At 37.8% G+C, this 287,587-nt stretch overlaps 17 protein-coding genes and 1 long non-coding RNA gene across 49 annotated transcripts in view; 11 read left to right on the forward strand and 7 right to left on the reverse strand.

Annotated features, from left to right (window-relative positions):
* Nucleotides 1-4,741: 4,741 nt before the first annotated feature.
* Nucleotides 4,742-14,953, reverse strand: LOC306870747 (transient receptor potential cation channel subfamily V member 1-like; the record flags this gene model as incomplete). Its single annotated transcript, XM_079418170.1, has 15 exons — nt 4,742-4,854; nt 4,924-5,027; nt 5,217-5,338; nt 5,481-5,833; nt 6,304-6,370; nt 6,534-6,699; nt 6,891-6,961; nt 7,063-7,158; nt 7,405-7,578; nt 7,912-8,082; nt 8,557-8,855; nt 13,540-13,677; nt 13,852-14,004; nt 14,522-14,679; nt 14,766-14,953. The coding sequence occupies 15 exons, from the start codon at nt 14,951-14,953 to the stop codon at nt 4,742-4,744; spliced, it is 2,373 nt and encodes a 790-aa protein (XP_079274296.1).
* A 2,407-nt stretch (nt 14,954-17,360) lies between these two features.
* Nucleotides 17,361-23,145, reverse strand: LOC306870690 (sedoheptulokinase-like). 2 transcript variants are annotated; one of them, XM_079418113.1, is made up of 7 exons: nt 23,008-23,145; nt 21,458-21,599; nt 21,127-21,313; nt 20,877-21,029; nt 19,365-19,540; nt 18,277-18,477; nt 17,361-18,116 (listed from the first exon to the last, which is right to left on the reverse strand). In XM_079418113.1, the coding sequence occupies exons 2-7, from the start codon at nt 21,549-21,551 to the stop codon at nt 17,722-17,724; spliced, it is 1,206 nt and encodes a 401-aa protein (XP_079274239.1). In that variant the 5' UTR covers nt 21,552-21,599; nt 23,008-23,145; the 3' UTR covers nt 17,361-17,721. The 2 variants fall into 2 exon arrangements, with proteins under 2 accessions (XP_079274239.1, XP_079274238.1); XM_079418112.1 differs by lacking the exon at nt 23,008-23,145 and adding an exon at nt 21,949-22,137.
* On the forward strand, nt 22,866-24,284 carry LOC306870691 (ER membrane protein complex subunit 6). Its single transcript, XM_079418114.1, has 2 exons — nt 22,866-23,043; nt 23,143-24,284. The coding sequence occupies exon 2, from the start codon at nt 23,163-23,165 to the stop codon at nt 23,493-23,495; it is 333 nt and encodes a 110-aa protein (XP_079274240.1). The 5' UTR covers nt 22,866-23,043; nt 23,143-23,162; the 3' UTR covers nt 23,496-24,284.
* A 296-nt stretch (nt 24,285-24,580) lies between these two features.
* Nucleotides 24,581-30,631, reverse strand: LOC306871223 (P2X purinoceptor 5-like). The gene is made up of 12 exons (XM_079419004.1): nt 30,369-30,631; nt 29,464-29,614; nt 29,039-29,110; nt 28,784-28,859; nt 28,495-28,579; nt 28,263-28,343; nt 26,744-26,885; nt 25,959-26,107; nt 25,586-25,679; nt 25,426-25,491; nt 25,231-25,316; nt 24,581-25,135 (listed from the first exon to the last, which is right to left on the reverse strand). The coding sequence occupies exons 1-12, from the start codon at nt 30,500-30,502 to the stop codon at nt 24,841-24,843; spliced, it is 1,431 nt and encodes a 476-aa protein (XP_079275130.1). The 5' UTR covers nt 30,503-30,631; the 3' UTR covers nt 24,581-24,840.
* A 1,281-nt stretch (nt 30,632-31,912) lies between these two features.
* LOC306870904 (polyubiquitin-C) lies at nt 31,913-37,217 on the reverse strand. Its single transcript, XM_079418478.1, has 2 exons — nt 37,095-37,217; nt 31,913-34,233 (listed from the first exon to the last, which is right to left on the reverse strand). The coding sequence occupies exon 2, from the start codon at nt 34,231-34,233 to the stop codon at nt 31,942-31,944; it is 2,292 nt and encodes a 763-aa protein (XP_079274604.1). The 5' UTR covers nt 37,095-37,217; the 3' UTR covers nt 31,913-31,941.
* Nucleotides 37,218-40,356: 3,139 nt separating this feature from the next.
* On the forward strand, nt 40,357-42,668 carry LOC306870870. Its single transcript, XR_013784294.1, has 4 exons — nt 40,357-40,580; nt 40,853-40,928; nt 41,916-42,006; nt 42,151-42,668. It is a non-coding gene; the product is annotated as an uncharacterized lncRNA (long non-coding RNA).
* A 289-nt stretch (nt 42,669-42,957) lies between these two features.
* Nucleotides 42,958-69,841, reverse strand: LOC306870869 (N-acetylglucosaminyl-phosphatidylinositol de-N-acetylase-like; the record flags this gene model as incomplete). The annotated part of the gene is given in 8 exon segments (XM_079418341.1): nt 42,958-43,501; nt 44,028-44,161; nt 45,855-45,886; nt 47,269-47,336; nt 50,498-50,588; nt 69,114-69,213; nt 69,485-69,820; nt 69,823-69,841. Coding segments are annotated over 8 exon segments (909 nt in total). The 3' UTR covers nt 42,958-43,372.
* Nucleotides 69,842-70,181: 340 nt separating this feature from the next.
* On the forward strand, nt 70,182-169,696 carry LOC306870873 (nuclear receptor corepressor 1-like). 10 transcript variants are annotated; one of them, XM_079418344.1, is made up of 48 exons: nt 70,182-70,545; nt 91,294-91,501; nt 96,894-96,985; nt 97,414-97,615; nt 97,780-97,959; nt 99,665-99,778; nt 101,286-101,342; nt 101,437-101,489; nt 103,789-103,855; nt 104,990-105,162; nt 111,177-111,267; nt 112,407-112,585; nt 112,677-112,731; nt 112,950-113,051; nt 125,475-125,593; nt 126,253-126,443; nt 127,443-127,541; nt 131,263-131,325; nt 139,195-139,328; nt 140,068-140,143; nt 142,299-142,758; nt 143,228-143,420; nt 143,835-144,018; nt 145,379-145,543; nt 150,496-150,656; nt 150,788-150,908; nt 151,088-151,183; nt 151,307-151,389; nt 152,406-152,574; nt 152,948-153,067; nt 153,184-153,264; nt 153,583-153,809; nt 153,947-154,271; nt 154,414-154,644; nt 155,828-156,025; nt 158,021-158,170; nt 161,040-161,183; nt 161,305-161,446; nt 162,066-162,556; nt 163,626-163,739; nt 163,984-164,126; nt 164,206-164,447; nt 165,120-165,260; nt 165,548-165,666; nt 165,840-165,893; nt 166,054-166,254; nt 166,665-166,838; nt 166,930-169,696. In XM_079418344.1, the coding sequence occupies exons 2-48, from the start codon at nt 91,394-91,396 to the stop codon at nt 167,136-167,138; spliced, it is 7,293 nt and encodes a 2,430-aa protein (XP_079274470.1). In that variant the 5' UTR covers nt 70,182-70,545; nt 91,294-91,393; the 3' UTR covers nt 167,139-169,696. The 10 variants fall into 10 exon arrangements, with proteins under 10 accessions (XP_079274470.1, XP_079274472.1, XP_079274473.1 ...); XM_079418346.1 differs by having other exon boundaries at nt 166,668-166,838; XM_079418347.1 differs by having other exon boundaries at nt 162,066-162,535.
* A 1,008-nt stretch (nt 169,697-170,704) lies between these two features.
* On the forward strand, nt 170,705-171,978 carry LOC306870886 (uncharacterized protein). Its single transcript, XM_079418393.1, has 4 exons — nt 170,705-170,790; nt 170,887-171,252; nt 171,357-171,506; nt 171,814-171,978. Exons 1-4 carry the CDS (start codon nt 170,721-170,723, stop codon nt 171,867-171,869), a joined length of 642 nt encoding a protein of 213 aa, XP_079274519.1. The 5' UTR covers nt 170,705-170,720; the 3' UTR covers nt 171,870-171,978.
* A 2,350-nt stretch (nt 171,979-174,328) lies between these two features.
* On the forward strand, nt 174,329-177,833 carry LOC306870884 (uncharacterized protein). Its single transcript, XM_079418390.1, has 7 exons — nt 174,329-174,414; nt 174,521-174,886; nt 174,991-175,104; nt 175,898-175,954; nt 176,191-176,259; nt 176,435-176,503; nt 176,617-177,833. Exons 1-7 carry the CDS (start codon nt 174,345-174,347, stop codon nt 176,712-176,714), a joined length of 843 nt encoding a protein of 280 aa, XP_079274516.1. The 5' UTR covers nt 174,329-174,344; the 3' UTR covers nt 176,715-177,833.
* Nucleotides 177,834-181,419: 3,586 nt separating this feature from the next.
* LOC306870871 (IgGFc-binding protein-like) lies at nt 181,420-193,881 on the forward strand. The gene is made up of 20 exons (XM_079418342.1): nt 181,420-181,438; nt 181,539-181,589; nt 182,638-183,822; nt 183,923-184,263; nt 184,358-184,931; nt 185,116-185,720; nt 185,829-186,399; nt 186,519-187,117; nt 187,207-187,771; nt 187,937-188,133; nt 188,236-188,374; nt 188,470-189,074; nt 189,213-189,783; nt 189,893-190,488; nt 190,574-191,138; nt 191,292-191,488; nt 191,573-191,711; nt 191,790-192,118; nt 192,452-193,010; nt 193,095-193,881. Coding segments are annotated over exons 2-20 (8,388 nt in total). The 5' UTR covers nt 181,420-181,438; nt 181,539-181,540; the 3' UTR covers nt 193,097-193,881.
* Nucleotides 193,882-213,200: 19,319 nt separating this feature from the next.
* LOC306870888 (uncharacterized protein) lies at nt 213,201-215,884 on the forward strand. 6 transcript variants are annotated; one of them, XM_079418397.1, is made up of 7 exons: nt 213,201-213,332; nt 213,705-213,920; nt 214,116-214,256; nt 214,344-214,382; nt 214,529-214,561; nt 214,699-214,737; nt 214,817-215,715. In XM_079418397.1, the coding sequence occupies exons 3-7, from the start codon at nt 214,166-214,168 to the stop codon at nt 214,936-214,938; spliced, it is 324 nt and encodes a 107-aa protein (XP_079274523.1). In that variant the 5' UTR covers nt 213,201-213,332; nt 213,705-213,920; nt 214,116-214,165; the 3' UTR covers nt 214,939-215,715. The 6 variants fall into 6 exon arrangements, with proteins under 6 accessions (XP_079274523.1, XP_079274522.1, XP_079274526.1 ...); XM_079418400.1 differs by having other exon boundaries at nt 213,205-213,332; nt 213,837-213,920; XM_079418399.1 differs by having other exon boundaries at nt 213,207-213,332; nt 214,120-214,256; nt 214,817-215,617.
* Nucleotides 215,885-217,145: 1,261 nt separating this feature from the next.
* LOC306870885 (DNA oxidative demethylase ALKBH2-like) lies at nt 217,146-225,372 on the forward strand. 2 transcript variants are annotated; one of them, XM_079418392.1, is made up of 5 exons: nt 217,146-217,174; nt 222,442-222,565; nt 222,868-223,106; nt 223,677-223,875; nt 223,985-225,372. In XM_079418392.1, exons 3-5 carry the CDS (start codon nt 222,881-222,883, stop codon nt 224,310-224,312), a joined length of 753 nt encoding a protein of 250 aa, XP_079274518.1. In that variant the 5' UTR covers nt 217,146-217,174; nt 222,442-222,565; nt 222,868-222,880; the 3' UTR covers nt 224,313-225,372. The 2 variants fall into 2 exon arrangements, with proteins under 2 accessions (XP_079274518.1, XP_079274517.1); XM_079418391.1 differs by lacking the exon at nt 217,146-217,174 and having other exon boundaries at nt 222,450-222,565; nt 222,868-223,130; nt 223,985-224,792.
* Nucleotides 224,713-228,662, reverse strand: LOC306870887 (B-cell CLL/lymphoma 7 protein family member A). 4 transcript variants are annotated; one of them, XR_013784295.1, is made up of 7 exons: nt 228,482-228,662; nt 227,515-227,596; nt 226,977-227,073; nt 226,370-226,543; nt 226,171-226,268; nt 225,925-226,060; nt 224,713-225,116 (listed from the first exon to the last, which is right to left on the reverse strand). XR_013784295.1 is itself a non-coding variant. In XM_079418394.1 (6 exons), exons 1-6 carry the CDS (start codon nt 228,571-228,573, stop codon nt 225,995-225,997), a joined length of 609 nt encoding a protein of 202 aa, XP_079274520.1. In that variant the 5' UTR covers nt 228,574-228,651; the 3' UTR covers nt 224,713-225,994. The 4 variants fall into 4 exon arrangements, 2 of the variants coding, with proteins under 2 accessions (XP_079274520.1, XP_079274521.1); XR_013784296.1 differs by having other exon boundaries at nt 224,713-225,119; nt 228,482-228,651; XM_079418394.1 differs by having other exon boundaries at nt 224,713-226,060; nt 228,482-228,651.
* A 204-nt stretch (nt 228,663-228,866) lies between these two features.
* On the reverse strand, nt 228,867-238,448 carry LOC306870875 (cilia- and flagella-associated protein 251-like). Of its 3 annotated transcripts, none has more exons than XM_079418367.1 (21): nt 238,398-238,431; nt 238,130-238,205; nt 237,490-237,630; nt 237,264-237,373; nt 236,092-236,200; nt 235,760-235,840; nt 235,530-235,607; nt 235,405-235,449; nt 235,101-235,303; nt 234,728-234,916; nt 233,793-234,043; nt 233,406-233,557; nt 232,944-233,117; nt 232,681-232,865; nt 231,277-231,391; nt 230,940-231,103; nt 230,616-230,706; nt 230,299-230,442; nt 229,961-230,189; nt 229,761-229,841; nt 228,867-229,162 (listed from the first exon to the last, which is right to left on the reverse strand). In XM_079418367.1, exons 2-21 carry the CDS (start codon nt 238,148-238,150, stop codon nt 229,044-229,046), a joined length of 2,682 nt encoding a protein of 893 aa, XP_079274493.1. In that variant the 5' UTR covers nt 238,151-238,205; nt 238,398-238,431; the 3' UTR covers nt 228,867-229,043. The 3 variants fall into 3 exon arrangements, with proteins under 3 accessions (XP_079274493.1, XP_079274492.1, XP_079274491.1); XM_079418366.1 differs by having other exon boundaries at nt 237,963-238,205; nt 238,398-238,428; XM_079418365.1 differs by having other exon boundaries at nt 237,963-238,448.
* A 1,197-nt stretch (nt 238,449-239,645) lies between these two features.
* LOC306870874 (ataxin-2-like) lies at nt 239,646-263,356 on the forward strand. 11 transcript variants are annotated; one of them, XM_079418354.1, is made up of 25 exons: nt 239,896-240,157; nt 241,966-241,999; nt 242,254-242,313; nt 242,435-242,506; nt 242,643-242,793; nt 247,699-247,713; nt 249,605-249,729; nt 249,873-249,964; nt 250,070-250,258; nt 250,954-251,120; nt 252,000-252,215; nt 253,407-253,589; nt 253,667-253,846; nt 253,965-254,072; nt 254,749-254,819; nt 254,896-255,233; nt 255,486-255,552; nt 256,586-256,726; nt 257,665-257,682; nt 258,299-258,371; nt 258,613-258,800; nt 260,384-260,510; nt 260,941-261,320; nt 261,402-261,576; nt 262,649-263,356. In XM_079418354.1, exons 1-25 carry the CDS (start codon nt 240,039-240,041, stop codon nt 262,675-262,677), a joined length of 3,318 nt encoding a protein of 1,105 aa, XP_079274480.1. In that variant the 5' UTR covers nt 239,896-240,038; the 3' UTR covers nt 262,678-263,356. The 11 variants fall into 11 exon arrangements, with proteins under 11 accessions (XP_079274489.1, XP_079274484.1, XP_079274488.1 ...); XM_079418357.1 differs by having other exon boundaries at nt 258,299-258,365; XM_079418358.1 differs by lacking the exon at nt 247,699-247,713 and having other exon boundaries at nt 239,651-240,157.
* Nucleotides 263,357-263,519: 163 nt separating this feature from the next.
* Nucleotides 263,520-269,843, forward strand: LOC306870881 (serine/threonine-protein kinase RIO2-like). The gene is made up of 10 exons (XM_079418386.1): nt 263,520-263,729; nt 264,005-264,143; nt 264,224-264,340; nt 264,489-264,664; nt 266,835-266,923; nt 267,152-267,343; nt 267,436-267,528; nt 267,620-268,051; nt 268,766-268,856; nt 269,178-269,843. The coding sequence occupies exons 1-10, from the start codon at nt 263,664-263,666 to the stop codon at nt 269,337-269,339; spliced, it is 1,557 nt and encodes a 518-aa protein (XP_079274512.1). The 5' UTR covers nt 263,520-263,663; the 3' UTR covers nt 269,340-269,843.
* Nucleotides 269,844-270,486: 643 nt separating this feature from the next.
* The window catches only part of LOC306870872 (ectopic P granules protein 5 homolog), a 27,976-nt gene continuing 10,875 nt past the window's right edge, over nt 270,487-287,587 (forward strand). Inside the window, exons 1-30 of the mRNA XM_079418343.1 lie at nt 270,487-270,586; nt 271,299-271,470; nt 271,582-272,457; nt 273,251-273,498; nt 273,904-274,030; nt 274,431-274,538; nt 275,246-275,319; nt 275,492-275,600; nt 275,932-276,046; nt 276,420-276,570; nt 276,772-276,933; nt 277,182-277,339; nt 277,431-277,585; nt 277,705-277,845; nt 278,435-278,596; nt 278,817-278,939; nt 279,239-279,504; nt 279,650-279,790; nt 279,950-280,091; nt 280,635-280,832; nt 280,939-281,049; nt 281,139-281,261; nt 281,771-281,937; nt 283,544-283,774; nt 284,024-284,147; nt 285,135-285,279; nt 285,623-285,803; nt 286,006-286,168; nt 287,283-287,425; nt 287,498-287,587. The exon at nt 287,498-287,587 is cut by the window's right edge and continues 67 nt beyond it. Coding sequence (XP_079274469.1) covers nt 271,423-271,470; nt 271,582-272,457; nt 273,251-273,498; nt 273,904-274,030; nt 274,431-274,538; nt 275,246-275,319; nt 275,492-275,600; nt 275,932-276,046; nt 276,420-276,570; nt 276,772-276,933; nt 277,182-277,339; nt 277,431-277,585; nt 277,705-277,845; nt 278,435-278,596; nt 278,817-278,939; nt 279,239-279,504; nt 279,650-279,790; nt 279,950-280,091; nt 280,635-280,832; nt 280,939-281,049; nt 281,139-281,261; nt 281,771-281,937; nt 283,544-283,774; nt 284,024-284,147; nt 285,135-285,279; nt 285,623-285,803; nt 286,006-286,168; nt 287,283-287,425; nt 287,498-287,587 — 4,982 coding nt within the window. The 5' untranslated portion in view covers nt 270,487-270,586; nt 271,299-271,422. The remainder of the gene's footprint in view (nt 270,587-271,298; nt 271,471-271,581; nt 272,458-273,250; nt 273,499-273,903; nt 274,031-274,430; nt 274,539-275,245; nt 275,320-275,491; nt 275,601-275,931; nt 276,047-276,419; nt 276,571-276,771; nt 276,934-277,181; nt 277,340-277,430; nt 277,586-277,704; nt 277,846-278,434; nt 278,597-278,816; nt 278,940-279,238; nt 279,505-279,649; nt 279,791-279,949; nt 280,092-280,634; nt 280,833-280,938; nt 281,050-281,138; nt 281,262-281,770; nt 281,938-283,543; nt 283,775-284,023; nt 284,148-285,134; nt 285,280-285,622; nt 285,804-286,005; nt 286,169-287,282; nt 287,426-287,497) is intronic.

The raw sequence follows: 287,587 nt of genomic DNA on the forward strand, positions 1-287,587 counted from the left end.
CCTGGGCTATAAGGTCAGTCACAGAGGAGTGGAGATGGACACCGCAAAACTCAGGGCAGTCACCGAGTGGCAACATCACAGTAAAAGAATTACAGGATCTTAGAATTTGCTAACATCTGTAGAAAGTTTGTCTGTAACTACAGTACCATCGCAGCACCTCTAACTTCATTGCTCAAGTGAAAAACAAAGAAACTGCCATGGACTCAATCTGCCTTTGATACCTTAAAAAACAGCTTTACCTCAGCTCCTATAGGCTACTGAAACATCCAGATCGTCTATCGTCGAAATGGATCCGACTTTGGTATTGGAGTAGTTTTATCTCAAAGACCTGGAAACCCAGGTAAATTATTCCCTTGTGTTTTCTTCTCTAGAAAGTTAACTGGTGCAGAAAGGAACTATGATGTGAGTAATAAGCAACCGTATGAGCAGCACTCTTAGTGACACTGGCTGGAGGTAGTTATTATGGATCACAAAAATCTGCAAAGCATCTTAACCCAAGACAGTCAGGCTGGTCATTGCTTTATGAGGTTCCAGTTCACGGTCATTTATCATCCAGGCAGCAGGAATGGTAAAGCTTAGGCTCTATCACAAAGATTTGAATTCAAACTTTTGTTGCCAAGGGCCTATTTTACCTCCCTCAGTTATTGTAGCATCTATTTGTTAAGGAACTGTAAAAACAACAACAGTCATACCCCTTTTCCACCAAGGCAGTTCCAGTGCTGGTTCGGAGCCAGAGCCTAGTTTCAAACCGGTTCTTTATTTTTCGACATCCAAAGCACCAGCTCCGAACCAGGAAAAGCGGTTCGTAAGTAGCACCACAACATTTCTGGGCTAGAAGGAAGAACCGCTTGCGTCAGAGGCTGGGGGCGGGGTTACCGTGACCAACAAGACGAACAGAAACTTGGACCGCCATATTTGAAATAGCAGCTAAACGCTAACACGTTTGATTCGCCGTGTTTGGATGCCGATGTAGGTTCGCAAAGCCATGAACATCAATAGCAACGCAACATCCCCCATTGCTGATAGTTTGTTTAGGCTTGTTCGGGATAGATCAGCGCTGTGCGGACCGTTCGGTGCAGGCATATCGGGTGCTGCGGGAGCGACTGGAAAGCAGACGGCTCTTTATGCTTTTGGATCGCTCTCGTGGTGCTTTAGTGTGTTGTGTGCCGATCGATCGATCTGCGTGGCGCTGATGCTTTGTACAGATGCCTGTTGTGCCGCGCTAGTGATCCGAAACATGAAACGTATTCAGTGACGTAAGACCTGGCTCTGAATTGGCTCTCTAGCTTGTGGAAAAGCAACCGGTTCTTAAAGGGCTCGCCAGTCGAACTAACTAAGAACCGGCAATAGCACTGGCTCTGAACTAACACCTGGAACTGCTTTGGTGGAAAAGGGGTATCAGAGTTAGCCCAGAATGTCCACCTGCCCAGCATTACGTCCCTAGGTCTTTATGCCAATGAATCATGCAAAGAGTTCACACATCTCTTATCTCTGGGCATCCTGCCATTCAATGGACAATTGAACTATTGCGTAACTTCTTCTGGTGGCCCAATCTACATAATTATGTTACTGTGTATGTTAAATCTTGCAATGTGTGTGTGCTTAGTCCAAAACACATCAGGAACTCCCAGCTGGTCTTCTGGAACCCCTACCAGTTCCTCAGCAACCCTGGTCCCATTTGGCTTTGGACTTCATCACAAACCTTCCCAGTTCCAGTGGTTACACTCCACTATTCTGTTAATTATTGATCGCTTCTTTAAAGCATGTTGTCTAATCCCACTCAAATGTTGGCATTATTTCACCAAGGAGGCCACAGTTCACATCTTGGGTATGGCAAGCTTTCTGTAAGCAATTGGACATAATTGCGAGCTAAACATATGGCTATCATTCCCAGGCTAATGGACAGGTCAGGTTGAGAGGCTAAATCAAGAATACGCACAAAATTCTCTCACTCACTCTTCTAAGGGATTTACGCCCTTTCAGTGTTTTTTAAGTTATCAGCCTTCCATGTTCCCTTGGTCTGGACTGGAGAACCATCTGAAGTGCCTGCAGTGGATGACTGGGTCAGAAGAAGTGAATGGGTGTGGGATAGTGCTCAGAGAATCAAGGCTGACCGGAGGAGGCATACTCATTCGAACTACCAGCCAGGTCAGAATGTCTGGTTGCCCACTCGAGATCTGCGGTTACGGAAGCTCAGCCCATGGTATGTAGGCCCGTTTTATATCTTACGACAAATTAATCCAGGAACCTACAAGCAAGAGCTTCCTACTCATTACCGTATCTCTCCTTCTTTTCATGTTTCCCTGCATCCGCCTCCACTATTGAGGAGAAGGAACTCCCTCCACCACTTGAGATTGATGGAGCTCTGGCCTATCTGGTGAAGGAGATCCTGGATTCCAGGTGTCATGGGGGCCAGTTGCAATACCTGGTGGACTGGGAGGGCTATGATCTAGAGAAGAGATCATCTTAGACCCATCCTTAATTCAGGATTTCCACCAGGCACATCCCAATCGACCTGCACCCAGACCCAGGGGACAGCCACACAGAACACCGGGAGGTGTTTATAGGAGGGGGGATTCTGTAACATCTGCGCCCTCTATACATTCCTCACACCACCTGAGGGAGCCATCCCCTGAGTACTGACTACTGCTGGTTACTCTTGGTCACATTTGATTTAAAATATTTAGAAATGTCACTATTTTTTGTTGATTTACCAGATTCTTTCATACACGAGTCTGCTTATTATTTCACACAGCCGGTACATAATTTAAAATGAAATGGTCAGCATATCTTTGACTCTGGCCATGGGTTTAAACATCCAGAATACACAATTCTGCTTTACAGTTTTGCATAGTCCATTGAATTTTATTCAGAATTTATTTGTATATCACTTCACAATATAAATCGTTCACAACAACTTTACAAAGTTTATACATCCATTTAGAGTAACTATATTGAGTAAACAACATTCAGTAGTTTCTAAGAAGACAGTTGATTTGAATAATTCTGTTAAAATGCCACAAAAATGTCTGGCTTCTGACAATCGCCATCTCTTAACAAACAAGATTAAAGAAGTATCTTTGAAACTCCACAAAATATACCCTGACTTAAATTTTTTTTATAAAGTTTAATTCAATTTAAAAATGTATAGATTTATGCTGTAGCTTTTGCAAGCAGAAGCCATAGACAGTTCTTTTATTTACTTTGGCACTGTACTTATGTCCCTCTTCTGTTTTGTTTTTGTTTTGTTTGTTTTGTTTGTTTTTTTTTGGGGGGGGGGGGGGGGGTGAATTTGGGGGTGAAGCTATTTTAATTTTTCAGGCTTGTAAATTCCTTAATGTATTCCTGTAATGTTTATATCTCCCCCTAGCATTTGAAAAATGTTGTATTGTAATTGTATTGACTGTTAATGTTCTGTTTTTATAAAAAAATAAAAATAAATAAAAAAACATTCTTTTTTATAAATGAGAGCACAGTAGGACATCCACAAAATTACTTAATGCGACGGTGCGCGGACGGCTGAACTATACTTTGGCCTTAGTGGCGGCCCGGCCCAGCGCTCCTTAAACTTGCATTAAGCGATTATTGAAAAACGCTTTTGACCGCAGTCTCTGACCAAGTCCCAAAACACACTTGTAGCCAATCAGCAGCTTTCCAGCAGTGGAGAGAACTCAAGGAGCATAAAGGGCTCTAATCGGACACCGAGGTTGCTTTATTTCTTCTTAAATATGTAAGTAACGTTGATTTTGCTTTGTTTCACACAACTTTACCCGTGTTGGTTTTTGCTTGAATATACTTGTCATCTTCGCTTGTTGCCGCTATTATGCCTGGCATTGAAACTGTTTTTGAATGCACGATCCATTTTAGTTTCACTTTCACTTTCGAGATTCGGGATCACACCTAATGTTATACTATGGAACTGTACTTACCACACATTTTACAAGATTGGATGCTTGTCCGTGGTGATCTGTAAATCATTCGCCATGGTCCTCAGTCATATCACCTTACTCTGTTTATGTGGTAAGTGAAATTGTGTGTACTGTAATGTAACAGTCAACCTTTAGTAATCCTTATTTGTTTTCTGTGCCTTTCTGAATATGGATTCACGCCTAGGGCACACCCACACACGAAGGACATGATGAGCGTGCGCTACTGGAAAGTAAAATATGTAACGAATTTGTGGATACATTCATTTATAGTGGCAATATGTATACTGTGTCTGGAATTTAACTGAAAATCCAGTGATGCTTGTCAGATATAGGCCTACTCTAGGTCTCTGTTGTGCCACATCAAACACAAGCAGAACCATGCCAAACCACAATCCTGGTATATAGAAACATTTGAATGACTGAAGAGACATGAAATTATATTATTTTTGAGTGATGGAAAAAAAGGGTAGGCTACTCTGGTAGGCCTACCTTTAAGTTTCCTTTTAAGGCTTAATGTAATGAATAAATAATTAAACACAAATTTTAATATGGATATTTCCAAATATGTAAATCATATTAGTTTTGTTTTATCACAATTTAGTAAACATTGGGGTTATGTATATTATTTTATATAAATAATTTCTTAAATACATTCATTAAAAAAATTATATGATGCATAACAGGAATGACCATTGAGGTGTATTTGTTCTTTAAATGAACCACAGTCAAGATTTAACCAGTCATAATATGTAATTATTCCTACATCAGTTGGAATGAAAGGGGATTGCAATAGATTACGGATTATAAAAGCATCAGACAGAGCTAGATGTCTCAGCTAGAGGACTCAGCTCATGTACATCTCTGTGTTGTTGTCTCTGTGTCCAACGTTTACTGAACGTTTGCAGGAGTCCATGCTGGCTAGGCTCTGTAACCAATACACATGATATGATAAGAGATAAAAATAAATAATACACATTTGTTTAGCATTGACTACCTCTCTGAAGTTTAGTTGGGGAAGGTACAGGCAGGCATTTCCCAGGGTCCTCGGTAATTACACCCAGGTTTCTGTTCCATTGGTTCCAGTTGACTTCCTCCACACTGAAAGAAATAGGACACATGCTTCAATTATTGCTCATTGGTTTCACTCTGTGTTTGAAAGTTAACAGATCAATACAGGGTAAGTGTGCATGATAATATCATCTTTTCAAAATGTATTGCCCATTTTCAGATGGGAGACAAATGCAAACTTCAGATCTTGTGGTTTCGGGTGGAAGCCACCAGGGTCACCTGAAGCACCAGCGTCTATCAGGCTCCTGCCCCCTGCCTAGGTCCTTCTCTTGCCCAGAGCGCAGCTTTATCTTCAAACATTTGGGAAGAATCCACTCCATGTCCAAGGTGGTGATTGCACGCTGTGAATAACAATCATATTTATTGCCTGATTGAACAACTAAAATTGCAAGCCATTACATATCTTGCACAAACAGTTGCCCACTGAATCATTTTAAGTGAATACAGTGTATTAGACAGCTTTAACTTTGCCTATGATTTCACCTGTAGTTTCCAGATGTTGGCACTCTCTACGGACATCTCCTCCACTCTTTGACTCATCAGAGCGATCAGCATGTTCAGCAACAAAATGTAAGTCAACACTATATACAGAATTAGCAGCATATAGAAGACTTCTGTATACTGATAGCAATTGGTGAACTCCAGATCTCCCATGCCAATCGTAAACTTGAACAGCTCCAGAGTGGTGCGGTAGATGCTCTTGAATGGGTTGTTCTTACAATCTTTGCCAGAAATGTCCTGCTTAGATTGTCCTTTAGTAGAGTCATTACATTGTTTTTCAGAAATGTTTGTTCCTTGATCGTTGATAGACTTCTCTTCAAGCAGAGTTACCACGGCTGTTGAATCAAATCATTAACACACACTATCATTCAAATACTTGGGGTCAATAAGATTTCTTAATGTTTTTGACAGAAGTCTCTTATGCTTACCAAGGCTGCATTTTTTGGTCAAAACAGTAATATTGTGTCTCCACATTAACATGTTTTTTAAAATTAAATTAGATTAAAAAACAGTTGTGCTACTTAATATTTTTGTGGAAACCGTGATATTTTTCAGTATTCTTTAAAAATAGAAAGTTCAAAAGAACAGCATTTATTTGAAATGTTATAAGAGTCTTTACTATCAATTTTAATCAACTGAATGCATTGCTGAATACAAGTATTAATATCCTTCAGAAAATCTAAAAATCTACTGACCCCATACTTTAAACAGTAGTGTAATTGGGAAGTGTTTGTTGTGTTGTGATAAATATGAAATAAATTGTAATAAAAGAGTCAAGGACATTCATGAATGCATGCAATGGTACCTGTAGAGAACCCAATGAGGAAGACCATGTACACAACAAGGAATCGACGAATTTCCCCAAGAACCATCTGACAACAATTAAAGAGTGTGAATACAAACAAGTAAAAAAGGCTGAACTACACTACAATGAGGCATTAAATGTGTTGCAAAGCATCTTTCTACAGAGCTATGCAAACCATAATTTACTAACATTCTACAGGATAATAGATAAGAAAGACAATTATCCCTCACCTTTTGTATCATTACACTGTAGATTCCCATATTTTTGGACCCCCTGGAGAAGTAGAGTAAATTTACCCAGCTCAAGGCAAGACACAAAACTAGCCAGGCCACATACTGGTCCTGACTCAAGCAGTACAGTAGAGCACACGCCAGAAAGAGCACGGCCTGCAGAAAACTAATGCAACAAAATGCAAGAATAAACAATGTATGCATTTAATGATTACTGTTTCTTTAGGAAAAATTAGTCTGAGTAGTGGAATTTAACTGTGCGTTGTGTATATACAGTGATTTCAAAAACTTAAGCATATTAATCTGTATTAGGAAATTATTAATAGTCAAATAAAGCAAGAGACTCAAAGGACTCACAAAAGCTGATCGGTGTATCCGTCTATGAGCAGGGACTGAAATCCTGGACGCTTCCTAAACAAGTCTATCAACTTAAAAGAAAAGTTTAATATGATATATATTTTACATTGTTTTACATTGTAAAAAAAATGTACATGGAAATTACATATGAATTTGTTTTAAATGAACATACCCCTCTAATAAAGAAGTAAAGTGCTCCAATGGTAGTTATGATGTGTCCTGTCAGAAGCAGGTAGTCTTGGCTATTATTTTTATAACGAAATAGGGGCTTTAATGATTGAAAAGAAAAGAGTGGGGATGAGACATGGCATTAGCATGCACAAAGTATAGTTTCAATCAGACATTGAACTTGAATTAGTTGCAAGTATGCATATATCCCAGAGAAGTTGGTTTTATTTTGTCTGAGACAATGTAGACAGACATATTCGTGTCTAGGATGAAATGTGATGTAAAGCCAAACCCCTGCCCATCTCATGCCCTTTTTGTAGTCCCCACCTCTGGGCTGTATACCTACTTGGCTGTTGTTAAAGTCCTTCCCTGCTTCTCGGTGATAAGCTACTGCAGTGAAGATGAAAAGGTAGATAACATAAACGATAAAGTTGAACAAGAACATCCGTTTGGCAAATCTCTCCCACTTCTCTTCAATTAGCCGGCTGAAGGGCTCAATATTGAGCATCTCGAGGCGATTCTGAAATCAGATCAAATAACATGTTGCTATCAACTTCTTTAAAATTAAATGTTTTGCTTCAATGGAGTAGTAAAGTCTAATATAGGGGTGGGGCACGTTGATCCTGGAGGGCCACTATTCTGTAGAGTTTAACCCTAAAAAACCTTGGGAAAAAAATACAGAACTGCATCCTGAAGACCTTGATTAGCTGCTTCAGGTGTGTTTGATTAGGGTTGGAGCTAAACTCTACAGGGACACCGGCCCTCCGGGATCAACGTTCCCCACCCCTGGTCTAATATATAAATTTTTTATTCTAGAATTAATTAGTATCACATTAGCAGCATGTCATCTCACAGGAATCTCACTGCCATAAACAATTATCTCCAGCGCGGAGTTCTTGTCGTAGGTGTCGAGAGAAGCGAGGTCATACAGAGACGAGCACACTGGACCGTAGGCCCACTCCGTGAGCTTCCGTGACAGATGGTGGTGCCCCTTGAACTCCCGCTGCACGATGTGCTTTAACAGCTAGTTGACAAATGAAAATGAAATCTGTCAAATTACTATCATATATGTGTTATTTAGTCATTTGTCTTTGGCAATGCATTCATTTTATTAATCAGCCAAGTCAGTAACAGCATCAGCTAAAATATAGAACAAAAGTAATACAGTAAACAAATACATTGTGACAACTGTGACTTTAGGTTAAATAAAGTCATGATGATCACTGTAGACTACATGACTATGAATCAGCGTGATCATGCAGTCTGATTTAATGCAATGTGCTGAAGGGAAATAGCTTCTCAAATCACATGAGGACTAATCATCTACACAAAATCAGGAACATCCAAAAACAAAACAGAACTGGCATTTAAGAAATACACACTGCTTCAAACAAATCACTGCTTCAAATAAATACTGGTATTTTGTAAGACATAATGAAATTGTTTATATTCTTGAACATTAAAAAGTCAGTAGGCACCAGAAAAAAAGAAGGTTTACCCCCAGTTTTCCTGTTTTGGCCGCTAGTGTGAGTGGGGTGAGGCCTTCGTTATTTTCAATACCCTCCAGCTTGATCTTGGGGTGAAGGTGGTCAGTTTTGAATAAGATGCGATCATACATGGCAAGGGCAAACTCTGTGTTTTTAGGACTGTTATCAGCTATGGATATTAGTGCGTGAAGCACTGTGTTTCCATGAGAGTCCCTCTCCCTGACATCCACCGCCTGGTAAGGGTTGTTCATTAGGAAGTCCACAATGTCTGGCTGATTAGTGCAAGCGGCCAGCGACAAGGGCAACTCACCTGTACACAAAATTTGTAAACGATGCAGGTAAGCCTAGGTCCCCACAAAAATGGGTCAGTAACATTTGGAACATTAAGTAGAAATTGAAAAGGACGTGGATTTAAAATGCAGAATTTCTACTGTCTAAATTGTTATTAGAATTACGGGTCATTACACGAAGTTGGTGCCTTTTGAATATAAACAAATAATCAAACATAGGATTACGACAACAACAAATAAAAAACAACAGTGCTATGTATTCTTCAACTAAATACTATTTTAGATCAATTAAGAAGCATTTTTATAAGGGTAATATGGGAAATTTGAAGGCAAAATACAAAAATCTAATTTGTATTTTGTTCCAAGTATAATCTCATTGCTGAGCAATGTTTTTGTCATAAGCACATTATTTGTATAAAATATAAGTCATTTTATCATCGTCTCTTGATTTCATGTCAGCTCTGTTACCCTCACTAAAACATTTTGTAAAATAATGTTACATTCCATTGACATCACTTCCAGGAAGTTACATCATCTCTCAACCAGGATTCCAACAGTTAAAACACAAGCAAGTTTATCTCTATCTTCTATAATGTTCTATTTTTGATGATTTTTGTGACCTTGAATGACACAGAACAGCCTGATTCATAGCCCAGCCAATCCCAGCGCACCTCATCACAAGAATTCTGATCATCCACACCTGTTTCTCATTAAGTCATTCATCACCCATGTCACTTACCAGCTCGAATTGCCACCTCACTGCAGAATTCATCCCACCTTCCACGTGTCATTCCTCAAACCTCACCATCCTTCTGTTCCTGTTCCCACAGATCCCGATCAGACTGAGGAACCCCCCCTTCCGTTGATCCTGGATGACGGAACCACCTACAAGTTCAAGGAAATCCTGGACTCCCGACGCTGTGGTGGTATCTTGCAGTACTTGGTGGACTGGGAGGGGTATGGCCCAGAAGAACGTTCCTGGGTACCCAGAAATGTCATCCTTGATCCCAACCTCCTAGACACGTTTCATGCCACACATCCCGGACGCCCTGCACCCTGAAGATGAAGTCGACCACCACCACGTCGGGGTCCTCGGCCCTCAGGAGCGGGCCGTGGAGGGGAGGGTGCACCTCATCCCCAGAATTCTGATCACCCACAACTGTTTCTCATTAAGTCATTCATTATGAAATGGCTTTAATTTCACCATTTCGTACCTACCAGGATCCAAGAACGTCAAGGCAGATGCTTTGTCCTGTCTCCACGCTCCAGAAGATAACAATGACCAACCAGAGCCCATCTTACCTCAGCAGATGATCTTGAGCATTCACTGGTCACCCAACTCGGTACCCTCCTCCAATGTCTCCAATAACACTCCGCCGGGCTGCCCACCAGGATGACAGTATGTCACCAGAACCCAACGTACCCCTCTCATTCACTCAGTTCACACATCATTGGGCACTGGCCACCCAGGGGCCAATGCAACCCTCTTGCTGCTAAAAGACCACTTCTGGTGGCCCAACATGGCCCGAGATGTAAGAAGGTTCGTTCATGGATGTTCATACTGCGTCATCTCTAAGAGCCCTCGCCAATCTACCATCTGGCAAGCTCCACCCGCTGCCCGTTCCAAATCGTCCCTGGTCACACCTAGGAGTGGATTTCATCACTGACCTTCCACCCTCTGAAGGCAATACCTGCATATTGGTAATTATAGACCGTTTCTCTAAATCCTGTCGTCTTCTACCCCTCAAAGGACTTCCCACGGCTGTGGAGACAGCCAAGCTCCTGTTTAGCCACGTGTTTCAATATTATGGAATCCCAGAAGATATTGTGTCGGACCGTGAACCCCAATTCACCTCTTGGGTATGGAAAGCATTCTTCTCCCTCCTAGGTGTGTCAGTCAGTCTCTCCTCGGGATACCATCTGCAGTCGAACGGGCAGACGGAGAAAAAAATCCAGGAGATTGGTTGCTTCTTAGGAACCTTCTGTCATGGCCACCAGAACTCTTGGAACCAGTTCCTGGGCTGGGCCGAGTACGCTCAGAACTCCCTTCATCAACCAGCTACCGGGTTAACCCCATTCCAGTGTGTACTCGGTTTCCAGCCCCCTCTCTTCCCATGGTCTGGCGAACCATCTGACTTACCATCTGTCGATTACTGGTTCCGAGAGAGCGAGAGGGTCTGGGATGCAGCTCACCATCAGCTACAGAGAGCTTTACGCTACCGCGCAAAATGACAGCCGACCTTAGACTTTCCACAGCTCCTTCCTATCAACCGGGTCAAAAGGTTTGGCTGTCGACAAGAGACATCCGGATGCGCATGCCCTGTAGAAAGCTTAGTCCCAGATACATTGGCCCCTTCACCATCACGAAGCAGATCAATCCTGTCACTTACCAGCTCGAATTGCCACCTCACTACAGAATTCATCCCACCTTCCACGTGTCACTCCTCAAACCTCACCATCCTTCTGTTCCTGTTCCCACAGATCCCGATCAGACTGAGGAACCCCCCCTTCCGTTGATCCTGGATGACGGAACCACCTACAAGGTCAAGGAAATCCTGGACTCCCAACGCTGTGGTGGTATCTTGGAGTACTTGGTGGACTGGGAGGGGTATGGCCCAGAAGAACGTTCCTGGTGACCCAGAAATGGCATCCTTGATCCCAACCTCCTAGACACGTTTCATGCCACACATCCCGGACGCCCTGCACCCCGAGGATGAAGTCGACCGCCACGACGTCGGGGTCCTCGGCCCTCAGGAGCAGGCCGTGGAGGGGAGGGTACTGACACCGAACAGCCTGATTCACAGCCCAGCCATTCCCAGTGCACCTCATCCCCAGAATTCTGATCACCCACACCTGTTTCTCATTAAGTCATTCATTCACCCACTACATAAGCACTCACAGCATCTCACTCCAGTGTCCGGTCTCGTTGATACCTAGTGGACTCCTACCTGAAGCTATCGACATTTCCTAGCGATCTCCTGAAAGCGTTTACTCCTGTACTTACCTCCTGTGTTTCCTCCAGAGTGTTCTCCTCATCATTGTCCTCCTACATCTTCTGGTCCTCCCTGTCTCGGATATCGGCACTGGTTCTCACCCATCATCTGTAAAACAAGCCATTCTCATCACTCTCTACATCAAGACACCAAACTATCATTGCCCTCATTACTCACCTGATTCCTCCCGCTCATCCTGCTGTGTGTGCTCAAAAAAACCTGCTAACTATTATCTCTGTGTCTTGGTATACTTCCGTAACATTGACCTATTATCAAATTAGCTTGAAATCGTCAAACCTGTTAGTGTCTGCCCTGTTACTTTTCAGAGTAACAGGTTTTGACGTGGGTAACAGGGATGACATAGATTACATGTCACCTTAACCACACTGTTTTTAAAGGTTATGTGTAAAATGCTAACTTTTTTAAAGGTCCCCACTCACCCCAATCCTGCCATGTTAAATAAAGTCAGAGCATTTCAGCATCAAGATCTTGGTTTGGTGTCAGATGATCATAGGAAGACTGAGGCTGCATCCAAAATCGCATTTTCCTACAATATAGTAGTCAAAAAAACAGTAATGTGACAAAAGAAGTATGTCCGAATTCACAGTAAAGAGTAGGCAAAAAGTACCCTGATGACCTACTACTTCAGGCATGATTCTGAAGTGTGCATAAGATGGACACTTTTCCATCCCATGAGGCCACGGGAGAGGATTTATGAATGGCAGTGATGCGATGCAATTGACGCTGGTAAGTCATGTAACAATGATAACATGATGAATGAAGATTACAGTCATACTATATTGAACACACTCTTTTTGCAGTTGCAAAGTAATTACATGTTCAAAAAAGAGAGTATGCAATTTCGGACACAGCCCAAGATCTTAAACCAGATCAGTATATATATGAAGACAAACATATGGACACATGATCTAATTACAATACACATAAACATTAGATCTCTTAGAAAAGCAATATGCTTCACTAATACACCTATGCTAAGTGCTAAAAATATAATGCGATTTGAAAAGGTAAAACTTCACAATATTATGTAAACAAATATGTGCAGTGTATATCCTTTCATCCCTGTTACTCTGGTCAGTCCAGTAACTATGACGTCAATACTGTTGCTGACATTAATTTCTTAAAAATAGTAAAAGTTATATTTGATATGGCCTTCCAGATTTTTTTAATTGTAACTTCAACTGTATGTATTTTGGTCAAATTTTGGCCAAAATACATTTATTTTTTATTATTTTTACTTTTTATTATCGCTCTTGTAAAAATAGGATGCTCTTCTATTTGAATGACAAAAATAAGATTAAAAAAAAATTGCCTTTGCCTTTGAAAAACAGTCTTGGTGAAAAGAGAAAATAAACTAAACTAAACTAAAATACTGCTGCTATATGTAAAAACTCTTACACAGTCCTAATGAACAGTATATAGTAAGGATTGTGTCTGTAACAGGGATAAAAAAAAAAATAAAAAATCAAAATATGAGGTAGAAAAATAGTCATTAAACAAGAAATTATATAGCCTGAGATTGCATGATACAATTTCTTGTCCTTCTAAGGTGTCTTCATTTTATAGATATTTAAAAAATGTTGATTAAACTTGTTTTATATTTTTATCTTTCCAAGGCGAAAACGCACAGATTTCATGGAATGACCCTTATATTAATCTCACAAATGTTTAAACTTATTCTTAGACCTACCAAAATAGAAGCATGTTTTTTGATTGGGCTGAAAGAATTTCCCACAGGCCTTAGCATGGACATCAGCGCCTTTCTTAACCAGCATCTGTACAAATTTTGCACTTCTCCGTTCAATTGCAACATGGAGTGCTGTCTGACCTGTCTCAAAGAGATCAGTCAATAACATTGTAAAATGGATGGGTTGGACATGTTAAACATGATCAATATTCTGTTAATTTACAAAAAATAAATGTCTAATGTTAGCTAATATAAAACTAGAAATAAGAAGTATGCTAATAAAAACATTATGTAATATGAAGCCATGGCTCTGACCTTTGTAGAAACCGTCTGTGTAAGCAGCATTGACAAATTGTTTTAAATCTCCCAATTTCTCTGCAATTTCCAGCAGAAGTTTAATAGTGTCATTCTCGCCTTCTCTCAAATTTAAAAGTGCTTTCAGCAGGGCTGTCTTTCCATTGGACTTATCTAAAGACAATATAAAAAACAGTTTCATTATTTAATAAATATCTGTCATGAATTCACAGTACTCTTACTCGTATACTACACTGTAAAAAAAAAAAATTGTATTCCTTTCTCTGATAAATAAATGTTACTGACCCCAACCTTTTGAATGGTGTACACTGTAAAAAAAAAAAGAAAAAGTTTAGCCAACTTAAAATTTTAAAGCAACCAGCTTCAGCAGATTTTTTAGTTTTCTCAACTTGTTCAGTCAGTAACATTTATTTATCAGAGAAAGGAATACAATTATTCAGAAAGGACATCTTAAATTGATCAAAGTCATGGTTTTCACAGTTTGCACAGTGAGCACTAAATAAGCATATTAGAATGATTTCTCAAGGATTACTATGACTGTTAAAAATTCTGATTTGCCTGCATTTTTATCAAATAAATGCAGCCTTGGTGAACACAGCAAACTTCTTTCAAAAATCTTACCAACCCCAAACATTTGACCGGTAGTGTATTTGTTGTTGAATACAATTACATTGCGAGTCGGTGAGCCGTTTCATGTTTTTGTGCAGGTACTGATGTAAACCCTGCAGTTTAGACACATCGCCACTGGACACGGCATCAAACAGCCTCTTGAGGGTAAACCTCTCACTGTCCTGCTGAGCTGGTTCCTCTTTCACATTTCTGATTCCCCTGTGTGCAGAATGTATCTGATAAAGTAAGGATTTCTCACATGATCTTAATCATACACACCAGTGTGGTTTAAGGAGGCCCCTTACCTGTCAAAGTGTAGGTTAAATTTAATTCTGTGTGCAGGCTCCTCTGTCTCATCCAGGTAGTTAGAATCCATAGGCCTCTTGTCCTTTGAGGCACCTTTCTTCGTCTGTTTGGCCTTTGACCTTTCCTCCTCTGTCAGGTCATCCGTCTCCAGGAAGAATGTGGGGCTGCTGTCTCTTGATTTAGTCATAGTGTTGTCTTCTTAGTTATTCAGCAGAAATTAAAGCTGTAGTGGTATCGTTTACAGATACAGGACATTAGCTTTCTATTTCATACAATTTCAGATAAGCTCCAGGAAATGTGAGCCTGACAACAACTGCCGATTTTACGTTTACAAGAAAATGGGACTGTCTTACACTAATTAACTTTAAAATGCGGAATTGTGCATAATGATAATTCACTTAATGTTTTTCCTTTGTGACCAGTCAAATTGATTTTTGATGTAATGTAGTATAATTGCTGCTGTTGTAAGAGTAGAAGCTGCTTGAGTGTTATAATGGATCATCATCGCATTGTCTTCTCGTTTTAAACACCATTAAAACAGGAAGGGGTCACAAATTATCCAAATGGAAACTCTATATAAGTTGAAGGAAATGCAGAACTATGCTACTTTTATACTGTATATGGCTTTAGTTTGTGTATTTCATTACAAGAACTCTTCACAAAAAAAAATAAAACATAAAACAACTAGAATAATTAAGGAGATTTGATGATATGCAGTTCCGCCTGTGATTTTGTAAGAGAGAAATGTCCTTAGAAACAAGCTATACTAACACTCATCTCTGTTTTGACCCGGTTTCTAAGCATGCATGTGATCTATCTTGGGACATTTTACCCTGCATCTCTCACAAAGCTTGTTTTGTATTTAATAGACAGTTCTTTTTAAACGAATCAGTTTCTTTAAAGATGATAAGACCACAATTTTATTTAATTTTTTTACAAAGTCTATGTAACATTCTAATACCAGTTAGCATCACTAATTATGCTTGGATGCTATTTCAGTGATTGTCCTTTCTGCTAAGAGCATTTAAATTACACTTCATTTATAAAATAATTCTATTAATAGCTAGCGCTGTGAGAATAAGAGCTAATGGATCATCTTAATGTGCCTTTTTGGTTCAAACACCAGTTAAACAAGGGGACAAAATTAGTTTCACTAGTTTATGACTTGAACATTTGAGCATATTTGTATCTCACATTAAATAAGAACTAAAACTGCTCAAATCATTAGGGAAATGTAACAATGGATTCATGTTTAATGTGCATATCAAAGTAAGGAAAGAGTGTCGAGGATGCTAGAGATATTTTTAAACCATGAAGAGAATTGAGCATATTCGATCCATATATGAAAGCAGACTCCTCGATGGGTGAGGCAGCACAGATTGTTAAAGAATCTAACAGATATTTGATGGACAAATTATATCAGTTAATGTTGTTTACGCTAGATGATGATGACCTAATGTGCAATTGCAAGATGCTGGATAGTCTTAGTAAAATATTATGATATGGCCTCTCTGTAAATGGGTTCAGATAACATTACAGTGGAAACTGTACATTACACAGACACCATCTTTAGATCATCTCACTTATTACATTATGAGATTTAGCACTTACTCAGCATGTTTTGGGTTGAGCAAAAACAGTCACACATGTTATTTTAAGCTTTCAAAAGACAAACATTAAAACTGATCTGTAAAAATTTTTAAAAGTAAAAATAAAACAAAATGAAAACCCAGCAAAAAACATGTTTTTATATGATTTACTACATTAGCAAAACCTAAACTGATTTAAATATTGCTGTAAACAACTTAACATAGGAGTAAAGTATGAAACATTTGTACTCACCAATTAATTCGTTTTTCAGTCCATTAGATGAAGTGTCCAGTATCAATGAGCTTGATTTTTTGAGCACAATAACTTGATCTCTCTCTCTCTCTCTCTCTGTGTTAGAGACGAAGAGATATTTTGAGGTTACTGAGAGCCTTCCAGAAAGGCGGGTTGTATTGAGTTTTTTGAGTATGTTGTTACGTATGTTTTGCCATGCCCACGCCTTGTAGCTCATTTATAATCATCCATATACCTTACAATGCACTAGAAGTCATCAAGCTCCTTAAAGTGCTTAATTCTCATATCTTAACTACCCAAATGATCAATTATTCAAGTGCACATAATTTCGAATAAGTATCTCTGAGCAGCACGTTTGGTTTGGTCACCTACACTTATCTGTTGAGACTGTTCTTTTGAGCAATTTCACTTTTCTTAGCATGCAGGGTTTCCTGTATGACACTGGAGGACTGTGGCAGAGGAAAGCGGTTTTGGTGCATGCAGAGTGGTTTGGGTGCATAGATTACGTGAACAAAATTAAACGGCATGAAGTTGATTCTCGGTGCACACGTGGCAAAGAATTTGCTCCTTTGAGGTGAAGGTCTGTGCCTCCTTTTCTTCTTTTGAAACAAACAGAAATGTCAGTTATAGCCATGTGCAACAGATGAAATGTACAACCTCAAAGCTCAAATATAACAAAAGGATGACCATAAAAACTTAAAATGTGACGATATATTCCAACTGTTTATTAACATTTGAAATGCCACTGAACATTGTAAACAATATTTTGTCATTTGAAGGCTTTGTTCACTCATTTAATGGAATTCAGAAATATTCTTAAATGCATATTGTTTTGTATTTTACAACACAGTGGTTTTGTATTGCACTCAACAGCAATAGTTACATAATGAGTGTGTAAATTGAATAATACATAAATTTGACCCATGTTAGTCAAAAATAATTATATAGTATTAAATTAAAATAATTAAAAAAAAAAAATTATCAGTTATACAGTGTTAAAATATTTTTAAATTATATACACTTAATTACAAAGTGTGGATATTTATACATTTTAATACAGAAAAAATAGCCCTATTAGACCTAATAGATCAGACGTCTCAGAGACGTTATATCTTATGTTTGGTCATTAAACACCATGGCAACTCCAACCGCTGAGTCAACATCTTTTCCGTAGACTACAGGAAATGTAAATACTCTCTCTACTTCCTGTTGCAGAACTGTGTTACATGACAGAGCGCTGCCACTGCCAATAATACACCTCACCCCAGCGGCCTGCAGGCTCTGAGGGGGCATCATAGTGGCCATGTTTTCAATAATACCCCTGCACACAGCACGAGTCACATGACCCAGAGAGAGGTTAGAGGGCGAGATTTGGGAGACACTGGCACTGGAAGTGGGGTCATGCCGCTCTCCTAGTAGCGCTGTGGTCACGGTTAGATCAGTGTTAGGCTGTTCCAGAGCAGACTGGATTAGTTGGGAGTAGATTCTGGACTCATTTACTTCCAGTCCTATAACAAACAAGAAATAGATTATTAAGATAAGAATACACCTGAGGACCAAAAACATGCAACAAGAAGACTACTATAGTAAAATATAAAATGGTCACACTCAATTTCAAAATAATAATACATTTAGAAATTAGAACAATTAGAACAACTGATGAGTTACCAAATTCTTTCATCCACGAGTCCAACATTCTGACAAAGGTAGCCATGACATTGCCTCCATTTAGTGATGCAGCCACTGCCAGGTAGGAGCCATGCAAGTATGGGAAATAAGCAACAGGAGAGAGGGGGTCTGGAGAATTTGGAGGGGTGAACTCTGCAGGCATGCTGAACGTCAGCTGGGCTGAAGTGCTCATATTCAGCACTAGTGATTTAACATAAGTCACAATTAATTTGTGTGTGATATGCCTTATGTACATTACCATTCAAAAGTCTGTGACATGTTTTAATGTTTTTGAAAGAAGTCTCTAATGCTCAACAAGGTTATATTTATTTGGTCAAATGTACGGTTTAAAAAATAATATTGTGAAATAATATTGTTTTCTATTATAATATATTTTAAAATGTCATTTATTCCTGTAAAGACAAAACTGAATTTTCAGCATCAGAAATCAGTCTAATATGCTGCTATGCTGTTTAAGAAACATTTCTTATTGTTAATATTTGTGTGGAAATGTGATCATTTTTAATGAATAGAACGTTCAAAAGAACAGCATTTATTTGAAATAGAATTATTTTGTAGCATAAAAGATTTATTGTCAATTTTGATCAATTTAATGTAACCATGCCCAACAGAACTATTAATTTCTTTAAAAAATAAAATAAAATTCACTGACCCCAAATAAGGAAATAAGTAAAGAAAATAGGTTTAAGTATTTAAAATGCCATACAGTCCTCTTTTTAACTTAAGCTTAAGCTGCAGCACAAAAATCTCTTTTACAAGAACCCATTAAACAGATAGTGTCTCTACAGCAGCCCTGCCCTTGAGAGAGGACGCTGAAATCTGAGCACAAGATCTGCCATGTCTAAATGTGCTCATTGCGGTCGCGTAACATCTCCACCTGGATGTCGAACTAGTAAACACAAACTGACCTCAGGATGAGTATACAGTATAATGACTGTTGTTTGTAGCTGAGCTGACATAACTACAACAGCCTCACTGTGGGTCATTTACAGACCAAGTCACTGATATTAGGAAAATATAATGTGATGTATGCCAAGCTAAACAGAGGCATCTAATTCACACTATACCTGCATCTCCTCTGTTAGTCATGCAGGAGTAGACACTACACTGGAAGTCTCCCAGCGCCGCCCCGACCGCTGTGTGAGCAGGGATGCCGTACCACTCAGAGGAAGTGTGACCAGCCACAGCTCCGGACTCCACCACGACAGGCAAGAGCTGGACAGGGAAACCTGCATCCCTCAGACTGGAGGACATATAAATACACAGTCAATTCATGTTAACACAGTCATTCAGTTCCACACAGAGTAACTGTAATATTAAACATCATAGATTAGTTAGAATTCCCATATCAAGAGTAATGACCCATTCACACCAAAGATGATAACTATAATGATAACTACAGGGCTTGGACAAAATAATATGAACAACTAGGAAATAGGCTATATTTAACCACTATTTGCCTTTAATACAGACTTAATACAACTTTAATACAATAGATTTATACTTTTGAATAGTTTCCAGTTGAATGTCGTCTATCAGAACATCTGCCAGTCGCTTTAAAGATGTTAAAGGAGGGAATCTGCTTCTCACTTATCTCTCTAAATCTGAATTTAAAACTTTATAAATCACAATCTCTAGCTTCTGCCAACTGTCTAACGTGTGTTCACAAGAGAATGTTGTTCCAGTGGATGAAGTAGGATGTAGGTGTAGTGTAAGCTCCGGTGAGAAGTGGTGAACGCAGAAGTGCAGAGGAGAGATCAAAACAAAACACCGGTCACGAATTAGAAGAACAAAATGAGGATTAGCAAAGAAAAATGTTGGAGGATTTCGATATAAGCCAAGAGGATACTGGTTTTTGTTGTAAGCAAAACTTGGTTATTGCGAGACTAGCACAGTCTCACTAGCGCTTGGAACGCCACTCTCTCGTGAACGCGTGTACACAACAGTTAGGACAAACGATTAGGATTTATTAAGTTTTAAATATGGATAATTTTCTAACACAAGTGCATTGCTTCACTTCAGAAGGCCTTTATTAACCCTCCAGAGCCATGTGGAGCACTTTGCCTTTATAAAGTTTGGAAGAGCCAGGACATTTTTAATATAACTTCCATTGTATTCGTCTGAAAAAAGAAAGTCATATACACCTTGATTAGCTTGAGAGTAAATTATAGGGTAATTTTCATTTTTGGGTGAACTATCTCTTTAAAGCAACAGACAACATAACTCTTCATGCCCTATAATAAACATAACATTATCGTCCATTGATGTGAATGCTAATATAGGTATTTTTCTAGTTATTGTTCTTAGTGTAAACTGAAGGGCTGCAAAACAATTAAATCACAATTAATCGATTCAAAGTAATGTTTTCATACTATAAATAGTTTATACATAAATCTAACATATTTTTCCTTAATATATACAAGTATGTGTGTATTTATATATATACATAATAAATATACATAGTACACACAAATATAGTATGTAAACATAAACTTTTATTTTGAATCAATTAATCGCAATTCATCATTTTGCAGCCCTAAACTGCTCTTAAAACAAATATAATATCTAATTTGGCTCACATTTGTGCGTTCCATTTGTTGGTGGTTGTGTTGAAGTAGCCCCAGCTGGCAGCATTTTGTCCAGTCATAACACATTTGTCAAGGTTACACAGCATGGAGACCACATAGTCTTGTATGGTGCCTGCATCACTGAAATCCGACAGGAACTCCGCCCTGATTCAGATACGCATCATAAAAAACACTATTTCCGTGCAAAACAATTGGATTTTTGCTGAAATCATTTAGTCTTAAATCTTGAGAGGAATTCTACCTGTGTTTCATGTACCAGAAGATGGTGGCACAACCAAAGCCAGTGGCCACGCTCAGGTGGGAATCTGGTTTTGGTAAGGAAGACAGGAAGTCAGCGTTGCAGCGCCCGTCCTGCCAGGTTATCAGCTGACTGACGTCTTTAGGAATGAATTTAATGATTTCACGATCTTCACTTAGCCATTCACAGCCTAACAGAGAGAGACGAATGACAGTATAGTTATCGATACCATCCCAATTATTTATTTATAATTGAAGATGAGTGCCTTCACCACAGTGCCACACCACAATGCAAAAAGCATCAAACATGCTTTCAGTAGTGGTTTAATGTTAACCTGATTTAGATTTCCACAACACAATGCCATGCATTTGTCCACATACTCCAATGCACTTCACTTTTTTCAGCTTGTCTTTAGGTAAAGCATCCATGCATTGGTCCAGAGCGGAGATTATTAGTGAAGGGTCCTGCTCTTTGGCCTAATATCAACAACAATAAATAACACATTTCAAAGAGCACATTAAACAACACTAACAAAAAGTACCATACATTTTCAAATTGCATTATGAATATTGTAATTAGTAACGTATTCTATTACACATTTAAATAATTAGGATATTGATATAAAAATACAAAGAGAAAGAAAATATACTTGTTTTCAACAACATGAAATGCATTAAACAAGGTTTCCCAAACAGGTTGGTAGGTTGATAAAGCTAACTATTAGTTAAGGTAAATATAGCTTTGAAAAATTAAATGAGACAGAGAGAGTTTCATTTTTCAGTATCTTTTGAGTGGCACCTTTTTAATCAAAGTGCTGTTACCTACATGTATGTCTGAAGTGCTGCTTATATCAGAGTTTGTAGGGAAACTCTTACTATCTGTCACTGTCTTTGCCTGCGAATCCAGCAGCACCACTTTAACTGATGTGGTGCCCAGATCCATGCCGAGAACAAAGCCAGCAGAACAACTGAGCGATGCCGCCATGGTCTCTAAAGAAATCACTACTTTTGTGCAGACACAGGAAGAGATGTGCAGTATATGTCATTTAACTACACCGAAAACAAACTGCTCTAAATATGACAGTTTCTAGCTGTCCACGATCCGAACTAGCGATGGCTGACTGGTGAACGAGTCGTTGTTGTTTTGAATCTTTTCAATGAATAAGTTCACAAACTGTTCTGAATGATTCGGACTGAATAATTAGTTCGTTTCGTTTCGCTCTTTCGCTTTGATAAACGCTCTTATTAATAAGACTTATTAAAAAGTTTAAGGTATATATTTTTACATTTTCTGCAGTTATATAATATAGCATTTAGTTGAGTACACAGCGGTAACTGCTACTAACTGCATATTATATGCTATAAAGAACAAAAACAAACTCATTTTGGGGGTGTTTACATGAAATGCCAGGAAACATGTAGAGATATAAATACGCATTTACGCAAAGAATAATTACTCATTTCAATCAGCTCTCTGAAACGAACGGTTTGAAAGAACCGATTCTTGCAAATGATTCCTACTTTCGATCAGTTTTTGAGCCTTCGCGGATCCCGTAGAGTGGGTTAAAGGTAAACGAAATAAGAATTTATTTAAACTGTAACGTTGCTTAACATTTTACACTCAAATGTGTATTAATAGATATGTCACTGCTTGAAGTTAACTACAAGTTGGTAATAAGGATTAAATAAAAATTTGAATTTGATTTTCATTTCAAACTCCCATGATGCTTAGTGAGAAAATGGCTGACCGAGAATGACACATGCTGTGTTTTGTTCAAAACTTGTCATATTTTCCTGAATAATACATTCCTTATTGAAACACAGACTCAAACGTATAGCTTATGATGTTTAAGCGTTTAATGTAAACGATGCTTTCTTGAATCACGTGATTTCTGTGTTTATCATTATTTTGATCGTAACGGTAAGTGGAGGAGGGGATTTAACGTCAGTCCAAAGTATGTATTTCATTCGGCTTCATACGACGATCTGTGATTCACATCTCTCCTGGTTTGTCTCTCAGCGTGTTTTTAACATCACAACATGGCCACGGTAGCAGCCAAACGTGAGGGACCGCAGTTCATCAGCGAGGTGGCCGTCAGAGGAAACAACGCTGTGCTCGACTACTGCCGCACGTCCGTGTCCGCGCTCTCCGGGGCCACGGCGGGCATCCTCGGTCTGACTGGACTCTACGGCTTCGTCTTTTATTTCCTTGCTTCTTTCCTGCTGTCCTTGCTCCTGATTCTCAAAGCCGGTCGCCGGTGGAACAAGTGCTTCAAATCTCGACGCCTGCTCTTTACCGGGGGCCTCGTGGGCGGCCTCTTTACTTACGTGCTGTTCTGGACGTTCCTCTACGGAATGGTGCATGTGTACTAAAGGGACTCGGACAGTACAGCAGCCGTGTAGATGTAGAAGATGGTAGAGAGTGCTGATTGATGTACCGCAGGTTTTGTCCGTGAACTTACTTATGTTTAGCCAATAAACATATTTTCTGAGTACTAATTGCACTGAAATGTAGATATTTAAAAATAGCGTGTCGACATATTCTTTCCAATTGTAATTTAACATTTTCCTTACCCTTATTCCAGGGCAAAGGTGGGTTTGGATCTAGTGTGACAACCCAACAAGGAAACGAATTTGTTTTCAGCTTGCTTTCTGTGTATGATGTGCAACAACCTGTGAATTCCAGGCATCATTTAGTACCATGTAAAAACACATTACAAACTTTATACTGTATAAATCATATTGTTTTATTTCAGATAGTTTGAGGAAAATAAATAATTCACCTCATTGATTAAATTGTGTGGTTTCTTAAAATACATGTTAAATATTTTTTTATAATAGGCTACTCATCCTATAGTGTGCTTATCATTAGTGTTGTTCAGTATGTAAGAGCTCAAGGGTGTTTTACAAATTATTAGTGTTGTGTAATTTGAATTAAAATTGCTTGATTTTTATATATATATGTGTTCAGACTGTGAACAGGTACAGTCACATTTATCTGTCCTCAGTGTTTGAACTGTGCAAACGTTTGAAATTGGTACAATTTTTTTTAATGATATTGAAATACTCTCCAATGTTGTATTTATTTGATCAAAAATAGAGTAAAAACATTAATATTTTGACATACAAAAATTAAAATAAAGCTGAATTTTCAGCAGTCATTACTCCAGTCTTCAGTGTCACATGATCCTTCAGAAATCATTCTAATATGCGGATTTAGTGCTTAAGAAAATAGTTTGTCAATATTATACATTTAGAAAGTTCAAAACATTCAAAAGAATGGAATTAGAATTAAGAAATATAATTATTTTATCAATTTAATGCATTCTTTAAAAAAACTGACCACTTTTAATGGTAGATCTTTTTCTTCTACTTTTTTTTTTTTAAAGATTGTACTCTTCACATTTACAACATTATCAAAATGAAAGTAATGCAATGACCCAAGCATTTTTTTTTTTCAAATATTTGAACATTTATTCAACAATTGTTTGACAATTTTTAATGTAAGGCCATATTTACAATATATTAAATACTTTATATTTATCTTATTGCAAATCCTTTGTAACAAAAACTTCCATTGCCATTTAAAACCCTAGGAGAGCATATTAACAACACTGGCAGTATTCCTCTTTGGTATGACTGAGCATAGACCCGCTATAATACCTCCTTTCATACATTCACAGTAAATCCAATGGGATTCAGCATTAAAAAAAATCCTCTACTGGTTGCGTGGTGTTCTCAGGGTGGAAATAGGAGAAATGGTCTGTTTTTCTGTAGCGTGCTGAGTCCTGAATGACACTGTGCCCTGTGGCCTCCTCTCAGAACTGTGGGTTTTGAGCGCTGAGCTTGTGGGCTGGATCGGTCTCTCTGGGTTGTTATTGGGCTGACATGACACCGATGTCAATGGCTGCATCTCTATTCCCTGTTTCTCCTCTCTCTTGTGCCGCCCATCTTGGCGATGATGGCCATGGTGTCTCTCATGCTTTCTCTCTCTCTGCTTTTCAGATTGCTTTCTGTGGGTGCAAATTGTATATAATAATCTACTGCATCTTTCTAATCTTCCAAGTAAAGCTTTTTAAGAAGTCGACAAGACACACTAGACACTCACTTTGTTACTGCCTCAAATTTTGTCTCTCGGTAGAAGGAGCTTTTGCTCATCATGTAGAGCAGAATCATGTCACAGACAAAAACCCCCTGTGGAATGAGATGAACACCAATCACACAAGAATCTCAGAAAGATTTAGTTTTGTGCCTTTTAAACTTCAACTATTAGCGACACTATCTGTAACTAGCTTATACTCACAGCACCCATTAAAGCAAGTCCAGAGCCAATACTGATCACTGTAGGAATAATACTGAATCTCCCAGCCTAGAAAACAGATAAACACCATATTTTTATCTTTTCACCATAACCCTAATGAGAGAAATCTTTAAGAATTTTCAATAAAATGTTTATCTCTTACCTTTCCGTTAACTAATATATCAAAGCGAATGCCATACACTTTAAAAAGATTCCGATAGGTTTGACCTTCTGCATCATTGTAGTATCGAGCAAATCTTGAAAAAAGAGAGAAACATGTCAGCCAATGTAGTGATACTATTTCAAATCTAAATGCTTTAAACAAAAACAAAAAGTAAAGGTTTAAGCCATTTAAAAAAAAAAGCCACTCAGCCACTCAGTAATCCTCTTTGTCAGTCAATCATTTTTTAGGTTCAGCTTTGCTGGCATGTTTTAGTTTTTAAGAAATCATGTGCGGTTAGCAAAGTTAGAAAAACAGCTGAAATCACTTACAGAACCTTGTTTCATGAGCTAAAATTAATAAATCAGAACAATACCTGAAGTTGTAACCCGAAATGGCATTCTGGGAAGAGTTCTGGGAATTTTCAGAGGAATCTAAGCGTGTGAAGCTATATTCAGGGTTACATTGAGATTCATCTTTATCCAAATCACAATTCCATTCAATTCCAACTCCAATTGAACCACCCTGTGTGTGTATAGAAAACAATGATATCAGCTATTAAAATTACCCTCTGCATTAAATATAGGGCATCATGATATTCCTTTGCAGTTCTGGCCATTCATTTTTCAGAACTGCAATTTTTTTTAGCATAATAGCATAAATAAATAATGCATTTGTATCCAAGAGTGTATTCATATCAGTGCCAGCTGACACTTGCTTGAAAATATTGGCATATAGAGCAAAATTGTGTCGAATTTTCAATCCATAACTGATGCTTCACGTCACTTTTTTGGTTAAAAATTGTACTTGTGTGTATCTTTCTCTTTTCTTCTCTCTCTTCTAAATAAATGCCAAATTGTATGATATTTTGCTATATTTTAATTATATGCAGACACATAAGACATTGACACATAAGTATGGTTTAAGTGCCCAAATACTTTTTGGTGTGCCTGGATCAGCTTTTGTACATTATTTACATGAGCATCTTTTTAAAAGAATCCCCAAATCATATACTAAAAAAGATTACTGTCTTAATGTGAACAATTTAGGATATGATCTCTCTTTGATTATACATTGAGCTGCTGCTTGAACATCAACCACCAGTGTGTTTACAATGGTGGAGACTTTGTTTTAACTTGTCGTGTCATTTGAAGCACTTGCCTTTGTTGCCAAATCCTGGAAACTGTATCCAGTCCAGTTAATCACGTCTCCCACAAAAAAGATGGGACAATAGGGATGATGGTCCTTATCATATCTGCACATCTTCAGATATGTGCTGTTGGTAGTAGGCAGGATGTTCGATCTTCAAGTGAGGGCGGGGGGTGGGGTGGGGTGGGGCGGATAGGAGAAGCAGTATCTGAAACAGCTCATAGCATTTGCTTGATCTACAATGTGATGACTTTGCAGAGATCATGCCAGTAAGGACAGAAGAACAACTGTCACTCTTGTCAGTGAAACGGGCAAGGCACAGGATAGCAAGACAGTAAGTCTCAGTTCATGCACCACCCGCTGAGCTGGTATAAATAGAGATGAGTAAGCGAGAGATATTCAGAGCAGCTTGTGCTGTCCTTGCTGCGCCATCAGTATCCAAACATAACGCTTCATTATGTGCAAGCAAGTCTGCTCTTTCACACCACTACATGGTGGGAGATTTAGAGAACTTTGTATATAACATTTTAGTATTTTTTTCTCTTTATTTTTGGTATATTGCAATGACAACTTTAGCGTGCTCATTTACAAGGATTGTACTGGCTTTTAAATAGCAGCTTGCCAGATGATACTGTATTTAAGCCATAGAAATGATCCTTTCTATGCACTTGTGAGTGAACTATGAACTGTATTATTCTGCAGGAGTGTGAAATGACAACAAAACATCCTGTGCTGACACAGAAACAAACCTGTTTGAATGCAGCATGAAAAACATCCAAACAAGAAAGACGGGGGAAAAAACTAAAATCATATTTGTATGATACTAGATACTGAGTCGCTCAGCTAGTGTCCATATCTCACAAACTAGAATTGCTTGATATGATCTAAAGATTTCATGAGGAAGGGTTTTAACAGCAGCATCCTGTGGGGGTGAAGAGGTTTTTTAAGCATTTTGTAATTGCTTCACCTAAAACTCAGACGGTGCTTTGCAAAGGAAATAACATCCAAAATATTAAACTGAAGAAATATATAAATATAGAGATCGAGAGAGAGAGAGAGAGATTCACTATATTGCCAAAAGTATTGGGTCAACCCCAAAAACTGGTGATGAGTTTTTGGCTCAAGGTCTGCATATAAAGTCACACCAGAGGTGTTCAGCTGGGATCAGGACTTGGCTTTCTGCAGACCAGTCAAGTTCTTCCACACTGACTGAATCAATCATGTCTTTTTGAACCGTGTCTTATACACAGAGGCACTGTCATGTTAGAATAGAAGAAGGTTCTGTCCAAACTATTGCTATAAAATTAGAAGCACACAATTCCCTAGAATATCATTATATGCTTAAACATTACGATTTGTACTCATAGAAATTACTAAAGTAATCAAACATGTTCATTAGAAAGGGGTGACCCAATACTTTTGGCAATATAGTGTAGAAAAATAGATAGATTTTTTAGAAAGTGGGAATATTTATTCTGTAGCCTTCAGTATATAAAATAAACACACTGACTTGATGCCTCTATTGACTTACTTGGAGAAGGCAAATTTTGGAAATTTGATGAAGTTCTTTACATAGATTGTGAAGTTTTCTGCCTTTGCCAGCATTGGCTCCCTGTTACAACATTTGAAACAACAATAATATGTTTTTCTTTCTTCAAATAGTTTCATATAGGCATGAAGAGCGAATTATAATGCAAAAAGGTGAGGTATGTACTGCAGTTGAACATGGATTGAAAGAAATTGGTACAAAACTGTTTTCTTACGATGGTGTCTGGCCATGCTCAACAGGGCACCAGGCATGAATCTCACACGTTCCTGTGTCATTTATACAGCGGCCTGACTTCACTCCTGAATAAACAACAATAAAATGTAGTCCCTTTAAGGCTCAGGAATTTAAACATGCCAGTGGGTCATAGTATAACACAATATACTGTAAAATCTTTTTTTGAGAAGAATCTTACATTTTCACAAAGGTTGTCCTTTTATATAACTTCAGGCATGCAGTTGTAAGGGAACAAAGGGCTTGGTATTTCATTTAGGTTTTGTGCTTACCATGGCCTGCTATGACAGATTCCCCTTCCACACATTCATTGTCATAAGTACATAAACCATCTGGCACTTTAGGACTCTGAAATAAGTCAAATGAACCAAACATATACAATAAACTCAGTGGTTTTAAAATGTACAAAGATCAAAAACATGTATACGAATACAGCTCAGTACTACTCTTTTCAACAGATTCCTCATATCTTTGGTTGCATAATTTGTGTTGGGAATAACAAAATAAAACTACAACCTGTCTCTTACCTCAGGGCAGTAACCCAGCTTTTGGTTGGGCGTCACTACGTAATTTGTCACAATAAAGAAGACTCTGTCCCCCTGTTTGTAAAATAAATAAATAAATAAAATAAAGACATGTTCTTGCAAAGGCATTTTAAACAGCAAATTAACTAATCAGAAGAACACTGACATTTGTGTTAAATGTGATGTTCTCACTTCAGCTTCCAACAAGCTTTTGGTTCTTTTCAGTCTTTAACTCTTTAAACTTCCATCTAAACAATCTTCATCTGTCATCTAACAAAAGGCCGAAAACTGTTAATTTAGAGCACTACTAATATTAAGATAATCGAAAATAGATGTTCCATTGCGTAAAATTATGAGAAGGACTATTAACAGGTGGTTTTCAAATATATTTCTTCCAAAGCAAATATACAGGAAAGAAATGTGTTTACTTGTGGGGGAATGACATAGTCCTCTGCACCCCATAGCTGCAGACCATACTGAGAGCTGTTGGTGAGATCTACACCCTTGAGTTTGGTGATCACAGAACTCTGGATGACTTCTTCTGTCTCCTGATATCCTTTCTTCCAAAGAAAAACCCACCTTTAAGAAGATGCACAAGCAAAAGAACATAAACAGTGTGAGAAATAACAACTTAGATTGTGAAAAGAGACATCTATTCTTGTTTATTCTTATTTCTTGTTTATTTCGAGTATAAAGAAGAGGATCTGTGCGTGAGCTACAGAGAGCAATGCTGTAAGTCACATGTCCTATGGCCAACACACCCTGAAGGACGTTATAATCTATAGATAACATTACATTAAAGTTTTAGATTAGTTATTTCTTGCAAAGGACGACTACTGAACAGTTTTAAAGGGCAATTATGAAATCAGGCTGGTGCTTTTGTGTGTAGCATTTGGCCACAGCACATGAGATCCAGGTCATCTTGTTACACTTTCATGAAGAACCCCAAACACTATTTGAAAATTAAAAATACAAAGGTATTAGGTTTTTGTCTGGTTCTGGTGCATCTATAGACTAAATTGAGATTACTAATCTGAATCAAAACAAAAGTCTTTTTCACTACATGCAAAATTTACAAACCGAGAACCAGCAGGTCAAACAGTGCAATGCTTTCAGTCTTTCCTTTGATATAAATAACATCCGTGACATGGTGCTTTAACTGTCGGGTTACATTCGATTTGTTTAAATGTATTTGTCAGTAACCAGTTTTAATATATACAAACACTAAATGACCTATTATAATATGAGTTTTGAAGATTCAATCTTCCAAACACTGACAGAGTCCGCTCGTTCACCTCAACGTCTTGATTTAGAGAAAGCACAAGGCACCTACCCGATCAGATATCCAATCACCCCCAGCTGAAAGAGTCTGAACAGAACTCCGACCTTTTTGTTTTTAGCGATGACAAATTTCTCGGTCTTGTAATCGAGTAGAGAGAACAAAAAGTTACCCCAGGTCTGAGCCATGGTCCTGTGTAAGTGACAGCGTCGATGCAGCTGTCAACTGCTCTGCGCAGCCGGTTCTTCCCCCTTAATGTTGTGTCAAATCCTTTTGCTTTTTGATTGATCAGATTTCTCCTTTCGTTCCGGAAATATTTCTTTATTTTGACAATATTACTATCATTGATGCAACTGCTGATGCGAGCAGTAAATAAGGGGTTAAGCTGTTTTACGGACGAAATAAAAGCAACGTCTAAGGAGCTTTCAGACTAGAGCTGTAGTTTATTCAGCGTAAATCCATATTTTTTAGTCGTGAGAACACTTTAGAGTCCCATTTTATTAGCATTAGTTAATGTACATAGCAACATAGCAGCTACATTAAACTTTTAAACTAAATTTAATGTTAATCCGCTAATGTTGATTTTAGATCACGTATGTAGATATTGAGGATTATAAATGAACAATAATCAGTATAAAATTGACATTAACCTAGATAATTAAACGCGGTATGTTATCGCATTAAACATGATTTTGATAATATTGGGTCCCGTCGCCTTATGTCCAGGGCTGCAAGGCGTTTTAACTTGTGCAATTTCATGACTTTTCCAAGCGTTACAGAATTAGGATTTATTTTTAGATAGTACCTTATAGAGACTGCTGGCAAGATCTCCATTTAAAACTATAATTATTTGTATAACTTGTATAATTTCACCATTCTTTTTTTAAATCATTGATTTAGGGCTTAGAAAAATAGTACAACCCAACCAGTATAACACCGGACCAGCACAGGCACAAACAACTAAACAGTGCAGCATAACATGTAAGGCTTTATTGGAATGTCATCCAGGTTACAAGAACAGACACTTGGTGGCACCGGTTTACCATTTTTAAACTTATAGCAGCAGCTGTTGAACCGGCCTATCAGATTCCACCGAAACGGATTTACAGCCATTTTCACCCTAGGGTCTCACCAAATTAGGCGGCTGCCATGTAGCTTTTAAATGAAAATTTTGAAAACAAAATGTCCTGTAATTACCTATAAGCTATGTAAGTGCCAAGATCCAAAATGAGAGTTTAACAGGCTTCGAGCCACATTTAATTTCATTAGAATGACAAAATGACTTACATGGTCCCTTTTGCATGCTACAGCATAATCCTGAGCTTTGGTTTTATTTAAAAAAAAAAAAAAAAAAAAAAAAAAAAAAAAAAAAGGCACAATGCCATTTCACTCATTTAATTTCCCCAGATATTGTATTAGTAGTGCACAAAGACAAGGAAACAATCATAAATTGCAATGCTTTTATTTTGACATTTAAAAAAAAAAAAAAAAGTGGAAAATTGTAATAAAAAAAAATTTAAAAAAAAGTAACTGGATTCAGTAAAGTATGGAGAAAAGAGGGAACAAAGTGGTGAGTGCATGAACATGATACTGAAGGAATTCAATGTCCATTTCTGAGATGATCAGTTTAAATATCTGAACCTCCCCTGAGACGCAGCACCAGATGCAAGGTGGACTCTTTCTGGATGTTGTAGTCAGACAGCGTGCGACCATCTTCTAACTGTTTGCCGGCAAAGATCAACCTCTGTTGGTCAGGGGGAATGCCTTCTTTATCCTGGATCTTTGCCTTGACGTTCTCAATGCTGTCGCTTGGCTCAACCTCAAGGGTGATGGTCTTGCCGGTCAAGGTCTTGACGAAGATCTGCATGCCTCCCCTGAGACGCAGCACCAGATGCAAGGTGGACTCTTTCTGGATGTTGTAGTCAGACAGTGTGCGACCATCTTCTAGCTGTTTGCCGGCAAAGATCAACCTCTGTTGGTCAGGGGGAATGCCTTCTTTATCCTGGATCTTTGCCTTGACGTTCTCAATGCTGTCGCTTGGCTCAACCTCAAGGGTGATGGTCTTGCCGGTCAAGGTCTTGACGAAGATCTGCATGCCTCCCCTGAGACGCAGCACCAGATGCAAGGTGGACTCTTTCTGGATGTTGTAGTCAGACAGTGTGCGACCATCTTCTAGCTGTTTGCCGGCAAAGATCAACCTCTGTTGGTCAGGGGGAATGCCTTCTTTATCCTGGATCTTTGCCTTGACGTTCTCAATGCTGTCGCTTGGCTCAACCTCAAGGGTGATGGTCTTGCCGGTCAAGGTCTTGACGAAGATCTGCATGCCTCCCCTGAGACGCAGCACCAGATGCAAGGTGGACTCTTTCTGGATGTTGTAGTCAGACAGTGTGCGACCATCTTCTAGCTGTTTGCCGGCAAAGATCAACCTCTGTTGGTCAGGGGGAATGCCTTCTTTATCCTGGATCTTTGCCTTGACGTTCTCAATGCTGTCGCTTGGCTCAACCTCAAGGGTGATGGTCTTGCCGGTCAAGGTCTTGACGAAGATCTGCATGCCTCCCCTGAGACGCAGCACCAGATGCAAGGTGGACTCTTTCTGGATGTTGTAGTCAGACAGTGTGCGACCATCTTCTAGCTGTTTGCCGGCAAAGATCAACCTCTGTTGGTCAGGGGGAATGCCTTCTTTATCCTGGATCTTTGCCTTGACGTTCTCAATGCTGTCGCTTGGCTCAACCTCAAGGGTGATGGTCTTGCCGGTCAAGGTCTTGACGAAGATCTGCATGCCTCCCCTGAGACGCAGCACCAGATGCAAGGTGGACTCTTTCTGGATGTTGTAGTCAGACAGTGTGCGACCATCTTCTAGCTGTTTGCCGGCAAAGATCAACCTCTGTTGGTCAGGGGGAATGCCTTCTTTATCCTGGATCTTTGCCTTGACGTTCTCAATGCTGTCGCTTGGCTCAACCTCAAGGGTGATGGTCTTGCCGGTCAAGGTCTTGACGAAGATCTGCATGCCTCCCCTGAGACGCAGCACCAGATGCAAGGTGGACTCTTTCTGGATGTTGTAGTCAGACAGTGTGCGACCATCTTCTAGCTGTTTGCCGGCAAAGATCAACCTCTGTTGGTCAGGGGGAATGCCTTCTTTATCCTGGATCTTTGCCTTGACGTTCTCAATGCTGTCGCTTGGCTCAACCTCAAGGGTGATGGTCTTGCCTGTCAAGGTCTTGACGAAGATCTGCATGCCTCCCCTGAGACGCAGCACCAGATGCAAGGTGGACTCTTTCTGGATGTTGTAGTCAGACAGCGTGCGACCATCTTCTAGCTGTTTGCCGGCAAAGATCAACCTCTGTTGGTCAGGGGGAATGCCTTCTTTATCCTGGATCTTTGCCTTGACGTTCTCAATGCTGTCGCTTGGCTCAACCTCAAGGGTGATGGTCTTGCCTGTCAAGGTCTTGACGAAGATCTGCATGCCTCCTCTGAGACGCAGCACCAGATGCAAGGTGGACTCTTTCTGGATGTTGTAGTCAGACAGTGTGCGACCATCTTCTAGCTGTTTGCCGGCAAAGATCAACCTCTGTTGGTCAGGGGGAATGCCTTCTTTATCCTGGATCTTTGCCTTGACGTTCTCAATGGTGTCGCTTGGCTCAACATCAAGGGTTATGGTCTTGCCGGTCAAGGTCTTGACGAAGATCTGCATGCCTCCTCTGAGACGCAGCACCAGATGCAAGGTGGACTCTTTCTGGATGTTGTAGTCAGACAGTGTGCGACCATCTTCTAGCTGTTTGCCGGCAAAGATCAACCTCTGCTGGTCAGGGGGAATGCCTTCTTTATCCTGGATCTTTGCCTTGACATTCTCAATGCTGTCGCTTGGCTCAACCTCAAGGGTGATGGTCTTACCAGTGAGGGTTTTGACAAAGATCTGCATCTATAAACAAAAAAACAAAATCATCAACTAATTGGTACACATTAATTTACAGCAAAATGAAAGCAGAGATCACAGAAGAATGCTTTAAAAGTTTCAGAAAGGGTTTTGAAACCACAAAACTCCAAAGAATTCAGACTTGTTTCTGATAGCCAGTGTTGGGGAGTAGTTAACTACAAGTAGCGACGCTACTAACTTAACTACATTTTTCAGTAGCTTGGCAGTAGCTCAGTTGCTTTTTAAACAGTGTAGCTTTTCCAGTAGCTAACTACTTTTTGCAGCAAGTAGCGGTGTAGCGCGAGCAAAAGCTACATTGCGTTTTGTCGAGCCTGCGCGAATCAGCGCGATGCAAGGATATTCTTCTTGTTAGATTACAAACTCATATTTTGCCATTACCGCCACCTGTTGTTTAATCACGCATCTTGCGGCTAACGGTTCACTGACGTACAGAAGTGGGTTGACACACCCATATTATCCATGATGGAGCAAGACGTGGCGGCAGATTTGGAGGATGGAGAAACAACTAACGTTAATTACCCATGGCCTTATTTGTCCAAGTTCATGTCTCTCAAAGAAACGACAAGTAAAGGTTAAACTTTTTGTAACAGTCTGAGATATTTGAGTGTTGTGTGTAATAAAACAATACTCTTTGAAATCATAATCACAAGCATTGTTTTAAACACTAAATATTTTACTTAAAACATTCCTCAGACACTTATTCAGTTATTTATAATATACGTTGTTCAAAAAAATCTAAAGTAGTTTCAATGTAGCTAGCTACTTTTTGATAGTAACTTGTAGTGTAGCTAACTACTTTTCCAAAAGGGTAGCTTGACTGTAGTTTAACTACTTTAACTTACGAGTAGCTTGTAGCTTGTCAAACTACAGTTTCAGAGTAGCTTCCCCAACACTGCTGATAGCACTATGCTCTAGCAAGTTAAGCACTTAACTGCACCTCACTAGTGTTTCCTTTCTCTTTGGAGGGTTACAAGCCGTTTGTGCATAGATAAGATCCCTGAAGTTGCAAAGACTAAGGTCTCAAAACCAGAGATAAGCTGCGTCCAAAATCGCATACTTCCCTACTATATAGTATGCGAAAAACAGTATGCGAGGCGAGTAGTATGTCCGAATTCATAGTATTCGAAAAACAGTAGGCGAGAATTACCCGGATGACCTACTACTTCCGCCCGAATTCTGTAGTAGGCATACGATGGACACTTTACTATCCCATGATGCCACGGGAGAGGAGGCGTCATATTCGAAAAATGGCGGAAAGCGGCGACGCGGCTGTTTTCAAGTGCAAGTACCTCAGGGAAAAACATTGTTCATTGTGGTTAAATTGCACTTGTTTAAAATAATCAAAGTAAACGGCTGACTTAAAGTTTAAACGTTGTAAATCGATGAGATGACTTCATGAACATGGCGGATGTAGTACGTCCGAATTCCATTCATACTACCCTCATTCATACTATATAGAACGTACTTTTTTAACGGTCGAGAAGTACTTTTGAATTCAAATGTAGTACCTACACAAGTAGTATGCGATTTCGGACGCAGCCATATTCTTTAAAGTTAAGACTCTGCCACGCCCCCCTAAAACTGCTCGTTCAAACACGCCCTTATCTTGACGTCAAGATGTGGACATATTTGCATAATGCAGCCCAAATATTCACACAAAGAAAGACTTGGTTTCAGTAACTGCAGTAGTGTCGATGAAGCCATGACAGGAGCCGCTGTGTGTTTCTAGGTGAACGCAAACGCACTTTAGTTGACCTTCCGAAAGTAGATGCATTTAGGAATCATTAAGATTACTTACAACAGAACAGCAACGCATTTTATGGATGACCGTTTCATGAACCTAGGAGGAGAAAATTCTGACTTTGCTATGACAATCTGGTGCTTCTAAATCAACGACTGTATGTTTTGTTATTCGCTTAAGTATTTACTATTGACTGTTTAAATGCGGAATTTAGCGCGTCGTGTGTGCGCGCAGTCTTGTGTGTGAGAGAGGGAGAAACCGTCACACAATCGCGGCTTGTGCGCAACCACATACGAGCGTCATCACGGTGTCTGTCACGCGACTCTGTTCCCCTCTCGTACTTGAACTGATGGTAAAACTGAGGACATTTACAGTCTCTCTTTACTATAATTTTGAAAGCGGAGGCTGGCGATTATGTACTGTGTCAGCTGGCCAATCAGAGCAGACTGCGCTCGTCGGAAGGAGGGACTTTGAGAGAGACGGGGCATAGGGCCTACAATACATGTACAGTATTTGAAAAATTTGCTTTTTTTAACAAAACGTCAACATATTCTGTTACACCAAATAATGATCTTTAAAAAAAAAACTTCATATGACCCCTTTAAAACGCATAAGTACCTGCTAAACGGTCTTGCGAATTATTATAACCGACATAAGAGTATTTCAGCTTTATCTAAAAAAAAAGCTGAAATAATTTTCAAACAGTAAATAAACGACAGCAGAACTACGAGATGCCTTGTTTTATTTAAAAACTGTACTGCGCAACACCATACACCCTTTCTGCAATATGGCGGCGTTACAGTAACATCCGGGTTCTTTGTTCAAAGTGTACTATGATTCAGCAAATATACATCTAACGAAACTTAACCCGATCGTAAAGCACGAATATAATAACTTCACAAATAACAGGCAAACACATCCATTTTCTAACGTAATCTGTGATGTTACATTTCTAACTTTGATTAAAATATGTGTGAATTACAGCTTAGTTTGTCTAGACATCTGAAAATTACCGACAAGAATCAATACGACACAACGACACATTAAGAATTTATTCTTAAAGTCTTGAATAATATTATCAAACCAATTTGATGTTATTTCTTACCTTTTAGAAAAGCTTGTAGACTATGATATTTCTTCTGAAAATGTACACGTCCTCCTTCTCGTAGAAAACTCTGCTGCTGTTGGATGTGAGCGCTGCTGTATTTATACTCAGCAGGGGAGTGACGTTTATGGTACGTCACATGACAAGATCCTTCCGCAGTCAAAACTCCTATTTGTTAAAACGTTCACATATGCTTTAAAACTAAAGATGTATGTGATGTTTTTAGGAATTATATGTTTTGTATATGTATTTTAAATGTATAATTATTATCACAAAGTATCAAAAAAGGAATTCTCCAGAATATGCTGGAATGGGTTGGCCTTTGCTACACCCTTCAGGCAGTGATTGGCTGGTTGTGTTGTTTGTTCGCTTTGCTATTGGCGATTCAGACCTTTGGAATCTGGGCTAAGCAAAGAGCAGGGCCATGCCATGCAGTGATAACACAAGTACAATATTCTGGAGGATTTAATATTCTTAAATCAGACTTGCTAATAATTGTATCAGAAACTACAATCCTTTGCTAAAGTTATGGGACCAGTTCTGCATGTTTTTGTTTTTGATTTTTTTAATTATAGCCCAGAAATGACAGGCTGTTGTGCCCAAAATAGCGTTTGCTCAAAAACATGGTTTGTTTACAAAAATCAGCTTCACTGTAGCTGTGTTTCCATGAAGTACACTGTTTGTGTGTTAGCCTAGACTTTACAGAGTTGTGTCAACCAGCGCACTTAATATAGAACGCAATGTGACACAGATGGCATTGCTTTGAAACAAGTTGGCCTCAGACATGCTGCCTGCATTACCTGTTGCAGCAATGTAGGTAATTTTCTCTGGCTAAGCTAACAGACATTCACCACTGTTACAAAGTAGGACCTGACTTATAAATAAAAATGATGGGATTTTGTTAGTTTACTTTGTTAGTCTTGGCGCTGTCCTCTGTTATTACAGAAAGGTCTAATGCTAAAGTTATAAGAATTTTCATTCTGTTTTATATACTGTACAGAAATATGTTATTTCCCATGCAACTCTGTGTTGCCGTGGCAGAAGACAAGCATGCATGAACAAAACTACAAACAAGATGAACCAGCTTTAAATTTGTTTTGAGGTTTCCCTGAGGTATTGCTGGTTACTGCCTGTTGTAAGCAGCAGTTTGTTTCTTTTACCAGAATGTACAGTACTGTGAGTGTGCTGTTAAAAGAAAAAATACCATAAAATAATTACCCAAGATTATTAAACATTAACTGGCTTGGACTTGTATTGTGAAACCGCTCTTTGAGCCTTGTTTATCTGGACAGTCATCCACTTAGTGGATTAGTATCATTGTGGAATCAGGTCCCTGTTCATTCTTCCGTGAGCGTGAACAGCTGCTACGAGATTATCTAGATCACCCAACTAAGCAAGTTTTCTTGAAAACTGGGGGGTGGGGGAGATTTTACATTTAGACTTATTTCACTCCTATATTGAAAATATAACAGTGAGGTGTAGGTTTAAGAAGACCAGTGGCCTGTTCCATAAAACAAGTTTACCAAATAAACCAGGCTTATTTCAGTTAGTCTCACTTATTTTGAACCAAATCAACAGACAATAAGTCAGTCTAACTGAAATAAACTTGGCTTATTTGGTAAACTTGTTTAATGAAACAGGCCCCAGGACAAGATAGTGATCTTTAAAATGGTCTCATCAGTTTGTTTTTAGGATTATAGACATGGTCTTGTCTGCTGTTACATTTGGGTCTCCATCTGAACCCAATGACACTTGGCACTTGAAAGTGATCTAATAATATCATGAGCTGGTCAGCATTTATGTTCATATAAATTTGAGATTCCTATTTTACCTCACTGATCTTCTAAAGTGATTATGTAATTTGTAGTATTTTTGCTTTGTTCTTAAAAGCAAATATTATTTCCAAGTTTTCCAAGATAATTACAGGAAATACATAACATAAATATTTTGAAATCACTAGAAATTTCCTGGTTGTTATTGCCTGACCCGTGCTGATACACGTCACATAAGTTGCCACATCATCAAACTGAACTCAAACTGTTTGTTCAGATCCAGATCCCTTGAACTTTCAGGAGTGTGTGCATATCACCTGTAATCAGTGTTGGGCAGTAACTAATTACTAGTAATTTAGTTACAATACTAGTATTACTTTTTGCAGTAACTAGTAGTGTAACTAATTACTAATAAGATTTCAGTAATAATATTACAGTTACTATCCATAAAATAGTTTAGTTACTTAGTTACTTTTGATGCCTCAACCCTGCTGATTTAAAATCTAACAATCAAATAATTCCTAGATTTATTTTCACAACTCGCACATGCATGATGTCCCCAGTGCATGGAATATGGAAAAGCTTACATTCAGCAGATAGAAATATAGATAGAAATATTATATTGATTTTGTCAGGAAAAATTATGATCTGAACACTGTTGTGTAAGTTGTGGCTTTACTTAACTCTGGCATTACATCCCACCCACACCCCTCTGATCAACATGAACATTATATTACTATAATTAAAAATATTTTTGGAAAATTAAACAGTTTCTTACAAACTTATGCGATTTGATAAAATACATAACGAAATATAATAGTATATATGGGTAACAGAAAAATTACTTCAAGCTACACATGACAATTAATGAGATTAATACAACACTTCTACTTGAACATCACTATCAATCACTATTGAGTGTTTGTATAACTTCTGACTGCGATCCAATGTTGATTTTGGTCAAATGATGAGGAAGAAATATATTATTAGTAACATTCTAAAGAATTTTATGTGGAAGATACACAGTTACAACTTCTGTGGGGCGTGAAGAAACAGTAATGTAACTAGTAGTGTAACTATTTACTGTTGCCATAAAGTAATAAGTAAAGTAAAAATATTACTTTTGAAAGGATTAACTAGTAATGAGTAATATATTACATTCTTTGAGTAACTAGCCCAACACTGCCTGTAATGTTCAATACATTCCTGCCTGTAATTTAATCTGTTATTAACACCAGACAATACAAATGCAGGATGTTAATATAATATATAAAACATCGAACTTTGTGAAAACAAACCAGTTTAAACTCATTTTGGAAATCAATAACAACCGATGCTTTATTGATATTGCTATTTATTTAACACTGGCCCCCAGAAAAGTCATGTGACTATGTTCATAGACCATCTGTATATTTATGCAATACAGTTCAACCTGTTTCGAAGAAAACAAGTTTCTTGCTCTGATCTTATCCTGGACTTTGTCCAGGCTTGTATTTCAATGAGCTGGCAGAAGCATGTGACCCAGCGAGTCAACAGAGGTTGTTCTGTTTTGCAAGCAGTAGTGATGGTTATCAACAAAGTATGGAATGTTCTACAGTCAGGAGAGCGTGACTTAACTATTTAAACCGGTTCGGTTGAAGACGACAAGAAACCAGTTTACCATACATTCAGTTAGAGGTGCTAAACGAATGGCGTACGTAACTAAAGTCAAAAGGTAGGCTATATGTTATCTTTCCCTGCGTCATGCACAGTGTTGTGAACCAAAAGAGTGATCGAAAAAAGGAGTCATTAAACACAAAATACACGGGTGTTTATCTTGCTGCCCAACTAAAAAAACAGTCCCTTAAATAAATACATTTATCCCTTAAATAAGTATATCTAATTAAAGTCTCTTGATCGCATACTCTGGTAAATACATTAGCCAATGAGGTACAGATGTTCTCAAGTAGCCTATAATATAATCTATAGTATAACTTGTTTTTCCAGGGAGCGTGATGGTCTTGTGAAACACGGTGCGTTTTGAGGAGTGGAGCGCTCCACATTTACATGTGTTCATTTGCAAGTAAGGACCATCTACAGCCATTAACACAGTCATGGTACAATGGTCAAAACGTGTGATTGCGTGATCACGTGGATGGCTTTCTCAATACTTTGCAGTGGAAAGTGTCATCTGGGTCATTCGAAGAAATGGGGGTATTTTACATGAATAGCCTTAAATCATTCTGTTAGGCAAAGAATGTCTTTAAATGTTAATGCCATCAGTTGTTGCCAACAATGTCTGGCACAAGTTGGTGTCAGCTTTTCATAGCTAAAGTAATTGTTTTCATATAAGAGATAAAGTCCCACTAGACGAGGTAACCCACCTACTGTTTGTTTCGCTTTCTTGTGTCTCAGTTGCAGTATTTGTACAAAGAAACATAATCTAAGGCTGGGCGATATACCTCTTATTTTATTCTCGATCCGATACCGATATTTTCAAGCCCAGTATCGTCGGTATTGATACCGATACCTGTAAACTAAAAGTATCTTTTAAATTATTAAAATAATATAATCAGTAATTATACTCACTTAATATTAGATTTTAAAGCCATGTTGTTGTTGTTGTTTTACATTTCACGGGCCTTTTTTTGTTTACACTGTCAGAAATTAAATATACTAAAATTGTATTTTAGCCCTTTACTGGAGCAGTAACCTCAAAGGTGCACCTATACCCTAAATCTAATATAATTTGCTGCTCAGGAAATGATTATTATTGCTGCTTCATATTTGTGTAGAAATCGAGATGCTTTTTTAGGATTAATTTTATACATAGTAATAATGATTTGTAATGTAATGTAATAATGTGGCAATGGTTTCATATGCTTCTGATGCTTTTGGGAAACGCAGCTCTATTTGAACAAAGGTTTTGACTGAGTTCGCTTATGTAAAATTATTATTTTTCCATTTAGAAGCTCATTTTATCTTAATAAATAAAATTAGTGGTTAAAAAAATGCACTTTAGAATCTATATTTTTATGTGAGGATCGATCCTTTCTCCCATCCCTAACAGAATCGCCACTTCATTGTGCCAAAATCTCAGTTCTCCTTGCTGAGTTTCTTCCAGAGTTTCTACACGCCACGTTCCAACCCTGATGGACTGGGTGAGTTGAACAGAAAGTTTACTGCATGGAAAGACTGAAATTGTTTGTAGACACAGTGCCTTGTTTTCCATGAAATTATTAATCTTTTGTTGAAGAAAAAGTTTGCTCAGTTTTGCAAGTTAGAAATCTGCCATGTGTTTACAGGTGTGGCACCTCACTGTTTGGACCCTGGAACATTGAGCAGTGTCACTGTAGAAGACTTCTGTAGGCAGAACTGGGAGGAAAGCATGCAGAAGCATCAAACTATAAGAAGTATGTCAAAACCAACAACAGACATATGACTCACTGTCTCTATAGGCCAATTAAACCCTAAGACTAAATTGTACTCTCCTTCTTTTCAAGGCAGTTTTAATGATATTAGTACACAATGAATCAAACTTAAGGTTTTGTGGCTTTTGTCTGTTAGCTGTATAACTGTAACTGTATATACTAATGTACTCCAAATTGTTGACCAAATTCACTTTAACAGATATAAACATTTACAATAAATATTTCTTTTCTGAGAAATTGGACCAAAAAGATTCATGAATCAAGATACAGGTATACACAGATTTTTTGAAATAGTTTATTTTAGTCTAAAATGAAAACATTATCTCCCCCTAAATTATATATTGCTTCCTTAAGAAATGTATCAATAAACATATATGATTGTTGAATGATATATACACGTTTGTATTGTGTTAATGTCTGTTTGTATTGAGGGTGTCAGGTATAAACAGGTATAAACTAAAAATAATAATAATAAATTAATTTATAAAAAAAAAAGCTCTTTAGCAAATTTATTTTAAACAAAATTATTGCATTGCTCTACATTGGCATATGTTTGAAGTCATCACAGAACATAAACTAATACAGTTACAGACAGAAATCAGAAATACATGTCAGTTTTGAAACCGTATTGAATCATGAGATTTGGTACAGTACTTATTGATCCGTTTGGAACAGTGCTTTACTTGGAACTGTACTTTAATAAATCAATAACAACAGTAACAGAAAATGTAAACAATATACAGAATCACATTTTGTCCTTCATCCCCTGCATACTCAAAGGCACAATCTGTGTTTTGGATTTAACAACTCTATTAAAGCACTTAACTCCCCTAAACCTAAACCTCCCCAGAAATCTGGCTTTCAGAATATTGTATTGTTTGGTATAAAGTCTCTAATGTTCATTATGCCAGCAGTTCTCCATTAGTGTCTGCAGGTTGGATATGCTGACTGAACCTTATTGATATATGCTGTCACTGTACAGTAATTTAATGACATTATATTTGGAATTAAGTTAAGAAACGTGACCTTTATTTCAAAATTTCAGTGCATAACTTTAGTCCTACATGGACAGGAACAGTGCCCAAGACATTCTAAGCTAATAAATCTTCACATTCTTTGTTTCCACGGTGATGGCCTGGAATGTGTTTACAAGCATGTAGCGTGAGAAAAGTATGTAGAGCCGGCGGAACCACAGCAGCTGAGAGCGATGACAGAGCATGGCTTTCTGAGGAAGGAAGAGGAGAGAGAAATGAACTGTAAGACAAGAGCAATGACATGCATTTTTTGAGTAGATTTTTATAAGACTTATATATGACTTCTATTAATGAAATTAAGTAGATGACCTGACTCAAGATGACAAATGAACGCACAATAGAGCTGAACATGCTATCATCTGCGTGCTACTGTTAGGAGCCAGACTGGTAGGGCCAGTTAGGCTTTGGCAGGTCAAACAGAGGAACCTCTCAACAGGATTAGTTAATGTTCACGCTACCAGTGTGTTAATCAGCAGTTATGCACAAGTTATTAATGTTCCGTGTTCACAGTCTGCCATTCAGCGTCTCGTTTGGGAATACATCTGAAAACAGCTGGACTGTAAAAACTGAGAATCACATGAGAAACTTGTAAAGTTTGGAAGTCATAACCAATAATTTCTGATCATTAATGATCCAGGGTGTGTCTAGTTTTAGTTCAGGGGTCATTAAGTATAATCAGAGTTTAAGCTCTTTGTTTAAACATGATCGATGACACACCTGGGCACGTTTATACTCCTCCCGTCCAATGATGCAGCAGAAATCAAAGGGGAGGAGCCAGCTGACCGGCAGCTCTAAGACTGACACGTACTTTCTGAGTAAACTGATGGAGTGAAGCGAGAAGGTCTGACAACCTGTGGGGACAGACGGATTAAAAAATGTAAAAAGGTGTAAACTTAGTGCAGGGTTTCCACATCTTTTCATCAATGAATTGGACATTTCTAAGGCTTTTACAGCCTTTTCTTATTATAAGATTAAGATTTAAATATTTCATAAGAGATTATATTCGCAATAAGCAGTGCTGTGAAGATGTTGTTGTCTACATACTACCAAGGATCTTTACTAAATAAAATTTAGGAAAAAAAATAATAAAAAAATACAGTAAAGAAAAAATTCAAATAGACTGACCTGCACCTTATAGGTTTGTTTCTTCTTTTTAAATTACATTTTGTGGGGACTCTTTAAACAAAATGTAGATTATTCAAACATTTTGAAAGAAATTAATACTTTTATTCAGTAAGGATTTGTTAAATTGACCAAAAGTGACAGTTAAAGACATTTAAGATTTCTCTTTAAATAAATGCTGTCTGAACTTTCTATTCATCAAAGAATACTGAGAAAAAAAAGCTTGAGAACCAAATATTAAAATGATTTCTGAAGAATCATGTGACGACCTTATTTAAATAAAGTTATTTCAAATTGTATTATTATTTCATAATATTACAGTTTTACAGTATTTGGATCAGATAATGCAGCCTCTGTGAGTATGACTTATTTCAAAATCATTTCCAAAATTTTACTGGTCCCAACTTTTAAATGGTAGTGTAACAAGCTACTTCTTAAAACTGACAGTTAGGAGTCATCAGAAAGTTGATCTGGCTGATTAAAGAAACAGGTTGACTGAGTATATGTTACGTAAAATAAGATCTATCCAATAAGATCTAGCAGATGGAAAACACTGGATTAACAGGACTAACCTGTCCTCAGTATGAGTGGATTTACACTGAGAGAGAAATTCAGCTGGAAATTTAATGAGTCAGAAAGATCACTGGCCACTGAAATTACCCTTTGAAAATATTTGAATCATTAGCCCACTGAGCGTAGGACACTAGGGCAGTCGTGGCCTAATGGATAGAGAGTTGGACTTGTAACCTTAAGTTTGTGGGTTAGAGTCTCGGGTCCGGCAGGGATTGTAGGTGGGGGGGTGAATAACCAACACTCTCCACCCTCAATACCACGACTGAGGTGAGACCCTTGAGCAAGGCACCAAACCCCCAACTGCTCCCCGGACGCCGCAGAATTGGCTGCCCACTGCTCCAGGTGTATGTTCACTACTGAGTGTGCACTTGGATGGGTTAAATGCAGAGCACAAATTCCGAGTATGGGTCACCATACTTGGCCACACACCACCTCCCTTTTTTATTTATTTTTTTATTTGTGTGAGAGCATATGGACCCCTAGTGGTCTGAGTCATGAACTGACCGTTTCATTTGCATCAGTTCTGCTCTAATCTATCAGATGCTTTAGCCTCATCATTCTTTGCTTTGAGACACAGAAGAACTGTGATCTCAGACATTTCCTTGCTCTGGAGTAAGAGAGGGTTGCTCTTGTTCAGTGGTAGATGCTGGGAAAATGATCAAGGAAGTATACTGGAAGTGTTTTTTAGAGTGTATTTAATAAAGTGTACCAGTGGGTGGAGTACTTTGCCTAGAAAACATACTAGCAAGATGTCAGGGAGACTGTCTAGTCTTACCTCACTGATGATTGATAATTAAAATAATATTTAACATAATACTATGTATTACTTAACAATCTAATGAGACTCACCTTCAGGTAGTCGTCCAGCAGAAGCTAGATGCCTGTTCCCAAAGATATGAAGGAGAAAAACCCAAATATGATTAATGTAACACACCAAACTCATAAGCACATATGCTCTTAAAACATTTTCTCAATGAGAAAATAAATTAACCTGATAAACAGACCATACTAAATACTTCTTCAGAAAATGCAAAAAAAGTTTGGTGTATCCAAGTAATTATATATATATAATTAGATTACTTGTAAAGTGTTTTTCACAAGAAAGATTATTCTTTGTTGTGGACCTGGGTCACAGTCATGGTGGATTAGAAAAGGGCCTTCCCACAAAGCACAGCATTGTCAAAACATTTCTTGGTATGCTAAAGCATTAAGATTTCTTAATACCGAAACTGAAGTGTCTCTCTCGCTCTCTCCCATTATTCTGTGTGTGTTTGTCTTAAGGACACACACACTTCCTGAGGTCTGGATTTTTCTCAAATTAGAGTGAGCTCTAAATCCATATGCAGTTCCTGGAACTGTCTGTCATGGCCTGGCTCTCCCAGTCGCACCACCTGTGTTGGCCCAGAGCTCAGCCCGAGACAACCCAGTCCCAGCGCCAACTTCACCACTGCTTCCTCTCGCTCTCCTTCTCACACAGACACATAAATTAATCTACAACAGCCCAGAAGAGACAGATGTCCGAAAAGATTGGCTCTGTTTCTTATAACCAAACATTGCTCAACAACTGAACGCTGTTTGTTCTGGCTGTTTTACTGTGAAGCTTCATGCAAGTCATTGCCTCGGACCAGCAGAAAGCTTTATCTCCTGTTGTCTGGATGCCTTTATCACCTGTATTAATACTTTAAGCTTTGATATCATAGTGCAGAAGAAAGGACTGGGATTCACACAGTGTGAAGGTATGAGGCATTAGGGGAAGACAGTCTTCAGTATGTTTCTTCTATGATCCTGGACAAGTTCAGATTTGACATGAAATATCTTCACACCATCCTACTGTGAGACCATTATGTATTTCTATTCTGGTCCTGGCTGGTGTGGACTAACACAGTCTTGCCGTTTACCAGCAAAATCTAGATGGTAAAGCTGTTTGACCAAAGACATTGTGCTGATTAGGCTAAGATAACTAGCTGAGATGCTGGACTGTTCAGCAGGGTATGTGGAGAATATCAGCTCTTTGCCATTCCATTGGAACCTAATATACTTGGTTTACCTCTAATATAAATAACTTGTAATGTTAATTAAGCAATATTTTGTTGTTACCTTTTTGAAATTGTGTCAATTTACACATCAAACAGCTGGCCTAACTGTCGTTTTATTTTTAGAATGTAGTACAGCTTATTTTTTTAACTTTGCCAGTCAACTTTAACTTCTCACATCCTGTTGTTGTGGCGTTAATTCTTGCATTATGACATCAGCATAAGGTTACCTGAGGGCCATGTAGATGGCAATATGATTTGCATGTCCACTCACACCACTGCCATCAAATGTCAGTACCTGCGCAAATACATGACATAAAACAGAGAATGATAAATGCAATATTTTGTTTATATTTGTTAATTCACAAGGTATCATGCACTATCAGTAAACAATACTTTCACCTACACTACAGTTTGGATGAGTAAGGTTTTTTCATTAATACTTTTGTTCAGCAAGGATGCATACAATTTTCAAAAGTGACAGTAAATGCATTTATAATATTACAAAAGATTTCTATGTCAAATAAATGTTGTTCTGAAGGATCATGTGACACTAAAGACTAGAGTAATGGATACAGCAAATTTATCATAGGAACAAGTGACATTTTAAATGTATTAAAATAGAAAACTGATGTTTTAACTGAATATTATTTCACAATATTGCTCTAATAAGAATAAACGTATAATTCATAGAGTGAAGTGTATGCAGTGTTTTATTTTTATATTTGCTAATTCAATGAAAAATAAAACACTGTTCGTTTTTGTATATTATATGCATTTGTAATGTGTTACTTTGCTCTTACTTTTTAATAACAAAGATAAAATAACGACAAAGATTTTTATCTTCTCTCACTTTGGCCTAAATATCTGTCATTCTTTTTTATTTTATATATATTTATTTATATATATATATATATATATTTTTTTTTTTTTTCTTTTTTTCTTTACCTTTTATGGGTTGTTTTTTAATTATGTTTTTTTTTTCTTTTAATGGGTTGAAATTTTTGGCTGTACTGCAGACAATGTGTAAAATAGTAAAACCAACATGACAAAGAATCATGATAGAATTGTGATTAAAAAAAATGGGATATTAAATAATATATAATATAATATAAATAATATATTTTTGCCATATCGCCCACCCCTACTTGAAAGCTTTTTTCCCATCTGCATTCTTTCTTCCCACTGAAGAACAGGGGTGAAAAGGTGAACACAAGATGAAAAAACAAGCAAAAGAAAAGAACTTGAAAATAAGATGAAACACAAGCCTAAGAAAAGCAGTAATTTGAAGACTCAGCAGTGGACTTGGTGGGAGTTGTTGCCAGAACTGTGTGGAAATCTGTGTATCGTCTGCTGTGTCACCAGACGAGGGATTCAGTCTTTGGGAATGGGTGCTTTCCAAGTGGCTGCTGCACATAGCTTGAGAGCGCCAAGGGTGGAGGAAAATATGGTTGACAAAATAATAGATTGTGGCAGGTATGTAGATTGTTGCCAAACACAAGGCGAGTGAGTCAGCTTTCAGAAGAGACTATTGGCATGAACAAGAGGGAGGAAAAATCCAAATGCTGCGAACAGCAGAGAGACCAAATATAAATATGTTTACATGCATGGTAATAACCGAGCTACAGTGAAATTGTATAAAGTGCCAGCCTGTAATATTTAAAGTTAAAATTCTAGTTTTAATAACGTGTACGTGCTGGAAGAAGCCAAGCTACAATACTGTCTGTTAATTTGATTTCATGTAAACAAAAATCAGACTGGTACAGTTTTCAGTCAAATGAAAGTGCTTACATAACCTTTTAAAATGATAAATCACTGATTCAGTCTGACTGAAATCAAACTCTCATGTGTTGCAAACACACTTACTGACATTTGCCTGTGAGAAGAACGCAAGATAAACAAGTCTGCACAGACATATACATTTGTATGTAAAGCATAAGGAGTCAAAGACTGGTACAAACAGCAGTAATGCACATCTGTTTAAATCAGAGGAGGCTATATTTGTGTAATAGTGCTCTACCCAAAATCCTCTGCTCCTTGTGAGAGAGCGGTAAAGCGTACAAGATGGCCACCACTCTTTTCCCACACGTCTGAAAGCCAAAGTCAAATTGGAGTGTAATGTTATATCTCAACATCAGTATTTCCATCCCCACAGCCTCCCCGGCTTAAATCAAACATGAAATTAGGGGTGCAGCGGAACCGTGTGCAGATCCACTGGATTCAGCCTGTATTAGTGAGTGTGCGGTTTAAATTCAGACTGGTGTGTTGGTGTAGCTGGGAGTCTGGCAGGAAGGGTATCAGCTGATGTTTCCATGAACACTTACGGATGATAGTCGATGGAGGTAAACCAAGTCATGTTGCAAGAACACCGTTTTGTTTACTGGCTTGTTTATGCTAGTCTTGGCATTCTTTGGGAATTTCTTGGCATGCGGGCGGAGAGGGAAGGAGAAAGAAAACACTAAACAGTACATGTGAGAAAGAGGGGAGGTGCAAGAGGGAAAAATATTTGTTCAAATCTTGATTTCAAATTTTTTGGGGATCTTTTCTGGAAGTCCTTAGTGGAGGCTGATAGATATCTCTGCATTGGCTTGCCAGCAGTGACCCTGGGGAACCGCATGAGTCTGCTTCAGCTGAGTTCAGCGGTATTATGGGATATTACAGCATGTGTAATTAGGGCTAATTACAGGAGGCCAATGAAAAGCTCGCCTGAGTGAATTAATCTTACTGATACGGTCTCACTCAAAGCAACCTCATGAGAAAGACTCAAGCGATCAGATAGGAAAGTAAGCACAGTGAAAAGCTGGAGGCTCTGAAAATCTCTGCAGCAAACGCTCAGATCAGGGGTTCTCAACCTGGACTCATTGTCCAACACATTTTTCAAAGCCCCCCACCATATAGGTTAGATATTTCTGATATAATTATGACATGGCTAATTGTTTTAATATACAGAAACAATAGTTTTTAGGGCTAAGAAAAAAGAAGGTATATGTTTCTTGTTCATTTTAATTAAGAATTGTATTAACAAGTTTAATTAGTTGAGAACCACCTGTTACATGACCATTTAAAACCCGATCCAGGGTCAGCCTGTTATGCTTAACTAAAAACCTTATTTTATAGCTATTATTTAGAGAGGTCTAAAAAATAATACAGATTATTGTATGTTTATTGATTATATATTTATCTTTCGTCACGTGCTAAATTTAATCTGCAACCATGTTTTTTGTCTAAGCACTGATTCGTTCTCAATTCATTATTAATAATAAACAAAGTAAACATTTTAGATATCCTATGGGAACGTTCTACGAAAAAGCACACACTTGTTTCCTGTTTCTTAACAATTTTTCAGTGCACTCTACTCTTTCATAGATTTAGGCCTCTCAGTGATCTCAACTTCACGACTGTACCACTGTCATGTTAAATCGTACACATACTCTTCAGCCTTCTGGATAAGTTTCCTACCACACTTATGCTGTAGTTTCGGATGTGTTTGAGGATCAGAGAGGAGATCAGTGCAGTGCTCCACTGGACCGCGGGGTCATCTGGAAGCTTTCTGCATGAACAAAAGGAGAGGAGGGAAAAAAACATAAAAGCATTAAGGAGATTTCACACACTTTTATTACAGAGAAAATGAAAACCTGAGACATGTAGGCAACTACATTTTTACAGTTTTGCGTGTACTTTACATTTCTGTTTCTGCAAAGTAAAAATTAAAAAGTAATTGTGAGATATAAAATGACATTGGGACAAAGTCACAATTACCATGAGAAGAGAAACAGGCTCTCTCTATCAATGTCCATCAATTTTTCCAACTGTGCGGAAACTGACTTTTGACTTAACAAGCACAAATAATGAGTAGCATTATATATAATACTAAAGAGAAATGAGGAAAGAGGCTTGTGTATATACAGCTCTGTCCATGTTCTATGTGTAAGTTTGATTTGGACTGAGCAAAAAGCATTTACGTGCCAACACACACAGCTGCTACAAAACAGCAAGGTCCTGGAAGGGCAGGTTTTGGCCCGAGGGCTGCAGTGGTGAGCGAGAGTCTCTCTATCTGATTTACTGCCATAGTCTCACTACCGCTCAGCTGGAATGCATCCCACAGTCCTCTCTGAAGTCTGGGATCAAAGGTCACCCGGGCTTTTCCCTCTCATTCATCTGTAACTACAGCTCAGGGAAAACAAGGGCCATGCATCAGTCTCTCTCTCTCTTTCTTTTTTTTTCTCTTTCACACACACACACACAACTTTCACTTTAACACCCCACATAGCTGCTGTGTAATGTATTGGGGTCAGAAGAAGCGCCGCCCATTTAGAACAATCAGTTAAGTGCATGTTGTTTTGTTTTCTAGATATTTTACTCCTAGACAACTTTATCAAACATCAAATATTAAAAGAGCAGAAAGATAACAAGAACAGCTGAGGGTCAAGAACTAGAGACAGAAGCTCCAAAACATAGTAGGCTGCCTACATAGACAGTATTTTAAGTCATTGTAGGTGTATTTGAGAAATGAAGTCGATTCCAATACTTTTTTGCCAAATTCTAAGACTGCATCTATTTGATTAGAAATACAGTAATATTACAGTATTAATATTATTAGATATATATTTAAATTGTTATTACAATTTAAAATAACTGTTTTTCTATTCAAATATGCACTAGTCAACATTTGGAATGGATCAAAACCTTTTATTAAAGTCCTAAAACCTAAATGTGTTCTCTGTCTTAGAACAGCTTTGATTAACTTTTTTGATCCACTTCAAATGTTGACTTCTATATTTTAAAGTGTGATTTATTCCTGTAATGGCAAAGCTGAATTTTCAGTGTCACATGATCCTTCAGAATTCATTCTAATATGTTGATTTGGTGCTCAAGAAACATTATTATCAATGTTAAAAAGTTTAATATCTGTTCATTATTTTTCTGTTTTATTTTTTGAAGTTCAAAAGTACAGCATTTCTTATAGTGAATGTGTCAATAGCTTAACAGTATGTTTTTGAAACAGAGTCAGAGAAAGCAAGAGAACGGGCTAAAAAGTTAAACATGGATTCTGACTGGCAGAAGGGCAAACAAGACCGCTAGAGGACTCTATCTACACTGATTCAGTGGTCAGATATTGGAAATGGCAGGGTAAAGTGGACTGTGATTGGCTGAGAGGGTTGGGCTGGCACTGCATACCATTTGGCACTGAATGTGTTAAAGACAGCCGGCAGCAAAATCCCAGCTCAAGGTCACGGGGTAAGACGAGAAGAGGGGACGCGAAAGTCAGAGTTAGGCAGAGACAGATAAAAAGATAGAGAGAAACAGTGTGAGTTGAATTGAGGCCACCTCCCTCTCCCCTCTCCTATACTCACAATGGGGCTCGACAGTTGTTTCTGTTCTTTTGTGATGGATCTGCACACAAATCAAATGCTGGTCAGGGTCATGGGGTCGGCTCTGGAGGACACCATATCAGAGGCGGGGTGGGTGCGAGGTGATATGCTGGTTATGGAAATGGCTTTGGCTAGGAAATTACGGGTGCAGTAGCAGTTAGGATATAACAGTTTGTACAAAGAGACTGAGAGACTGAAAAAGAGATATCAATGCCAAGAAGTCTTTCTATGTGCTTATCTTACACAATTTATAGAAAATGTTGATTTTATCCAAATATTGCCTTGAATTCATGTCTTATGATGTATTCTGCAGCACAGCTGAAGCAAAGTATAATTGTTAGTTTGTAGGTCAGCACTATTTTTATTGCTCAAACATTAGGGTTTGTTCTGAGAGTCTTACACCTCTCAGCATTAAATGTTTGCCAATTTATTCACCCCAAACCTCCAAACCTCACAAATGTACATAAATTCTTTTTAATCTTTTTTGTAGACACATTCAGCTTTATTTTTGGCTTGTATTTTTATATATATATATATATATATATATATATACTTTTAAAGACATTTTAAAGTTTATAATAATATTTAAGTTTAAAAACCTTTCATTGACTTACATTTATAAAATGTTCAACCAAAACTAACTAACAGTGATGCAGTTCTAAATCCATACAACACAACATTCTCTATTTGGTGGAATGCAAAAGGTGAGTTTCTGAACAATATCTTAGCTGCTCTTTTTTACAATTAAAAAGTGAATGAGAACTGGTTATGTCAAGCTCCAAAATTACATAAAAATATCAAAGTATCACTTTTTCAAGTCTTCATTTGTGTGAAAAGACCAGTTTTAACTAACTGATCATTTCCCCCTCAGCAGAAGCTCTGAATGGGCTGCATAGGTTGTATTCACCAAAATATGATCACATTGTCGCTAATGATTCCCGAACTGCTTTGGCTCTCACATGTCTCTGTTTGGACTGATTTTCAAATAAAGATATCATATAACCTCAGAAGACATGGAATATAGCACATGAGTCATATGGGCAATTTTTTAACAGTACTCTTATGGTGCTTTTTTTTTTTTTTGGCATTTTTGAGCTTGACAACCTGGCTCCCTTTCACTTATTTAATTATTATGGAACTGCCAGGATACTCTTCAAAACTTCACATTCAATGTCCAAAGGAAAAAAGACAGTCATGCAGCATCAATACAACATGAGGATAAGTAAATGATGACAGACTTGTGGGTGAACTTTGGCAAACAGACAGTCCTGTCCCAAACACCATTGATCATTGTCATGTCCAGCCCAGTTGGGCCATTTTTTTGCAGCTAGTAAAACAAAAATCACACATTAGACTTTTAACCTTCCAGAACCAAGAACAAGAGAACATAGGACAGAAAGAGAGAAGAACAATAAAATACAGAAAGAAAGAAAAAAAGACATGCTCTATCTGACCATTTTCAGGATGGATCAAGGCAGAGTGTTGGCCTCGCTATAGCAACAGTGTCAAATGCCCCATAGTAACCTCTCCTTTTCCTCCCTCCCTCCTCTCTCTTGCTCGCTCACTCGCTCACCGCATGTGGATGTGTAATTGCTTGCAGGCATCTGAATGCAGCAAATGAACTTTAGCCTACTGAGGAGGCAGGGTGTGTGTGTGTGTGTGTGTGTGTGTGTGTGTGTGAGAGAGAGAGAGAGAGAGAGAAAGAGAGAGAGAGAGAGAGAAAAAAAAGGGTGGGGGGGGTTGCTGGCAGCTTTTGTTTTGTCTGGTCACATGGGGCCCTGGCTGCCTTTCCGTTACAAGGCACCAGTGCATGCTGGGAAGTGCTGACTGCTGAACGACAGTTAACCCTTCTGGCACAAACAAGTTCTGACTGAAATGAGCTCAGGTTCCAGTCATCTTTGCACAGATTTATGGAGTTTAAGAAGCACATCAGTCGGTAGCTCTTTAGTGCAGAAAGCTCAAGCTAGATGTCAAGCTTTCTGAAGTCAATTTCCGCAACATAAAACAAATCATGCTTTGGTAAATAATAATTACAACATTAAAGTCATAATTAAGCCATTAATACTCAAAACTGGTATTATGAGGTAAAAGTAAAAATGTTGAAATAAAAAAACTGAAATTATGAAATTTATCCAAAGCGACTTACATTGTTTTTTACATTGCAATTTTTTTTTTACATTTTATCAGCTCTTGCTTTCCCTGGGAATCGAACCCATGACCTTGGCGTTGCTAGCACCATGCTCTACTATTTGAGCTACAGGAAAGCTTAAAGGGATAGTTCCCTTAACAATGAAAATTCTGTCATTAAGTACAAACCCTCATGCTGTTCCAAACCCATAAGACCTTCGTTCATCTTTGGAACACAAATTAAAGGTGCCATAAAATGGAAAACTTTATTTACCATGGCATAGTTGAATAATAACAGTTCTGTACATGGAAATGACATACTGTGAGGCTCAAACAGCATTGTTTCCTCCTTCTTATGTAAATCTCGTGAATGCGAAAGACCACTGAAAAATAGGAGAATCAACATGACACCAGTCGGGATCACCATTATGTACACCACCAACATTTGCATATACCGGCAGCCAAACCTGCACAGCTGAATCATCAGAAGTTCTGCAGGTATTGTGAAGAAACAAGCAAGGACAACAGCGAAAATGGCAGATCATGGAAATAAATGTTATGTTCCAGGCTGTGCAGGGGGTGTGATAGGGATGGGTTGGTGTCTGTACTCAGAATGGCATGGAAAGCAAATAATGTGAGCCACTAAAGGGACATGGTTAGCTCCTTGCTAGCGGTAGCCTATTACCTTAAAGTACATAAGATTTCACGTACCACATAAACAGTGTAAGGAGAGAAGACTGAGGATGATGGCGAATGATTTACAGATCCTGAGCACCACTGACAAGCATCTGATCGTGTAAAATGTGTGGTAAGTACTGCCGATCCATAGTATAAACAGAGTAAATGCGAGTGAAACTAAAAAGCCATCATGCATTTGAAAGCAGTTTCAATGCTCAGCAAATTAATAGAGGCTCCCTGACGCCCGCATTTTATTTACAGTATAGACCCTTTTAGGGCCGACGTCACAATTACATCACAGTGCTAGCTTGAGGCAAAACAAAGTGAAAACTGGAGGCAGCCAATTCAAACCAGCACAGATTCGGCTACACAAGGAGCTTAAAATATCATCTTGTTGTGATGTTGGGTGCCTGAATCAATGTTGTAGAGGCTCCAATTATAATTTTAAGGCATACCTGCTGTTACTGCCAGACAGAAAAACGACAACAGCTGTGGTTAAACGAGCAGACTGGACAGAAACGATCGTCAAAAATGCTCGCGTTTGCAGCGCACACTATCAGAAAAGGTTCAATAAAGTATTGTCTTTTGTTGTTATGGGCACGTCTAAAGATTTTATGCATCTCACTATGTCGTGTATGAAATGTCTGTGTGCATGTGTGTAAAACATCAAACTGACGATTTATATACTTAATCATATGTAATTGTATATACATTGTTGTGATTGTGGCTATAATAATGTAGCTGTAAAAAATAGTTGCCTGCCGATATTGAAATATATATACATCTTCATGACTAGATACACTGTGAGTTTGTCTTTATACACGTTAGATGCGAGACACTCAACCGGAGGGAATCCTGTCAGATCATCCATCCTTTGAGTTAAAGCGTGTGCGGGTCGGCCAATCTGGTTTCGTCCATTAAAGTTAACTTTTTCAAATAACAATCGCGGTACTGGACAGTGAGTGACCTTACATATGCAGGTTAAATCGGAATTTCTACAGTTATTGTTAAAAAAACAAGCTGCGTTAGTGAATTGGTCAGTGGAATCTTTCTGCCTCCAGCTAAGCCTAGGGCTGGGACTCGATTCCAAAAAGAATCGATTCCTCGATTCCGAGGCGTTGGGAATTGAGAGTCGATTCCATTAGGCGGAATCGACTCCTCTTTAAGATTTAAAAAAAAAAAATTTTTTTAACATAAACCGCAGCCTGTAGCCGATTTCATTTGTCAACACAATCATGTCACCTGTAAAGAAATAAAGTTCAGACTAAATAAATGGATCCAGTCGTAACAGAGTGGTTTAGGTAGGATGATTATTTCAGCGTTGTGTAGCAATCAGCGCAATGACTGACCCAATGAAATCTTTAGAATCGGTTGCTGGGCGGGGTTTGAGCTTCCTCCTTGTAGTTTAGGACAAGAAGAATAAATCTGATTTCTTACACTGCTTTTTAAAAAACAACCACGTACAGTATGGAGACTGACGCTATCAGTGACTACGTTTACAGGGGCAACAGTAATCTAATTATTGACCTTATTCTGAATAAGACAATATTCTGATTAAGGTGATTACATACATGAGTTGCTTTCAGATTATTCCATTCATGTTCCCGTTTTACGTGTTACAGATCGATTAATGGCTCGCATCATTACGTCTCCATGCCATGCAGTCCAACGTTTCTTCCAGAATTATCAACATACAGTTTGTCTTCGTTATTAGATTAGATTAGATTAGATTCAACTTTATTGTCATTTATGCAGAGTACAAGTACAGAGCTAATGAAATGCAGTTAGCATCTAACCAGAAGTGCAAGAATATAGTGTTTTATATACATATAAGTGCAGAGTAAATGAAGATAAGATTTACAGAATGTACAGTGTAATTGCTATATACAGTATTGAGCAGAGTATACAGAATATAAATAGGAATGCAATGTAGGGATTGTATGTACATTATGAACAGAGCAATGTAGGATTATATACATTATGAACAGCAGAAACGTGAGAACAGTGGTAATAAATAAATACAGCTGGATGAGTGTGCAAAATATTGATAGAACAATGTATTCTATGCAAAATAGCAGTAGTGCAATATTTTATAGAAATAGTTTACTGTGCTTTGTATAGTAACAACTTTATACAGTTTATAGTGTAATAACTTTGACAATGTGCAGTCTGTGCAAAAATATGAGTAGTGCAAATGCATGTGTGTAAAGTACTGTGACCAGTGCAGTAATAATAAGCAGGTGCAGGAGTTAGATTAGTGGTGTGGCGTTCAGAAGTGTCACAGCCTCGGGGAAGAAGCTCTTCCTGAGCCTACTAGTGCGAGAGCGTAGGCACCTGTAACGCCTGCCGGATGGAAGGAGGGTGAAAAGTCCATGGTTAGGGTGAGAGGCATCCTTGATGATGTTTCTTGCCCTGCCCAGACAGCGCTTATAATAAATGTTCTCAATGGAAGTTAACTGGGTGCCGGTGATCCGTTGAGCAGTTTTCACCACCCGCTGGAGTGCTTTGCGGTCAGATGCGGAGCAATTGCTGTACCATACTGAGATGCAGTTCGTGAGTATGCTCTCAATGGTACAGCGGTAGAATTCCACAAGGATCCTGGGATTCAGGTGAACTTTCTTAAGGCTCCTTAAGAAGTAAAGGCGCTGCTGTGCCTTTTTGACCAGAGTGGAGGTGTTATGGGACCAGGTGAGGTCATCAGAGATGTGGATGCCAAGGAACTTGAAACTCGACACACGCTCCACTTCAGCTCCGTTGATGTAGATGGGTGTGTGTGCATGACTCCTAGTCCGCCTGAAGTCCACAATGATCTCCTTTGTCTTCTGGGTGTTTAGCTGTAGATTGTTGGTGGCACACCACACAGCCAGGTGCTGCACCTCATCCCTGTAGGCTGATTCATCGTCATCCTTGATCAGACCTACCACCGTGGTGTCATCTGCAAATTTAATTATGGTGTTGGAGCCATAAACAGGAACACAGTCATGGGTGAAGAGGGAGTACAGGAGAGGGCTCAGTACGCAGCCCTGTGGCACGCCGGTGTTCAGGGTGATGATGGAGGAGGAGAGGTTATCTAACTTGACGGACTGAGGTCTGTTAGTCAGAAAATCTAGAATCCAATTGCAGATGGGTGTGCTGATTCCAAGCTGGCTGAGCTTGGAGATCAGCTTGGAGGGGATTACTGTATTAAATGCAGAACTGAAGTCTATGAACAGCATTCTTATGGTACTATAAATAGTTTTGGCTGTTTAATTTTCAAATTATACGAAAGCTACGAGTCACTTCGTCGTCGTATTAACAACGTTAATAGTTAGATTAAGGTGTTTAGCCTACATGTCTGTAATGCAGTCCGATAATGCGACTAAAATAGGAATAATCTTAATTCAATTTGCGTTTACTTCTATTATGACTTTAGCCAGATTAAGGTAATTAGAAATCACTGTTTACATGGTAGTTTCTTAATCAGAGTATTGTTTTAGGCTAATCAGGTTCATATCGGAGTATTGTTGTCCATGTAAACAGTGTTTTTTGATTATGTTCCATAGAGAAAAGTGCCTCGTTCTATTTATGACCAAGCAGCACTCGCAATACGACTAATAGGAAGGACAAATGGATTTGCAACAGTCGATTTGTCACGCCCGGTGTAGAGAGTTTCTCACTGTGTGGCACGGTAAGATGCGAATATGTTAGTCACGGTGTTGGTATAAAAAAAAGAAAGAATCGAAAATAACAGTGAGGAATCGATTCTTGGAATCGATTCTTTCGATTCCAGAAACAAGAATCGGAATCGATTCCAAAAAATCCGGAATCGAACAGCCTAGCCTAAGCCCGCCCACAGGAAAACGTCACAATGTTTATTAACAGAAAAAGGGTCTATAGTTACCCAATGATATAACTGCGCGAGAAAGAATTCAAATATATATTTTACCCTGTGTTTCCTTCCTGTGAGCTACTGAAATGAACCACACTGTGAAACAGCCAATCAGTGCAGAGCTCAACATTATTATTCATGACCCTTCTAAATAAGGTAATAACAGACTATTTCATTCTAATTTTTGCCCTTACCTAAGCCGCATATCTTCTATGTAGATATCAGAGAACAATTTAAAATATTGTATCAATGCATTCTATGGCACCTTTAACACTAGAACCGCCACTGCTGTTTTTCAAATGTAACGTTACATAACAGATTTTCAATGAAACATTCAAGTCTCCCAGTCACTGACTTTTACTAAAATTGAGTGATTTACAATCCCCTGTTGTTAAAAATTGTTTATATAAAACCAGATCAAAAACCGGGGCATTTATATATATTTATAAGCGCCATGGGGGTTTCATAAATAAAGACAAAATGAGTAAAAGGCGGCGATTTATGGATGCTGAAAGGGTATAAGAAGCACTAAATACCATGAGCGATGGAGAGTCTGATGGTGGTGAGAGGAAGCGTCCTGGGTCAGCTCAGCGCCTGACGGCTCATCTGACAGCGATCAAGATTTGTTGCCTAATGTTACTCATAATATCATATTTATGTAGCCCAATGTTACTCGTAATTATTCAAAATTTAGATTAAGTTTTGCTTTCTATCGTTCATTGTGCATTTCTGTGGTGCTTTTTAGTCCTGAAGAAAAAAAAATCCAATCTGATGTAATGAACAAAACCATTTTTTTATATTACCCGAAGTTTATTTGTGTTGTTCTCTTATTCAAATGATATAACTAAACAAATTAATTATTAATTAGGTGAAGCTGAGCTTGAATTTGAACATCATGCAGTGTGGTGAATTATTGCTCATCATTGTCTATTGGCTATTTTTGTAATTTAAATAACATCGGTTACTATATTATCTAATATGATTAAAGTATCATATCTTAATATATTAATTAATGACACTGTAGTATAATATTACACCACCCAAATATGTATTTACTTCCTTCTAATTCTCGCCACCAGTGCAGGCTTGTTTATATTGACCGCTATGAAAAGTGATTAGTGGCCTGCATAAAAAAAGCCTTGAACATAAAACAGGACAAAAATATAGTTGATGACTAAACAATCATTTCATTCTAGACACTTCTTTGTGAAGACAGTGGCATATAATACAGTGAAATAATATGTTCTTTAGCCATATAAAAACAGTTGTAATATGTGCGGGTAAAATTTATCCGCTGGCGGTTTTAGGTATACAGCGACCCCCAGCGGTTCTAGTGTTAAGATATTTTTGATGAAATCTGTGAGTTTTCTGACTCTCCATAGACAGCAAGGGTACCATGTTCAAGTTCCAGAAAGGCACCAAGAACTAGTCCGTGTGACACCAGTGATTAAACCTTAATTTAATGGAGCTATGAGAATACTTTGTGCGCAAAAAACTATAATAAGAACTTCATTCAAAGTTAGAGTACCACAACGCATGCTCATACTTTGCTCTAAACGTAAACAAGGTTGTCCAAAATAGCGCTATGGTGACACAGAGGAGAAGAATTGTTGAATAAAGTCTTTTTTTTGCGCAACAAAGTATTCTCGTAGCTTCATAAAATTACGGATTTCATCAAAAATATCTTAATTTCTGTTCTGAAAATGAAAGAAAACCTTACGGGTTTGGAACGGCATGAGGGTGAGTAATTAATGACAGAATTTTACATTTTTGGGTGAACTATCTCTTGTGATCCCTTTATGCCTTTCTTCTATTTATTGGAAATGGACTTCTATTCTATACTATATTAATGATAGTAAGTTTCTTTAAATTCACACTTAATTATTAAATTTGATTTGAAATTGTTACGTGTGTGTGCCTCCAGGCAGGCAGAACAAACACACGGTTAGACAGGAGTATCCAAAAATTGAGAGGTTTTAATGACGAGAACTTTAAACGTGTAACATCAAACAATAACGGACATAGGAACCAGGGAGAACTCAGGCTTATAAAGGCAGGTCATCATTAAGGGAGAACAGAAACAGGCGAGGAGCTAATTAACTAATCGGGGAAACTGGGTCAATGGAAAACATGGCAAAAACAGAACAGACTCGTGACAGAATTAAAACAAGAAAAAATATTTGCTGTTGAAAACAGTCCAACATTAAGACAGCATCTGTGAAAATGCAAGAACTCTTTCTTGAGAAACCGTACTTATGTCCGCCAAGTTTAAGGAAAACACGCAAAAACTAAACTAACACCCACGGAAAGCTCTCAACATATGATAGGGACAGAGAGAGGACAGGCACTTGTACTTACAAAGGAAGTAAAAGGAGGACAGGCACTCAACCTGATGTCACCCTGCCAGGCAGTTGGGATATGTGGTCTATGCTCAGACAAATGGAGAGTACATCTGTCTGCCTCAATGAATATACAGAAAAAGTCAACTAAAAAGTCAACTCTACTATTTGAGCTACAGGACAGCTAAAGGGGTCAACTAAGTACAAGTTCAGTGGAGCGTGTTCAGATGTGCTCTTATCACAAAAGCACTCCCATGATGCATTGCCTCAGTCAGAGTGTAGGCGGTCAGTGCAGCTGTGCACTTGAGAGAGCAAAGCACACAACCCATTCAGAGCCCACAAGGACACACTCTGAGATGGCACAAATTAAGTTACAACAAAACTTTACAATCAGAGTGTAAAATTAAATGGATATCACGCACACTCCCATATGCTGTTCATGTCGTTACAATTAAATGAATCAGAAACACAACTTCAAATTGCTAGCAAACAAGTCTATGCAGATATAATTAGAGATGATAACCACAAGTTCATGAGGTCTACATAGTCTCACATTTCAGACCTTTGAGAGTTGGCATAAAGTCTGATCCACTCTTCAGCTAATTCTGGCTAAAAAAACACCATCTTAAACAGGAAGAGGCTGTCTGATCACCACACACAGTGTCCAACCTGTTCGTTTTCTTCACGTTTAGGGTAGGGATGCACCGAAATTACAATTCTAGCTGATATTGATAAGCTGATGCTAAAATCAATTGTATTTTGTCTAAAAGAAAAAAAAAAAAGAAAAATCAACAAATTAGTCAATGTCAAATCAATTTTATATAATGAATTATGGATAACTGTTCATTCTGAGATGAAAGAAACTCAAAATATTCCTGTTAAGTTATCACTAGATAACTAGACGACAAAACAAATAATAGACTGAAATAGGCATAAAAAATAATTAATATTATAATAATGTTAAATATCCAGATAAATACCTAATATTGACCAAAACTGTATTAAAACACACACTATTGTTTTCATATGTAATTTATTCCTGTGATGACAAAGCTGAATTTTCAGTTTCCATTAATCCAGTTTTCAGTATCACAATCCTTCAGAAATCAATCTATTATGATGAGAAACATTTCATTCATAACATTTATTATTATTAAGCGCTGCTTAATTTTTGTAGAAGTGTTTGATGAATGGAAAAATGTCTCTTTGTAAATCCAGTGACTAGACCAAGTACCTTGCAAAACCAACTTTGTTTCCTGGTGGACTGAAAAACTAAGGACCAGTTTTGTTCCAGTTCTGAATACAATGTACGTGAGTGAGCAGTCTGTGGCCGTGCTGTCTGAGTCCACAAGACTTTGTCACTCTAACTATGTGCACTTATGTAACCTTCATCTACTCAGTTGAGTGTTTATGTGTGTGTGTTCAGAACTCTCTGTACAACAGCGGTCAGTGCTGCTGACAGCAGTGAATGAATAGGATCACTGCATGCACACCAATGCTGATCACTACACAGCGACCTTTCCTGAACCAGCTCAGATGACCCTGCCTGGACTTAGACGCTCAAACACACACACACAAAAGCTTAAACGTGCACATGAAAGCTAGAGATTAGCACAGTCTGCTGAGGTCATGCTAGGTAAACACAAGAGCCAGAAGCTCATCTTTCAGATTTATGCATTATCAGTTCACTGCAGTCATCAGTTCACTATGCTTTGGTTGGAATCTCCAGCCAATTCTGTAACATACTGTAGATAAAATAGAAAAACAGATTAGGATGACCTCGAATAGAGTATTTAAGAGTGATCTATGCTGTACTTATTGTCATTCGTGATCTGGGTTTTTGCCAAATGCGAGGTGAGATTAAACCCTTGCGTGTTTGTGTGCGTGCTTGTGAATGACTAGAGGACAGGATCATAAAGATTACAGTGTCAGCTCCTGGGTAAAGAAGATATGGTGGGGAAGGTGAGCAAGGAAAAGATAGAGTGAGTCAGAAAGGATCAAAGTTTATTCTGTGTGTACATTAGGTTAAAAAATAAAGCTAGGACAAGCAATAGAGAGAGAGAGATACAGGCGGATCGGGCATCGTGCCAGCTGATTATGAAAGTTTCAGGTGGGTGTCTGAGTTAACATGATACTTATGACCTAGTCAACACACACACAAACACTCCCAGGCTTCTCAGAACACACCCTGGTTCCGCGTACCGCCACTAGAGCAGTCTATAACAAGATGACTGGTCATTGACCCCGCAGTTACACAATGGGTTCACACACACACACACACACATACACACACACACACACACACACACACACACACACACACACACAGGGTTTGTATGTAACATCATATGTTAATCTGAACGACCCAAATAGAGGTAAATTTGACAGCTGTGTCCAAAGCAGTCAAAACAAGGGCGTATCTCAGTGTCTGATCGTACAACAAACCAGGAAATATTGTCTCGTTAAATTTGGGAATGCTTAGATGTCAGCCCAAGTAAAAGTATAATCTCTGAAACAATCAGTCACACACATACTCAGGGGACAGCTAGTCGGTCCATTACGCTTTAGTTTTTCCATGCTTCCAAGAACTAACAAACTCTAAATGTGGAGAGGTTTCAGCCAGGCGATGGTTTTTGGGACCTCTAGGGCTCTGCAGAATTTAAGCACGATAAGACCAACGGCAAGAAGGAAGCTTAGAGCGCACTTTACTAAAGGAACGGATATATGCAGGGAAGAGCTGCAGGCAGGGTGGGTCACAGCACTTGGAAAACAGCCTGAAAAACATATTACCATGACTATGCAAATTCTTTTGGGAGAACTTGAATTTGTGATCATATTTTTGCATCATATTTTTGTTCTCTGTTCCCTGGGTGGACAGGAAAACTCTGGCTTATGTCATTTAACAAAAACCCATTGAAGCAAAGTTTCTGAAAAACATTTTTTCCCCGCATCTAAAAATGCCTTCTTATGTTTTATCAGCAAGAAGCTTGCAATAATTTCCAGAGGATCTGGACCAGCTAAAGACTACGAGTATAAACTATCTGGAGCTTATTATCATCATGCCTTCCTACTTTTAAAATCTTTTACAATAACCAAAAAAACATTTCTAAATGGACATTTTGACCTTTACTAATAGCGTAGATAGAAAAAAAAAACTAAAACTACGGTTTTAAAACTACAGTAAGAAAAATAAAATTGCTTTCCAAAAAGAAAATCTGCTACTCTACGCTAGGAGTAGGCGAGATTTGAAGAAGAATTTGAAGAAATTTGTCAACCGGCAGAAATTTTAGACTTTCGTCTTTGTTGCAGTTCTGCACTCACGTCAAGTTTCTTTGAGCCATGGTCACAAAAATGTATCGTTTGCACACGTCTATATACATTGCAGTTTAAAAACGAGTGATTTTTCTTGTGTGCTCTGTCTGTGAGATTGTTTCTGAGCGGCACGCACAGGCTGCGCACACGAATCTCATAGAGCATGCAAGTATTTTTGTTGCTTTATTGGCCTCGAATGGTTAATACACAAACATATATGTATGAAAATGCTCGTCTTTTCAAGTATCCTCGTAAACACAATAAGTCTTAAGTGAAAGTAAACAGCTGAGAAAGAAAACGCATGTGTAACAGTATGTAATAGAGGGCTGCTTTGGGTTTGGGCTCCCAATGCAAATCTCGCGGGAGCGAGTGGTTTTACCTTTGCTGCGGCCGGGAGTGGGCGGTCAGAAAATTTGATGTGCGGTCAGCCCCACATGGAACGGTGAGATTTGGTGTGTAATAGAAAAGGAGTCAACACATTAAATTGAGAAGAAAATTAAAGCGGCTGTTTACTTGACAAAAGCAAAGCAAGGCAAGGCAAGTCAGACATCTGGAAACAATTCTCAATTGTCACTGAAAAAATTGGGAAAGAGTTAAACTTAAGTTGCGTGCACAAGGACATAAATCTGGCACCTCTGCCCTGAGACGGCACACCTAGTTTCGAAGTTCTATGTACTTAAATTAAAGTTATTTAATATTTTGCTTTGGCTTATTTAGCTTACTTAAACTGTTTGTTAACATTTGGTCATTGCACACAGAGTACGAAATTTTTGCGTGCGTTTTTCCGGTTTTTTTCGTATTCCTCATTCTATCAAACTGCATGCTACGGATGCGAAAACGCAGAAATCGAACCTGATGCGATTTTTTTTTATGACAGACGAAAGTTTCGGAGGCAGTGTGTAAACGTGATTGACAGCATGATTATTGCACAGGTGTGCCTTAGGCTGGCCACAATAAAAGGCCACTCTAAAATGTGCAGTTTTATCACACAGCACAATGCCACAGATGTCGCAAGTTTTGAGGGAGCGTGCAATTGGCATGCTGACTGTAGGAATGTCCACCAGAGCTGTTGCCCGTGAATTGTAACCACACCAGCCCAGGACCTCCACATCCAGCATCTTCACCTCCAAGATCGTCTGAGACCAGCCACCCGGACAGCTGCTGCAACAATCGGTTTGCATAACCAAAGAATTTCTGCACGAACTGTCAGAAACCGTCTCAGTGAAGCTCATCTGCATGCTCGTCGTCCTCATCGGGGTCTCAACCTGACTGCAGTTTTGTCATCATAACCGACTTGAGTGGGCAAATGCTCACATTTGATGGCGTCTGGCACTTTGGAGAGGTGTTCTCTTCATGGATGAATCCCAGTTTTCACTGTACAGGGCAGATGGCAGACAGAGTGTATGGCGTCATGTGGGTGAGCGGTTTGCTGATGTCAACGTTGTGGATGAAGTGGCCCATGGTGGCGGTGGGGTTATGGTATGGACAGGTGTATGTTATGGAGATCTTCAGGCCCATTGTTGTGCCATTCATCCACGACCATAACCTCATGTTGCAGCATGATAATGCACGGACCCATGTTGCAAGGATCTGTACACAATTCCTGGAAGCTGAAGACAACCCAGTTCTTGCATGGCCAGCATACTCACCGGACATGTCACCCACTGAGCATGTTTGGGATGCTCTGGATCGGCGTATATGACCCAGCGTGTTCCAGTTCCTGCCAATATCCAGCAACTTTGCACAGCCATTGAAGAGGAGTGGACCAACATTCCACAGGCCACAATCCACAACCTGATCAACTCTATGTGAAGGAGATGTGTTGCACTGCGTGAGGCAAATGGTAGTTACACCAGATACTTTTTCAGTCCAGCTGCAAGCTAAAATCCAAATCCATGTGGTATGAAATGCTGAAGGATTACTTACTAACTACAGTTAGGGTCTTTGGGGAATAAAAAAGGATTGAGTTTACTCAGCACAAAAGATGAAATGACTGAAAATGCTTCAACATTCTGAAAGAAGGTGTTAGCAGTAGAAGTATGCTGTGAAGAGACAACATTTTTGTCTAAAATGATCTCTCCCACACACACAGCTGGTTTGCAAAAATGCAAGGACTGCACATTGCCTGGCTGAACTTCAGGTGATATTACAACATCTGAGTCCCATAAAAACATCAAATGATGGCTAATGCCAGTTACTGAAAATAAAGACATATAAACGTGCAGTGGTGGTGAAGTAGATCATAGCAGGGCTCCGAACAAGCCATCGCCAGGCCCTGTATGTCAAGACATCTACAGAAAGAGCTACAGATTTCAGCAAAACTAGAACATCTTCCATTCGTTCTACACTATTTTTTCCTAAAATCACCAAATAAAAGTCTGAGCCCATTAACATTGTGGCACTTAACTTTAGGTTGTCCTTGGAATAAGCAATCTGTAGGTTGCTTACTGTCTTACTAACCTCATGGCACTGAGAATGTAAGGAACACATCACCATGATACTTTTACTAGGAATGCACCCGAAACTCATCTATCCAGGTCCCTTGTTGCAGAACACTGCAAAATACAGCACTGATAAGCCCATGTTTTTGTTTCTTTGTTTTTAGTCAAGATCACTATTATCCTTATGTGTATGTCTACTGAACCATGGATGGGTCAACTGGCATTCAGCACAAATTCAAAGTTTGGGGTTGTTAAGAATTTTTATGTTTTTGAAAGAAGACCAAAAGCTGGTTTATGTTCACCAAAGCTGTGTTTATTTACAGTAAAAATAGTAATATTGTGAAATGTTACAACAACTGTTTTCTATTTGAATATATTTAGCCATCAGCCCAGTCAGTGTCACATGATCCTTCAGAAATCATTCTAATATGCTGATTTAATACTCAAGATACAGTTATTATTATAATCAATGTTGAAAACAGTTGTGCTCCTTAACATTTTTGTGGAAACTATGATACATTTTTTTTTCAGCATTCTTTGAAGAATAAAATTCAAAAGAATAGCATTTATATGATATAGAAACCTCATTTTAAAAAAACATTAAGAATCTTACTGACCCCAAACTTGATATTACACATAAACTACATATTACTGATATGTGTTTCTTTAAGACTACTGCTGCCAATCTGTAGCTCAGATAGCTCAGACATTTAAGCAATGGTGGAATATGTGGGTAGCAAGAAAACTTTTTCAGGTGGCCTGTATTTTGGAAATCTGTAATATAGCTGACAGTTATTAGAATGAATGAGAAAAACATCACATTTTTCAGGAAAACACTGAAAATTCAACCGTGACGCACCACACTGATGTGAAGGAGCTCATAACATCATCAAACTGATATTGTGGAATCACATTGACTATTTTAGACAATCCTGCCCCATGGACTCTTTTTCAGGCTGTATCAGCATAGAGTTCTCAGGGGGTGGAGAACTGTCCTCTTAGTCTCCCAGCCTGGTCATTTATGTCTTCCATTGACAGAGCAAGCACCCATACATCAGCTTGAGCTGTCTGTGCCTCTGTTGTGACAAGAATGGTGGTGTTTCATTTGTAGGCCTGCCACTGTTTGCTCACAGGGCAGCCAGGGGAGAAGAGGAGGGGCCAGACCCAGCGTGGTACACACTCAATGGGTGTCCTCACTGTGGCTAAAGCCTCGGGGAGAAGGCCACCCTGGGCCGTTTATTTTCGGAGGACTAATGAAACACCCACACTAAGAATAGAGTAGGGTTTATTGTCAGTGTTGGTAGCTGATGTATTGTCTTTATTATCTTAAATGGAAATATGCTTTAGATCAGGCTTGGTAGGGCTCATCTTGCATCTTACTCATCAAGTGAGGTTTTTATCATGTTCCCTTATTAGAAGCAACTGCATTGTGCGAGAAAACCTGTGAATCTGTCACATAATGGCTTTGCATCATCGTACTTCTATTTATACACATAAGTTGCAGCATAATATTTTTGTAGAAACTATGATGCATTTTTTTTCTTTGATGAAGTTCAGAGGAACAGCATTTATTTGAAATATAAATCGTTTATCACTTCTGATAAATTTAATGCATCCTTATAGAATAAAAGTATTTTTTTCTTAAAAAAACTTACATTTAAATATAAAACTTTTTTGTAATAATATATATCTTTTACTGTATTTTTGATCAAATAAATGCAGCCTTGGTGAACATAAGACAATTAATGAAGTGTCATATTTTTTCAAAAACTCACCCTCATGTTGTTTCAAACTTATGAATTTCTTTCATATGAATTTCTATCTTATGTGGTACACAAAATTAGCTTAGACAAAATATTAGGGACAGTTTCTGGCGACATTCATCAAATGATGCAGGCTTTTATATTTTAAGGTGAAAACTGTGTGTGCTGCCCTTACTTGTCATCTATGATGGTGACATGGTCAGATGGGATTCCCAGAACTGCACAGCTGTCAAGCAGTTCTCTTTTGCGCTGCAGTCCTTGATTGTTGTAATTGCCTGAGCATTGTAGAAATATTTTAAGTGTATCTTTTACTTTATACAAGCATCAGAAATACATCAGCAGAAGTTCAGATTTCTTTTATTTAATCAGTTTAGCACATAAAGAACAGTATTTGTACAATTTGCATTATTAAACAAAATCTATTTTCAAGATCAAGTAAAAAAAAATCTATTTTTTATATAAATAACCAAGAATTTTCATTACAACTGAAAAACGATTCCGGTTATGGTTACGATTATGATTTTATTTACGGACTAGTAAACCTACCTGTCGACAAACATAACAAATAAACAGCTGTTTGTGATTCAACAAGTTTTAAGACTGTAGGCGCAAAGAACATGCATTCATCATCTGGGTGTGCAGTGACTAGCAGAGCTCGAGTCTCGCTGCCTGTAACGCGCGGCTTGTCATCCTCCGAGTTCCGTAAGAGCGCGCTGGACCTCTCTTGAGTTGTACAAAAACTCGCGTTTCCAACGGTGTATATTTTATTCCGTAAGTGTGGCCATAATTGGCTGTATCTGCAATACACAAACTTAATAGAAATAGTATAAGCCACAAATACAAATAAGATGGTAACGAAAACAAACATCTCGACCGTGCCATGAAAGAGTCCGTGTGAAACATCGTTTCCTGACCAATGGTTCCTACAGACCTGCAGAGCGAATTGTTTACAGGGAAACAAAAACTGTGTTATTGTAGAGGACTTTAATATTATTTCTGTTTCAGTCTACATACCGCATATCATTTTGACGTCCCCAAAAGGAACAATTGCATGACATAATTTATTAAATGCTATTTAACGGGTATCTTAGTTGGAATAATTTAAAAGGCGGAAGCATATGTAAAGCAATTATTAATACGGGAATCGGGTCTTTTCAAAAATGTGATTTTTAATAAAACATCTCTTTCTTGTATTTTTTGGTATAACAGTAATATACGGAGATACAGGTTTGGGTGGGGTGACGGCCGCCTGTGGGGAGAGTTTGAACGTCACACCGTTTCATCCTGTTTGCTTGAGAAAAACTCTTTTACTTCGTCTCCTCAGGTGCACCAGAACTGCACAAAATACAAGCCACCGGCCATTCAACAAGAAGAAACCGGTACACTTGTGACGCATGTTAATTTCTAGCGCGGAAACATATAGAAAGCGACTTGAATTTATATCCACGACTCAGTGAGGACAAATAACTAGCCTGTGTTTGAACTCTGTGTTTGTGTTTGTGTGAGAGAGAGCGCGCAGTCTCACTGCCGACGAATTACATTACCATACGTTTGAACCGCACAGACTCACCTTTCAGCGCTTATTGGGGTGTCTCTAAGGACATGAGGTGAGTGTATTATTTAATGTGAATATTTTGGCCGCTTTGTGGTGGATTACACGCAGGCTAGTGAGAGCTGAGCGCTTATGTTCAAGATGGCGACGTGGGTTTGAATGCAAAGGTGAAACGTTCAGCTAACGGCTGTATTCCTTGGACTATTTCTGCACTATATATTCATTTAGATGCTCTCTTTTGCGGTTGATTTGCATCTCTGTGTAGCCGAGGCATTTATGTTATCAGGTGGTTTCCGGTTAAATAGTTTTCCTCGTACGAACTAGCAGTAGCTTCCTGACTAACGCCATTAATGTGAGTTTATACCACAGCCTGGAGTTTACAGAAAATCATCACTAATAAAGTCTGCTCTTTCACATAACACATAAGCTGCTACTTCTCATACATGTGGTATAATTTTTTTGTACGTATAACTTACTGCTTGAAATGAGAATAACAGAGTGCTGAATGTGAAACCTGCTGCATGTAATGTGTCAGTTTTGCTGCCTGGAAATTACATAAAGTTTGGACTTGTGCACCTATATGTTTCACAACTAATGACCGTTCAATATTGTCTGTTAGGGAGTAATGTTGTAAATATCAACCTTAAAGATCACACATGCTGATTACACATGGCATGCTTGGGAAAAAGTATCTGTTAGACAACATTTTTTAATACATATATATCTAAATATTGATATATTGTCCTCATTCCCCTTTCAGTTTAGCACCCCTATACACACCTAATGCATAAGAGCTCAATTTGTTTGCTCTCACAGTGGGTTCATAATAGGACACGTATATTAGAGGGAAAGTACCTTCCAGCATTTTAGTTCCAACCACCAACCCCTCATGACTGGTTAGTAGAGTGTGAAAGGTGCTCTGATAAGATTAACATGTTTTAGTCACTTTCCAACTTTTGTTGTTTCCAACTTCTGGCATGTCTAAATGTTGATTGACATGCAGAAACCCAGTGAATACAGTTTCAACACTTTTCAAACATGTTCTGTTCAAGGTGACACACCCAGGCTGATTTGCCTTTGCTGTGTAAAAATTCATAGATGATTTCCAGAGCAATGCTGGTTGGACGATTATAAAACAACTCTCTCTATCTTGACCCTGCAGAAGTACCCAGCTTTGTTTGCAGCGCCACTTGCAGCTTAATTAGGCTTGCCATCAGGAGAGATACTGTATGCCTGTAAAGAGTGCCAGGCCTGTTTTTTTGTTTTTTGTTTTTTCCATTTCTCATTGCAGTTGGTTTTTATAAGCGTTGGCTAATGTGCTGGCTGAGGGACAGTGGAGTGGAACATAGGACGTGTAACTGTTGTGGTGCAGTTTCTGTGGCCAAGCGTGGCACAGTAATGCTAGTGAGCAAGCAAGCACCGGAAAATACTCTGAGGCAAGCTGCCACGTTGACTCTCAGTTTTGGAGGGGTTTCGTTCCTATTGTGACTTTGACACTGCCTCTCACTCATCTGTCTTGATAAAATTGTTGTTGTTGTTTTGAATGAGCTGATTATCAGTTAACTGATTATCAATGTTCAAATGACAGGGCTACACTTGGTGGTTTGTTTTGTTGCAGAGCAGTGGATGTGAAGGCTATTGTGATTTAAGTGTTGTTTGTAGAGATGCTCAAGGTCTCCAAATCTGTAGAAGACACACAGATACCAAGAAATGTGTTAGTCGTTATGAAATGGGAATTCGGCCTATCTATTTTCTAGATGCATATTAATGATCTTATTGTGAATGATTCATACTTGCATATGTTTTCTTTTTTTCTTTTTAGTGCACCCTCTTAGTTTTTAATTTAAAAAATGTCATAGCTGGATTTTCTGGTAAAACAACAGATTTCTCTCTGGTAACATATTCAGGAGTTCTCCAATCATTTAGTCCCCTGCCTTTTTCTTACAGTCGACTGCATGCAGATCTTCAAATACACCGTTTTTTGTTTTACTTTAAGAAAAGATCATTTACACATTTTAATTGGAGAGGAGAATCATGATGTCACTATTCTCCTGATTTCAAATGCAGGTGTTTCAAAGGGGTAAACAAATATATATATATTTTAACTAGTGGTCTGGGAAGTTTGTGTGCATTGTGAATCCAATTTTTTCAAATAAAGCCAAGGTAACATTCATTTTACATACAGCACACAGTGAAAATGACATGAATATGACAGTGGGCAAATGCATATAAGCGCAGCATAATTTTAAATCACAAGTTTAAGTTTGTCGATCATGAACTCAGTGAAGCTGAACTCTCCTCCTGTTCGCGTTCTATTCAAATGGACCAATTGTTACACAGAGCTAACACTATCATGCAGGATATAAATGCAGTTTATAAGATCTCACAGCTGGATTCGACTAAGTTCACAAGGTTTGTGAAATGAAATGTTCATTAGACATTCAAAGATTTGTTTAATTATGTAAATGCGTATTTTCTAAATGCTGACGGCAAGAGAAAGTATTATAATGTTTGCCTTTCTATGACTAATAATATAAAAGCAATCGTAAATACTTTTTTGTATACATTTTAATTTCTTTGTTTAAATGTTCTATCTGATTATTAGTAGGGATGGGAATTTTAAGCAAAATTTTGAAATAATATTTGAAAATCGCTTGGAATTATTCAATTATTATTCGATTATTCGAAAATAGCACCCCTTCCCTGTATGCATGCATGCACGCACTCACGTTATTAGGCTAGTGTTACCCATAAACAGAGAGAGGGAGAGACCATTCACGCTTTTAATCTGTATGATAACAAACTGTTTAATTTATTTAAAGATAGGATCTTAACTCAAGCCATATAATGATTGTAACATGCTGAAACACATTAATACAATAAACATAGCAGTCCATCCATTAAAGCTATATTAAAGCTAACATTAGTGGACCAGTGGCGGCTGCTGGTCTTTCAAAGAGGGGAAGCAAATTTTCGGCCTACATCATAAAAATTATCCATTTATTTATACGTAAATTCTGCCATCGTGTGCAGTTTGCTAGCTGGCTAGTTCACCGCCTGGCCTACTGTATGAATGAATGAATGAACAAACGATCTAAAAAAAACATTAAACTCGACGGAGGAAATGTGGGAATTAGGTTAAACTGAAACAAGGAATGTGGTGTATAATTGTGTGAAATGTATAATGAAAATTGGCCAGCAATTTCACCAAGCAAATATCAAGAAATAGGTTGCAGCAGTTTGTCTTTTGACTACACTTGCAAAGTCCACTATGGGACTGAGCTCGAATCAGTGTTGCCAACTTCTTTCGATGGAAAGTAGCTGATGACGTCATGCGCTAATTAGCATATTCATTACGTCATCGTGTCATATTGCCTTTTACATTTGTTTGTCTCTGTGCTCATACTGTATTTTAATGCAGCCAAATTCTCAATAAAACTGTTTTCGTTTATATATTTTACTGTTTATGTTGTCAGTCAACGGGATAAATATGAAATGGTGACTGAAACGCAGCCCTTTAAGAATACATAACCAGCTCTCCCTCCCAAGAAGTTAGTCTGCACAAAAATCCTAATTTATAATCGAGCCGTCCTCTGATGAAATCAAATAATACACACAAGATAAGACAACACAATTCCTGTGCTGTGATTTCGGCTATATTTGCATGTAAAATTAGAGAAGCGACATAATATCTATTTAAACTGAACGCGCTGCTCCTCTCAGCCGCTCACTGAACAGAGAAAGAGGTGCGTGCGCGCTGACCTCGCGCCGTTGCGGCAGTACCAGCGATCACAGAGACTCGCTAAGGTTTGTCAAAGAAGTCACTAGATGTGTCGCTAGTCACTTTTGGGGAAAAGGGTCGCTAGGGTGGTCTGAAAAGTCGCTAAGTTGGCAACACTGGCTCGAATAGCTTTAGCATCAGCGACTTCTTATAGGACACAATCGCTGTCAATCAAAAGGAGATGCAGTCTTTCGACAAACCCTCCAATCATCACACAGAAGCCCGGAGTCCAGCCCCGCCCACTCCTCCATTCACCCCCCAGAGACGCTGAGCGTCCGGGGGCGGGACATAATCGCAGCATTTATCCAATGAGCGTCTAGTTTCGAAGCACTGAAAAAACCTGTTCAAAGCAGCCCCATAGAAGTCAATGGACGCTGGGCTTCAACAGGCAAATACACTGATGCGACGGGAATATATGAGAAGGAAATCGAGTCACCTGCTATATGTAGCTGATTCTGAACAAACTCGTCTCTGAGATGAACGTGTTCTAACACATTTTTAATCAATAAAATGTTAACAATAGTACATGTTTGACCATTAATTTTTTGACATTATAGGGGAAGCCGAGCTTCCCTTGCAGTCTTAAAGAAATCCCCACTGTAGTGGAGTGCCCTGATGCTAGTATTTCCTGTCACTGTTTAAGTTCAGAGATGAAGACTAGCGGTCGGGATATGAACTCAAAACGAAACAACTGCCATGAATCTTCTATGATTTTTTTTCATATTTATCAATATTCCGTTTTGGAGAATCGATACAGTATCGCCAAACAAAATATCGCGATACTCACGTGTATCAATATTTTCTTACACCCCTAGATGCACGTTGCCATTATGGTAGTCAACGCCGAAAAACAAGCAAATAAAATATAAACCGAGGTTACAAAAGTGATTCAAGTCAAGATCAGTGAGGGATTTTCTTTTCTTTTGTTCTTTGATTAACATTAATGACTGGCGGCAGCGGCTGCTGTCACTGCATGGATCCAATGCACCCTTGTATTCTTTCTCAACTCTTTAAGTTCACTTAAGACATAACCGATTGCATTTATGGGATATTTTGATATAATTCTGTGTGCATTTGTCCATTCAAATGTGTAAGAATGCGCAAAAGAGAGCTGAGTCCAGTGTTCGCGTATATAAGAGGCGGCTTCTGTGCGTGCGCTTTGTGTGTGTGTGTGTGTGTGTGCGTGCGCAGCACAGAAAACAGCACGCGAGTGCAGAAGCGAGTTCTAAATCACCTTCTTGCAGTTGAATCTTTTGAAGTCACAATAAATGCACATATAGAAATCGAGAAGCAGAATCAAAATTTAATTTTATAAGTAATTCGGTTCCTGACCTTCCATCTGATCTGATTTCATAAATTGGAACAGCTTTTCCCAAGCCTCCTACTAAATTATTTAATTCTTGCATGCAAAAAAGACCTGTATGGTGACTATGGGGTCATGTAAAAAATGTATTTATTTTTTGCAATTTACTAGGTTTATCATTTGTCTTTTTTTTCCTCTTGATAAAATCGATAATCGTCTTTTACCTGACTGTTGACATCGACATTGCGATACTTACAAGACATCGTCGATATACGATAATATCGTCATATTGCCCAGCCCTAGTGTTCACCAAACGCTGAAACGTCATTTACAAATTAAACCTGACGCTGAAACACTGGGCAAAAGCTAAATATTCAGCACAGGAGAGCAGAGAGAAAGCATGACACTCCCACATCCTGCAAAATCCAGGATTTGTCAGAAACAGCTGTCAAGCTGATATCATTTGGCCCATCAACACCACTATAAAGAAGAATTCCTAAACCTCCATTCTGGACATGATGTGTCAAGCAAAGGCAATACTGAAGATCCACATTCATTTGTGCTGGGGAAGCTTACTGTAGAAAATTAACTTTAACAATGATCTGAGATCAGTTTGGATGGTCAAGATTACATTAGGGAAGAAGAGGATCAACACAGATTAGCATTAAATGGCAAACTCTCGTAAGGGATAGTCCACCCAAAAATTAAAATTCAATCACAAAACTTACTTTCTTCAGCAGAACATCTCAGTGTTTTTGTTGTTGTTTTTTTTTTACCATACAATTAAAAGCTAATGCTGTCCACTATTCTTCAAAAGATCTTCTCTTATGTTCCACAGAAAGAAGAAAGTCACACAAGTTTAGAACAACATGAGGGTGAGCTAAATGATGACAGCACTTTTGAATGAACTATCCCTTTAAAGAGGTCATGAGATGGAGAATCAAAATGTTCTTGATATTTATACACAAGAGGTTACTCAATAAAAACATACTGCAAGCTTCAAAACTCAAAATTAATACAATTTAAAATTAGTGGTCGACCGATATAGTCATCGATATATCCGACGATATTTGGCATTTTTTAAATATCGGCATCGGCCGATACGTTTTTCTGTTTATAATATATTAAAGCTAACATTTAACATGCTGAAACACATTAATACAATAAACATAGCAGTCCATCCATTAGCATAAACCTCAACTGCTCATAAGGTATTAAACTGCTCAAAAAATATATTCCAATACTTTCTCTCGCAATTATATCATAGAATAATTATACTGTATATTAACTGCGGGCATCAGTGAGCCAGTATTAATATGCAGGGCATTGAAAACGCTTTTGAATGTGCGTGCGTGCAACTGTTTTACTTTCACTTTGGAGAGTTGTGATCACGTTTATACTATGGAGTGGCAGTACTTACCATACATTTTACAAGATTAGATGTTTGTCAGTGATGCTCAGGATCTACAAATCATTTGCCATCTTCTTACTCTGTTGCTGGTGAGTGAAACTGCATGTACTGTAATGTAACAGGCTATCGCTAGCATGCGGCTAACCATATGTCCCTTTAGTGGCTCCGTAGAATGCGTTATTCATTTTCCGTGCCTTTCCCAGTACAGATTCAGCACACCTCTAACCCAGTTCACATATTTGTGGTCCGCACAGAACTCTTATTTGACATTGTTCTTAGTTGCAAGTCTACAGAGTTTGCGTGAGAGAGTGTGTTCTTCTGTTGTCTTTGACAGCTCTTAGGTGCGTTATTGGCAACGCTTACCTCTGCTTACGCATCAACACCGCATCAGCACCAAAATAATTGGGAATTTTTAGACAAATATAATCGCACAACCTATTCGATATTCTATGAATAAATCGACTAATTGAGTATTCGAAAATCGTGACCCATCCCTAATTATTAGACTTCTTTCCGTATTAGACAGAACGATGTCAGTGATCAAAAGGGAGAATGTGAGAGCTGTGTGCTCAGGTGCTGCCGTTCTCAGAGCTGTCAAAATAAAAGTCAGCGTCGAACGCATTGGCCAAACAGAAAAACGTATCGGCCGATGCCGATATTTAAAAAATGCCAAATATCGTCGGATATATCGATGACTATATCGGTCGACCACTAATTTTAAATTGTATTAATTTTGAGTTTTGAAGCTTGCAGTATGTTTTTATTGAGTAACCTCTTGTGTATAAATATCAAGAACATTTTGATTCTCCATCTCATGACCTCTTTAAAGGGATAGTTCATTCAAAAGTGCTGTCATCATTTAGCTCACCCTCATGTTGTTCTAAACTTGTGTGACTTTCTTCTTTCTGTGGAACATAAGAGAAGATCTTTTGAAGAATAGTGGACAGCATTAGCTTTTAATTGTATGGTAAAAAAAAAACAACAACAAAAACACTGAGATGTTCTGCTGAAGAAAGTAAGTTTTGTGATTGAATTTTAATTTTTGGGTGGACTATCCCTTACGAGAGTTTGCCATTTAATGCTAATCTGTGTTGATCCTCTTCTTCCCTAATGTAATCTTGACCATCCAAACTGATCTCAGATCATTGTTAAAGTTAATTTTCTACAGTAAGCTTCCCCAGCACAAATGAATGTGGATCTTCAGTATTGCCTTTGCTTGACACATCATGTCCAGAATGGAGGTTTAGGAATTCTTCTTTATAGTGGTGTTGATGGGCCAAATGATATCAGCTTGACAGCTGTTTCTGACAAATCCTGGATTTTGCAGGATGTGGGAGTGTCATGCTTTCTCTCTGCTCTCCTGTGCTGAATATTTAGCTTTTGCCCAGTGTTTCAGCGTCAGGTTTAATTTGTAAATGACGTTTCAGCGTTTGGTGAACACTAGGGCTGGGCAATATGACGATATTATCGTATATCGACGATGTCTTGTAAGTATCGCAATGTCGATGTCAACAGTCAGGTAAAAGACGATTATCGATTTTATCAAGAGGAAAAAAAAGACAAATGATAAACCTAGTAAATTGCAAAAAATAAATACATTTTTTACATGACCCCATAGTCACCATACAGGTCTTTTTTGCATGCAAGAATTAAATAATTTAGTAGGAGGCTTGGGAAAAGCTGTTCCAATTTATGAAATCAGATCAGATGGAAGGTCAGGAACCGAATTACTTATAAAATTAAATTTTGATTCTGCTTCTCGATTTCTATATGTGCATTTATTGTGACTTCAAAAGATTCAACTGCAAGAAGGTGATTTAGAACTCGCTTCTGCACTCGCGTGCTGTTTTCTGTGCTGCGCACGCACACACACACACACACACACAAAGCGCACGCACAGAAGCCGCCTCTTATATACGCGAACACTGGACTCAGCTCTCTTTTGCGCATTCTTACACATTTGAATGGACAAATGCACACAGAATTATATCAAAATATCCCATAAATGCAATCGGTTATGTCTTAAGTGAACTTAAAGAGTTGAGAAAGAATACAAGGGTGCATTGGATCCATGCAGTGACAGCAGCCGCTGCCGCCAGTCATTAATGTTAATCAAAGAACAAAAGAAAAGAAAATCCCTCACTGATCTTGACTTGAATCACTTTTGTAACCTCGGTTTATATTTTATTTGCTTGTTTTTCGGCGTTGACTACCATAATGGCAACGTGCATCTAGGGGTGTAAGAAAATATTGATACACGTGAGTATCGCGATATTTTGTTTGGCGATACTGTATCGATTCTCCAAAACGGAATATTGATAAATATGAAAAAAAATCATAGAAGATTCATGGCAGTTGTTTCGTTTTGAGTTCATATCCCGACCGCTAGTCTTCATCTCTGAACTTAAACAGTGACAGGAAATACTAGCATCAGGGCACTCCACTACAGTGGGGATTTCTTTAAGACTGCAAGGGAAGCTCGGCTTCCCCTATAATGTCAAAAAATTAATGGTCAAACATGTACTATTGTTAACATTTTATTGATTAAAAATGTGTTAGAACACGTTCATCTCAGAGACGAGTTTGTTCAGAATCAGCTACATATAGCAGGTGACTCGATTTCCTTCTCATATATTCCCGTCGCATCAGTGTATTTGCCTGTTGAAGCCCAGCGTCCATTGACTTCTATGGGGCTGCTTTGAACAGGTTTTTTCAGTGCTTCGAAACTAGACGCTCATTGGATAAATGCTGCGATTATGTCCCGCCCCCGGACGCTCAGCGTCTCTGGGGGGTGAATGGAGGAGTGGGCGGGGCTGGACTCCGGGCTTCTGTGTGATGATTGGAGGGTTTGTCGAAAGACTGCATCTCCTTTTGATTGACAGCGATTGTGTCCTATAAGAAGTCGCTGATGCTAAAGCTATTCGAGCCAGTGTTGCCAACTTAGCGACTTTTCAGACCACCCTAGCGACCCTTTTCCCCAAAAGTGACTAGCGACACATCTAGTGACTTCTTTGACAAACCTTAGCGAGTCTCTGTGATCGCTGGTACTGCCGCAACGGCGCGAGGTCAGCGCGCACGCACCTCTTTCTCTGTTCAGTGAGCGGCTGAGAGGAGCAGCGCGTTCAGTTTAAATAGATATTATGTCGCTTCTCTAATTTTACATGCAAATATAGCCGAAATCACAGCACAGGAATTGTGTTGTCTTATCTTGTGTGTATTATTTGATTTCATCAGAGGACGGCTCGATTATAAATTAGGATTTTTGTGCAGACTAACTTCTTGGGAGGGAGAGCTGGTTATGTATTCTTAAAGGGCTGCGTTTCAGTCACCATTTCATATTTATCCCGTTGACTGACAACATAAACAGTAAAATATATAAACGAAAACAGTTTTATTGAGAATTTGGCTGCATTAAAATACAGTATGAGCACAGAGACAAACAAATGTAAAAGGCAATATGACACGATGACGTAATGAATATGCTAATTAGCGCATGACGTCATCAGCTACTTTCCATCGAAAGAAGTTGGCAACACTGATTCGAGCTCAGTCCCATAGTGGACTTTGCAAGTGTAGTCAAAAGACAAACTGCTGCAACCTATTTCTTGATATTTGCTTGGTGAAATTGCTGGCCAATTTTCATTATACATTTCACACAATTATACACCACATTCCTTGTTTCAGTTTAACCTAATTCCCACATTTCCTCCGTCGAGTTTAATGTTTTTTTTAGATCGTTTGTTCATTCATTCATTCATACAGTAGGCCAGGCGGTGAACTAGCCAGCTAGCAAACTGCACACGATGGCAGAATTTACGTATAAATAAATGGATAATTTTTATGATGTAGGCCGAAAATTTGCTTCCCCTCTTTGAAAGACCAGCAGCCGCCACTGGTCCACTAATGTTAGCTTTAATATAGTTCACTGCCAGTAATGGAGGATGAAAGAATTGTTCCAAGTCTCGTTTCGGTGTACAAAGCTGAAGTGTGGCACCATTTGGGCTTTTGTGGTAATGTCCGCCCCGGGACCACGGCGCGAGCGCAACATCGGTTCTGCCGCTTGCCGCGTCCCGTGTTGAAGAGCCTTTGCGCGGGGCGCGGCGGGCGGTAGAGTCGCCACACGGCTGCAGCTTTCTCTCGTGTTGGGGGTGTTTTGTGCTGTTGGGGCGGTGCTCGCGTCGCGGTCTCGGCGGTTCCACGCGGAACATAAATACAAACTGAAAAACCTGTGAAATCCAAGTTGAGGAGTTCTGAGAATGTTTAACTTCTGTATTTATTTGATTGTTTTACATAGGGCTGGGTATCGTTCAAAAATTTTCGATACCGATACCTTGAGTTCGATACCGGTTCCTGAACGATACTTTTTTCGATACCAGTTTTATGAAATCACTTTTAATAAGATTACATTATCTCAAAAAACTATTTTTTAATGTTGATATTTATACAGACTCAAAGCCTCATCTCCTGAGCCACTGCACAAAGGAACAAAATATAGCCAACACAATAAATAAATAATTTTAATAAAGTTCAAATTGTTTTCAGTTTACACATCTGTTAGGCTACATTTACATTAGTGCGTGTTCATTTTAAAACACATCATCATTTCTAGGTTGTTAAAGAATTCAAGAAATTTAAAATCTTCATCCACTTTCATAAGTGGGTGTTTTATTTTCTTTCACCACATGTTTTATTGTTAGTAAATTCTGGTGTAGTATGTCTAATTATTTGAATGCATAAAAACAACTTAGTTTATTTAAATTTATTCTTAAAATAGCCTTATGAAATGTTTTATTTTTCTTCAGAAATTCTGTGTTCTGTATCTGGTTTTCAAATGAAGACATAAAACATTAATTTCATTTTTCTTTTAAATTATTGAAAATCAAAGTTTATTTATTTTGGCAAACAAAGGGGGTTTCCTATTAAAATAAAATAAAAATGGAATAACTGTTGTGTGATCATTACTAAAAAAAAATACTAATAAAGTTTTAATCATTTTAATAGTAGCCTAGTAGTACCAGTATGTACTGTCCGCTGAACAATATTAATTTATTTCTGCCGCAGTGTCTTCCAAGTTAATCCGAACTTTTATTTTGACGGGTTGCCTGGAATACCTTTACAGTTCTGTGTGTATATGATATGACGTTAGTTTTACTCAAATCAAACGGTAAAATGCTCATTAATTGACTCTCACAGCAGTTCTGGAGATGTTGTTCATGTGTTTATGTCCTCATTAAGTAAGGCGGCAGACGCTGAAATCACCGCAAGCGTTACGCGAGCTTCAGTCGATGTATAATAAACAAACTGCGTGATATAGAGAGCGGACTGCTCCGCGCGCTTTCGAATTGCTCTCGCGGAGGTCAAACACTGATCTATCAGCGCCGCGCTGCTTCTAGTCAAACACACCCAGGCTTATTGGCTCACTGACGGTGATGAGCTTAACCCCTTAGGTATCGAAATTTGGTACCGAACGACAAGACGTTTTTCGATACTCTGTGGTATCGAGGCAATTCGGTCGGTACCTAAAAAGTATCGAACTCGATACCCAGCCCTAGTTTTACACTTGTTTTGTTTTCTTTAGGAATCCTTTATTAAGCACTTTATTTTTCATTGATATGAAGCAGATGTCATTTTTTGTTCAGATCAAATGTTATGACATTGCATGTCACAATTGTAAACTTAAACTGTGAAACTTTAAAGTAGAGTCTATAAATATATATTTTTATCTTTTTATAAAATACATTTTATACATACATTTAACTAAAGAATCATGCACTTGAATATTTCCCCCTTTACTCGTACTGCACAAAAAATGGTTCAATAATGTTGAATGTTATAGGGACTGATTATTGCAAATGCAGATCCCAGTGTGTTCTGGTTAAACAATTTTTATTTACTTATTTTTTGCTAAGGTTTGCATATGGTAGTAGTAACGCACTCATCCCACTATATGCACACTAGACACTTTCTATGAACACTCCCTGTTACAAAGACTCAATAAAAAAAATGTTTACTTGAGCATTGCACTACAAATCTTTTTGCACTATGCACTGCTTCCCACAAAATCTCTCTTTAATCTGCACAACAATTTAATGTACGAAATATACAATTTTTATTTTTATTTCTATCATTTTGCATAATTTCATGTACAGTATATATGTAAAGTTCTTGTACAGTCTCAGTTTGTGTATGTCTAGGCAACTAGGTATAGTTATAGTATATGTATAGTCAGATTTTTTTTTTTTTTTTTTTTTTCTCTTATACTTGCATTGTTGTATGTTTATCTTATGTTTAACTAGTATGTAGCACCGTGGTCCTGCGAGACACGACATTTCGTTCCACTATATGTCCACACATGTAGCAGAATGACAATAAAGCTCAACTTGAACTTGATGGTGGTGTGTTCTTAATGACAGCTTTCATAAAAAATATATATCCTATTCCTAAAATAAGAAATATCCCAATATATCGCCTTGCTTACAGTATCGCAATATATCGTATCGCAACCCCTGTATCGTGATGCGTATCGTATCGCCGGATTCTTGCCAATACACAGCCCTACGTGCATCTGTGTATGCGATTTTGGAGATGCGTTCCATTCCTGTTTATCCTTATTTAGGGTATAGACCTATTCTATTTTGATCTGCAGTTTAATAAAAGTTAAACAGAAATTTAAATGACCCTGCTTCTAAATAAAAAGCCTCAACGTTTTTGCTCCGAATTCGTTTTTAATCCCTGCATGATTTTAGTCATACATGATAAATATCAAATAGCCTACGTTATAGCTTGACTACAAGTTTTAAAACAACGCAACAATTGTTGTATTCAAGGAAATTAAACTTACCATCATGAAATGTCTACACAGGCGATAATGCCAAAAAGAAAGAGAGACATCGGAAAATAGGCATTTTATTCAAGATATTAAATGAATGAATGAATGGAGGCATTTATTAATGACATCAACATGCATTTATCATTCTTACAATCACCACCAGTATGTCCAACTTCACCATGATGAACTTAAAATTGGGTTCTATTATTTTTCCTCAACAGTTCTCCTCACAAAATGAAATTCATTTCAAACACAAATTTGATAAAAACAGAATGGAAATTATTAGCAACACCAACATAACAGTAAAGCTAATGTTTTATGTTAGTTTAAACACAAACTAAGAAAAAGTAAAAACGAAACTTTAATGTGGCAATAATTAAGACCAAACTGAACTCAACGGTGTTAATGGTGCATGTCGGCAATGTTGTCTCGGGCGGGGTGGGGTGGGGCGTGCTGGAGGTGGGGCTTGGGTGGACTATATTATCGGTTATCGCTATATTTTTCACGGCGATTATCGATAAGATATTTTTGACATATCGCCCAGCCCTAGTGAACACTGCCTCGGTGCTAGTTTAGTGCTATTCTCTTTGTGAATAGCTTTTGATTTAGCCTGAGGCATATTTTGTGGGGAAGTGATGACATAGTTATATTTATGGCATGAATGGAAGCAATAAGATGGAGGTGCATGTTGATGAAAGAATGACAAACAGGTATAAATGTGAAGTGTGGACATATCAAACAATAGGTCTGTTGTATCTCCTCCTGATTAGGCCATGTTCTTGCTCAGGCTTTGACAGATAAGCATTTGGAAGTGTGTATGGAAAATCCCACCCACACACGGAGGAGCAGTCGGCCCGCTCCAGTCATGGAGATTTCTGCTTACTGATTTGGATATGCAAACAGACTCACGTGTTGGTTGATGGAACAGAGGTCTTGAGTGTGTATTGAAGCATGACGCATGATCTCTGAAAAGCAAATAACTGCTCTTGACCTTTTGACCTGATATGAAAAGGTTTTCATGAAACACTAAATATTTATTTTGAGGATATACAAAAAAATGCATTCCAGCTAATAGTTAAACGAAATGGTAATATATGCACGTGTATGGTTCAGCGTTTGATCTGATGTTAATGCATTGCCTTGAATAGAGGAACAGAAGTTGGAATAGCCCAGCTGTTATTGGATTTACAGGTTTTCTGTGAAAATGGAAAACTTGTGGCTTGTGCTTCCAAAGGCTTCAGTGGTTTACTGTAGCATCTTCTGTTGTTGCATTTTTCTGGTACGTGTCGTGTGTCAGGAGAGGTGGATGCTGTCCAGTTGCAGATAGGACTGGCACTGAGCATACGGTCAACAGGTGTGCTTTCACAAGACATTACATCGAGAAACAGCACTAAGTCAGCAAATTCTGGTAACATTTCAATGTTACCCTTAGATTGCATTTAGGGTTTAACAGAAAAAGCATGAAAATTAACCATCCTTTGTTTCTGTGTCATTCAGTCTATTATATACTCTCATATTAAGCTAATAATTACTTAGCAAAAGTCTTGAAGAGGTGTTGACTTGAGAAATAATTGAGAACTACACTCTAAAAAATGCTGGGTTAAATACAATCCAGCGTTGGGTAAAATATGCTTGAACCCAGCGATTAGGGTGTTTTTTTTACCCAGCAGTTGGTTTACTGCCCAGAAGGTTGGGTTAAATATTTAACCCAATTATTGGTTGAAAACAACCCGGCATATGTTCTGTCTAATATTTACCCAGCACTGGGTTGTATTTAACCCAGCATTTTTAGAGTGTAGATGACAATTTTTTTTAATGTTTTCATTAATATTTAATAGCAGGGCTCTCAAAATCGCTAGCCCAACGTCCCGGGGCTATTGTGTTTTCCAGTCGGGCTACCAAAATGTACCACTGCCCTGCCCGACGGGCTACCTTAAAATACAGGGCTCCTGCGGGTCTTTAAAAACTCTTCAATTTAGTTGTACCAAACTTAAGGCCATAAAAAGTTTTAAATACGTTAAATGGTATAAGAAATGTCTTAATTATGATTTCAGGAGGTCTTACAGTTGGGGACGGAAAGACAAGAATGGCGATACGGCTGGATTAAACCTAGTTTAATCTATAGTCTTTGATTAAACTTCAAAAGGCAATGATGTCATTGAATAAATATGAGCGCTGCACATTTCAAATCAAAACACGGCACGGATGTCTTTATGTGAATGTATCTGAAGGGAACCGACTGTCTTCAGAAACCTTCAGAAACCATATTACCTTTAATGCCTGATAAAGCAGCGTTTATGAGCGCGGACAGTGCTGCATTGTGTACTGGAAACCGCTATATTAAGCCGCTCTTAAAGCGCCACCTCGTCAGATCAATGCAAATATCGACCATTGTTTTTAAGCAGCAAACACATAGAGTAGTAAATGAGAAAGAAGTTAACGTGCCTTCTAAAAATCTAAACAATTAGACCAGTAATATTTATTAGTTTTAAATTAATATAATAATTGATATGCTTGATTTATCCCTTTTCATAAAAATGGTTTAAGGCTGAAATGTATAAGATTTTAGTTTTTGTGAAAGCCTGTATCTAAATCATGTAATTTTATGGCTTAATACTGTATGTTACCATAGACATTGTCCAACCCTGCTCATACTGTTCATTTTACTTGTGCAGCTCTTAAAATGGGTCATAAATCTGCAGATACCTTGTAAATAGTGAAATCAAATTCCTTCCTTCATATTTGTTGATATGTGTATTGAAAATATTTTTATTGACGATTAGACTCCTATCTGATTTTCTATTTAATTTTTTAATTTTTTTAATTTTTTGGGGGGGACTAGTTAAATTTTTGGGCTACCAAAATCTGAAGAGTACCTGCCCGAAGGGCTACCAGGGATTTAGAAATTTTGCAAGACCTGAATAGGGGTGCTCCGATTGATCAGGTACCGATCATTATCGGCCGATAATCGCTTTGGGATGTTTGATTGGCGAAACACTTTCGTTCTATATTAGTATTAAAATTAACATATACATAAATAAAAATCTAAACATTAACACATATAATTATAAAAAATACGTTTTACGTTGAACGCAGATGCAGTATGCAGTAGGCTAATCACACGTGACACACGCATCCGCGCCTGTGACCGCTCGTGCCTCATGTTTGCGGCTGAAAGCAAATGATCATAATTGATGGACAGCTATGCCTGTGAACAGACATCAGTAATCCGGCGCCGACAAAAGAAAAAGAAAAAAAAGATGAAGCCCGTGCATCACTTTTAGGTAGCTTACATTCATAATCCTGTGAAACTTTTTTGGCTGTTGTGTTTTAACGTGTTTTAATGTCGGTAAAAATTTAACCACCAACAACACATAATATTCTCTCTGACTTTCCATGTTCCCTTACGAAAACTAGCCATGGTTTTACTACGAATAAAACCAAAATGGTTCTTGTACCCATGGGTGGTAACCACAAATTAACCATGGTTTTGTTGTTACTTCAAATAATATTTTACAAAGAAGTATTAAGATAATATTTTTTGTGGTTATAAAAACAGAACTAAGCCAACAACAACCTTTAAAATGACTTAATTGCATTATATAAAACAATGAGGCAATAATGATTGGTTAATTAATAATTATATGGTTTCGTTGAAAATCACTGTTAAAATCGGCTACATAATGTAATACAAAATAAACAACGTAGATATTTACATTACATATTGTTACAAATGCCTGTAAAGGGGGCCAAAGGCCTGGTAATACATTACAGAACGATCAAGTCATTTAATATTGACCAGACATTTAGGCTAATTCAAATATCCACTTAATCTTTCATTTTTGGCCACCTTTTTGCAATAGAAATGCTATAGTCTCTATCTTCAAAACGTGGACATCACAACCCTTCCAAAAATTAACAATGGTTTTATCGCAGTAAAAGTGCTCAATTTTCTTTTGTGTGATTTCTGAATGCTTGCGACTATAAAATCAATCAGACAACTGTATTAATAATAGCCATAAGTAACTGTCAAGAGCTAAAATTGTAATTTGTAAATAATACAATTTAATTACAATTTATTTATTTACTTATATACTTTTTATATTTTATTAAAGTTCTATTGTTTTTTTGTTTTTTTTTTTTTTTGTTTTTTTTAACTTCCATAATATTTGGGGGAGGGGGCACAACAATACAATTCTGCTTAGTGTACTCATTTGGCCATCAGCGGTCCTGAGACCGTGCGCTCATGCACACTCGCAGCGCACATACATAATGCCAGATTCACATTACTCCGATTGCAGTGCGTATGGTGCATTTTTTCCACGCTCATCATCTTAACGGATCAGAGCGTTCACACTGCATGCGGTTGCGGTCCGGCAGTGCGTTCAGGAGCGGTGTGTCTGCTGTACTTTGCTGTACTGCACGCACTGAATTAAAGTAACAGCACATTGTTTGCGGTAAATATGAACATGGATTGACATGAAAATGTAGTAATTACACTAAAAATGCATATAATTAAAGTCTACTGTGTTTCAGAGTCATCACATGTGGCTTTTTGGCAAGGTTTAAAGGAAAAAAGCACTTTTAGATGAACAAGGCAATAATAGATGGCACTCATGGAGGTATGGAAAGCAAAGTTCTTTATAAACCACAGGATTGCTTGCAATTAAGATTTAAATGCAAATTACTAGCAGAAACAGTCAGCTCTGCTGAATTTTCTTAAGTTAATTTAGAATGTTTGTGATAACATAAGAAAAGTAGTTTTAATGTTTTGCCACTTGCTTGAGCAACTTAATATATAAATCTATAAGTAGCCTAAATGCAAAAGTAAAAAGTATTTTGAAGTAACAATGTTTGGATTTGAAATCAAAATAATGGATAAATGTGGTAAAAAGATAGATCAATAGTAAACAGAGTAGTAGATTTGTGGTAAACCGATGAATCAGTAGTGGACTCCTGTGTGAAATCAGGCTTGTGCTGTGTGTAAGATTTTCTGCAATAATTACACAATTGTAAAAATGCACTGGATGATCAAACATTTAGTTGAGATAAAGGTATAGTTTTGAAAAATTTCAAAAAAATGCCCCCTCCACCCCTCACATTAAAAAATCATCTCACAAGAGTCACCTAAGAGGGAAATTCCCTCCACTTTCAAAAATGAAATTCAGGCACTGAATAAATGTCTAAAAATACTGATTTGGAGTATCACTATAAATAATTCTACATGATAAAAAGATGGCTTTAAACAGATCGGTATCAGTGATCGGATCGGCAGATACTGCTTTCTGTGATCGGCAATCGGTGATCGGCTTCAAAAAGCCTGATCGGAGCACCCCTAATATTTAAAGGTTCATTAAAAGACGAAAATGCTACTTGCTCTCAAATCTGTATGACTTTCGTTCTTCTGTGGACCATAAAAGAAGATATTTTGAGAAATGTCCATACAGTGCAAGTCAAAAACTGTTCTCCCAAAAATCATCTTATGTATTCCACAGAAGAAAGTCAGTCATAGAGGTTTGAAATGACATGAGCTTTATAATATTAAAATTAGAGTACTTAATATTAATAAATAATTAAATTAGTGTGTTAAGTAATTGCTATTAAATATTGCTGTGAAATTTCACTGCTATTGTTACTAGGGATGCATCGATCTGGTACTCTGTATCGGCTCCGATACTGGCATTTACTGTCGGATCGGGTATCGGTTAGACGAGACAGATCCAAACCCGATATTGTGCGCATGCTATTGTGTTATTGTTAAGCCCCACGAAAGCACAAAAACATTATAAAGCACCATAAAATCAAAGTCCATTCAGCATTCAAACTGCATGCCATGTTCGTTTACTACAGTCAAAACGGTGAAACTCTCTTCAAGTGCTCTCAAACTGTTGAAAGAGAAGGCTCAAACTATCGCACAGATTTAATAAACTACGCATCAATATCTCTTTCCTTTGTGCTGTGAACTTCTTTATGGGGAGCGCTGCACGCTGTGACTCCGTGCTGCTTCAAGCGCATCATTCTGTGCTCGGAATGTGCATAAGCGCTTTGCGCTGCTCTGTATTGGAGCTTTTCTTATTGTAATACTTTTGCGCAATGAAAGATTATTTATAGCGTTTCTTGTCCTGTCCTATGATAGGACCGAAAAAGAAAGGCTATTAATAATCTAATGTACATCACAGTAATGTAGGCAGCAACATACGATAGATAGGACTCCATTTAAAAGAAATGTCTTTTTAATTTTATGGTTTATATTTATATATAATACATTTACTTGTTTTCATTAATGTATTTTACATTACAACAACACAAAGAGCAATGTGTAACATTTTACCAGATTTAGTCCTATACTTGTTCACTTTTATGTTCCCTACTAAATAATTTTGCTGTTAAATTATCACCTAACCTAGTTTATAATAGTATTTTTGTCATAGATTATATTTTTTATTTTATTTTTAATTAAAATGAAGTTGCCTATATTTAGTAGATTGTGTTTAACACACAAAAGAATGACAATTAAATCAACACACAGAGGTATAGAAATTCTACAATGATAAAAAAAAAAAAAAACTGTGATCGGAATCGGTTGATACTCAGAATTTTCTGGATCGGATCTGATCTGAAAAAAAGTTGTGCTGTCAAACGATTAATCGCGATTAATCGCATCCAAAATAAAGGTTTTTGTTTACATAATATTTGTGTGTGTACGGTGTATATTTATTATGTATATATAAATACACACACATGCATGTATATATTTAAGAAAAATATATTGTTTATATTTTAAATATTTATATATAATATAAATTATATGTATATAAATATATACATGTAAAAATTTTCAAAATATATTCTGTATGCGTGTTATTTATATATACATAATAAATGTACACAGTACACACGCACACACACACATTATGTAAACAAAAACTTTTATTTTGGATGCGATTAATCGTTTGACAGCACAAAAAAAAGGTATCGTTGCATCCCTAATTGTTATTGAGTACTGAACTTTGGTATGGTGATGACAGGTTCCATGAGTTGTGAAGTAAGTGAAGTTTTTCTTTTTTTAGCCTAAAAATCATTAAAAACAAAACAGCAGAAAGGCAAAGTCATTGAGCATTGAGTCATTCTTGCAAAGACAAATGCCACATGATGCAGTCCTTTTCTTTGATGTGCGTTGTGTCGAAATATTAACATCTTTATAAATCTCATGGGCTTGATAAGAATCAAACTGTCTTTTGTTAGTTTTAGGAAGCCAGAACTTTTTCTGGAAAACCAAGCAGAACATTTCTATAGCAATTCTGTGAAACAAAGAATGTTTCGTCAATAGAAATGGCTGCCAATCGGTCGCACGTTTTGATCTGAGACTTGCTAAATACTTGCTTGGGCATGGAAAGAGTTTGTACCCAAGTCTCCTTCAGAATGTTTGACTCTTGAAATGTTCTGATGTTTCCTTCTCTTTCTCTCTCTCTTTCTCAGGTGGTTTAGCAGCACAATCATGCCGACATTGCGCCCGTGATTGAGTAGCAGTGCTCCAGGCCTCGTCTGAGCCTCCAGCACCCCACCAGACAGCTGCAGCATGTCTAGTTCAGGCTTTACCCCCAGCCAGGGGTCCTTCAGCAGCGAGCAGAGCCGTTACCCACCTCACTCAGTGCAGTACACTTTCAGCTCCACACGCCACCCATCGGTCAGTACCATACACACCCCTACCTGCACCAAACATTACACGGCCAATACAACTAGAACAGTGACTTTGCTGTTCCTGTGTCAGTCACACTTTGAACTTAATTAATTTTGAACTTAATTAGTTAATTTTGTGTGTACAGCACAGGTCCTGAACCACTAGACTTGAACCACCTATTCTTTGTAACAGAGCAGTCCTAACTACTGCTGCAAGCAGCCATTACATATCCTTAGATACATATTACATATCCATAGTTGTTTTTTGTAACGTTTATAAACAGGAAAAGGGCATAACATCCTCTGTTTACCCTGAATTGTCAATACCTGGGGGATGTTAATACCAACAACCCATGTTTTAAACCCACATTAGTTTTAGACATGCAGATATCCTACTGTCTCTTCCTCATCTCTGATTTCCTCTAAAATTGAGATGTATGTGACAAAAAGGTTAGTTACTTGACACAGCTTAACTCCTTTCTTCTAACAGCCAGACCAACCCACTTAATTGTTCACCTCTGTATAGCGAGTGCTGTGTCATGGGGCGCTCACACGTACAGAAGTTTTATTAGAACTAGAGTTGATGTATTATTATTTGTAGTAAGCATTTCTACTGCTCAATGATCTCAAGTTATTAATGGGCCCACGACCTTTGAAAATATGACCTCAAATGGGATGCATTAATGGTGTCATGAGCAGTTCAGTCCACCTGTTGAGTTGAATCTGATTCAGACCCCACAGAATAGCTGTTTGTAATGCCTTATGAGACAATAACATGTTACTTAATGTAACAATTTTTATTCTTAAAAATTATAAAATTAAATATTTATGCAAAGGGATAGGCTAAACTAGAATTTGGTGCAAACCTAAAGTTTGGATTGTAATGCACTACATGATTGTATCCATACAATGTATTCACAATATACAAATTAGGCTTTTAATGATATTCAAATTTTTAAACTGCATTAAAATGTATAAAAACATGGAAAGCATTAAAAAATTAGTATGTATTAGTATCGTCGGCGCCAATAGCCTTGTGGTTAGTGCGCTGACATACAGCACAACCGTGCTCACGGCGACCCGAGTTTGAATCCCGGCTCGTGGCCCTCTCTCTTCACCCAATGCTTTCCTGTCTACTACACGCTGTCTTGTCCAAATAAAAGCTTAAAAAAATGTATAATTATGTTTCCCCACAAAGATTAATGTTTCATCATATATCCCGCTCTGTGCTTTGAGAGGGTTGGTGGACACAGGCAGGACAGAGCCCATTTCTTGTCCTTATCTTCATATTTTCTTCTTATATTCCAAAGCAATTGACACTTTGTAAATGGTCAGAAAAGTGAATTATATCTTCTGCACAAGGTGGACATTTATACTGAAAGTTGCGCTGCTGGGGAAAATTAATCTGAATTACCAGCATGTTAATGCGCAACATCACAGAGATATGCAGCTGCACGTGATATGCAGAAAAAATAGACATTTAATAATTTGTTCCCAGAACTTGTAAATTCATTCCTACAATGTATTTAATTCATTGCCACGTTTCTTAAATTTGTTCCCTTGTTAAATTAAAACTAAGAAATGAATTGGTACAACTAAATGGCTACAATTTAATTAAACGGAGGGAACAAATCAATATCTTGTCCAGGGCTTTGTACAAATACACTTGATGTGTCTTACCTTGTCTAACAAGCACAAACTGTGACCATATTAAATTTGATGAGAGATAAAGACTGAAACCTGTGAGGGAAAATATTTCTATAAAATAGCCTCTGTGCAGTGTGACCAGTAATATCTAATTTGTCAACAAATCACTTGCGTAGACTGTAGGGCTGTGCGATATATCGAACGTGATATTCATGCACATCTCGTCAGTAACGCCAGTGAGTGAACTACGGCTCTGTTTATTAAATGCCGCTCCATTTGAAAGCAGGTGATGGAAATTCACTGCTAATCACGGAACCGGCTTTACTGACAAGTAAATATACCGGACAGCCCTAGTAGACTGTCATTTACCAAATAAAAAAAATAAAAAATCAGACTAACAATGCTTTCTGTAACAATTAGAGTGACCAGCCTGCAAAACCGAACACAAAGCCGCATATGGCGCAAATTTATGCACTCGCATACATTTCTCTGCATGAATTCTGTTTTCATGGTCGCAATGTAGCATTTGGCTGCTAACCAATTATTTCTTTTGTAAACAAAGCTTTGTACTTCACTAGTGTCCTAATAATTATGTCAAAAACATTAATATGTGCCAAAATGTGTTTTGCTGTACCACCGTGTTCCACCACTGCTGTTGTCATGCTAACTAGCACAGCCCAAATTAAAACGCATTAATGAATTTAAGATGACGTTCTAAGCAATTTTATTAGATTTTTACTTTTTTGGCCAGTGAAATTGTTTTGAGGTGACTTGATTTAGTAGACAGAACGATCTGTTCATGGCATCAGTAAACTTTAGAACAGTGATTCTTACATGAGCTTTTCCTTTGTCTTTTCTTACAGTCAACAATAGTGTCTCTCGGGAGATAATGATCAAGTTTTTTCCTGTATCTTCACTCCTGTTAGTAGTGGTTGCATCATGTTACTACTAATTGGAATAAAAGTGAATGCATTGCCAACTATTTCTGCTGCCCATGTCTCTGGAAATCGCCAGCTCTCATTAATATTGAATGGCTGGCGACGCTCTGTGTGTACATCCCTCTATGCTTATTTTCTCTCTTTTCTTCTTCCTCAACATCCCTTTCGGTCTCAAATGAAAGGAGGCCAGAAATGGCTGGGCCTCAACATTATAAATCAATTTGGTTATCACTGTAGAGAAGCAGAAATAAACAAACCCTGCTGTTCTCTCTCTTCTCTGTGCTTTTTCTCTCTTTAATTCACATTACTCAATTATTTACACATTTCCTGTTTGGAGACATGGATATGGCCATGTTTGTTCTGGGGTTGTTAGCAGTTTAGAAGCATCTCTAACACAGCTGGTAATGAAGTGTGAGTGGCTTCTAGAGGAAATCTTATGTCTGTCTATTTCAGTGAGGTGACCTCATACCAGCAGATCTTGCAGTAATCCTGCTGCACCATAGCCAACTCAGACAACTGTGATCGCGTTGTCACCATTTCGCCAAACAAAACCGTGCCTCTATTAATTTTACAACATGAAACTCTGGGCATGTTTTTCTAAATGAGAGCTCTCTAAAACTTAAATTAACCAAAACAACTTGTTTGGAAATTGAGTTTTTCATTAATTGAACAGACCTAAAAATCAACATTGTTAATCATGAATAAGTCAGACAACCTTGATCTGAGAGTCATTTGAAGTTATTAGCTAATTTTTTCAAAGATGTGCTTGAACTGAAACCTTGTCAATGTATGCGTCTGTTGTTGTTTCAGTCTTAGCTATTTTGTTGTTCCGTCTCTTTAGTTTTGCTTTTCTAATGAGAAATGACGTCTGGGGCCAGTGTTGCCACCTTGTGCAACAACTGATCAGTGCAAAACCAAGTCAATACGCATGCGCGACTTGCTCAAACACGGTACGCGCGGTAACTATTCTGGTGATGAATTTTGATAGTTTCTGCGATCGTCATTCCCATGGTTGATTCAATAGGGGCGAGGTCCTGTTGGGGAATGGGCTTGTTTGTTTTGGTGTTTTCAAATATCAATATCGTTTGACAAAAATCGCTTGGTGTACCTTTAAGGATTGTTTAAGAACAATATTTTAAGATAATATAACAAATACCAGTTTGCATTATCAAGCTGCATGAAGGACTGTTTTTGCTGTTATAATAACTGGAAGCCGAAAGCCACAAGTTACAAATGGCTGTGGTTGCTCTTATGTTAAATGTTATTTAGCAGTACAACTTTAAGCACCACCACTACTGCTATGAAGACATTTTACTCATTTCTAAGCCTTTGCTTAATGTCTATAAAGTTAAAATAATAATAATTTTATTCAACACGGATACATTCAATTGATAAAAGGTGACACGGTTTCCATTAAATTATTAAGCATTGCAACTGTTTGATGTTGATAATAATAAGAAATGGATATTTTGAGGACCAAATCGTCATTTTTAGCATCATTTGAGACTGCTGAAAATTTAGCTTTGCAATCAAAGGAATAAATTATTAATATTAAAATAAAAACGCATGTTATAATTTTAATAAGTTATAATAGTATTTCACAATATTACTGTTTTAACTGCGTTTTTGTTCAAATAAATGCAGTCTTGATGAGCGTAAGAGACTTGTTTAAAAAATGTAACAAAACCCAAACTTTTGAATGGTGGTGTATTTCTCAGAAATGTATCTGATTAAGTGTATGATTGACAATATCCGTATACATGACCATAGCCAGCCCAATTTAAACAGGGATTCCTTAAGACCAACTAGTCGTTCTTAGAACCCGTGACTGGTGAGTTGTGAATGTAAAATTTGCACTGAATAATTGTGATGCAGGAGTGCTATAACACTTGATGGTAGTGGTAGATATTTGGCATTTTTCAAATATCGACATCGGCCGATACGTTTTTCTTTTTGGCCAATGCGTTCGAGGCGGAACGTTTATTTTGACGGCGCTGAGAGCAGCAGCGCCTGAGCACACAGTGCTCACGTTTTCCGTTGTCGTCATCGTAAACGGTTCTTTCTATACGGATAGAAGTCTGTCTAATACTCAGTTAGAACGGTTAAACAAAGGAATTATATGCATACAAAAAGTATTATAACGATTGCTTTTATATTATTAGTAACAAAGGCCGACAGCATTCAGCAAATATGCAGTTATATCATTTAAACAAATCTTTGAATGACTAATGGACATTTAATACCAATACCGGCATCGGCTGTCAAAAGAAACAATATCGGTTAACCACTAATTGATGGGGCCACATTTAATAATGGAAATAATTCTTTAGTTTGCTTTTGTTAAAGAATGTTTATTTTTCCCCTCATTTTTGCCTGGTTCTTTGAAACTGAACGTTAGTCTGAGAGTAAACCAGCTTCAAGAAATAACTGGCATGGCAGCTTCGGTTGCCAAGCTGTTCTTGGTCCTGCTTTGCTGGTGTCTGTGGTTTTTATAATGGAATAGTGAAGGTTTGATGGTCATCTCTTCTATAGCACTGAATGTGTTACAGCTTTATGTCCGTCTTTTATAACACCATGTTCTACTAGAACGTAAAACACACTTGTGCTGATGTGTTCTTGACTGTCTGGGGAGGCTGTCTTGTCACAGTGTTGTTTTCTTTTTATCTCTTTATTCCTTTCGTTCTTTCTCACGTACACAATATTTGTCTTTTTGCCCACATGTCTTTAAAGCGTCTGTGCCCTCATCCTTGAGGTCCCTGTTATTTTGTTTTGCCCAGTGTTTCCTATCTGATGTGTGTGTCTGTGTTTGTTTAGGATTTCCCGGTACCTGACTACCGTACCCCTCTGCAGGACCAGCAGCGCCGCAGACCTTCACTACTATCCGAATTCCACCCTGGGACTGAGAGGTGAGACAACCACCCCCACCCGCTTGAGACATAATGCTATGCTTCTAGTTAATGATTCTAATTATTTCTGCCCTATTTAAAGATAGCGTATTGCGAAAATGACCATATTTTCTTTCTTAAATATGAGTGTGTTTTTTCTTTTAAACTCTAGAGCTTTAAAATTTTTGAGTTTTTGTGTGTGTTTGAGAGTTTTTTGTTGTTTAATATGCAAATAATTCCAAATCCCAGAGAAATTCTTGGATGACAATATGTGATTGGAAGTGCATTATGTTGCGATTCACAAATAATTGTTTTGAGAACAATTTAATTGTATTTTAATTTATTTAACAACTGAAATGATTTTGTGATATTTTCAGTAATATTGCTTGGTCCTGAGGTTTTTGAAGCATAATAATTATAATTATAAGGATCTCTTCCAATTCCTGCAGGCCACCGGACCGGAGACATGGTTATGAGCAACAGTTTCATGCAGTCCTAACTCAGCAGGAGCAGGAGACTCTCGAGGCCAAGCGTCCCCGCATGGAGAATGTATCTGAAACACACTTTCCAAGAGCTCAGCCCACCGGCATCGTATTGCCCCCTCCACAGACCTTACAGGACAGCATCAGGACCACTGGAGAGGGCAAGAAGGTAATAAATGTGTGTGTGTGTGTGTGTGTATGTGTGTGGATGTAAGAGATATAAATATTTCCTCATTCCATAATGCAAACCGGTATTTGCTTTATTTTTAGGGTTGTTTGAAGGCTTGTACTTATTCTTGTGCTCTCTCTTTTTTCCCTCGTTTTCTGGGACAGGAAACCCAGTTTAGTGTGAAGGTGGAGGCCTCTTCCCCAGGTGGAGTTCCACAGGTGGGTGAGGATGCAGACTCATCGCCCTCCAAGCTCTCCAAGGAGGAGTTGATTCAGAGCATGGACCGCGTTGACCGTGAGATTGCCAAGGTCGAGCAGCAGATTTTCAAACTGAAAAAGAAACAGGTATGTAGCCTGACTAAACACAGATGCATGAGAGAGAGCGACCTAAACACTGCTACAGCTCAGGAACTACTTGTTTTAAGCTCTATGCTATTGTTCATTTTGTAAATAAAGAGCTTATGGCAGGTTTAGTCGCTAGTTGTGTGATGACAAGATTTATGTTTAAATTACAGCCAAAACAGCTTTGCCCGCACATCCAGGTTTCAGCCCCATGTCACAGGAAAGCTCCCTTGCTCTGGTGCTCACAGCTAGAAGCAGATTGGGTTTTTGTTCTGTATTTATCAAAAAGCCTTGTGGGAAATGTTGCCCTTCTGAAAGAAGTTTGTCACAACTACCTTTCTTTGCCAACTGTTCTTGCTCTTTGATGGCGATGCCAAATCCTTCAGGGTTGCATCATAAGCAGCAAGTGTACACTTTCATTCCTCACTCTGTCTACTATCTTCTTTTTCATAACTATCTGATTGTAGAGATACTCGCATACAGGTTGAAGGTACTTTCCCTTCTGTTCTGGCCCGATGGTGAAAACATGACAGAAGAACAACAAACTGTTATCATGCATTGTATACCACTATCTTTATTGTCTTTAAAAGATCTTTGTCTTTTACCTGTTTGTTTTCTCCTGTATAGTCTGAAAAACATCTCACTTCAGCAGAACTTTAATTATGCACTGCAGTTTTAGAAAGGGGGTCACAGGAAATTTGTTGAGACCGTATATGAATGTAATATTACACATCACTTTGATATCTGTGAGAATGTTTTTTTGTGTCTGTTGTATTCATTCATCCCTTTGATTAGTGGTGCTTGCTTAGGCAAGTATCGCTGTAATTATTGCTCCCAATTTTAACTACCATCCCACATCATTTTTGCTAAAGACATGAATGATGCTTCAATTTGTGTGATTTAAAAAAGGTCTGTTTTACTTTTCAAAGCAATGTGTTTTGAGTTAACTTGTAAGTAGTGCTCTCAAACGATTAATCGCATCCAAAATACATTTTTGTTTACATAGTATGTGTGTGTGTACTGTGTACATTTATTATGTATATATAAATACACACACATTTAAGAAAAATTTTACATTTCTATATTAAAGATTTGTATATAAATTATATGAATATAAATATATACATGTAAATATTTTCAAAATATATACTATATGTGTGTGTATTTATATATGCATAATAAATACCGTACACTAGGGCTGGGCGATATATCGAACACTATGATCATGCGCATCTCGTCAGTAAAGCCGGTACAGAGCCGTAGATCACTGACAAGCTACGCAATATCGCGTTCATTATCACAGATCAATTGCCTTCAATAACAAACGTATATTGTGTAGCTTGTCAGAGAACTACGGCTCTGTGTATTAAATGCCGCTCCATTTGAAAGCAGGTGATGGAGATTTACCGCTAATCACGGAACCAGCTTTACTGACGAGATGCGCATGATCATCACGTTCGATATATCGCACAGCCCTATAGTACACACAGATATTATGTAAATAAGAACTTATTTTGGATGCGATTAATCATGGACGCATTAATCATTTGACAGCACTACTTGTAAGCAATCAAAATAAGTGAATTCTTCATGATTTCATGTTCAGAAAATGTTCATTATTATTTGTATTATTATTATTATTGTATGTGCCCGTGTTTTGTTTTAGACTTCAGGTTTAAGGTAAATTGTCATATTTGTTGTGTCTTAGCAACAACTGGAGGAGGAGGCAGCAAAGCCAGTAGAGCCAGAAAAGCCAGTGACGCCACCCCCTGTGGAACACAAACATCGCAGCATCGTCCAGATCATTTATGATGAAAACCGGGTATGAACACATTAACGCTTGATGTCTTTCTCTCACACTCAGAAACCTAGCAGAGTGTGTTCTTTACAGATCATGTTCAATTGTTGTTAAAGTATTAAGACTATTCACAGTGAGCAAATGCTTTCCTGAGAGTCTTTGAACACCTCTAGGAGAAAATAATTAGTGACTAATTGAACTCAGCTGGGGTGGGGGGGGCATTTTGTTGTTGACAGAGTGTGATATGACTATCTAAGGGCATATGGCTTCGAATGCCCATTTTCCACAAGTTTGTGTGATTCTTTAGGGTCTTCATGAAATGTCTGTGACATACTTTGGTTAAAATTCTCAATGGTCATGTAAAACACCCTTTTTACTTTGTCAAATACAGCTCTGCTCACAGAGACCTGTTTTGGTGCATATCTCTTTAAATGATAATGAGATACTGCTTACCTCACCCCCTCTCTGCCATGGGGCGTTGACACAAGGCATATGAATCGCTGTCTAGGACTCCATATATGGCCCAGAGGTGGTCTTATTCAAATAGGTAGCTATCTACTTAGAAACTGGCTGCAAATTGAAACAGCTCTTGGATGACACAGTTTCAGACTCAGGCAGCCTATAAAAAACTGGATGCATGTTTTCTTTCAGCTTTTCGGAGCTGGCAGACATACCAGAAACCCAACTAAATGTAAAAAAGATAGTTTAATCTGATGTCACCTTTAAAATATAAAGAATGGTCTTGCATAATTTTCATAATTGTGTCTTTTGCTACCTCTTGATATGCTGAAAGCTTTTTGTATTTCTGCCTGTTTATTGTCATCTGATCGGCCAAGACCTTATGTCTCACAAATGTGATTTCACTGTTTATTCTTTGCTAAAATTTTAATTGTCTGTGTGTGTTCTCAGGACATTTAAATTTAGTGATTATGTGCATTAGGTGGTTTTTGTTTGCTTGTTTTGGAAGGAATATATATTGAACAGAGTAACAGATGAGAGCTAGAGGTAAAGCGGGTGAGAGAGAAAGAAGTACTGATGTACAGATGGAGAAAGTGAGGCAAAACTATAGCACCCTGGTCTTGAAACATCACTGAACTTCCTGCTTCCATCAAGACGCAGTTGCACACACAGACAACGCATATTTGGTATATTCTTGCAGCTGTTACAAAAACAGATTTTAGATTTGAGTGTAAAGAATTGTGGGATTGTGTAATGGAGGCGTTTCCCAGGCAGAAGAACATTGCAGCTCAGGAAATGGTGAATTTTTTTTTTGCCATGTTTATTTTTACTTCCTTTCACCCTGGGGGAGAAAATGTTTTCCAAACAAGTGATAAATTGTCTGTCAGCTTAAACAATTTGTGTTTCTGCTGCTGAAACGCACAAAGCCTCACAGATTCTGTCTGTATCAAAGCTAAAAGTCAACAAATGAGAGAACAGTTTGTTCGTTTAGTGTGGTGTATTGGCAGGCTGTCTAACCACAAGGACATACATCTGTCTTCTTTACCAAAATTCTGTCTCTGCCGTGTCACAGAAAAAGGCAGAAGAAGCCCATAAGATACTGGAGGGGTTGGGGCCTAAAGTGGAGCTGGTGAGTGCTGTGTGAAATTCTTTTCTGATGCAATAGATTTGTGCGAATTTGCTCTTCTAGCTAATCTGCAGCCGTTTCCTCTGTCTCTCCACAGCCTCTATACAACCAGCCCTCTGATACTAAAGTCTACCATGACAACATTAAGACGTGAGTATCTGCTCGCTGTAAGCTAACAGTAATTAATTCTAATAGTGACTTTGACTGGACAAAGCAGATGTGTGGGCAATGGACTAGACTAGATGATTAGATGATCATCTAGAGACTATAAATTTAGTTTTGTGTTGATTATTCGTGATCATGTGACTCCAAAATAGTTTTTTCTAGGGATCCACAATAAATCATTATTGGTTATTAGCCATTATTGGAAGTGGTTTTTTTCTGTTAAAGGAAGCCTTTGCTGTTTCTAAAAACAGTACTAATGTAATTACACTTTTAAATGCAATCTATACTTTTAATTTATTTAGACAAAATAACAAATTCAGATGATTGACTTACCAGTATCAGCCGTAATTTTAATATCTTGTATACCCCCTGACAATATAAAGCGCAGTGAGTGCCTAGAACTTAAATAAGTGTAATTTAATTATTATTATTAGTATTACCTACTATTTGTGGGTCCCATTTAGAGCCGTCATGATATTATAATTTCATTATGTGATTGTTGTATGAAAAAAATGATATCTTTAAAAATGTTGATTTAAATTAATAATGCTTTTAGTAATAGCCACACACTGCAATGTGATCGTCTTTTTTCTTTTTATGACAGGTGGCAACCAGCATTAAAGTGTAAGACTGCCACCTTCTATGTTTAATGCATCAACCAGACTGATGCTGAATTATTTCTGATATTAGTGTACTTGATATTAACACCATCAAAATGTAGTTTTTATTTAAAATATAATGGTCATTGTCAAGAGCAGTGAAATTGCTCTGATATGTATGGTAAAAGTTAAACACAATGCAGACTCCCTTGGAGTTTTGAATATAAGCCAGAATTTTTTTGGAGGCTGGTGCAAACTCTAAGTAAGTGGGACATGACTTGTTTTCATTTTTTTTTTTTTTTTTTTAAAGCAGCATGAACCTTGAGGTGCTTGTATGTGAGCTTTCATTTCTCACCCACATCATCTTGGCTGTCACATTTACATTTAGTCATTTGGCAGACACTTTTATCCAAAGCGACTTACAATTGGGGAATACAAAAAGCGATTCATCTTAAAGAGGCAATTAGACAGAGGAAGTGCTTGTAACACCAAGTCTCAGTCATTGTTCAAATAAGTACAAGCTAGTAAGGGAGGGAGAGAAGGATAGAGGGAAAGAATATACTTTCTGTCATAAACTTTCAAGCAGCCAACAGACAGTTGATGTGGCATGGTGTGTGCTGAGTCATTTAAATGAGGCAAATAATAACTCGCCAGCTAATCATCAGTGGGTTAAAGTGAAACTGCTGTGTGTGTGTAGACAGGTCAAGGTCAGTCAGTCTGTGTGTTGCATCCGGTCGACTCAGACAGTCTTTCATGCATAGGAGAGGGGGTGTGTTTGTGAGGAGGAAAACCCTCAGTTACCATGAATCAGAAGAAAACAGTACTATCATAGACTACCTTTAAAAAATGTTTGGCTCAGTAAGATTGGCTTTTTAGTTAATTATATTTAATTAAATGAATATTATTAAGCAAGGATGCATCATTTTTATCAAAAGTGGCTAAAGAGATTTATAATCTTGCAAAAGATTTAAAGTGGCTAAATGTATATTTTTACAAAAGATTTCTATTAATAGAAGTTTCTTGAGCACCAATTCATCATATTAGAATGACTTCTGAAGGATCACATGACACTGAAGACTTAAGGAATGGCTGCTGAAAACTCCGCTTTGCCATCACAGAAATAAATAACATTTATATATAAAAATAGCTATTTTGAAATTGTACTGTTTGACAAGTTTAATTTGTTTTTCTATATTTTTAATGACAATAAGAGACTTCTTTCAGAAACATTTAAAAATTTTACTGACCCCAAGCTTTTAAAAGGTAGATATCAAAAATAAACTGCATTGTGCACCGCCTATATCAGTGACCCACAAAATATGTGAAGGCATTAAATTACTTTGAATGTTATAACATGAAATCAAACCTGGAGTAAGAGTCATTAATATTCATTCATTTTTCAGGTGTTTTTATCCAAAGCAAGAAAAGCGAGGGTAGAGAAGGTTTTTAAAGTAAGAGTAAGAAAGTAAGCACATGAACAACTTGAGTCAAGGGCTCATGGAATTGTATCTTGAGGCATTTTTTGAAAGCAGAGACTGGTGGAGTTGGCAGGGCTCAATGATGGGCTGTATTCACCGTGCTTGTCTGTGGGCAGGTTATGTATCAGCAGAGAAATCTTGTTCAGTGTGCAATGTTTGCTCCTTTTATGAGAGGGAATGTAAACACACTGGTTTTTATTGCTGCAGGAATCAGATGATGAGGAAGAAATTGATTCTGTTTTTCAAGAGGAGGAACCATGCACGCAAACAGAGGGTGAGTGTCTCTCTTTTCTGTGCTGTCATTGAATGCATGAGTTTGAGCGCATGTTGAGGAAGTGCTCCTCCATCAGGTGAGGTGATTGAAGTAACAGAGAAACTAGAATATTTGTGGAAAAATTGTAGGATAATTTGGGATCACTTTATGATCACGTTTAGTTTGTATTTACAGTAGAGAAGTTAAGTGAATGTGTGGGACAAATATTTATTAGGCTGTATTGAGATGTTACTTTATGACTAATTAAAAAAAACAAAAACAAATAAGTAACAGATAATAATGATATGTTGTGGGAACAGTGATCAGAGAAATTTCATTGGCATTTGGAGTTCCGTGTTGACCTCTATAGCTTATTGGACATGCCCTCATTTGCATATCAGTCCAATGATTTATAATTTGTTATATTGTCCATGGTTAAGAAGACTGACCTATAGTATTCCCTCTGTGTGTCTATCTGTCTGTCATCTTTCTTTTTCTTTTGTGGTTCAGGACTGTTGAACAGTGATGTTTTATTTAACCCTGGTGCTAAAAATAAGCTGCTTAAGCTGCAAGGAAGCATAATGATTGTTGTTTTCTTTTCTTTTTTTTATAAATAGTTTTGTTCTCAGGAAGGTATAGTTCAGTGCAATTGCTTGTTACTAGACCGTTTCGGTCAGACCTGCTGGACCAAGAACAGTCAGAGTGGTGACATGGCCAAAAGCCAAGAGGAAGGTTAACTGTTCAGAGAGAGGAAAAACAAGCTGTTTTTTGTTCTGCGTGTTCCGTAGTACAGACACAAGCGCACTTGTCTCTCTGTGCAGGTCTTGATTGAGACTCCACTTGTTGAACCTCTTTGTTCTTGCTCATTCTCTGTTTCTGGCTCACTGTATTATTGTCTTTCTCTTTCTGTCTGTCCTTTCAGGTTTATATGTCACACTGAGAAGTAATAAACAGATAAATTTCATTTAAATAGTTCTTGTTGTTCCATCAGTAAAATTCACGCTTTGGTCAGTTGTGTTTAATATTTGTTTTTTTGCTATTGGATTGCAATACAAACATTAAGTGAATATAATTTTTTTGTTTACTTGGATAATTGCTCAGAATCACTGCTGATTTAGTTTTACTTTGCTAAAATGTTTTCTGTTGTTGCCTTAGGAACAGAAAATATGCCAGCGGTATGATGAGCTGATGACGGAGTGGGAGAAAAAAGTTGAGCGAATGGAAAACAACCCACGTCGTAAAGCCAAGGAGAGCCGCACACGTGAATACTATGAGAGGCAGTTTCCTGAAATCCGCAAACAGCGCGAGCAACAGGAACGCTTCCAGAGGTCAGTCAGGCCCACCAGGTTCTATGATGACCCAATGAATGCTCTGTCATACACACACATTTAACAGTATTGCGTTTCCCTGACACAGTTGTGATGTAACATCTTGTGTAAACACTTGAGGCACTGTGTTCTGTCCTGACTCAGCAGTTGGCCAATTAACATTGAGGATCCCGTAGGTGCTATGGTCAGAGGTCAATCTGTGATAGTTCCTGGTACAGGGGTTGAAGGGCTTCCCTGAATTATGGGGAACTCTTTCTGGAACACCACTAAAGCAGAACAGAAGAACATAACATACCGCTGACCTTGATTAACCAGAAACACAGACACTGCTGTTTTGCTGATAAAACAAAATTTGATCAAGCAAAGTAGCCAGTTTATAGATATATTTGTTATTGCACAAGACTTTGCCAGTGTTGCTTTCTGCCTTCTGCCTCTTACCTAAACAAAAGATGAAAGTTGAAGAACTGACTAATTCTGAATTCCACAGTTCTTTACTACACTTTACTTGACAAAAATGTCAATAATGACGCAATAATGCAGTTTAGTGAATATGCCAAGAGCTGCTCCAACTGATTCAGTGAGTGAATGAGTGCGTGAGTGACACTAATTAAAAACAAATCAGCTCAAGACTGATATTTGGGTCAATATCACCATTGAGTGCCTTTCAACCCTCACAATACTCTTTTTTGGTTTTAATTTCCCATTCGCTTTGTCATGTCATAAATAGTAGACACTCAAGAATCATAGTAGCTGAGCTCCCACACATTTTTTTTTTTTTAGATGATTATGGGCCAATATTTGAAGCATAAACCATAAAGATATGTCCACCCTGTCATGGACATAAATATTACTATTAAATACGTTTTCATTGCAATATTAAGATGAAAATTATATTTTCTGAACGGTATGATGTCCCTTTCCTAAACAGGGTTATTTGTTTGCCTTCAAATCATAAATACATAAAAGATTTTATGTAAACCATGTGTTTTTAAAGAAACCCATACAATACGCACATGTATTTTTTCTTATTTGGGGAAAACTGTGATATTTGGATGCAATTGTTTGTTTGCATGTTATTGTCCCAACACCTAGCTATTGAACACACTGGATTATATAGATATGATTGAATTATTATTTAAAATATCAAGATGACGGGGCGGACCAGCACATGACAGGGTAGACACACAGCAGAACACCCAAAGCATGACAAAAAATGACAATGAAACATTTATTTAACTTCAAACAAATAATACAATTACATTCTCAATCACATTAATTATATAATTGGCATATTAGTATTCAATATGCGACTATAACCAGGGAACCTATTTTGTAATTCTAATGCGTGGGTATTATATAGGTGACTATAATTAATAAATTATTTGGCTAAGAGTTATGTGTCATCATTTATATATTTCCATTCTACATTTATACTAAACTTGAGGGACCAAGCTGTGGTGGGCTTTCTGAAGTTGGGTGAGGAGTCTGCATCTCCACTGTTGTCCTGGCTTTAGCTCTGGCAGCTTTCTTTGCCTCCCTCCATTTTTTCCTTTGAGCACATTTTCCTCTCTCACTGAGCTCATTAATACATTTCTTCTTCCATGTATCTCTATCTTTCAACCATTTCTCCCTTTCTTTCTTAAGGTATGCTTCTCTTCATTCCGGGTTTGCATCCGGGCGTTTTCTGCATTGTCGTGCCATTTTTGCTGCACTCAGAGGCATGTCCTGAGAAAGAGCAATGATTTTGTTTTTATAAATGACAAAATATTATCTACAGCAGATCTTTCTATAAATTACAACATTAAATTTCTATAAATTGCCATATTATCTACAAATGAATGCTGTGTCCAACCTGTCATGTCTAAGTGGCCGACAGGGTGGACATTTTGAGCTTCAGTTAGCATATTAGCTTACAACAAAGTGTGACTAGCTAAATAGTTAATCTGGTTGTTGAAGAGAATTTGGTATATTTAAACGTACATATTTTGAAAATACTGGATTCTAATCACTTTTGGCATATTTTATGGCGATAGAGTAGACATGTTAAGCTTTGGCAAAGAAAATTTGTCAATTGAAAAGTCAACAACTTACTCACCTCATCCGTTGAAATTCCCACCACTGAAGAGACAAAAAATCTGTTGTCCTGATGTCACTAAAGGGGATGGCCTTTTTTTAAAGGGGCGGATTCCCCAATATGATAATATCCCCACCATGCAAGGGACATGGATAAACTCTTCTCTTTTTTTATTAAATAAAAATATTGTTTTTATTACCAAATGATTAATACACTCAAATTGAGTTGAACAAAATATTAATAGAGAACAAATTTGCTTAATTTTATGATTTGAATATATTCTACTCTCATTCAGTGCTGGGGACATAGCAAAATAATATGCATCCTCTTACACAAAACTAAAAAAAATCTAGGAAATATATCTAAAAAGCCAAGTAATGCTTTTGTTATGAATATAAAAACATAGCCTAATGTAACACACCCTTTCATAGTCATTTCTATGTTAAGTTGCCAAGGCAAATGAAGTATTTATGTACAGGACACCAAAAGGCACCCTACAGTGATATTGACCCATTGGGTAATCTTCTCTGTATGCTTTAAATATACATTAATTCTTATTAAATCCCCAAACGTTATTCAGTTTTTCTCTCTTTCTTTTATTCTTTGATTAACATCAAGGACACAGCCAGCAGCAGGTATATTAAGCTGTTGTCACTTTAAGGCCGAATGCATGGACTAAATATACTGATACACATCCGCTTATCTGTAAATGTGACCAGTACTGGCAAAATCAGTCGGAATGTGCACAGGTTAATTTTGAGCTACAGACCAAAAAAAAAAAAAAAGTGAAAAATGTCTAATTTCAGGTTTTCACAAAAATTAGTTAATTAAGCCCTCGTCTAGCAATCCCAATGCTCCAAATAGTAATTAAATATCTAAAATTATCTTTATTTGTGCGTTCTCTGCCTTTTTCTCTTCTCGCGCTGCCGCTGACTGGCATATCGCGCACATAAAGGCACTTCCACCAGTGCGCGATCCTCATGCATGCACTTACTGTATACACAGAATTACAGTACATCAGTAGGCTATTCATGCAAACGTAATCTGTTATATTTTAAGTGAATGTTTGGGGAACTGTTGGGGAAAAACATCTGATTTGTAACATTTATATTAGATCCGTGCAGTACAGTAGGTCTTAATATATAGACCGTCTGTCTCTTTAATGTAAATCAAACAATAAAAGAAAAGAGGGAATCACTCACTGTTCTTGATTAAACTGCTTTTGTAGGTTTAATAATCAATTTATTTGTAATGAACACTAAAGGGATTTTTTTTATTATTTCTTTTTCTTGCTTGAATGCTTTTGTTTAGATGTAAAATGAAAAAAGTAATGCACTATTTGTTTCCTTATATTTGTTCTACTGTTATTGTTATTTTTGCATCTGTTCTTATTTTTAATAACAAAGATAAAATAAAAAATACCTACAGTGCCCTCCAAAAGTATTGGAACAGTAAAGACAAAATTGCTCTGTTGGCTGTGGAGTCAAGACATTTACAAATATGATTAAAAGATGAATATGAGACAAAACTACAGAATGTCATGTTTTATTATTGGGTGATTCAACACAGATGTTTTACCAGCTAGGAAGATCAGCACTTTTAGAGTTTCATCCTCCTATCTGATGTGAGCATAAGTATTGGAACAGTTGCCTCACAGGTCTTTCTAAATGATCAGCTGTGTCCTGTTGCATTAATTCTTCAGATATTAAAAGCAGGGACTGTGTCGTGTCAGTTATATCCATTACTTCTGCATTCTGAATCTTGCATTCGATGATGACGCACACAAACCAGGATGAAGATGAGGGAGCTGACTTTGAGAGAAAAGCAAGCAATTTGGATGCTAAAAGAAAAACGGAAGTCAATTAGAGCTATAGCAAAAATAAAGGGCATGGAGAAATCAAGAGTTTGGAAACCACCAGTGACACCAGCAACCAACAACGACCTGATCGGCTGAGAAAACAACAGTAGTTGATGACAGACAAATCATAAAAGCTGTGAAAATGAACCCTAAAAGACATGTCTGTAAAATTATCAACAACTTGCAGAAAGCTGGGGTGATGCTCTGACAATCTACTGTCCTCAGGAGACTTTGACACAGAATTACAGATGCTACACAGCAAGATGCAAACCTCTGACCAGCAGCAAAAATAGAAAGGCAAGATTAGAGTTTGCAAAAAAGCACAAAGGTGAGCCAGAAGAGTTTTGGAACTGTGTTTATGGACCGATGAGACAAAGATGAACCGTTATCTAAGTGACAGGAAAGCAAAAATGTGGAGAAAAAGAAGAAAACTGCAAATTATCCCAAGCATACAGGACATCTGTAAAGCATGGTGGAGGTGGTGTCACGGCATGGACATGAATGGCTGTCTCTGGAACAGGCCCTCTCAAATTTACTGATGACTTAATGTATGATGACAGTAGCAGAATGAATTTGGAAGAGTACAAAACCATCTTGCCTACCAATATTCAAGAAAATGCCACCAGATTCATTGGGAAGTGCTTCATATTGCATCAGGACAATGACCCAAAACACCCTGCCAGTTCAGTCAAGGAATTTATAAGGGCAAAGAAATGTAAAGTCTTAGATTGCCCAAGTCAATCTCCAGATTTAAATCCGATTTAACATGAATTTCACCAGTTGAAGAGGAGAGTAAAGGCAGAAACTGCCCAAAACAAGCAACAATTGGAATTGGCTGCATTAAAGGCTGGGAAAAGTATTTCAAAGGATGAGACCAAGAGTCTGGTGATGTCTATGGGTCACAGACTCACTGCTGTGATTGTGCGCAAGGGATCTGCAACTAAATAATAGCTTTTAATCTTTTATATCTGCCTTATGTTCAACTGTCCCAATACTTATGCTCACATCAATGAGTGGGATGAACTCCAAAAGTGCTGTTCTTGTTCGTTTCATGTATGTGTTGAAACGGCTAATAATAAAATGTGACATTCTGTAGTTTTGTCTCATATTCATCTTTCAATCAAATTTGCAAATGTCTTGACTCCACAGCCAACAGAGCAATTTTGTCTTTACTGTTCCAACACTTATGGAGGGTATTGTATATTGTGATTATTAATATAGTAATAATATTAAGAAAGGTACTGGAGGAAAGATGCAACGTTGCTATGCTAAGTGTTTTTGCTTTGGAACCTTCAGAAAACTTCGTCAATTTTTCTCAGAACTGACTTTCGTCGACTTCAAATGGATGTAGCACAGTCATTTTTTTTTTCTCCAATTCCAACAAATCACATCATTTTGAAGGTATTTTAATGAAGAATATAAAAAATAAAAATAACTAATTTTTGAAAATTTGCTCATTGTGATTCATTTTGCCAGCACAGGTCACAAATGTTCACTTAAGACATAATCGACTGCTGTTCTTCCAAAATAAAAAAGTAAGAAAAAAAAACGTGCACATTTGAAAACCATTAGCAAAAGTGAAATACCATTGTTATAATACCATAACCACTGTTTAAAAAAACTGATTCAGTTTTGAAGAATAATTTTACTTCTTAACCCTCTGCATGACCGTCTCAGACCTGGCAATTTGCGCTTTTGCCTAAATTAGTCTTTCTTGTTCACCTCATAAACGTTGCAGGAGTCACGTCTGTAGTTCTGTTCATTAAGCTCAAACCATCCAACTTCAGTGAGCACTGTTTGCTTGTCTTGATTGTTTAGACAAGCCAGAGTATGTAGCTATTGTTGCTGTAAGAGTCTCTAAACCAAAGAACTTCAGAGCTCCAGTGCTCATGAATAGACCCGGAGGAATCTTGCCAATAGCTGTAACCACTGCTTCAAAGGCTTTTTGTGGGAGAAGAAACAGGGTGTGGGACTCTGATCTGGTAGCTTGCTTGGGAAAGCGCTGTTACATGGTACGAAGACAACAAAGCCAGGAACAGACAAACTCTTTCTCTAACCATGCTTCATCGTTCCTGTCTTTAGGGTGGGCCAGAGGGGGACAGGCCTGTCTGCCACCATCGCAAGAAGTGAACACGAGATATCCGAGATCATTGATGGCCTCTCAGAGCAGGAGGTAAACCACTGGTTTATATATCTGAAATCTGATCCATATAGAAAAACTTTACCCCAAGTACAGAAAGTGTATTAGCCAGAATTGTAGCGCTTCAGGAGCTCATGCACCCCGGCCTTCTCCCATACATCAGACTTTATTATTTCCTGTGAGCCATTGCAGTCTTTTTATCATCAAATAGCCAGATTATGCAGCATAAAATCTGATGTACTTTGCAGTTTATTTTGATTAAGAATCACCCACTTAGACATGAAAGAGGGAATGAGGGGACAGAGTCCAACCATACTTTTTGCTTTCTTTAATGTCAGGCCTACCTGAAAGTGACACTTAAAATACTCATCCAAACAATACTGAATAACTAGCAGCAATGTATATAGATTTGTGATCATAATTGATAATAGTCCAAAAATAAGTACTGATTATTTTAAAGACGAGAAAACAACACAGGTAATACAATTCGGATTGAGGATGTTAATTTACTATCATTGCTGCATTTACTGTTTTCTAGCTTGTTTCCAAATCTAGCAATATTATAAATGAAGAGTTCAACCATTTTTAACCATTTTCAAAAATCATGTTTTTTCATTGTGCAGGCCAGTTAATCTCAGTCAAACTGCAGTTGGGTTATTTTGATTGGGTAAAAAATAACAAAAAAATACTAGCTAACTAACATAATAAAACACAATAAAAACATGATAGCATAATAAAAAAACATGATTTTTGAACATTTTAAAAAACAGAGTTATCCGTTTTTGCAGATAAACTCTTCAAATATTGTTTCCTATTTGACAAATTGCTTTTACTTGCCTTTTGTAAGTCGCTTTGGATAAAAGCGTCTGCTAAATTCGTAAAAGTAAAAATGTAAAACTATTACAGATTTGATGCTATTTACTGGGAAAATCCTGTGAAAACTGTCATTTTGTTTCCTGGAGGACTGATAAAAACTATTCCTAGTCCTGGAAGTGGTGTTGCAATAGAGTAATCTGATTGGAGCGTTGTGATTATTCGTAAATTGCAAGTTTGTGTGCAGTATGCATCAGACGGTCAGTGAATGGCCTGTGGGTGTGCTGTCGGAGGCTGAGACTAAAGTAATGTAAACAAGCACTGCAGAATCATCCTGGACACCTTTTTGTCTCTCTCAGAACAATGAGAAACAGATGAGACAGTTGTCTGTCATTCCTCCCATGATGTACGATTCTGAACAGCGGAGAGTGAAGTTTATCAACATGAACGGTCTGATGGATGACCCAATGAAGGTCTACAAATCCCGCCAGTTTATGAATGTCTGGACCGAACACGAGAAGGAGATCTTCAAGGAAAAGTGAGTAACAGTGGCTTATTTTGGCATGTCAAGTGAGTGTGTGTAAATGTGCTGCAGTTTTTTTCTCACCTTTGTCTCTTCTGTAACACAGGTTTGTGCAGCATCCAAAAAACTTTGGGTTCATCGCTTCATTTCTGGAGAGAAAGGTGGGTTTCCTGTTTTGTGACTCCGAGTATGGTGGACTGCTGTCACACCCAGGATGTCCCTGGATGTTCATCAGTGGTTGTTTGAACTGAAGCACTGTAACAGCTTTACTGACTCAGATCCCCACCCACAGACAGCATTTTTTCATTGCATTATGATATTTTCTTTTCAAATTCAATCCCAAGTGATGCAGCTGTATTTATATTTTCTGTCTCTGCAGTGTGTGTCTGATTGTGTGCTGTACTATTATTTGACTAAGAAGAGTCAGAACTATAAAACTCTTGTCAGACGAAATTTTGGGAATCGGCGACGAAGGAATCAGGTATTTATTTATTTTTTCTCTTCACTTATGCACTTGTCTCTCAGTCTAAGCATAGATATGACAGTAAGCTCTCTTGCACATTTTGACAAAGTGTGTTATCCAGGTGTTCTCTGGTTACAGAAGATTTGTGCACGGTATACATACTATATACTGCAGGAATTGTAAGAGTAGTGTGAAAGTAAGCTATTAAATATCACCTTTGTTTTTAAGCAGCATCAGGATTTTGAAGGGTTTTTTTTTTGTGTGTGATTGTGATGCCAAAATGATCGCATTTGCATTGACTTTTCGCAGAGGCTGTTTGCGTAATTGTTTGTGTTGTTGTGCAGTGAATACCCACTAATAATTATGTAATTAAAAATAATGCCGATGTGTTTGTACTTACACTGCTGATCAAAAGTTTCTTTTGAACTTGATATTCATCAAAAAAATCCTGAACAAAATGTATGTGGCAGCACAGCTGTTTTCAACATTGATAATAATAAGAAATGTTTCTTAAGCACCAACTTAGACACTGATGGAGTATGGGGTGACCCATACTCGGAATTTGTGCTCTGCATTTAACCCATCCAAGTGCACACACAGTAGTGAACATACACCCGGAGCAGTGGGCAGCCAATGCTGCGGCGTCCGGGGAGCAGTTGGGGGTTTGGTGCCTTGCTCAAGGGTCTCACCTCAGTCGTGGTATTGAGGGTGGAGAGAGCGCTGGACATTCACTCCCCCCACCTACAATCCCTGCCGGATCTGAGACTCGAACCCACGACCTTCGGGCTACAAGTCCAACTCTGTATCCACGTTATTTTATTTACGATCAAATAGATGTAGCCTTGGTGTGAGCACGAGACTTCTTTGAAAAACATTTCGCATTTATTAAACATTTAAGTGTTAAGACCCCAAACTTTTAAACAGTAGTGTATTAACAAAGTAAGCACTAAATGACAATACTGAATGCATATTGTCAATATTAGCAGCTACAAACTAAATTTTTTTTTTTTTTTTGGGACAGATAATGCAAAATTGCAATCATAATAATGAATGCAAATTCAACTCATCCCCACACAATTTAAACTCAAAACCGTCTTTCTGCTTGTTTGCAAGCTATTAAGTTTTAGTACTCAAGAAGCCCCTTAGTGTTCAGTATGCACTGTTACAACATCTGCATCTCAGTCTGAGAAAGCGTGTGCTTTTAAATGGCTCTGTTTTGACTTTTTTTTATGAGGGGGGTGTGTTTGAATCATGCTTAATGTGAGGTTCTGCTTTTTCTTTTTTTATGAGAGGGTGTGTTTTGTGGTTGTTTTTGTGTGCTGTTGACGATGTCTTATAAGAACTCATACTATGTGCACGCGTGCGAAAATGCATCTGTGCTTTGAGAGTCTCTCTCTAATTTATGGAGGGCTTCGCAGCTTTCCAGGAATCTGTTTTATCTGTTTGGCACAGCCGAGAGGCTCCATGCTGTAGTCAGGGACCACAGAGGGAAAAGAAGCGAACATGAGAGTTTCAAACTCCAACTTTAAAGCTGTTGGAGCATAGTATCTGAGGCTTCTTATTTTCATTTGCATACTTGCTCAAGCACAGTGTTTTAGGAGCAGGAAATCTGCCCATGACACCCAAGCAAGGTGGTCATCTGATTGCTGCATGCATAGATGATGAAGTAAACATGAAATTGAAACCCCATTTATTTTGTTAGTGTTCCTCCACCTTTTTTCGGTTTGTCACATAGACCTTCAGCTTCCATGTCCTAGTCAAAAAGTTTGTATTTGTTGTGAGGAGACTAATCGTCTGTTATGGAAGTAAAATGCATTGCTAATGCAGTGTATCCTTTTACCTTTAAGACAGCAAACATAGTTGGACATTACACCTGTGTTTTGTTTCTGAATATTTGGTCTGTTTCATCATTCAACTGTAATGGTGAAAGAAAAGGTATAAATTGAGTAAACGACGAGAGATGGATAATGAATTTAGGGGCATGGTTAATAATGTAGATTTATGTCATTCCATTATGTAGATCTCATCTAAATAAACTAGTGCTGTTGAACGATTAATTGTGATTCAAAATAAAAGTTTTTATTGGTTTATACCAACCTGGACTTGACAAAACACGTACAAAGGAAGGTAAAGGGACAGTTCAACCAGAAATGCAGCATCTGTTATCATTTACTCACTTTTATGTAATTTCAAACCTGCATGACTTTTTTTCTGTGAATCAAAAGATTAAAAAATATATATTTTATACCAACATTCTTCAAAATATCTTTAGTGTTCCACAGAACATACAAGTTTGGAACAACATCAGAGTGAGAACATTTTTGGGTGAACTATCCCTTTAATAAAGATTTAAGGACTGAGAGATGTAAGCCTGTGGAAATAAAAAGTTCTATTCATTAATTTATAACAACATTTTGTTTGACCAACAAACTTGCGCTATCATTTAATTGCTCAGTAAAATAATGTAATGGTCATTATTTTAAGGTGACATTGATACCACAAGAAAAAAGCTCTTGTAGTCTTACTACTTGTGTGTTCTGCTTTCGCAATATGTGAAATACTATAGACACTGGTATTATGGTATTGCAGTCTGGCCATCTAGTTTAACGAACAATATCCCATAAATTATTTTTCCAAAAAAATATTGGGTTATGAGCAAATGTTTAACATTTGGCAAATGGCAGAAAAACTAAATTAACAAGCACTGCTTGATGTACATATGATATATCTTGGATATTATAATGCATATGAGATGAGCATCTACACAGCTGGTCTAACTCGATTAGCCCTCTGTCGCCTGTGTGTGAGCAGCTGCTGTTCGGAATCAACATTAATGACAGCTATGCTTCAATCTAAACAGTGCAGACTGCGCTGGATAAGAGTGTGTTCAACAGAGGACTTCTGTGAGCACCGCTGCCATGCAGATCACAAGCTGAGGCTGCTGGTCATTCAAAGTATGTGTCTTTGAGTCAGGAGTTGAGCTGCAGTAATGAGGAGTTGATCTGATCTGTTCCACACACTCACGCTGCCTGACCCTTCAGCCCCCAGTAGCCCCAGGCGCTTTCAGCAAGCAGGCGTATGCGCAGCTGTTTTTGTTTGCATATGTGGCTGTAAGTGTTTCCTGGTGTCTCTTTAGCTACCTGGATATATGCAGTGTAGTCTTGGTTTCCTCCACCACCTGTTGTGATTCTAATGTTCATGTACTGATTAAAAAGAGAGGACAAGCAGGTTCAGTTTTTATCTTATCTTTAAACCGCTCTGTGTGTATGTGTGGAGTATAGTCTGTTAACCAAGCTTGCCTGTGTGTGGGTGGAGTGTATGACCCTGCTCCACATTAGAGACCCATAAAAGTGTTTGTCAGTCGAGTTCAGCTCACGTGGAGTACTGAACGCTGTTCCAAACAAACTTCTGCTCAAGCTTTCTGTTCCCAGAGTCCCCTGAGAATGTTTTAGAGAAAGCGAGCGAGAGAACAAGCCAGAAAAATATGCATAAACGGGAAGAACAAACTTTTTTTTCCTTCTTAAACTGGCAGTCCGTGTGTTCTTCCGTCCCTCTAGAGGTTTTTCGGAGAAAGAGGGAGGGTTGGAGAATGTGTGTGTACGCGAGACACCCCTCCTTAGCTGCGCAGTGGTATGCGCCGTTTGTACCAACACCAGTGAGAAAGTTGTGGAGCAGCTTGCTGTGCCAATCAAAATCCTGACGGGGCTGGGTTAAGATCGGTCAGTCTCCTCTCCCCTCCACCCTGTGGGGATTACCTGGGTTGACCCTAGCACCAAGATTAGCTAGCGCTCGCACACATTTTTGTGTGCGAGTAAGATGGAGATGCCGCCGCTTCTTTAGCAGGCTCAAACAACCCCGTGGCATGCTTTCTTAGAATATGCGCCATTGATCTGCGAGCCGGGTCTCGCTGCTGAGGATCTGTTCCAGCACAATACCGCTGTCAGGCAGCCCGAGGCGCGCTCTCCTGCTCAGCCTGTTCCTGTCACTAACTCTGGCCTCGGCGCCACTGCATTCTGGGATATACAGTGGCATAAAAAAGGACACTCATGAGGGGCAGATAAACATAGATGAAGGTAACGTTACTGTATGAATGAGTGGATGTGGAGTAGTTTTTGTGTGCTTTTGGAGGCTGTTGTGATTGATTGTAGAGGTTTGTAGAGCTACATTTTTGTGTTTGGTTAGAGGCGCTAGCCATGTTTAAGGTTTGTTTGCTTATTTATTTATGCATTTATTATATATAAAATGACATTTATTTATTTTGTTTGTGGTTAATAGTATTGTTGTTGTTGTTGTTATTATTGTAGTTTTTCGGGATTATGTTTAATTATTATTATTATTATTATAATTTAAACTAATAATCATTATCAGTTACTGTCATCATACCATGTACGTAAGATGTGTGCTGCGGTGATTAGCTTGGATGTGCTATTGACTTGGTGACATCTACAGGATGGGAGGGGTGCTGCTAATAAATTCGAGCAAAGTTCTACTTGAAAATAAAATAAAGGCATAGATTTAAAAGATTAATTTTAGGATTTTATGAATCAAACCTAATCCAAATAGATGTGTATTTTTTATGTATGTTTTTATTTTTTTGCAATCTGCTAGAGTTGTTGACGCTCAATTTTTTCAAGTTAGGTTTTTCTTGGGCCTGGTCTCCTCTCGCTCCTTTTCTTGATTGGTTTATCTGAGCTTCAGCAGCAGCTTGTGACCATCTTTCCTGTTACTTCACTTGGTTTAGAAAGTCATGGTACTATTTTTACTGAACTTTCCATGTGATAGAGTTGCATCTTTCACTGCCCATGTTAATTCAAAGTCATTTATAACGCAATCAGCCTCTTTTCCACTCTTCACATTTGTCACCATATATTAAGTCACTTTTATTTTGCTGGGAATTGAAAAAATGTTTTAACAATATTTTGTGATCTGAACCATATGGAGAATTTTGCAGTAATTATTTGTAGTGCAGGTTGTGTTAACCACTGCTTCACCTACAGATACAAAATGAAGTGTGTCCAAAGGTTCACTGAAAGCTGTAAAGCTAAAGTTTATTAATATTGACGGTAGATTAATTTTTAATCATTTCTTCCTCTCCCTTGAAAAGATTCATCCTGCTTAAAAAGAAAAGAAAAATCCTGTCTGTTGATGTAGCTTGTGAAAACATTTACAGTCATAAAGCCTGTAATAAGCTGTTGTATGTGCTAAGTGTGCAAGTGTTGTTAGTAACTGGTTATAAAAGCCATGGATATCCCACATTCTGCTTTCCAATGAGCTTCAGCTGTTTTTGAAAACAAGGTGTCTTAAGAAAATGTCCCTAATATGAAACCTAAACCAGCCTAATTACATTCTTCCTAAAGACCGATTTGTTGACTCCCAAGTAATCGATTCTGAAAATGTATAATTTCCCTACCTTTAGGAGATCTGCCCTCTTTTTCTGATTCTGGCATATTTCTACACCTAACTGACACCCGGTATATTATCTGAAACTGTTTAGATGCATATTTTCCTTTAGAAAGAACCTTCTGTATGCTAGAAGGCTGAAACACCAGTATTTTCATCTCAGAGCTCTTACACACTGTAACGTTTCTTTAAGCTACATCAATAATTTAGAAAATATTTTCAGTATTTGATCCCAAACAGTTAGCAATGATGTAAGAAAGCAGTGACCATGTTTTGTGACTTCTTGTGGCATGCTTGGAGATTCTAGTTGTAAATGTGGTCCAGCCAAAATTGTTGATTTGTGAGTTGCTGTGATATAGTTTTTTATTTAGTAAAATAATGGCTTTAAACAGCTACTGCAGTTTTGCTTCAGGGTTTAAGTAAAAGTTGAAGTAACACTCTGAGAGTTAAAGTAAAATTGGTCAAAGAAGACAACCTCCTCCTGCTTTGTGTAAACCTGTTCATTTGCACAGTGAAATAGTGAACAGATGAATGAAACAAATCATGCCTTTTCATCAGGACTTGAATTCTCAAGTAGCACATGAACTGAAGTTACTCTATACTAGTGTTATTGTAATATTATATACTATTATAGTGTGTGTGTGTGTGTGTGTGTATGTGTATATATATATATATATATATATATATATATATATATATATATATATATATAATATATATATATAATATATAATTTTTTTTTTTTACTTATTTTTTGATTTTAACAATTTTGAATAAGTTATCAAACACAAAATTAAATATAGATGAATCCTTAAAGCTACAGAAGTTATTGATTTCCTCATTTCTTTTGTTCTTTTATTAGCAGACATCACAGCAGCTGAATTATTAGGTTATTTGGCAGCTGTTACTTTAAAATCGGCCACTGCTGAACATGAGAGCACGCACAAGAGCACAGTATATCGGCTGACAGGACAGGAAGATTCGTTTTTACGGACACATGACCTGGTAACATTTCATCTGACCACAGCTTACTGATGTTCTACTGAAGCTGCCTCGTCACCTGTATCATTTCCATACTCGCTTGACACCTGTTGCTGAGGTGAAGTGGAGTGTGCATCTGAAAAGTCTCCCATTCCGAGTCTAAATAAATGAAAGTCTTGTCAAGGAAAAAGAGACAGCAGTTGTGAGTGGAGTGGCTAAATCTAGCTCTGCCCCCTGCGTTAACTTTGTTAAATATTTTTAACGCTGTTGCAGTGGAAAAATTCATTGTCTTCGTTAACGCGTTTATTATGACATCACCTAGTTGTTTTATTAGTTATTGGTTTTATCAGTTTTAGTGATTTTAGTAGAGCAACTTAAATATTTTTTATCTAAAGCAACATCGCTAAATTTCAGTTTAATTTGTTAAATATTTTTTGGTTAAATAGTTTAACGATAACAGCACTGCTTTGTTTATAAGTTTATAATGAAGTAAATCATCATTCCCATATAAGTTAAAAAAAAAAAAACAGACGTGGCCTGTAAAGAAAGTCCTTAGATGGAATGTAAAGTCATTGTAAACTGAGTTTTGAATGGCAGAAATGGGCTTTTATTGTGATCTATGCGTCAGTTTGTCGATGTGCTATAACTGGAAGAGAGCACTGGAACGAGCACATCCTCTTCCTGCACTTCAGCCTAGAGAATGAATGATCAATCTTGCTTCCGCTCCATGCTTGCTACATGTCTTTCATGTGTTGGCTCCTTTCTCTGACATTTTTATTTTTGTTTTGACCTGAATTATGTCAGTTTCCCTTCCCCCCCTTATTTGTTCTCCACGTCTCTGTGGCAGAGGTTCTGACTTTTTTTTTTTTTTTGGGTCCCATCTGGCAGCTACACAGCTTGTTTGTGTTGGCTGAGCCCTGCTTGTTCCAGTGCTTTGCTTCTCTTTCGTGGAACAGACCGAACAGGAGGAGGGGCTCCAGTTCCTCTGTCCACACCAACAACCATGATAAAGAACCTTGGGCCATTAGCACACTGGCTCCCTCATCAAACGAAGGAAAAAAGACCCTCTCCACCAACTGCAGTCCTGCACTTAGACTAATGTTAGTCTAAAGGAGGCATTTTTCGTTTTACAGTTACTGCTTGCACTTACATTTTAACTTAATTGTCTGTCAGCCTGCATATGAAATGCTGCTCTAGATGGTGGCTATGTTCACATTAGAAACCTAAATATTTAGTATTTAGGTAATTTAGCTTTGTTTTAAAACATAAACCGTTTTTTATGAGTAACCTACATTTGTGTGAATGTACATCAGTGTGAACTGACCCAGCCCCCTTCCTGTTTATAAAAACTATAACGTCACCTACTTTGCAGATGCTGATAACATTAATAACAAGATGTTTGGAAGGCTGTCAAGTAAACTCAAATTGCAAACTTAATTTCTTAATACTTCTCAATATTGATTTATTGTAAAGCTTAGATGGTTTTGAAAGTTTAAATGGAAGTGAAACATCTTGTTAAATCAGATTTGCTTTTTCTAAACCTTAATAAGCCTAAAATCTCTGAGTTTCTGCACTGACTATGCTGCCCTTCAGATATTTTATGGTATAGTATCAACTTTATTGATGCTGTGTAATGTTGTTTGCACCTGTTGGATAAATATGGTTCAATAACATAACATTCTTTGTCAAATTAATTAATTAAAAAAATTGTACTGTTACTTGAATACATCTCTTCTGTAATGAGAATGTTTTTAATTTCTGAAATGGAAAAAATCTTACCCAACCCCAATTTTTTGAACAGTAGTGCATGTCATTGACATGCATTTATTGTATCAAATTAGGGCTGTTGCGATTCGTAGATTCGTCGCAACTAGTTGATTATTAAAAATCGTCGACTTAATTTTGTTCGCGTCGACTAACTGGCAAAATACCGGAAGTGGCGCATTTCACGGACGAGAATCCATAAAACACATTATTAGACTATTTTCCAAGGCTGCATGATATATTAAACCCATTTAAAAATCATAATTAAGCATAATTGTGAATTCACAAAAGCTATGATTTAATTAAATAATTATATGCGATGCAGTTCTAACACAGTACATGCTCTTTAATTGTTTACATGCGTGTAGGTTAAGCACGTGCGTCTCACAGCGGCTCCGTTCACAGTAGCTCCACAGAAACCTATCATTTACATGTGAACTCCATCTCTGCATGATGTTGTGAGTTTGGGTTTATTATAACGTTCATCTGGGAACGCAACACGCGCGCCATTTCATCAGATTTGTAAGGTAAATAATTTATAAATCTACACAAACACAGGAGAATACATCGCGGTTTCAAAATAAAAGCTCATACCCTCACTCTGAGTTTGCACGGTTTGATGTCCACATATTCATTTAATTACAGCGGCTATAGCATTTCTGTCCTAAAGAAATGGCCAGATATTAAAGATTAAGTGTACGTTTGAATTAAATGCTGCTTGGTCAATATTAAACAGTAATGTGTAAAAACAATCATCAGGCCGTCGGCGCCCCTGCAGGCCTTTGTTGTAACGCGTAATCTACATTAGCTCTTTTGTTCATAATACATTATGTATTTTAACAGTTTTGTTCAATAAAACCATTTCTTGCTTTTGATACTATATTTGAACTAATTATTATTGCATCATTGCTATTATATATGTACTTTAAGTCATTTTAAAAGCTATTGTTCACTTAAATCCATTTTTATTACCACAAAAAATATATATATTATAATTATAGGGCCCTATGAAATCCGTTTTATTTCCAAATTCAGTTTTGTTAAATTTTATGAATCAAAAAGCCTGTCTAATTAATTGAGTTTTACAGTTTTATCTTTACCAAATTCTGTTTTCCATTATTTTCTGGATTCCATTTTAGTTGTTCCATTTAAATTTTGATAATAAAAAGCATCTCCAATTAATTTATTTTATATTAAGAAAAAGTATTTTTTCAGAAATACTGCACATTTACATTTTTCACCTAAATAAATTCTGGTAAATATTATTTCTGGTAAATACTCCTTTAAAAAATGTTTGATTATAATTGTATTATTATTAGACTAGAACACGTGGATATGTTGTCATTATTACGCTATAATACTGGTCTTTGATTTCAGTGATTTGGACTATGAGATGGACACTTGTTTCTTGCACTCTGTTGCACTTCACTTTTGCTTTAAAAAAATATTTCATAGAAATTTAGCTTTCATTTGGTTTAATAAAATATTTGTAAGTAAAATTGTTGATATTTTTTTTGCGGGAAATTAGTCGTTTAGATTAGTCGATTAATCGAAAAATTAGCCGTTAGATTAATCGAAATAAAAATAGTCGTTAGTAGCAGCCCTATATTAAATGTGTGACTCCAGATACAAAGGGCCCAATTCTGAAAATTCAGATCTGTGGTATATGTTTGTTCATGAACATTGGAAACAGATGGATTTCAGTCCTGAATTCTGCTGCTATGTGAAACACTTTTTAAACTCTTTAAACTTACACTAAGAGCATAAAACATTGGGCTCATTGTGTTTTGTGTGTGTGGATGGTGCTTCCCAAGTCTCTGTTCATGTGGGCACCAGGTACAGGACTTTGTTCTGATTGGCCAGTACTTGCTCTGTTTAGCTTTTCTCTCACTTGTTCATGTGCCTCTTCTCTCTTCATATTTTTCCACCTCTTCTTGGTCCTTTCTTTCTGTTGGTGACATCTATGTCCTGGTATGTGGTTTCTTCACACATGTTAAGATCATAGTATGCTGTGCGCGTTTATTTGTCTGGCCTACTTTAAAATACTGTTTGGCCATTCCAGTCATGCCAATCATACATATTTGACCCTTCGACCCACATTATGCGTTTCTGTCATATGTATCAGATCTTAAGAGGTCTGTGCTTATCATCACACTGAAGATCAGATAAGGTTTCAAAAGGCAAAAAAAAATTAGCACCATTGATTATGGAAAGCTACATTTCTTAGAACTAGCAAGGCCAGGTTACTTTGTTCTTGTAATGCAGTCCCAACTAGTTTGTACAGTGAATCTGACTTCATTATTCAGATTTGTTTTTTAACTTTCTGTTGTCAGTTCATATGAAAAATGGTAGAATTGCAATGCTTTTTACTTTCTTTGTTAGGAAAGTAGGCCTGAAAGGATGTGATAATTGAATGTGTGTGAAATGGGTTTTTTTCCCCCTTTTTAATGGAAAAAAGTAAGGAAGAGACAGAGATAAATCATCAGTAACCAGACAGGAATTTTGTCTGATTCAGTCCAGAGCAGGAATGATTTGGAGCATGCATTTCAGTTTGCTGTCTGGCTTTAAACTGAAGTGAGATCCGTTTTGTGGGCTCTGTCACAGTGGCAAACAGTGAAATGTAGGAAACTCGGGTCCTCCCAAAAGTTTGACAAAGTTTCCAAGCTAAGGAAATGGCAGTCTGACTCTAGTCAAGAAGGCATTCTTATTAGGGCTGTATACCTTGGAGAACCTGGCGATACGATACATGCCTCGATACACAGGTCACGATTCGATACGTACCTCGATACAGAGCTGTCTCGATACGATTTGATACAATGTGACACGATTCGATACGATTCAATAAAAATACATGGGCCAGAGCCAATTAGTTAATGCTGAACACATTTACTCAACAAACAGAACTCTGCATTTTTCTTCAATTTATTGAAGACAAAAGTGCATTATAACAAAGTGCATTTTGCTTAAATATTTGCAACTTTAAGTGCTCTGATTAATTGTACACAAACTGTATTAATCTGGAAATTACCACAAGTCAACATTTAACTTTCCAAGGGTACAGTCTGAGCTCACACAAGCACAAAATCTTCTTCTTATTATTCTTAACTTCTTATTAAATCTTCTTATAATTCTTTTTTGTGACACCATGTACTGCCATAACATATTTCACTATGAAATCACTTAAATGCTACATCTTGCTTTAACATTTTCCATGAGTTTTTTGAAACTCGCGAGCGCCACTGCGCCCCCTAATGGCTGGGCGGAGTATCGATACTAAGGGCTAGAATATCGATACTGTATCTTTTTTTATTATATCGGTATGTATCTAAGAATCAATATTTTGAGCACACCCCTAATTCTTATAAAGGCCAATTCACACTGCACAGACAAACGCCAACAAACACCAACAAACTAGTCTGTTGGAGTTTGTTGGATCAGTGTGTTACCCTGTTGGCATTGGTTGGAGTTTGTTTTCACCCAACTGAACATGCTAAATTGGCATTTGTTGGGTCGTGGAATGTCTGAGCAGTTTGAAAGGGTTTTCCAACAAACTACAACAAACTCTGACGTGGTCACGAACCGTTTCCATGACGATGCGCATATTTCACTTAAAGTGTGCTTCACCTACGGCCTCTTTCGTTTTATTTGCCGTCTTTTCAGGCGAAGAATGACACGCAAAGACATTAATAACTGTAACATTTTGATTTTGTGGTTACAGGATCATCAGTTTCGTCCCCAATCAGATTTACACCAACACCAGACGCGAGCAGCGCGGTGCGACGTGACAAAATACAAAAGCGGTTCTATTGATAAGTGACGCTGTCTACACTGGATGCGGCGCGATGCGACAACTGTTGCGTCCGGTGTAGACGCGGTGTTACTTGACTCTCTGTGACCCGAAGTTTGTTGGTGTTTGTTGGGGCAGTGTGAACATGACACTGCCCCAACTGACAACAGTTATTTTTAATAAAATTCTAAATCCAACAGCCAACTTGTTTGTTGGCGTTTGTCTGTGCAATGTGAATTTGCCTTGACATGATCTGCACAAAAAAGGCAAGCTTAATAAATGTAGCTGAAATATTCACTTTGATTGAAATATTTTTTAGAATCATATTTCATCATATTGCCCATTTGGTGTTTGGTATATAAGCATTCCTTTTTCTTCATAGCTGGGCTGACACAATTTAAGGTGAACTGCCGATTATTCCTGTGATGGGAACCTGGTCACATGTCTGGGCTCTTGAAAAGGTCAGCTGTCTAAATGCTTCTTTTATTGTGATTCTTTTCCTTTTAAAGCCGATTACACGACCGTCACAGGAAGACAAGACAGACGACAAGAACGAAGAGGAGAAATCGGAGAAGAAAGAGGACGAGGAGAAGGAAGAGGAGGAGAAAGATGAAAAAGAGGACTCAAAGTAAGTCCAATGTTTTTGTTTTCCTACTGTTTTCCTTAGTTGTGATGAACTGGCCTCAATTTGCCTTTTTGCTGCAATCCCACTGTGAAATGTTGAAGGGCACATACACACTGAAAATTTGAGTGACAGCAGCACATTTATTGTTCTGTTGATAAAGAATGCAAGATTCAGTCTTGAAAATGCAGTGTTCTCCAAATGTTTGAAAAGTTTGAGAACCTTTTTATGCAAACCGCCCAAATAACGGATAGATGCGTTTCGTTGCTCTCTTAGTAAGTGTGCAGTGGTTTAAAGTAGGTGAGATGATCTGTTTTCTGTGAGGTGAGCCTTATTGTAACAGGGGCTTAAGATTAACCTCATTAACTCATTTGGTTTGGAGGAGACTGCGTGCTTTTCTCTGGACCTGTTATGTCACTACCAAAAACAAAAAGTAGAATTAATTATGAAAAAACTGGGATTTTTGACTTTTCTGTGAACACACAAAACAGTACAGAAGTGGTTTTGAGATCTGTGTGAGCTCCTGTTATGGAAGACTAATACATCATAGCAGGTGAGAAACTCACAGATACAGCATTCACAGTATCTGCATTTGTGACTCTGTGTACTGCTCGCTCTGACCGTCTGAATAGATGTTTGAATTGAGTTCACCTTTGCCTCCGCAGGGACATCAGTAAAGATAAAGAGAAGTGTGAGGGAGAGGAGGAAGAGGGTAAGGAGCAAAGCACGCCACGCGGCCGAAAGACCGCCAACAGCCAGGGACGCCGCAAGGGCCGCATCACCACCCGCTCCATGGCTAATAATGAAGCTGCATCTGTGGTGGCAGAGGAACCACCTCAACCGCCACCTGAACCAGGTAACCTTTGTTGAGCATGTGTTTGTATGCCTTGCAAGCTTAAACATTTGGTTTTCATTAAATATTATTGCCATTCATTTTACGTAAGCTTTTCAAAAAACAGTGGTGCTGCTTAATATTTGTGTAAATTCCTTTTTGTCTGGATTCTTTGATGAATAGAAATGAAATTTAAAAAAAAAAACATTTTAGGTAACACTTTAGTATAGGGACCAATGCTCACTATTAAATAGTTGGTTATTAGCATTGACATATTGCCTGTTTATTAGTACTTATAAAGCACATATTCTGCATGACCATATTTCTACATCCCTAATCCTATCCAATACCTAAACTAAACAACTACCTTACTAACTATTAATAAGCAGCAAGTCAGGAGTTTACTGAGGCCAAAGTCATATTTAAAGGTTTATTAATAGCGAGAATTGGACCTTAAAATACTGTGACCAAACTTTAAAATTAATATTGTAAACCTAAAATTTTACATTTCTTTTGAGCAATTTTTGCAAATCTATAACCTAATACATTGTTCTTTTAAATTATTTTAAGAAAGAAAAGAGAGAAAAAAATTATAAAAGAAAATGAACATCAAATGAAAATTATAAATACATTTTTAAGGCACACAAAATTAGCAATTAAAATGTTGAGTTTCTGAGAACTGGCAGAAAAATTCAAACTTTTTTTTTTTTTTTTTTAAATCATAGACTTAATTTTCATTCAGTCAAAGCTTCACAAACTGAAATGTAAAATAACAACTGGGGAGCAAATGAGAACTATTTGAGCGATTAGAACAAATTGAACTATTAGAACAAATAAGAGCGATTTTATTTTTTTATTTATTTTTTTTATTTTATTTTATTTTTATTTTTTTTGGTGTATTTTTTGAATGATTAGTCCGAGCAAACTGATTTGCTTCTTATGCATCCAACTTCCCAATAATAGGGTACGTACACAAGCAACAATGAGGCCAAGTCATGATGGTTTATTCTGTGTGTTGCTTAGTTCTGCCGGAGCCCACACCCCCCTCTAAACCTGAGCCGGTGCAGAAACCAGCACGAGAGCCTGCAAAACCCTCTCCTGCAGCCAGTACAGAGACACGAGGTAAGCACTACCCTTTTTCCCCACATACTTTCCCTCTCTCTTTCTGTTCAAATAGCTCACTTTCTCACCTCTCAAAAAGGTGCATCTGTGCTGTGATGTCTGTCTGCTGATCGTGTGGTCAGTCTGTGAGCGGTTCCTCTGTGACCTCATTACAAAGCCTGAAAGTCACCTAGTTTGCTGCTTTCTCTGGCCGCAGCGTGGTATACATGTGTGTTAGTGGTGTTTGCTTCAAATGCTTTCATGATCGCAGGGCTGCTGTACAGAAATACTGAGGATTTGATCCCTGAGGCTGACAGATCAGCATTATTTCTCTTCTTTTCTTTCACCCTTATGACATCTAGGCGGTTTCTCTTCATTTTACTGTTTATTCCCTTTGCACACTTTTGTTCCCTCTCTTCGCTGTTGCTCTTTTGCTCCGTCTCTCTCTCTCACACTCTCTCTGTGAGATTGTTTGTCCCTCTCCCTGCCACCCAACGCCAGACTCAAGGTCTCTGAGTTTGTGTTGCCGTGGTGACAGCGGGTGGAGGGATCGCCATGGAGACAATAATGAGAGGCAGGTAAATGCGGCGAGTCTCAGGAGGAGTTTGATTAGAGCGAAAAGGGGAATGAAAGAACGGCCTGATTGTTTCATTTAGCTTTTGGTGCCAATTTAAAATGAATTAAGAGACCTCATTGTTCTGTAAACAGTGTTCATTACGTTTACCCCTGAACGCAGTTGGCGCCCACGTCAGAAATTGTAGCTGATTAGCGTGCCGTACCTTGAAGTTTAGTCACCAGTTGTGTTTCAGCCTGTACTCCACAGGCTGAAGCACAACTGGTGACTAAACTTCAGGGTCCAGTCTGACCTCCTTCCTCTGTATTATGATCTGTTGGACCAGTAAAGCTATTAAAGGGTTAGTTCAACCAAAAACGAAAATTCTGTCATTAATTACTCACCCTCATGTCGTTCCAAACCCGTAAGACCTTTGTTCATCTTTGGAACACAAATGAAGATATTCTTAATGAATTCTGAGAGCTTTCTGACCCCTGCATACAGTAGTCAGCATTTGAAGTGGTTCAAAAAAAGTTAATCAAAGTTGTTCTAAGACAAGAATGCATTTTGGTTTTAGGACAACTTTGATGAAAGGTTTTGATCCACTTCAAATGTTGACTAGTGTAGACGGCAACGAATCTGACACCATTCAAGGCCCAGAAAGGTATTAAGGACATAATTGAAGTAGTCAGTGTGGCTGGTGGTTCAACTTCAATTTTAAGAAGCTACGAGAATCATTTTTGTGCACAAAGAAAAGAAAAAGGACAACAATTCTTCTCATCCTGTTCATGCATTCCTCTGCTTGTAAACAAGGCGCAGTGCATGCTTGTTCTACATCAGCAGCAGCATGTGCATGTGACGTGGTACTCTCGATAATGGTGGAGGACGGGAGGAGGAGGAGAAGAATTGTTGAATAAAGTTGTTTTTCTTTTCTTAGCGCACAAAAATATTGTCATAGCTTCATAAAATTACAGTTGAACCACTGATGTCACATGGACTACTTTAATGATGTCCTGACTATCTTTATGGGCCTTGAACATAGGGATGTAACGATTACCGGTTTGACGGTAAATCATGATTAAATTCCCCACGGTTAGTATTACCGTTTCATATTTTAATTATCATTAAAACCGTATTCGATTACCGCGATCTGAACAACTCACAATAAATAAATACTGTCCAGCATAAAGCAGTTTTAAGTAACAGTCTCACGTGCGCACGGCAGCAGAGTAGTTTAGTTTTGAGTGAAAATAGGACGGAAAAGCTGGGCGGTTTTAAAAGAGTGCTGAGGGAATTATACAAATGAATATATCAATGAATTAATTATATGAATGTACCTCTGAAGGATCTGACTGTCTTCAGAAATGATTCGATGGCATTTTGTTTTCATCTTCGCTCCATGTAATACCTAAAGGAAGTGTTCTTATTCGCAATAATGCTTTGTTCGCGGAGCTCACGGGGATCAACTGTAATTCAGCTTTTCGGTATAAAGCGCCACCTGCTGTCAGAGAGTGGATTTACAGACACTTATTTACATTCAGCCTGTGAGCAGTTTCTGTCTGGCCAAAAAACAGACCAAATTTGCATGTCCTGCTGTAAATTTTAACCGGTTGATGAAAAACAAGCTTATGTGGATTCTACACATTTAAACAATTCAGATAAGCTATATAGAATTATTTATGGAGCAGATAAAATACATATAATCATTTAATCAATTGTCATTTTGACTTTTCTTTAAAGGCTGAAATGTGAGGTTTACCTTTATATGAAACTTTTTCAAAGCTTTATTTGAACATTTACATTATTTATTTGAACATGCTATTAAACTGGTGTCAGTCAAGTTGTCATTTAAAATCCAGACCTCATTCGTCATGTTATTGTTTTAGTGATTATGCAAACAAAGTCATTTTATTTGCTGTTTGTTGGTTTAAGTATAAAACTTGAAGTGATTTATGTGACAGTACTTTTTGAATATCTCCAGCACATTTTAACAATACCGTGATAATACTGATAACTGTGATAATTTTGGTCACTATAATCGTGATAAGAAATGTTCATACCGTTACATCCATAATTGAACATGTCGGTTGCTTTTCTGTCTATGGAGGGTCAGAAAGCTCTCGGATTTCATCAAAAATATCTTAATTTGTGTTCTGAAGATGAACAAAAGTCTGACGGGTTTCAACTACATGCGGGGTGAGTAATTAATGTTAGAATTTTCATTTTTGGGTGAACTTTCCCTTTAAACCTGAAGCCCTCGCACGCCCAAAGGGAGTCTGCCCGTCTCACCTGAAAAATCTTGTCTGTGCTTTATCTTATCATTCTCTGTCTTTGAAGTAAGTTTAAAGTTATAAACCAGCGCTCAAGAGCCATAATGTACTAATTCCATGTCCAAACCGCCATCAATATGACAAAGCAGTGGACTACGAGCATATAAACGTAACACGCACACACTCAGGGGTCATGGGGTAAACAGCGTCTAGTCGGTCACCAAAGAGACGTTTATTTGAAGAGTTTTAGGAGAGACTCGCCGCACAAGTCATCCAAACACTTCGGGGACACACGCTCGCGCTCTCGCATAAATGTCAGAGGTTCACACTGTGCTAAATCTGTCTTAGTGTTTAGTCAATTTCAAGGAGAACGGGCGGGAGAGGAGAGCACAGGCTGTCTTTCTCTACCGTGCTGTCTTTCTCTCTGTCTCTGTCTTTCTCTCTCTCTTGCTCTTGCGGTAGTTTGAGTGGAAATTACGTAGGGAGGGGTTGTTGCGCTGCTCTCTTCAGCTCGGCTACTGTTATGAGACAGACTGCCTAGTGATATGGGTGAGTGAGTGAGAGTGTGTGCGCTGGCCTTAGACATAGAAGGGTGGTGCTTCTGCACTCCTCCACTGTCTGCTTGAGATCAGCTGATTGGACTCTCTCCTAGAGACGAGCGAGAAAGAGAGACAGGAGAAAGAGAGAGGTGAGCCTGCCTAGTTGAGTCCAGTAAGCACCAGGGAGGGAAAGCAATAAACGGGGCAAAGGACAGAAAGCGGTTGAGGACTGAGAGAGAGAGAGACTGTGGGAGGGAGGGTGGAGGTCTCCGCAGTGCCCGAGTGTAAACAGATAGAGAAGGGAGGGTGTGAGATGAGCCGTGTTGTGTAGTGCTGCTCGAGTTTTTCGTTACTAACACTGACGGTGTGTGTCGCTACAGGCACAGTTGAAGCTGGAGAGACGTCTCGCTGGACGGAGGAGGAGATGGAGATCGCCAAAAAAGGTACTGCTTGACTTTTACTTCATCTCCCTCCCCCACCCCTCTCCTTCTCTGGTTCTCAATTGGCTCTGTCTGATCTCGTTTTCACACATACACAAACTTTCACCTCACTTTTGCTCCACTTATTTGATGTCTCTGTGGTTTTGCATATTTTCTCATGTTGGGGAAGTTGGTTGGGGTTGCATTTGTGAGCATCCTCTTTGTAGTGATTATTATACAGAAGAAACTGAAGTGACTGTTTGACATACTAGAAACTTTCAAGACGACCATTCACCCCTAAACAGAATTCACCCCCTGTGAAAGAATGACAGGAATAGTGTAGAGGGCAAAGGTTTTGAGTTTAAAGTTTAATGGGCTTTTAATAAGTTTTTTTTGTTGTAGAAAACCTCACAGAAAAAATGTCCAGGTCACATGTCATCCCAAAATCAAAGGGGAAGAAAAAGGAATGATACAATTACAGGAAACCGAAGCCTTGTTCTTGGACCATTATGCTGTTTTGTATTATAGCATTATTTCATGACGGTTCACAAAATTCTTATTACTGCAAAAAAACTTATATGCATCGCCACCTATAAGCTCTTTCAGAAGTTGTGGTCATCATATCAGTATTTTATTTTCCGAGTTGTGTATTTCGAGATGTATTGTGGTAAAAATAGCATCAGGTAAGGCTAGTAGCTCACGGAGTTCAACCAATTTACATCATCAGAATAATGGCGCCCCTCCCCCCATAGTTCAAAATATGTATAAAACGATGTGATATTTTTTTAAATACCATAAATTTTTAATGGGTTTCTACTACATATTTCAGTAAGAGACATTATTTACGTAATATTAAGCCATACAAGTGTTAATACCCAGGGATCCCTTTAAGAGTAGGGTGTAGGGATGGGCGATATCTTATCGTTTGCGATATACCGTTGAAAATTGTCCTCACAATAAAAATTAGTCTCCTCACGATAATAACGATAAGTCTAGTTGATGACGTAGTTTTGTGCGCGCCCGATTCACTGTTCACGTGCGGAGTGAAAACAAGCATGGCGGAAGGCGGACGTGAGGCTGAGAAGGAGCTTGTTAAGCGATGAGCTACCTCCACAATTTGGAACTGGTTTGGTTACAGAAAATCAGATGAGGAGCAAACTACCGTAATATGCAAACTTACTGTTCACATAAATTAAAAAATGGGAAGTCTTTGATATCTCATTTCAAAATATGAAATACAGTCGAATGAAAATGTATTTTTACTATAGGTCCACCCCTCATATGTGGTGGATAAACATAGCGATTTCCTTCAAATTTCTATTAAAGCACATTAATGCAGTAAAATACAGACCTAAACGCACAACTCAAACAGGGTTTTGTTCTTTTGGTAAAAACTTCCTTTTTCATGGTAAGGTTGACATTTGCATGGAATTATTCATACGTATTATATATATACATTCTAAGAGTGTGTCATTGACTGTTTCACACTGAACTTCTTTACTTTATCAGGTTACTTTAACATGTTTGTTACTTTATCAGGATTTATTTGCAGTTGTACTCGGTTGTAATTTTGAAACACAACTGAAGACATGGTTGGTGATTGCTACTTTTGCTGTTTGCACTATTTTTGCCACTGTTTGCACCATGAGAGTATAAATAAATACAGAATCTGTGTTTACATTTTAAACTTGTAATTGATTTGAATTATTATTGTGTAATTGTTGTTGTGTGATGTTTTTCAGCACAGTCACTGGAATACAAATAAAACATAACATAATCTGCTATTTTACAGAAGAAAATAATTTATTATATATATATATTATCGTCATTTGTATCGTTATCGCAATAAATACCTGAAATTATCATGATAAATTTTTTAGGCCATATCGCCCATCCCTAGTAGGGTGTATTATAAGCCTTCACTTTGAAATTACTAGCGTGTCTCTAATAAGATCGGTCACAAACATGATCCCTGCACCATCTAATGTGTAGCATCTTTATTAACTTACTGTCATGCATTGTGTGCAACACATTTCTTCTCCCTCTTCATGTTTCATCCATTTTCTCCACTGTTAAAGAAACTCTTAAACCTCTTAAAAGTCCTAGTCCGTACTCCTAACAATTTTGGATCTTAAGACCTTAAGATGCTTTCTGAATTTTTTTCTTTAGTAGGATCTTTTCTTTCATTTTAAGAGGAAACACCCGCATTCCTAAGAATTTTCTTAATTTTGTTACTAGGAGCAACTCTTAGCACTAAGATTTTTTTTCATGAAAACAGCCTGGTCATTATTTATTTGAATTGTAATGTAGACTATTTATTATTTATATATCACTTTTGAACATTTTTGTGACGTATATCCAAAGATGAAGGCACACTTATTTTTGAATTAAGAAAATTTACACACACATTTATTGACAGATGAACAAATTTAAGTGCAATAAGTGTTTGTATAAATAAAAAATTAAAAGCACTCACAGAAGCATTAACACACCCCTACCCCTAGGACTCTTTAAAGCATTAGAGTTTGGAGTGTTTTCAGGTCAGACTACTGTCATCTGAGTGCATTCCTCTTTCTTTGTGGTCTTTTTTAGTCCTCTCTTTAGTGGAAGGGAAATTCAATCCACTGAGGAACAAACATGAAGGTGTTTGTGTGTGTTTCTCCCTGTATGTTTTGCACAGACCTCTGGTGAGCCATCAATGTCACTGCACAGTTCAATTTAATTGGAGGACAGTCTTAACATGACAGATTGGGGACTAGGAGAACTGCACACTGAGTTTGAGTATTTGTTTGCCGGAACTATGTGTTGTTTTGTCTTCTGTTGAGAACCACTGTAGCTGCCAAGCAAAGCTGAGAGGCGCTGCTCTGTTTGCTGAAACAACAGGTGGCAATGAGCAGAAAATATACAGCTCATCAGAAGTTTTTAGTTTATTAAATCACGCACCTTCTTGTTTGTATTATCAAAGCAAGCATAAGCCAAGTTTTACTCTGTCGCACAAGGCCAGTGAAAAGAGATAACATAGGGAAGCTCTGTGTTAGGACCGTATCAAGGTAAACCACTGCGGCTCAGGGTGGTTGATCTTGAACCATGATTGCAGTGATTAATTCAGTACTCATGACAGCATGAGTACTCAATCAGTACACCCCACACACTTTCATTATGAGTTTTGGGGCTGGTTGCGGCTTCCTTTCCAGCACACTGTGACCAACTTCTACAACATGCGATAACAGATTCGGTCAAGAACAGTGGCATTTTTATGCAGGACTTTGACAAATGACAAACACACTTAAACCTGTGTCATTTCAGGACATTTGGTTCTTAGTAGTGCATTTAGGAGCTTTGACCGGTTACAAATAGATGGAGATGTGTCAGGTGGAGAAGAGCCCTCTGAATTCCATCTCAGCTTGTTTACTGAGCATTTGTACAATTTGTACAGTGTTTGGTAGATTCATTAATGGGGCCATGAACTTTTTTTTTTTATTATTATTTAAAAGAAAAAAGGCCTCTAACACTAGCTTGTTCTATTCTTTTTCTATTCTATCTGTTATCTTTTTGTTTATTATATAATATATTATATAAAAACCCTTCCTACATGTACTGCGTTAGGCTAACTGAGACTTGTTATAGCACTTTCATTTCATGGCTCTTTTGTTGTTGATTTGATTGCTTCCATTGTCCTCATTTGTAAGTTGCTTTGGATAAGTGTCTGCTAATGACTAAATGTAAATGTTTATGAACCTTTTTGTTTTTTTTGTACTGTTCTCTGAGGTCCACTTTTTATGTTATCGAGATTTTTACATAAACATCATAATTTAGAAGTAATATGCTGTTTTCTGTCCTGTTTTGACCCCCCTCATCAGAACGCTCTGTTTGAATAGCCATGGCAGATTGTAGAAGTAAACATCCACTGCTTTGATGGGCTAATGGTTGTGTATGTTTCACAGTCTACATCCTTCACAGATGGATGCTGCTGTGATTTAAGTTAAAAACGTATAAATACTCAGTACATATCGAATGATCTAGAATAACAGACAAAGCAATAATGACCACATAATAAAAACAGTTACTCACACTTGTGTGGTGTGACATCACTGTCACATCCAATATATTCGGCACAGCATCGTCTTTTCGTTTCAGTCTTTTTTGAAAATCCTGTGTCGAATTGTGCCTTGTTTGTAAAAGAGTCCGTGAAATTTAAATTAAAGTTCATCCACTCTTTTCTAATGTTTGGATCACAAGGAAGGTGATGCAAAGACTGTCTTTCCATAACTTGGCACTATACAGTGGCCTGTTGTCTTCGGAGCCATTTTATTGTTTGCTTTCTGCGTAGACCTGATTTAGTCTCTCTTGTTATTTATACTACACGTGCGAATCAGTGGGTGGTGCTAAACGGGCAGAGCTGTAGAAGCAGACGTTGATCATCTTCTGCAGAGGCGGTGTTTAGCCACACTATTATGTCATAAAGGGGCACATTCCACAAGCTGTCATTTTGGCAGACTGGCTTCAATATAGACTGTTTTTAGACTAACGAAAGTTTTGAGTTCTGAACCTTAAAGAATGTTTATGTAGCACAATGACCTCCTAAATGTAAAAAAATCAAGGGAATTTAGATTTCTCAGTTCACGATCTCTTTTAAGGGGTCATCGGATGCCCATTTTCCACAAGTTGGTATGATTCTTTAGGGTCTTAATAAAAAGTCTGTAACAGTTTGGTTAAACTTTCTCAATGGTAGTGTAAAACAACACTGTTTGTCCTATCAAAACCAGCTCTCTCTAATGCAAGCTTTATTCTTGCATGCTGCTTTAAATGCAAATGAGCGCTGCCCACCCCCTCTCTTTCGAGCCACTCTCTGAGAGACGGTAAACTTTAGCCGCATTCATCGTGAAACTTGCTAATTAGGACATTATTAGGAAAGGTGATTTTGCAAAGATTCATTAAAAAACCTTACACTCACTACTTCTTGAAGTGAAGCTGGATCACGAATGATATGCGTGAAAATAGATGCATGTAGGTAGATCGGGGGCGCATTTCCTTCAAAAACAAATGTAATCCACTGCGTCTTCAGCGACTCGGCTGTCTGGAGTAAATGACGACTGCTGTGTTCATTATCACATCCAACAAAAAAACACCTCAATCACTTAGGAGCCATTCTTGTCTACATCTGCTCCGGCAGTGAAACAATGGTGGACTGATGACCGCTCACTATAGGTGGGTCTAAGGCAAGGTTCCTCAAATCTTTCCCTGGAGGGCCAATCTGCTGCAGAGTTTAGCTTCAACCCTGATCAAACTCACCTACCTGTGATTTGCTAATGATCTTGAAGACTCTGATTAGCATGCTCAGGTGTGTTTGATTAGGGTTAGAGCTAAACTCTGCAGTGGTCCAGATTTGAGGATGCCTGATCTAAGGTAAGACACCAGTCCAGTCTGTGCTGAAACGCTACTGCCAATCAAACAATCGTGGGAGGGGCCTGGGTTTGTGTGACGTTGCGATCTGAGATCTGCTCGTTTTGAAAAAGCGGAAATGATTTAACAACATAAAGAACAAAAACACTGGGTGGATCTTTATCATTATCATTATAATTTTTTTTTTTTGCTACAACATTTGATTAATCAATGCATGCTGATGAACTTTTATCATAGTTTATAGTTATATGGTAACGAAAGTGTTCAACATTCAACCTGTTCTTTTTCATCAGTATTATTTGTGATTTAAATTTTGTGAACAGGAATTCATCTTTGCGTTCACTTTCAAATTTGCGATCTTGGTGTCATGTTTTACAAGAAAAGATAATTGTCTCTTTTGCTTGTATCTATACACCTTTCACTTTTTAAGACTAAAACAAAAGATGGATTCATAGTTATTCTTAATTAAAAAGCACAACGACAATAAAACAGTAGGCTACAATGACAAACTAGCTTACAGAACATTTATTAACAAAAACGAATAAGACGAGGCATGGCACAGGACACATCACATGCTGTATTATATAGCATACCTAAGGCTGGGCGATATGGGAAAAAATTCACGTCTTTGTATTTTTTGGCCTATTTCCGATATACGGTATATATCTCGTTATTTTCGTTTTTGCATTTGTATTTTTAAAAAATCTGTATTTAATATTTCACTTATTGCCCAATGTTGTCCAACAAAACAATGCATATTAAAGGCTATGAAAACAAATAAAGTGAATGTAACCATATAAGCCTTTATACTGTGTGCAAAAAAGCGTTAAAATCACATTTTATTCTAACAATGTAACACTGCAATCTAAAAACAAAAATAAGGCGTTTAAAGCGGAAGTTAAATTCACTAAACTAAAAATGAAAATAAACAAGAACAGAGTTGTTAGGCTATTTTGATTACCCCATTACAATCACTTTACAGTTAGTGCTATCATAAAAATAGACTTACTTGTAGTTTTCAAATTCTACGTCACATTTATTGTCCAACTACAAATACTTCAGCAAAATGTATATTTTAGTCAGAATTATTGCGCTCCTATTTAATTGCGCTCTGTCTGTTTGACGCGCATGCACTTAGCGGCGCTCCTTCACTGAAGTCTGTGAAGTTTAGCGGAGAATCGCAAAGCAGAAGGCTCATGCACTTCTGACAGCAAAATGGAAATATTTCCATGGCTTTCTAACATTTACAGATGGAGAATATACCTGTGAAATGTAAGTTATGCATTAAGGAAAACAGCAAATCTCAAACACATTAAACAGCGTGAGTAGCCAAGCATCTCTGTCAGAGCATCTGAAGGACCGAGCCGCTTAAACTATGCGACATTATAAACTATGCTGTTTTACCAGTTTTTAAAGGCCTTAATATAAAGCTTGTCACATGTTTAGAACAAATTGGATTATGCACTTTCTCCGCAGCAGCTCAGTCTGTGTCTTCCGCTATATTTTACAGATGCACTCATATCAACCTACTGTATATCGATATAAAAGGTATTGCCTCATATCGTAACGTTTATAAAGAAAATATCAATATATTGTACCAACTCGATATACCGCCCAGCCCTAAGCATACCGACTAATAAATTACAGAATGCTTAGCAAACACTGAGGAATCAAATAAATAATGGCATGCGTGTGGTCCTGGTCATGTGTACTATAACCCTGAACAGACAAATGCACATCACACACATTCCCAGGGTAAAGTCATTTTACTCTAAAGTTGATCTTTTTCAGTTATTTATTCATTTTAATTTGCTGCCAAATTAGGACATTGCAAGAACCTGAGAAATGCCAAAATCAAACACTTTTCCAAACCACTGTTTCGGTAGTTTTGCCATGCATACTGTTGTCAGGCTGTTTAGATTTGGTTAGAGCTATTGATAATGGGCATTTTTTGCTGACAAACTTTAGTAGATATATAACTGTGATATCACATTTAGAGAGTGAGCACTTATTGTTAAGATATCTATGGATAGCTGTCCTTTCTGATTTCTTGACCTTGATAATCATCAATAATATGTCGTCTTGTGGGATACTATAAAATCAGACTGACTGTCATGCTGATGCTCATCAGGAGTCCAGCTAATCGGGCTGCTTCAACCTTGTGATGCCCTGCACATGTAACTAGTTCATCCATTCTAACTAAGCTGGCAGGATTATCTGAACCACTGAGGCAGGAAGAGTGGCACAGTCATTGCTAACTAAAACCCTGCCATGTTTCATGTTTAAATAGTGGGTGCTGATAGATGGAGGGTGTTATTTTCATCTTACAGCAGGACCTATTGAATGATCTTGTGGTTAATATTAGGCTCGATGCATCCATCAAGAAAACCATTAGTAATACATGCAAACATTTAATTACTAAGGGGTTTGTTTGACTCCAGTGACCACTCTACTCGTTTATAACCTTTACCCACTTTCTCTTGTGCACAGGGCTGGTTGAACATGGTAGGAACTGGTCAGCCATTGCTAAGATGGTAGGCACTAAGAGTGAAGCTCAATGTAAGAACTTTTACTTCAACAACAAGAGACGATACAACCTAGACAATCTACTACGGCAACACAAGGTACAGGAACAGATCTATCTGCTACATCCAAACAAAAAGTACATTTTATTTTAGGAGGTGACTATTTCTATATATTGTATATTTAAACTACTGTACAAAAATTTGGGGTCAGTAAGATTTATGAAAGCAGTCTGTTTTGCTCATTTTGTCTGCATGTAATTAATCAACAATACAATAATAAAAAAACTGTAATATTACAAAACGTTATTACAATTTAAATGAATTTTGTTTTTTAAAGTGTAATTTATTCTTGTGGTTTTAATGCTGAATTTTCACTCTAGTCTTTTTACTCCAATCTTCAGCATCACACGATCCTTCAGAAATCATTGGAACATTTGGTTCTTCAGAAACAATGTTTTCTTATGATCATTTGAGAAACAGAAATGTTCAGAAGAACCGCATTTAATTTAAATGCTTTTACTGTCTTTTTACTGTCACTCTTGTTCAATTTAATGTATCCTTGCTGAATAAAATAATTTTTTGAAATCTTACTGACCCCAAAATTTTGAACAATAGTATGTATCTATATCTTTCCTAGTTACTAGTTTCATACTAGTAACAGTGGCTTTGCTGTTTTTAAGCATGATCCTTAAAAGTGGCGTCACTGAAAGGTTGCTGCAGGGAGACAAAAACTGAAAAAGGTTTTACGAATACACGTGACTGTGGTGTAATCTATAGTCGTGAACTATTCTTAACATGTATATCTTACGATTTGCACCTCTTATGTTGTTGCGTGCAGGGTTCCCGGCGGCTCCGTGGAAATCGAGACCCATCACAGAGCGATCCTGCGCCTGATGACGATGAGGAGAGTGATGGTATGATCTCTCTGTGATTTAAAATCTTTCACAGCCGGCCGCTTCCAACATAAAATCTAACGCCTAAACAAACACCCTAAAACCCATCGCTGTCAGTCTCTTTCTCAGTGATCCATGAACCCAGAGTCCAATCAAGCAGAGAAAAAAAGAAGCAGCGGGGCGGTGATGCAAAAAGAGCAGAAACAGACAGACTGACACACAAAGAGGAATGAAGTGAGGGAGCAGTAGTAGCAGTGTGCTGACCTGTCTGACTGCAGTGCGTTTGATTAGATCTGACAGCAAAACCCCAGACCGCTCTGCACTGCCACAGAGGTCAACATCCTCCCTCTACTTCTGTCTGTGCGCTTAATGAGTGAGAATCAGGAGCAAATGAGGAGAGAACCAGCCGGGTGGGGAAGAGGTGGATGAAAGGGAGAGGAAACAAGTGAATAAGACAGAAACACAAAGAAAAGAGAGTGGAAATAGGGGGAATGTGCAGAAAGGATAAGTGGTCTGGACTAATTCTGTGTGCCACACTCACTCTTACATAAGAGATTCCTGGCTTTAAAGCCTCAAAAAAGTATGCTGTAAGGAAACTGAGTGCTTCTGCTGAGCATATTTGATGTTTGTATTTTTACTCAGAAATGGTTGAGTGATTTTTAGTGCTACAACACAACTTCAAGTCTTTATACAGTTCTATACACAAAAAGTTCATATTGAGTAACTTGCTTTTTAAACATAAGAGTAGTTACTTGCACATGAAAATGGAAAATCAGTCAATTATGGCCCAGCAATACCTGTCTGGTGCAACTCCTTATATCAGCATTCTTGGAGCAACTCTTGTGCAGTCCAATTAAAGTAGAGTAATTATTGATCTCTTAACTCACTTTCCTTCCCTTTGGGTGTCTGTTTGTTCGCTTCACCTTCTTCCACTTCTTCTTCACTACCGTTCAAACGTTTGGGGCAATTTCCTCCTGTGATAGCAAAGCAGAATTTTCAGCATCATGACTTAAGCCTTCATTGTCGCATGGTTCAGAAATCATTCTAATATGCTGGTGCTCAAGAAACATTTCTAATTATTATCAACAGTTTTGCTATTTAGTGTCTTTGTGGAAACATTTTATGAATATAAAGTTCAAAAGAACAGCATTTATTGGAGTAGAAATCTTTTGTTAAACTTGTTCAATGCATCCTTGCTAAATAAAAATATTCACTAAACAGAATACTTTAAGTAATACTTTAAAGTAAACACTAAACTATACTCCCTTTCCTCTTGAATAACATAATTCTCTGACCTTGTGCATTATAGACCGGCATGGCTGCTTCCCTTGTCATGTGCTAGATGCTTCTTTCTCTGCTTTCCTCTGCTTTTTGGAGTAGCACCTGCTGACATACTCCTGGAGCCAAGCAGGTTACCCTTCATCGCTCTCTCAGAGGGACAGATAACAGATAGACTGTGAGAGTGGCAGAGAGCGTCTACACCACAAGAGAAGGGAAGAATTATAAATGAGGGAGAGGAGTCTTTTTTTTTCTTTTCTTTTTTTAAAGAGTGAAAGAATGGTGGTTGCTTGGTGTTAGATGTGTGTTGCCCTTCAGGCAACCTGGTTCTTTCCAAATCAGCATATTAGAATGATTTCTAAAAGATCATGTGACACTGAAGACTGGATTAATCGCTGCTGAAAAATTCATCTTTGCCATTACAGGAATGTACATTAAAATAGGAAACAGTTAAATTGTACAATTTAAATTATAATATTATTTCACAGTTTTATAAATGGAGCCTTGGTGAGCTTAACAATTTTCCAAGATGTTACCAACCCCACACATTTAAATGGTATGTTTATGCAGTGCTTCATGTATTTCATATGAAGCACTTCCTGTGGCCCTGGAGGGTGTGTCACACATGGCAAGAGTGGAAAGGTAGTGATTAGCCAAAGGATGTTTGCTGTTCAGAAGTGCATTAACTTGATTGCGTGATGCCGCGTGCAGCGATGGTGACCTCAAATGCTGTCACGGCAGGGTTGTTTGGGTTTTCTGCTTCTCTGCCTTTGTGTTTCTGTAGCAGAGATTGAAATAGATTGTGTTTGATATTCTGTGTACTCTTTGCACAGATGAATGAAGAATTTAAAGAGGATGTGATGGCTCAATCATATGCTTTTTCATCTCCTTTCCTCAGGTCCTGATAACAGTTCGGACACAGAGAGTGCACCTTCTCCATCTCAAACTGATCCCTCCAAATCCGACACGCCGACTCATCCCAACTCAGCTCTGGACGGCGTGTCAGACCAGGATGTCACGGCAACCAAAGGCCCAGTTGCAGATGCCAAGGGCCAGGAGCCTCCGTACGGGGAGCTACGGGTGAAAGTAGAGAAGAGTCTGGAAGGAGGAGCTGGAGACGGGCTTCCTCAGGATGAGCGCACACGCTCAGCATATGAAATGCAGATCCGTCCAAAAAGTGAGCCACAGGATGTGGAGATGACCGCTCCGAGCAGCGAAAGAGCACAGGTGCAAGTGAAGATGGAGCCGGAGGTCAAGGACAAGGAGGAGAAACAGGCGGAGCAACACCACTCTGATAATGACTCTAGCGCCACCTGCAGTGCGGATGAGGATGTGGACGCTGAACCTGACCGACAAAGGTGAGAAGCTGCTGCTCATGTTCTGTTATGGGGTTTTCATACATACAGTGCTATTGGTTTCTAGTAGCATGGATAGGGTGGTGATTTATTATTTGAAAGAATGTATATGTGTGAAAATGATATAATGGTGCTTTCAGTAATATTGAAATGAATAATAAAAATATACATTTAAGCAAGAAATGCAAATGTAAAATAATACATTTCAATTCTTGTAGCCTTAAAAAAAACTTACTGTTGAGCTCTGATGTGTAATGAATTATTTATTTTGCTTCAACTTTTGTTAAATACAGTTTTTGTTTTCTTTTGTTATATTTATCTATTTAGTTGTCCAGCATGGGAATGTGCAAAAGCAGGTTAATAGTCTGTGAATGAACGAAAAAAGAATTCTGAAACCTCTTTAAATGCGACTAGCAGTAGAGTATCAGTAGCTAATACATTTTATTCTCTTGTTCCTTCCTTTTTGTGGCAGACTTTTCTCTCTGGAGAAGCCGTCATTGCTTGGCTCTGCAGGCTCAGTGGTTGTGTCCAAATTCCTCAACGTGCAGCAGCTACAGCAGCGGGCCGCCACCATCCCCCCTATGGTCAGTCCCCATAGCCTCTACCCCCACTTAGCATTCAGATATGCCCCTCTGGACAGAGACAGGGCCCAGCCACCCCGCCACGTGAGTCCCGCCTCCATCTCCACCTCCGCAGATCACGCACTGTGATTGGCCTCTGCGGCAATCAGCAAACGAATCAGCAAATACCAATTGATTTTCCACACTGAAATCATGACGAGTGAAAATACATTTTGGCTGCTCTGTTGGGCTGATTAGTTGTGCTGTTTGTAGGTGTCTGTTGTGGCGATTTGGTGTGGCTGTGAAATGGATTTAATCTAACTGAGGCCCTGATTGGCTTTTCACAATGTTCATGAGAATGTAGCATCTTGCTGCTAAGCAAACAACAGTCATGCACCTTTAAATAACAAATTTAAATATTTAATCATTTACATTTTTCTAATGGAGCATTTTTGTTGAACATCAGTTCAGCATGTAGCCCCCATTTGAATCTTCCCTGTTCCTGAATGGTTTGTTTAGGTTTCAGCTCCGTTCGGTCACAGCAGCGTTCCCGGAGGACCGTTGAGCGGCTTTGCTATGTTCCAGCACCAAATCAAAGCTGTACACGAGTCCGTGCAGGAGGACAAACAGAGACTGGATCAGAACGAGTCTGACCGCAGGTCTCGAGTCACCACCCACAGCCCCACTGTAGTAGACCGAGAAGGTGAGTCAGACGCAGAATGAAAGAGAGAATGCACAAAAACACCCAGAGGTGAATGTAGAAAATTGTGAAAACACCCTAAATCCAGTCTCAAGTGTTACCTTTAAGAAGTTTTGAAATGTCTCTTTGTTTTTGCTCTTTGGTCAGTCTCCACTTGAGATTGACAGATTTGCAGGCATTTAAATCATAAAGAAATGAATTGGCGACATCTTTTTTTGGATCTACTCATCGGTTGTTGATTGAGTTGAGGCAGATCTGAATGTGAGCTTGCAGGTGATTGTAAGAAAGGAATGGGGTTAAAATGATTGGTGAAGTCCAGCATCTGCCACCAGAGACAAGTCGTTTTCATCTGAAGATCGAGTTATGTTTTTACATTTTTTTTAAAAGGTGAAATACATGCCTAGATTAATTGTTCACAGTAACTAAATAGATTTAACCAACATGTGAATTTGCTTATTGCCTTTTTCCTGTTTTTTTTTTCTTCATTTTATAGAAGAATCTTGAGAATAGAATGAATCTTAACGTTCATATAATGTCCAGAAATGTTCATGTTTTGGGCAGTAAACAAGGGGTTAAAATGACATAGACGCTTTGGTAATTATGACATTAACCCAACCTCCACAATATAAACGTAATCTCAACCGAATAGAGCATTTGTCACTTTTTGTTTGGGAGAAATCCTGACCAAAGGAACTGTCTCTGAAGGGAAGAGAGCAGTGAACAATACAAAATTGAGGTTACAGAATCACCCTTGAGACAAACAGACTGAAAGACAAGCAGATGGACCACTGCAAAACAAATAGATTGTGATGTGCCTGTAGTGCCTCTATTCTATCCTCCCATGCACTCTCGCTCAGTTTTTACATGCCAGGAAGTTTGAGCAAAGACAGACGTCAGTTTTTTCCTCCTCTTCCTCTGTTTTATAATGGGTCTCCAAAACAGATTTTTGAAGGGTGTCGAGCGCACAGGAGAGAGACAGTGGACTTTGCTCTTCTCAGCTAAGAAACACAGTGCTGTTCTTGATAGAGCCAGACAGAAGCAGCCAACCAAAAGGAACATTAGGTCACTCTCTTGTAGTGAATATCCATTAGAAACACCAAGTTTTGCTCAACCTCGTCCTTGCTGACCGGCAGCCTGTAGCTCTAAAAACCTGCCTTGACATTTCTCTTACCATTCCATTTGCAATGATAGCACTGAATAAACCTTTCTATATCTCCTGTTCCTGTGATTGAACGCATGATGAGTCTGTATGGTTTGAATAAGATGTTTTCTTGATCACAAATAGAGAGGACACTTGACATCCTGTTTTGTGTCTGATTGGTGTTTGTGAGGATCTGACTTTTTTTCTCTGTCCTGTCCCCAGGTAAGCCATTCGCTTACATGCCATATGACCTGAAGATGATGGAGCAGGAATCTCTTGGTGGAGCGGGCAGACCGGATTCTCCGTACAGACTCTCTCCTCGCGAGCCTTGCAAAGCCTCACCCCAGCCCGACGCCAGTAATGCCACCTGCTACAGTGTACCTCCAGGTAAGCAGTCGGTACACCCTGTATCCAGGCGCAATTTTTAGAAACCTGTAGCTTGTTTTTTTTAGGCAGGTTTGAGCACCAAAATTATCGCTCAGCTACACTCACCGAATGAGAGTAAAACAGAGTATAAGAACTGTGGTCTGACCCTCACTGATGTAAGCAACATGAGCAATTCAAATCAAAGACACTAAAGTAAATACTGCTTAAGATCTACTAATGGATTTTCTGGATTTTATATCTGCTCTGGATTGTGTACTAATCGTCACTTTGGATAAAAAGTGGCTTTTGTATAATTGTAATAAAAATGTGGAAAAATGCTGTTTCATCCAGCAAGATGTTATCACTAAAATTACAGTGAAATTAATTTATTTATTTATATACTTTGCAGTCTCAAACAAAGCTACGTATCACTCATTGTAGATGTAGAGTTGATCGATAGCCTTCGGGCTAATTATAGGTTCCTTTCGAGTCCCTCTTGTTTGGACCTGAATATTTTCACTTTGCAGTTAAATCTATGTGTTATTAATTTCCGTTTTACTTTGTCATGTTCAAGCTTTATGAAGTTTTTGCTTAAGTGTTTATTTAGACTTTCATTTAATTTTGTCTGGAGCGTGTAACCTGACAGTGTTTATGTTGCTACAAAACCAATTAAGACCCATCCTCTGCTGCTCTGAGTTTTAGAGGAGCTCACATTTGTTCGTAAGTTACATGGCTTTTACTAGTCAGGTCAATGAGTTTCTTCCTGAAGGAAACCTTGACGCTCTCACGAGGCTCGGCGCATGTGACTGATTCCTTTATCAGCCCTACCCTTACAACCTGGAAACTGTTCTCATGGAGACAAGCACTTATAAAACGCACTGGATGTTTCTCACAGGGAGAGAAAAAATACAGCGTCCATTAAGTAAACGGAATGTTCCGGTCAGACTGTCGCTCCTGCGGGTTGATTTGTTTTGTGATGGTCAGGTTTCATAATGAACTTTGGTATAAGACTTTGGTCTTCAGTGACCTCTGTTGTGAGGACCCAGATTGAGTGGAACGATGATGGCATTATTGACCTTGTCAACAAAACTTTCCCTCCGTGTCCTACATATTACATCAGTAACATGACCACTACTGATGATGCAGCAGCTGTGATTGACAAGGAATTACCTCACTTAGAGGTTTAGAACACACTTTGGTACTGTAGAATAGGAAACAACCTTAATAAATATGAATATTATTATTACGTATGTATAAACATGGTTATTTTATCATTTAAAAAATTCTATCTAAATTAGATAATGTATAAAAACATCATGCAATCTTAATGTACATAACTGTTCAAATTATTGTTTTTGGAAATTCTTATGCTCACCAATATGGCTGTGACTAACGATTATTTTGATAATCGAGTAATCGATCGATTATTCTGACAATTTAATAAAGTATTTTTTCTGGTAATAAAAATAGACCTAATAGAACAAGAAATTCAAAAATGACTTAAAATACATATATAATAGCAATGAGGCAGTAATAACTGGTTCAAATAAAATATCAACTGTTAAAATATATAATGTAATAAAACTATAATAACTCGGGTACATTATGTATTATATCAAATGCCAATTGTCTGACGATTGTTTTTTCTCTTTGCAGCGCAATCTAATCAGTTTACTGTCTGTCCATATTTATGAAACAATATTTACTGTCGACATAAACAGTTAGCGCATTTAGAATGATAATGTATTCTGTGTTGCTGTAGGTTTATAATTTATTTACCTTATTAATCTTATGAAATGGTGGTCACTGTTCCCAGATGAATGTTATAAGACTCTCAGACTCAGACAGCATATGCAAAGATATAGTTTGCGTCAATCCATGCATATAAATGATAACTTTGTGTAGAGCAGCATTTACTGTGAATGAAGCTGCGCTGAGATGCACATAACCCGCAGCACAAATATTTAATTGAATCGCAGCCTTTGTGAATTCACAACAGCACTGTGCTTTGATGATTTTTAAATTAATGTTTTGTGCAGCCGTAGAAATCTTAACAGCCCTATTCACAATATGCATTTATGATCAAAAATACAAAAAAAAAAAGATGAAAATTATGAAAGTTCAAAAGAACAGCACTTATTTGAAACTTTTATCTTTACTGTTACTTTTGATCAATTTAATGCATCCTTGTTGAATAAAAATATTTTTTATGTTCTAACCCCAAACTTTTAAACGGTAGTGTATTTGTTTCCTAAATTCTTAGAGTTTTTGCAGTGATATTAAATTGGTTTGAGAATTATAAAAGGTCACTAGTAATCACTAAAACCTTGAACGAATATAACAAAAGCATACCAGGAGGGATTATGTTTGTAATCTTTCGCCTCTCCTCTGCATTTTCCAGTAACTTTTTTACCCAGTGTTTACCCAGTCATTATATAGTATCTCTGAATGTGATGTTGAACCATGCTTGAACAATGTAACTCTACTGACGTCTCTACTGCTAGACATGTTAGTGTTGTTTTTATTTGTCCTGAAACACATGATGAAGTGAAGTGACATACTGCCAAGTATGGTGACCCATACTCGGAATTCGTGCTCTGCATTTAACCCATCCAACGTGCACACACACACAGCAGTGAACACACACACACCGTGAACACACACCCGGAGCAGTGGGCAGCCATTTATGCTGTGGCGCCTGGGAAGCAGTTGGGGGTTCGGTGCCTTGCTCAAGGGCACCTTAGTCGTGGTATTGAGGGGGGAGAGAGCACTGGACATTCACTCCCCCCACCTACAATCCCTGCCGGCCCGAGACTCGAACCCGCAACCTTTGGATTACGAGTCTGACTCTCTAACCATTAGGCCACAACTTCCCCCATGATTACAACAGATAAGCGATTACATGAAGAGAACATCACACCCTTCACTAAAGAACCGCAGAGACCACCTGATCTCATCTCTAGACTCTAGGCTTTTTACACTGCAGGAGACAAGATAGTTCACAACTCAATATTTCAAAAGACATGAGTGAGAGGCTGGGCTGTCTGAAAAGGCAGAAGTGCTTTTAGTAGGGCTGTGAGTCATGGGTGAGAAGCAGTAAAGGAAAGACTTCATTCCTCCTATGCTAAGAGCTTTAGATTAGACTAGGGCTGGGCGATAAAACGATAACGATATGTATCGCGATAGACACGTGAACGATATCAATAAAAAATGTCAACAAAGGCACTCGCTCTCTGGTAACCTAGCAACGTAGGGAGTGACACGCTAACAGCCAATCATGTAACAGTATCATGTTTGGTTGCGCCATATCGTTGTCTCGTGTCTAAGTGTGCACGCGCGGCTGAGAGTGCACGTCTGCAGCCAGACCTGGCTGGTCTGCTGGATTCCTCTTCATAAGCAGAAAATGAGTGCCGCAGCGAGCGAGGAAATTGTAAATAAAAAAGAAAGTCAGCTCGCCAGTATGGCAGTTTTTTGGATATTATAAGTCTGACCGTAGTCAGACCAAATGTCGTCTGCAAATTATGCAAGACCGTCGTCCCCGCCAAGACTGGTAATACCACGAACTTGATGTACCACCTTAAAAAAATATCAATAATTATCGATATCGACCGATATGAAACACTGATATCGTGATACAGTTTTCAGCCATATCGCCCAGCTCTAGATTAGACTCATGTCTGTGTTTCTTTGTCAGGCTTTATTCACAGGGTTTCATTTGAGGTGCCCTCCATTTGGGTAAGCTTTGACTAGTTCTTTATTTTGCACTTGTGTCATTTTTTTAAAAAGTTTTTTTTTTGTCTGTTTTATAAGCTGGTCAGTTTTGTGAAAGGTTATTTGTGGGTCCTGCAGAAGTTTGGTAGGCTTTGTGTTGTTGGTCAGAAGTACTGTGCAATGAATCTAACTTTTGAGAACTGGAGTCTACATGTAAGCAATGAGAGACTATGCTGTAGTAGTGTGCGACGCTCAGTGTGCTTCAGAGTATAGTATGGCCTTGAGTGACTTGTTGATTTTAACATTTGTATCCTTTGTTGTTGTTTTTTTTATTCTGTTAAGTAAATTCATAAAGTGGTGTTCTTCCAGATACAGGCACTGACATAACAGAATTGCATCAAACATAGCAATATGATATGAGTGATACAGTGTCATAGCTGTTAAGGCCCAAGTATACTTCGGTTGTCTTCCGCGCACTTTCCGCATTACATTGAAAGCTGTGCGGACGCGTCTGTGCGCAAGATGGAACGGAATGCGGAAAGTGACGTATACCCAGGCCTTTGTGGTGCTGTGGATTTTTGCATGCTTTTTAACAATGTATTGACCAATCAGAAGTTAGGAACATAACTATTTATAAGTATAATAAACCTTAAAAGTACCGCTGAAGTGCCCTTACACACAACATTATGCATGTAATTTCCACTAAAACTGGAAAAGCTGCATTTGACAGCTTGTGATAGCCACATCTATATTTTAAGTAAATTTAAAGTCTTAATAGGTTCCCCTAATAGCACTGTTTCCCCTGATTCCCCTGAATCAACTGTTAAAAATGAACTGATCCCCAAATATACAACTGTTACTACAGCAAAACAGTGATATTTTTAGTAGTGCTGACGATGTAGTCTGTTTGTCATTGTTGGGGTCTCCAGTAGTGTGTTGTTCTTTTAAATGGGCACTGGGCCAGTGTTGCCGCTTCGTGTATAAACTAATTAGTGCAAAACAATTCAAGGCACAGGTGCAAGCTGAGCGTACAGTGTATGCATGGATAGAAAAAAAAAGTGCAGTTACAGTATGCATGTTCTGTGATGGCAATGAATTAACGATACTAGCACTTTATGCATTCCCTGACGTACATGTAAAAAACCAAAGTATATTTTGAGCTTTATAGGGAAAGACTTTTGTCAACTGTGCACGGATAAAGAGTGATCCTATTTGCCCGCCTCTTTTCACCCCTTCTGCCTCTTATCCTTTTATTCCCACAGTTCTTCAGCCGGCACCAAACCAGGCGGTTCAGAATCTTTCAGATGTTCGCATGACGTTTTCCCGTCACAGGCCACCCAACATTCCGTCTCCGCCGCCTCTCATTCCCACATCCAAACCCACCGACAAGCCCTCCTTCATTCAGGGAGGCTCCATTTCACAGGTAAGAGAAATGCTGTTGATTGTTATTTAAAACTCTTCTCTGACTTTAAATACTTCCTACATGTAATGGGATCAAGGCAGGGGATCAGGGGTTTTCCTGGTATTCTACTCTGATTCGTGTCTTCCCTGCAGGGAACGCCAGGAACGTACCTTCCTTCTCAAACGCATGCTGTGTACGTACCGGAGGTACTCAAGACCACAGGAGGGTCGATCTCACTCGGTTTACCAAGACAGCAGGACCCTGCCAAACCTGGTGAGCAAGAGAGATTTAAGAGTATAAATACATTTTTATCATCCCATCAAGCTCAGCTTAAGTAGACTCAGCCATGGCTTTTGTGGCTGTTTCGTTATCAAGTTTAGACGATGAATACCTCATGTGGTCCATTAAAATGTGTAATCTAAACAGCTGATTGTTTTTGTGTGTGTGTTTAGTGTCATATATTAAGCAAGAGGAGTGTTCTCCACGTGGACAGAGCGCTCAGGCGGAGGGTCTCTTGTCCAGAGCTCAGTATGAGGGAGTTGTCAGAGGTGAGATGACTTAAAATATACAATAAAATTCATAAAAATCAAGAATTAATCCACAAAAAAACAGTCTTACCATTCAAACTCAAACTAAACAATGTTTTTCTTCTACTCCTCTGCTCCCATTAGGACCCATACAGATTCCGGACATGAGAGGGCCACCTGGAAAAGGCCCAGAGGGCTTGACTTTCAGAGGAGGCTCGATTACACAGGTATCGTTATTTAAGGCATTTAAAAAAAAAAAATTTTTTCCCCAATTCCATTTAATTTTTTTCCAAATGAATTTTTTTTTTCAGTTTTAATTTGTTAATTTCTTTAGACTGTTTTAATGGTTAGATTAAATTGTATTCATCAAAAAGCATGTCTAATTAATTGAAATAATGAAACTTGCTATAAACAGCCATTTTAAGTAAAAAATTTAGTTTTTAAGGCCCTACCAATATTTCATTAAATATTAATAATCAAAAGCATCTCTAATTAATTTATTTTATTGAAAAAATAAAACTTTTCTAACTTTTTTCTAAAAATACAGTGTTGTGTATTTAAAATTTTCAGCAAAATATATTATATCTAAATAAAATAAATAAAAAAATCTTTCTTGTAAATATTCGTTTAAAATAATGATTTAATAATTTTATTAGTAGTAGTAGTATCACTTCATTAAGTAATATTTCTGTCAGTTTTTTTCAAGTTATACCAAACTTTTATTTTGACAGGTTGCTGTGAAGACCTTTTAGGTTTCTGTTTGTATATGTAATGTTAGTTTTACTCAAAAGAAATTGTAAAATGCTCATGACGTGACTCTCAGAGCAGTTCTAGAGATTGTACTCGTATATTGAGGTGGCAGAGGCTAAAAACACTGAGCGTCACGCGCGGTTTCCTTTACTACTCACATACTAAAGCGCGTGTGATGCCTGTGCCATTCATTCACACACAGACACGCAGAACATGCAGGATAGTCATTTTGTGGCTTAATATTCACACTCAGCCATACTGCGTTTTGAATTAACTGTACTGAACTACTTTTGATTTAGCCATCCAAAATTTGACACATTCCGTGACAAATTAATATATTCCGTTTTTATGACTGGTTTTCGCAATTCCGTCTCCGTTTCCTGCATCACAGAAATCATAGGGCCCTACAAGTTATTATATGTCTTGCTGTAGTATTTGAGTAATTTTAATTTATACTTGTGTAGTATTTCTCACTCTCGCTCTGTCTTTGTAGGGCACTCCTGCCTTGACTCAGTCCAATGTTGCAGCGGATCTGTTGAAAGGCACTATTGCTAAACTGGCCACAGAGGACCTGAGCGGCCCAGAGAAGAGCCGAGCTGAAGCTCATTCTAAGGCTCACGTTATCTACGAAGGCAAAAGCGGACACATCCTCTCTTTTGACGGTCAGAGCCATAACTGCTTCCTGTCTGTTGTGTTTGTGACCACAGTATTACCCCAGTGATATTGAATATTAAAGTTATATTTGTGACGATGCTTTTTTTATCTTTTATATTGTTTATATTGTATATTATGAAAAAGCTAAAAGTACAGTTTTAGAGTGATCATTTTTTGCTATATTCCCTGGCACAAGTGGAGTCAGATGGTGAAGTGATTCTTTTCAAGGTCTAAATGACATGTTTGTTAGCCGTGCAAAAAGAGCAGTTTCTATTTTTATGGAGTGCCAGAGCTTAACAGGAATTTTATTTTTGACATGCTCTATTGATATTTTTGGTTTTATTTTATTACAATAATATATCTCGCTTTATGTTCCCACAGCCATTAAGAACCCTAGTGAGGGCACTAGAAGCCCACGAATGGGGCACGATCTCAAGCGCACATATGACATCATGGAAGGGTCCCGTGGACACCCAACACGTGAGGCAGGACCTTATGAAGGTTAGTCATGTTTTTGTGTTCTTTATCTGAGAAGTATAAAGCACAAAATAATTGAAGCAGCGAGTGCATTTGCCAATAGGGAACCATTTTAAAGACATTTCTCCCATTTTTGTCAGGTTTGATCAGCAGAGCGTTGCCGAGAGAAAGTCCTCACGAGTCTAAGGATCGAGCCATACTCGCAGGATCCATCATGCAAGGTGATACAGACACTTGCACCACACTTCCTTACTTCCATTCTCAAAATATGTAAATATTTGATGAAACTATATTGTTAAAAACTAGTTGTTTTCGACTCTATTTGATTAGTGTGTATTAGTATAAAGGATTGTGAATCACTTCAAATAATAATAGGTCCTGCTTACATGTTTGCCTTAAATGCTAAAGATTTCTGACAGCTAAAAGAGCCACATACAGGAGAAAACTATTAATACTACTTTAATTTGAATAATTACTAATTTTTCACAAAATGTATGGAATTTCTGTATCATGCTTAATCCTTCTCTTCCATGTTTCAGGAACACCAAGAGCCTCTGCTGAAGTCTATGATGAGGCCTCCAAGTACGGTAAACAGATCAAGAGGGAAAGTCCACCCATACGCTCTTTTGAGGGAGGCATCACAAAGGGTAAACCATATGAGGGGGTGAACACCATCAAGGAGATGGGCCGCTCAATTCACGAGATTCCCCGTAAGGAGACTCAAGAAAGTCGTAAAACTCCTGTTCTGGAAGGAACCATTACTCAGGTACTTGATTTGAGGTTGTTACCATTTCCCACACTGAAATGTATTTCAAATCACATTCAGATCAGTCAAATGAAAGATGCGCTTCGAGAACAGTTGGTCTTTCCATCTCCTAATGTTCTCAATGTGCATCTCTGCAGGGTATTCCTCTGAAGTACGAGAGCAGTACTGTGAACCCGTCAGCTATCAAGCACAATGTTAAATCTCTGATCACAAGCCCAGTGAAGATCTCACACTCAGCCGTTGAGTCAGCTGAGCGTGAGAGGGCCAAATATGAGGATGCGAAGGCGTCTGAACGCGTCCGGCACACCTCTGTAGTGAACTCCACATCTGTCCTGCGCTCCACACACACAGAAGCGGGAAAATCTCAGCTCAGTCCAGGCATGTATGAGGACAACAATGCCCGCAGAACCCCTACATACCCCTCCATATCCAGAGGATCACCTCTGCTGCGAGGGCAAGATGGTATGAATGCGGCATCTATTGTTTTATCTCTTAATTTTTCCCTGATAAGTTTTCTTATAACAATTAAAAACTGATCCTTAGCTTACATCTAGCCGTCAGTTGTGCCGGTCATTGTACTGATTTTTTTTTCCCCCTCAAATAGGAAATATAACATCAGGTAAACCAGCTTCTCATGAGAGGAAGAGCACACTGACTCCAACCCAGAGGGACAGTGTTCCTGCTAAGTCGCCTGTGTCTGGGGGTGAACCTCTTGCTTCTCACAGCCCGTTTGACCCCCACCATAGACCTGTGGTACCTGGAGAGGTGTACCGGACTCACCTGCCACCACACCTGGACGCCAGCCTCGCTTTTCACCACAGACACCTGGACCCAGGTAACTTAAGGCATTATGGAATCTTTCCAGGTAGCAGATTCATGAAAATCTTCTTAAAAACAAAATGGGTTTTTAGGATTAATTAAGTTAATAATAATGTAGTTCTTTAAAAAACAAACAAACAAACAAATATTTTTAAACTTTATTCTTTAGAATGAAATCACAGGTGATTATAAAAGTATTTAACATTTTGAAAACAATTGTAGTAGTAATATATATTGTCATGCTTTCTGTTGAAACAACCCAAAATTAATTAAACATCTTATCTTTTAGGATTTAAGACAAATGTGACGCTATCTTTAAGATGCTTCAAATCTTTTTAGGATGCTTCAAAACGTTTTAAGAACTTTTTTATTTTCTTTTTTTAAGAAAGTGTTAAAGAAGATAAAACTTTTTCTTTTTTTTTTTGATAAAAATTTTGACACATTTAATTGAAATAGATTATTAAAAAAGAAAAAATGTGGAACAGAGCTTAGTTCTATCCATCTTGCAGTCAATTAAAAAGGGGCAAGAGTGAACAAAATATTTGGAGAATCATTATTTTAATGGAAGAGCTAGTTGTGGCATTTCAATTAAAAATTAAGGTCCAAAAAAGTTTTAAAAAAAAACTAAAAAAAAGAAGCTTGTGGATGAATCATTGACAATAAGATCAATAAAATGTTTTTACAAAATAGCTAGGATAAATTTATATTTCTTGCTGATTTTAAAAAGTTTGTTATAGAACAGTCTGTTTTAAGTTTCTTTACAGAACATTGTCTTTTTTTAACTATATTAGAACAGAAAGAAAACGGTAGCTGTTTAAAAATCTGATCCGTTGATACGTTACTTAATTGGGCCCAGAGGACACGAGTTGTGATTACGCTTTGCAGAGGAATGGAAAATTAGTGAATTATGAGTTAGTTCTGTTCTGAAACCATGCTTCCTACAAACAGGCATGCAGGGAAACAGTTTTCATGCGTCACACACAAAATTAATTGATTGTTCTGAGTAATGGTTCTCTCTTAAAAGCACTATTCCTATCTCATTAGTAAACATCATGTTTTGGTTTTTCAACCTGCTCTCATGCATTAGATAATAGCATTTACTGCTCAACTCTCCACTACTGTGGCAAATCCGCACCATTGACGTCAAGACACGTCAAGTCTTTTCACCTCTCATCCTTGTTGTCCTCTTTTCTTCTCAGCAGCGTACATGTTCCCTCGGCAACCGTCGCCGACCGGTTACCCCAATACGTACCAGCTGTACACCATGGAAAACACTCGGCAAACCATTCTGAACGATTACATCACCTCGCAACAGATGCATGGCATACGAGGTGATGTCACGAGGGGACTGTCACCACGGGAACCATCCATTGCCATCCCATACCCACCAGCTAGAGGTAAGGGCTGTGTGTGTGTGTGTGTGTGTGTGTGTGTGTGTGTGTGTGTGTGTGTGTGTGTGTGTGTGTGTGTGTGTGTGTGTGTGTGTGTGTGTGTGTGTGTGTGTGTGAAAGTGAACGAAAGTATCGAAGGAAGAATGTAGTCTATAGACATTGTGGTTGTGTGAACTAGTGGCAACCTTTTCCAGACCATCAGAAGCAAATGACCCTCAAGCCAATTCTAATTGGACGTGAAATTTGAGTTGAAAACAACTGTTAAATTCAGGGCAGGGGCTGTTCCCTAGATGTCCACTAGAACTATCTGTTAAGATGCCCACTTTTTATTTTTTTTCTAGTTATGTATGTTCACTAACATCGACAGGAACAAGGTCAACTGTTAAAAGTTGACCTGGATTTAAAAAAAAAAAAAAAAAAGATTCATAGTAGGAGTGGGTGATATGGCAAAAAATATAAGTTCACGATTTTATCACGATTCTTTGTCATGGTTTTACTATTTTGTCTGAGCAGTGCAGCCAATATAATTTCCCTGTTATGAAGAAAAAGCCTTTCAAGATAACAAAATATAAAAAGAATGGTGGATATTTAGGCCAAAGTGGGCGACGATAAAAATCTTTGTCATTATTTTATCTTTGTTATTAAAAATAAGAACAAAGATACACATTACAAATACACATAATATACAAATAAAACAAACAGTGCTTTATTTTCAGGTACAATAGGGATATTCAGCAGGAGCATTCAAGAAATTGAATGAACAAATATAAAAATAAAAAACTATATAGATTGATTCCTATTAAAGCAACTGTATCATTTTTTTTCTCTTGGCATTTTGTTGTTTTAACATTAAAGAATAAAAATTGTCATCTGTCTGTCAATTCTGTCGTAGTGTTTTATTTTTATACCATCATTTACTCACTCAAAATTAGTTTTAAACCTGAATGAGTTTCTTTCTTCTGCTGAACATAAATGCTATTTTGAAGAACGTGGAAAACCAAACAGTTGCCGGTCCACAGTGACTACCATAGTATTTTTTTCCTGCTATCAAATTCAATGTGGACCAGTAACTGTTTGGTTACCACGTTCTTCAAAATATCTTCTTTTGTGTTCAGCACAAGAGAAAAATTAATACAGGTTTGGGACAACGTGAGTGAGTAAATTATGACAGAAATTAAATTTTAGGGTGAACTATCCATTTAATGACAGTCGGCAACATGTTTAGTACTTTCTCTTTAAGACCTGCGCGCATCTAATATACAGTCACGAATGCGTTTTTCTCTCAACTGTTTAATTTCATTTTAGAAATAACCAACTCAGTCTATATGTAAACCTTGTGTAACTTAGTTGAGTAATCAGGCGCTGTTAGACAGGCTTTTTAGTTTGCGCGCTTCCGATCAGACTAGCACGTGAATGAAACCTTTAACCGGCAAAGCTTTAAAACACACACAAATAATGTACTTTTGTGATTGCGAATAAGTGCAGTGTCCCGTGAGAGTAACTCTACCGCTGAGTTAACACTGATGTGAATGCATGTCGCGTACAGTATATAGAGACGAAGGCGCCAGAACTGCAACTGACAGAATGTGCGCTGTGGCACGATACTACGATATTCCTTCAAAAGCAGATCGTGGAGACATTTTTATCAAAAATCATATCGCACACCCCTAAGTCATAGTAATACTGCAGTTTCGATCTGAAGGAGTTTGACCTCAGACCTTTAGCAGGTCCTGCTGTCTACAGCTCCAATCCACACTGCTTCATATTTCTAGTTCTAATTTGCTTTGCTTAGTGGAAACCAGCTTTCAGCCCTGTTATATTATTTTTTATAATTGAACGCTTGATGAGATAGTTAATGAACTACAAATTTTTAAATTCTTTTCCTAGTCTGTTAGCCATTAGATGTTTCTAGAAGATCAGTCGAGGGTGTTGGCTCTTTAAAGTTGAAGCTGATTGGTTGTGGATGCTCACCCTCTGGCCCTTTGCTTCTGTCTGTAAAAGGAATAATTGATCTAGCCCAGATGCCACCTACCATCCTGTTACCTCACCCTGGGGGGACAGGTTCCCCCTCCTTGGACCGCATCACCTACATCCCTGGATCTCAGACCCCTTTCCCTCATAGGGCATTCAACCCTGCCTCCATATCTCCAGGTGAGGATCCCACCCCTCCTCTCCTATCCAACACCTGAACTTCCCCTTCCAGTCCTGGTGGTGGTGCTTTATAAACTCGCCCTTCGCTGCTGCTCTGAGATCAGTTTTGCTGTTTTTATCGAGGCTCTTTCTTCCACCTAAAACTAACTACAGCTGTTTTCTGCACCGCTATAGTGGAAATGCGCTGCTACTAAATCTACAGCATCATGGCAAAAGGAAGTACATTTCACCTGATTTATGAACTAGTCTGATCTGATTGTGTAATGATACAAAAAACAACATGTCTTTATACTAGAGGTTTTCTTTACCCGACCCAAATCACTTCCTAGCTGAACCAGAAGTGCATAACTTGACTCGACTGATCCGGTGGACATTTTTTGAAGCTGAATGCAAAAAGCAGCAATGTCCCAAGACCAAAATCAGAGACGACAAATTAGAATCCCCACGGCATGTGTAGATTTAAAAGCAGGCCCATCATCTTGCCTTATTTGTAGATTAAATTCTTTCTCCAGTCCTTCTTCTCAACGTTTACTTAAAAGATATGTTGCCAAATAATATAGCCTTTAACACACACATGTACAGTTATGGTTCAATTTTTATTGCTTTATGTAGGCAACAGTGCATTGTTTTTCTGCAAATCCAAGTAAATAAACCATTTATTAACTTTGTTACACATCAAATGATGAGGAAATTTACATGTCAATGCACAAATCTCCAGGACATTTATTTAAAATTACCTGGGAACATAGGCTACTAATAGCACACACATCCCATGGCTAAGGCACTCATCAATGCGTTATACCCAAACCTGCTCAAGTCTCATATTTCATATCCAAATGTGACTCTGAAGACCTCGACTTTGTTCTTTGTTTTCACTGGCTACTAGCAAAATTCACAAACAATTAATTAATTTAATTAATCAATCAAGAAAATGCACAATCTGTTCAGATCAGTTTATGGACTTAGCAGGCTTCCTGCTGAAATCTGTATGTGGTGACAGACAAAGTACTGTTTTGAGGGATTAGATTGAGCATATTAACAGTTATAAAGAATGAAGAGAGTTTTCTGTCTGAGTGAGATTGTTGCTTAAGATGTATGTACATGTAGGATATTAGTCCAAATCTTAAAAGCAACTGAATTGCCAAACCCCCCATTTTCTGCAAGTACTTTCCTAGCCCTTTCTGTTGCCCTCCCTTGAGAACCTGCCTTCACCACCCGCTTATGTGTGCATCTCAAACATCATATTGGGGTGAAAGCAGACATTGACCTTGGCCTAAGTAGTGTCATATTTAAAGTTTGTCTTGGGAGTGCAGGTGGTCTGGAGGTGAGTAGACCTTGACTGTCTAAACATCTACTCAAACCGACGGGTGAATTATGACTTCATGTGAATTGCGTTCATTGTTTCATGGCTCCTGTGTCAGTGTTATACTACAACACCAGTTCTGTACTGATCTTTTTAGCATCATTCTATGTGTTGTGTGGTTTGAATCTTGTAAAGGAATGCATACAGTACATACAAATATCTGTTGTCTTTTAAGAATAATTCGAGTTTAAATTGATATTTTGCTTTGTGCCCATTTTCAACTGCTATTGTGCTGGTGCACAAACCACTTTTGTTGGCGCTTTCACCCAGTGCTGTAGTTTAGTTTTTTGTAGTGAGCATACTGTTTTTTTGTTTGTTTTTTTGCTCCCTCACCCATCCATCCCAAAGCGACACCCTATAAGCACCTAATGTGTACAGTGTGCATCTACATGTAACTGACAGCTGAATATGGTCCCTGGAACACAGGTTTTATCAGCTGGCAATTTTCAATGCTCATTTAAGAGTGTCTCACTGCAAAAAATGCTTTTCTTACTTGAAGTCAGTTGAAATGAAAGAGTTGTGCAACAGCACTGGTCATCAACAGAAACAGTGTGATTTTTATTTTTTTTTTATATATATAAAGTCAGTGCTTCGATCACAAAACAGATGGGGTGAATTTATGAATGAACGTGTGAAAGTTCTGTCACAAAGATTTTGCGCTTTTTTTAAGTGGGTATATGGAAATTCTTGACCTTTGCTAGTGGGTATACGCCGTATACCTGTGTATCACGTAGACTACACCACTGCTTTCACCACAGAAAACAAACAATTCATTTCATAATGAATAAAATTTTTAATTGGTACCAAATCTCTGAATGGAATGCATCTTTAAGGGAAGGATTATATCAGTTTTCAGTTTAGGTTTCTCCATCTGGCAAAGCTGGCATGCAACAAAACTAGATGGCTTGACTCTAACATTGAAAAACCTGATGCAGTGATGCACAGTTCACGGACGTCCCATTATATGTTGTGTTGCATGTAACACAATGATATTATTTACAAATACTGTGTCCATTGATTGGTTAGAATTTTATTTGTTGTAACCTCTGACTGTTGCGACAAAAGCAGATTGCATAAAACACAGAAAATAAGACTGTGTGAAAACACTACTGTTCTTGAAAGACTTGTAAACAAAGACAGAGGTGCAGCATGTTTGTTTGTGGGCAGGTTTTGTAGTTATATATTTTAGTTACGTCATTGTTTGTCTTTGAGAGCTTTGCAGTTCCCGCCACCCATGTGAACCAGCACCATTTCAGTGGAAAAGGGGTAATAATACATGCTAACGTGCATTAAAGAGAATGCCTTGGTTAATGGATTAATGCCTGTGTTGTTCATGTACATTTGTATATCTGTACAGTAATTACACATCACTGTTATCATGACTCTGTCTGCTATTCCTAACAGCAACACAGCTGGCCCTGTCAAAGTGCAGCAAATGTAAAGGGCTGTTTTGGTTGTAACCCCACTTTTTGTTTTTGTGTGTTTTCTCTTTTTCACTCCCCACAGGTCATCCTGCCCATCATAGTGCCACTGCAGCGATTGTGGAGAGGGAGAGAGAGAGTCAGAGAGAGAAGGAACGCGACAGGGAAAGGGAGCGAGAAAGAGATCAGAGAGAACGGGAACGTGCAGCGGTAGAATATATGCGTGGAGGTAAGGCTAATTGACACACAGAAGGAAATTACGTCTCCAGTAATGGTCTGTTCTTCTCAGTCTATAACAAACTGATGTATTCTGCCAATTTTCTCAGGATGTGTCACTGTTTATTTTGCAGGTTCTGAGCAACCTGGCCGACCAGGCAGCCGCAGTTATCTGCGTTCCACTTCACCCTCTGTGAGACCACAGGAGGGCGTCCTTCAACAGCGGCCAAGCATCTTCCAGGGCACCAACTCCAAGAGCGTCATTACACCACTCATGTGAGCAATCCACTATTTATGACAGCAGTCTAATACTTCATTAGTTTTTTATTGATGATAATTAGTTGTTTTAGCATTACTAAATGCACACATTAACTTTATTTGTATTATATTAACTTATAAACAATATTTATTTTTATCTATATTTTGTTTTTAATCTATTCATTTTTTGTGGTTTTTAAAGGGATAATTCACCCGAAAAAAAAACTTTCACCTTTCAAATTGTTCCAAACCAAAAAAACAACTTGTGAGGATAAAAAATGAAGACATTTTTAAATTGCTTGAATTATAATACCTCACTGGTATATTATAATTATAATACCTCAAGCAAGTACAGTTGACCTTCTGTTTACCATATTTCTTGATTTGTATGTATGTGTGTAAATCAATGTTTACATGTGTGAAATAAAAGCTTCAAGTTAAATCTGTTAATCATAAAGTGATCATTCCTAGTGTTGGGCGATATGCTTAATTATCATATCGTCCTATTGTCAACCTGTGAGATTGCGATACATGATATTATCGTGCTAATTAATTTAATTATTTACTTACTTAGTTTCATTGCCGGAAAGGCAATTAGTTTTGCGCAATTAAACTTCTGACTGTTTTGGTTGTCCAGGCAAATGCCCTCACAAGCAGCTGCAGCTCAAGCCAGCCGATACAGCAATGCAGCTGATGCCCTTGCCGCCCTAGTGGACGCTGCTGCCTCTGCCCCACAGATGGATGTTGCGAAAGTCAAGGAGGGCAAGCATAATAACAGTAGCTCCCGGGATGATGATGTGATGACATCACGATGGGCAGCACAGGAGTCGCAAGAGGTGGAGCGCCGTTCCATGCAGTCACCATATGGGGATGTGTCACTTCCTAGTGGGAAACCTTCCCATCCTGTGTATGCAGAGGGTGGAGGAGCTGCAGGGAGCAAAGAAAAAGCCCCACCCACCAAATCACGCATGGAGGAGGAGCTCCGCACACATGGGAAGACCACCATAACTGCTGCAAACTTTATTGATGTCATCATCACGCGCCAGATTGCCCCAGATAAGGACCCCCGTGAGAGAGGCTCACAGAGCTCTGACTCCTCCAGCAGCAGTGAGTGTCATCATATAAACGGTGTTTATTATTATTATTTATGTTGAGTAATACAAATTATGATTAGTTTATTAACCAAGGTTGCATAACTCTGTACAGTTCATGACTTCGAGTCCATAAGTTCACTACAGTTCAAAGGTTTGGAGACTCTTTAAAAGAAATAACTTATGCTCATAAAGGCGAAAAAATTTTGATCAGTAATACAGTAATATTGTGAAATATATTATATGTATTTATAGAAATCTTTTGTAACAAATGTCTTTAGTCACTTTTGATTAATTTAGTGCATCCTTGCTGAATAGAAGTATTAACTTATTTTCAGAAAGAAAAATCTTACTGAATACAAACTTTTGAATGGTGTAAATGCAACTCTGCACAGCAAACAGGAAGTCATTGCCCCAGTTTCACCATATGCTGGATTTGTGCAAGTTGGTCATAGTGCCACAAGCATCTTTTATATCTTGCTCAGAGGCAAAAAAGATGATTCAAGAAGTTAAACAACTTAAAAGACAAAGTCGAGGCATATACTTAAGGATTTACTAACAGTGGGCATTAACAGGACACCTAATAGGATGGCCAGTGCCATTGAGGACATGAGACCTAATAGTCTTAGGAAACCTCGACAGCACAACCTGTGACCCAGCTGGAGTGGAGACTAATAGCAGTCACAAACTTCTGACCTCAGATTTGACAGGGTAATTCCATTAAATTGTGTAGTTCTTACCACAGGAATGAAATTCGCTCGCTTTCCTAAGTGACCTACTGTAAAGGCTGCTAGAAGGTTGTTTCGATGCCAACTTCTGTGTAATCTTTTCTCTTTTTTTTGCCACATTGCATGGCGATGCCATGATACACGTTTAAGCTTTAAATATTCACATAGTTATTAACAGATGGATTTATTTGTAACAATGACATGTCTTCAAATTGAACAGTAAAGCATCAAAAGCCACATATGTACACATTAGCAAGTGTTTATTTGGATGCAAGTTGAAGACAGTATGCTCAAGGTGTAGATGGATCACCTTCTCTTACTAACAAACCAATTTTATTTATTTACAAGGCTGTAACATCATGTCTATATGTCGTTCAGTGTCATCCAGTCGTTATGATGCTCAGGGTGGAATTGAGGTGATCAGTCCAGCTAATTCTCCAGCCCTAAGAGAAGAGAAGAACGATGGACCTTTCCAATCTGAAAAGAGCTCAGGTGAGACTTCAAATCCCTGGTGCAACAGCCAGGAACTTGAATGTCTATTCTGTGAAGATGGGGTGAATCTTGTTAAATATTTCAGAAATACATCCAGGTTGTTTCACCAAAAAAAGGGGGGAAAAATATATTATTTTGAAAATTAATCTTAAATTAGAACCATTAAGATTTTTTCCCATTGTGACTAGAATTTCATGACACAAAAATGCTTAGCTCCTGTCTGCTCTGATCTTTTGTTGCGTAGGGCTAAGGTTTGACATTAACCGGTTCAGACAGTCAGGTGATTCAGGACCTTCTGCACCTCAACAGCCCCCCTCCTCACAAGCAGACAGTTATGGTCCTGTCCCGAAAACACACCGCATCATGACCCTCGCTGACCATATTTCAGTAAGTCACACTCATACTCTCGATGCTTTGTCACGTCACTCCTCTGTCATTGCCCTCACTTTTTCTCTTTTTCTTGCAGCATATCATTACGCAAGATTTTGCCAAGAGCCAAGATCCTCCCCCATCATCCAGCTCGCTGCCTTCCTCGTCATCCTCCTCCTCGCACTCCTCCACTTTCCAGACCTCTGGTGTGGGAGGTGTTGTAGGTCGAGTTAAACCCCCTAACCGCTATAGCCCAGAAAACCCAGCTCCTACTGCACACCACCAGAGACCACCAAGCAGAGTATCTCCCGAGAACTCCTCCGATAAACCAAGAGCCAGGTACATATGAACACAAACACACAGTGTATAAGTACACCTCCAAACATTTTGCTCAGTCTTGGTGAGCAGAGACATCTTTTAAAAAAAATTTTACAATAGCCTTGCTCTACCCCGAGCTTTTGAATGATAATGTATGTGAATATTTGTATATGGGCACACCCAACAAACAGTCTCTATTGAAAACACAATGACTGTAAAGGTTAACTTAAAAATGAGGTGCCCTTAAATGCATGCTTCTGTGATAGCTAAAGGCTCTGTAATCTTCCAAAAAATAAAAATTAAATTGTTTTGGCCAAAGTTAGATTTTTTCAATAGTTTTTGCTCATTTACAGGAATGGCATTCACAAGCCTTTATGTGAAGTAGAAGCTGAGAGCATATTAGTTAAATCGGATCATTGACATTTTAGCTGTACAATTGTGACAATACTCTCTTTTGCCCCATCTCTAAATACGACAATGTCATTGATGCATCAGTGTCTTGAAAGGCAGGCAGGTTTTGAAAAAATAAAGAGTTTATTGGCTACATCTGGCTGAAGTTATAGAATGACTAATTGCTTACAGCCTTTTTAAGTAATCTGTGAAACCTTATCTGAGAACCTTTGGTCACATACGCAAATCCTTCCAAAATGCATGAGATGCAGCAGCAGCCTCTTATCCATCTGTCTCTCGTAGGCCAGGTAGGTCTCCTGATCGAGGACGAGGACCAGAAAACTATGAGCCGATCTCTCCTCCTCAGGGTTATTCTGGGTTGGATAAACAGGAAGCCACTGTAGTGCAGGGTCAGAGACGAGAGCAGGATCTCCCTGAACAGAGGTAGAAATTCATACTTTGAAGTAGAGGCCACAATTAATTATTTTTTTTTTTAAACCGACAATCTTTTTTTTTTTTTTTAATTGTCATTTTTATGCTTTTGTTTAGAATGAAGAAGAAAAAATACTACAAAGAAAATGAAAATGTTGTAATAAAATAGTTTAAATACAACATGGACTGCCTGTATGCCTGAATCCTCTGTTGTCTGTTTATGGTCTTTGTTATTTTGGGCTACTCAAATATCCAATTCCATACGCATTGTGTGACCATAGACCTTTCTTTTGTGTCAGGACTGACTCGCGGTCACCAGGCAGCAGCAGTTACCTGCCCTCATTCTTCACCAAACTGGAAAGCACGTCTCCTATGGTTATGTCCAAAAAGCAGGAGATCTTCCGGAAAGCAGAAGTCGGTGAGTGACAACGCCAAGCCTGTTTTCTCAGAAACACATTCAAGCTCATTCAAGGAAATTTACTTCACTGCATGTCTAATATGCAGTGAAGTATACACTAATGTCTTATATTTAGACAGTTGCCACTTGATTAGCACCCAATTCTTACTCCCATTTGCTCCTTATCTCAACAGGTAATGCTCAGCCAGGCACAGAGATCTTCAATCTCCCAGCAGTAACATCGTCAAGTGAGTTTCACAACATCATCAGTATGATTAATTTCACCATAAAAAAAATAAGCACTTGCATCATTTGATGTATTTTCATTTGTTTGCGTTTATGTTATAGGTTAAACACTTAAATTGGTTTTCAGTGGTTCCAATATGTGCATATATGTTTGTTTTACAGGCAGTGTAAACCCTAGAAACCACTCGTTTAGTGATCCAGCCAGTAATCTGGGTCTGGAGGACATCATCAGGAAGGCTCTGATGGGGAACATGGAGGAGAAGCAGGAGGAGCCGCAAGCGCAGCTGGGGACAGGAAACAGCTCAGGCAGCATGAGCAGTATTTCAGACGGCCGACAGGAGGCCAGCCCATCCCCTAACACAGGTTCATACTGTATATTCACATCAATCAATCCCTAAAACAGAAAAACACATACCAATGAATTTTTAACTTTCTACAGATTGCTTTGTGGTTTGGCCACAAAAAAGAGTATTGGAACACAAATTATGATATTTTTTATGAAATCCGAGAGCTCGAGCTAGTGCATAGACAGCAATGGAACTGACACATTCAAGGCCCAAAAACAGTAAAGACATTAAAAAAAAGATCCATGTGACATCAGTGGTTCAGGTTCAGCAATCAAAATTTTATTTTTTAAATGTCACGGTTATTGTAAATGCCAAAAATATTGTGAAACATCTATTCTGAATGTTTTCATTCAAGACCAGACCAAATCTGTGTCTAGGACATAAACCTCACTGCTGACATCCTTGTTAATCTTTCTGCTTTCATAGCAGGAAAGCAGAAGCTTCAGAGCAAAGCTAGCAGCAAGAAATCGAAGTCTCCTAACCTAGGCCAGGCGTACTCTGCTGGAGAGCGGCCCTCTTCTGTGTCCTCCGTTCATTCGGAGGGCGATTACCACAGACAGGCTCCCACCTGGGCTTGGGAGGACCGGCCGTCGTCCACAGGTGAGCGACTTGTGTATTGTTAGATGAAATTGTTTTATTGGTAAAATGTTGAAAATTAAAACGATTGTTTCTCTCTTTCACCCTGCTTCAGGTTCCATGCAGTTCCCCTATAACCCCTTGACAATGCGCATGCTCAGTAGTACCCCTCCCACCTCCATGGCCTGCCCATCTCCCTCCATGCAGTCACAGCAGCAGCCACAGGGTGGTGCCTCTGGCCCTGTGGCCTCAACGCGTGCATGGGAGAGAGAGCCACCGCTACTGTCAGAGCAATACGAGACCCTCTCGGACAGTGACGACTGAGGCAGGTGATCGCCTCCCTCTCCTACACAAGCGTCCACGCCCCACTCCTGTTCACCATCGCCCTTCTTTCGCTGTCTTTATGAATCCCACTTACTGCCATTTGAGAGTGAGATTCTGCTGGGAAGGAGGACGAATGTTTGGTGCTACTTTGGTGCCCATTGGTGGTCAGAGAGAGCATTGCAGAGAGCCACTGATTTTCAGGATTAAATCCAATGTTTTTTTTTGTTTTTTGTTTTTTTTTTCTCTCTTCAAATGGGGATGAGAACTAGACAAATCCCAAGTGAATAGAGACGTGAACGTCAAAAGGATGAAGAACTTGTAAAGAGACTTGTTTGCTGAAAATTTGTTTCTGTAAAGATTATTTTGTCTTTAAAAAAGAAAAAATCAATGTCTGTAAATAGTAACATTTTGCAGTGTTTTTCCTTTAACTTGTTTTTTTCTGCATTTTAACATTGCTTTTTAAATGTATCCCAGTTGGATGGATCGGTGGGTGCAACAAGACACTGTGGAGATTTTTGTGGTCAGTCGGGTGAAGAGCATTGAGCTTCCAGCATCTGAAAGTAATGGTCTAATCGAAACTACTCCAAATGAAACGCAAAAAGGACTCCATTGTCTTTGTCCCTCCAGATGCGGACCCTGTCTGTGCAGCACTGTTGATGATCTCTGCCCTGTTACTTTAGGGAAGAAGTCACAATCATTCGTCAACTGTTATAGGAGGACAAGACATGAGCCTTTTCTGGTATAGGAGCTTGTCTGGGTCACTTCAGACATGAGATGAATGTTTCTTTTGTTTCTCTCTCTTTTTCTTTTCAAATTGGTTCTAGTCTTCAGTAGTGGCCTGTTGCAGATCTGTTCAGAGCGTTTGGTCCTGCGGTTGAATGCCTGACAGTTTGACACGTTGTTGTCTTTATTTTGTGGTTGCTAACTGTTCTTACAGGGCTTTTCTTAGAGGTTGTTCAAGGTCCGCCACCCCTCCCCAGTAACCTTTTTGCTTTTTGAAGATTAATTTGTTTTTGGCGAGAATATACTTGTAAATCCTCTTTTACTAATCATAAAGGAGCGCGTATAACATGTATGTTCTATCAACATGTGATTCTCTTAGACCACAAAACAAAAATACAAAGATAAAAAGAGGAAGTACCAAACTTGATACATCTCTGCACCATTGTTGCACTTTTTTTCCTTAGTAATTTGTACCTGTAATCTAAGTTATTCAATGTCATGCAGAGGTCTGGAACGCTTTCAGATATATTCAGGTTTCAGTCTCTTACTCCATCTGCATTTTCGATTCTTGGAAATTTGACCCTTTTTTTAACATGGATTAAGGGTATAAAATCGGTACCATTTATATTAGCTGCTGCCGAGTAGCAGCACTCGATCAGAGATCTGAATATCTCTGTCTGAAAGTGAATAAGCTCAGTTTTAATTACTCGCAGAAATAGTTCAATGTGATGAAAGCTAATGGAGGCATCTCTTGATCCGGCTTTTTCCCCATTTCATGTGCTTCTGCTTTGTTCGAATAACACCACCTTTAATATGATGGTTTTGTTTTTTTCAGAAGTCTAAAAAATGTTGAGCTCATGTTTGGATTTTTTTTTTTCCACATTCTTTTTGTTTTATTATATTTTTCAGCATCAATGTTATATTCATCCTGTTTTAACGGGATGTCAAGTGTTTACAATGGCATTGACAAAAAATGGTGAAACTTGAATCTTAAAGAAAATTAAAATTGCTCATCACGTCAGTCTATTTTACAGTCCAGCTTTGCAAGGGTGACTTAAAATTTTTTCTGGTCTGTTCTGAATCAAGACTTGAAAAAAGTAACTTGTCCCCTGATTTTGAAACCCAGTGTTTGTATCACTGTCTCAGTAGTGGATGAGAAATGTGCAGACCAATCAATAAAGTAGAACAGAGCTCCACCTGTCTGAAACATACAGCGCTGTATTTCCTTGTCTCTATTGTGTTGCTTTCCCAATCAGCTTCCAAAAAATCCAAGATACTATAAAAAATGGAATGAATTGAGAATTTTCAATTTTGGGTATACTTCCCGTTTAAGTTCCCCAGCATCACTTCTGCTTCAGAATACTGCTGCATTAGTCAGAACAGAACTGATTATTGTAGCATCAGATCATTTACTTATCATTTCTAAATAAGGTTATTGGAATTTGTAAGAATCTATAGTCTGCCCCGACTTAGATTCCACTCCGCAATATATGTTTGATCATGCTCATTTCCCAAAATGGCTTAATTATTATAAAGAAGAAAGTCAACAGTTTTGTTGTTTCTAGACCATTTGGAATCACATCCTGAGCAAAAGGTGACCGATTGTAGAATGGGAGCAGGTGTGGGACACCAAGAACCATCTCAGACAAAGGGGTGTCAGAACTTAATAACATACAGCTGTTACAAAAGGTGCAACTTCATTTACATGAAGGGTAGTAAACTAACTGTATAAAAGGTTTGAGCTTAGGATGTTCGGTGTTCATTCCGACTCCGTTGAACCCAAGGTACTACATGTGCTTCGTCACTGCTTTGCTGCAATAAACATCTTCATCTAGATCTTCGACATCCTCATCATTTTTTCTTACAAATTGTTACTGAATGTTTACATGATTTCCAACAAATAATATTCTACTTGCCACAAGTTTTTAAAGTGAAGTAGTTTTAACTGCTAAAACTAGACTATTGTCTTCTTTAAAGGGATAGTTCACCTTCAGTTGCTGGTCCCCATTGACTTGCATAGTGTTTTTTTTTTTTTTTTTTTTTTTTTTTTTTCTTTCATACTGTGGAGGTCAATGGAACCAGCAACTGAAGGTGAACTATCCCTTTAATTTGTGTAAATGCAGGCTATAGAGAATAGTTTATGGGCTGTTTAGTGGCATTAGGTTGTTGTTGTTTTTTCTTCTTCCTCTGTCTGGGGACTTTAATGTTTCCATCTTCACTGATAGTTGGAAAAATGTGTATTTTAATAGAGAATTTGACACATTATGTACTGCCTGTTTACCATGTCTCTTTAATGTAACTTTTTGCCTTTGTCCCTTGGAGTGAGTCCTTCCGGTGAGCATTAAACAGTGGTGCACAGTGCTAACAATGCCAACATTATGGGTTTGATTCCCAGGGAATGCAAGAAAAGAAGAAAAATATACTTTGAATGTAATATACTGTTACGTTTTAGATACTTGCATGTCTTTTGTTTATTGTTTATATAATTAATTGAAATATACTTGCCATGTTGCTAAAAACAGAAATTTCCACATTTAAGTAGAATTTGGTCTTTCAATGTAGATAGAATCTAACGTGTATGACTATAGCTGTTCTATGCGACAGTATCTGACTGGCCTGAGGTAAATACTGAGAAATATCAAGAGTTTTTGCTTATGCTGTTTATAGGTGTACATGCCAATAGTAGAATCTCATTGGTTAAACAAAAAAACTGTCAGGAGCAGAATTCACAGATTTACCATCATGTGTAAACTATTATTTGGTATTGCTGCTTATGCATTTGTGAACACTTGTGCGGAAATGACAGAGTTTCTCACCACAGTGCACACTTCTGTTGCAGCTTCAGTGATCAGATGAGACATGAAGCTGTTTGGTCTGTATTTCTCTGCTGTCTGGATATTGTGCTACGGCTGTCTTGTCTGTGGCAGAGGTCAGTGAATTTTCTGAATTGTTTATCAGTTGTACATTTATCTTATTGGACCCTTTAAAGTGTCAAAGTCTTGTCCTTTTCTAATCTTTCACACAGGTTACAGTGTGTGCAATGAAACAAAGCTCATTACAAGAATCAATTTAACCACAGAACTGCAGTCTGAAATCCTGCTGCCGTGCCTTTTTGAACGAGCTCTCACTGGAACAATCCTTACCATGAAATCAAGTACTGTGTGGACTCAGATTAATGAAACCATTGACTACATTTTAGAGATCAAAGTAAATGGTTATGAAAACTTCTGGAATAACAGACGCAATAGAATTAAAGCATTCCGTGATGCTGCTGCCTCTGGAAACTTCTCCATCCTGATTACAGCTGTGCAGCTGTCTGATCTGGGTCTCTACCGCTGTGAACTCTTCAGAGACCTCAACTGTTCTCTGGGCTATCAAGAGATAGAAATCAGTGAGTAGTTGAATTATAACTCTTTACAAGGACATTAATGGACTATCGATGTATATAAACCTGATATTGTGATATGAAGTGGATGAATTTATGATCTTGATCAGGTCTGGCCGCTGTTGAATTTTCACTGACCAATAACTGGCAGCTCATGGTTGCAGGAGGAGGAGGAGGATTTCTGCTTCTCTGTCTGATCACTGCGTGTGTTTACTGTACACGGACAAAGCGTGAGTCTGATAAGACTGCTATGAGACCTGGTGAGTAAATTGTATTCATATTATACAACAAACCATAACATGTTAGATAATTCATACAACACGCATACTATTACAATACAACAAATGAAGGAAAAGTTACATGCTGTGAAGACATTATAAACAAATCAAGTAAAAGACCCGATGTGTGATGACAATATGATTCTGGGTCAGGCTGATTTAATTCAAGTCACTCTGGAATAGTCTTCAATGCAAAACTGCTCTAGAATGCAGAGATGTGTTTAAATCTAGAGAACATATTGTACAAAGCTTCATATCATTAACATTTTCTCTTAACATCGTCTTTCAGGTCCAGCAGTTGATGCGATGAGCTACACAACAGTTGTCTATGAGGGACTGCCATGAAAGCAAGGGTGCATTTATATTATAATTAAATACATTGATACAGTAGCCTTTCGTTTATATACTGTGTGTAAAATGCATTGTATAACAAATAAACTCAGCTGACACTTTGAGACGTACCTTTATAACATGGCTGTGTGGGTGGGCAGGCTACATTTCACAACACGTTTCTAATTTCCATCCTAAGTTGCCTGATAATTGAATTAAAACTACAAACTGCAATATATCAATTTAAGCAGTTTTGAGTCATATATTTTAAATGTTGCAGCTGAATACATGAAGTTTCAGAATATTTCTCAGCATCTTTCTTTCTGCTCCTGTTGAGAAAAAGCAAAAGGACTAAATGCTCACATGGATCATTTAAGTCATTTCTTTAGAACAGTCAAGTAAACTAGATGTTTAACAATAAACTAAAACTAACATACTGATCAAATAAACTAACATTCCATCAAATATGTTTATCTTTTTTTAAAGACCTTGAGTTCAGAATATCAGGGTCTCTTTCACTGTGAACAGAGAAACCAGTTGGCATCAAACGTCTGAGACAGTGCTATTTTTATTAGCCAATCTGTGTGATCTCAAAAATATAGACATAATACTTTGGAGTTCACAAGGTCCGAACACAGCTCACAGATGCTGTAATGCTTTGCAAGGTGTAGGTGTGAGTGAGTAGCATCACCTTAACCATAAAAGCTGTATAAATATGCAACCTGAGATGATGCTATGTTATCCTCCACAGCATGCAGTCCCACTCATCTGACGAATAACACGAGTAGATGAATTGAAGTGTCCGTTTGCTGTTAGGCACTGCTCATTTCTGTATCATATTTAACTAATTACCCTTTGAAGTCTTTTTTTCCCGCTGAGAGATCTGCCACTTAAGTCTCTCATTCTTACCTGTCTTTCTCAACAAACCAAACGGTGTATATTTCAGTGTTACAAATACTACGGATGCAAGTTTGGAATAGACAGGCAGAAAGTTACTTGGCTTTAATTTTACTGTTCTTGTGTGTATATATATATATATATATATATATATATATATATATATATATTGTTCTTGTATATTTTCATCATTTGGCTGAATAGCAAAGAATGCAGAGAATACATTTTTGTTTGTAGATGTAAAATGCTTTATTTTTTAACGTGTTTAATGTATTTTTGTCACGATGAATTGTGAAATGCAGAATTGTATCGACAAAGACAAAAAGTTTGATAACTTCTGTTTACTTCATCTGTGTTCTCAGTGTCTAGCAGTGTGAACTAGCTTTTGATGGTTATCAGTAAATTGGTATTTTGGTGGAGGAGACAGAAGGATGTTTGTGGTAATAACAGATAACAGCTCAAATATTGTGTGTCTTAGAATGAGTTTCACCAGCTATTTAAATGCAACAAAAGTGCAGAAAAGAATGCTGAAAATAAACTGTACTTTTTCTAACTGCTTAGTTTCATGCAAGTACTAAAACAAATTTTAAAACCATTTCAAACTATTTTCATTCATTTTTGTTACATTTATGAAGCTAAAAATCAAATGTATTACTATTTTGAATCAGTTTTATTTTATATTTAGTTTAGTTAATATTTACTTTATTTTGAGTAATCTTTTTAAATGGGTTTGGTTTTGTTCCCATATTGGTTCTCTGTACCCCCCCCCCCCCCCCCCCCCCAAGCAAAACCTATGGATGCATAAAACTGACACATGAACAGATAAAAGGGGATGCATCTTTGATGTATTTCTATAAGACCCAGTGCTCCTGTGTGGTTGCTTCATTTAGATAACAAAGGAACTTGAAAGTAATCAGCAGCAATAACTGCAAACAAACATTTCCTGTAGTTATTTATGCATTTCACTTTGCTGTGGTTCACTCCAACTCAGTGGCATGTAGGTTTTTGAGCATGAATTGGATGTTTCAGGTTTGCCACAGCATTGAGTGTGGTCTCCGAAACATGAATTGTCTTGTTTTCAAAGCATTCTTAGGCCTGAAACATGTTGATATGTTTCAGATCATTGTCTTGCTGCATGAGCCAGCTGTGCTTTAGCTTCAGTCAGACAGACAGATAGCTTTACTTTCTCCTGGAGAACAGAATCATAGTTCCTTTAATGAAAAGGCATCTAGTTCCTGAAGCAGATAAACATCAGTATCTGCTGCTATGAGGTGGTTTTTATGAAATGAAAATTGAAAACCAAAAAACGATGTTATCTGAACACATACCATGGTAAAATGTATAAAGTTCTTCTACAGCAGCCTCAGTGTTTTTTTGCGCAACACAGTGAACAACACTGAGGAAATAAAACACTTATGGAAAACAACTTTCTTGTTTCTTATCAACCAATTGTTAATTGAGAATCCTCATTGTGGTTCTACCAAGAAGCATAATTTTTTCAGGAAGTGACATGTTCAACAAATTCTCACCTCGCTGCTCTTGAACTCAGTGTTGTTCTTCATTTCTGTTGCAGCTTCAGTGATCAGATGAGACATGAAGCTGTTTGGTCTGTATTTCTCTGTTGTCTGGATATTGTGCTACGGCTGTCTTGTCTGTGGCAGAGGTCAGTGAATTTTCTGAATTGTTTATCAGTTGTACATTTATCTTATTGGACCCTTTAAAGTGTGCAAATGATCAAAGTCTTGTCCTTTTTCTAATCTTTCACACAGGTTACAGTGTGTGCAATGAAATGAAGCTCGTTACAAGAATCAATATAACCACAGAACTGCAGTCTGAAATCCTGCTGCCGTGCCTTTTTGAACGAGCTCTCACTGGAACAAACCTTACCATGAAATCAAGTACTGTGTGGACTCAGATTAATGAAACCATTGACTACATTGTAGAGATCAAAGTAAATGGTTATGAAAGCTTCTGGAATAACAGACGCAATAGAATTAAAGCATTCCGTGATGCTGCTGCCTCTGGAAACTTCTCCATCCTGATTACAGCTGTGCAGCTGTCTGATCTGGGTCTCTACCGCTGTGAACTCTTCAGAGACCTCAACTGTTCTCTGGGCTATCAAGAGATAGAAATCAGTGAGTAGTTGAATTATAACTCTTTACAAGGACATTAATGGACTATCGATGTATATAAACCTGATATTGTGATATGAAGTGGATGAATTTATGATCTTGATCAGGTCTGGCCGCTGTTGAATTCTCACTGACCAATAACTGGCAGCTCATGGTTGCAGGAGGAGGATTTCTGCTTCTCTGTCTGATCACTGCGTGTGTTTACTGTACACGGACAAAACGTGAGTCTAACCACTCTGCTAGTGTTAATGCAAACAGTAGAAATGTAAATAAATATGTTGAGCTATAAATGCTGTTGAAAGTAATTATAAGTAGGCTATAATCAACACGTGATCAAGTCCGTCTGGAATGGTTACTTGAGAAGCCTGTTAAAACAAGTGGCATTTTATAAGGTAGCACATTAGGGAAAAACTATTATAAATGAATTCTTTGAGCTGCTCTTCCAGAAGCTTGTTTATTCATTCCATTGCTGAACCGCACATACATCAAATGTAACCTTTAGAAACTGACCAGAACTACATCTTCGACACCTGTGTGAAACTGAGGAGAACCTTAAGTCCTTAACCCAAAAATGAAAGTTCTGACATTAATTACTCGCCCTCATGTCGTTCCAAACCCGTAAGAACTTTTTCCATTTTCGGAACACAAGATAATTTTGGTCAAATCCGAGAGCTTTCTGACCCTACATAGACAGCAAAGCAACTACCATGTTCAAGACCCAGAAAGGTAGTAAGGGCATCTTTAAAATAGTCCATGTGACATCAGTGGTTCAACCTTAATTTTATTAATCTACAAGTAAACGTTTTGTGCACAAAGAAAACAAAAATAACAACTCTTCTGTGTCAGTCTTAGACAGTCATTTTTTGTTCATCATTTTGATTTGTGTTCTGAATATGAATGAAGGTCATTATTAATGATTAATCGTTAATCAATTAATAATTAAGTGTGCCCATAAAGTTTTGATGATTACTGTATTTTACTTTATAAACAAATAAGGATCTTCTCTGTTCTAAGGACAAACTGGCGATGCACCGGTCAACCACACATCACACAATTGCCCAGATGTAGATGGTAAATCTTATATAGGCATTCGTTTATAATTATATAAACTAATGCCTGCTGTGCCTTCTGATATTTTGTGATGGAGTAATCTTGAGAAATGCTTTAATTACTACAATAATAATAAAAATTTTATATATATATATATATATATATATATATATATATATATATATATATATATATATATATATATATATATATATATATAAACGCACCATATGTTATTGTTTTCTTTGTTCTTTCAGGACCAAAAAATGATGAAATAACCTATGCATCAGTTGTTCCTAAATCACGCAATTGCCATGACAGTGAAGGTAAATCTTATTTCTCAGTATATACTGTACATTGTTATATAAACTAATGCCTGCTGTGGTCTAGAATGAGTCTGGATATTTTGCAATGGAGTGATCTTGAGAAATGCTTTAATTACCACATCAGTTAAAAAATATATAATTGTGACTTGCGTTAGTGTTTTCTTTGTTCTTTCAGGACAAAAAAATGATGAAATAACCTATGCATCAGTTGTTCTTAAATCACACAACTGCCATGACAGTGAAGGTAATTATGTCAGTTATGTTTCCGCTGTGTTGCTTACGCTGTACATCAAACAGTCTCTCTCTTTTAGGATACATTTTTCTCATAATATTTTTCTTTATCTATTTCCTCATCAGTTCTTCTGAATAATAACCCTATAAATAGCTCTGCATCAGAACTTGTCAGCTCAGAGACGGTCCTTTATGCTACCGTCAAGCAAAGAGAGAGAAGATGAGCAAGTGAGCAGCGAAACGTCCAAATTAAAACACTCAAGAAAAAGAAAATATTTTTTATGGAGCTCCCATCTTGTATTGTTTGATTTGATTTGACAAGAAGTATATGATGTTTGATATTGTTACAGGAAGTAACATCATTTTAACCTTTTCTAAAGCACCAGGGAAACCAAAGTAAACTAATGCATACCCTTTTTCTCTTGAAAAAAAAGTGTATTAATAACTACCCTAATTGTGGAAAGTGTCTAATGTTTGTATATCGGCTTTGTCTTTATCTTATTTTTTGTTTTTTCTGTGTGTTGCAACTACTGTGGATGAAGGGTGTGAAACTGAACTCAGCTACTTTATCACCTAAACCACTGAAATCTTTGCAGACAAGGTGACGGGGCCACACATGCAACGGTAAGGCAGGATAAACTGCCTTGTCTGGTAAAGAAGCTTTTCAGATTTGAGTACAGTATAAAGATACTTCAGGCCAAGATGCTTACAGTGGAAATTCCCAAATCCATGAGCTTCTTCACAAATAAGCCACAGCTTCTGATTTGTGTGAAAATATTTTCTCACCACTGATTCTTCTTTTGCGTAATTCCTGTCAAGAAAAAAGTTAATTAGATTAAGGCTGGAAAACATGACTTAAAATGAAAAACAACAGTCTATAAAAGTTTAACTGTTTCTTTAAATGAATTAACATAACAGAAGGCAAAAACATGAAAAAAAATCCGTTTTTCTGTAAGGACAGATTAAGCTCAGTGATGTGTACTTTACAATTATGTCAATTGTGCAAGTACATTAGACTTACAGTAGACCTGACTTGAAAGAACAATTGTTAAATTATTCAATTGTACATGACTCCAGTATTGCCAGAGTCACACTGGGGCTCTCTGCTCATTGAGTGCTGACTTTGAGCTTAATTTTAAACAGGCAGTATTTAACTTGGCAGTTCATTTTATTTAGAGCACATCGTCCTGTAGAGGTTTACTCAGAATTGTGGTGTTTTTGATCTCTGGTGGCTGTCATGAGAAGTTCTAAACATTTATTGAATTTATTCATTTTATGAATTTATTTTAGTGGATGTCACAACACTTTAAGTATCTTTAAGTGAGATAAACCTAGAAACTCTTAAAAAAAAAAAAAATTCTGGATGTAAAATAAAAAGATAAAACTGTATACATTTTTGCTCAAGTCTGTCAAGTCTGAAGTCTAGTAAAGTAACCCTGGACATGGGAATCATGTATCCTCTGTTTGGTTCTGAGGTTGTGTGGTGAATTGTTGACAGAAATGTGGTTATGCAGGTGTGTTGAGATGGTTCACACTTTACAAAGCTGTAAGACATGGCAAGAGGCTTAAGATATCGTTTCGCCTGCTTTGCTCAACACCTCGTAAACACCCAGCTCAAACAGGTGCCCCAGAAAATTATTTACAGGAAACATGTATTTTGTAAACCACAGTCTCCAGATATTTTATTTTGATGTAAAACCTAGATACACTGTTATACACTATTCTGATACGAAGTCTTGATTTGATATGGCCAAAATCAGGCCTTTCTGATTTTGATTTCAAAATGTACTTCCCCCCTAGAGGGCACCAAAGTCTTTCTGATTCCCTTCTAAAAAACATGACACCATGAGTCACAAACTAGTCATAAATGTCAATAACTTCATAATCTCTTTAAAGTTAGAGTTTGTTCTTCTGATCAAACACCTGAAGATTCTCTGGTTTGATGAGACCAAGATAGAACTTTTTGGCCTTAATTCTAAGCGGTATGTGTGGAGAAAACCAGGCACTGCTCATCACCTGTCCAATACAGTCCCAACAGTGAAGCATGGTGGTGGCAGCATCATGCTGTGGGGGTGTTTTTCAGCTGCAGGGACAGGACGACTGGTTGCAATCGAGGTGAAAAGATGAATGCGGCCAAGTACAGGGATATCCTGGACGAAAACCTTCTCCAGAGTGCTCAGGACCTCAGACTGGGCCAAAGGTTTACCTTCCAACAAGACAATGACCCTAAGCACACAGCTAAAATAACGAAGGAGTGGCTTCACAATAACTCCCTGACTGTTCTTGAATGGCCCAGCCAGAGCCCTGACTTAAACCCAATTGAGCATCTCTGGAGAGACCTAAAAATGGCTGTCCACCAACGTTTACCATCCAACCTGACAGAACTGGAGAGGATCTGCAAGGAGGAATGGCAGAGGATCCCCAAATCCAGGTGTGAAAAACTTGTTGCATCTTTCCCAAAAAGACTCATGGCTGTATTAGATCAAAAGGGTGCTTCTACTAAATACTGAGCAAAGGGTCTGAATACTTAGGACCATGTGATATTTCAGTTTTTCTTTTTTAATAAATCTGCAAAAATGTCAACAATTCTGTGTTTTTCTGTCAATATGGGGTGCTGTGTGTACATTGAGAAAAAAAAAATGAACTTGATTTTAGCAAATGGGTGCAATATAACAAAGAGTGAAAAATTTAAGGGGGTCTGAATACTTTCCGTACCCACTGTATGTATGTATATATATATATATATATATATATATATATATATATATATATATATATATATATATATATCTGATTCAGTCTCTGTCCATTCTGTCGCTTTGTGCATCTTCATCCAATTCACAGTGATTATGAATAATACATAATATTATTGCATTATGTAATACAAATAGGAGGGATCTACTTAACTGTTCCGGGGGGAAACCATAAAGCAGAAAACAAAATAGGGTGCATTGGTATATCACATCCTAAAACTTTATTTTAGGATGTGGTATTTTACTTACTTTATTTCCCTTTTAACCCTCTGCCAGTACACTTCCCAAAGTATATGAACATAGTCCCCAACCTCCACACAGTCTCTCCAGCATTGTGATAATTGTGAAGAACTATCAAATTTGGCAACTGCTGATGGAACTCTGAAGAATCTCATTTTCAACTTCCGAGCACAGTGCATTTCAGTGATTTTCACTGCTTTCAATATATTCAATGTAGGAGAGACTAGAGAGTGTTGTAGCACTACCAGTTTCACCAATTAGAAATGAGCTACTGTGGGACTTACAGGACAACACAGGTAAAAGAAAACGTAACACTTTTATTTTTTATTTGCATTCATTTAATTAATGCTAAATGAAGTTGTTACAGAATTGAATCATCAGATTCTCTTGTTCAATTTAACATCTGCACATCAACATCTTTACAGTAATAATACTATCATGTCTCATATCAGGTGTTTCTACTGGACTTTCAAGAGTACACAACACGGAACAGTATTTTTTACACCGACATTTGCCCCAAAATAATAAAATGTCAGTGCTTTTTTATAATTAGTTTTTTAAAAAGTCTTTTCCATTTTGTTGCTACCTGGTTATTGAATTTATATTCTGTACATATCTATTCCAGTTTTAATTGATTGCTGACGAAGTAGTATATTGGATAAGTAAATTTGATGAATTCTGTTAGGTGTACACTGGGTTATGTTGTAAAAATAGCACTCTTTTGTAGCTGACATTGACTTAAACCATTTAGGGGTGTGCAGTATTCTAATAAACTAGTAAAGTAATGTTACAGTCAAATTTCAAGGCACACAAACACAGCCGTTAGAACACTCCCAGGTCTACCGTTAACTTACATGTTTCTGCAGTGTTTAGCGTCGTTGTCCAGTTGGAGGACCCAGCATTGACAGAGATGCAGCTTTCTGATGCAGCCCTCCAAAATGTCTTTGTACTCTTTTGATTTCATCATACTATGGACAGATTTAAGGAACTTTGTTCTTAGAATCATAAATTGATTTCCATCATAAATTATTAAATTGTTTGGCCCAGACATATAAAAAGAGTGCAACCGAATATCTTGTGATATTAATCTTCGAGTGACAGGTGACATGAACTCATTAAACTATTCCGAAGGCTCAGGTTTGATTAGGGAAATAACCCTTCTGAGAAGTATGATCTCTTCAAGTGGAGGATTACCTAGTTTCAGGCTAGAAAAAGTACACTGGAAAAAGTCAACCGACACTATCTAGGCAAACATGTCAGTCAAACAAAGCAATTGAAACGCATCAGTGTCTGTTTGTACTGTCATGTTGCTTATACAATCAACTTCAACAGGAAGGCTCCGCAAACATCATTTACCCCAAGTCATCTGCCTTGTCAAAATACACAAGGTTGCTGACAAAGTTTGTAGAAATTAAAGGCTAAACTCACATTGCACACAAATAAACATGAAATGCATTTACAGCATAATTACCCAAATTGATTAATGTGAACACTCGGGTAAGCGCGTGACTGATGGGAAATTTTTGGCTGAAGCCAACACCACTAAATGACTGTTGTAGCATCCCAGTGACTGCTCATTTGTTTCGGGAGTCTTCAGTGAACGCATAGTTGAGCTCATTGGTTGTAGGGGGTGGAAATGTACACAGTGGTGTGTCCATTTAGATCCATTTACACACACTTCAAACCATCTGAATCCTTCCCTCCTTTAAGTATATTTGCTCTATAGACTCATAAATATTGTGTGTAATAACATTATTTCTGCCTTTCTGTCGTCAGTATCATGTTTGTAATAGCTGTGATGCAGAACGCTTATTAGCTTTAATTTATTCACATTTTTATGTACCTTAAAATGAGTTCCTGTTTCCAGAATGTACTTTTTTTTCCCCTCATCACAGCAATACTATATAAGCCCTCCTTTTATTTAATATATAATTCAGTAGAAACCTGGCCTCCAGGTAAGTAGGCTATTGATCGCTCTTAAGAATTCAGATCATCCATGTAAGACTTAATACTAAAAGCCTTTGGATAGGTAAATATATTGTTCCTCTTTTACAGTCATGGAGACACGGTCTTTTCTTTTCTGTCTGGCAGTTTTAACAGTAACTGGTAAGATTATAACAATCTTTAAAATTACAATATAAGAATTGCACTACCAGTCTAAAGTTTTTGAACAGTAAGATGTTTAATGCTTTTTAAAGAAGTCTCTTTTGCTCACCGAGTCTGCATTTATTTGATCCAAAGTACTGCAAAAACAGCAACAACAAAAAATACTATTTAAATGAACTGTTTTCTATTTGAATATATTTTTAAATGTCCTTTATTCCTGTGATTTCAAAGCTGAATTCTTTAGCATCATTACTCCAGTCACATTATCCTTCAGAAATCATTCTAATATTGCTGCTAAAAAAAAAAAAAACAGCAACAAAAAAACATTTATTATTATGTTGAAAACAGCTGAGTAGGTTTCAGGTTTCTTTGATGAATAGAAAGTTCAGAAGAACAGCATTTATCTGAAATATAAATCTTTTGTAACATTATAAATGTGTTTATCATCACTTTTGATCAATTTAAAGCACCCTTGCTAAATAAAAGTATTAATTTAATTTCTATAATTTAGAAATTAAATTATAATTTCTAAATTATTAGAATTTAGAAAAGAAATAAAAATTATACTGATTCCAAGATTTTGAATGGAATGGTGTATAATGATACAAAAGCTTTTTATTTCAGATAAATGCTGATCTTTGGATCTTTAGTCATCAAAGAATCCTGAAAAAAAAAAATTACTCAACTATTTTAAATATTAATAATAATTAAAAAAAAAACTTTCTTGTTTTCATGTGACACTGGAGTAATGATGCTGAAGATTTTGCTTTGATCACAGAAATAAATTGCATTTTAAAATATATTCAAACATAAAGCAGTTATTTTAAATAGTAAAATTTTGCTTTTGCTGTATTTTGGATGAAATGTATGCAGGCTTGGTGAGCAGAAGAGAATTGTAAAAAAAAAATTAAATCTTACTGTTCAAAAACTGGTAGTGTAACGTCATTTTCCATTTTCTATTTTCTAATTCCAATTGTTTCTTTGGTAATGCTATACCATTACTTACTAATAATGTTTGCTTATATACTTTGTTTCTGTTTTACTGCAGCAGTCAGCGGATGCCCAATAGGCCGTGAATTCATCACTGCTTTCATGACAAATTACCAATATGGGAAAGCCAGTCTGACTCTCTCCATAACAGCACATAATTCCCCTGCCACTGTTAAAATTGAGATAAAGGCACTGAGTTACAATGAAAAAGTAAACATTGAACGAGGTGAGACCAAATTTATTGTCCTCCCACAAAACACTGAGATTGAAGGTGACGGACCCTTCCGCAAAACCGTGTACATCTTTTCTACTGCCGATATCTCAGTCGTTTCATCCAACTTAAAGGAATTCACTGGAGACAGCAGTGTGATCTTCCCGATAAATCAACTTGGCAAGCGTTATGTAGTTTTTACTCCAAACACGGGTCCAAATCCATATAAAAAACTGGTAGCTATAATCAACGGCAATTATATGAACACAATCGTGATTCAGGAACACAATTCAGGAACTCTTTGGAACAGAATTTTTGGAAAGACCAAAACCCTTAATTTGGCTCCCTACGAAGTTTATCAACTTCGCAGTCTTGAAACTTTGACTGGAACACAAATTACATCCACGTCTCCAGTGGCTGTCCTGGCAGGACACGAGTGCTCCATGATCGTAGGCTCTTGTGAGCATGTCTTTGAGCAGCTGGTGCCAGTGGAGTCACTCTCCAATGAATACCTGATCCCTGCAATGCATCAGTCTACCAGCAAGGACACAGCCTATGTGGTTGCTCCAGAAGACAACACAGTTGTGTCAGTATTGCGTAGGCATAGTTTGTACCACAATAAAAAAAAGCTAAATGCTGGAAATGTTTTAGCGGTTGATGTGAGCAAAAATGCTGTGCTCATTCAAAGTAGCAAAAGCATAATGGTAATGTATTTCAGTAGCAATTTTCCCAATGATGAGTTTCTAACCAATGTCATACCCACCTCTGAGATGTCAAAATCATGGACCATTCATGCTCAAGATGGCTACGATAACACACTTGTTGTTGTTGCTGAAGCAGCATCAGCCTCCACTATCAGCGGTTCGTTAAAGTGGAAAACATTCCCTGCTAATGAAAAATTTGCATGGGCTACCAAGTCACTTGGTACACAGAAAGGTCCAATCACCTTATCTGGTGATTCGCTGATGGCTGCTTATGTTTTTGGTGGAAAATCAAGGCACGGTTATGCCACAACTGGAGTGTGTAACACAGGTAAGAAATCATGTCTGAATAATAACATATGACTGAATAATGACTTGTAACTGACTAAAATCTAGGAAAAAACAAACAAACAATTCCTTTGTTCCCTAAGCTTTTACGACAACGCCGGCTCCACCAGACCCCTGTGAGACTGTTAAGTGCCGTCAGCAAGAGGAGTGCAGAAAGGGTGTCTGTGTCCCCACTTCCACTTCCACATGTCAGGCAGTTGGCGATCCACATTACAAAACTTTTGATGGGAAACTGTATGACTTTCAGGGAACTTGTACCTACATCATGGTAAACAATACAAAGCCTCAAAAAGGCCTCACACCTTTTACCGTCTTAGCAAAGAATAATCACCGCGGAAGCAAAAGGGTGGCATATGTAAGGACGGTTTCTGTCCTAGTGTACAATCATAAAGTGGTGGCTGGCAGCCAAAGAGGAGTAGTAGAGGTGAAAAAATAAAAAGCACTTCACAACTTTAAGTTTAAGTAATAACCAAGCTGAACAATAACTAACTCTCTCTCTCTTTGGTGTTTCTCTTTAGTTTGATGGTGAAAACACTTTCCTGCCCTTATCTATAGATGGCGGAAAAATAAAAGTGGATCAGAGGGGATGGAATGTCATTATATCAACAGATTTTGGCTTGGAGGTGAAATATGACTGGAATATGATGTTGTACATTACAGCTCCAAGTAGCTATTTCCAGAGTGTAGGTGGACTTTGTGGAAACTATAATGGTGACCGAAGAGATGAATTTATTGATCCCAAAGGCCAAGTGCTCTCCAGTGTCATTGCGTTTGCTAAGACCTGGAAAGTTTCAGATAATGATTTGTTTTGCAATGATGACTGTAATGGACAATGCCCAAGTTGCTCTTTAAGTCTTCAAGAAGAGTACAAAAAAGACACAAACTGTGGTGTCATGGCTAAAACGGATGGGCCATTTGCTATTTGCCATGACACTGTGGATCCCCAGATGTATGTAGATAACTGTGTCTATGATGTCTGCATTAATAACGGTATGAGAAACTTCCTCTGCAACAACATTCAAAGCTACGTCGATGCTTGCATGTCAGCTGGAATCAAGATTCCTGGAAAGTGGAGGACACGTTCCAACTGCCGTAAGTGTATATATGCATATATATTTTAATTCATTTAAAATTTAGATTTATGAATGTGAACTGACAATTGACATGGTGCTGTTTGTAAATTTTGGTTTTGTTAGTAGAGTTAGCATTTTGACAGAAAATGTATGTGCTTTATAATCAGAATATTTATATTTTTGTTTTCCTCTTCTCCTCCCAGCACTGGATTGTCCAGTAAACATGCATTATGACGCCTGTGGCACTGCCTGTGCTGCCTCTTGTGCCGATCGAGATGCCCCGAGCAAGTGCACGCTGCCATGTGTAGAGGGCTGCCAGTGCAACACAGGTTTTGTCCGCAGTGGAGATGAATGCATACCTTTGAAAAAGTGTGGTTGCTCATACAACGGCCGATATTATCTAGCCGAGCAGGCATTTTGGGGGGACCAAAAATGCACAGAGAAATGTGTGTGCAACTCTCAAACTGGAAAAGCTGATTGTACAGCGACAAAATGTAAGAAATCCCAAGTGTGTGAAACTCGGAATGGAGTGAGAGATTGTTATCCAACATCCTATAGTACCTGTCAAGGTGCAGGGGATCCACATTACCGCACATTTGATGGTAAAGCCTTTGACTTCCAAGGAACCTGCACTTATTATTTGTCCAAACTACTCAATACAGCTGACCCATCACTGATACCCTTTGAGGTACTGGTCAAGAATGAGAACAGAGGAAAGAACATGGCAGTTGCTTACACTAAGACTGTGTCATTAATAGTATATGGATACACAATTGTCGTGAGTAAAGATGATCCAGGCAAAGTGAAGGTCAGTACATAAAAAACTCTATATTAAAACTCATTACACACTGAACTACAAAAACTCAAATTGCTTTTAATAAAAATTGTTAATTATTTGGTAATTTGTGCCCTAAAGGTCAACGATCTGTTTGTGAATTTGCCATTTGAACAAGAAGAAGGTCGATTCTCCATATTCTACAGTGGATACTTTGGTGTGATAAAAACTGACTTTGGTCTGACTTTGAAATTCAACTGGGAAAGCCATGTAGAGCTGACTCTCCCCAGCACTTACTCCGGAGAAGTGGGAGGGCTTTGTGGCAACTGGAACAACAACAATAATGATGATTTGCTGACTCCTGACAAAACTCCTGCTTCAACCCCAACAATTTTCGGAACCAGCTGGAAAGTCAAAGATGACCCTGGATGCTCAGATGAATGTCAGGGCAAAGCATGTCCTAAATGTGATGCCACAGAGAGAAACCAAGTCACTTTTACAAAGCCTTGCAGCAAGATCACAGACAAACAGGGACCATTTAAAGGTTGCCATGTTAAAGTGAATCCAAATCAGTTTTATGAAGATTGTGTGTATGATATGTGTATGTACGGTGGCCATTCGTCAGCCCTCTGCAGTGCTCTTTCTGCATACACAGCTGCTTGCCAAGGGGCACTTGGCCAAGTGGAATCCTGGAGAACTGACAGTTTCTGCCGTTAGTATTACGTTCCATTGTTTTATTGTTTACTTCTCTTTAAGATTTTGAATTATATATAACTCAGAATCGATGCAAGAAATATTGTAAAATTATCCCTTTATATTGTTTCTCCACAGCTGCATCCTGTATGGAAAACAGCCACTATGAGGTTTGCGCAACAGGATGTTCCCAGACCTGCAATGGCCTCACTGAACCCAAGGCCTGTGAGGGCACTCCTTGCAACGAAGGCTGTGTATGTGATGAAGGCTTTGTCCTGAGCAATGGTGAGTGTGTGGCTATGGAACGATGTGGCTGTTCTTACAGGGGCCTGTACTACCAGCTGGGCCAGGCGTTCTTCCCTCAAGACAAGTGTGAGCAGAGATGTGTATGCAAAGAGAACGGAAGAGTTCAGTGTGATGATGGATTCACCTGCAAACCAAATGAGAAGTGCCAGGTCCTGAATGGAGTTCAGGGCTGTTTCCCTGATGGCAAAGCAGTTTGCTCACTGTCAGGCTTTGGGCTTTATCAGTCATTTGATGGGAAGTCCTTTACTGTTGAAGGAGACTGTGAGTATAGATTGGCAGAGACGACTCAGGGCAAAGATGAGGACATGAGCTTTTTTAGTTTGTTAGTGAAACAGCTGTCCTCCTCTGAGACTGTCTTCACACGAAGAGTTGAAATACAAATAGAACAATCCACAATAACTTTGCTTCCTGGCAACATCTGGGAGGTTCAGGTAATGTATTGGTTACTGACCATAGTTTTAGGAGATCAGGAACTGCTGCCTACAGAGTTTTAAGTTTTATTTTGGTGTTTTCTTTACAGGTGGACAATGTTAAAACCTATCTCCCCGTGACTGTGGATGAAGGACTGGCACAAGTCTATCAGAGTGGTATTAACATTGTTGTGGAAACAAACTTTGGATTGAAACTGACATATGATACTATTTCCATGGTCAAAATCGAGATCCCATCCACTTTTAAAAATGCAGTCAAAGGACTCTGCGGTAACTACAATGGAAACAGTGCAGATGATTTTATTTTGCCCGGTGGTATTCAGGCACCTTCTGTAGTAGATTTTGCTGAGGCATGGGTTTCACCATCAGACAAAATGATGTGCCAAACAAGCTGTGGCTCCAAGTGTTTAAATCCTGATAAAGACAAACAGAAAGAGGCAGAGACAGCTTGCAGTATACTAATCTCAGAGAAGGGGCCATTTTCTGGTTGCTACAAAAAGATTCCACCTCAGACATTCTTTGATGAATGTGTGAAAGATGTTGCAGCACAACCAAATGACAAGACCGTTCACTGTCGCCACATACAAAAGTATGTTGCCAGCTGTCAAGAGATTGGGACGTCAATTAACATCTGGAGGAATAAAACCTTCTGTCGTAAGTGGCTGCATTTGAACAATAACTCTCTTCTAGCCTATCTAAATGCTCCTTAATGGTTTTAAATTTCCATTTAGATATGCCAATGGAGATTTGGAATAGTAATTGTCCTACCTTGAACTGAACCCTAAGCATTTTTATTTAAATTGCTCTCTTTTCTTCCAGCACTCACATGTTTCAAAAATAGTCACTATGAGCTCTGCGCTGACACCTGTTCCACGACCTGTGCAAGCCTGACAAAGTCACAGAAATGCCCATTGTGTCAGGAAGGATGTCAGTGTGATGATGGCTTTTTGTTTGATGGAGGTGAATGTAGGACTTTGGATAGCTGTGGTTGTCGTGTAGATGGAACGTTTTACAAGGTGAAAATCTATTTGGTCAGTTCTTTTTTTTTTCTTTCCATTTTTGCTAATAGTAATCAAACTGTAACTTTTTATCTTTCCCACCAAAACATTATTTTGCAGTCTGGTCAGACAGTAATTCGAGGAGAGTGTGATGAGAAATGCACCTGCAAAGCTGGAGTGTTCTCCTGTGAACCCTTGGAATGTGGTGAAGATCAGATTTGTGGCAAAAAAGATGGTGCGATTGGATGCTACAACAAAGGTATTTATAATTATAAGTGTACCATAAAAGCAAAATATTTGTTTATATGCCAGATGTTTAATTTTTTAATTTTTTCTTTGTTTAATCCCTAAAAGACTCATACTGTCCAGTCAACATGCATTATGAGGCCTGCGGCACAGCCTGTCCTCCGACCTGTGCTGATCGAGACGGTCCAGTTGAGTGCACACTGCCATGTGAGGAGGGCTGCCTCTGCAATACAGGTTTTGTCCGTAAAGGAGATGAATGCATACCTGTGAAAAAGTGTGGCTGCGCTTACAAAGGCCGATATTATCTACCCGAGCAAACATTTTGGGGTGAGAAACAATGCACAGAGAAATGCGTGTGCAACCCTCAAACTGGAAATGTTGAATGCACACCAACAAAGTGTAAGAATTCTCTAGTGTGTGGCACACTTAATGGAGTGAAAGACTGTTACCCGCTGTCCTATAGTATCTGCCAGGGTGCAGGGGATCCACATTACCGTACATTTGATGGTAAAACCTTTGATTTCCAAGGAACCTGCACTTATTATTTGTCCAAACTACTCAATACAGCTGACCCATCACTGATACCCTTTGAGGTACTGGTCAAGAATGAGAACAGAGGAAAGAACAAGGCAGTTTCTTTTACCAAGACTGTATCATTAACAGTCTATGGATACACAATTGTCTTAAGTAAGGAAAGCCCTCACAAAGTAAAGGTCAGTTCTTCAAAAAGACACTTATACGCCATGATATGAATAACTGCATGCATTAATGTTATTATACACTCACCTCCAAAAGAATAAAAAAAAGCACTTGACTTTGAACAAACTTAATGGAATGAATTTTTCTTGAAGGTCAACGATCTGTATGTGAAATTGCCATTTGAACTAGAAGATGGTCGGCTCTCCATATTCTACAGTGGATACTTTGGTGTGATAAAAACTGACTTTGGTCTGACTTTGAAATTCAACTGGGAAAGCCATGTAGAGCTGACTCTCCCCAGCACTTACTCCGGTGAAGTGGGAGGGCTTTGTGGCAACTGGAACGGAAATGCCAACGATGATTTGCTGACTCCTAATAACACCCTTGTTTCAACCCCAACAATTTTCGGAACCAGCTGGAAAGTCAAAGATGACCCTGGATGCTCAGATGAATGTCAGGGCAAAGCATGTCCTAAATGTGATGCCACAGAGAGAAACCAAGTCACTTTTACAAAGCCTTGCAGCAAGATCACAGACAAACAGGGACCATTTAAAGGTTGCCATGATAAAGTGAATCCAAATCAGTTTTATGAAGATTGTGTGTATGATATGTGTATGTACGGTGGCCATTCGTCAGCCCTCTGCAGTGCTCTTTCTGCATACACAGCTGCTTGCCAAGGGGCACTTGGCCAAGTGGAATCCTGGAGAACTGACAGTTTCTGCCGTTAGTATTACATTGTTTATCTCAAGTAATTTGAAATACACATTACAGCAGTTTACTGCTTTATTTTAAAGACATAGTGACATTCATTGTTAATATGGTCTTTCTACAGCTACAACCTGCAAGGCAAACAGCCACTATGAGGTTTGTGCAAAAGGATGCCCCCAGACCTGCCGTGGCCTCACTGAGCCCAAGAACTGTAAGGGCACTCCCTGTGTTGAAGGCTGCACATGTGACAAAGGTTTTATCCTGAGCGATGGTGACTGTATGGCTGCGCAGCAGTGTGGCTGTACTTACAAGGGCCTGTACTACCAGCTGGGCCAGGAGTTCTTCCCTCAAGACAAGTGCGAGCAGAGATGTGTGTGCAAAGAGAATGGAAGAGTTCAGTGTGATGATGGATTCACCTGCAAACCAAATGAGAAGTGCCAGGTCCTGAATGGAGTTCAGGGCTGTTTCCCTGATGGCAAAGCAGTTTGCTCAGTGTCAGGCTTTGGGCTTTATCAGTCATTTGATGGGAAATCCTTTAATGTTGAAGGAGACTGCGAGTATAGATTGGTAGAGACGGTTCAGAACAAAAATAAGGAGAGCTCTTTCAGTGTGTTAGTGAAACAGCTGTCCTCCTCTGAGACTGTCTTCACACGAAGAGTTGAAATACAAATAGAACAATCCACAATAACTTTGCTTCCTGGCCACATCTGGGAAGTTCAGGTAATGTACTGATTACTGACCATAGTTTTAAGTGATCGAAAACCACTACCTACAAAGTATTGTGGTGTTGTTGTTTTTTTTATAGGTGGACAAAGTTCAAACCAATCTTCCAGCGACTCTGAATGAAGGACTTATACAAGTCTATCAGAGCGGTGTTAATATTGTTGTGGAAACAAACTTTGGACTGAAACTGACATATGATACTATTTCCATGGTCAAAATCGAGATCCCATCCACTTTTAAAAATGCAGTCAAAGGTCTCTGTGGTAACTACAATGGAAACAGTGCAGATGATTTTCTCCTGCCAGGCGGTATTCAGACTTCTTCTGTGGAATACTTTGCCGAGGCCTGGGTTTCACCATCAGACAAAATGATGTGTAAAACAGGCTGTGCCTTCAACTGTTTCAATCCTGACAAAGACCAACAGAAAGAGGCAGAGACAGCTTGCAGTATACTAATCTCAGAGAAGGGGCCATTTTCTGGTTGTTACGAAAAAATTCCACCTCAGACATTCTTTGATGAATGTGTCAAAGATGTGGCAGCACAACCAAATGACAAGACAGTTCACTGTCGCCACATACAAAAGTATGTTGCCAGCTGTCAAGAGATTGGGACGTCAATCAACATCTGGAGGAATAACACCTTCTGTCGTAAGTGGCTGCATGTTGCAAAATAACCATCTTCTGTCTTATCCTCTTCCTGGCCTTACTTTTACTTGGCTTTTAGATGAGGTGTAGAAGTAAATGTTCTCTCCCAAAACAAATTCCTGAGCCAGTCCCTAAAAAAGTATTGTATTCTTGCAGCACTTGAGTGTTCAGGTAACAGTCATTATGAGCTTTGCGCTGACACCTGTTCCTCAACCTGCGCCAGCCTGACTAACTCACAGAGATGTCCACCATGTCAGGAGGGATGTCAGTGTGATGATGGCTTCTTGTTTGATGGAGGTGAATGTAAGACTTTGCAGGATTGTGGTTGTCAAGTAGATGGAAAGTTTTACAAGGTGAGAAACCATTCCATTTCTTTCCTGCAGTAGTCAAACATCCTACTAGTCACTGCAACTTATCGTCTCTTATTTGTTCTGCAGTCTGGTGAGACAATCATTCAGAATGAGTGTACAGAAAAATGCCTCTGCAAAGCTGGAGTGTTCTCCTGTGAACCTTTGAAATGTAGCGACGATCAGATCTGTGACAAAAAAGGAGGAGTCACTGGGTGTTACAAGAAAGGTAAGTACAAACTTTGTACATCAGTTCCCGAGTAGGTTTTAAATGAAACCATAATACAGATGTGCATCCTTGTTCCAGATCCTTGCAGTAACCACGTGTGCCGTGAATTAGAGTACTGCACTGTAAAGGACAACAAGGCTCTGTGCATTGCAAAATCAAAGACCTCTTGCATTGCCAAAGGAGATCCTCATTACAGAACCTTTGATGGCAACCACTTCTCCTTCCAGGGTACTTGCACCTATACTTTAGTTAAAACTTTAGGCAAAGACCAAACACTGACTCCTTTCAACATCGTCAACAAGAACGATATGCTCAAAGGCACACGTGGTTCTTACGTCAAGTCAGCCACCATTACAGTCAGAGGACATGAAATCACATTCATCCAAGGCAACCGCAATCGTGTGACAGTAAGTCAGTACAGAGCATTAAATACAGAAAGATCACGTGACTATTCATCAACTCAATATTAAAACACATCAGTGGTAAAAATGTGCACCAGGCATTGCCAGCTTGTTCCCAGAGGGCTACCTTTCCACAGACTTCAGTTACAACCCTGCTACAACACCCCTACTTGTTGTTATTTTTTTAAGTAGTCTTTAACACCTTGATAAGCTGGTTAAGGTGTGTTTATTTGGGCTAGAGCTAAAATCTACAGGATGGTAGCCCTCTAGGAGTACGCCTGGCTCCTCTACACTGGAAATTACATATCTGCTGCTTGCTTTCCGTTTTTTCCTATCCAGATTGATGGCACAGTTTCAAACCTTCCTGTGAGTTTGAATTCCGAGGGGATCAACATCACCCTCTCAGGCAGTATAGGGGTTTTGCAGACAGATTTTGGCTTGGAAGTCAAGTTTAACTGGGCGGATACCCTTATGGTGACATTGTCCAGTAGCTACTACAATAACATAGTCGGGATGTGTGGAACCTACAATAATGATGTGGAGGATGATTATGTCACACCGAGTGGTAACAGCATGACAGACATCACAGAATGGGCAAAGTCTTGGAGTGTCCCTGAAAGCAACAGCAACTGCTGGCACTTTCCCCCTTGCTCAGATGATAAGAAGTTGCTATATAGAGGACAAAGCTACTGTGGCTTGTTAGAGAATGCAACAGGCCCGTTTGCCCAGTGCCATGGCATAATATCAAAGAGGCGATTCGCTGCTGACTGCCTTTTCCAGATGTGTCTCAGTGATGGAAGTCAGAATGCTTTCTGCAATGCCTTCAGTAATTATGTGTCCGCTTGTGCGCTGGTAAAGGCTGACGTGTCTCCAGAGTGGAAGCAGCTCGCAAACTGCTGTAAGTGATGACTATGACTGAAGATCTTTGTTTAATGGATATTACATTAATGCTAACACCTTCCCTGTCTTTTATTCACAACAGGATGAAGATTTTTCCACCAAGTTTCATGTATCCCAAAAAGCAGTGAAAATGGAAATTATTAAATCAAATTATCTTGTGCATTTCACAATATATTGACATATAACAATGTCTCAGTTTCTGTCATTACTTAATATCACATTACTTCATTTGTGATTTGGTGTTTTAAATGGCTGTTTAAGTAAGTTTCTTTTCTTAAATGATTATATATATTCATGGATGTCAACTTGTGTTGTCCACAAATCATTCTATAATTAATCTTGGGTTAAATTGTTCTGTATTTTCTTTCAAATGCCTCCATACTTATCATATTTTAAAAATATGTTATTATTAAACTATTCTATTCTTGCATCCATTTCATTCAGCTGTGTCATTCCCTATGTAAGTGATTGTTACTATACGTGGCAAAAATTATTAATGGAAATATAGGTTATGCCAACCATGTCAGCTCCTAATATTGTCATCAATAATTAGGATGTATTTTCTATACATATGTGTAGATACCACATTTGACTTCTCCATCAGCATGGTGACCCATTTTGCAACAGTCAACATTTCAGATCCTGCTCATCCCTCACACTAAGAAACCAATACATCTTCATTGAAAATGCCACAACACTGTGCAGCTATATTTGTAAGAACCATAGAAAGGATATCTGTTGCAGGGTATTTAGATTATCAGTCATATTTATTATTAACTAAATGCTGTGAAAATCATCTACCAAAGACTACAGCAGATATAGATATTTATACGTGTGAATAAAGTGAATATAGTTGCAGACACACGTTCAACTTCCTAGCATGTTTATGTCTTTAACCTTTCCAATATGCAGACAGCTTGCCAGTAATCTGGAATCTACGCAGAGATATCTATAGTATTTTCCCCTGGTCGGGCATTCCAGTGAGCAGGGTTAATTTACCATCACAAAATTTCTTAACTAATGTTGATTAACCTAATCATTCCTAAACTAATGTTGCTTAACTTTAAGACCAATTTACAGACGCTGACAAACGGCAATAGACACGTTTGCCAGGTTTTGTTGGATCAGTTTGTTACCATTGTCTGTGTCTGTCGGTGCTTGTTTTCCCCAACTAAACATGTTGAATCAGCATTTGACAAATTCTAGAATGTCTGAGAAGGTATATGTACTGAACTCATTTGCTGTTGGTCTGCGTCTGTTGGTTTAGTGCGAACTGGCCTTTACTGAGGGTTATTATATTCAGGCAGAAGCTGAAAAACACATTCTAAATTTGGCTACACATTTATAAGGTTAATAGCATTACATCTGTGGTGTGGACTTCCCTATTCTCATACAGTTCTCATACAAAGTCTACAGTGTAAACAGTGTAAAACTTTTCTCAGTTGCTAAAACGAATCAGTGCGAATCAGTTGACCATTTTCTCACAAGTATAAATGTCAAAATTACACTCCAACTTGTTTAAAACTCAAGCTTCCATGTCAACATGAAATATTTTAGTCGAAAACATCTTTTGTCATAATCAAATTTCTGCAAATACACATACTACTTGACCTATTTGACCACATGCTACTAGTACATATTACTGACCTGAATAAGATATTTCACATAAAAGATATTTACGTATAGTCCACAAGAATGATAATACCTGAATAATAGCTTAATTTATAAAAATGACCCCGTTTAAAAGTTTACATCCCCTTGATTTGTAATACTGTGTTGTTACCTGAATGATCCACAGCTGTTTTTTTGTTGTTGTTGTTTTTTGTTGTTTACTTGTTCATGAGTCCCTTGTTTGTCCTCAACACTTAAACTGCCTGCTTATAAAATACAGTCATTGTTGGAGAGGGTTCAAATACATAAAAAGGCTGAAAAACCAAAGAATTTGTGGGACCTGAAGGATTTTTCTGAAGAATTTCTGAACTGCTCAGGACAAACAAGGGACTCATGAACAACTATCGCTAAACAAAAAAACACAGCTGTGGATCATTCAGGTAGCAACCCAGTAAGAATCAAGTGGATGTAAACTTTTGAACAAGGTCACTTTTTATAAATTCAGCTATTATTTTTTCTTGTGGACTATATGTAAATATCTTTTATGTGAAATACCTTATTCAGGTCAGTACTAAATAAACAATAACATGCATTTTTTTTATGATCCCTCTTATTTTGGTGAAATAATTAACATTTTGCAGATTCTGAAAGGGGGGTGTAAACTTTTGACCTCAACTGTATATTGTCATATAGAGTCTTTGAGTGTTTATTAAAGCGTCTAGTGTACATACAGTGAAAAGGGTGTGTTACTACTAGGTGGTTTGTGTAGCCCACTCACCTGTGTGTAGCACACTCAGAATTACACTTAAAAATATTGTTGACAGTTTTTGAGTTGGGGGGAGGTGAGATGTTCATGGGAATCCGCAATCATTTTGCAGTATACAGCAAATATAAAGGGGTGCAGGGTTTTCTATTATTATTAAATTAAGTTTTCTATTTTCATGAACTTTCTGGTTTTGAAGCCAAAAGTTCTTTAGGATCTGCTTCCTCTGAGCAAATTTACCCAGGAAAGTTTCATACACTTTTTGGAATATCCCATAGGAATCTCAACTTGCGAAACATATAATAACACTTAACATCAACATTTACTTTGCGTATCCAGACCAACGAACAAAGCGTATTATTGTAATCCCAACACAAACAAGCAAATTACTTTTTACAAGTTTAAATTGCTTTTACTCAATTAAATTGACAAAATTAAGAAAACAGAACAAAAAACAAAAACAAAAATTGAGTTTATTACGTATTGACAAAAAATGTACACTATAACAGTCATTTGATCTAAATAACTCTTAAGCCCTTGATCTTATTATTGTACACTGAGAACAAATTTATGGATGACTAATAATGCATTATTTGGACATTTATTGCATTGAGTATAAAAGCTTGATATGATTCATATGTGTACAGTGAAATAATGGTCATATGTAAATTGATTCATAACTATATGTACATCTTCGTTGTGTATTTACATTCACTTTTACGTCACTTGAGCTAAAAAACAATTAGACAGCATATTTATGTAACGATTAAGGGGTTTGAAGAAAATAACTTACGGGCAGAAATGTATTAAAAGGTGGAGTTCAGCAATGTCAATATTTCCAGGCATGTGGGAAGAAATTTGTGTTTGAGTATTTGCAAATTATTTTACATGTGACTGTTCAGAATAAGCAAATTACATTAGATGCAGCAAATACAAATACTACTTATACTAAAACTAAAAATATTTAGGGGGAAGAAAAATTCTTATTTCTCATTTCTTTCTTCAGTGGAACAAAGAGGATTTATAAAAGTTGTTCTTTTAAATACAATACAAATGTGGAAAGGGATGGAAAACTTCAAGCCCCAACAATGCAAAGTATCATAAAAGTAGTTGAATGCCACTCATGCTCTATATTTTTATTCTTTTGATGTCATATGATAGCCTTTGTGAAGAACAGACCTAAATTTAAAAGGTTATTGCTGAGGATGAGGATAAACTCTTTGCTGTTCACAGAAAATTTGTAGTAGTAAAACATTGGAATTTGCACAACTAGAGTTTTAATAGACCAGAGTTTCAAAGCTCTTTAAGCATAATGGCCAATTAGTTCCACCCTCTTGACATGACCATCTTTTTCTTCCGTCAAATTGCAATTTTTAACTGAACCAAATTCACTGCTCCATTTTGTACATGAGTAGTTGCCTCATGGTGGCGCCCGTCACTGAACTGAATCTATACATCAAGAGACACACGTGCTGAACATTATACAACACAAAATAATGATACTTTCTAAGCAACCATGTAATCCTACTATCTTACAATGTAGTAATGAACAAAGAGTCATAATGTTCCTCAGTGTCCCAGCAAATGTTTTTGCTTTAATACCAAAGTTATTGTTTTTTCTGCATGTCTGGAATGTGTGTGCTGTACTTTTAGTATTACACGCAGTCTGCTGAATCAATATTTGTTCATCATAATCTAAGTAAATAGTATGTGCAAACAATGGATCTCTGTAGAAATCTAGGACAGCACAGAACAAACTTTTGTCTTTAGACACGCAACAGCAGGGCACACTCAGTCTATCCAGTTAGGCTAAAAAATATATATGTTCTGCATGGCCACTGAAACAGGCGTCTCATCAACAAACTATTTGTGTCTGATGACTTTACCAGTGAGGACATGAACTAAAACCACAACACCGTGGTCCAGCAGAAGAGATATATTGGGCCCATCACCACAAAGATGAAATGTCAATGCCCGCTATACTGTATCTAAACTCAGATGACTGATTATTGAAAGAGAAACAGAAATCTGTAAATAAAGCTAGTTGGATTCTGAGCTCTATTGGGTGTTAAAATAAAGCTGCATAATGATTTGTAGTAATTGTCAGATCCCAAATTATTTATTTTACATAAACATGTCAAAAGTGTTTTCAATAACCACAAATATTTACAAAAAGTATGGATATGGCAATATTCAAGAGATTCAAAATCTCAGTGTTCAATTGGCAATAGCCTTATTATTTGTCATACAGAAATGCAGGTTTGATAACCCAGTAGTGACACAGCTTTTGCCATTGCAGTAAATTCCCATTCATAGCAAACATATGAGAGTGGAGTAATCCAATGAAGAGAATGAGGTTGCTCTTATGTTTGTACATAGCACCATTTCACAAAGGTGCTATATATCACTTAAAGTGGCTCTATAGCACCATTTTTTTTAGTGTATTCTCTTGGACCTACTAGAGTTTGAAACATCTTACCACAAAACAATAGGTTACTGTTCGTAACCCCTGTTCTCTGAAACATCGAGTGGAGAGATCTACCTATGGGAAGGGCATCCGAGCCTGACCTCTGCAGAAGCATCCAATTGCACCAAGTCTGGCTTGACAGACAGGAGCGCATGTCCAATTGCAGGTAAGGGGCCACCCCTTAACTGAGCACATAAAGCCCCCACACGCACTACCTTTCCTCAGTGATCATATTCGCTTCTCGTGCAGCAAGCGGGGCAAACTTGGTGGATCTCTCCACTCGATGTTTCAGAGAACCGGGGTTACGAACAGTAACCTATTGTTCTCTTTCATCATCTCGTGTTCGAGATCCACCTATGGGAGATATGGACAACTCCCCGGTTGCCCAGTACACTCACAGCGAGGCCCTGTAAGCCAGAGGACGGTCACCTGGCAAGGTGGTGCTTGACACGTCACCAAGTATCTGACCCCACACAAAGTGAGAATGCAATACCGGCCATGTAAGGAATGACATGTGGTAACATGCATACAAAACCTGTCAACACACATAATGCCAAAGGCATATATTATAGAATTATGAACAGAGATGAAAAGAGATGAACAGCTGCCTGACCAAACCTCTTCCATAGCAGTTCTGCTATCTGACGGTGGAGGCGTCATTCGCCGTAGAGTGGGTTCCCCCACGACAAAAGGACTGCGCCCCTGTTCAGAATGCCCAGGACATGGGTTGCCCGTGAGGACAGAAAGAGCCGCCTGCTCCATACTAAAAGCCTGTGAGCTGTGGAGTGCATCCCCCCTGGCCGTTCATATGACTGTGGTGTTGTCACAACGCACCAGCACATGAAGTCCTTGCAGGCAGGGCAGAACATGCTTTAGAGCCTTCCGAACTGTGAGGAGCTCCAAATACTTTATGTGGGCGGATCAGTATGCTCAGCCACACACAGTTCAATGTTCTGCTCTCCTGGATGGTTCCCATCCTGTTAAGGACGCATCTGTTGTTTCCACTTTCCACAACATGATGGCCCCCAGTGGGTCCCATGAGCATAACACTCTGCATTCCTCCAGTGATGCAGCGCTGCCAGAGCGGTAGAGATCGCATAATGGGCTGAAATGAAGAGATAAAACCCACTTCAAGAACATTCTCATTTCCAGACGGCCCAGAAGTAGGACATGAAAAAGAGAAAACACTCTTGCGACAGGCGCGCACCCATTGTACCGGAATTCAGCTCCAGAAACAGAAATGTCACATTCTGGGCAGGAGTGAAGTCGCTCTTGCTCGCATTGACTCTTTAGGCTGTCGCCGGCCAACAGGTGGTGTTTTTGTATGTATGCTTCAGACACGGGTCACGCTGACGGCATTCCCCATAGCGACCCCTAGAGGACGCAGTTCGAAGTTCCCTGGAAAGGGAATTAAAGTTGAAGTGAAGTGACATACGACCAAGTATGGTGACCCATACTAGGAATTCGTGCTCTGCATTTAACCCATCCAAAGTGCACACACACAGCAGTGAACACACACACACCGTGAACACACACCCGGAGCAGTGGGCAGCCATTTATGCTGCGGCGCCCGGGGAGCAGTGGGGGTTCGGTGCCTTGCTCAAGGGCACCTCAGTCATGGTACTGAAGGTGGAGAGAGCGCTGTACATTCACTCCCCCCACCTAAAATTCCTGCCGGCCTGAGACTCAAACTCGCAACCTTTGGGTTACGAGTCTGACTCTCTAACCATTAGGCCACGACTTCCCACAAAGTTATGCAACCTATTGCCTCAAATTACACTTTTATATACAGATTGTAGAAACCCTGTGATCAGAGTAGCACTGAGAGTGCTTTCTTGTCACTGCTAACAGACAGGTTGCATGCAGTATAAAGATGAATTTATAGCATTTCTGTTTTAAAGTATTGTTGGCTCAACTGCATTGAACAGAGACTCTGTGCTGTATGTTGTGTCTAAGATGCAACCGCGCTACTTGAATTGTCACCTAAACCACAAATAGACACGACTGTGGGTGCAGCAGAAGCAAGAGTCATATTCTGTGCTTGTTTGTTTATGTATTGCTGTTTATGTATATGCTGACTCTTCTGTTCATTTCCTGTTTCTACTCATCATTCCTATTGTCTGAACATGTGTCTTGTTAGTTAATTGTCCTCTTTTGTAAATATAGCCCTCGTACTTCGGCAGGTCTTGGTTTGCTAACAATTATGTTAGCGTTTTCAGTTGCACTCATTGTTTATAGTGTTTTAGTTCTGTTCCTTGTTTTGTAGTGTTTTGTTTGTTGTGGTTATCCTTATTAAAAGTTCATCTACATTTGGATCCTGTCTCTCCTCATCTCTGACTTCACCTACATCAACTTTTTTCCTTGTATGTCTAGATTTAAAAATGTGGTTAACTGTAGAACACGATAGCTTTGTGAAACTACTGTAGTAAATGCAAACTCCTGTTCAAACAGTCATGAAAATATGAAAAATTTTCGTTTGGCAGATTTGAAGTCAGTATGAAATTCTTTCCAATGTTTTAATTACTTGTAGAATTTATACTCAAAAATAATTTTAATATTAAATAATTTATTTTCTGTAAGATGCTTAAATGTAAATTTGATATCTTTCATTGCAGCATTTATTATTCATTGTGCTGTAGTTTCTCAAAATTGTGGTGTCTGTGACCTCTGGTGGCTATCATGAGAACTATTAAATCTCAAACATCCATCAATAGATTTAGGTTTGCCATTTCCATTCTTAATGCCATTGAAAAGTGGGCAGTAAGTAGAATAGATATCACTGCATGTTAGATGACAGTATATGGGAAAAGTACTATTTTTTCAAGAATCATTTCAAGAATTTCAAGTGAATTTGGCTCTTCCTTTTTTACTATTGATAGAGGTGCAGTATTGTTCACATTGCATTTCCCAACTTTTAAACGTCACACAAAAATTACTGCTGCAACTTGTTTCAGTCAAGTGGCATTCCTGTCTAAGTGAGCATTTCTGGGACATAGGATGATGGAATGGCATTTGGCCATTTGGATACTTCAAGTGTCCGATTGCATAGAACATGCACTGCCCAGTGGCATCAGATGTTTGTCCAGCAACAACAGTTTTTAGGTAATCTGCCTTTTAAAAGTCACACCTGACGGTGGATGTCTAGATTGACCCATAGTCTGGTGGTCTTTATATGGCAACTACAGTCAAATAGTCTATAAATGGTCATTATTCCTTCTTATATAGATATAGATATTTTGAATAAATTCAGTTTAGATTCAGTGATTTTTATATTTTTCATTGCACATCCAAGATTTTTGTCAAGTCAATGTTTCTTTCTTTCTTAGCCTTTTCATATAGGCTACAGTATCTAACTGGTCAGTAATATTCATCATTTATCCTAAAAGCCACATTCATGCTTTCATTGTTTAGGACCTGTTCAATATAATTTCAACATAACACATTTAATAAAGGAAACTACTTATAGGAGTAGTCTATTCAACTGAAAATACTTTTATCATCCTCATGTCAGTAGATGGGCCTGTTTGTTTTGCCTCAAATCTATAAAGGCCACAATACACTACAGAAGTATATTACAAGTTGTAACTCTTAATTTTTAGCTTTATAACTTCAATGAATGTCTAAAATAATTCATTTTACCTTGGCTTTCACTTTATTTTTGTTTTCAGGTGTTCATTGTAACTTACATCACACAATAAATGTAAATAACAGTGCTATATGGTATGTTGGAGACCTTTACCATATGTGAATGCATCCAGATATTATTAATAATCTCTGAAGTAGTTAATCCAGTACCTTTTCTCACCGTGTAAGCAAAAGCAGACTACTGATAGTAGCCTATACTGATACTGCAAACAGACAATGGTAGTGCTTTTCTTAGAACTAACTCCTTATTCTGAGCAATTCTTGCAATTACTTTTAACTAACTAGTGAATGCATAAAGTCAGAAACACGTGTCCTAGAGTGGATCTGCACTTTGAGATACTCATTTGATTTGGGACACACTAGTGATTGTGTAAATCAATCCCAGTACACCACTGACACCCAGCGACCACACAGTGGAGCTCCATCCTTTTTCTGACAAGACACCTGTCGGTATTGGTGAAATAGCCTACTTCTAAAAAAGTACCACACTGCAGGATATTACATTATAAAATAGTTTTAAAAATAACTATAATAATGTTATTTATTAGACCACATTTGCTGCAAATATCCCATTATCCATCTTTGAAGGGACCTGCCTTCAGGTGGCTGTCAAATTTACAGCAGAATGGGAGAACAAGCAGGCCATCAAGTTGCAGAATCTCCTTGTCAACATAAACACACTGGACGTCACATTGGCTGATTTCGGATGTGGGGAAAAGCTCGTCCTCCTATAGCCTTATGTATTATCTTGCGAAAATGTAGTTTCAGACTTAAGCTGTACACCATGCCCTAATTAGATGGGAATAGCGAGATATAAGAAATGCAGCATTTTTAGAAGAAAAGCCAATCGTAATATAATTTTTGTTGACAAACTAATGAAATTTCAGTCCGAAGAAAACATAGTGGTAAAACAAAGTTTCATATGTGACAAACTCTTTCCTCCAGGAACAACTCCAGGTTTTCCTCCAGGTACTGCAGGACCACTACAAGGGGAAGCAGGCAACAGTGTAGTCGCTGGTGGTGCTGCTGTGTAGCATGATCACCAGCCTTTACCCAGACAGCAGCTACATCGATCTGATGGATGTCGGTGCCTGGTTCTGGCCGGGCTTCTCAGATGGTGAGAGTTTCATTACAACAAAGAAGGAAAAATGCAATCCCTAATCATGGAAAACAGAGAAAACAGTGGCTTTATAAAATATGTTCTTATGGATAAAGCATTAATCTCAGTTTTACAGCTAGCAGATGTAAAGTTAAAGATTATATTCAGACATCTCTTCATCTTTCTGCACAGAATGCTGCCATTTGATTTGGGCAGAGGCGTACAGTAACTAAGTACATTTACTTGAGGATTGCACTTAAGTACACTTTTTGAGTATCTGTACTTTACTTGAGTATTATTTTTTTCTGGTAACTTTCTGGTAACATTTGAAAGACAAATATTGTACTTTCCACTTCATTTCTATCAATGTCCTCGAAGTAGAACGTTTTTACTCTGTAGCAGCTTTGAAAGATCAGTGGATGTTTTTTTCCCCCTCTAAAATGTGACTTTCTTTTTTTCAGACAGTTTATCAGTAATCACTCTTGTAGGGCTACATGAAGTGATGTCCCAGCATGTTTTGAACACTGACCAGTTGCAATTGTGATATTTATTTGACAACAATTCAATAATAAGAAGTTAATATTGTGGTATATATTTAACACAATATTGTCTGATTTTTCTAAATTGTGTACATGAAAATATTACCTATAAAGCCACAGAAGAACTGTTGTGCGTCTCCTATTAAAACACAGTAGGTGTTGGACTTAAAGCAGCATGTTCTGTGTGACATCAAAGTACTGCGAGAGCGAATAGACAGCATTTCTTAATTTTTGTTTTGATGTCAAATAAATCTTGCTGTTTTGCTTTTTTGTTAAAGCAGTGTTGCTGTTGTAAGGTTATACAGTTACAGTTGTGTTGCTGGGTTTTAAAGCAGGTTTGATTTTCTTTTCTTCCTTATCGCTCTGTATTTACAGCAATTTCACTGTCCACTCTGTTCAAATGTGGATGACATCCACACCTAGATGTGTGCACACACTGCCAGAGCTGTGTGAGATCATTACCATCCTACTTTTGTGGGGGTGGGTAGGGGTGTTAAATATTTTTTTACCCATAGGTGTCACGGTCATGATCTGTTTTAGTTTAGTTTTGTCTTCGTCATCCTGCCTAGTTTGTTTCCATGGTTTTTGATTAATTGGTTCCACACCTGTTTTCTGTTCCTCCTTGATTGTGTTTAGTATTTAAAGCCTGTGTTCTCCCGTTCCCTTGTCCGCTATCGTTTGTATTATGTGTTATGCTACCCCGTGCTCCTGGATTTCATCTGTGGATTATTATTTAAAAGACTTTTATTTGAACTCTTCCTTCGTTGTGTGCTTATCTAGCATAGCAAGCGTAACAATAGGTTTTTAACATTCTGAAAGCTATTTATTTCAAAGATACTACAAGCTAGTCAGTGTATTCAGTAGGTGTAATGTATTGCAAGTTGCTTCAGAGGTATTGCAAGTATTACATACAACAATAATAAAACAGTGCATTGACATAAAAAGGAAATTTACTTTTGGTACTTAAGTACTTTTAAAAGCAAGTACTTCTGTACTTTTACTTAAGTAAAAATCTGTCTTTACAATTTTTGCTTGTAATGGAGTAATATTTGACCAGCAGTATCTGTACTTTCACTCAAGTAATGGAGTTGTGTACTTTGTCCGCCTCTGGATTTGGGGTTGCCTGAAGAGTGACCCAGAGCAAAGGCAGTGTGATCTTCCATGACTTGATAAAGGTATTAAGTCTGAGACAAGCTAAAAGGATTTCGAAGACATATTTTTGGTTTGATATGATTATCTGAATGAAAACATGAGCTTCAGGCCCCTTTGTGTCTTGTAGGCTAACGGGGATTGCCCCTCCATCCCTCCAGTCTTAGCGTGTTGTGGGGCTGGCAGGAAAAGTTTGCATCTGGTGCCTTGGCTTGAGGCAGAAGTTTTAGAGTCTTGCAGAACTACTTGCCTAGGGATGCGTATTGTAAATAGAGCTCCCTTTCTCTGCCGCCTTTGGTCCAGAGATCCTTTCAGTGCCATTTCAGAAATCCCAGCTGCCAAAAAGTTACTAAAGATTCCTGATGCTGCTGTTCCAGAACCTCCTGAAGTCAGAGAGCTCAGAGTCACAGGCACCACAGAGTTTAAATGGTTTGAATGGTTTAGCTGCTCAGTACTTGAGCGAGGTCTAATTGCATTATAGTCTTTGACATCCACTGTGATCTCAAAAATCTGGCAATTTAATAATACCTAGATGGAATATCAAAATCAACTGTGGGCAGTTGTGCACAGACAATGGCAAGATGTATCGCAGTCATCAAGGTAAAGGAACTGGATGAATATTCTGAATAATAAATCCACAATCTGAGTTGTGTTGCAGCCTGGAATTAAACCGCACCATGTTGGTGGTTCATCTGGCCAGAGGACAACTGCCCCCCAACATTATTTTCCTGTTTAACTCTGTAAAGCTGCTTTGACACAATCTGTATTGTATCTACCTTATTCCTACGCCCCATGATGCTTTGCACAAATTATATGTGTAACTTCTATTAATGCAGACTTCACACTGCATGATTTTCAAAGTCATCATCGTTTTCACACTGCACAACTATCTGAGGTAGCATGCAGTTGCATCTGTGTTCACATTGGACAATGGATTGGCGACAGGAGGTTACACACTCCATGACTTTAGCTGGCCGCACACTAGACGATTTTCAAATCTTAACCAATTTTAAAACCACGGGAGACCACAGACATGAAGACAGCTTCAAACGATTTTTTGCCTTATAATCCTCTGAATGCACGCAATGGATGATTTGACCAGACCACGAGACACACTTGATGATTATTGGAATGATTTCACAGAGACATGATCTCAGGGAGACTCGTGAGATCAAATGTGACTAGGTAAGCAAAACAAATGGAAAACAAACGACGTTGTCAGCTGGCTCTTCCGGCTCAAGTTCTGTTTCACAGTGAAAAACAAATTATAAAAAAAGAATATGGGTGACGTACTCTGATTTCGTGGCATTCTTGTGGCTTCCAGGCTTTAGCTATAGAAGCACACAACATCCGGTAGGTGACGCTTGCTCGCTCTCATTGGCTTTCACGGGTATCACGTCAGAGGCAGCCCGATCAAGAGTTGTAAATATCAAACATGTTTGATATTTATGTTTGGATTCAGAGTTGTAAATATCAAACATGCTTGAAGATATTAGAAGACATGTTTGTCGAGCGTATTTTGCAGTATTAAACGTGTATTTCTACGGATTTCATCAAGCTACGAAAATTCTTCAAAAGAACACAAAGAATGGCCTTCTCAGCAGCTCTTGCATCATAAGAACAGGGTATTCAATGCACCACCGTTTCCATTTAATAAACGTTTTGCAACGTTTTGTCGGAGAAAAAATTGTTGTTTAAACAAGGAAATGATTTGGAAATATTAATCATTCCTATGTTTCAGTTCCATAGAGGTTAAGTCTCTAATTTTACCAGTTTGATTTTATCACTTTGAACCTTAATTTGAATAATAATCCCACCAGGTAAGTAATACCAGGTAAGTGTTACCTCCTTGTTCTTGTGTGTGTGTGTGTTTTGTGAGAATTCCATGGTATGACTCCTCCTTGGTAGGCGGGATCAGCAGGCACCCCTCCTGGATTTTGTCTCACTCGCATTTTTGTTTCTTTGCTTGAAGAGAAGGTTCTGGGGGGTTTTGTTCCCATCTTGCTTCCACATCTTCACAACTTTTTTGAAAATCCCATTTCCAGCAATTTATTGATTTGTTTTTGTGTTGTTTTCCCATGACTTGTTTTGTTTGACTTTAAATAAATTCATTATCTTTATTGAAATCAGTTTTGTTAAGTGTCCTCGGCCTCTTTATGTTGTGATTTTGAGCTGGGTCATAAGTAACACCTCAAAGAGGAGTTACATTATTTTGCCCTCCATTTACTATTTAAATCCCACAGCGGTATGGCAAGCTGCATTAGCATTTACACCTTGCTCTACAAGTCATAACTTAGTTTTGGCTAAAGAAAATACAAAATCCAGATGTTTTCTGCCATTTTTGACTTATTGTAATTTGACTCTTGATTAGGAAAACTTAAGAAATGTCTGGAATTGGAATTCATCCTTGTCGAATCTCATTTAAAGATATCTGTAATTTAAATATGGATATATCAATCAGATTTTTGACTAGGAAGATCTTTCTTTGGAGATTTCTGCATTTAGCTTTATGACTGGGAGGAATTTCAATCTAAATATTAACATTCTTACTAGTCAATATTACTTTATTGATATTTGAAACATACATGCAAATACACCTTTGCAAAACCCACCTAAAAGGCACAGTTTATCCAAAAATGAAATCCAAATTAGAAGAAAAAAAAACATTTCAGAAATTTCATGTTACCCTTTCTTAGATGACTCTTTGAACAGTTTGACACACTGTTTACACACAGAACTTTACAGATGAATGTACATCAAATGTTACCAAGAAACACGTGACATCATGGATTATGATGTTTAGGTTTTTAATGTCACAGGAAGATGTTGGGGTAAAAGTGCATGAGGTGTAACCACCGGTACAGCTCATGTGCACTCAGTTCTGCAGTTTCATTTGCTGCAATGCTACTTTGAACCATTTCATCAACTAAAAATTAAAACAGCACATTTGAGACAGTAATTTATTTTAATAGTGAGGTAAATGCTAAAACAGCACATTTGAGTAACTAACAGAGTTGAGCGATTTGAACCTTCCAGATCTTTTAGACTATTAATAAAAGCCTTACCTCAAAACCACATCCTGTTAAGCGTCTGACTAGTTGGTTAAATACCTCAGGCAATTTATGACAAAAAAAATTATCACAAATGAGCCAACAATACCTTCTACATTCAGTCTGATTAATAATCTCACATATAAAACGTTCAATACAATTGCAGTTTTGTTTGTTTTGCTGTCTAATAGTCTGATAGAGGCATTTACTCTTGAGGTTGTGAACTGCAGCATCGGTTAACACACAGGGAGCTTCATATCATGCTTGTCACTAGTTATTATTATTTCTACAATGTGAATAAGTAACACAGAAGTGCTTTTTCAAAATATTATAAACCAATAAACTGACATCAGTTGAAGTAGGTCTCCATAAAACTATATACTTTTGTTTTGTTTGTAAACTTTGCTGTTGTACCATTCACAGCCTGTAAGCAGCAAAAAACACAATGGTTTTGAGAAAGAGAGAGGGGTGGGGGAGACCATAGTGGTGGTATATGCAAAGTCAACAACACAAACTACAGCTACTCTGAAACATGCCACGTGTGAACAGTTACTTTATCTCCTGGATTTTAGGACTGCTTATTTTTGATGTTCAATTTATACATGGTAAGATACAAACATTATTTTGGGGGGAAAAAAAGGATCCACAAAAAGGATATGTGCTAAGGAAGCACATATAATTATTAAATTGTAAGTAAAAATATCAATATTAAGGTTTGATCTATGAACATAGAAATTTATCCTATTTATTACATGGCAAAATAACATAGTCTTGATTTTTGTTAGTTCAAGTTTTTAGTAAGTAGTCATCTGATCTGGGTTCTAAGCAATGATTCAACAGCTTAAGCTTTGAATTATTCAGAGAAATTATATTATAGATGGATGGACGGACGGACGGATAGAGATAGATAGATAGATAGATAGATAGATAGATAGATAGATAGATAGATAGATAGATAGATAGATAGATAGATAGATAGATAGATAGATAGATAGATAGATAGATAGATAGATAGATAGATACACAGTAGGCACGAATGACATTAGACAAGATTTTGGTGGTATAAGATGTTGTGGTTTTTACAGGTTTTAATGCATGTCGGGGAGATCAAATCACCAATGTCAATTTACCTACTGAGCTTCAGTCTGAAGTCCTGCTGCCCTGTTTCTTTGAATTGGACTTCTTGAATTCAAACCAGACAAATGAACCTTGCGTGGTGTGGACTCACCTCAATTCAACAAACAGAGAAATTGTGGAGATTGCTCTGGATGGTGAGGCTAAATTCTGGAATAACAGACATGGTCGGATTAAGACATTCCCAAAATTACCAGAATCTGAACTGCTGGACGTCTCCATCCGGATCCGTAATGTGCAGCAGTCTGATTTGGGTGTCTACCACTGCACACTGTTCAGAGAGACTGGCTGTCTCCTAGCCTACAAAAGGATTGAACTACACAACGGTAAATGAAGATTACATTCTGCATATGAATGGTGAATTATCCAACCAAAAGAGGCAAAAAATCACTTTCACTGTCTTTTATACCTTACCTGTTCCCTGCTGGTGGAATGATCTTCCCAACTGGATCTGCAGCTGAGTCTTTAGCCATCTCTTCCATCTACACTTGACTCTATATTTCTATTCAATCTACTTGTTTTCTTTAAAGTCTTAAAGTCTTAAGTTTCTCCCAAAAATTATACTCAGTCCAGATACTCAAAAAGTGTACTTAAGTAAATTAATCAAGTAAATGTACTTCATTACTGTCCACCTCTGTCTATTCTATATACTTTTTATTATTTTTTATTTATTATGATAAATTAATAAATAAAAGCTATGTGTACTGCATTAGACTATCTGGGACTTGTCACAGCACTTACATATTATTGCTCTTTTTTTGGTTTGATTGCTTCTGTTTTCTTCATCAAGTCACTTTGGATGCTAAATTATTAAATGTAAATATTAATGTAAATGAGAATATTGCTGGTTAAGTCTTAATGTGCATCTACTGCTTGAAATGCGCCTTAAAAGTTGACTGTCTTTGTCTAACATGAATTAACATTCTTCAGAACCAGCTGTTGTTTCCGTGGATTCTCTGACTTGGCTGATCCCACCTGGAGCAGCAGGAGGAGCAGCAGTGCTAGTAGTGCTACTTGTGCTTCTTGTTGTTGCACGTAAATTCTTCAAAGGTAAGTTTAGAATTAGAATTCTGTTTATCTTTACGTTTCATGTAATCAGCGGTTCTTTAAAATTGTATTATCGTTAACATTACAGATTGATGTAAATAATTTGTAAATATACACACATAATTATTGACAGTTAATCTGTGCAGCAGGACAGAATTGTAACCGATATAAAGATTTATGGGATGATGTTTTATTAACTTGGTTTTCTATGCTGCTTTCAACAAACAAGCACATAAATGCTCTGTTTCTGAATCATTTAACTATGGTGTTACAGGTCAAGAAAATAACATCCGCGAGCCTGTCTATGGTAGGTTTTCAGCTCATAATAACTGTTTTTTTGTTTGAAAGCTCTACAATTTGACTTAATTGTACACTAAACTTTGTCAGAGACTATAGTCAAATGTTTCTATTATATTTTTGCAGAGAACACTTCCCAAACAAAGTTCACTAATGAAAACAGTAAGTATGATATAACATTTGTGACTATAGATGAAATCATATGAGCAGTATGCAATATCCTTCTTGTGTAATTTCACTATGAAAAATATGAAGTTGTTTGTTGATAACTTGGAAACTATTATTTTGATGAAAACATTAGTTTGTACTTATATAGTGGGAAATGTATCATCTATCAAACTGATTAATGCTATTTAGTGATTTTCATTATGCTGTTTATTTAACAGTCAGAAGAAGGGGGAAGTTAAAATAGAAGATAAAAGAAGTTTTATTAAAGCATTGTTTTTCTTTCTCTCTTTTTTCTCTAAAGGAGTGTTATTGTGTAATTCAGTAGTAAAATACAGAAATGTTATTATCTTATTAATATTACTGAAAAGAGAATGTAATATCAAAGTATTGAATAATATGTTAAAGTAGCATAGACTGTGGGTCATCGTGAGTTCACATGGTAGTTCATTGTGAGTTTACATGATGCCAGGTGCAGGGAAGGCCACCAGACATCAAAGAGGATAAACTGGCCTCCAGACAAGGGGAGGCCCTATATATAAAAAAGGGAGTTTCCGCAATATTCCACCATTGGATAAAGGATGGAGGAGACGGCAAAATATTGGTGGCGAGCCAAAAAAGATATGGCAAGTAAAAAATAGAAAGAACCAAGGTCAATACATTGTCAGAGTGTATAAAATGGAGCATCTGAACAAACAGAGACCAGAGAGACAGTGGATGTGGTGGCTTCTCTCTCGGCTTTGTTACTTTGTAATAAAGTCTTCCTTTGACACCTGAAACTCTGCTGTTTGAGCCTTTCTGACTGCACTGACTGCGATCCAGACCAGCAACAACCGCGGCGGGCCACAACAGTGTCAGTCAACAATCCAATAAATTCACAACTGTGTGGAACATCAATAAATATGTGGAATTCATTATACATTACATCAAGAGAACTGAGAATGACTGCAATGGATCAGACCCTTTTCTGGGTTTTACATATACAAAAGTAAAAATCAAAGCCAAACATGGAGGGGTTTTTGAGGGGTGATGTTACTGCTCGTGATCACTTTAATATCTTCATCTGTGAGGCCACTAGAGGGCAGTGAAACTTGTTTGAAATTCGACCAATCACAGCAAAAGACAGACACAAATATGTCTCTTATGTACCTCCATAGCTCAAATACTCTTTGATCATCTCCATCAGAACTGTGGTCCTTTAACTTACAGTGCCCTCCACTAATATTGGCACCCTTGGTAAATATGAGCGAAGGCGGCTGTGAAAATTAATCTGCATTGTTTATCCTTTTTATCTTTCTTTCAAAAAAATCACAAAATTCCAACCTATCACTGAAGTAAAACAATTGAAAGTGGGGGGAAATCTCACTGTGAAATAAATGCTTTCTATAGTTTATGTTGGCCACAATTATTGGCACCCAATTATTGCAACGTCCTTTTCCCAGGGTAACAGCTCTGAGTTTTCTCCTATAATGCCTGAAGAGTTTGGAGAGCACCTGATAAGAGATCAGAGACCTTTTTCTTCATACAGAATCTCTCCAGATCCTTCAGATTCACAGCTCCATGTTAGTACTTCTTCTCTTCAGTTCACCCCACTCATTTTCTGTAGGGTTCTGGCCAGAGGACAGGGACAGCCATGGTAAAAGTTTCATTTTGTGCTCAGTGACCCATTTTTGTGTTGATTTTGATGTTTGTTTTGGATTGTTGTCCTGGTGGAAGATCCAGGCCCATTATAAGATGGCCCATTATAAGACTTCTAACAGAAGCATTTTTTATCTGTTGGTATTTGATAGAATCCATGATGCAATGCATCTGAACAAGATGTTCAGGACCTCTGGCAGAGAAACAGGCCCACAACATTAAAGATCCAGCAGTATATTTAACCGTGGGCATTGGGTACTTTTATCTCCGTTTGTACTAAGCTCATCTGGTGGGTTTGCTGCCAAAAAGCTCTTTTTTTTAAAGTTTCATCTGACCATAGAATCCAGTGCCATTTGAAGTTCCAGTCGTGTCTGATAACTGAATTTGCTGGAGTTTGTTTTTGGATGAGTGAGGAGAATTTTCCATGAAACCCTGCTGAACAACATGTGGTGATGTGGGAGATGTTTGATACATATATATATACATATATATATTTTAGGTTTCTGACCCCAAGACTCAACTAATTTCTACAATTCTACAGCTGTGATCCTTGGAGAGTCTTTACACTCAAACTCTCCTCCTCACTGTGCAGGCAGATTTGTAACATCTTTAGTTGATTGGAACCTTTAATTATTACCGTGATGGTGGAAATGGGGATTTTCAATGCTTTAACTCTTTTCTTACAGCCACTTTCTATTTTGTGATTCTCAACAATCTTGCTCTGCACATCAGAACTATATTCTTAGGTTTTACTCCTTGTGATGGATGATTAAGGGAATTTGGCCTTTGTGTTCCTCATATTTATAATCCTGTGGAACAGGAAGTTATGGATGGACAATTTCATGCTCCTAGTCACCCTGGTGTGCTAAAAAATGTAAATATGAATGTGAATTTACTTCAGAGATACTTTACTCATAAGAATTTCTAGGGGTGCCAATAATTGTGACTAACATTCATTGGAGAAAAACATTTATTTCATCATGAGATTTTCTCCCCACTTTCAATTGTTTTACTTCAATGATAGGTTGGAATTTTGTGATGTATTTTAATGAAAGATCAAAAAGATAAACAAGGCAGATTTATTTTCATGTTCATATTTATCAAGGGTGCCATTATTAGTGGAGGGCACTGTATATTAACTTCATATAATTTAACATTGTCATTAATGACTGGTCTTATTAAAAATCAAATCAAATAGCTTTTGTTAAAAGAGTAGATTCACTGAGCGAATTATTTTCCTGTTTAACACTGTAAAGCTGCATTGGCACAATCTGTATTGTATAACTATATAAATAAAGGTGACTTGACTTGAGTTAAAAAGATGTATTCCTAAAGATAGTAAATGGTTAAAGCAAAATAGCTGAGTAAGAAGTAAATTATATTAACACTATCTTATTTCTCTCAGCCTAGTAAAAACTTAAATTGTTGAAGCCACCTTAATACAAATTTGGTGGTTTTGTGTGATAGTAAAGATTGTAAAGTTCATACAAACACACACCTAAGCACAGTAACTTTCTTCTGGACACTGGCCAAGTACGTAGAGCAGGAAATGACAACAGAAGACACTTGTCCAACAGCCTCTTTAGACAAAGCAGAGTGAATTGTTTCAAGGCTTGCAGCATACGCTCCTGATGTTTGTCTGAAAAAAAAAACCATTCTTTCTATATCTGTGTTGAACCTTGGGTATTTTTAATCTGCATGTTTCATCTCTAAATGGTAAGGCTTAATTTTGGTTAAGCGTATGGTTTTAATCAGTCATTTTGAGTTAACTCTTACTTTCATGTTGCAAGCAAGCAGAATGTAAAAGTGTGTTGTGGTTTCCGGTAACATTCATTTTGAGGATTTACTAATTAAATATAAAATTCTATAAAAAGGCATTATATTACCAGTCTGAGCAGCATGTAATTACTTAAAGGTTGCTTATACAAATTGTAAAACAGCAGGAAGCACACATCATCACGGTGCAACATTAGATCAAGCTGTGAAGTGCAGACGGAAACTTGCGAACATCATGTGTTTACAGTTGTGGTTTCTCAGGTTTGAGCAAAAAGATGTTCTCTTGATTCTTTGAAATGGCTCCTTTCATAGACGGCACACCAGAGCAGCTGTGTCTAATTTTAGAGAACAGTCTAAAAGGTGAAGTAAAGGTTTAAGATAACAGAAGAAGACCTTCTCCTAATTAAATGACTAAACTACTCCAGCTTCCTCTATAATGTGTAGCAGTGGCATATGGGCCTGTACCACTGTGATCTGTTGAAGACTTTACCTATAGCATTAACCATCAGGACACTGGAATTCACACACGTGAGTAAAAACATGAAAATGTCTACATTTTTCAAAGACATATAGTGTAGTTTTGTATATTTTATTGTGTCCTGACACTTGAACTTTTTAAATACTTAAATACAATTTAATTCTAAAGTTATACTGTATCTCCAGTTAAAATTATACGTACTGTCTGTTTTTATTTTTACACGTTATAACTGTTCTTGCTGAAAGGCAGAAGAATTTGTACAAGGTGGATCTGTGAAAGCTCATAGGACACAGTGATGTCTATCTGGCCCTTCGTAGTAGGAGGAGCAACTATTGTTATTTTTCTTCTTGTGGTCACGGTGTGTTGCATTGTTCTTAAACGAAATAGTAAGTATATCAAATCAGTTATGAATAAATTATATGTAAGATTTGCATGCTCAATAAAGTAACTTAATCTCTTTTATTTTTTTTCAGAAACATCAGATCAACCATGTTATACAAACAGCCAGCAGGGTAAGCGCTTTATTTATATCCACAGTAATCGCACAGCTATGCGGCATGAGACCGTTTTCAAAAACACATGGTCTCATGAATCAAGTCCGTTTCGAGTTTTAAAAGATCCTGTTTCAAACATGTTCTTTCTTTCATTGTGATGACAGTTCGAGGTGCCAGCAAAGATCAAATCATCTATGGTAGGTTTAATGAGTATTTCTTGTTTTACACAAATAATAGGTTATAATACTAATATTTGATGTACAGACCAAATTAATGTATAAAAATTCTAAAAGTAAAACATTAATAAATTGTAGTTATTCCCTTTCTGCTTCAGAGAATGATCATGAGTTCAGAAAAAATACCAAAGGAAAAAGTGAGTATATAATTTAAAAATATAATAAAACCTGAATTAATTTCATTAATATTATATCATTATTTATTTATTTTTGCAGGACAGTTTTCGTCTGTTTACATTAATAGGCCTGAAAATAAGGTTGCAGTTTATGTGAACAGTGCACAAGAAGATGAGACATATGCAAATTGCGCTGACAATGATTATGAAAATGTGGAGTAGTCTGCTAAGACATGACTGAAGTTCTTTATTCCTCATTCTCTGGTTTTCATTCATTGTCTTTTTTTGCACAGAAGCTACTAATTTATGTGGATTAATTATATAGGCTAAATAACCATTTCAGCCCTTTTCAGGTAACACACATGAACTGAAAATAATCTGTTATAATGGAATGATCTGTGACCATTTAGAATCACAAAACCTTTAGAATGACAAAGTCTTTAGGATGACAAAGTCTTTTTAGTCCTCCGGTATATTTGACTAACATCTTCACAACAGTGAATAAAATGTTGCACTTTTAAAATGGTCCTCTTTGCAAAATCTGGTTAGTAGTGATGGGTGTCCACAGCTCTGAATAGTTATCACAGATTGATAACTGTTACGTTTAATAATTAATGAATAATTTAGTACCTCCTTAATTTATTGTCGCTATTGTTGTTCTCACTTTTAATTGAACTGAATGTAATTTCAACCCATATGAACCCGGACTAATTTCTCCTTATAGGAAAATTATGGTGCATATACAATCCAAATGGACCACTTTCTGCAGTTGTTTTTGAAATACAACCCCTCCTTGTGAAAGATCTGTAATGATCTGTTTATGATGAATTTTTCATGTTACATATGTGTTACATTGGGCGTTTATTTCTCAATAAAAAAAAAATACATATTTATTTATTTTTTTGCTAATTTTTTTTTTTTTTTCTGTTTATTTGCTTCTCCACAACATATATCAAAATGATTACTTTTCTGGGAAGATAAAACAAAAACCTTTTTCAGAAGAAATACAGTTTTCGTATTGTATCTGCTTTGCCACAACATATTTCAAAACCACATAACTATGACCATTAAGTTTTACAACAACTATTTATAACATATCAAAATTCTACCTTTTCAGGTATATGGTTTAACCAGAAATTAATTTTTAGATTTTTTTTTTTCACAACTCAAAAATGTGCGAACTGAATAAAAATAAACTACTACCTCACACTGGAGGTCAACATGTTAAACGTGCACGTAGATTTGTTAAAATATGCTCTGAAATGAGCAGCAGAAAATATATAACACTAAAATAATTGAATCAGCTAAATTAATTGAAAAGCTCATTACCATTTTTCTTAAAGGGATAGTTCACCCAAAAATGAAATTGTGATGTTTATCTGCTTACCCCAAGGGCATCCAAGATGTAGGTGACTTTGTTTCTTCAGTAGAACACAAATGAAGGTTTTTAACTCAACCTGTTGCAGTCTGTCAGTCATATAATTGCAGTCAATGGGACTCACGGCTTTCAGAGGAAAAAAAAAAACATACACAGACAAAACCAAATTAAACCCTGTGGCTCCTGACGATATTCGTGTGGCAGATCAGAGGTAAACAATATATAAATACTGTTCAGGTTCTTGCACAGACCGATCGTTTCGTGTCTTTAGACCTCAGTGTATCGCCACGAGCCGCAGGGTTTAATTTGGTTTTATCTGTGTATGTTTTTTTTTCCTCTGAAAGCCGTGAGTCCCATTGACTGCAATTATATGACTGACAGACTGCAACAGGTTGAGTTAAAAACCTTCATTTGTGTTCTACTGAAGAAACAAAGTCACCTACATCTTGGATGCCCTTGGGGTAAGCAGATAAACATCACATTTTCATTTTTGGGTGAACTATCTCCTTTAATGTGACAAATATGTCACATCAAAATTCCACCTACTTTTATAAGGTTAATAACCCGATGTGAGATATATGTCACCACAATATCTTTGTAACTTGTTTTTATCAATTTGTTCAAGAAATGTATTAAAATCAGGTTAAGAGTAATCTATCTGTTATTAAAATATTAGAATTGTTGCATGGGTTGAAACATACCTTTAGTAACAAAAACAAGCGTTTTAAAAATTGCTGACACTGCAACATGTGCTAACCAGACAGAACACCATTTTTTAAATGTTGCCATGGCAACCTGGGTGTTCATTATATGTCACTTAGGGACTTCCTGAGTTGAAAGTGTGGGATAATGCTTTAAAAAGACCTTCCCAGATAATCACCAGTGTTTATGGTTTTATGTGCATTATGGGTTAAACGTAAAACGTCCGTTTTGCCAGTTTGGGCTCAGTATTTACCCTCGCAGGCAGCATGATGTTTGATTACATGGTTTTACTAATTACTCACTGTTAGACCAGACGCGTTTGTACAATATAACCATAGACAAGTAAAGCGCTGTTTATCACGTGACATCGGTAGTGACGTAGATGCACGGGCTCTGACGGTTCCAGACAATTGCGCAGGTGGGTTCGGCTGGAGGATTCGGAAGAGGTTAGCGTCGGTAGGACGGTTGACGCGTAGGAGAAACGAGGTGGAGACGCCACTCGCAGACGAGAGGAGCGTGTTCGACGGAGATTTCGGCGACGAATTTGAAGCTACGGTGGTTGACATAAACTGGTTTGTGACTGAATTGAAATGAGTTGTGGGGTAATAGAGGAAGAGGAAATGGAGTCAGATGACTGGAGTATAATAAGTGGAAGGAAAGGGCAAGGAAAAAGAAAGAGTGGGCGAAACGAAGGGAGGATGGCAGATAGCCAAACTAGTAAAAGGGGTTTGGAAGGAAACAGCTCAGATGAGGACATTAGGGTAGTCCGGAAAAAGATGGTAACAGAGGAATATAAAATAATTCTAAAATTTAGAAAGGAAGATGAAAATGTGACCTTAAGCCCTATAGCATTGTCTAAAGAGCTGAGGAAAAAGATAGGAGAAGTAGATACGGCCAAAATTTTGAGAGATGGGAGCTTATTAGTAATTTGTAAGACAGAAGATCAAAAAAATAAAGCTCTAAAAATGGATAGTGTTGGTAAGAAAAAAGTGAATGAAAGGAAGATTTTGGGTGAGAGGCGAATGAAACAGGGAGTCATAACAGGTATTCCCATTGAGGAAGATTTAGAAAAACTCAAACAAACTATTTCTGGAGGTGAAGTGAGTAGAATAAAAAGGTTGAAAAGAACAATGAATGGGGAAAGGATTGATAGTCTATCAATTCTTCTGGATTTTCACGACCCAGTATTACCAGAGAGAGTTAAAATTGGTTATTTAAGTTTTGCTGTGAGACCGTTTATTCCTTCCCCACTCCGCTGTTATAAATGTCAGAGATACGGACATATTGCAGCGGTATGCAAAGGAAAACAAAGATGCCCAAAGTGTGGAGGTGAGCATAGAATTGAGAATTGTGAAGAGAATGCACAAGACAAGTGCTGTAATTGTGGAGGGCAACATAGGGTGACATACAGTGGATGTAATGTCAGGAAGAGAGCGGTGGAAATTGAACAAGTGAAAGTTGTAAATAACATAAGCTATGCAGAGGCAGTGAAGAAGGTTCAAGAACAAAAGGGAAACAATGATACTGGCAAGGATAAAGGTATAGGGAGGGCAGAGGCTGGTTCAGTAGAGGGGAGAAGTACAGAACTGACAATGGATAGGCTGATTTTGTTCATTGCTTATGTAATCAATTGCTCTGACCAAGCCAGACACAAAACAGAGAAAATCAAAATAATTGTAAAGGGGGCGGAAAGGTTTTTGGGCATGAGTGATATATCGTGGGAAAACATCAATAAAAGGCTGGAAGATGATGGGAAATCAGGGGGGGCAGTTGAAAAGACAAACTGAATATTTTACAGTGGAATGCTAGAAGCTTGTTAGCAAACGGTCAAGAATTCAAAGGTTTTATAAAAAGGCTTGAAAAGAAACCAGAAGTCATATGCATTCAGGAAACATGGCTTAAGCCAGTTTTAGACTTTAATATTAAAGGATATGATGGTGTACGTAGGGATAGGGAGAAAGATAGTGGTGGAGGGTGTATAATATTTGTAAAACAAGGAATACAATATAACATTTTAGGGAGAGGAAATAAGTTAGAATTTATAGTCATAGAGGTTTTAGGGAATAGAGGAAATGTTAAGATTATAAATTTTTATAATCCTTGTAAGAGACTATCACTTGAGGTTTTAGATGAACTAATAGTACATCTTGAAGGGAAAATTATATGTTGCGGAGATTTTAATGCTCATAGCACGTTATGGGACAAACGAGATGATGGGAATGGAGCAGTGATAGAAGAATTAATGGAAATGAAGGACTTGGTATGTTTAAATGATGGAAGGGGAACAAGGATTAATGTAAGAACAGGGACAGAAACGGCGATTGATATTACACTTGTTTCTAGTTCATTGGCCGGTATATGCTTATGGGAGGTGCTCAGTGGAACAACTATAGGGAGTGATCATTATCCTATAGTAGTTGAAGTGAACCTGAGTATAGAAATAAGTGGGACAGGTGGAGTAGATAAATGGTCTTTTGAAAATGCAGATTGGGAAGAATTTAGGAGAATTAGTGAACAAGAAATGGAAAGAATTGATTTTAAAGAAGGGATTGATAAGGTTAATAATGAGGTTTGTAATGCTATACTGTTAGCAGCAAATCAGACTATTCCAAAAAAGGGAAGAAGGAAAAAAAAAAAGATTGTGCCATGGTGGACAAAAGAGTGTAATGAAGTGATTAAATCTCGAAATAAAGCTTTTAAAATGTTAAAAAAGAATCATAGTTTTGAGAATTTTATTGAATATAAAAGGAAGCAAGCAATTGTAAGAAGAGTTATTAAAAATACAAAAAAAGACTTCTGGAGGAAATTTTGTAACACAGTGGGAAGGGAAACAGAAATTGGTCAGGTATGGGGAATGATAAAAAGAATGAATGGTATAAAAAGAGAATTTGGGTTCCCTATATTAAAGGATGGTGAGACGACAGCTGTAAAAGATGAAGAAAAAGCAGAAATGCTGGCAAAAAGATTTGTTAGAATACATAAATCAGACAATTTTAGTGAAAAGGGAAAAAGAGGAAGGGAAAGGACAGCAGAACAGTATAAAAGTTTATTAGAAAGTGAGGTATATGATAATGACCAGTTAAATATGGCATTTACAAAATCAGAGTTAAATCGAGCTCTTAGGAAAACCAAGAACTCAGCGCCAGGAATGGATCAGATTGGCTATGTCATGGTAAGCCATCTTAGTGAAGTATCCAAGGATGTGCTATTAAAAATGTACAATAAAATTTGGGAGGAAGGAAAATTACCACAAAAGTGGAAAGAGGCATTGATAGTGCCTATACGTAAGCCTGGGAAAGAATGTACAGATCCAGGAAATTATAGACCTATTGCGTTGACTTCTAATATTGGCAAATTAATGGAAAAAATGGTGAATGAAAGATTAATATATCATGTGGAAAATAATAAACTTTTAGCCAAATATCAGAGTGGTTTTAGGAGAGGGAGAAATACAATGGATCCGGTGGTGTGTTTAGAGCATGAAATCAGAAAAGCACAAATAAATAGAGAGAGTGTAGTGGCTGTCTTCTTTGACATCGAGAAGGCATATGACATGATGTGGAGAGAAGGGATGTTAATAAAATTATGTAAACTAGGAATAAAAGGACAAATATATAGATGGATCAAGAATTTTTTGACAGGGAGAACAATTAAAGTGAGAATAGGAGACAGTTATTCAAGTAAATATGAAATTGAAAATGGAACCCCACAAGGAAGTATAGTGAGTCCTTTGTTATTTTCATTAATGATAAATGATGTATTTGAAGATCTGGATAGTGGGCTAGGCTACTCGCTCTTTGCTGATGATGGAGCAATCTGGAAAAGGGGAAGGAATATTAACTTTATTGTTAAAAAATTACAGGAGGCTATTGAGATAGTTGAAGAATGGTCAATTAAATGGGGTTTTAAATTCTCAGTGGACAAAACAAAGATAATGTTGTTTACAAGGAAAAAAATTGGAGGTGAGATAAAACTAAAATTATATAATCAAGAATTGGAAAGAGTAAAACACTTTAAATTTTTGGGGATGTGGTTTGATGAAAGAGTTACATGGACAGAACATATAAAGAATATTGTGAACAAATGTAAAAAAATAATAAATACTATGAGGTGTTTAGTGGGCAGTGAATGGGGGGCAGATAGGATGGCATTAAAGGCCATTTACAATGGATTGATTAGGTCCATCTTAGATTATGGGTGTGTCGTGTATGGATCAGCAGCAAAAACGTCTCTAAGAAAGTTAGATGCTATACAACATCAGGTATTGAGATTATGTACAGGAGCAATAAATACTACATCAATTGCAGCACTACAGGTTGAAATGGGAGAAATGTCATTGGAGATGAGAAGGATACAATTATCACTGAATTACTGGACTAATTTAAAAGGACATAGTCAAGAGCATCCAACACAAGAAACTTTAAAGCCCTGTTGGGAAAAAGAAAGTAGAAAAACCAAAAGTTTTGGATGGACAGCGGAGGAAAAAGCAACAGAACTAAAAATCAACCAGATGAATGTAAGTCCAACGGTGCCGCTTCCAATAATTAAACCTTGGTTATTTCCAGAAGCTGCAATAGATTTTACATTGTTAGAACAGAAAAATAAAGGTGAGGAATGTAATTTATATCATGTGCAGACATATATCAAGGAATACTATAGTTATGTTCAGATCTATACAGATGCGTCAAAGAGTCTAGATAATAAGGTTGGAGTAGCGTTTACTGTGCCAGAATTTCATATATCAGTAAGAAAAAGGATTAGTGATGAATTATCCGTTTATACAGGGGAAATGATTGCATTAGTATTAGCATTACAGTGGATAGAAGAGATCAGACCTATGAAATCGGTTATCTGCTCAGACTCAAGTTCATCTCTGGCTAGTTTACAATACAGCCACTCAGAGAGTAGACCAGACATTTTAATGGAAATTATGCAAACATTATATAGAATTCAAATGATGGGGATTATAGTGGTGTTTTTGTGGGTGCCTGCACATATTGGTGTGGAAGGAAATGAAATTGCAGATAAAGAAGCGAAGGAGGCTGTTAAAAATAACGACATTAACTTAATTATCAATTTAAGTAAGAATGAAATCAAAAGTTTAATCAAAAAAAGACTGAAGGGAAGATGGCAAAAACAATGGGATAAGGAGAAAAAAGGAAGATGGTTCTATAAGATACAAGGGAAAGTGGGTGAAATAAGAAATGCAGGAAAAAATAGAAAAGATGAAATAATATCAAGATTGAGATTTGGGCATACAAGATTAAATAGCACACTTCATAAAATGGGTAAACATGAAACGGGGAGGTGTGAGTTTTGTGGACAGGAAGAGACTGTAGAACATGTCATACAGTATTGCCAGAAATATGACAATGAGAGGAGAATTTTAATACAAGAATTAGGTAATAGGAAAATACAATTTATAATAAGATATATTTTACAAAATAATTCGAATAATGAATGTTTTAGTCTAGTTTTGAAGTTCCTTAAAAAAACTAAATTGTGGGATAGAATATAAATATACATTTAAATAAAAAGGGGGAGGGAGAAACTCATTTTGATTCACACTCCATACCAGTAGGTGGCGGAAATACACCATTAAGTTGTTTGTCAACCGCCAATAAAATCACATGAAGAAGAAGAAGACGTAGATGCACATTTCCGGAGGTGTGCCACCCGAGAAAGCTGGAAATAAAACAAAACAGGGACAGAATTTGAACGTTAAGTTATGTAGTGTGGGCGATTTATCACAACATAAACGCAACTGAGGTAAGGGATCATACTGAATGTTTTCCTAATGATTCAGTCAGATAATGCGCGTGCATAAACCGGGCTGTGCTGCCGCTTACACGTGTTACTAACACCCACCAAAACATTGGTGACCACAGTGCACTAATCATGGTTTGCTGTCAACTATATTTCGCTGTTAAATAGATGTGGACACTGTACCTGTATTAAAAAAAATTAATTAATATAAACCGTTAATTGTGGCTCAATGAAGTTGACATTTAAAAGTAGTTTAGAAAATCGAACCAGACAGTCTGAAAAGTTAGTTTTATGTTTTGTCCTAGAGGTTTCTAATAAATGGATAAGTTTGTAACTCGGCAAAGAAAAAGATCTGCTGTTGAGGCAGATGAATGGAAAACAGAAGAACCGTTCAAGAAATACAAAGAGGAATGTGAGGTGGAAGAGGAGTTTTTGCAGAAGATTGAGGCAGAGGGATTGGACTGTGACTACAGTTTGCTGTTTGACAAAGAGGAGGGTGATCACCTTTTTAATCAGCTAGAAGAGGAGTTGGAGTATTTTACAGGTATTGAAGGCACCTTTTTATCATGTACACTGCTGTTCAGAAGATTGGGATCAGTAAGAGTTTCTAATGTTCTTGAAATAAATTTCTTATGGTCACCAAGGTTGCTTTTATTTGATCAAAATACAATAAAACGGTAATATTTTTATATTTATATTTACTTCATAAATCATTCTAATTTGATCAAGAAACATTATTATCAAAGTTGAAAACAGTTGTGCTGCTAATATTTTTGTGCAAACGATGCATTTTTTAGGATTCTTTGATAAAGCATTTATTTGAAATAGAAATACTTTAACACTATAAGTCTATGTTCACTTACTCAATAAATGTGTCCTTGCTGAGCAAAAATATAAAAAAAAAAATTTAAACTTGCTGCCACCAAACTTTAGAATATGTGTATTGGCTTTACAGGTACAGGAAACATGCATGTATTATCTTGTTAAACAATCTAACTTCATTATTATACTTGTATAATATGTTGTGAGCCATATTAATGTAGCACTGTATCCTGTTGTTATTTGGATGGTGATTGAAATGTTTTGTTTCTATTCCATTTTCTCTGTGACAAAGGTGACAAAGCTAAACTACAAGTGTATGGAAAGTCATACAGTGTTCCACGAAAGCAAGCGACATATGGCGACGAAGGACTGATGTACTCTTTCTCTGGAGTCCATCTCCTAGCTAAACCATGGACTCCCACTTTGGAACACATTCGAGATGCTGTTACCAAGGCAACAGGCCATACTTTCAACTTTGTTTTGATAAACAGGTAATTAAACTCTGCTGCTATTGACATGTAGACATCACTGTCATATTTCTTTTAAATAACGTTCTTTCAAAGTGAGGAAAGTATGTTTTTGGTTTGTTTTCACCATCAGATATAATGATGGTCATGATCACATTGGAGAGCATCGGGATGATGAACGGGAACTCGATCCTGCCTGCCCTATTGCCTCTGTATCTCTAGGGGCTGTCCGTGACTTCATTTTCCGTCATAAGGATGCACGGACTGGTTCTAGCAAACTTCAGATTAAGCCTGTGAAGCTGGAGCTGGCTCACGGGAGTCTACTGCTCATGAACTATCCCACAAACACATACTGGTATCACAGTCTTCCAGTCAGAAAAAAGGTCAAAATGCCACGCATCAACCTCACTTTCAGACGCATAGTGAAAAACAGACAGAAAACTGGCATTAAACTAGTGTGATTGTTATTTTAGCATCTTACTAGGTGTTGCTGTGGGTCATGTTGGTTTTTATTTCACAACATATGTGAAAGCTGTGTAAAAAGCCAGTGAGCATTTCTCACATTTGCAATGAATCTTTGTTGGGTTTTAGCACATTCAGACATCCCTTGCACACTACATTATCAGTTTCACTTTCTTTTCATGTTCTGATTTAGTCTTCACATATATGATACATTTGTCATTAAACTAGTCTTTAAAGTCACGTCCAGTAAAATTTGTACTGTGATTTCAGAAAATCAAGCTTCAAGCTCATCTTTGCTATTCAGAGCAAATTCAAGTTTGATATTTGGAAACAAAATGCACTTTCAAGAGCATTCAAAGGAAATATTTTCTTTTTATTTGTTTTTTTGTTTTGTTTTTTAGAAAACCAATAAACTACATGTGGAATAAATAGGTTAGACAACCATACTTCTGTACAAGACATTTCTATTATAGACTGGGAAAGAAAGAAAAAAACCAATATGGTCCCAATGAATACATTTTGCTAAAGGTTTCAAAGATTGAACTACAGAAGGCAATAGTTTGGTGAAATACTGTGGCAAAAACATAAGGGTAGCAAAAACAATCGTATAAATATATACATTTTATTTTTCAAGCATACGTAACAGAGTAATTTCGAGAAAGTCATACTTAGTGTTTACATTCCAGCACTGCTGGACTGAGTATGAGGTATTCGCACAGCTGTCTACCCATACCTGCCTGTGTTACAATCGAATCGATGTCATGTTTTTCCTTGGACGACGACACACGCGGTCAGTACAGTTGCTGCTGAAAAAAAAACAGTAATTTGTGAATTTCATGTATCAAAATGATGCTATTATTGTATCCCTTGTGTACGTTGGAAGGTTGTAGTGCTGTTGAAATGGCAACCAGCATTTCAAAGCTTGGTTTGAACACCACAGTTTAACTTGAACTATTGAAAATTAACAGTTGTGGGTTACTTGACTTTGGGAAAAAAAAAAATGAAAGTAAGAGAGAACCAAAATGTGGGCACTTGGAGAATTGTGTAGACAGACAAGACAAAAAAAAAAAACACATTCCTTTTCGCAGTAACACAGATGTACTTAACCAAGCAGGCCCTATGCTACAAGCTATGGCCTTCACAGGAGAAGTTGAATAACTTGTGACTAGTACCATTTGCATTTTTTTATATTTAGCTACTTATGGTGAAATCTCACTAAACTACAGCAGCAGAAATCAGTTACTTTCAGCGTGATTTAAAAAACAGTGTGTTGACCTTCCTGAGTGAACAAGAAAAGGTGAGTGATACAATTTTTTTTTTTTTTAAATAGCAAATGGCAGTTGATATCAATGCCAATTTGGAAAAACTATGGCAGTTCCAGTGCTGTTTCAATTGACAATACTGATCTAACCAAAAGAGATAGCACGTAGTGATTGTAGGGCAGCATGAACTGTTTTAGGATCAGTACAATATCACAGCTTGATTCATTACCCTTACTCATACAATGATGATCCCAACATGCCCTCCACACTAAAAATGACCGCAAGAGACATGTTTTCTGGATTAAAGTGAATAGATGGTAGTAGGGAAGAGTGTAGAACTGAAGAAAACCTCCTATGTTGTGATTTGTTTCAGGATAAGAGATGGGAATCGCAAATGCCTGACAGCTGGCAGAGGATAGTTAACTTTCTTCAGAGGAAGAATCGATTTTCCCTTTTTTGCTTGGGGGAACACCATCTTCCAAATCCTTCAAAAGAAACCACTGAATTAGTTCTAAAGCAGAAAACACAGCTGGTATATATATATATATATAAACTTTTTTTTTACTTTGATGCAAATGATGCTGTAAGCATGTACCTGGGCTGATTTGGAGGAGTCTAAAAAGTGCTCTGAATCCCCCTGTGACTTGCTGTCCCTTTTAGCTGTTATAGATTCTGACGAGCAGTGGTTTTGTTCTGAAAGTAAAGAAGTGCTATTAGAGACCCCTTAAAATCCAACAGCACAGATAGAGAAAAGAGGATAATGAACTCCTTGAGGCCTCATTGCAGTCACTAACCACTCTTATGATCCTGAACAGATGAAGGCTGTTTGGAAGGATATTGGTCGCTTTTCAAGTCAATGCTGTCATTCTGAGAAGCTGCCATGGGTTCAGGTGCAGGACTAGTGTTGTTGCTGGTCTCTTGCTTCAGTGGGGAGGAGTCTGCAATGGAGCTCTGGTTACTGTTATCATCTGTATGTGGAAAAGAGAAACATGATTAACAGGGTGTTACAAATTATTTGAGAGATGCTTGAAAAACTTTCAAGCAGTATCTAACTGTTAATAGATGGTTACAATAAGATAGAATAACAATCATCATCAATTCATGTGTAGTAAAACGGTTTCATCCACCCCTCTATTGGTTAAGGAGTATAATGGCCCATTGAAAGCCATTCATAAAAATAATATTTCAAAATGCATAATTGATGTGAATTTACAGGTAATTTCTGGCATACTTAAATATTTCAGGAATCCCTACTAGATCAACTGTTTAGGAATCACAAAGATCTCAATTTGATTTAAAAACCACTGTAAATTTACAATAATTGCCAAGTAACATAACCTAAAATTGACTGAGGATTATTGTGTGATTGGAGCCTGATTACTGTCAGATCTACAGCATTACCATGCATATCCATCATTCCAGGAGAAGAGCTGTTCTCAGGGGTCGTGACCTCGGAGCCATATTTGACATCTTTGCCTTTCTTCTTGTTCTTGCTCTTCTGTGTGACAAAAGCAGATCACTTTTTTTGCAACTAAACCATGTGGAGACTGATGAACCAATTAACTTCTAAACGACACCGTGTAGAAAATACTGGCTCTGTATATGTAATGCTACAGCTAAAACATTTAATGATCTGGGCCACCAGCAAATAAATAAATGGCACTAGTAACCTCAAAGACAGTATGAATTTACATTTACTAATTTAAAATAAAGTAAAAAAAAAAATAAAACATTAAATCATGATATTTAACACCACAATATTGTATCAATGTATTAATGGCAATAATGCCTATTTTAGTATCATTTTATTCCTTTTGGGAAGAAGAGATAGAAAAAGATTTATCTGTTATATTGGCCATAACATGACAATAATTATTGGGTAACTGGTATCAACCATAATTGCAATAACAGTGTATTATGGTAATTGAACATTACTTACATCGTCTGACTTGGGCTCTGTCACTGGTACCCACTTGTAGATTCGCAGTGAAGTGTCTCCAACAGTCACCCATTTCTTCTCCCTGGAGATGCATGTCATTGTTAGATATCAAAGACAAAGGAGACCAAAAACAAATGAGTTTAACAGAGGATTGATTATTTAAACATTTAAATGTACAGGTATCTCTATTTATTGTGTAAAAAAATTCCACTGTCGCGGATATCAACATCTATACTTTTTTTCTATAAATATACACATTTTAAAGCGAGGTCAAGCCTTTAGTGGACTCTGAATGGTTGGGTAGAACAATACAAGTAACCATAATTAAATTTAAACTGATACAATGTTAAAATCATTTTAGTATTTCAAAGTTTAGAAAGATACTTTTGTTGTGGTTATTGCTAATCTAAGTACCTTTCTTTTTTTTGTTGTAAAATGTATTTTAATTTAAGTTGCACTTAAGTTTAAGCAAAAAATGTTTAGGAGTGTGAAAGTGGAGGCGCCGAGTTTAAAGCCCCGCGCGTGGATAAAACTCTTCTCACGCGCCGTCGCTCAGGAGCGCGAGTCACTCTCAGATGAGATGAACGAGTCAAAACGTCCGTTCAGCGGCACTTTTTGTTCGGTACGGATGCATGACTCGAGTTCCTCATGTCAGCCCGTTCGGTTACTATTCAGCCGGCATTACAGGCTCAAACAGCAAAGCCTTCATGTGACTGCAACGAAATGGCTTCTAGGTTCAACCCACATAAAAAATTAATGGAAGAAAAAATGCCATCTACATTTTTCCTAACTAATTTTTAAACAGCCGAAAAAAAGAGCAGCCGCGCGAAGAAACGCAGAAACAGCTCATCTGACTGAAATTGGAGTGGAATAAACGCTCTCTTTCCTTTCATTTCATTGTTTCTCGTTATCTCTCCTCCCCCACAAGCTGTCTGTGCTGTTCGTTAATGGCTAGACGCTCTCTTACCATTTCCGCACTTTTTCAATTGCAGCCATAACCCGCTTGATGTCATCTTTCGCCCTGCTCCGCGTCTCCGCTCGAACCGACCTGCCCGACATTACTGCTGTTGGTAAAATATATTTTTGCTCGCTGCCTGTTTAGACACAATGCGAATGCACACAGCACAGGAGAGAGGCGGGGTTTGTGCGCCTGCGCTGAAGCCAAATGCCCTGGAAGCATGAGAGACACGGTCAATGCGGCTACGCGTTTCGCTCCTTTGTCTAGCGAACAGAGCAAAGAAAACGATACTTTAACAGATTGTTGAGCGACATGATCAAGTCGAAACGATGACTACGACATCCACGCACGTTTTACACATGTATCTGGGAAAAATGGAGACCGACAAACGACAGCATGTTGTCAAACAACGTTTATTTCCGTATGATTTTTACCTCCATCTGCGTTCCAGAAAAAAAAAAAACGCTAATATGAATATACACCGAAGCAAAAGCTTAGTAACCACAAAAATATTGTTATGCAATCAAAGAAATGTTTGTTTCAAATGATTTGTTTCAGAAAGCTTCAGATGTTACAGATCTTGCCCATGTTCTTGAGGAGGTTCCTGGGTGGCTACAGAAAACCCCAAGATATCGGTAGCAAATGTCTCCATGCTGATTTCAGGAGGCAGCACACTCTCAAACAGAGATTCTGTATGGGACAGGCACAGTAATCAAGATTTGTACAATTTGAAATTCACTTTGAATCTTTTTGAACAAATATTCCTTGACCTTAAGAAGGTGGTGATCATACAGTGCAAAGACAAGCTACACTATCATGCACATTTATTTGAACACTGGAAACCCAAAACCAACCTGCAATCAAGTACTGTTTCCATGGGCCTGTTTCATAAAACATGTTTACCAAATAAAACTGGTTTATTTGAGTTAGTCTGACTTATTGTCTGTTGATTTGGTTCAAAATAAGTCAGACTAACTGAAATGAGCCTGGTTGTTTGGTAAAGTTCGTAGCACATCTTTAATCTAAGATTTAAAAACAAACAGCGTACAATATAGCGTTATGTCTCATGGCGTCCTGGACACCAATATTCAAAATGAATCACTGTCTGGCCAATTGAGATTTAAGTATGGAGATTAGGATCATGATTTTTCAGTTGTTCTACAGTACACTTTGAGTGTATATTAGCATTGTTTGCTTTTGGGACCTGGAAACGCTGATGTGTGATGTCATACTTAACATTCTGGCAGTAGGCCATCACATTTGTCCATCAGTTTGGTGGTTTGCATACCTGTGCTATTGGCTCCCTCTCCACTAATACCTATAAGGGTTGTAAAGCATTCAGCCAAGTCATCCTCGGTCATATGTTCACCTGGAATTAATTACAAGTAATTACTATTCTAGTCTTTCTGTTAATTATAATTGATATGGCATCTCCTATTGCAATTTAGAAAATGTAAAGTACTGGTAAAACTCATAAAAATGTATTACCTCTAGCCTGCAGTAACTCCAGCAGTTCGTCTCTGTCAATTGTATATTTGCCCTTTTCGTCTGGCTTTCCAAGCACCTGGAAGGCATTGCACAGCTCCTGTCTGGCAATGCCAGAGGCAGGTCTGTGGTTGACATACAGCTTAATGAACTCCTCCAAATCGATGTCCGTCACGTAATTTCTGGTCTCAGCATAGCGGCTGAATTTCACCTCATTTTGCATGTCTTCCAGCTTCAACAAAACACAACAACCATGCGTTGACAAAAGATTGAGTGGTAGTCAACCCATCGATGACAGAACTGTATGGAAGAGTCAACTGTGATTGCAACAACAATCGTACCTCTTGCTCTGTCGGATAGAAGCCAAGCGCTCTCATTAAGAAGGGCGCATTAGCTAGAGGTATGCATGTGGACACGAGCCGTGTTTCCATGGTGTCAAGGTCCTGATTTTGTAGTTGACAGTAGTAAAAATATTCTTCCATTTCCTAAAGGACAAATCATAAGATTTGCTGTCTATTGGTAGGCCCGGGTAACATGTTAAGCGAGCATTATGAAACTATTTATTAGGATGAAATGAGGTAAATGCTGAAAAACTGCTAAAAAAAACTACATAATGGACAATGAGAAAAAAGAAAGCATTAGAAGAGAGATCTCAAACCCTGAAGAGCTGTCCATCTCTCCCTCCCTCCAGAAGATTGTAGAAGGGCAGCATGTCTTTCCCGCCTAGAGCAGCTGATGCCTCCAATGATCTGCATATGTAACAACAGGATTGTAAGGTGGCAAACACAGTTACAATCCTAAAAAAGAATATTTTAAATTCATAATTATACTTCCATTGAACTGTACCATTATTATTCATTTATATTTAATGACCTCATATTAATTAAGCGACTACATGATATATTACGACTTAGTTGAGTGGTCAGCTGCAAAAAAAAAAAACAGTGGACTTCTGCATGGGGCGCATGTTCTCCAAACTTACGCCAAATTGAGCTCCCATGAAAAAACGGTGCAGTCTTGTCCTCCAGCAGTAAAAGCATATCTACCATCGTATGAGCAAGCCAGAGTTGACACGCCTGTTGAGTGACAGATCATTGCAAAGGACTTGTGAGGGTTTCCATCCAGAGGCAGAATCTGAATGCCAACCTACATCAAAGAGAGAAAACAGGAATGAAAGGGAGATTTAAAACATTAAATCTAAATAGCAAAGGCAATAATACTGGCATGATGACACATGCTGATACAAAGTATCAGTACAGAAGAGTAATTATTTTCAAATGCATGGTTTGTTTATAAGGCCTTTAAAAAACACATTATACCTTATCTTGTGTTATATATGCCATGTAACGAGAATTAGGGTCGCCATCCTTAGATGCAGGCAGGACGGCCATCTTTTTCACTGGAGAACCATAAGAGGGCCCAAAGACTGTTTTTCTGTGCCAAGCACACCATCACGAACAGATATGCAAAATCAGAAAAAAAAAAAAAAATTGTAAAATTAATTCATTCATTTTGAATCAGATGTATTTTTCAAGAGATTAAAAAAAAGAAACCCTAGTAGTAGACTTTTAAAATATTTAATTAAATTCACTGCTGTTTATAACAGCATAAGATAATAGCTTAAATAATTAAATAACTTTCCTTTCACGGTATTCTCACACGGTATGCCAGTTGGTGGCAAGCGAGTCATTGATTCATTTGCTCTAATCCAGGGATCCTCAAATCTGGCTCGCGAGATCCACTTTCCTGCAGAGTTTAGCTCTAACCCTAATCAAACACACCTGAGCATGCTAATCAATGTCTTCAGGATCATTAGAAAATCACAGGTAGGTGAGTTTGATCAGGGTTGGCGCTAAACTCTGCAGGAATTTGGATCTCGCGAGCCGGATTTGAGTATCGCTGCTCTAATCGGATCGTTCAAACATACTGTTCATTCAGGAACACAACTGAATCTTTCACTGAACAATTAATTGAAAACTCACATTCATTTAGGAACAAAATGCTGCTGTGGCTTTGTTTGAATATATTTGCATAGAAACAGCAAAAACAGACAGTAATTTTATGTCTAAAATTGAATTCAATGTTAAATTTTGTTTATTCAACTGTTCTATGAAAGAAATTATAATAATACTTTTAGTGCTGTGATTAATTGTAGAACTCTGTCTGTGGCTTTGCTGATATATTTGAAAATATAGCATTAGAGCATCACAAATATAGCATTCCTACTTTAATTTTTATAATCCCAACTAGAGCATAAACTCATTTACAGATCTGTTATCCTAACCCAATTCAATAAATAATAATACTTATAATTTTTCAATAAATCTAATAATTAAACTTAAGAATGTTAAAGGTGGGGTAAGCGATTTCTGGAAGCTAATGTTAATATTTGAAATCACCAAAACAAACACGCCCCTGCCCAAAAGGGTCTCTGTTCCTTTGTCCGTAGTCATAACAGAGATGTTTATCATAACAGAATTACTAACTTATTTCCTACTTGGATCAGAAGAATACCATATTAAAAAATATATATATCCTTCCAAATTCCATTCTATTATCCAATTTGAGGTAGGTGTAATCATTTTAATTTCTCTACAAATCACATTTAGACAGAACGGTTTGACTTTTGGTTTGTTTGAAATTCTGCAAACAAATCCACCCAGATTGCCGTTTGTTATTTCAGTGATATTTCTATTTGTTCTGCCTATAGGAAAACTGCAAACCTGCACATTTTGGAGGTAGCATTGAAGAGCTTCATCTTGTACAGGTTGGAAGCTGTAAGGAGGAAGTGTTCAGGTGTCAGAGGAGGATACCACACCATGCAGGTGGGCACAGCACTCTGCTCGATACGTTCAGAACTCAAAATCAACAACCCATTTTCACCACTATTGTGCAGATCATACTCCACCTGTTCAGAACAGACAGGATAGATACGTTTAAAACAACTCAACAAGTTCCAAGGTCATACAGGAACCCAGGAACTCACCAGCCTGCGATCCATGCCGAGAGAGAGGAGGCGAGGCTGACTGCTGTCTAAATCCACTCCAAACAGCAGGTCCTGAATGGGTTTATAATGCGAGTGGTGCCTGCCCTGGTATTTCCAAATCTCCTGGGTCCCCTCTTTACATCGATGGAGCAATGTCACAGCTTTTCCAGAGTCCTGAAATAAGAAAAATACATGTAGGAAATATAGATCTACATAACAAAAATGCCCTCACAAAATCTGGAACAGTGCTGTTACAGTCAAAGTTTTAATAGTAAAAAGTAAACAGTAATATTTTTTATCCTTGAGGTCCACTTAAAATGTCAGCAACATTTTTGTGCCAAAAAGAGTCATATTTTAAATTTAATTTTCACATTATTTCTCAATGTAACAGGTTCATAAAACAGTCTGTGCTGAAATGGGCAGTACAAACGGAACTAAAACAAAAATGCAACTCCTACTAACTGCGGCAGCCAGGAAACGTGAGTCCTGGGAAAAAGTGAGATGGGTAATGCTGTCCTGACTGTACTGCAAACACTCTTTGCCATCACTCTGAAGTGTACAGGCATCAACAATCTGCAAAGCCCCACTGGCAAAGCCCACCGCCAGGTAAAAACCTACAACATGACAAATTCATACACATGCATACTCAGATAGTATACATATAATCACATCATCCATACAAACATTTGCTAATATAAAAAAATGTTTTTAATACGTGGTATAAATTCAATGCAAGCAGCCTTAAACTCTTAAATTAGATAACATGCCATTAAACAACATGAAATGTAAAATGATTTTACACATATGAACTGTATTATAATATGAGTGAGATCTTATTTTCTAGTTCACCTTGTGGGTCGTAGGTAATACATTGGATCTGTTTGTGGGGCTGGAAGACCCTGCTGCAGACTGCCTCTTTATGCTCATAATCCCAAACCTTAATGGTGCCACTGTGGCTGCCCATAGCTACTAGTGGCTGTTTAGGATGGCAGGCAACTGCTTCTAGAGGTTCTGCATGTTCCTTCAGAAGGGTCTGTGGAACATTTCTCTGTGCATTTACATGTACTGCAGTTGCATGAGTTGTGGAGACAACAAAATTTCTGTAAACGGAGGGAGAGAAATATTTTATTGCATTACAGAGTTTACGGCTGACCATACTTTAAAGAGACAGTCCAAAAAAACCCTGACATCATGTACTGACCCTCATGTTGTTCCAAACCTTTACAAATTATCTTCGTCTGTGGAACACAAAAGACGATATTTTGATAATGCCTCAGTATTTTTGTCCATATAAATGGAAGTCAATGGTTACCAACATTTTTCAAAATATCTCTTTTTATGTTCAGCAGAAAAAAAGTCATGCATGTTTGGAATGACATTAGGGTGAATAAATAATAAGATGAACAGAATTAAATCTTTTCCCTCTTTAAGCATAAATTTAAGATCTAAATGTACTTTGTAACATGTATTGGTGCATTCAATCTTGTTAGCACTCTTGTTAGGAGTTTTAGCTTTTAACTGAGACCTTGAAATGTACAGTATCTCACACATATTTCTGAGATATGTGTAAAAAAACAATAATAAGAACTTTCTTCAAAACATCTTTGTAATAAATGCTAATTCAGTGAAGGAAAGTTGCTTTCTAAAAAGTAAAAAAAAAATATTCATATAGAATAATTCATATAATCCTGACTTAACTGTACATAAATTATAAAATTTTTAAAGCATTATTTTGTTATGGCACATTTATCATAATAAATCCGAAATCTTTCTGAGTCCCCCACCTTATGACAAATGGCTTGGCATCCAGTGTGCAGTCTTTTGGATATTCCAGGTCGCTAATGGAGGGCTTTTCTTTGGAAAAGGAGATGGATCTAATAGGATCCAAGCTAAACTCGTTGTACACATTGATGAGCTTGAGATTTCCATCATAGAATTTGATGTGGCCATTCACATCGCCTGTTATTATAGAACTTGACAGTATACACATAATATATTTGCATAAAATAATGTCAGACAGACAAAAAAACATCAAATGCATAGCAAAGTGTAACATATAGTACGTGAAAATATAATAGGCTTTAGGATTACTGGAATTTATTTGAAAAATCCTAATGCACTCATTTGCCATATACTGTATCTATGTGTCGTATATACCTGTCAATCAAAGTCAGTACAGTGATTGCTTCCTTCTGGAGAGCCACAAGTTTTACGGCTTTCCTCACTACTGGTTGACGAGAGACAGATTGAGTCTGCTTGTCCCAGAGAACTATATTCCCAGCTGAGGTGGCTGTAAAAGCCTGCACACCATCAAAGTAGAAGATGGACTGGCTCAGGGAACCTAGTGCCATATTGAAGGTCTGAATGTTGACAGATTTGCAAGAGGTCAATGCTAATGGCAGAGAAAAATAACATCACAACAGCACAAAAATTTAATCTGATGAAAGATTCTTCTGCCAACCTTGTCAGTAATTTCAGGAGCTGAGTATTCCAGATAGCCACTTTCCTGAGCAGTAGGATGTATTATTACATACAAAGACAACTAACACAGTAAATCAGTAATATAAATAATTAATTAATTCCTACCCAGTTGTAGAAGAGAACCTGAGTGCTGCTGTTGCTGACCAACTGTGTGTTGTCAAAGGGATTGAAAAGTAGTTGATTCTGGGAAAACATGGAAAAAGTTAATTTGATATTTGATGTGACAACCAGTATTCATAAAGAAACAATAAATGTGGAATTAAGACATTGTTGCTTTTCAACCCTCTATGTGTTACCTTTGTGTAAACACATCAGTGCACAGTTGTGCAACATACCTGGCAACCATATTTTGGGCTGAGGTCAACTTGGCATTCTGGGCTTTCACTTTCATCTGTCCAGTTCCAAATACACAATCGCTGATGCACAGAAAAAAAAAGTACATCGATCAGTGTATTTGTATTGATAATAAAATACAATACAATACAGTGATAATATTCTGTGGTTTCATTTGATTTTTTACTGCAATCATTTTTATTAAACTTAATTAAACACATAATAGATGCTGGGAATACATGGCTCCTCATAGGTGCATCTAAGGTGATATAAGAAATCTACAGTGAGTCTATGTAAAAATAGGATAGACAACATAAAACATTAGGTTTCAGACCTGTACTGCTCCAGCTCCAACAGTTGCCAGGTATTTTGAATCCTTTGATAGGGCCAAGGCAGAAACTCCACCCTCTGGATGACAGTCAAACAATGTCCGCACAGGAATCCTGCAACATGTTATGGATCGGACTGAAAAGAAAATTCACCCTGTCTATTTTGTAAAATCTTATTGTGAATGATCTATAATTTTGATCTCATAATCCTTTTTTTTTGTGGCATTTTGCCTTTATTTAGACAGGACAGTGTAATGATAGGAAGCTAATTGGGGGGGGGGGGTTGGGAAAGGTTCATGAGCTGGGATTCGAACTCGGGACGGCCATAGCGCAACAGTGCTATATGACGATGTGTGGCCCACAAGGCTATTGGCACCAACACCTCATAATTCTTCATCAAAATGTCATAACTTGATTTTATGGTGAAACTAAACTTCTCTCTGCGGTGATATATGCCAGACTTACCCAATCATTTAGACTGCCTAAACCCCACCCCTTTCTTACAATTGACTGCAAGCTCGTATTCAGCCAATTTGCCTCCATCCAATCAACAATTTATGAATAGAAGCAAGACCAGCCCAACATTTATTTATTTTTGATAATCCCTTTAACTTGGATGTACATCACAAAGCAAGGACTTTAAAGGAACACTCCACTTTTTTTTTTAAATAGCCTTATTTTACAACTCCCCTATATCATAACTAGTTACCAAGCTGGGGACTACTTTCAGTCGCTGCGTAATATCATTGCGCACATGCTGCACCAATGGTACGGCAGCAAAGTTCCTTGATTATTACGCCGGAACGAGAGTATAGTTCCTAGCCATATCGGCCTAGAAAATCGCAACTTTTCATTTTCCATCTGTCTTAGTACACAATGTAACTACAGAAGAGTCAAGCTTTAAATAGGAAAATTATCTAAACTCTTTGGTCATTTTTGAGCGAGATGCTAATGGTCTAATCCGATTCAATGAACTATGCTAAAATAAGATAAAAGTGCTACCGCCAGACCCGGAGATCGGCTGAATGGATTCAAAAACGGTAAAACTCAACTGTTTAACTCTAGGGGAGTTGTAAAATGAGCCTATTTTCAAAAAAGTGGAGTGTTCCTTTAACATGACCTTCAAGAAGATTTACACAAAAAAATATTAATGGAGTAATATTTGGGTCAATGTTACCCTGTATAAGCATCCCATATGATAACTAGACTCTCCTGGCCCATGTCAGCTGTCACAAGCCAGCGTCTGTCTTCACTAGCACACAAACAAGTGATTGGACTGCAGTGGCCCTGTAGGCACCAAACAGCACATAAGCAACATTTTTACAATAAGATTTTACGCTTTAGATCATATTTAACTTCATTATCATTTACTTTCTTAGTCTGTAGCAGTATGAGCCTCTTACTTGTAAAAGATGCTGAGCATTGGATGTGTGATCATACATGACAGCAACATGGGCACAAATGTACAAGATGACAAGTCTGTCTTCATCCTGCAGGCTGAGAACAGGTAGAGTTTGGTTCATCCCATAAGCCCAATCAAGGTCCTTCAAGTACAAAATACAAAGATTTAGATACAGGTGTGAAAAAACTGAATTATCGTAGGTATAGCATTAACAAATGTTTGCTTTATGACAATAAAATAATTTTAAATTTACAAGATCATTATTGTTGAATATTGTTGAACTTGTCATTACATAAAATAGCCATTCATAATATATGACTTGTTGTCATTGTGAAATAAAATATTTTTAGTTTTAGAAAACAACTGTGACATAACATTGTAGTTGCATTGTAGTTTTTTGGTCGAACTAATTAACGTTAAAGACAACTAAAAGTTTTTTTAAAGGAATTAAAAGACATTTGATCGAATCATTACCAGTGGGTGAGTTTTGCTTCTGGTCTCCTTGGGAATAGCAGACAGTGATGTGGCTGTGTAAACTTGTGAGTCTGCACTATCCTCCCGCAGACTGTACGGTTCACTTCTTCCTTCTTCATCGTGTACTTCTTTCTCTATCTGATTATCTTCTGTGTTTTTCTGCTCACCTGTGTCTTCAGTTTCTGCATCTGTCCTGTCGGATGCAGTTGATGTCCCGTTTGTCGTTGACATTGTTCTGTGTGGCTTGCGCGAGGAAAAGATGGAGAATTTGTCCGGGCCACTACCAGATTCACGATGTTACATATTCAAACACTAAACATTCAAAACATTATCTATGCCCAAGATTTGTTTTAAGAAACTTTGAGTTATATAATACGCGAACACAAGTGCAATTGCTTTTAATCTCGCCAATGCGAAAGTCTAGTTTTTCCTTACCTATCCAGTCTAATTACCCACGCTTACTGTTGCTAAGATACGGTCACGTGTGAGGGCAACGGACAACTTTGCTGAGGAAAATCCTTCATAAAAAGACGTGAAGTACTGAATTTTAATATTTTTATGAAAATACAAGATTTTTGTTGAATAGAAAGTTTAAAAAACAGCATATTTTGCATTTTAATGCATCCTTTCTGAAAAAAATGTCCTATTTATTTTAAAAAATAAATTAAACTTTTGAACGGTGGTGTGTATTTTATTTTTATTTTTAGACAGTTAGAAAAAAATAAACAGTTTATGAATAAACAAACAAATAGTAAAAACTGTTAAAAAATCCTACCTGCACACTTACTGAAATTTACCTGTATGTATGCCAGTGTGGTTTTATTTAATTTTCATGCTTACCAAACAGGTATTCAAATTATTACAATTTATGGCAGTTTTGAGCCACATACAAACAACAACAACAACATATAAAACCAGTGTTTCACTGCTAGTAAATTCACTGAACTATTTTTAAACCTTTATTGAGATGTATTATTTTATATTAATAGTTTAAAAAGTTGATAAAGTAGCCATGGTTTCCATATACCTTGCAATATCCAGTTTATTAAGAGTGTGCTTCTTCCCTATCAAATGTATCAGAATTTATTTTATTTTATTTGTGTGGTTCTTGACAAAATGTATGAAAGTGAACTCAACTCAGTTTACCCAAGTGCTGCCAAACAATGAGGAATGAATAACCACTCGTTTAAAATGAGTGAATCTCAAGACTTTATTTTACTACAAGCTTAGAGAAAAGAAACAAAAAAGGAAAAGAAATCTGGAGAACCATAAGAATTGGGTTTGATACGGATAACAATGTATTTTAACCACTGCCTGGACTTCTAAAGACAAACAAAATGCAGATTAAAACAAACAATCAAACAAACGATCAGAATAACTGCGCATAGTGCTTGAGGAATTTAACAGTATACATTACACCAGTCACCTGGCCTACTGCTAGTGTCAAAGCACGAGCGTTCAAAGTGATCCGTGCATTTGCTGAAAATAGTGCGCTCCACATAAGAGCAGCGTTCACCAAAACCGACATTTATTCATTTTCATTATCAATTAATTAACGTATCACGTTCCAGGCATATTTACAGTAAGTACTGATGATCATTTATCTTTAGAACAAATAAAACCGTCAAAAGGAGTACACACATTCCTGGGATGTGTACATATCCTTCCGCCACTTTTTGTGGCTTTTCAGACTGTTTAGGTCTATCGGTCAGTGCTGAAGCCCCGCGTGAACTGTGTATATCACTGGAAATATCGCACTTAAAATAACAAAGAAGCGAAATTACCGGGTTGGTTTTTTTTTGTTGACATTTAAAACATATGGATAGTCCGCGCTCTGGTTTTAAAACGGGCTAAATAGTCTCTGTTTAGGAGGAATTTAAATCTGCAGAGCTAGCTGAAGTAGCAGGCAGCGTTAGTGGAGACTTGAATAACTGGAGGAGTAGCTTTACACGCTGCTGTCACTAGATCAACTGTCTGCTAACCCGTCAAATAGCATAGTCTGCACTCGTCCGCGGTGAAAAACGTTTTCTCAAACAGTCAGAAAACTCTGCTCAAGCTGTCGTTTATGGGATCACCATGTCCATGAAGCCGCAGGCCGGTGGTAATCGCAAACCCGGCGGAAGCAACAGCGGAGCCGCTGCGGCCTCCGGTACCGGGGGAGCAGGAGGAGGCGTCGGACGCCAGAACATAGGAAGGTGAGAACCGAATCTGCAACATAACGGGGTTTTAATTTGGAGGACGGGCGAGCGTGAACCTACCGGGGATGCGGCATGCCTGCACTTGTGTCGTAGTTTAAATACGCAGGTTGTGAAGTTGCAGTGGTCGGGATTGAGCGCAAGTAGGCCGGTATAGGCCAAGTTCACAGAACAGATTCACACGTTAATGGGCACAAAGCCATCGCGGTTATAAAATAACAGCTGACAATATGTTCGTGAATATTTGAGAGGGGCGGGTTGTCTGCTATGGTGAACACGTTCAGGATGAATGTGTCATTTTGCCGGTGAAATATGACTATAACAGCTTTGGCACAAGACCGATGCATTATCCTTGCTGATTGTATTATGGGATTGAACGGGTTTCACATTTGAGCAGTTTTAAAAGAAATGATTCGCAAGCCATAAAATGAGAGTAGCAGCAGTGATATAATTCATCGTAGTGTTGTTGGCTAGCTAACTAGCCAACGTTTATTTGCTTACACGTTACTATCGGTCGCTCTTATCCGCATGACAGTCTAGTTTGTTGATCAATGTAATTTAGGAATAGCTGAAAATACAACCAGGAGCTCCTTAGAAGATAATTACATTATTTCTGCATCGTTTGCCTTTGACTTGTGTCAGTCCCAGCAAAATACATAGGTGGCTACAGATACGTCATACTTTTATCTTTCTACATCTGTCCAACGTTTAAGGACTGTTTAAACCTTTCTGATGGCCTGTGAATCGGCATTATGGGAATTCATCATCCCATATGAGAAGTCACATGTTAGTTCTTTCTGTGTCACTATTGGGAATGGTATTAACCCAGCTTCCGTTTTTAGTTTTCTTGCTTTTGGTTAACTGGAGGACACGGGACAGAATTGCGTCTTTCCCGTTACTGTCCAGTTGGGAAACGAACGTCAGTCGCGTGCGTTTCCGATGAGAGGCGGTGCGCGCTCACAAAGTCAGTGTCAACCTTGACGTTTCCAAGAGGTTGCGTGTATTAAATCCGTCCTTGCGAGATGACATTTGTGTAAGTGTGTTCCTTCAAAGCACATTGTGATACACTCATAATATTGATAGGATTTTTAGTGATCTATAAACGTACATGGAAATGTCTATTTCTACAGCTTGAGAAGTAGAGAGGCCTTTATTGGCATCACATAGTCACACTGCATGGTGAAAAAATGTCATTCTTCTTTACATGGAACAACAAGAGTATTATGACTTGTAGAAACTGTGGGAATCGTGAGTGGTGCAGTGAAGCCTTACACCGCCTGTAATGCAGCATTTGATTTGTACTTTGGATGCTGAAAAGGAGCTGTCATTCACAGCTTTTATTCTCCAATTTATTTTAATGGACTTGAAGCGCTTGATAGTTTGTACCCAGATCATGTGCACTGAACTCATTCTTGTTACATATTAGAGACCTCATTTCATCCAACATGTGTAGATGAACACTTTATAATTTAGGAGCTCTCATTCTTGCATGTTTGAGGTATAATGTTGTCATTGGCTGTGAATCACGTCCTTTCAGTGAAATGCTGATTTTTCCTAAACCTGTTGTTTGGGAACTTCACAAGCGCTTCTTTGCACAATGAAATGCATGAAGCATATGATTATCTGTCACTCCCTTGTCCTTGCATCTCTGGGAGTATGCCAGTGCATGTGCAATCGACAGCTCCATCGGTATCACATCAATTATTGTTCCTGGTAAAAAGGGGTTTTGGCTCTGCAAACTGTGTATACAGCATGTTAAACATGTCCATGTAAATGATCTCTTATCAAGCTGTTTCCTCTCTTCTCAGAGGACGCAACAATGCCAAAGGACCCTCCACTGCAGTGAGTATTTTTCAGTTTCTCTTATGTATTCATAAAATTGATTTTCTAAATTGACTCGCATTTAAAATTTCTCCATTTCAAGCTGAGAGAGAAAAGGAGAAAAAGTCCCCTTTTGAACACATTGAAAACTGCTCAACTAATTAAACTGAATACATACATATATATATATATATATTTAATTTTTTTTTTTTTTAAATAATGCTTTACCACAGCCCAAAAATATGTTTTTTTTTATTTTTTCAATTATCTTTAAGGTGGCCTTCAGTGGAGTTTATGCAAACATGAGGATGGTTCATGTTTTGACCTCAGTTGTGGTGAGTCCATATGCACAAGACTGAAAAAATGTTTGTTTGATCATATTGCAGCTGTTATATTTTTGTTTTAAATTTAATCACTCTCAAACACCATTTGGTTTTGTGCTTCACCACTCAACAGGGTACCAAATGTGAACTTAAGGTTAAAAATGGGTTGATCTATGAAGGGGTTTTTAAGACCTACGGCCCAGAGGTGAGGAGAGGAATTTCTTTGGCTGTAATCTCAAACATTTAAATCACTGGGCAGCAAAAAAAAAAAATCACTTTTATTCTACATCTATGCACTATGACATTTTTTCCTTATATGGTTTTGTTCTGTGCATCTCCAGTGTGATATTGTCCTGGATGCTGCACACAGGAAGAGTGTAGAACCTAATGTGGGCCCTCGCCGTGAGGATATTGTGGAGAGCATCATCTTCAAGTCCTCAGATGTAGTGGTAGTTCATTTCAAAGATGTGGACCTCAACTATGCCAAGAAAGGTGAGACCTTTGTCAAAGAAATGTTTGTCCTTGCTTCTATAGTGGTTCCTTTACAGGTACAGTATAAACTCAGATAAGATGTAATAAAGATGCTGTGTAGGTATGAACTGCCAAAGCAATTACTCTATGAACACAAATAGCAGGAAAACTGATCCATTTACTGACATCACAAAAAAAAAATTATCTTAAGGTCTTGTACATAATTCTACACATTGCAGTGTGCGACTTAAAATTATGTTTTGAGTTGGCATCAACCATCAGAATAGATTTTTCAAGACATTTTTTATTGCTAAAACTAGAACCATCCGTTATATTTCACTGCAGAAGAGGTGATGTGTATTTAGAGGAGTGCAGTATATGCATTTTATAAAAGACTGATATGATTAGACTCTGGTTGGCAATTAAAAAGCAAACATTTGACTTGCACCATGTGTTGTATTAGCCAGTTGGATAAGTACAAAGAACAGAACAAATATGCTTATGCAATTCTTTCTCTATGAGCTCCTGACTATTATAAAGTAATTTGGATTAAATAATCCTGTAATGTACAACCCACTAGTTATATCGTGGTTAACAACAGTTCAGTACCAGCTCAGTGGCAGTTTTACATATTTTAAAATATTTTAAAATATTTACATATTTTCAGTTCTACATATTTGATTTAGTTTAACATAATTTTTTTTAATTATCTATGATGGACTTTATAATTAGTCAGACACTGTCTCATCTTGTTTTGTTTTTTTTAACACACACTTCAGGTTAAGTTAGGGATGGGCGGTATATCGAGTTTGTACGATATAGCGATATATTTTTTTATGAGCGATACGGTGGGAAGGAATACCGTTAATATCGATATACAGTAGTTTGATACGAACGCATCTGAAGAAAATATCTAGGGTGAACACACACTGAACTGCTGCGGAGAAAGTGCATAATACAATTTGTTCTAAACATGTAACATGTTTTAAATGAAGGGCTTTAACACTAGAACCGTCACGGGGTAAATTTTACCCGTGGCTGTTTTTCAAATGTACATAACAGATTTTCAACAAAACATTCAAGTCTCCCTGTCATTGACTTTTACTAAAATTAAGTAATTTACAATCCAATGTTGTTAAAAATTAATTAGATAAAGCCAGATCAAAAAGTGGAGCATTTATACCTATGAGCGCCGCGCAGGTCAAATTTACCCACTATATAATGCATGTATTTTTACGCTGTCATATGCTTGCCGCTTATGTTTTAACATAGTAGCGGTTATCAGTTTCATAAATAAAGTAAAAAATGACTAAAAGAAGGCGGTTTATGGAAGGTAGGTATTAGAAACACTAAATGCCACGAGTGATGGAGAGTCTGATGGTTAAGTTATGCGTCTGGGTCGGCTTAGCATCTGATGGCTCATCTGACAGAGATTCAGACATCATATTTAGATGTTTTAGCCTAAGGTTACTCATAATTGGTCAAACTTTGGTTTTATTATTTAATTTTTGTTTTGCCATATCGTTTATTGTTCGCTACTGTGTTGCTATTTATTCCAGTCTGGCCGTTTCCTGAATAAAAAAAATAAAAACTCTGATATATGATGTAATGAATAAAACATTTTATTGGTGTTGTTCTCTTATTCAAATTATAAATTATATAACTAAACAAATTAATAATTGGGCCTAGGTGAAGCTGTGCGCTTTAATTTGTCATAGCATCATCCTATACAGCGTGGTGAATTATTATTGCTCATTATTGTCTATTAATAAGTAAATCATATTAATAAATAATACGTAGTTTAAATAACATGGGTTATCCTAATATATTGATTAATGACATTGTATTATAATATTACACCACCTAAATATTTACTACCTTCTAATTTTCGTTGTCAGGGCAGGCTCTTTTTTTTTTTTTTTTTTTTTTTTTTTTTTTAAGCTTACTGACCATAATGGATTGGTGTAGGCTGCATTAAAAAGTCTTGAACATAAAACAACAGGGTAAAAATATAGTTGACGACTAGACATAATCATATCATGACTTTAGACACTCCTTTGTGAAGACAGTGGCATAATACAATGAAATAATATGTTCTTTAGCCATATAAAAACAGTTGCCATGCGTGTGGGTAAAATTTACCCGCTGGCGCTTTTAGGTATACAGCGACCTCTGACGGTTCTAGTGTTAAAAAACTCGTAAGATATAGTAGCTTATAATTTCAGTTTCAAGCGTCTCTGACAGAAAGGCTGCGTGTGCCGCTGACAGAGACGTGCTATTTAATGTGTTTGAGATGTGCTAAATGCATAATTTGCATTTCACAGGTATATTCTCCATCTGTAAATGTTAGAAAGCCATGGAAATATTTCCATTTTGTTGTCAGAAGTGCATGAGCTTTTGCTTTGCGATTCTCCGCTAAACTTCACAGACTTCATTTAGAACGAGCGCCGCCAAGCGCATGCGCGCCAAACAGACAAAGTGAAAAATGAAATGAAAATTGACAAAAATGAAATAGGAGCACAATAACTCTGACTAAAATATACATTTTGCTGAAATATTTGTAATTAGACAATAAATGTGATATGTAGAATTTTAAGTGTATTTTTATGATAGCACTAACTGTAAAGTGACTAATGGGGTAATCAAAATAGCCTTTTTACTCAATTAGCCTAGTCTGTGCTTTTATTTTCATTTTTAGTTTAGTACATTTCACTTCTGCTTTAAAAGCATTAAGCATTGTTTTTAGATTGCAATGTTAGAATGTAATGTGATTTTAACACGTTTTTGCACATAATATTATGCCTACATGGTTACATTTACTTTATTTGTTTAATCCAAATACAAAATACCGAGAGATATACCGTATGCCGCAAATCAGCCAAAAAATACCGAGATATGAATTTTTGCTCTTATCGCCCAGCCCTAGGTTAAGTTAGTTGTTAGAGTTGAGTTAAAGACGGTCACTAATTAGAGGGTGTGGTGTTTTGCTGTTTGTTTGTAAGCATGAGCCAAATGGGTCTTATTTTCAGTGCAACTATTTACAGTAAATATGAAGCAACCATGTCTGTATTTACACTGTCAAATAATCAACCAATTGTTTTTGGTGGTGTCAGCTGCAGGTCAGATTTTGTTTAATATGTTTACAATAATTGTGTAAACATATTAAATCAGATATTTTTTAATGACTTTTTAATGCCGTTTTTGGTTTTTAATCTGATACATATTCAATATCTTGTCATTGTATCCAATTCTCCTTATTTCTCAATTTCATGTTATTAGTGTTTACTTGAACATTTGTAAATGTCTGGCTGTCAAATATCATTACAGCAAGGAAATGTTTTCTGTCTCTTTTTTAATTTAAACCTTCAAATGAATAATACGTACACAGGTCAGTGCACAAATAGTTGATTCATCATAACATTTTGGTGCCTCATACACCGTTTCCCCATGTCTTTAAACACTCCTGATTTTAGTGCCATTAAAATGTTTTAAATATGTGTTTTTTCTGCTAAGTGCTTTGAGGAGACTTCTTAAATTTTACAAAAAAAATGACAGTTTAGTGCAACGTAAGGTTGTTACGTTTGTTTACTTGTGACATTTTGCATTCACCAGAGGTGAGTGAGCGGTATGGTGTGTTTGATTTAAAATTTTCTGTGAAATATATGTTGAGATTGTGTGAACTAATTCTTTGTGCGTAGGGGTGTGCGATATGTATGGTCTACGATAATATCTGAATTATTGCTTTAACATTGTGCAAGCTGGCATTATGGAGTATGTCACTCTGCCAAAAACATGACTTGAGAGTATACATTTTTACTGTGTTATGTAAGCATTTATATGCCCAATAATTCAAGTTATGCATGACCATTTTTATCCCCATATATTTGTCTTATATTTTTATCATATGATGTGTTACACAAGCAAGAGTGCTTTTCCCAAATATTAGTAGGATTGCAAATGTGATACTGATAACAGTTCAATAAACACTGTTAAAATGGTTAGTTTTAGCCATGTTATTGTAATAATCAGCATTTTGATCGAATCAGTTTGATTACCCATTCCTAAAAACAGTCCCTTGCTTCATTATGTTGAATAAATTAGCCAAACAAATGCTGAGTGAGTGAGTGAATAACTCGCTCATTAAGACAGTTAACTTGCCGCCACCTACTTGTACCTACAGTACTATAATTAAAAAGCATGCAAAAAACACTTGGGGAAATATTGTCTACGTCCTTAGCGTATGGTATTCCTTTTTATTCATTTAGATCTGGAAAAAAAGCCCTAAATTTGACTTAAAAATGTGTAGGAGCCCTGTGCTTTTTGATACATGGAATAAAAGCTTAACCAAAACCATAAACTTTGTGATGTGCATGTAAATGTGGTCAGTGTTATGCAATCAGATCTGTGAGCTTTGCAGTGTCAGTGCAGACCTTGAAAAATATCATAATGGACAGTGCCTGCTGTAGTCCTGCAATTATGTTTTCATTACTGCTGAATAAGATGTTTATATGATAATTGTTCAAAGTGTGGTGTTAGGAGAGGGGATGACATTTTGATGGATCAAAGACATTGCAAATCACTCATTATAAAATATTTATAATGCTACTACATACATTAGGAATGCAAAACACACTTTTGAATGAAATTATCATTCCAGACATACTCCTGTGTGGTAGCTTTTTATCCCTTTGTTGAAAAATGTATTTGTTAAAAGCGGCTTTTTTTAAAAACGACATTTGCAACTTGCATTAAATTTGAAGTGTATATCTCCACTGCTCCTTCCATAGAATCTACAATCCAACCCTGTCTGCCTGTCTCTATCACTGTAGGTGCAAAAAATGCAGTGGTTGAACCTGGTCAATGACTTTATCAAACTGACAATTTTTTTTTTTTTATTCTGTCTCTTTCCCTTTTAAATGGTTGTAGTCTCATCAGATGCAGGTAATGCAACTCATCCTCTTCCTTTACCAGCATATTTTTTATGCAAAATCTTTTCAGTTGCTTGTGGCATTCTTTGAGTAGGTGAATAGTGCATGACTTGCAGGCATTTTGACACAGAGATGCTTTTGTTATTGTAACACTGATGCAGCCCTTAAGTCAGAGGATGTTGTTTTTGCATTATCCTCACAAAAGAAGCACATGGTATCAGCTTCTAAAGTGCTCTTTTTGTTCTGCATAGATTAGCCAGGTATATGAATGTTTGATATGACTACATTAATGCTATTTCTTCAAGAAAGCTCTTTTTTAAGGTAGGTTGAATGCTTCTGAGTCTCCTAATCACCTTTTTTTGTACCTACAAAAAAAGGGGGGGGGGAAACGCACATTTCAGAGTTCAATTAGAGGTAGCTTTTAGAGAAGGTTTGTGTTGTACAGTACTTCACCTCAGGAATTGTGCAATGTTAAGAATTTAGCTACTAGATTGCAGTTTTTTGCACTTGAGAATGCAAGGTGTTTACAGAAATGGCACAGATAAAAGAATGATCAGCTAGTTCATATAAAGATGAAATGGCATTTGCCATCATCATCCCAAAAGCCAAACAAGCAACACACAAGTGCCAAACCCACTCAAAGTTGGCTGCAAGTAGCTCTTACATTTTGATTGTCATTACATAATTATCCTGATTGTTATATTAGAGGCCCGTTTCATTTCATGAGTGTCACAATATTGCTTAATCTAAATAAATCCAGGTGGGAGATCATAATTCTTCAGGTTTTGATGATGCATGATTTTCTCCTTTTCTTTTATAAAATCTAATTGAATGAAAACAACATGAACTGTTAAATTCAGTGCAAGACATTCAAACATACTGAAAACAATTCAAATCATACTGCCATGAAAACTCTTATCTAATTGGCATTGTTTTTCATACAACAGCATTTGAAATCAGTGAAATGAAATGAGTTCTTTTCATTTATCAATTCTTCGAAACTACTGATTAAAATGCATGGCGTCATGCCAGTTTAACAAACCCACATGTATTGATTCTTTCCTAATTCTTGTTATACTGTGTTTCTTCTTGAGTTCTTTGTGATATACTCCGTTGAAGGTCATGTTCTCAGGAATCTCACTTTCCAATTAGTGCTTCTGTTCAATAATCAAGTTTATTTTGTAGTGTTAAGGTGCAGTAGCATTAGTAAAATTCAGTGAAATTTTACAGGCAAAAAGGTCTATTGTTAGTAATGTAGCAATGTATGAAGCACAGTGAACACAGATGTTACTTTTAAACCAAGCAGCTTTCTGTTGGTCAGTGTGGTGAATCCATGGGGAACCCACGGGAAAGTATTATGCCCTCATGCAAAATTCTGAATTGTGTGGATTCTTATTGAAATTAATGGGTTTTGCCTGTGAAAATTCAGAAAATGTAACCGCACCTTTGGTTTAAGCATCAGGATTTAATTAATTATTAGCAGTGACTTTACTCTAAAGGGAGCAATGTTTCCTATCTTGCTTTGAGAGAGGAAATACTCATTTGTTTTCTGGGTATTGTACAACAGCTTAATTCCTCAATGAGAAAATGAACAGGCTGTCAGAAAAAAAATACAGCTCCACCTTTTTTTCTGAAAACATGGCCTTTGAAATGTGTTTGTAATGCAGTGAGCTCAGAATCAAGTTTGTTGTCTTGTCTAAATGTGAGATCTTTACCCCTGCACCACCATTTGTGTTCATTTAGAAATCATCACCCATTTTCCATTTCATTATGTTCCACATATCTTACATTTGTTTTAATTTCTGTTTGATGTTCCTTCAATAAACATTTGTGTGCTTTTGCATCAACATGATACAAGTGATCTGAATCCTGTTGTTTGCCTTGTGTGTTGGTGTGCGGTGAAGACAACTTCACAGACAGTGCAGTAAGTGCCCGTCTGAATGGAGAACACAAAGAGAAGGATCTGGAACCCTGGGATGGAGGGGAGCAGCACATCTCAGGCAGCATGGAATCTCTTGATACTGATCTGGTTAGACAACAATCAACAAATCAGGCTTGACATATAATGTTGGATTATTTTAAAAGTATCATAAGCAGTAATAATGTTGAGATATTTAAAGCTGTTACAAGAGGTATGAAACAATCACATTTTTGTGATTGTCTCTCCTTCAGTCAAATGGTTGGGATCCTGATGAAATGTTTAAATACAATGAGGAGACATACGGTGTGAAGTCCACCTATGACAGCAGCTTGTCCTCGTACACGTAAGTCCTCTCATTTGTGCTATAAATCACCTCTGAGTATGTCCATTTGTATAAATACTAGGTATGTGTTGTATCCTAAGTTGTCTTTTTTCCTTTTGTTTCCAGGGTTCCTTTGGAGCGAGACAACTCTGAGGAGTTCCTCAAGCGGGAGGCTCGTGCATCACAGCTGGCGGAGGAGATCGAAGCCAGTGCCACCTACAAGGCCCGCGTGGCTCTGGAAAATGACGAACGCTCTGAGGAAGAGAAATATACTGCTGTGGTTCGTGGAGAGAGGGAGCTTCACAGCCTCAACAGGTGAAAGCGATTTTTATTGCTGATTTAAAATGATACTTAACTGTGAGTTTGGTAAACAGTTTCTGAGTTTCCTGTATTTCTCCATTCAAGAAAATAGGAGTAGGTCTGCATGCCTAAAGTAGCTGCTTGCCATGTATACTTTGATTCATGTAATCACTTTGATTAACTTCAAAGGCTATGCTCAGATTGAAATATATTTACATATCCCTGGAGAATACAAAAACTATTGCTGGTTTTAAATGGCAACTTGTTGCATGTTATTTCCTCTGCCCAAATTTTGCGCAACAGTTATATTTCTTTCCTCGGTCTGTATCAACGCAGGCAATAGCAACAAATGTCTGCAAATTTATTGTTGTTCTGCAAGATTTTGCAGACGATATAGAGTCTGCAAAATGTATCAGCGCAGTGGCTCAGCGTTCCTATCATTTCAATAGGAAACCACACAAATGGGAACTTTGCTTCAGGGCAAAAGATATCCCCTTGGGGAAAAAATGTTGCTCCAAGTTGACCAACAACTGTGCTTCATCCATTGACACTGGAAAAATGACCTTTGCTAATGTGACCGCACCTTCACAACAGTTTTTAGTTGTTATTAGTTGGTGCAAGAATGTATTTATTTTTTCAGTTTGAAGAGCATTGCTCAATTAGTTTAATTTAATGCAGAGTTTTCCTCTTAATTCTGTTTACTTCAACAGGGAGAACAAATACATTCCCCCTAGTCAGAGGAACAGAGAACAAGGGATGTCATGGGGAGCTGGTCGTCAAAACTCACCCAGATTGGTGCAGTGCAGCCCTGGGCCACCCGCACCCAGATCTGGACCTCATGACTACAACGCAATGGATCAGCGTGTGGTCAATGGAGGTATAAGATGATTTTTTTTAACTCTTTGTTTGTACCTTGACTTATTTTGGCTCATGTTGGGTATCCAAAACAGCTAGTGACTAGTGTTGTGGTACCTTTATGACACAATTAAGGTTACTTATGTATGCAAACAAACTGTATGTTTGGTTATGCAGTTCTGAAGCCTTGAAATATTATCAGCGGTGGTTACCAGCACAGCTAGACAAGCAATGTGCTGATATTTTTTGATAGATGTCTCAAAGTTTTCCCTGGTGTCACTTATATTGGAATCACTTCTTATCAGCCCCTGACACAGAACTCAAAATTTCCACTTAAAATATGAAATTAATATAAAATATGAAATTAGCAACAAAAAAAATCTATTCCCTTGGATTTTTATGTTATCTATTTATCTGTTGTTCCCCTCTTCACTAACAATCGATCTACCAAATCATCTCTCTGGCTTTCAGTCTTTTCATGATAAAAGGATTTGGGCAAGGGAGTACTGCAGGCCAAGACTGCTGCTGTTCCAAGAGAATCTGATTGATCTTTCCAAATGTTCTTTCTTTGAAGTCCTGTTTCCCGGTGTTTTATCTTTCACTGCTTTAGAATTAACCAAAGAAATCTCAACATGTGATTTGTTGCATTTCGTCCTTGTTGTTTGGTGTCTTCTCATTCCTTCTCAACTCAACCTTTCTTCCCAATACTCTTCCATTACCTTTCTCTGGACCTTTTCTCCTCGCTAGTGACAGTGTTCGTATCTAAACTGCTCATTCTATAAGGCCTTTAAGCGTTTGTTTTCCTATTAATTTTACATGCTCATTTGTTTCCTGTCCTTCACTCTCTTGCTCAAATGTAGTTTTTCTTTCCTCTCATTTCGACTCATTTCATCTCTATCAGGTGCACACCCTTGGCCCTCACGCTGCCCATCTCCCTCCTCTCGCCCTCCATCCCGTCACCAGTCAGGCCCCACCAACTCTCTCCCGGCCCGGGCGGCCACGCCCACCCGGCCTCCTTCCAGACCCCCATCCAGGCCCTCTCGGCCCCTGTCTCACCCCTCTGCTCATGGCTCTACAGGGCCCCTGTCCACCATGCCCAAACGCATGTCTTCAGAAGGTATCAGAAATTCCAGACGGAGCAGCCATTTTGTTGTGGCACCATTGCTCAGGTTCAAGTTTTGCAATCCAAATGCCTGAATTAAGGCTGCCACTAACAGCTGTGGGACTTTCCTGGTGTTTAATAAAAGGACTCACTCCTCTTCTTGTTCCATTTTCTATTGCTATCCCTGTTTTTATGCATGATTGAAGTGAATTTGGGGCACGTTTGACTCACTAATTTTCTGCGGTGTGTTTGTAAGTGTTGCCGTTGTGTTTTGGCCATGGGGACACCACTGGCAATGCCCAAGTGTTTCTTTCCATGTCTGACATTAGCTTGACATTCATTGTGTTCTCGCACATCAAATGAGAAACTGTCACAGCCTCTTTAGTTTAAATGTATTTCAGGTAGATTGATTAGAATTAACATTCTTATACATCAACATTTCATGAATACGGAGAAAGGCACATGACGTGGAGGAAAAAGTGTGGCAACAACAAACTAAGAATTTGTTTCCACGACTTATTAATTTGTGGCTACAGTGTACAAATTTTTGCTACATTTTAGTTAATGTGGCTTCGTTGTACTAATTCATTCTCTCATGTTAATTTAGTTAAAGCATGGCCGCATTTTGCTAATTAGTTTCCTAGTTTTAATTTGGTTAAATCATGGCCACTTTGTATTAATTAATTTCCTTGTCTTAGTTCAATCATGGCAACAGTTTACTATTTTTTCCCCCTGCTTTAGTTTAAAATAAGGCAACAAATTATTGCAATATGACCACAATTTAACCTAAACAAAGGAATGAATTAGTAGAAAGCCCACAGTTAATAATGTGAGAATAAATTCTTACTTTATGGTCACAGCATTTTTTTTCTTTTCTTCTTCATGTGATTTGGTACTCCGTATATGGCAGTTACTGAAATGAATGACTTGCTCAAATTTGGTTAAAACTACATTTTCTGGTATGTGTCATAGCGTCCAAGACATTTATAAACCACAAACTGCTGTTATACATAGTTATGAGTGTGTTTGTTTGTTTTTTCTAGTCTTTTTTTTCCCCCCAGTTTTTGCTTCATATTTGGTATTTTGAATGTCACCTACACAGCAACTGCTTGGAGAGAGCTACACACTACACATTGGTGAGAGATGCCCTAAAGGGTGTGTATTTCTTCCTTCAAAGCACACTCATCCCTGTGTTTGTGAATGCAGGTCCTCCAAGAATGTCTCCCAAGTCACAGCGTACTCCTAGACCTCATAGAGTGGCCTCTTGCCGTGGCGGTGGGCCGCCTCTGCCTGATTATATGTCCCAAGGTGCATCGGTGGAGGTTTCTGCTCCCCCTCCTACTCGCAACAGTCCTTCTGGGGGAACCTGGTCATCTGTTGTCAGCGGTGGTAAGTAGATTACAAAGTTTCAGTCTCAGTTTCATTCAGAATGACTTGCTGACTAATTTTTTCCACTTCCTCTTTAGCACACAGACCTCGATCACCTCGACAAAATAGCCTTGGCGGAGGTGCTCCAAGCCCCTCCTGCTTGTCTTCCCCTCAGGCTGGTACAGTGCCAGTAGATTCAGCGACAGCTTCCACAACCGCGACGTCACCCACAGCAGCCAATCCAGCCACCAACCTGGAAGCATCTCCAATTGAAGAGGGTAAGGATGTCCCTTACACAATATGTGCCATTTTAGGGCCTGTTTAATAATGTGCTATGAATTTCTTCTGTACCAGATCTCACAACAGACCTGCTTTTTGTTAATTTTTTTTAAATAGCCAAAGAATCAAGAGTACTAGAGACAAGACAAAATTCTCCCAATGCCAACAAGGAGAATCTGAAACCTATTGAAGCTTCTGCAAGCATCGCTCGATCCATCGGAAAGGGTGTGTACCTGTGAAGATGTCATGCTCTTTATCATGTATAACCAGACATTTTTAAAAAAAGCTGTTTTTGTGGCATACGATTTTTGCTGTGTTGACAAAAAGCAAGAAAACAGAAATTGCCAGTTGTCAGTATGAATTAGGGATTTGGCTTCTAAGAATTCATTTTCTTGTGCTGAATTGCTGACACTGTAAATATAGATAGAGCGGGAAATTACTTTTTCAGTTCATCTTAGAAATCATACACAAATTGCCGTACAAATGTAGGTACAGCATATGCATCAAAATAGGGCTGATCCAATACCTGATTTTCATTATTTGAATTTCCAATAATTTTTCTTGTATCTATAGAAGTGAAAAACTAGTGTGTTCTCTTGTTTTTCCACTCAAATATGGTGAAGAGAGAGTTTTTAACCATAACTGTAAAAAAGCATACAAAAAATAACTTTCTGTTGATGGTAACTTGCTGCAGACTACAGTGTCTAACACTGGAGTGTCTGATTTTCGCCTGTCATTTCTCCAACATTATTTTGTGTGACAGTAGCACTGTAGCTAATGTGCGCTGGATTAGTATATAATATCAATATTTTATATACCACATTTATCTCCACTATGGTATATTGCAACACCACTGTATCAAAACTGAAAAATCTAATGAAATTGTCATTTGTTTTCCTAGGACCTCCCAGCATGGCTCCAGACCAGAGGAAACAAATAGATAATTTAAAGAAATTCAGTGTAGATTTTAGGGTAAGTTTTATTTCTCTCCTATTATGCGTGTTTCATAACTGTATTTTCATTTATTGAAGCCCTGCATCATTTGTAGTTGCAGTCTAGCTCAAATACAGATCCAGTTTTTGAGCCCAAGACTCCACGGGACCTCACAGAAAAGCCGAAGGATCAAGCAGCTGAGAAGAGCACAGTAGATTCAGCAGGACCCAAAGTCCCCATGGAGTCTGCCATTAGTGAAGAAACCTCCACTGCTATGAGCGTCGCCCCAGCAGGAAGTAAATCTGGTACACCTTTGCTTTCTCCTTCCTCTGCTGTACCTGAGCAGAAACGAGGGCCTGATGTGACGTCTCAAGGGGTTCAAACCACCTCTCCTCTGGCCAATGCTGCTGCAAAAAACAAGGATGAGAAGGAGAAGAATGACCCTGTAGCAGAGTGAGTCAGCAGAAGAAAATGGAAACGCTCTAGCATTATCAGTGTGAATCACTTACAGAATTTGTTGTCAAAATGATGAATTAATTTTCTTAAAAAGATAAAGTTGCCTAAAAGAGTCTTTCTCAGTAAAATGATCCTTATCAGATTTGAGTCAAAATCAGATTGCATTGTCAGGAATGTGTTCATTCCACTGAGCAATATTCTTGTCGTATTGTGAATAAAACAACATTGATTTGTTTATGCATGTTTTAGGAGTGTTAGAAAATCTACTCTCAATCCCAATGCCAAGGAGTTCAACCCAAGGGTATTTTGCTCCCCTGTAAGTAAAATAATTTCTGAGAAAATGTTGTATCTTAAAGGGATAGTTTACCCAAAAGTGAAAATTGTCTGTCTTTTGTTGAATATAGATATTTTGAATAATGGGGACGAGCAACTATTTGGTTACATTCTTCAGAATATCATGTTCAACAGAAGAAAGAAACTCATACAGGTTTAGAACAATTTGAGGGTGAGGAAATTATGGCATAATTTAAAGGTGACATATCATGAAAATCTGACTTTTCCAGGTTTTAAGTGCTATAATCAGGTCCCCGATAATCAGGTTTTCACCAAACAAGAAAACGTGAAAAAGATTAACCCAGTAACTTTGTTTTTGTAAGCCTTTTTCTGCAAGAGTCTGAAAAAACGAACACATCTGATTTCACTCCCCTAGTGACGTTGCAAAGGGATCTCTCTATAATATTACCGCCCCTTAATCTGTAAGTTTCCACCTTTTGTAACTCGTGTGTTTTTAACATAACTTGTATGTGAATGAGAACTTAGTTTAGTACTCACATGCCTGTGACAGCCGCTTTCTGTCCGTGTGCTTTGGCTGTGTGTACTTAGAAAACTGTATATAAGAAGTTTAAACTAATATGGTTTCAGCGCAATAAACAATCAGAACCAAAACATGTTTTTTTTAGCAGGTACGATCTGTAATGGCGCAGCTCTATTCTGGAAAAGGGGCAGGGAGCAGCAGCTCATTTGCATTTGATGAGATATGCTCCAATACAGCGTGTTTCTGCTTCCACTTAAAATAGGCATTTTCAAAAGGATATAATAAAAGATCTGTGGGGTATTTTGAGCTGAAACTTCACAGATACGTGAGGACATCTAAGGCTTATATTACATATTGTAAAAAGGAGCATAATATGTCTCCTTTAAATTTATTGGTGAACTCTCCCTTTAAGGTTTCGGTCTCAAGTTGTTTGGTTTTTCCATTAGGTTTTCTGGAAGATGGCAAACAAATATAATATGGAAATGTACATGTTTGTATATTTATCTAACTTATTTTATTTGAACTCTTTCCTCAGCCTAAACCAGCAACAACCCCCACTCAAACCCGGCCCCAGGGTCAGCCCAGCCCTTCCATAGTAGTGCAGCAGCCCCCTGCAGTATATGGCCAGACCATGTTCCAGATGTACCCTCTGACACCTGTCAGTCCTGGCGTTCAGGTGAGCTCCATTACATGAACCTTTCTGTTGGTGTAATCTCATTCATTCTGTGCATGGAAGCCCACATCTATCCCAAAACATTTGTTTTTATTTTTATTCATGTGCCAAGATCCTTGATGTCCTGATTGCATTCATACTTCAGCCATCCCAACTACATTTTCATTTGTCAGCTGCATTTCATCGGCATGTATATCCAGCACACGATTGCTTTCGTTCAGTGAGAAGGGCCAGTAGAGGCCCGTTCAGGCTAAGTCTAGTTTAAATAAAATGGCACAAATTCTGTGTAAAAAATAATTCATAGGTGTGCACTAGTTTACTTTACAGTATTGTGCAAAAATGTGGACTTACCTTAAGGTCAAGAACATGATCATGTAAAAACGATTTGATTGGTAGCATGCTATAAACATTTGGAAGGAGCTCATGGTTCGTCATCAGCCTGAGAAGTTGCACCTCACTGATGTTTGATATTGTATTTGCTAATTTACTCTGTTGCACTGACCAAAATAAAAGCTTTACTATTATATATTGTGGAAAGATGCATTTCAGCAATTGCAAAACTCAAAAGCGACAATTAGTCTATTTTCCTCTACAGCAGGGGTGCCCAACCCTGTTCCTGGCGATCGACTGTCCTGCAAAGTTTAGCTCCAACTCTAATCAAACACACCTGAAGCATCTAATTAAGGTCTTCAGGATCGCGTGAAAATTAAAGGCAGGTGTGTTTGATTAGAGTTGGAGCTACACTTTGCAGGACAGTCGATCGCCAGGAACAGGGTTGGGCACCCCTGCTCTACAGCATCATTTAAAAAGCATCATTGTTTCATCTTTAATCACTCGCACATTTTCTAGAAAATGCATCTTTTACTGAAAAAAGCAAATGATTATCACACTAAAGACTCGTTCTTTTTGTTTCTTTTCCCTCTTTCCTCTCTCTCCATTAGAAAAGCATTATCTGGAAGGTTTGTGCAATTCTAAGCTTCTTTTTTTCTACTGAAAACGTATGAGATTTTTATCTGCATTAACTGACCAACAGTTGTTGGTTTTTCCATTTCTTACTGCAGCTGATCAGTTTTATTATTATCTTTTAATACTGTTGTCAATAAACTGATTTTTATACGTTTACCTTGTCAACTAAAATGTATTAGTACTCTTTTCTTTCTGTAAAATTAGTCTTTTTTTTTTTTGTTACCAGTATTGAAGCTTTGTTTGCATGAACACTTGACCAGAAAAGGAAAAATCCAGAAAGTTGTGGCTTTATGTCAGTCAGAAGCATTAATATGTGTATTCTTGCAGTAGAGGACAGAAGTTTGTTGGCACATCTTAAAAGTCATGTCTTTAAGAAACAGTACATGGGGTTGAAAATATTAATCCACAAACATTGAAAATGTTTACAAATAGCTTTTTCCCATGAGCACTGTGGGCTATAAGAGAAAGTGCTACAAGTCAATTACGGTGGTAATCAACAGAATATAATACACAATAATTTTAAGATGCATTCAGCAAGTGTTCAAGACTGTGAAAATCTCAGAACATAGATGTAGTTCTGCATCTCATGTTCTGCTCCTCATCCTTTAGCCTCCAGCCATGTACCACGTTCAGGTTCCTCATATGACCATGAGCCAGACCAAGCCCTACAGACCAGGTAAAGGTGAGAATGCTTCACTCTCACAGTGCATGTTTTTTTTATACAGCTGCTTAAGGCTATTTTGTCTCTTCGCTTGTCATGAGCTTTTTCGGTGTGAGGGAGTTATGCTATATGCTTTTGTGTATTGATTTTGTATAATATTTGCAGTGCTCTGCAGTTAGGAAATAAGTGCAAAATTATTTTTTTTCTCTCAAACAACAACATGCCCATTTTATTCTCTCTTATTTGCTGTATATGATTGCAGTACCAAACATGCCACAGCAAAGACCAGACCAACATCACCCACCTGGCACGTCTACAATGATGCATACAGCTGCTGGGCCGCCCATTGTGGCACAGAGCCCAGCCTACTCCACCCAATACTTCACTTGTAGCCCCCAGCAGTTTGCTAGCCAACCTCTGGTACAACAGATGTCCCACTACCAGTCACAGGTACAGTGACTTTAGAGGTCTCATTTCTAATGAAGAATTACTAAATAAAAAATTCCCTGCATCCAAATATGCTTACCTCTCTACTTTAAAGTGGACAAAAAAACAACAACAGTATGCGATATTGGTATGTCTAAATGCATAGTATAAAAATTTGTTCAGATTATGAGCTCATCAACTTTCAAGTAATCGACTCGCATTGCTTTCATATGCAACTTTTAACCACCACATTCCTATTCACGATCATTCATGAAGATGGCACCAGTGAGAACAGGCAGAGACAATGATAGCTTTAGCAATTAGCCTTACAGAGTGCCAAGAAGCTCTTTCAGAAAGGCAATTTGGAAAACAAACGCATAATACTTACTTTGACTGGAGCTGACATTCACACCAAAGCGTTGGTATTAATTCTTAAACATTTAGGGGACGTTACTGATTTTTGTCCGGGATATTTCCTTCGAAAATGAAATTTAACCACAGTGTCCTCGGCTCAGATGAGGGGAGATTATGGAGACTCCTATGTTCATTAGTGCATCCCAAAACACAACACTTGTAAAGCCTCTTTGGTGCTGACATTGTATATATCCCCAGTAATCGTCTCACTCAGGGCTGTGTTTATGCTAACAGGGCAGAGAGCATCACAAATTGGCGGGACTTTTTCCCTTCAGTGACGTGCACAGAGGGAGAATCTGAAACAGCTTGTTTGGAGAGACTGTTCATGATTTATTGGTTTTATTAAAAAATTAGTTGGTGGATTTTTAACATTATAAGCTGGTCGTTTTCACACACTGCAGCCACACAACTGTGTTCAAACGGCTTATAAAAGTGATTTTTGCATAATAGGTCACCTTTAAGTCCATTTTCTGCAAATTAAAATAATCTTAAAAGAAAAGGTCCTTTTTACAGATAATATTTATAAATGAAGTCTTTCACTTCTCTTGTTTAAAGCCCGAAACACACTGCACAATTTTCAGCTGTCCCAGATGAAAGAGAAGGCATCGTGAAACAATCATGGTGATTTCTGTGATCGCGGCTCCTAATCGGTGGTGCTGTGTCGTACAGTGAGAGAGGTTCAAAGAAGGTCATTGTCTTGTGACCAGAGATAGCCTACGATAATTTTCTGGCAGTGTCATAAATACTAATTAGCCACCTCGTAAAATAGGTACGAATTGCCGTGAAATCAGGCTCGAAATACAGCATGATCATCGCACATTGCTACTTTCCATATTTACTGAACAACCAATAACAATGTGACATGAAATCACCAAGATAGCGCTAAAACATAAAACAGCTTACCTCAAGCTCTTATGCCTTCCTCTTTCGCTGCTTCCACTTTTTTCAGCACACACACAAACTACAGCTGCTAAAGTGTGATTTTATCATGCTCTTTTTGTTTACCACTAATGCATGTTGATAACGTTTTATTCTTCTATAGTAATGTGCATTGTAGCGTACGAGTCAATAGGTGTCATCATTGTACAGTCTACACGTTGTAGCCAAGATTATTAGATCCATGTCGCACAGTGTGACATGCAATGATCTTATAGGATTGCTAAAATCATGCAGTGTGGTTTCCTGTGTTTCAGGCCCAGCATATGTTCAGTCCAATGATTCAGGGTAGTGCGAGGATGATCACCCCCCCTGGCCATGCTCAGCCCAGTCTGGTTTCTTCTTCCACCACTCAGTATGGTGAGCAGATGCATACTATGTATGGTAAGAACTCCCGCCAGCACAAAGCCTAAACCTTGCCAGCCCATTTAAACTCTTTACTATCATACAGTGCATCTGTGCTAATTTTACAATCACTTTTTATAGCTTCTGAGTGACAGCAATTAATGATGGTCTTTGTAATGAGTCACACATTAATGACTCAACAAAATAGCATCTGATTTTTCTGTTTCTGTTATGGTTTCTTTGTATTACATTTTTAATTGTAGTTATATTTATAATTATTTTATATCTAACAATTTAAATGTCAGTTAAAAAACTCATTCTAAAAAATAGACCTTTCTGAGTATGTTGTTTGTTTATTTTTATTCTGTAACATTCATATACATTTTTATTCTGTAACCTTCATTTATTTTGCGTAAAGGCAGTGATCCCACAAATAATAACTGCTTGTATTTGTCTGTTTGTGTTTCAGTGTCACCTACCCCTATTCCTCAGCAGTTTCCCCACCCAAGCTCTACCCTTCACCCTCATCCGCAGCACCCCCAGCCCTCTGCCACCCCGACAGGACAGCCGCAGCAGGGTACTCAGCATGGAGGCAACCACCCGGCCCCCAGCCCTGTTCAGCATTCTCAGCACCAAGCGGCGGCCGCTGCTGCCCAGGCCATACATCTGGGAAACCCACCACAGCAGCAGATGTACTCAGCCTTGGCACCCACCCCGCCTTCCATGACCCCCGGCCCCAACCCTCAGTCTCCTCAAGCCAGTTTCCCCTCCGCTCAGCAGGCTGTCTACATCCACCCCCAGCAGGTGCAGCATGGGTATAACCCTAACCATATGGCTCATATGCAGCAGGTTAGTGTTTGCGAGTTAGACACCAGGATTATAGAAATGCTAAGAAATACTTAAAAATATTCATTCATTTTGTCTCTAAAGGCCCACATGCAGTCAGGGATGGTGCCGCCACATCATGGCACTCCTTCTCACCCCCCCACTATGATGTTGATGGCCACACAGGCTCCTGCTGGCCCGCAGTCTGCGCTGACCCAGGGTACTCTCAACCCCATCCCCGTGTCTTCAGCCACACACTACTCCTACACTCTCACCCCTGGTAAGGGCCTGTCTCAGATCAATTCAACACATATCAGAATCAGAAAGAGATTTATTACCAAGTATGCTTACACACACAAGGAATTTGTGTGAATTTCTATGACAGAAGAGCTTCCGATGAACAGAGACAACAGCAATACACGGATAGTAAAATTAAAAATAAAGATAAGATGCACATATGTGTCAATATAGTATGTAAATATACAGTGGTAGCCAAAATTATTAGAACATTAGTATTTTCACCAGCTAAAAATGTTGGTTTTAAGTCAGTTATTTCTATCTTTTGCTGTAGTGTGTCAGTAGGAAATATCAGTTTACATTTCCAAACATAATTGTAATAATCCAGTGAGATTTTTGTTTGCACGAGGAGTCTGATAACAGCCAGTGCTCCACACAGAGATCTGATTTCATCATCATCCAGTCTGTCTGGAAAGACATGAAGAAACAGAACAAACTGAGACAGACTAAATCCAGAAGAACTGTGGCAACGTCTCAAAGATGCTTCAAGAAACCTCCCTGTAAAGCTACAGTACTGTTAAAGGTTTTAGGCACTTGTGTAAAAATGTTGTAAATTGGGGATGCTGTCAAAAATAATGTCATAAATTTATTTTCTTTTTCAATTAACTTCCATTAACTATATTAAATCAACATTTGGTTTGACCATCCTTTTTGTGTTTAAAGCAGCTTTTGCCCTCGGAGCACTGTGCATAGTTTTTCAGGTAGCTTTGCAGGTAGGTTTCTTGAAGCATCTTGGAGATGTTGCCACAGTTCTTTTGGGTTTGAGTTGTTGCCTGTATCTCACATATTCCTCTGTTTGGGAATAAGGCGACTCGTCCCACTTGAGTTTAATGTGTTTTAACAAGTGATTCTTAGAGACTTGTGTACTTCCATGTAATCTCAAAACCAACTTTTATTGTCATCTTTTGTATGAAAATGTAGTGATTGGCCAGTTCTATTTTGCCTGTAATGTTTGTTGCTTACTGACTTGGGTTGTTAATTGTAAATGTGTACCCCTCCCCCTCCCTCTTCATTTTGCTATGGAGGTTATAATATAAATCTGTGTTTTTGTTCAGTGCAAGGTCACCATCAGCAGCAGATGTAGAGGATGAAGATCAGAAAACAGCAGTCGATTTGAGTGGCTCCTGATCTTCGCAGAGTTATCTGGCCCCACCTACCACTTACTGGCCAACAAAACTTTACCCGTCTCTAAACTCCCCTAAATGGCCACGAGAACCTCAATCATGCTGCTCTACTGCTACCCACCACCAGTGATTAAGAAACGCATACAAGCAAAGATGTGGTGAACTCTGGCTTTTTTAAAAATACAAAAGAAAGACGAGGGTTTTAACGAGGAATCATTTTTCACGTTTCAGTGACACTAGAACTCTTGCAGGGGGTTCTAACAATAACAAAGCCCAGATGAGTGAGGAAACTGCATAAATAACTGGAACATTTCGTCTGCACCTAAGTTAAAGATAATTCTTCCGTATATTGACAGTATTAACATTACTGTTAAATGCTGCTGCTATTGCTGTGCTCAAGACCTTGGGGTAAATCAACACCAATAAAGTGAAGTGGTTCTAACCAAACTTAACACAAGAAACTTCCATTAATGAAGATGTTCGGCAAAAAAAAAAAGCAGATCAATTATTTATTAATTTAACCTGATGGCAAAACCCCATTAGACTTGACCGTTATAAAACTGTTAAGTTAAAATAACTTTTACTTTGTAGATAATATAAATGAATTTAAAAAACATTAAAAAAAGTTTTAAAAACTTTACACGTCTTGACTGTTTTTTTTTTTACTGTCATTTTGGTACTTCACTTGACAACAATGAAGACACTTGAAATGTTGTTTTGCTCATTTTTGTGGTTCTGATATAAGAACATCAGAAGACGCTTCCACTCCACGCCGCGAGGAGAAGCACTGAACCAGTCGACTTCAGGCCAGGGATGTAACGTCGGAATACTGCGCTCTTCCGGTCTGAACACGTGGGATGGCCGGTGGAACAAATCACGCATTACAAAAACATTTGCAACACAATTATAAATCTTCTAAAAATTAGGAAGCAACGGGGTTGCCACTATGGGCAAATTAAACGTCGTTATCTTGAGGTATCTGTCCAAGGAAGATTTTCGAGTCCTCACAGCGGTATGTATCATTTTGAAGAGGCCATATCAACTTTTCTTCCAGCTTTAGTTTTACAACTATATGTTAAATCTGAATCAAAATAAAGATTCGAACGTTAGCTGAATGCATATTAAACTGTTGAGTGTGTATCATTGTATCCTGGCATATAATGTAACGTTAGTTAACGTTCTGTTCATGAAACTTGATCCATTAAGTTAGATTTCAGTCCAATTTAAAACTTCCAGTTAGTCAGCAGTCGTGTTTTGTTCTTCTAATTGTCTCTCCGGGATGCACAGGTGGAAATGGGCATGAAGAACCACGAGATCGTCCCAGTAAGTCTGATTGCGTCTATTGCCAGTCTCAAACATGGAGGATGCAACAAGGTTTTGCGGGAGCTGGACAAACACAAGCTGTTGGCCTATGAACGCAGCAAAAGTAAATGCATCAGTCTTCAGTTTCATTCCATAATGTTTTTGTGAATAAGTACAGCTGTTGACCGCGTTTTCTTTCTGTAGCTGTGCAGGGGTATCGGCTGAATTACGGTGGCTATGATTACCTGGCACTGAAGACGTTTTCTTCCAGGGATGTTATTTTGTCAGTTGGAAACCAGATGGGAGTCGGCAAAGAGTCAGGTCTGGGTCGTTTTTGATTAGAATTTATTTGTTCTCATTAATAAGTCGGACACATTTTTTATTAATATTTTCTCCCTCAACCTGTCAAATATTTTCACTTATCGTAAAGGTAAATTTTCAAGAACTATAAACCTTTTTCATATTTCAGATATTTACATTGTTGCAAATGCTGAGGGGGAGCAGTTTGCTCTGAAACTTCACAGACTGGGTCGGACATCCTTCAGGAATTTGAAGAACAAGAGAGATTACCACAAGCACAGGCACAAGATGTCATGGCTGTACCTGTCCCGGCTCTCTGCCATGAAAGAGTTTGCATATATGAAGGTAATATCCAAATATTCCAAGAGGATATTTTCTGTACTCTGTGAACGGAGACACACGTATGTTGTTTTTGGGACAAGCCAGGGTCAAAGTGCGGATTTTGAGTTTTATCTCCTTCAAGTGTTAAATTAATTACTAGAGCTGCCCTCGACTAAGGATTTTTCTGGTTGAATAGTATAGCATTTTAAGCAGTAGTCGACTAATCGCACGTTTATTAATAAATCATTATAATGAGCCTTTAATTGCCTACATAGCCTACTAAGCGCTCAAGCACATGCATAAAGCTTGCCGCAGCGCACCGGCAGAAGTAATGATTATGTATGTCAGGGAAAAACTGTAACTGCATTAACATTTTAATAATGTATTGATGCGCTAGTACTTTCTTTGTTTTCGGTTTAAGAGATGAAGTAGGTGACACTGACTCGTCCTGTGTGCATGTTTCACAGATTACATAATCTGAGAATTTGTTTTCCATTTGAATTGGTTCATTTGAAAGTAGGCATTTCACTCTCTATAGATATATCTTTAATGTCTGTAAGGCAAGGATAGTTTCGCGCTCAAATTCACAGAGACCGAGACAGCAGAAAGCGCATCATGTTTGCTTTATTTTACAAAAGCACATTTTGTTGTTATCGTGAGTGCACACAAATAAATGTAGAGTCTTTACAGATTCGAAAGATGTATTACTAGGGTGGCCATATGTGCCGTTCATACGGCACACGTCCTGGCCAGGATTTTAATATTGCATAAATCATCCAAAGGAGTTTGACCAATAGCATGCAAGTATTGTACATAATCGACCAATCGTGGCACTGTGCGTGAGAAGGTGAGATCTTCAGAGAACGATCAAAGTGATGCAAATATGCACACGTTTTTTGTTCGGTCATTTGAAGAAGCGTCGCTGCGCACCGATCAAAAAGACACCACGGTAGGCGCAAGAACGATTCGAAGGCAAGGATGCGTCCCCTAAAAATGGCCCGTATGGTCACCCTATGTATTAATCTTATTTGTATGACCAAAAACGACAGTATTTTAAGAGCAAATTACTGCACCGGTGCCTCCACACTACTGTTCAGCTTCACTCTCCGCACAGACGTTTGAATAGCTTACATTTCTCTAGGTTAACATTAGATTGAGCGGCCATGTAAAGTTGCTAATACTTGCATATTTCAGATGATAAGCCATATTTGAGGTCGAATGATGGGCAAGCGTTTGGATGTCCTGCCCAATGTACTGTTTTACCAAAGACTAGCCATTAACAATCTGTTAGTCGCGGACTGCGTAACTTTGTCTGTGGATTTTTTTTTCTGTGACTAATAAAATTTTGGTCGACTATTAGGGGGCAGCCTTAATAATTACATTTATTGTTGAATCCATGCTTCTAAAAATGTATCTAAAAATATGTTTTTGTTACAATCCATTACATTTATTCTATAGCACAGTTGGTGTTGAGATTTTGGACTCCAAGGCCTCCCTTTGATCCCTTTCTATTGAAACTTGTATGTACATCTGGTACGTCTGCTGTAATACAAATAGATAAACTCATAAATATAATGTCAGTTTGATGTTGTACATCTTTATTTTTAGTGTTTTAGCTTTATATATACGTGTGTGTGTATATGTGTGTACATATATATGTGTGTGTGTGTGTATACATGTACTATGTATAAATGTACGTATGTACGCATATACACATGTACGCATACATGTACGCATACATGTACACATATATACATACACATATATACATATACGCATGCATGCTGAGGCCCCCTAGTGGGCCCCGGCCCTTTGTTTAAATATCTCTGAGAAATTACTCTGTTTTTGCCATGAAGATGGCCTTAGATGCTGATATGGCAATAAAAATAAATAACTATTGCTATTTAAAATTCCCTATTGTATAATTACCCCATAACTAATAACCACAAAATCTTGATTCTAAGCATTCTGAGGCATGGAGTCTATTTATGTGTCATGCCCAACAACTATATTATTCCCTGTTGACCCTTGCAACAGATCTACTACATTATGCTAGATACAAATCTTCTCTTCTGAAATAATTTTGAACATAAATTGTTTATTGATGATATAATATAAAGTGAAATTCAATCTAGTTTTGTGCACAGGTTAATGTTTATCTGGATGTATTTTAAGAGTCCTTGTTTCTCTACAGGCATTATATGATCGAGGGTTTCCTGTTCCAAAGCCAGTAGACTACAACAGACATGCAGTGGTTATGGAGCTCATTAATGGTTACCCACTGTGAGTTTACCTGCACTTTGCTTCAGATGAACAGACTTTCACTCACTGCTTTATTTTCTTGCATTAAATATTTACTTGTATAGAAAGGTCACTGACAGCTGCCAAACTGCAGTGTATTAATCTGTCTTGTACAACTCTTTAATAGAAAGGACATAGAAATACCACTGAAGGTTTTATTTGACTTTTTTTTTAACACATGAGTAGTTACATTGCTGTATTTTGCTGTAGGTGTCAGGTTCGAGAAATTCAAGACCCTGCTGCATTGTACAGTGAAATCATGGAGCTAATAGTCAATCTTGCCAATCATGGGCTGATCCATGGTGACTTCAATGAATTTAACCTCATGCTTGATGACAACGACCACGTCACAATGATTGACTTCCCTCAGATGGTCTCCACCTCACATACAAATGCAGAATGGTGACTGTCCAACCTGATGTCAAACTGATAATGAGAATTATTCAATAATAAGCCTTGGCACTAAAATTAAGTTTTTAATTGTTCTGCAAAAGGTACTTTGATCGAGATGTCAAGTGCATTCGAGATTTTTTCTTAAGAAGATTCAACTATGAAAGCGAACTCTATCCAACATTCAAAGACATCAGGTAATTTTTCTAATAGCTTGCTCCGTTATAGTCAGACTTTAGATACTCTAGACTTTAGAGACTTAACTAAGTGACGTATTCCTCTATACAGAAGAGCCTGCTCCCTCGATGTGGAGATCTCAGCTAGTGGCTACACCAAGGAGCTGCAGCAGGATGACTGTTTGCTCCATCCTGAAGGTCCAGAGGGTGAAGGACTCAGTGGAGATGATGATGACATCTCAGAGTCTGCTGACGATACACATCAGGCCGCCTTAGAGGATGTTATCAGCAAAGAGGAGTATAAACAAGCCATGCTTGAGCTGGAAGGGCTAAATATTAGTAAGGATACTCCAACAGAAGAGAACGACACAGAGGAACATGAGGGAGATCAATGTGAAGAGGGGATCTCCTCAGAGGACTTTCAGAAAGAAACTGTTCCTGACATTACCAAAGACTTGGATAGGAAAGAGGAGAATGAGGTAGAGGATGAGTGTCCTGATTTGGTTGACCTGTCTGCATCCAACAAAGAGTTTATGCCTTTCAGGTAAGGATCATTTGGTATGATGTGACTCATGTCTAATATCGTAACTTGCTTGCATATACCCAACCTTTTCATAATGCTATAAAGCTACCGTTCATAAATCCTAAGAGGAATAGTCCACCCAAAAAAGAAAATTGTTCTCATTTACTCAATCCACTGAGGTTTGTTCTTGCACACCTTATTTGATGTGCTATGATCATTGTGTTTATCAATGTTTAAATGTGAATAAATGGCTAAAGTAAAGCTGGTTGTCTTTTAAAATGACTGTATTCTTCGAAAGATTAAATTCTATTACAATTCCACTCTTTATGCACTTTTTGATGCTTGAAAATTTAGGTTGTGTGGACTTTCAATGGATGGACAAAAAGCATGAGAGAATTTTTTTTAAATGTGTAAAAATATTGTGTTCTGATCATGAACAAAATTAAGTGTTTGTAACAATATAATGGTGAGTAAATGATGACAGAATAAACAGAAAAGCCTAATTTAAGTATTATTCATGCTGACACAGCCAGTTATATTATGGCATTTTTGGTTTGAGAGCTGCACTGGAAACAAAGATTGTCCGGGAATTATGAACTTAAATTATTATTTTGTCCTTTTTGACGCATGACAGCCTGTGTTCACTGTGATCTAAATGAATTTAAATTTTTGTATGAACTCTTCATATAAAACCCTATCTCTTACATTTAATGATGTGATGATGTGATCCCACAGAGACCAAGTGAGCCTTGAGAATGAGCACAGGAGGAGAACAACCAGTGAAATGAGCATTGGAAGTGTTGGCAGTTGTTCTACTATACCACCAGTGAGTACAACCCTTCAATATATGTATTCAAGGTTTAAAAGTTTACCACTGCTGTCGCCACTGATAGCCTTGAGGGCAGCGATCCTGTCTCCCTCTCTTTTTACCACTTTGTTTCTTGTCCTCTCTACACTGCCCAATCAAATTAAAATGTCAAAATTAAAAAAATAATAATAACCCCTGCTATCACAAAAGCATAAAGAAATTAATCCTTTTGGTTTGCTCATATAAATAGGAAACAATAAATGTAATTTTGCTTTCCTGAAGCAAGTTTTGGGATTTGTTGTTGCATTAAAACAAAGTGTTGGATATCCCTCGATACAGGAGGTCATCAGGCAGAAAGTGAAGAGACAGCTCACAAAACAGCAGAAGGCCGCTCAGAGAAGACGTCTACAGAAGGGTGAAGCCAACCTGGTGACCAAGGAGAGGAGAGAAAATCAGCACAACATCAAGAGCAGTTTGGAGGCGGCTTACTTCTGGGGTTGACGATGGCCCTGAAATCTTTTGATGTGATTTCAGGACTTTCTAACATTTTTCAGAGTTGCTTCTGTATCTATTGAATTAATAATAATAAAAAAAAACTTAATCCTGTGAGATGTTGTCTTCAGCTTTATTTCAAATGATAGAGAATTGTGTAGTGTGTCAGTAGGAAATATCAGTTTACATTTCCAAACATAATTGTAATAATCCAGTGAGATTTTTGTTTGCCTGAGGAGTCTGATAACAGCCAGTGCTCCACACAGAGATCTGATTTCTTCATCACCCAGTCTGTCTGGAAAGACATGAAGAAACAGAACAAACTGAGACAGACTAAATCCCTGAAGAACTGTGGCAACGTCTCAAAGATGCTTCAAGAAACCTCCCTGTAAAGCTACAGTACTGTTAAAAGTTGTAGGCACTTGTGTAAAAATGTTGTAAATTGGGGATGCTGTCAAAAATAATTTAACTATTAACTAAATCAAATTTTGGTGTTATATTTGCTTAGTTCAGAAGAATAAATAAAATCAAATATACACGCATCAGTTTATTTGACCCTTGCAAGCGAGCATGGTATTATTAATGTAACATTTTATTAAGTGTTAATTTTAAACCACATAAATATATATTTTCTCCAGAATGAAGTTTTCAGAATCTGCCGTTTCTTAATGAAACTTAATGAAGCATACTACGAGTAGCATGTAAAACGTTAGTTGATACTTTAAAGGTGATCATTCTTCTTGGGAAGTTTCATGTACATAAAGCAAAAATTACGTCCATTATTCCCTCTTTTATGTTTATATTTTTTTGTAAAGAACTTAATATATTTTATGACTCACTGATTTAAACTACTAGAAACAAATGTATAAAACCATCTCTCATATAAAAAAGAAATGTTATTTGTAAAATGTAATGCTTTACCCTAACTTACATGATGTAGATTTATGTGTCCCCCACTTTTTTGTTTTTCTCTCTCTGTGTGTGCGCGCGCGTGTTCTGTTTGAAGTATTTCTTTATAATTGATTTTTGAAAGAGAGAAAAAAAAGCACTAAAATGTATCTAGTTTCACACATTGCCTCATCATGTCTTCGCGTTTTGTCCCTTCCTGCTCGCCATTGAAGGGTGGAGGGACACGTGACTTGTATTGCGATAGCGTCCAGGAACAAAACAAACCCTCAAGAACTGACAGCTCCGCTAAAGCTTTGTCTGACTGACAGCTGCTGTTTAAAAGACTAATATTACGTAATATCATTTAGGTGAGTTATACTAATCTTCCTTTCACGCGGGATGATTCTGAAATGATTTTGTTGTATTTTGGAGAGCGAATCACCAATGTTAGCAGAGGTTATGTGGGTTGATCTTATGATGTAGCTATGTCGGTTTACTTTTTACTAGAAATAGCAGCTTCCTTCGTGGAAATAATAACTTATTCACTGTTAAGAATAGAAGGAGAGTTAAAACAGCTGGGTATGAACTACTGTTCGGGCTCTTCAATGTTTTGTTGCTGTCAGCAGACTTCAGTTGTTTACATGTTGATAGCTCTTACCTCCATAGATATGTATATGTATATATATCTATGCTTACCTCTAGAATTTGTTTGACTTTTTTGGTTTTGTTTTCTGTTGCCATATGAATGTTAGTGTTTTATGTGATAATTTATTTATCCCCATGTTGTTACAAAGCCATGTGGCTTTTTTGAGTTAAACACCAAAGACACATCTATCTATCTATCTATCTATCTGTCTATCTGTCTATCTGTCTGTCTGTCTGTCTTAGGTGATTGTAGTGCCATAGAAAATTGTTACAAACCCATATTATATTCTTTCTCAAGCAAAACACAAAAAGGGATGTTGTTGAATGTTGAGCAATGAAAGTCTCAGTTACCTTTCATTTTCATTGCATCTTCTTTCCATATGAATGTGAAAAGTAATTGTTATTCTGCAAAGCATCTCATTTTGTGTTTCACAGCAGAAACTGTCCCATTAAATGGCATCTATCCTTTAAAGCTTCATGACTTGTGCATTGCCGGGTTCTGTGTGGATCTAGAGAAATGGAGTAATTTTATTACAATAATGTGGATACCTATGTAGAGATGGAGGCTGTGAGAACCAAAAAGTCAAAGTCCAGTGGGAAGCCACAGGTAAAACTCAACCTTATACTTCTTTTACACGTTAATTTTTGAGAGTTTAGACTTTGTTTTCATTAAAGATGCAAATTTCTCATAATCCTTAATAAAGTGATTCATTAACAGGTCAAAAAGGAGAGACAGACAGAGAATGTTAGACAGCCTTCAGGACCTTCAACAGCAGTTAATGAGCCAACGCCAGATTCTGAGTTCACTGATGTCCCCCTTAGCCTTTCTCATGAGCCTCCAGCTCCTGATCTGAAACCACCTGCCACCCAGACCTCACTAGACCATAATGATAAAGCTGAAAAGGATCAAGACCAAGTTCTCTTGTCAGATAGGACTGAAATAGTAAAGAAACCATCTTGCAATGAAGAGAGAGAGCATAATACGCCATCACAAGACACGGCACCTCGGGTGGACCAAACTTTGGCACCCGTTCAGTCCTGTCAAAGTGATCCCAAACTTCTTAGTGCTAAACTTGAGCCATTTAGTGTCCCTTCCATATATCCATCTATCCCTGCTTCCTGCTCAGAGCCTCAGCTTTCAGAGGACTCGTACTCTGTCACCTATGGACTGTTAGTTGCTTCATGTATGACAGTGGCTTCTGAGGGACAAGTAGCTCCAGCTGTTCTTCCTCTGGCTAACCAGGAGTCCTCCCCTCCCAGCTTGCTCCCTGTGGAGGTCGCTGACGTGGAGAGACCCAGGGAGAGACTTTACCCAGAGCTGCCCAGGACCTGCCAATCTGTGAAGCCCTTTACTAGCGAGCAGCTACGTACATGGGAACCCGGTTCCTGGTTGGAAAACGTGGAGATTCATGAAGCGGAGTTCCAGAGTCTGGTCCACCAAGAAGGACATGAGCTGTACGAGCTGCTGCTGAGCTACTGGAGGTGCCGTAAGCAACTGACACAGGCCCAGACCGAACTGCAGGCTGCTAATTCAGACTGCAAAAATGTGCAGAATCGCTTGTGGAGCTTCAAGGATGAAAGACTTTCATTGCAGGTTTGTCATACCTGTGTATCTCTCTCTTTTTTTATCAGTTTCTCTGCACTCTCTGTTGTGCTTTTTACCCGTGCTTTTATCTATCTATCTATCTATCTATCTATCTATCTATCTATCTATCTATCTATCTATCTATCTATCTATCTATCTATCTATCTATCTATCTATCTATCTATCTATCTATCTATCTATCGTTCTATCGTTCTATCGTTCTATCTATCGTTCTATCTATCTATCTATCGTTCTATCTATCGTTCTATCTATCGTTCTATCTATCGTTCTATCTATCTATCGTTCTATCGTTCTATCTATCGTTCTATCGTTCTATCTATCGTTCTATCTATCTATCGTTCTATCTATTGTTCTATTAAAGTCTATAAACTGAAATGTCAAGACATCTTTTAAAATTGTTTTTTAAATATGTCCAAAAAAAGCTTTGGTTCTTTGCCTTTCTTCAGTAGTTAAATCAATATGAATTTCTTTGAATATCAATTTATTTTAATTCTACTTGAGTTCAAATTTGATTTGTGATTCTGCATCCTGTTTGCTACCTTAATTCTCATTTAATAAAATTTCAAGAACTTGTGAATGATGCACAACCCTGATAAGCTGAATTATTATTATTTTTTGCTGAATTTTAGTAGTGTGATCTCTAGTCTAATAAAGATTTATAGTATGTCCTTTTTTTATAGTATGTCCCAGCTGTTTGTTTTAGTCACACCATGCCTTTACCATAAAAATGCATTGCATTGGTCTATTTTATTCATCACAAACACACCTGTTTGCTTTACAGGGTGTATGTGCGGACCAGACCAAGGTGTTTGGCTACCACTGCTACCAGCAGGTGACAATGAACGAGGCTGCATTAGCTGAGCTGAAGCATCTGTTTTCTGCGAAAGCAGAAATTCTCCATCAGACAGTGGCCCTGTACTCATATACCTCCATCCTGTCCCGTCTACAAGTGGAGTCTTATCTCTACCGTTTGCTCAGCTGTAACCCCACCACCAAGAGTGTGGCTGTGCAAGATACAAGCACAGGCAAGTTCACACTGATAAGTCTAGACTGTACGTAAAACATAAATAATTGGTTAGTTTACACTGTTGCTAATGAGTACAATGACTTTCAGAAATACTGTCATATATTACACTGGTTGTTTGGCCTGAAAAAACACCAAACATTATTTGAGGCAAATTAAATGAATTTGAGGCAAATTAAATGAATAAATAATGAAGCAAAAAAATTCAATACTCATTGGATTTTGCTTGTTCTGTGTTTGTGTATTCAAGACACTTTTAACCAAAGACTGGACCAAAACTGATAACATTTGAGTGTGGTCATTGAAAATGGATAGGATTGCTGCTAAAAGTAATTGTGTTGTGTAATTTTGAATGGCATGCTGTCTATTGATTTTTGTGCGGTTTGTTTTGTATTGAAATTCTCAGCGAGTCCAAAGTCTCAGCCCTCTTCTCTGCAACCGCTGAAGGAGAGCATCAGTGTGCTGTTCATCTTCACCCGACGAGTCCTTGATGATTCTCAGTTTCAGGCTGATATACATCTGTGGCTTCAGAGGCTGGTAAAGACCCCCAATAACCAGCTAACGAATGGAGAAATTGCAATTTTAAAGATAACATGAGATAACAATATTAGAAAATATTTTTGAATTATCTTATATATAAAATAGAAAACAGCTATTTTAACATTTTATATTTCACAGTAGTAATGTTTGTATACTGTATTTTTGATCAAATAAGTAAACAGCCTTAGTTAAGCGTAAGAGACTTTCAAAAACATAAAAAATAAAAATACTTTTGAACAACAGTGCAGTAGCTGTAAATAGCTTGGAATTATTGTAAATATTTTATTCTGATGTTCTTTCATATATTTAGTGCAAGCTAAGTTTGTAATATTAATACCCTTACATTACTATAGAGATAAAAGGAGCTAGTTTAAAAGATCTGCTTTTCTCCATCCAGGTGTCTGTGCTGCATCAGGTCTGTTCTACAAGAGATCATCTGTTCATCCTAAATCACCTACTGTGCTGCCCGGCAGGTGTGGGGAAATGGGCTGTGCCATTCCTACAGGTACTGAAGCAGAGCCTTGATATGTGACTCAAATGAGCTGAAACAATAGTAAATGTTAACAGGGAAATTTAAAAATATATGGGTAACACTTTATAATAACTGCACACTATGAATCATTAGTTAAGCATTAGTAAATAGTAAATTCATCATTTATACAGCATTGTTCCAACATTAATAAGCATTAGTAAGCAGTTTATAAATACAGCTATAAATGTTTTGTTCTTGAGCATATATATAATGTTTAATAACTGTATTTTCATAATTATTTATGATTCATTTATCATTTCTAAATTACGTTATTTACAAACCAGTTATTTAGGAGCTGTCAGTGGTTCATAAGATCATTTAGAAAGTGTAAGTAAATGATTAATAAACTATTTAAATGTACATTTATAGATTATACATTATACATTATTATTTAGACACATGATAATAGTTGCTCACTGTGTTAATAAATGCTTTATTAACACATATGCCATCTCCTTTGTAATAGATATGCTTATCAATCAAGCTGTATTTATAAACTGCTTACTAATGACTATTAATGTTGGGACAATGCTTTATAAAGGATGAACTGACTAGTTACTAATGCTTTCCTAATTATTCATAGCGTGCAATTATTATAAAGTGTTAACAATATATGTTTAAAGAAATCTCAAATATCTGCTTGTCTTATAATAGTCATTGAATCTGCTTCCCTTCCATAGATTAAAGTATTGGATAATCCATCTGGAATGTATCATTTCATGCAGGCCCTGGCTATCCTCATGTCTCCAGCAAGGTAAAGATTAGCTTTACTGGAAACTGAGCTTATGATTCATTGAATTTTGTCCTTTATTATTATCTGTATTATTGTTTATATTATCACAATTAAGTCTAACTTGAAAAGCACAAACTGGAGACAATGACATTTTGGCTTTCATTCAATATGGAGTTGTGTGTGTGACATGCAGGCACCGTCCAGACTTCCTGGCACATATGAAGCCCAGTGACGCGATGGGCAACAGTCTTACAGGGCCTGTATCTGGTAACTGGACTCTAGTGGATGAGGGTGGAGAGGAGGTGAGGGTTCATCATGAAACTGACATTTCTGCTCAGCCCCTGTGTCAGTGCTTTATAAGAGATTGTCTGAACTCAAATTGTTATGCTAATTCGAATTAAATTAAGAAAATAAAAAACAGAAGCATGAATGGCTTCAGATTTCAGTGTAGGGATATTATGCAGTTATATTATTGCTTTAACTGTTTTGACTTATGACTTCTGTCAGCAGACCAAAAGTGTCAATATTTTGTCTCTTATGCAGCCACCGACAAAACCTTTGTTGTGGTTGTTATGACTGTACACTATACTCCCATGTGAATGCCTAATGTAACACTCTTGTGAACTTTCTCAGGATGAAGACCCAGAAACAAGCTGGATGCTGCTGTCTGAAGATGATCTGGTTTCTCTGTTCTCTCAGTTTCCCTTTGATGAGCTCTTCAAACACTTACTGGGTATCTGCTCTAAAGGTGAGACTGTTATTATGCCCCCATAAATGAGCTTAGACAGCCATGCAATGTTCAGTGTACATCTGGTTCTCCTTATTTACTGGTCAGTAGATTGTATAGTTTTCACCTGTTATTAAAGGGATAGTTCACCCAGAAAGGCAAGTTCTGTCATCATTTACTAACCGTCGTGTGACATTTTCAATAGAATGCAAATGACGAAATACTGAAAAATGTACTGTCAATGTAAGAAAGGGAATGGGCATCCTAAATGGAAAATAGCTTAAAAAGCCATTTCCCCTAAGACTTAGAAATCCTTAGAACAGTTATTTGTATATTAAAGTTGACATTTTATACTGTTTCTAATTGTCCTGTTAAATGTCACTCTTGCCAATAGGCGACTATCAGCCTCAAGCCACCACCAGTCAAAAGATGATGAAGATATTTGCATTTGCTTCTTCACTGGTCGAACTGCTTGCTGTCGGCTTGCAGACTTACAACAGAGCACGTTATCGCCAATTTGTAAAGAGAATTGGTTACATGATCAGGTTTGTAAGCTTATTAAGCTTATTAATTTAAGTCTTTTTCATACTATAAAATACCCATCTTAAGTAATCCTGACAAATCACAGATGTTATTATGAATGTATTTTTTCTTACATTATTAGAAGCTATTTGGTAGGTTTTCAGTCATATTTAACTGAACAGTAATTTAGACCTTTGAGGGTTTTTTTTCTCTCCTTATTCTAGGATGACGCTCTGTTATGTTGGTGACCACTGGGCGCAGTACAACAGCCTGACAGGTGTGAGCAGGTCTACAATGCAGGAACAGTCATTTTCAACAGAGAAGCTGCAGGTGGAGTTTGACCATCTCTTCCTGAGAGCAGTGCTTCATGTGCTCAAGGCCAAGAGGTATAGAGTAATTCCAGAGCTGGGGCTTAACCTATTAGTAAACATGCTCCAGACATTAAGCTTTGGTGCCTACAAGGGAGAAGTATGTTCACATCTGGCCTACATTGTACCCTGATCCCATTGCCCCTCGCTTGCCATATTTTTTTCTGTCTCCTCTCTATGGTTGCTGTCAATAAAAGATTTACTTTACTATACACATCTCTTTCTGAAGCGGTTGTCTTTTTAACTAACCCTTTATTGATTCACAGACTGGGTATATGGCTGTTCATGTCTGAGATGCCGTATGGCACGTTATCCAGCTCCATGCTGTGGAAGATCTTCTACATTATGCAGTGTGCCGAGATGGACAGTCTGGAGAAGCTAAGCTGTAGCCTGAGTGCTGAGGACTGTATCCAGGGGCTCAGAGGTGAGACACTAAGCACATCTGATGCTGGTGAACACAAAAATAATAGTTTAGAGCGCGGGTTCTCAACCTTTCTGACTTTATGTATGTCCAGAACCAAGTCATCAGGAAAAGTTTCAGTGCTGGCTGTCAGAGATAAACAGCTCAGATGGAATCTGCCTGCTGACAACGTTTGCACATATGGCCCAGCCCAGACGTACCGACGTAGACCCTGAATTTGTCAGGAACATAGTGCTAGAGATTTACGAGGTGACTCAACTTTTTTTCTGAACTTTTACTGAAGACCTTTATGATGAATCCATCATCTAATCATAACATCGTCCAAACGATTTACGTGCAATAAATGTTTGATTACTCTTTCCTTTAAGGTGTCCTATGTTAGTATCACCACCCGTGAAATCTTTTCTAAAGTTGGGCGGGAGTTACTTGCAGCTATAGCGACTGCCCACCCTCACATCATCTCTGTGCTGTTGAAGAGACTGAGAGAGACCATAGAGACAGTGGGCATGGTGAGTGAACTACAGCATCCATCAGTTCGCCAAAGACATGGGAACTGAGCAGAGATTGACGAAGAACAGCAATTAAGCAAGCAACATTAAATATGCGTTCAGTACTGCTGTTGTAGATGAAGCGGAATGTAATGCAGGGTCTCTGGATACATTTTTAAAATTGTGTCAGTCATGTCATGAGATGCAAACATTTAATTGTAGGTAAGACTTCTACGAACTTTGAGCCGGTAATAGGCTTATTTTCAATGATAGGGAAATAAAACGCACAATATATTGACTTCTAAAGCCACTTTTTGGTATTGTCTGTTTTAACTCAAAACTTACCTCTTTAAATCTGCTTATTCACTGTAATCCTTTCTGTTTTTATTTATTTATTTATTTTTTATTTTATGAATTGGTGATTTATTGCTTGTGTTTCTGTTGTAAGGTGTCCTTGGGTGTCCTGAAAGGCGCCACTAAATAAAATGTATTATTATTATTATTAATGGTTTGCTCATCTGCCACAAAAATTTCTTTGAGTGATCTGGGGGTTTTCTCACCAAATACTGAGACATTCTGTTATTTACCCTAATTATAATTATCTCTCCAGGTGTCACTGTACCTTTTCAAGGAGTTGCCCCTGCACTTGTGGACGCCAGCTCGAGCTGAGGTGGGGTTGATCCGAGATTGGCTGTTAAACTTCAGTCTCACTGCTGTGGAGAACAAATTAGCCTGCATCATACTAGAAGGCCTCAACTGGGGATTTCAGCCTGTGAGTCTCAGTCATAAATATGGAAAGATATGCACTGATTTATTATCTAACAGATGTGTCCATGGATATTGTACTTTTATGCTAAATCGTGATGAGATTCTCTGATGAGTCGTTGATAGGCCCGATACAAACTAATTCCTTGTGTGGTTAATCTGACTATTAAATTACCTTTTTAAAGTGTTGTATATAAGAAGTATAACTCTCTCTCTCACACCAACAGAATGGTTGCTTTATTTTACCAGCATCTTTGCATAGTGAAGTCGCACTTTTGGTAATAGAGGCATATCAAAAATATCTCACAGACAAACCATATGGTGGAATCCTCTCAGAAGGGATCAAACAGGTATGTTCACATAGTGAAATAAGGCTCTTAATTAACATTGATTGTCATCAGCATTGAAAAAGCTTTGTTTTGTGTGTGTGTGTGTGTTGGGGGGGGGATAAATGCATAATGAAGCTAATACAGACTATATTAATCTTTATAAAATGTTTGCAGTGGTTCACCCCCATTCATCAACAGAAATAATAGCCTAAAGTTTGATCAGCTTCTTAATAGTTAACAAGTTTCCGAATAAACATTTTCTTCCTAGTGCTATTTGAACTGTTATCAGCTCACATTTTCTGCATGATAACTCTCTGCAGGTGTCTTACCTGGCTAACGTGGTGCGGTTCGGCCAGACACCAGAATCCTCCTTTAACCAGTGGGCCTGGGATCTGCTTCTTAGGCTAAAGCTCCATGTCAATGAAATAAGTCCTCAGAATACGTGGTGCCCTCTTCCCTCCTCCAGCGCCCCCAGTGTGCCTGAGATCACAGACTCTCCCACCATGCATCCAGTGTTCAAAGCAGTCAAAGCGGGCATCCCCATCGGGTGTTTTCTGGCTATTGACATGACCACCATTGGCCACAGGTTTGGAAGGAATATACTCTTTTGATTCTAATAGATAAAGTGTACTGACCATAGACTGGCTGATTCATCAACAGTAATGTTCCAAGCAGGATGAAAATCCAAATCTAGTAACATGAATTAATTTTCAATGTTTTGCATTTGACAGTTTGGAGAAGTTCTGCAGTGACGGAATATCTCTGCTGAAGACTCTGGTTCAGTCCCGTCATCTCAAAGCTGTAGTGCATATACTGGAAAACATTCTTCCTCTGGTCTACCACTGCCAGTTCTACCTGCTCAAAAATGAACAGTTAAGAACATTTATGTTTACATTGCCATATATTTATCACTTTCTGTTAGACATTACATCATCCTTGAAATGTTTTTTTTTTTACAGCATAAATAATGAATTAATATATAGTTGTAGGTATGTAAGCAATTCTAATGCTTTTCTCTAAATGTTAATCAGGTTTCTGAGCTGTATCCAGCTCTTCTTGCAGCTGGATAGTGGGACTCAGGGTGTGACCCAGCAGGTTACACAGAAGGTGGCCCAGCATCTGATTGGCACCTCTACATGTGAGAACATCAAACTCCTTAACAGTGTGATCCAGGTGGGATTTTGAAATGTATTAAAGGATTTTCCATATATACTGGGCACTTGGTGCTCTTTTTCTTTATTATCCAATACAACGTACCCATTAAAAAAGTTTATTTTAGAGAATTTTTAGAGAGTCTCCTATGCTCACCCAGGCTGCATTTATTTTATCAAAAATGCTGTGAAAACAGTAATAAATTATCATAACTGAAAAAAAAACTGTTATCCATTTGAATATATTTTAAAATGAAATGTATTTCTGTTGTGGTAAAGCTGAATTATCAGCAGCCATTACAGCAGTCTTCCATTTCACGTTCCTTTAGAAATCAGTCTAATATGCTGACTTGACATTTTCAGAATTTTTAATAGAAAGTTTAAAAGAACAGCATTTGTTTGAAATAAAAATCTTTTGTAACATCATAAATGTCTACTTTTGATCAATTTATTGTATCCTTGCTGAAAAAAAAAATACTTCATACTTTTGTATACATAAAAAGTAATTACAATTTAAATACAAAACCTTTCAACTAAAACCTGAATTATTATTCCTGTCCTTCAGGCTCATATTCTGGAGAGCTCCAGGCCTGGGCGCATTGGTGCAGTAGCTGTTCTTGAATTCTGGGTTCAGGTTTTGACAGAACAGAACCTCTGGCATCGAGACAAAGCTGTTCTCTACCTTCTGGACCACCTGTGCCGCGCTGCATTTCTTCACCAACAAGAGGAATGTCTCCAGAAACTTCTCTACCAACAACATAAGGTTTTCTACTCCTGGATTTGTTATTTTTAACAAATGGCTTAAAGCAAACTACTTGGAAAACTTAGAACTACTTTTTATTTTATGTGTTTTTGGATTTGCCTTTTAGAGTGCTTTAGGTTACCATGGAGACAAAGGTTTGCTGTCATCTCTTATGGGCTGGATAGTGGCAGGAAATATCACTCCATCCTTCATTGAGGGCAATTCTCTCACAGGAGAGGTATGTGCGGGCTATTGCTTAAACAGCTCATCTAGATCTGATTAGTTTTAGTCACGATATCCCTCTCCGTGTTTTTATTTTGTCTTAAGGTGTGGTTTGCTTGGTTAGTCCTCAACATGGAGACAATGTTCGAGGAAGACTCTCAACTGCAACGCTGTGTGGAGCATGAGCTCCTCTCGAACCCTGCTTACACACCAGATCAGGCTCTGAAGGTAAACTTTAATTCTTCTCATACTCCAGTACAATTATCATGTGCAGCCACATGGATGAGATCCTTTTGAGCACACCTGAAATTATCAGGGAATGTTAAAATTGTTTTAGACTGTCTAGATTTTTCACTTTGTGGCTGGTTCTTTAGAGTAAAACTCATCTACCTGATACATCAGTCTTTTTGTTACAAAGCCCCTAAGGAGACATGGTGATGAAATAAACATGAGATGTGAGGAGGTTTTTTTTTTTTCGTTTTTTTTTGAATGCAAAGTTTCTTGGGGCGATGCAAAACTTTTTGCGAGCAAATGAACTAACTTTTTCCTCCCAACTTATGTCCCATGTTCCCTTAGAGGCTATGTATTTTGTCTTATTGGTGATATTTTTAATTAAGTCATTTCAAAGATTTAAAAAAAAAAAAATTTATCCTTTAATCATGAAACATATACATCATGGAAAGAAAATAAAAAAACAATTTGTCAATTGGTCGTTCATTTTTTTTCTGGTTTGTCAGAAAGCCCAGGTGCGCCTTAAGCTTCAGGTCGTCCCGTCCCTACAGAGACTGATGATTTATCGCTGGGCTCAACAAGCTTTAGCTACCCCTGCAGATCATCCACTCCTGCCTTTGGTGTGGCAGAAATTTTTCCAACTTTATCTCCGTCAACCTGGACCAGAGTTTGGGTGCGTTAAACAAAAGCAATCTGTCTTTATTTGGCTTGTTATTGTGATTTTTAGTATCTGGCTTCTTAAAATGAAGATTTACAAACTTTTTAGATACACTATATTGCCAAAGGTATTTGGTCACCCCCTTCTAATGAACACGTTTGACTACTTTAGTAATTTCTATGAGTACAAATCTTAATGTTTAAGCATATAATGATATTCTCGGGAGTTGTGTGCTTCTAATTTTATAGCAATAGTTTGGACAGAACCTTCTTCTATTCTAACATGACAGTGCCTCTGTGTATAAGGCACGGTTCAAGAAGACATGATTCAGTCAGTGTGGAAGAACTTGACTGGTCTGCAGAAAGCCAAGTCCTGATCCCAGCTGAACACCTCTGGTGTGACTTTATATGCAGACCTTGAGCCAAAAACTCGTCACCAATGACTTGTACATATTATTGTCTATCATTTTAGACACGATGGAAATACAATTTTTAAATATATGAATTATGTTTCCATCTTTGTTGCCACAGTTTTGTTAGTGCCTTTTTCTGTTCTAAAGAAGAGGGTGTCCCAACACTTTTGTCCTTATAGTGTCTATACAAGTCATTGGTGTTTGGTGATGAGTTTTTGCTCAAGGGCTGCATTTAAAGTCACACCAGAGGTGTTCAGCTGGGATCAGGACTTGGCTTTCTGCAGACCAGTCAAGTTCTTCCACACTGACTGAATCATGTCTTTTTGAACTGTGCCCTACACAGAGTCATGTAAGAATAGAAGAAGGTTTTGTCTAAACTGTTTCTATAAAATTAGAAGCACACAACTCCCTAGAATATCATTATATGCTTAAACATTAAGATTTGTACTTTTGAAATTACCAAAGTAGTCAAACATGTTCATTAGAAGGGGATAACCCAATACTTTTGTCAATGTAGTGTATATTATCATGCTATTTCACTTCACTAATATGCAGTTGCTACATAATGCATGCTGGATTCAAAGTACATGTTGTACATTCTATATTCAAGTGAAAATGTTCACCCTGTCCCTCTTTCCTTCTTTTTTTTTTCTCCCTCCTCCTCATTTCCCGTTTTGTACTCCTTTCTTATTGATGATTTCACTCATTTCATGTTTCACCAGATTTTACTCTAAGCTTTATGTAGCAGAACTGATGACTCACAAGACTGATGTTCCATCTCTTTGCCTTACACAACTTCTATGTTCTGTTCTCTGATATGTGTTGAACATAATGTCAGAAGCATTTCATGTCTTGTGTTTGTCAGTATATTACTACTTTTGTATCTGCACAATATCAGTTTTTATTACATGACTGAAATACTTTAACTCCACAATCCCTTTCCTTTAAAAAATGAAATAATTCCAGCTCAACTCTGTATTTTATGTCTGTTATTAATTTGTGTGTTTATTTTTTGGATAATGCTGTGTTTCAGGGTCCTGATGACCCACTCAAGGGTAATTTTGGAGTAATGACCAAATTAATGTTTATTTTGCCTTGTATATTACGTAAAGTATAATATTTTTGATTTGTGAACTGCATGTGTGGTACTGTGGGTTGTTTGATTATGTGTGTTTCTGAACCCTTTTTTAAATTATTTTACACCATCAGGCTGGAGGTGAAAGGTTGTATTGGAAGGCGTTACTTCCATAGTGCGGCCCATCTATCCTTGTTAAAAAGCCTCAGACAGCGGCTTGTTGAAGTGTCTGACTTCCACCACGCTGCTAGTAAGGCTCTGAAAGTGCCCTGCTCAAGCCGTGAATCCAGTGATGGTCTGCTCACCCCAGGGACGCCCATTATCCAGTACATGACCTCTCCTGAGCTGCACACTGAGCTCGTCCGGTAATGTTCAGAGTTTGTTGTCTCAGCATCCATTTTTATATTTACTATTGCGTACAATTGAGTATTAAGCATCTGAAAGAAACTTACTTGGTACTTGTGTGTTCTTAATTTGTATTACACTCAAGTTCAACACAAAATGAAGTGCGACCATTTTTGGTTACATTTAATTTGTAAATAGAAGGCTTATCATTCAGCCATATTGTTTGTACAGAAAATACATTTTTTAAATGTCTAACTCTTGTTGTTCAGGCTCTTCACTGTGTTTGCTTTGTGGTTGGATGATGAAAACCTTCAGAAGCAAGAAATTTACGTGCCTTCTTTGCCAAAGCAGTATGACACCCATCGCCTAGCCAAAATCATGCAGCGCCAGCAGGTGAGGGTTTGTTTGACTCCAGCAGAGTGCAGTGCATTCTTTTTATATTTAAGAGTTCTGAGCCATCAAAGATTTAGTAGATTGTTTTGAATGAAAACAGATCTGTACTTTAAAAAAGTTTGGGGTTGGTAAGATTTTTTTAATGTTTTTGAAAGTAGTTTCATATCCTCACCAAGGCTGCATTTGATAAAAAATATAGTAAAAGCAGTAGTATTGTAAAGTATTATTATAATTTAAAAACTGTAATAATTGAATGTAGTTTATTCCGGTAATGGCAAAGCTGAATGTTTTGCAACCACTACTTGAGTGTTCAGTGTCACATGATCCTTCATTCAAGTATACTTCATTTAAATATAAATCTATAGTAAGATACTATACTGATTACTGATTTGGTGCTCAACATTTTTATTATTATCATTGATGCAAACAGTTGCTTAATGTTTTTGTGGAAACGTGGTCAATTTTTTTCCGGAATAGAAACCTCAAAAGAATTTTGAAATGGAAATATTTTGTAACGATGAAGATGTCTTTATTTTAAATTTAATGCATTCATACTAAATATAAGTATTAATTTCTTTTTTTTAAATACTGACCCAAATACTGACTCAAACATTTGAATTTTTAAACAGTAGTATTACTGACATATAAACATATATTATACACATGCTTACATTTGGAAAATATTCTTCCACATTTTTCATAACTTCAACAGATATGGTGGAGAAAGTTGTTAAAATTTAACATACTGTATGTAATCAGATATGAGAGCTAGAAGAGTTACATTTGTCATTTGCATTAAACCCTTAGCAATGTATGGAAAAATGCATCAAAACATTTTCTAATCAAAGTCATGTATATAGATGAGCCTTTGTTTATAATTATGGTCATTTATTTAATTTTTTCTTCAGATGATACTGAAGATGTCTTTGACACAAAACATTATCAGATATGAACTGATGCCATGTCTGTGTGTCACTTCATCTTTAGGAGGTGTGGATGGAGCATGTGGACATTGAGCGAGTCCAGCATGAGCTGCAGGAAGTGCTCAGTCTGTGGTCAAAGGTCAAGAGTGAACCTGCACTCTCCCAGAACACCAGCTCCATCTTCACTGACTTCATCAGTCCTCTGGCTGGTACTGAGCCCACTTTCCACTGATAATCATACTCTGATGTCTGGATTCTCGTATTTATAACAGTCAAAATTTGAAAACAGGATTACTCTTTAGGAATGTTACAGTTGTTTGCTTCAGGCACATTTATTGAATGCTTGCATAACTTTCTAAATCAGAGACTGCATTTATGTAAAAAAAAAAAAAAAAGCTTTTGAGCATGTACATGTATTATAATTTTATATAAAAAAGATGTTTAGGTGTCTTTTTGGATGTTAGATATTTAGAACTTAAGCGATTGTCAGTTTGCTGTACAGCAGATTTTACTTTTTACACTAAATAATATTCCTGATCTATTTATTTACAGCAAGGGAGCGTATTCTCACTCATCTGAGAAAGCAGATGAGTGATATTGCTCCCCAGGGGGCACCGTTACTTGTGCCTATGAAGGCTCCAGTGCCTGATATTCCCACTGAGAGTCTGTCTGACAAGAAAATCTCCACTGCCTTAATTCAGGAAGACCTTGCTAAGCTCCAGCATCAAGCCAAGTAAGATTTGTAGTAAGCATGTACTGATTGATAAACTGTTGTCAAAACTCACTTACAGCCCATAAATGCATGTTAAGGAAGTCTTCAGTGCCGTGATTAATAACCGGTGCCTCTCAAATTACTTTGTGATAAGCTGTAGTGCTGTACTTGCAACTCCGTATGCGCTAAATTATGTTGTAAATAACGACTGTCCTCTTCTCAGGTTGGCAACGGTCCGGGAAACACAGCAGGTCGCTCTAGACAGTGAACTGCTGGAGGTGTTGCCGCAGCTCTACATAAACCGAGAAGACCAACTCTCAATGCAGTTAGAATGCCGTGGCAAAGGCGGACAGCCCTGCCAGGGTCCCGCACATGTAACTGTAAAGGTGAATAGCTGCCATTTCGATCCTTCTGCTCTGTGCTAGGTATACACTTGCATGAGATGAGACTTCAGACATATTCAGGACCCTAATAAAAATTGTTTTATTGTACATGGGTCACAATGTTGTGAATGTGATCACATGACATTCTGAATACTACTCACTTCATCATGATAACCATCCTATTAGTAGACACTTGTGCAATACATTAATCATGACCGACTGCAATTAGCACATGTATACAATGGTATTGGTGACTGAAATGTTTGCATATTTTTTGTATAATAAGTAGTAGTGTGGATTACTAGGTGTCAGTGTCCAAAATGCTGTATCATTATTTAATTGAAATTAACTGCTATGATTGGATGACAGTTGTGTATGTTTGACAGCCTACGTCCTTCACAGTTGGACACTGTTATGTTTTAGGTTAAAAACGCATAAATACGCAGCACGTATCAAACAATCTGTAATAACAGACAAAGTAATAGTGATTGAGCAATGAAAATAGTTAAACTTGTGTGGTGCGACAATACTGTCAGATACAATATATTCGGCATAGCATTGTCTTTTAGCTTCAATCTTTCTGAAAATCCTGCGTCGAATTGTGCCTTTTTTGTAAACAAATCCACAGTAAAATGAAGTGAACAAAGGACCAAGTTCTTTAGTGACGCAATCTGGCACTTCAATAAAAATTAAGTTCATCCAATACAGTTTACAATTTGGTTTCTGTGTGGACCTGTGGTTGCTGCTCTTGTCATTTACCTACTACGTGCATGAATTTTGTGGGCGAGGCTAAACAGGCAGTGATGTAGAAGCAGGTGTTGATCATCTTCTGCGGACGTGGAGTTTAGCCACACTATTACATCATAAAGTGGCACATTCCACAAGCTGTCTTTTTGGCAGACTGGCTTTAATATAAGCTGCTTTTAGACTAACAAGAACGTTTTTAGTTCTTAAACTTGTTTATATAGAACAATGACCTCTTATACATCAAAAGATCAAGGGAATTTTGATTTCTCAGTTCATGACCGCATTAATAATATAAACAATTTTGGCAACCCCTCAGAAAATCCTACATTTTCCTGAGCTCCCTTTCTTTCTCCCTCATTGTGTGATGCAGTACTCAAGAATGCACAAACTGGATCCAGTGCAGAATCAGATCCAATGTCTGAAGAGTGATGTTAAACAGCTACAGGCTGATGGAATCAAAGCTCCTCCTCAAAGTCTGGCTGAGGCGGCCGTGCACACAGAGAACTTCATCACGTCAGTACACATTCAAATCCATTTCTACACTTTCTATATCACTAAATTTAAACATCATGTTTTCTTGTTTAGGGCCTTGGTTAATGCTTACAAACTAAATCCTTCCCCTGGCATACTGAAGGTTGGCATCACTGCTTTCTATCAGATAGTGTCGTTTGTGTG

This window comes from Barbus barbus (assembly GCF_936440315.1).
Source record: "Barbus barbus genome assembly, chromosome: 6".
NCBI classification, from domain to species: domain Eukaryota; kingdom Metazoa; phylum Chordata; class Actinopteri; order Cypriniformes; family Cyprinidae; genus Barbus; species Barbus barbus.

Coding starts and splice junctions, on each gene's coding strand:
- LOC306870690 (XM_079418112.1), bottom strand. CDS start 22,107: ATGGCGGCATCGCTCAGTTGTTCTGCTGGCTTTGTTCTCGGCATGGAT. Junction 21,600..21,948: donor GCAGCACTTCAGACATACAT/GTAGGTAACAGC, acceptor TGTTGATATTAG/GCCAAAGAGCAGGACCCTTC. Junction 18,117..18,276: donor CTCGTGGATGAAAGAATTTG/GTAACTCATCAG, acceptor TGTTTGTTATAG/GACTGGAAGTAAATGAGTCC.
- LOC306870691 (XM_079418114.1), top strand. CDS start 23,163: ATGGCCACGGTAGCAGCCAAACGTGAGGGACCGCAGTTCATCAGCGAG.
- LOC306871223 (XM_079419004.1), bottom strand. CDS start 30,502: ATGGCTCAGACCTGGGGTAACTTTTTGTTCTCTCTACTCGATTACAAG. Junction 29,615..30,368: donor GTGATTGGATATCTGATCGG/GTAGGTGCCTTG, acceptor ATCTTCTTAAAG/GTGGGTTTTTCTTTGGAAGA. Junction 25,136..25,230: donor AAATTTGAGGCAGTAACAAA/GTGAGTGTCTAG, acceptor TTGCACCCACAG/AAAGCAATCTGAAAAGCAGA.
- LOC306870904 (XM_079418478.1), bottom strand. CDS start 34,233: ATGCAGATCTTTGTCAAAACCCTCACTGGTAAGACCATCACCCTTGAG.
- LOC306870873 (XM_079418344.1), top strand. CDS start 91,394: ATGTCTAGTTCAGGCTTTACCCCCAGCCAGGGGTCCTTCAGCAGCGAG. Junction 96,986..97,413: donor TTCCACCCTGGGACTGAGAG/GTGAGACAACCA, acceptor CAATTCCTGCAG/GCCACCGGACCGGAGACATG. Junction 153,265..153,582: donor CGCAGGATCCATCATGCAAG/GTGATACAGACA, acceptor TCCATGTTTCAG/GAACACCAAGAGCCTCTGCT.
- LOC306870886 (XM_079418393.1), top strand. CDS start 170,721: ATGAAGCTGTTTGGTCTGTATTTCTCTGCTGTCTGGATATTGTGCTAC. Junction 171,253..171,356: donor CTATCAAGAGATAGAAATCA/GTGAGTAGTTGA, acceptor GATCTTGATCAG/GTCTGGCCGCTGTTGAATTT. Junction 171,507..171,813: donor TAAGACTGCTATGAGACCTG/GTGAGTAAATTG, acceptor ATCGTCTTTCAG/GTCCAGCAGTTGATGCGATG.
- LOC306870884 (XM_079418390.1), top strand. CDS start 174,345: ATGAAGCTGTTTGGTCTGTATTTCTCTGTTGTCTGGATATTGTGCTAC. Junction 175,105..175,897: donor TTACTGTACACGGACAAAAC/GTGAGTCTAACC, acceptor CTCTGTTCTAAG/GACAAACTGGCGATGCACCG. Junction 176,260..176,434: donor CAATTGCCATGACAGTGAAG/GTAAATCTTATT, acceptor TTGTTCTTTCAG/GACAAAAAAATGATGAAATA.
- LOC306870871 (XM_079418342.1), top strand. CDS start 181,541: ATGGAGACACGGTCTTTTCTTTTCTGTCTGGCAGTTTTAACAGTAACT. Junction 183,823..183,922: donor AACTGGAGTGTGTAACACAG/GTAAGAAATCAT, acceptor TTGTTCCCTAAG/CTTTTACGACAACGCCGGCT. Junction 189,075..189,212: donor AAAGCCCTCACAAAGTAAAG/GTCAGTTCTTCA, acceptor TTTTTCTTGAAG/GTCAACGATCTGTATGTGAA.
- LOC306870888 (XM_079418396.1), top strand. CDS start 214,166: ATGTCTATCTGGCCCTTCGTAGTAGGAGGAGCAACTATTGTTATTTTT. Junction 214,257..214,343: donor CATTGTTCTTAAACGAAATA/GTAAGTATATCA, acceptor ATTTTTTTTCAG/AAACATCAGATCAACCATGT. Junction 214,383..214,528: donor TTATACAAACAGCCAGCAGG/GTAAGCGCTTTA, acceptor TTGTGATGACAG/TTCGAGGTGCCAGCAAAGAT.
- LOC306870885 (XM_079418391.1), top strand. CDS start 222,881: ATGGATAAGTTTGTAACTCGGCAAAGAAAAAGATCTGCTGTTGAGGCA. Junction 223,131..223,676: donor TGAAGGCACCTTTTTATCAT/GTACACTGCTGT, acceptor TCTGTGACAAAG/GTGACAAAGCTAAACTACAA. Junction 223,876..223,984: donor AACTTTGTTTTGATAAACAG/GTAATTAAACTC, acceptor TTTCACCATCAG/ATATAATGATGGTCATGATC.
- LOC306870887 (XM_079418394.1), bottom strand. CDS start 228,573: ATGTCGGGCAGGTCGGTTCGAGCGGAGACGCGGAGCAGGGCGAAAGAT. Junction 227,074..227,514: donor CAGAGCCCAAGTCAGACGAT/GTAAGTAATGTT, acceptor TTTGTCACACAG/AAGAGCAAGAACAAGAAGAA. Junction 226,061..226,170: donor ACTCCTCCAAATCAGCCCAG/GTACATGCTTAC, acceptor TTTCTTTTGAAG/GATTTGGAAGATGGTGTTCC.
- LOC306870875 (XM_079418365.1), bottom strand. CDS start 238,193: ATGTCAACGACAAACGGGACATCAACTGCATCCGACAGGACAGATGCA. Junction 236,201..237,263: donor ATATGGGATGCTTATACAGG/GTAACATTGACC, acceptor AACATGTTGCAG/GATTCCTGTGCGGACATTGT. Junction 235,304..235,404: donor CTCCTGAAATTACTGACAAG/GTTGGCAGAAGA, acceptor GTCAACATTCAG/ACCTTCAATATGGCACTAGG.
- LOC306870874 (XM_079418354.1), top strand. CDS start 240,039: ATGTCCATGAAGCCGCAGGCCGGTGGTAATCGCAAACCCGGCGGAAGC. Junction 249,730..249,872: donor AATCTCTTGATACTGATCTG/GTTAGACAACAA, acceptor TCTCTCCTTCAG/TCAAATGGTTGGGATCCTGA. Junction 253,847..253,964: donor AGCATCTCCAATTGAAGAGG/GTAAGGATGTCC, acceptor TTTTTTAAATAG/CCAAAGAATCAAGAGTACTA.
- LOC306870881 (XM_079418386.1), top strand. CDS start 263,664: ATGGGCAAATTAAACGTCGTTATCTTGAGGTATCTGTCCAAGGAAGAT. Junction 264,144..264,223: donor GGCCTATGAACGCAGCAAAA/GTAAATGCATCA, acceptor TTCTTTCTGTAG/CTGTGCAGGGGTATCGGCTG. Junction 268,052..268,765: donor AAAGAGTTTATGCCTTTCAG/GTAAGGATCATT, acceptor GTGATCCCACAG/AGACCAAGTGAGCCTTGAGA.